The sequence below is a fragment of the Balaenoptera musculus genome, chromosome 20 (genome assembly GCF_009873245.2).
Source record: "Balaenoptera musculus isolate JJ_BM4_2016_0621 chromosome 20, mBalMus1.pri.v3, whole genome shotgun sequence".
NCBI classification, from domain to species: domain Eukaryota; kingdom Metazoa; phylum Chordata; class Mammalia; order Artiodactyla; family Balaenopteridae; genus Balaenoptera; species Balaenoptera musculus.
The window spans coordinates 50,499,858-50,762,923 of NC_045804.1; the positions used below are offsets into that span (position 1 = coordinate 50,499,858).

At 55.3% G+C, this 263,066-nt stretch overlaps 32 protein-coding genes and 1 non-coding gene across 75 annotated transcripts in view; 20 read left to right on the forward strand and 13 right to left on the reverse strand.

The window, feature by feature from the left end:
• Positions 1–3,639: 3,639 nt before the first annotated feature.
• Positions 3,640–7,173, reverse strand: LOC118886091 (asialoglycoprotein receptor 1). 3 transcript variants are annotated; one of them, XM_036835281.1, is made up of 9 exons: positions 6,982–7,173; positions 6,630–6,713; positions 5,263–5,379; positions 5,040–5,135; positions 4,897–4,968; positions 4,598–4,684; positions 4,345–4,496; positions 4,163–4,269; positions 3,640–4,050 (listed from the first exon to the last, which is right to left on the reverse strand). In XM_036835281.1, the coding sequence occupies exons 2-9, from the start codon at positions 6,694–6,696 to the stop codon at positions 3,888–3,890; spliced, it is 861 nt and encodes a 286-aa protein (XP_036691176.1). In that variant the 5' UTR covers positions 6,697–6,713; positions 6,982–7,173; the 3' UTR covers positions 3,640–3,887. The 3 variants fall into 3 exon arrangements, with proteins under 3 accessions (XP_036691176.1, XP_036691175.1, XP_036691178.1); XM_036835280.1 differs by having other exon boundaries at positions 6,978–7,173; XM_036835283.1 differs by lacking the exon at positions 4,897–4,968 and having other exon boundaries at positions 3,641–4,050; positions 6,978–7,173.
• A 1,631-nt stretch (positions 7,174–8,804) lies between these two features.
• Positions 8,805–11,108, forward strand: LOC118887373 (cytochrome c oxidase assembly factor 8-like). Its single transcript, XM_036838170.1, has 3 exons — positions 8,805–8,810; positions 10,521–10,721; positions 10,848–11,108. The coding sequence occupies exons 1-3, from the start codon at positions 8,805–8,807 to the stop codon at positions 11,106–11,108; spliced, it is 468 nt and encodes a 155-aa protein (XP_036694065.1).
• Positions 11,109–16,771: 5,663 nt separating this feature from the next.
• Positions 16,772–38,836, reverse strand: DLG4 (discs large MAGUK scaffold protein 4). Of its 4 annotated transcripts, none has more exons than XM_036836250.1 (20): positions 38,691–38,836; positions 31,070–31,234; positions 27,544–27,597; positions 27,347–27,397; positions 27,014–27,138; positions 26,746–26,915; positions 26,508–26,644; positions 26,215–26,359; positions 22,618–22,913; positions 22,406–22,508; positions 22,160–22,274; positions 20,622–20,798; positions 20,301–20,337; positions 20,180–20,207; positions 20,000–20,047; positions 19,818–19,919; positions 19,311–19,483; positions 18,322–18,431; positions 17,693–17,784; positions 16,772–17,519 (listed from the first exon to the last, which is right to left on the reverse strand). In XM_036836250.1, exons 1-20 carry the CDS (start codon positions 38,718–38,720, stop codon positions 17,413–17,415), a joined length of 2,265 nt encoding a protein of 754 aa, XP_036692145.1. In that variant the 5' UTR covers positions 38,721–38,836; the 3' UTR covers positions 16,772–17,412. The 4 variants fall into 4 exon arrangements, with proteins under 4 accessions (XP_036692145.1, XP_036692147.1, XP_036692146.1 ...); XM_036836252.1 differs by having other exon boundaries at positions 31,169–31,234; positions 38,691–38,834; XM_036836251.1 differs by having other exon boundaries at positions 27,347–27,406; positions 31,169–31,234; positions 38,691–38,833.
• Positions 38,837–42,242: 3,406 nt separating this feature from the next.
• On the forward strand, positions 42,243–47,631 carry ACADVL (acyl-CoA dehydrogenase very long chain). Its single transcript, XM_036836255.1, is given in 23 exon segments — positions 42,243–42,396; positions 42,485–42,560; positions 42,833–42,898; positions 42,983–43,055; positions 43,164–43,228; positions 43,334–43,468; positions 43,863–44,007; positions 44,285–44,414; positions 44,504–44,629; positions 44,963–45,161; positions 45,431–45,535; positions 45,974–46,060; positions 46,145–46,160; positions 46,163–46,206; positions 46,307–46,336; positions 46,338–46,374; positions 46,377–46,408; positions 46,486–46,583; positions 46,666–46,738; positions 46,833–46,905; positions 46,995–47,067; positions 47,166–47,241; positions 47,325–47,631. Coding segments are annotated over 23 exon segments (1,947 nt in total). The 5' UTR covers positions 42,243–42,349; the 3' UTR covers positions 47,466–47,631.
• A 150-nt stretch (positions 47,632–47,781) lies between these two features.
• DVL2 (dishevelled segment polarity protein 2) lies at positions 47,782–55,872 on the reverse strand. Its single transcript, XM_036836254.1, is given in 17 exon segments — positions 47,782–48,747; positions 48,894–49,047; positions 49,049–49,099; positions 49,101–49,117; positions 49,573–49,752; positions 49,881–50,012; positions 50,121–50,249; positions 50,459–50,526; positions 51,265–51,341; positions 51,428–51,567; positions 51,666–51,735; positions 51,886–51,976; positions 52,089–52,224; positions 52,349–52,458; positions 52,589–52,734; positions 53,201–53,270; positions 55,432–55,872. Coding segments are annotated over 17 exon segments (2,214 nt in total). The 5' UTR covers positions 55,626–55,872; the 3' UTR covers positions 47,782–48,298.
• A 528-nt stretch (positions 55,873–56,400) lies between these two features.
• On the reverse strand, positions 56,401–60,811 carry PHF23 (PHD finger protein 23). The gene is made up of 5 exons (XM_036838214.1): positions 60,562–60,811; positions 58,950–58,981; positions 58,702–58,794; positions 57,317–58,154; positions 56,401–57,212 (listed from the first exon to the last, which is right to left on the reverse strand). The coding sequence occupies exons 1-5, from the start codon at positions 60,593–60,595 to the stop codon at positions 56,998–57,000; spliced, it is 1,212 nt and encodes a 403-aa protein (XP_036694109.1). The 5' UTR covers positions 60,596–60,811; the 3' UTR covers positions 56,401–56,997.
• Positions 60,812–61,694: 883 nt separating this feature from the next.
• LOC118886454 (GABA type A receptor-associated protein) lies at positions 61,695–63,732 on the reverse strand. Its single transcript, XM_036836223.1, has 4 exons — positions 63,514–63,732; positions 62,892–62,970; positions 62,635–62,753; positions 61,695–62,190 (listed from the first exon to the last, which is right to left on the reverse strand). The coding sequence occupies exons 1-4, from the start codon at positions 63,601–63,603 to the stop codon at positions 62,125–62,127; spliced, it is 354 nt and encodes a 117-aa protein (XP_036692118.1). The 5' UTR covers positions 63,604–63,732; the 3' UTR covers positions 61,695–62,124.
• A 1,073-nt stretch (positions 63,733–64,805) lies between these two features.
• On the reverse strand, positions 64,806–71,388 carry CTDNEP1 (CTD nuclear envelope phosphatase 1). 2 transcript variants are annotated; one of them, XM_036836219.1, is made up of 8 exons: positions 70,308–71,369; positions 67,609–67,675; positions 67,396–67,514; positions 67,122–67,193; positions 66,588–66,704; positions 66,248–66,359; positions 65,746–65,830; positions 64,806–65,451 (listed from the first exon to the last, which is right to left on the reverse strand). In XM_036836219.1, the coding sequence occupies exons 1-8, from the start codon at positions 70,407–70,409 to the stop codon at positions 65,391–65,393; spliced, it is 735 nt and encodes a 244-aa protein (XP_036692114.1). In that variant the 5' UTR covers positions 70,410–71,369; the 3' UTR covers positions 64,806–65,390. The 2 variants fall into 2 exon arrangements, with proteins under 2 accessions (XP_036692114.1, XP_036692115.1); XM_036836220.1 differs by lacking the exon at positions 66,248–66,359 and having other exon boundaries at positions 70,308–71,388.
• Positions 71,389–71,455: 67 nt separating this feature from the next.
• On the forward strand, positions 71,456–76,901 carry ELP5 (elongator acetyltransferase complex subunit 5). The gene is made up of 10 exons (XM_036836221.1): positions 71,456–71,708; positions 71,869–71,929; positions 72,016–72,096; positions 73,665–73,885; positions 75,015–75,196; positions 75,319–75,330; positions 75,548–75,643; positions 75,789–75,889; positions 76,096–76,219; positions 76,538–76,901. Exons 1-10 carry the CDS (start codon positions 71,663–71,665, stop codon positions 76,592–76,594), a joined length of 981 nt encoding a protein of 326 aa, XP_036692116.1. The 5' UTR covers positions 71,456–71,662; the 3' UTR covers positions 76,595–76,901.
• Positions 76,902–77,197: 296 nt separating this feature from the next.
• Positions 77,198–80,089, reverse strand: CLDN7 (claudin 7). The gene is made up of 4 exons (XM_036837440.1): positions 78,901–80,089; positions 77,859–78,023; positions 77,652–77,736; positions 77,198–77,567 (listed from the first exon to the last, which is right to left on the reverse strand). Exons 1-4 carry the CDS (start codon positions 79,121–79,123, stop codon positions 77,405–77,407), a joined length of 636 nt encoding a protein of 211 aa, XP_036693335.1. The 5' UTR covers positions 79,124–80,089; the 3' UTR covers positions 77,198–77,404.
• Positions 80,090–92,584: 12,495 nt separating this feature from the next.
• SLC2A4 (solute carrier family 2 member 4) lies at positions 92,585–98,426 on the forward strand. Of its 2 annotated transcripts, XM_036837438.1 has the most exons (12): positions 92,585–92,882; positions 93,145–93,267; positions 94,165–94,281; positions 94,390–94,562; positions 94,649–94,773; positions 94,887–95,002; positions 95,103–95,265; positions 95,352–95,539; positions 95,719–95,823; positions 95,972–96,073; positions 96,567–96,770; positions 97,297–98,426. In XM_036837438.1, exons 1-12 carry the CDS (start codon positions 92,850–92,852, stop codon positions 97,498–97,500), a joined length of 1,653 nt encoding a protein of 550 aa, XP_036693333.1. In that variant the 5' UTR covers positions 92,585–92,849; the 3' UTR covers positions 97,501–98,426. The 2 variants fall into 2 exon arrangements, with proteins under 2 accessions (XP_036693333.1, XP_036693334.1); XM_036837439.1 differs by lacking the exon at positions 93,145–93,267 and having other exon boundaries at positions 92,659–92,882; positions 97,297–98,396.
• An 885-nt stretch (positions 98,427–99,311) lies between these two features.
• On the reverse strand, positions 99,312–104,883 carry YBX2 (Y-box binding protein 2). Its single transcript, XM_036838171.1, is given in 13 exon segments — positions 99,312–99,408; positions 99,812–99,986; positions 100,253–100,360; positions 100,434–100,561; positions 100,563–100,589; positions 100,591–100,642; positions 100,644–100,707; positions 100,710–100,792; positions 101,423–101,523; positions 102,383–102,405; positions 102,408–102,415; positions 103,831–103,894; positions 104,551–104,883. Coding segments are annotated over 13 exon segments (1,173 nt in total). The 5' UTR covers positions 104,840–104,883; the 3' UTR covers positions 99,312–99,357.
• Positions 104,884–120,753: 15,870 nt separating this feature from the next.
• On the forward strand, positions 120,754–125,627 carry EIF5A (eukaryotic translation initiation factor 5A). Of its 2 annotated transcripts, none has more exons than XM_036835646.1 (6): positions 120,754–120,966; positions 122,835–123,020; positions 124,193–124,297; positions 124,505–124,636; positions 124,730–124,803; positions 124,963–125,627. In XM_036835646.1, exons 2-5 carry the CDS (start codon positions 122,856–122,858, stop codon positions 124,790–124,792), a joined length of 465 nt encoding a protein of 154 aa, XP_036691541.1. In that variant the 5' UTR covers positions 120,754–120,966; positions 122,835–122,855; the 3' UTR covers positions 124,793–124,803; positions 124,963–125,627. The 2 variants fall into 2 exon arrangements, with proteins under 2 accessions (XP_036691541.1, XP_036691543.1); XM_036835648.1 differs by lacking the exon at positions 120,754–120,966 and adding an exon at positions 121,174–121,284.
• A 204-nt stretch (positions 125,628–125,831) lies between these two features.
• On the reverse strand, positions 125,832–128,627 carry GPS2 (G protein pathway suppressor 2). The gene is made up of 11 exons (XM_036835645.1): positions 128,505–128,627; positions 128,163–128,325; positions 127,682–127,791; positions 127,494–127,606; positions 127,262–127,341; positions 127,090–127,172; positions 126,741–126,894; positions 126,548–126,637; positions 126,373–126,452; positions 126,192–126,287; positions 125,832–126,014 (listed from the first exon to the last, which is right to left on the reverse strand). Exons 2-11 carry the CDS (start codon positions 128,254–128,256, stop codon positions 125,931–125,933), a joined length of 984 nt encoding a protein of 327 aa, XP_036691540.1. The 5' UTR covers positions 128,257–128,325; positions 128,505–128,627; the 3' UTR covers positions 125,832–125,930.
• Positions 128,628–128,769: 142 nt separating this feature from the next.
• NEURL4 (neuralized E3 ubiquitin protein ligase 4) lies at positions 128,770–140,586 on the reverse strand. 3 transcript variants are annotated; one of them, XM_036835642.1, is made up of 29 exons: positions 140,302–140,586; positions 138,937–139,381; positions 138,656–138,721; positions 138,213–138,511; positions 137,935–138,046; positions 137,758–137,846; positions 137,160–137,232; positions 136,746–137,010; positions 136,319–136,500; positions 135,912–135,997; positions 135,627–135,789; positions 135,340–135,538; positions 135,173–135,249; positions 134,992–135,070; positions 134,471–134,646; positions 134,252–134,383; positions 133,691–133,836; positions 133,357–133,581; positions 133,161–133,259; positions 132,916–133,077; positions 132,564–132,728; positions 131,841–131,999; positions 131,298–131,477; positions 131,069–131,156; positions 130,868–130,975; positions 130,576–130,720; positions 130,326–130,438; positions 130,080–130,245; positions 128,770–129,509 (listed from the first exon to the last, which is right to left on the reverse strand). In XM_036835642.1, the coding sequence occupies exons 1-29, from the start codon at positions 140,584–140,586 to the stop codon at positions 129,305–129,307; spliced, it is 4,689 nt and encodes a 1,562-aa protein (XP_036691537.1). In that variant the 3' UTR covers positions 128,770–129,304. The 3 variants fall into 3 exon arrangements, with proteins under 3 accessions (XP_036691537.1, XP_036691538.1, XP_036691539.1); XM_036835643.1 differs by having other exon boundaries at positions 128,821–129,509; positions 134,477–134,646; XM_036835644.1 differs by lacking the exon at positions 138,656–138,721 and having other exon boundaries at positions 129,305–129,509; positions 134,477–134,646.
• A 1,166-nt stretch (positions 140,587–141,752) lies between these two features.
• On the forward strand, positions 141,753–144,993 carry LOC118887425. Of its 3 annotated transcripts, none has more exons than XR_005017998.1 (9): positions 141,753–142,232; positions 142,581–142,691; positions 142,803–142,874; positions 143,106–143,194; positions 143,290–143,541; positions 143,881–144,081; positions 144,176–144,288; positions 144,566–144,718; positions 144,851–144,913. XR_005017998.1 is itself a non-coding variant. In XM_036838238.1 (9 exons), the coding sequence occupies exons 1-9, from the start codon at positions 141,763–141,765 to the stop codon at positions 144,907–144,909; spliced, it is 1,545 nt and encodes a 514-aa protein (XP_036694133.1). In that variant the 5' UTR covers positions 141,753–141,762; the 3' UTR covers positions 144,910–144,993. The 3 variants fall into 3 exon arrangements, 2 of the variants coding, with proteins under 2 accessions (XP_036694133.1, XP_036694134.1); XM_036838238.1 differs by having other exon boundaries at positions 144,176–144,313; positions 144,851–144,993; XM_036838239.1 differs by having other exon boundaries at positions 143,920–144,081; positions 144,176–144,313; positions 144,851–144,993.
• Positions 144,994–145,261: 268 nt separating this feature from the next.
• Positions 145,262–156,880, forward strand: ACAP1 (ArfGAP with coiled-coil, ankyrin repeat and PH domains 1). Its single transcript, XM_036838237.1, is given in 24 exon segments — positions 145,262–145,393; positions 145,625–145,747; positions 146,298–146,355; positions 149,326–149,445; positions 149,606–149,659; positions 149,744–149,802; positions 150,044–150,227; positions 150,376–150,420; positions 150,526–150,621; positions 150,735–150,809; positions 150,902–151,011; positions 152,244–152,295; positions 152,392–152,492; positions 152,823–152,946; positions 153,046–153,257; positions 153,931–154,000; positions 154,122–154,216; positions 154,333–154,505; positions 155,075–155,247; positions 155,661–155,770; positions 155,854–155,878; positions 155,880–155,965; positions 156,324–156,373; positions 156,698–156,880. Coding segments are annotated over 24 exon segments (2,364 nt in total). The 5' UTR covers positions 145,262–145,325; the 3' UTR covers positions 156,799–156,880.
• Positions 156,881–157,564: 684 nt separating this feature from the next.
• On the forward strand, positions 157,565–160,395 carry KCTD11 (potassium channel tetramerization domain containing 11). Its single transcript, XM_036838280.1, has one exon. The coding sequence runs from the start codon at positions 158,392–158,394 to the stop codon at positions 159,088–159,090; it is 699 nt and encodes a 232-aa protein (XP_036694175.1). The 5' UTR covers positions 157,565–158,391; the 3' UTR covers positions 159,091–160,395.
• On the forward strand, positions 160,045–162,626 carry TMEM95 (transmembrane protein 95). 2 transcript variants are annotated; one of them, XM_036838281.1, is made up of 8 exons: positions 160,045–160,125; positions 160,642–160,853; positions 161,056–161,112; positions 161,312–161,392; positions 161,492–161,512; positions 161,656–161,736; positions 161,851–161,938; positions 162,079–162,626. In XM_036838281.1, the coding sequence occupies exons 2-8, from the start codon at positions 160,685–160,687 to the stop codon at positions 162,110–162,112; spliced, it is 531 nt and encodes a 176-aa protein (XP_036694176.1). In that variant the 5' UTR covers positions 160,045–160,125; positions 160,642–160,684; the 3' UTR covers positions 162,113–162,626. The 2 variants fall into 2 exon arrangements, with proteins under 2 accessions (XP_036694176.1, XP_036694177.1); XM_036838282.1 differs by lacking the exon at positions 160,045–160,125 and having other exon boundaries at positions 160,656–160,853; positions 161,859–161,938; positions 162,079–162,105.
• Positions 162,627–172,011: 9,385 nt separating this feature from the next.
• On the forward strand, positions 172,012–178,587 carry TNK1 (tyrosine kinase non receptor 1). Of its 5 annotated transcripts, none has more exons than XM_036836881.1 (12): positions 172,012–173,199; positions 173,366–173,436; positions 173,562–173,753; positions 173,887–174,048; positions 174,166–174,449; positions 174,688–174,961; positions 176,141–176,235; positions 176,562–176,732; positions 176,981–177,063; positions 177,417–177,718; positions 177,801–177,896; positions 177,981–178,587. In XM_036836881.1, the coding sequence occupies exons 1-12, from the start codon at positions 172,896–172,898 to the stop codon at positions 178,092–178,094; spliced, it is 2,148 nt and encodes a 715-aa protein (XP_036692776.1). In that variant the 5' UTR covers positions 172,012–172,895; the 3' UTR covers positions 178,095–178,587. The 5 variants fall into 5 exon arrangements, with proteins under 5 accessions (XP_036692776.1, XP_036692777.1, XP_036692778.1 ...); XM_036836882.1 differs by having other exon boundaries at positions 176,984–177,063; XM_036836883.1 differs by having other exon boundaries at positions 176,577–176,732; positions 176,984–177,063.
• Positions 178,588–178,709: 122 nt separating this feature from the next.
• Positions 178,710–183,616, reverse strand: PLSCR3 (phospholipid scramblase 3). 7 transcript variants are annotated; one of them, XM_036836888.1, is made up of 8 exons: positions 183,191–183,616; positions 182,801–182,978; positions 182,297–182,538; positions 182,154–182,196; positions 181,895–182,052; positions 181,402–181,491; positions 179,611–179,772; positions 178,710–179,417 (listed from the first exon to the last, which is right to left on the reverse strand). In XM_036836888.1, exons 2-8 carry the CDS (start codon positions 182,805–182,807, stop codon positions 179,361–179,363), a joined length of 759 nt encoding a protein of 252 aa, XP_036692783.1. In that variant the 5' UTR covers positions 182,808–182,978; positions 183,191–183,616; the 3' UTR covers positions 178,710–179,360. The 7 variants fall into 7 exon arrangements, with proteins under 7 accessions (XP_036692783.1, XP_036692782.1, XP_036692781.1 ...); XM_036836887.1 differs by having other exon boundaries at positions 181,832–182,052; positions 183,191–183,614; XM_036836886.1 differs by having other exon boundaries at positions 181,402–181,563; positions 183,191–183,603.
• A 5,687-nt stretch (positions 183,617–189,303) lies between these two features.
• Positions 189,304–190,459, reverse strand: TMEM256 (transmembrane protein 256). Its single transcript, XM_036835284.1, has 4 exons — positions 190,317–190,459; positions 189,984–190,015; positions 189,647–189,727; positions 189,304–189,549 (listed from the first exon to the last, which is right to left on the reverse strand). The coding sequence occupies exons 1-4, from the start codon at positions 190,399–190,401 to the stop codon at positions 189,406–189,408; spliced, it is 342 nt and encodes a 113-aa protein (XP_036691179.1). The 5' UTR covers positions 190,402–190,459; the 3' UTR covers positions 189,304–189,405.
• A 2,813-nt stretch (positions 190,460–193,272) lies between these two features.
• LOC118886830 (uncharacterized protein SPEM3-like) lies at positions 193,273–215,611 on the forward strand. Its single transcript, XM_036837107.1, is given in 5 exon segments — positions 193,273–194,065; positions 212,647–212,849; positions 212,998–213,055; positions 213,174–213,823; positions 213,826–215,611. Coding segments are annotated over 4 exon segments (2,616 nt in total). The 5' UTR covers positions 193,273–194,065; positions 212,647–212,711; the 3' UTR covers positions 215,596–215,611.
• On the forward strand, positions 194,597–206,330 carry NLGN2 (neuroligin 2). 2 transcript variants are annotated; one of them, XM_036837091.1, is made up of 8 exons: positions 194,597–194,772; positions 194,806–195,084; positions 198,584–198,634; positions 200,765–200,914; positions 201,088–201,273; positions 201,396–201,588; positions 201,954–202,550; positions 203,352–206,330. In XM_036837091.1, exons 1-8 carry the CDS (start codon positions 194,628–194,630, stop codon positions 204,223–204,225), a joined length of 2,475 nt encoding a protein of 824 aa, XP_036692986.1. In that variant the 5' UTR covers positions 194,597–194,627; the 3' UTR covers positions 204,226–206,330. The 2 variants fall into 2 exon arrangements, with proteins under 2 accessions (XP_036692986.1, XP_036692985.1); XM_036837090.1 differs by having other exon boundaries at positions 194,598–195,084.
• Positions 206,418–209,239, forward strand: SPEM1 (spermatid maturation 1). Of its 2 annotated transcripts, XM_036837104.1 has the most exons (3): positions 206,418–207,019; positions 207,119–207,176; positions 207,376–208,133. In XM_036837104.1, the coding sequence occupies exons 1-3, from the start codon at positions 206,876–206,878 to the stop codon at positions 208,098–208,100; spliced, it is 927 nt and encodes a 308-aa protein (XP_036692999.1). In that variant the 5' UTR covers positions 206,418–206,875; the 3' UTR covers positions 208,101–208,133. The 2 variants fall into 2 exon arrangements, with proteins under 2 accessions (XP_036692999.1, XP_036693001.1); XM_036837106.1 differs by lacking the exon at positions 206,418–207,019 and having other exon boundaries at positions 207,067–207,176; positions 207,279–209,239.
• On the forward strand, positions 210,124–211,930 carry SPEM2 (SPEM family member 2). The gene is made up of 3 exons (XM_036837093.1): positions 210,124–210,335; positions 210,487–210,544; positions 210,678–211,930. Exons 1-3 carry the CDS (start codon positions 210,198–210,200, stop codon positions 211,928–211,930), a joined length of 1,449 nt encoding a protein of 482 aa, XP_036692988.1. The 5' UTR covers positions 210,124–210,197.
• Positions 215,612–216,852: 1,241 nt separating the features above from the next.
• On the forward strand, positions 216,853–219,658 carry TMEM102 (transmembrane protein 102). The gene is made up of 2 exons (XM_036837092.1): positions 216,853–218,217; positions 218,319–219,658. Exons 1-2 carry the CDS (start codon positions 218,004–218,006, stop codon positions 219,638–219,640), a joined length of 1,536 nt encoding a protein of 511 aa, XP_036692987.1. The 5' UTR covers positions 216,853–218,003; the 3' UTR covers positions 219,641–219,658.
• A 129-nt stretch (positions 219,659–219,787) lies between these two features.
• Positions 219,788–226,468, forward strand: FGF11 (fibroblast growth factor 11). Of its 9 annotated transcripts, none has more exons than XM_036837097.1 (6): positions 219,788–221,053; positions 221,722–221,962; positions 223,611–223,721; positions 223,926–224,029; positions 224,651–224,849; positions 225,117–226,468. In XM_036837097.1, exons 2-6 carry the CDS (start codon positions 221,770–221,772, stop codon positions 225,293–225,295), a joined length of 786 nt encoding a protein of 261 aa, XP_036692992.1. In that variant the 5' UTR covers positions 219,788–221,053; positions 221,722–221,769; the 3' UTR covers positions 225,296–226,468. The 9 variants fall into 9 exon arrangements, with proteins under 9 accessions (XP_036692992.1, XP_036692994.1, XP_036692995.1 ...); XM_036837103.1 differs by lacking the exon at positions 219,788–221,053 and adding an exon at positions 222,478–222,680 and having other exon boundaries at positions 221,696–221,962; XM_036837098.1 differs by lacking the exon at positions 219,788–221,053 and adding an exon at positions 222,478–222,680 and having other exon boundaries at positions 221,834–221,916.
• A 381-nt stretch (positions 226,469–226,849) lies between these two features.
• Positions 226,850–237,783, forward strand: CHRNB1 (cholinergic receptor nicotinic beta 1 subunit). Of its 5 annotated transcripts, none has more exons than XM_036835680.1 (11): positions 226,850–227,001; positions 227,087–227,226; positions 227,818–227,862; positions 228,415–228,524; positions 228,614–228,737; positions 229,102–229,249; positions 229,710–229,919; positions 232,820–233,043; positions 233,536–233,717; positions 234,072–234,219; positions 234,524–237,783. In XM_036835680.1, the coding sequence occupies exons 1-11, from the start codon at positions 226,938–226,940 to the stop codon at positions 234,662–234,664; spliced, it is 1,536 nt and encodes a 511-aa protein (XP_036691575.1). In that variant the 5' UTR covers positions 226,850–226,937; the 3' UTR covers positions 234,665–237,783. The 5 variants fall into 5 exon arrangements, with proteins under 5 accessions (XP_036691575.1, XP_036691576.1, XP_036691577.1 ...); XM_036835681.1 differs by having other exon boundaries at positions 228,629–228,737; XM_036835682.1 differs by lacking the exon at positions 228,614–228,737 and having other exon boundaries at positions 229,712–229,919.
• ZBTB4 (zinc finger and BTB domain containing 4) lies at positions 236,388–253,179 on the reverse strand. Of its 5 annotated transcripts, none has more exons than XM_036835676.1 (5): positions 251,083–251,222; positions 244,116–244,205; positions 242,827–242,896; positions 241,299–242,380; positions 236,388–240,624 (listed from the first exon to the last, which is right to left on the reverse strand). In XM_036835676.1, exons 4-5 carry the CDS (start codon positions 242,369–242,371, stop codon positions 238,710–238,712), a joined length of 2,988 nt encoding a protein of 995 aa, XP_036691571.1. In that variant the 5' UTR covers positions 242,372–242,380; positions 242,827–242,896; positions 244,116–244,205; positions 251,083–251,222; the 3' UTR covers positions 236,388–238,709. The 5 variants fall into 5 exon arrangements, with proteins under 5 accessions (XP_036691571.1, XP_036691572.1, XP_036691574.1 ...); XM_036835677.1 differs by lacking the exon at positions 251,083–251,222 and adding an exon at positions 250,513–250,635; XM_036835679.1 differs by lacking the exons at positions 244,116–244,205; positions 251,083–251,222 and adding an exon at positions 253,072–253,179.
• On the forward strand, positions 244,647–255,019 carry SLC35G6 (solute carrier family 35 member G6). Its single transcript, XM_036838172.1, has 6 exons — positions 244,647–244,676; positions 250,829–251,044; positions 251,111–251,209; positions 251,312–251,512; positions 252,873–254,420; positions 254,628–255,019. Exons 1-5 carry the CDS (start codon positions 244,647–244,649, stop codon positions 253,884–253,886), a joined length of 1,560 nt encoding a protein of 519 aa, XP_036694067.1. The 3' UTR covers positions 253,887–254,420; positions 254,628–255,019.
• On the forward strand, positions 245,404–245,476 carry TRNAG-GCC. Its single transcript has one exon. It is a non-coding gene; the product is annotated as a tRNA-Gly (tRNA).
• Positions 255,020–255,297: 278 nt separating the features above from the next.
• The window catches only part of POLR2A (RNA polymerase II subunit A), a 20,225-nt gene continuing 12,456 nt past the window's right edge, over positions 255,298–263,066 (forward strand). Inside the window, exons 1-8 of one of the 2 annotated variants that reach the window (XM_036836208.1) lie at positions 255,311–255,789; positions 260,834–260,888; positions 261,176–261,308; positions 261,452–261,588; positions 261,682–261,855; positions 262,049–262,330; positions 262,653–262,814; positions 262,922–263,066. The exon at positions 262,922–263,066 is cut by the window's right edge and continues 76 nt beyond it. In XM_036836208.1, the coding sequence (XP_036692103.1) occupies positions 261,182–261,308; positions 261,452–261,588; positions 261,682–261,855; positions 262,049–262,330; positions 262,653–262,814; positions 262,922–263,066 (1,027 nt within the window). In that variant the 5' untranslated portion in view covers positions 255,311–255,789; positions 260,834–260,888; positions 261,176–261,181. Of the gene's footprint in view, positions 255,790–260,833; positions 260,889–261,175; positions 261,309–261,451; positions 261,589–261,681; positions 261,856–262,048; positions 262,331–262,652; positions 262,815–262,921 lie in introns of both variants that reach the window. The other variant, XM_036836207.1, reaches the window with a different exon arrangement.

Consider the following 263,066-nt stretch of genomic DNA (forward strand, 5'->3'; position numbering starts at 1 on the left):
TGACAAAAATGGCAACATAAGCACTATAATTGAAAAATCTGAATATGGGCAAATTTATGCTAAATGTATGTGCTGAAGGTATGGTGTTTGGTGGAAGGTCCTTAGGGAAATCAGTTGATTTCCAGACGGTGAGTCATTTAGGGGCATTAAGATATTATCCACGGGAGGACTTCCCTGGTGGCACAGTGGTTAAGAATCCGCCTGCCAATGCAGGGGACACGGGTTTGAGCCCTGGTCTGGGAAGATCCCACTTGCCGCGGAGCAACTAAGCCCGTGCGCCACAGCTACTGAGCCTGCGTGCCACAACTGCTGAAGCCCGCGTGCCTAGAGCCCGTGCTCCTCAACAAGAGAAGCCACCGCAGTGAGAAGCCCGCGCGCCGCAATGAAGAGTATCCCCTGCTCGCCGCAACTAGAGAAAGCCCACGTGCAGCAACGAAGACCCAACACGGCCAAAAATAAAAATAAATAAAATAAATAAATTTATTTAAAAAAAAACTTGCCTTATGGCCCAGTATTTGCTCAATTTTTTAAAAAATGTACCAGTATACTTGAAAAGAATGAGTATTCTGTAGCGGTTGAGTGCACTATACTAAATGTGTCCATTGGATCATTATACTTCAACCTGGCACTCAAAACATCTGTATACTTAGTGATTTTTCGGTCTGCTTCATATATCAATTACCAACAGAGGTGCATTACAATCTCCTACTATGAATATAGATTTGTCTATTCTTTTTGTACTTCCAGATTTTTTATTTCATGTATTTTGTGGCCATGTTATTCTGTGCACATATATTTAACACTGGTGTATCCTCCTGTTGAACTAAACCTTTTATCATTAGGAACCGACCCTCTTTATCTCGAATAATAATTTTTGTTATAAAGTATACTTTATAAGAAAATTATTTGGGGACTTCCCTGGTGGTCCAGTGGTTAAGACTCCATGCTCCCAATGCAGGTGTCCTGGGTTCGATCCCTGGTCAGGGAACTAGATCCCACATGCATGCCACAACTAAGACCCGGCACAACCAAATAAATTAATTAATTTTTAAAAATAAGATAATTATTTGGTTAGAATTTTCCTAATATATCTTTTTCATATTTTCGCTTTCACCCTCTCTCTTTAGATGTGTCTCTTGGGCATGTGGTTGGACTTTACCTTTTATTCTGTCTGTAAGTTCATGTCTTTTAAAAACATAATTTAGGGAATTCCCTGGCAGTCCAGTGGTTAGGACTTGGTGCTTTCACTGTAGTGACCCGAGGTTCAATCCCTGGTGAGGGAACTAAGATTCCCGCAAGCCGCACGGTGCAGCCAAAATAAATAAATAAAGAGATAGATAGATAGATAGATAGATGATAGATTATTTAGTCTTTTGTATTTAATATAATCATCAACATATTTGGATTCATAACTAACACTTTATTTTGATTTTTCTTATCTACCTGTTCTGTTTTTCTCTCCTTTCCTGCCACCCTTTAGATTGTTTTTTCTTCATTTTTCCCCTTTATAAATTTGGAAGTTAAAAGCTCTGTTTCTAAGGGATTAACCTAAAAATTACAACAATGGTAGGAGAAACTGTCTGTATTCTGCTGTTTCAGACAGTGTTACATAATTATATCCTCTATATCTGTTCTTCTGTAACCTTTTTCCTTTCTAAAATCATGTACCTGTGTTTCCTTTATTCTCCTTCATATTTGTTTGTTATTTACCTTTTCTAAGAATCAGATTTCGTTTTTACTGATGATATCTACATTTTTATTTTCTAGTGCATTAAGTTTTGCTTTTTTCAAATGTCTTATGTTAAAAATAAGCTTATTTCCATTCAGCCTTTCCGATTTTTTTTTAAAATTAATTTATTTACTTTTGGTTGTGTCGGGTCTTTGTTGCTGCACGTGGGCTTTCTCTAGTTGCGGCTAGCGGGGGCTACTCTTCATTGCAGTGCGCAGGCGTCTCATTGCGGCGGCTTCTCTTGTTTTGGAGCACCAGCTCTAGGCGCGCAGGCTTCAGTAGTTGTGGCACATGGGCTCAGTAGTTGTGGCTCACAGGCTCTAGAGCGCAGGCTCAGTAGTTGTGGCACACGGGCTTAGTTGCTCCGCGGCATGTGGGATCTTCCAGGACCAGGCATCGAACCCGTGTCCCCTGCATTGGCAGGCGGATTCTTAACCACTGTGCCACCAGGGAAGTCCCTTCCTATTTTTTTTTAATAAATGTGCTTAAGGCTATATACTTTTCCTCTGGGGAATTGCTTTATACCATCCCACAATCTCAGTATGTAGTGTTCTTCTTGTTCACTTCTAAACCACTTGACTGTTTTCATTTTTATTTTTTTTTAAACCCAAGTTATCTAGAAAGATGGTGAGTCATGTATATGTTGATAGATCTTTTTTGGCTATACTTTTGTGTTTATTTCTAACTTTATTTTGTTGTGGTCAGAGCATTGCTCCTTTTTAGAACTAGTGGAGGTCTTACCTGTGGGTTAATTTGTCCATTTTGGTTGATAAACCCATAAGTGTCCATAAAGTCTTCATCTGTTTGTCCTGTTAACTCCCATCTGGGTTGTGGATTCTATTTGCTGTGGTTTTCTCTTCCATGGTATTGGTTTTCCTCCCATGTTGGTGATTCTGGGTTGTGGGTTCACCTTTGCATTTGTTGTATTTGTTACCTAACTGTGGATGCTGCTTCTGTTCACATTGGAGTGGTTCTGTTCCTGGGGGCATTGCTGGAGGTAGGATGATCCCAGTGAAACCAAGCAGGACCCTGCGGGGACCTCCCAGATACAAAAGCCCCTCCATGTCCCTTGTCTCTTGTTTGTAAAAAAAAAAAAAAAAAAAAAAAAAAAAGCTGTACTCTCCCAAGCCTCCCCTGAGTCACAAAAAAACAAGCTTAAGAAGTTAATGATTAGGACAATAGAGTCACAGAATCTTTAGTTCCTCCCTGAAGGACATAGACAATAGTGTCTGAGGCACACTCCTGAGTTGTTTTGCAGATACTAAAACCACCACCAAATGGAAAAAGTTAACTGCACGATGACCAGGCTGTAGTCATAACATAAGCTGCTCCATCTTGTACAATTCAAGAACTGGTCTCAAGGAAATGGGAACAAACCGACCCTGGAACTGAAGATTAACTCCACTTGAAACAATCAAGATGATGCTGATCAGACCTCCGCATGACCAATGTCAAGGTGATTATCAGAGTTAACTGTGCTATTCTGCATGTAGCCCCCTGCCCTGCCTATGTACCCATGAAACTCCCCTTTAAAACCTTGTGCGCCCTGATCAGCAAGGGGAAGTTGCTTCTTTGGGACATGAATCCACCTTCTCCCCAGGATTGCCAGCTTCCTCAGTAAAGCTATATTTCCTTTTACCCGGCACTTGTCTCTCAGTATTGGATTCTTGAGAGACAAGCAGCCGAAACTGAGTTCAGTAACACCAGTAACAATGCCGCTTTACACCTGAGACTCAGGGAGCAGAATAACTTGCCCTAACTCACATACCTGTAAATAAGGAATCCAGGCCACCTGGCCCAAAGCCCAGACAGTTCTCAGGATGACCCGCTGCCTGCCCAAGGCTATCTAGTGCCAACCTGCCCAATCCCAATTCCTAATCCCCAACAACAAGACAACTCAGAATGTTTCATATATTTCTCTTCTTTTTACTCTAAAAAACAAGTTGACAATAATAACCTGCAAACCACAGAAAGTGGCATGGGTTTCAATCTCTTCGCCCCTCCAAACATCAGTCTACATTCCTCAGACACCACCCTTCCCCCTTCCCTCCAAATCTTAGATGAAAATCCAGAAGCCCCCAGATAGGAGGGTCCCCAAACCAGGAGCCCTATGGCAGGTAAAGGCATTGAGGAAATAAATTAGGGGGAGAGGAGGCTGCTAGCTTTCGCTGTCCCTGTCCCGCTGTGTCTCGCAGACCCACCGGTAGGGCCTCTGACAGACGTCATCGTTCCAGCGGCCGTCATCTGTGAAGTGGGCACAGTCCTCACCTCCTCCGAGCCCGTGCCCATACCAGTCGTCCGGCTGCTCTGGTCTCCAGTTCCTAAAGAGACCAGATGGATGCAGGCCCGAGGGGCCCAGACCCTCGGCCAAGCCGAGCAGCCCCCGGCGCGCTGGGACCCGCCAGGCTGGGACGGTGGGGCGCACACACTCACTTGAAGCCCGACTCATAGTCCGTCCCGTCTACCCATTTCCAGGGCCCGTTTTGGTCAGTGAGGCCCATCCAGGTGTTCACAGGGCCCATGTGGTGCTGGATAAATTTCTGGGGAGAGAGAAGGGGCTGGTGATCTCTCCTTAGACCTGCCAGCCTCCCAGCCGAGCCCTGCCAGGCCCTCACCTGCTCCTCCCAGGAGCCCACAACCACCAGGTGGGCGTCCTCCAGCTGGCAGTACTTCTCAGCCTCGGGCCAGGGCTTCCCCGAGCGAGAGAACCAGTAGCAGCTGCCTTCATGCTCCACCCAGTTCACGGGGCAGCAGGTCCTTTCAGAGCCTGCGGGGGGGGGGGGGGGGGGGGGGGGCAGGCAGAGGGAGGGTGAGGGGCTGAGCGGAAGTGGGCAGGAAAGCGGGGCCGGGCAGCACCCACCCCCTCACCGTTGCCCTGGAGGACGGCCATCTGACAGCTCAGGCTTCGCAGGTCAGACACAAAGTGCTTCACGTGGAGCAGCAAGCTGGAGTGATCTGGGGAGACAGAGGGCAGAGGGGGAGGGGAATGAGTGGGGGAGGGCAAGGAAGTCAGGATGAAGACTGGGGCTGGGAAGGCTCTGTCATCTGCGTGCTGGGGCGTGAAGATGGATCACAGACGCTCCTGCCGTAAGGCCCCTCGGTTTGGCCTGAGAGACCCCTGTATCCTGCACGCGGAAGCCTGTGCGCACACAGGCTCCCTCGCTGACCTTCACTCAGGTCCTGCTGCTGTTTCTCCAGCTGGGACTCCAGGGACTTCATCTTTCTGCCCACATTTCCTCCTAAAGGAGAGACTTGCTCAGTGTCCCAGTGTCCCTACGTTCCCAGCCCCCCCAGCCCCAGCCCTCCTCACCCTGGACGCTCAGGGCCTTGACCTTGGCCTCCGTGCTCACTGTGAGGTTGCTGAACGTTTCTCTCAGGGCCCGCAGCTCCTCCTGCAGCTTGGAGTCTGGGCAGAAGAAGGTGTGGATAGGACAAAATTAGGAGGTTGTATCTACCATCACAGCAGCCAGCACGTCCCCTACCCACCCACCCTCAACATTGCTCCCTTCCCAGCCCACCCCTGGGGAACCCACTCTGGGATCCGATCACACAGACAACCACCAGCAGCAGGAGGCTAAGGCCGATGGAGATCAGGATGAGGCTGGGTCCGGAGCAGAGACGCCGAAAGAGTGAGTGGGGAGGAGGCGGCCCTGCAAGAGGAGAGGATATCAGGAGCCTGGGGCAGCTCTGGGGTCCTAGAAGGAGAGCAGCCTGAGCCTCCTCTAGCCGACTAGGAGGAACGTTATCGATGAAGAAATTCGGGCGGTGGGTGGCCCGGAGAAGCCAGAGGCAACTGGAGGTGGGGAGGGGCGCGAAGCTTTGACCCGCCGGAGCCCTACCCAGGCCTTGGGCCTTTGCTGACACCTGCTGGCCGGGCTGAGTCACTGCAGCCTCAGAACTCAGCCTGGAGGATGGATGGAGTTTGCGAGCTGGAGGAGACTGGTTGGGGGGGGGAGCGCCTTGCAGGTGGGGCAAGAGGAGTGGATTTCTTGGTTTCCCGTCGAATCCCACTCCTCTTTGGCTGCGCGCAGGGAAAGAGGCGGAGTAACCAGACTTCAGGTCCCTCAAGTTGCTCCCACCCGGGAGCCCTGTCCCTGTGAGCTGGAATATGGGGGCTTCCCCTCCATTTTTGCCGTCAGTTCCTTCCCCCATCGAAGGTCGCTGCCCACTCCCATCCACCAAGAACTTCATCCTGGCTCAGCCGAAGCAACATCCCTGCTCGCAGGAGAAAGAAAGGGGGCTTGCTTTTTGATGTAAGAGAGCCTCATCCTCCCCCAACCAGAGATCCCTCAGAGCCGTCGCAGAAATCTTCCCCTTGACCAAACTGATCCCTGGCACCAATGCACTCACGCACACTCACACACACACGCACACTCACGCACACTCAGCGCACTCGCACACGCACACTTACATACACGCACTCTCACACACACTCAGCACACTAACACGCACTCACACACACACTCTGCACACTCACACACTAACACTCACGCACTCACACACGCACACTTACACACACTCACGCACTCTCACACACACACACACTCACACAGTTGGCCAAGGCTCACAGGGTGTTGAAAGAGGAAAGAAGAAGGAGGCCTAACTTCTTCCAGTTAGTCCCACGCCCCTGGGCGCCCCCCTCCCCAGGGTCCTGAGAAGTCGGTGACAAGGTGAGGGACAGGAGGGTCACGCAGAAGCCTGGGGGCAGCCGTCACCAGGAAAGGAAATCCAGCCCTACACCCTGCACCTCCCCTAAGAGGGGCGGCTCAGACGCGGTGTCCCTGGGAGTGGGGCAGACCCAGGGAGAGTCGGGGTTACAGAAAGAAGCAGGAGCTGAGTGGAGGGAGCGAGAGCCACCTAATGCTCGCCTTTCAGAAATGGGGGGGAGGCCTCTCCTCACTTTTTCTGTGCTGATGGTCATTCTCCTCGTTGTCCAGATGCTGAAGATCTTGATACTCCTTTGTCATGGTAGGGCTGGCTGGACCTGGGATCAGGTCAAGGCTGGGGTTAGGGCTGAGGCTACGGCGGAACAGAGTTGGGGTGTGTGGTCCAGTCCCTTTCTAGGTGATCAGCAGCTGCACGGAGACCTTTCTTCTTGCTCCCATTCCCTCCCAGGCCTGACATCCAAAATCCATCTTCTACAGTTTTCCTACTCCATCCCCAGTCCTCCTGACATGGGTCCCCTCCATCCCCTCCCCCACCCCACCCCCCAGTTAGTCCCCTCCCACAGCCTTTCTTCCCCTTTTACTTGCTGAAGGTCTCAAGGTTGACTCCTGGGTCCCTCGATGCTGCGCAGATCCCAGGCTAAGAAACGGGCTGAAGCCTGGCGGATTAGGGTGCGCAGACAGCCCTGGATGGTGGGAGAGGAGGGGGCAGGGTCCATATGAGGGCCCTGAGCCCTGTGCGTCTGCCTGTCTGTGCGTCTGCGTGTCTATGTGTCCAAACACACCAAACCTGGCATCTCCAGTGCCCGGGACTTTGGACGTAAACAGAGGTAGAACTGGATTTGGAACTCTGGGGGTGTGGGGCTGGGAGCGGGGGATGGGTTGCCTCTTCTTTTCTTCCCAGGGATGGGGAGTCTCCCCGGTCTGTCCCCATTCCTTGTATGCAGTCACCTCACTCATGGCACCGTTTGGGAGGGGGCCAGGCCAGGAGGGGCCAGGGTGCAGTTTGCAGTTTCCCCTCTGCCCCTCCCCCCTTTCACTTCCTGCCTCTGAATTTCCCAGAATTGGTGGTGTCTCCAAATATCCCTGACCGGGATCAGAGGGGCCGATCTCCGCTCTTGCCCAATCCAGGCCTGTGACCCTGGCATCTGAGCCTGGGCCCGGCTTCCCTGGGGCTCAGCCTCCAGACTCCCCAGCCTGGGGCTGAATGGCTTTGCTCTCCGGGGGAGTAAAGTCCTCCCAGCTGCGTAGGGGGCAGTGCGGGGAGAGGCCGGAGGACAGGCTTTTCCCACTCAGCCGGGATTGGTGCCAACAAACCTCCAGTGACTCCTGTGTGCTTTTTCCTTCATTACCTCCTCTCATTAGCCCCCCGAGCACATCTCTATTCGATTCGCAGATGAGGAAACCGAGATCCTGAATGGTAAGAGCTTACCCAGGGTCACACCGCAAGGAACAGCAGAGGGAGGACGGGATGTGGGCAGCTGGACTCCAGGACCTGTGTGCTGCCCCCAGAACCAGGGTCCCAGCCCGTCACCATAGCTGGGCCCCGGGGTCCCAGAAATGCTAAAAGTGGTCCCTCACAGCCCCATGGAGAGTTCAGGGAGTGTTGTGTTCAGAGAGGAGTGTCTGGATTGGAATTATGCTAAATTAGAAATTGGGCGATGTTAAAGATGTTAATAAGTCTCGCTTTAGGACCAAATGTGAAGTCACGGGAATCCTAGGTTACAGTTATTTCAGTGAGAAAACTAGACCTGAGTTAGGAGAGTTTACATTACATGAGATATTCAGGAACACATCCCTTGCGTAAAATAAGAAGCCCTGGCTGCATGCTCCTTTGTCTGTGTCTTGAAAAGCCCCACGTTGTTTGCATGCACTGGGACTGTGGCCAGTAATTTTGGTGATTGTTGGGCTGTTAATTTGGCTTACTCTGGTATTATCGCTTACGATCTGGTTTATTCAGGCAAACAAACCTACGATGTTTCGGTCAGAATAATGGTCACCCTTACAGGAGTGGTGATTGGAAGGGAACTTCTGGGCGATGGAAATGTTCTACTTCTTGAACTGGATGCCAGTTGCAAGGCTGTGTTCAGTTTGTAAAACTGCTGATAGCTGTACACTTAAGATCTGTGATTCTTCTGTTTGCATCTTATACAGGAATAAGATGTTCCTGCAAGCTGGTTCTACCCTATAACCATATTCCCAACCCATTGCTTAGGGAGCAGTCCTTGGACCAGTGCCGAAAAATACGCCAAAGCCAACAACTTTAGGGTGAGAGTCAGAGGTGATAAAACACTGTGAAGAAAGCCAGACAAACAACATGATACACCCGGTGGCTGACTTGCAAGCCACCTGTACGATACCAGAGATAATCCTGAGAAACTAAAAAGTAGCTAAAAACAAAACAACGCCACATGGCGGTAGATATAGGCACCCTGAGAACTCTTTACATTTATCCCTTTAAGAATATATACCTTGGGGGGCTTCCCTGGTGGCGCAGTGGTTGAGAATCTGCCTGCCAATGCAGGGGACACGGGTTCGAGCCCTGGTCTGGGAAGATCCCACATGCCGCGGAGCAACTAGGCCCGTGAGCCACAACTACTGAGCCTGCGCGTCTGGAGCCTGTGCTCCACAAGAGAGGCCGCGATAGTGAGAGGCCCGCGCACCGCGATGAAGAGTGGCCCCCGCTTGCCGCAACTAGAGAAAGCCCTCGCACAGAAACGAAGACCCAACACAGCCAAAAATAAAAAAAATTAAAAAAGAATATATACCTTGGGATTTCCCTGGCGGTCCAGTGGTTAGGACTCTGCACTTCCACAGCAGGGGTCCTGGGTTCGATCCCTGGTCAGGGAACCCACAAGCTGCGCAGCGAGGCCAAAAAACAAAAAAGAATATATACCTTGAATTATGCAAGGTCTTCAGGGACATAGCCTCGTGTATTTGTTTTCTATTGCAGAGTAACAATGCACCCCAAACTTAGTGGCTTGAAATGACACCCATTTATTAGCTCATAGCTCCGTAGGGCAGAAGTCCAAGCTGGCTTCTCTGCTCAGGGTCTGACAAAGCTGAGATTAAGGTGCTGGCAGGACTGTATTCATTTTTGGAGGCAAAGGAGAAGAATCTGCTCCCGAGCTCCTTCAGGTTGTTGACAGAATCCAGTTCCTTGCAGCCGTAGGACTGAGGCCCCCACCTCCTTGCTGGCTGTCGTCTGGGGGCCACCCTCTGTTCCTCAAGGCCACCTGCCTTCCTCATCGCATGGCCCCTCCATCTGCAAAGTCAGCAACAGTGCCTGGAATCTTCCTCGAGATGCAGATCTCTCTGACTCCCCTTGTGCTTTCAAAGGGGCTCCTGGGATTAGATTAGGCCCACCTGGAGAATCTTCCTGTCCTAAGGTCAGCTGTGTACATGACATACACAACAACTTAAGAACAGGAGTCAGAGGTGATAAGACACTATGAAGAAAGCCAGACAAACAACACGATACACTGGGTGCTGATTTACAAGCCAGCCCCCGGTACAATGTGTACGGCCATAGGTAATGGTCACTCCCTGTAACATAACAGTTGTGAGAGAGATATCTCAGCATGTTCTCAGGTGCTGGGGAGGACAGTATGGAATCTTGGGGGCCACTTTTAGAACTCTGCCTCTTCATGCAAGGCGACGCTGTCCCCTCTGAGTACACTTCACCTTGGGATATGGAGCACGTGCAGAGAGCAATTCAGAGAGGCCGGGCTCCAAACCTGGGAATCCCACCACCAGGCTCCCTACGGGAGGTCTGTGACGCTGGCCTGAAAGAACAGGAAGGATTTTTATCAGTTGTAATAAGCAGGTGACCCTGGAAAGAGTGGGAGAAATGTCCAGAGTTGTAGCTTGCTTGGGCCACCCTGAGGAGGGCCTTGAATCTCGGGGTGAGGCATCTTGAATGTCATTCAGAAGCACAGAGGTCTCCAAACTGGGGGGACATGTGCCCCAGGGGGATCACAAGATCATCCATTAAGAAGGTGGCAAGAGGCGGACTCTGGGAGGGCTCACGCCAAGGAGTGCTTCCCAGAACTTCTGCTGCCAGTGTCCTTGTCCCCACAGTGAGCCACGGCCATCCCCCCACTCTGCAGGAAACCCTCCAACACTAGCAGGTCTCGAGATTCTGCCCTCCAAGAAAATCTTGCCATGATTGGATAGGACCCCCAGATAAACATTCAAACCTTCAACCTGTTCACTTTTACATCCCTGAAAATGAATCATCATTGGAACAAAAGTTAAGAGAATTAAGACAAGAAACACAAGAACGGAACCAACAGTTCTGGGCAAACCAGAATTTGACTTTTCTAAAGGCTTTGAGATGGGCCACTTCTCAGGAAATCCACATCCAGACTTCTCCAGAGCACTGAGAGCTGTGTCCTAGCCAAGGAAAAACAAAAAGACGAAGAAAGGGAGTTCTGATAGCTGTCTTCTTTTAGGAAAAAGAAGAATTTATTGACTCAAGACTAAAAGCCAAAGGCCTGGAACTGAGAGCTGAATCAGGTCAAAAAGCAACACTGAATGCAGAAGAAATGGCTGACTTTTACAAGGAATTTTTAAGTAAAAATTTTCGGAAGCACATGTATTGTAACAGGGACTGGTACAAGCGTAATTTGGCCATCACCTTCTTCATGGGAAAAGTGGCCCTGGAGAGGATTTGGAAGAAGCTTAGACTGAAACAAAAGAAGACCAGCAATTAGGAGCCCACCCTGACCCTCCCACCCTGACCCACACACCAGCGTCTGAGTTTCCACGAGAAGCAGCTGCTTATAGGAGCTCATTTTACAAGGGCTCTAAAACCTGTGAGTGCAGGGCAGGCTGGGAGGACGCGGGTCCTGGTGCGCTGTGGCCCATGTCCTGGCTCTGTCCTGACTGTGGATTCCAAGCTGGCTCTTGGTCACGGAAGTGATGTTAAATAAAACCCAAGCACTGTGGGGGAAAGAAAAAAAAAAGAGGGTGTGGCAAGAAAACATTAGAACTTTATTTAGGGAATCCCCTGGCGGTCCAGTGGTTAGGACTCTGGGCTTTCACTGCTTAGGGCCCGGGTTCAATCCCCGGTGGGGAACTAAAGTCCCTCAAGCTGTGTGGCGTGGCAAAAAAAAAACAAAAACAAAAAACAAAACAAAACACTTTATATATATTTTTATCCCATTTCTTTAGATTTCTACTTGGGGATGTGTTTTATCATGTACATAATAGACTTGTACAGTGGTAAATGCGTGTTAGTGATCTATTGCTGTAAAATGATCACTCCAAAACTGAGCAATTGAAAACAAGGAATATTTATCATCTCGCTCAGTTTCTGAGGGTCAGGAATCTGGGTGCAGCTTGGCGGGTTTGTTGTGGCTCAGAGTCTCTCATGAGAGTGCAGTCAGGATGTATGTCCATGCTACAGTCATTTGAAGACCTGACTGAGACCGGAGGATCAGCTTCCAAGGTGACTCACTCACAAGACTGGCAAGTTAGTGCTGGCTGTTGGCAGGAGGTCTCAGCTCCTCACCACATGGGCCCCTCCACAGGGCTGCTTGAGTGTCCTTGCAACATGGCGGCTGGCTTCCCCCAGAGCAGATGATCGGAGAGCACAAGGTGGAGGCTGCAATTTCTTCTATGACCTAGCCTCAGAAGTAACACTTCATCATCTCCACAGCATCCTAGTGGCTCCCCAGTGTGGAAAGGAACCACACGAGAGTGTGAATACCAGGGGGTGAGAATAATCAGGGGCCATCTTGAAGGCTGGCTGCCACAAGATGTATAGAATTATTAGATGAGTGAATATGCACCGGGGACACACAACCAAAAACACCGTACTGATGTTGGCACCTGAACAGCCAAGTTAAAGACTGACTACAGGGGCCCATGAAGAGTTGCAGGCAGGGCAGTGGTGAGGTCAGAACTGTAAGGTGAACAATGGCCTGGCCTCGGGGTGGGTGCTGGGTCAAAGGTGGGTCCCTGAGAGGCAGGGAGCTCTGTCAGGAGGCTGCTGAGTTGGTCTCAGTAAGAAAGTGTGAGGCTTGAGGCCAGAGAGGGAAGGTCACAGGGGCAGAACTTCGCAGAAGAATGGAGCTGACCTGGTGGCTGCTGAACACAGAGCGAAGGGGGGGATGGGGGCAAGGACAGCAGTGCACCTGACCAGGGTCCAGGAGGCTCCTGGAGATCACAGAGATTTCTGGTTACACTGAAGGCAGGGTCTTGGGTGCTACCCTGTGATGAGGCCACAGTGGAAAGAAAGCAGCCCAGGATGGAGTTCCCCCCTGTGGGGGAAGCAGAAGAGAGAGCCCCAGGAAGGCGGGGTGACCTTCAGGGACAGCTCTGGGGACCCCAAGTGCCAGATTAAAGATGGTCAAGGAGAAAGGGGTCTGGGCCTCCTATCGGGGTGAGTCAGGAAGAGGGAAGTGCTTTTCTGGCAGGTGGAGGTGGGGCCTGGGCAGTTGGGGGATGGAGAAGGGGCTGGTGGGGAAAGGGGGCAGGTGGACGCTGAGAAGGAAGGATGCCGATGGCCAGAGGTCCCCAAGAAGGATGTTAAGGGGGTGGAAAACTAGTGAAGCAGAAAGAACCTAAAGGCTGCTATCAGACAGACCTGAGTTCACCTTATCTAGAAAGTGGGTTTAATGCCCATCTCAGAGTTATGTCAAGGTTAAATAAGATAATGAGTGGAAAAAAAAAAAAAAAAAAAGATAATGAGTGGAAAGCCCTTATCACAGTGCCTGGCACATACCAAGTGCTCTGTGCATACTACCTATTTTTATTCTTATTATTATCACTAGCAGCACAGCCAAGAGTTGAGTTACCTCCAGGGCCTCTGCATGAGGGGACAGGGGGAAGGGTGGGTCAGGATAGCAGAGGAGATCTCTCCCCAGATCCCAGAGGGTGGTGAGCAACTTCCCCGGGGCAGAACTGGGGCCCTGGCGTGTTGTCTGAGTTAAGACAGCCCCCTCCCCTTCTATGGAGGAGACCTGTGTCCTGAGCCCACACCTGCTCACACCTCTCTCTCAGAGCGCTTTTGACCTCGTGTTTGGAGTGGGCCCCAGACCCAGAGGGTTGGGATTCCACCTCGTGCCTCTCAGCACCCTGTGGGCTGCAGAATCATGTACCCAGCAGATCCAGCAGAAGAGGTGACAACAAATGGGCAGAGGGGCGCAGAAAAGGCTCTGTGCTGACTTTCCAAAGAGGGTGACCTGTGGTTCCCCAAATCTAGCCGAGGCTGACTTGGGCTTGGGTGGAGATGAGACAGGGGAGGTTAGGGAGCTGCACTAGGGCTGGAGGGCTCAGAGCCAGGAGCAGCGGCGGAGAAAGAGGGGGCTCTGAGCAGGAAGGGGGCGACAGCCACTGCACGCAAGTTTCAGATGTGAACTGATAAACCCACCCAGGGGCTTCAACATCCCCTCCCTGGGGCTGGGCGAGAACTTGCCTGTGTGGAGGGGCCACAGCGCCCCGTCTCCCATAGGCGCACCCCGTCCTGGCTCCGTCCTCCTGAACCCCACTGTCTTTTGTGCTGGGACAGCCAGGATCCTGTGACCCAGGACCCTCTCTCCTCCTCTCTCCTACTTTTAGAGGGTGAAAATCTTAGAAAATTGTAAAACTCCAAAGGTTTCCAAGTTTTATTTAACTTTCAAGTTTACCCAGTAACAGAGAACAGATCAAGAGGCCAAGAGCAATAACCATTACCACATCCTAACGTGTGCCAGGCAGTGTGCCAATGGCTTTACGTGTTATTTTCCCTTTATTCCTCACAAGAATCCAACAAAGTAGTTACTATTCCCATTTAACAGCCAGGGAAACAGGGTCAGAGGAGTTAAGCTCTTTGGCCAGTTGCAGTGACGCCATGCCTCTCACCCTGACCTCACGACCACCTCCTCCCTGGCTCTCTACTGCCCTCGACCATACCTTCTTCACCAGGACCCACGGCAGCCAGCCGCGCCCCTCTTACAGCCCTCCCGCAGGACTCTTCCTGGCGTTTATAAAATCCACGTGAAGCCCTCAGGCCTTGCTGAGTCCTCTGACCTATATCCTACTTACCTCCCTCCCCGGACCCTGCTCCACTCTGTGACCTCTTTCTGTCCGCCAACACTACAAGCTTCTTCCTACTTTGCATCCTCTCTCTACCTGACGCACTCCCCCACCCCATGCTTCATCACAGTTCAGGTCTCAACTCAAAGGTCGCTCCAAGAAGAAGCCTCCCTGACCACCCCGTCTAAACTAGCAAGGACACACACCCAGTGGTCACGTTCTTTCCTCATTAGCACCATCATTACCTTAAATTCCCTGCATTCCTTTACTTGCTACTCTGTCCCCACTGGGTAGACCCCCCCAAGTTCCCTGAGGGCAGGGACACTGTTCCCAGCATTTCAAACACTGCCTGGCACCAAGGAAGATCCAAATTAGTATTTGCTGAAAAAAATAGAGGGGGGTGAAGAGGAGCCAGGCTTTTTAAAAATAATAATAAATTTAAAAATAAATAAAAGCGGGGAAAAAAAAAAAAAGAGGGTCAGGCTTTGAACTCCAGTCTGTGTGGGAACCCAGCGCGCCTACCACTCAAGCACATGTGGTCTCCCTAAAGGGCCAGGAAACAGCTCTTTATAGATTTGGAAGAATACATCCCAAACTGCTAACATGCTTCCCTCTGAGGAGTACATGGAATGAGATGGGGAAGGAACTTTTTTTTAACCACGTGTATTTCTATATTTATTTGCAGTTTTGTAAGGTACGTGTATTAGTGTTGTAACCTAAAACATAACGCATGCAGAACTAGGGGATTTTACCCCTTCTCAGTGAACTCTCCTTAACCCCTTAGATGCAGACGGGTTACCTGCACACACCTTCCTCAGCTCACAGCTTTCTCCCTTCAGCCGATGGCAGAGAATGTGAGCACAGCCTCAAACCATTTGCTCCTACGCAGAATCAAGCTAAAAGAAGGGTTATTGGAAAAGGCGGTGCTTCTCCATCCAGCGAGACATCAGAATCACCTGGGACGTTTCCTGAAAGGCAGACCCCCCCCCCCCCCCCGCGCGCCCCACCCCTAGGACTGGCCTCTGCTGGATAGAGTGCTGCTCAAAAACCAGCAGGGCGATCCAGAGAGGACCCCTGCTTTAAGGGCCACACCTCTGGGGATCTCCGCCTCTAGCCTTGGATCCAGTCAGGCCAGGGCAGCACCCCTCAACGCTGCCCCTGGGGGTTGGTCTTTTCCATCCAACTCTCAACTTTGGCAGGGGTGGCTACAAAATTGCCCTTTTGCACAGTTCAGGACTTAACCACCCCACCTCAGCCTTCCTCCCTGGGGTCCCTGAATGAGAGAGAGAAAGGGGTAGGTGGGATCCCCCAGCTGGTGCCAGCAATGGCTCATCTATGCTGCAGTTGAGGCTGGTGTGAGGGGAGCCTGTCAAGCATATGAACAGTGGCAGAAGGGAAGCTGAGAACGAGTATCTACAGAGCAGCATCTGAGAAACTTCAGTTAGGATTTAGGGCCCAGTTAAACCTGACTCCCTAAAAGAGCCAGAAGTTTTTCTCCTTCATAACACACACAACATACATGTATATGTATGTATGTATGTATGTAATGGACCATTTCCCTTTTTGCCCTGTCTACCAGGAAGCTCAGAAATCATATTTACCCTCATAGCTAATACATCTGTTTCTCCTATTTTTACCTTTGGTATCACGTTCTATTTTCCTACCCTTATTATTTGCAAAACTGCTTCAAATATTTCCTATAGAGATGGGGCAGACATAAAGAAATCCAATGAATATTCATTCACACAGCATTTCTTATCGGCAAACCTCTCTGAAGGTCACTGCCAGAGCCCAGTTCTGTCCACGGCTCCATGAACATGAATGAAGTGTCCTCACTATTTTCTTTAGAGACCATTGTGCTGCCCGACAGGACTGAGACAGCCCAGGGGAGTGGTCAGGGCTGGGCTACATTTGCAAGTTCTCTTTCTGGGTCTGTCAGTGACCTTGGACGGAGCTCCAGCCCCACCCCACCCCACCCCCAGGCCCATTCTTCACTAACGACTCTAGAGCCTTGATTTGCAGGTTCCTCCAAGGCCCCTTTCAGGCCACTCTATCCTGTGGGGTGGGGGATGCAGGGCGGGGAAGAAGTATCTGACCTTACCAGACCCATCCTTATGCTCCCACCCGGTCTCCCTCCTCACCCGGGTCCCAAATAACCAGGCCACACACCAGGTTTCAAGTATCTGTCTCTTCCTTTCACTCTCTCAAAAGAAAAAATAAATAAATTGCAGAAGGCGGCAGCATTTCCAGTCTTCCCCTGGCTCCCGGACACCCTACCCCCAACCCTGTCCCCCCCTCCCACATTCCCACTCCCTAGACCCATCCCTCCCCATTCCCCCAAAAAAAAAATCCCAGAAAAAAAAAAAAAAAAAAAAAGCCACAGTTAGACCTTCCACTCATGCAAACCGGCAAAGAAAAAAGGTGGGGGGCATGTAGAAAGCAGGGGGCTCACAGTGGAGTCCCCCTACTTATCCCCCCAAAAACCACCTTTGAGAAGAAAAAAAATGGAAAAAAATAAATGAGAAATCAAGGGACAGGGGGAGTTATGATGGGGGCAGGGATGACCCCAGACCCTGCCTCGGGAGAGCACGGAGGCCTGTAGCCCTACATCCCTGCAGCGGGGTGCTCCTTGAGGGGGGCCCTGACTTCCGGAATGTGTGTGGGAGAAGATGGGGGAAGGCAGGTGGCCCCTGGTGGGTCTGTGTGTGCGTTGGGGGCGGGCAGGGGTGAGGGGTCCTAAGGAGCTAGGGCTCGGGATCAGGAGCCCAGGGCTCCCCCCCAGACCCCAGGTTCCTGGGGTTCAGGAGTCCAGTTCTGGGGTGCAGGGATACATGCAGAGGAGTGTCCCCCCTCCAATGGGCTGGATCCAGTTAGAAAGGAAATAAATAAGAAGGGGTGGGAGGGAGGCTGGAGGTGCGAAGGGCGTGGGCAATTCAGTCCAGACCAAGGGCCTGGGCGATGGAGGCGGGGCGAGTCCAGGCCAAGCCAGGGCAGGAATCAGAGTCTCTCTCGGGCTGGGACCCAGATGTAGGGGCCTGAGAGGTCCTCGATGACGCGCTTCACCTTGTGGTAGATCTCCTCAAAGCTGTCTCCCTCCACGATGGCTGGGGGTAGGGGGGAGCAGGGAGTCAGGCCCAGAGGGGCACCTTTTTCTAATTCTCCTATCCACGTGCCACGGGGCTGCACCCACCCAAAGGGGACACCTCTCTCTAAACCACCCACCCAGTGGGGGCCCCCTCTTTGAATCTGAGCCAAGGGTGCCTCATGTGCACCTCACCTGAGAAGCACTCTGTGAACTCCTGCTCCAGCTTGGCGGCTCTGTCGAAGGCTTTGCGGGCTTGCTCCTCTGTGATCCGCTTATTAATCTCTCTGTGGAGGAGAGCGAGAGACACACAGACCTGAGGGTGGGTCCTGCCCCACCTTTTATCCCCTCCATCCAGGGCTGTGAAGTCGCAACCAGTATTTTCTTATCTGGAGCACGAAGCAAAAAATACAATTCCCAATATCCTCTGGGGCCACAGACAGGCCCCCTCCCCATGACCCACCCCAGCCGGGTGTGGCCACTCCAGGGACCTCTCCAGAGCCTCATCCTTCCAGCCGGCAGCCCCAGTGAAGGACTTCAGACCCTAACTCCCGACAGCCCCCAGGCCCTGGCTCGGCCTAGCAGGTGTGTGCCCCAGGGGTTGCTGGGAGTTGTAGTCCTGCCTAACCCGGGGCAGGAGAAAAGGAAAGAGGCCTGGGATTCCCCGTATCCTCTGGGTTCCAGCTCTAGGTGCAGATTTCCCTCAAGGGCTGCCGGAGCTGCTGTCCAGGGTTCTGAGGGGACAGTTCAACACAGAGGCCTTCTGAGGCCCAGAGCCACAGGTGTGGGTGAGCAGAGGGGAAGCCCCCTGGGACCATACTCACAGCACATTCTCCAGGGAGCGGGGGCGGATGAAGATGGCGATAGGGTGCAGGTGGGCCGCCTGCAGCCGCCGCACGGCATTGGCCGAGACATCGAGGATGCAGTGCTTCCCCTGGGGGCGGGCAGGGTGGGCGGAGGCGGACCCGCAGGTGGCGGGAAAGGACAGACACAGGCGCCAGGACAGGACACAGTGCATGGAAAGGTGGGGAACGGGGGATTGGCCGAAAGGGGAGTGACATGGATGTCGAAAGACACGTGGACATAGAGAGTTGAGACAGGAAGGGTATGGATAGACAGAATGAAAGACAGAGAGAAAAAGGCAAGGGGCAGATGGAGAGCAAGGGAAGGGCCAGCACAGGAGGGAGGGAGTGGGGGGAAGGAGGGAGGTGTGAGGAACCAAAAGATGGGGCACAGCAAGAGGCGGGGGGAGGTGGGGAGTGGCGAGAAGCAAAGAAAAAGGAGAAAGGAAGTAGGATAGAGGGAGGAGGGAGGGGAGGACGGACAGAGGACAGACAGATGGAAGGAACAAGGAGAGACAGATGGGAGGGAGGAGATGCAGATGGAGAAAGGAGCCATGGAGGGAGAGGGCAGGGTGGGGGCAGCAGGGAGAAGGTGGTGGCAGAGGAGTGGGAGGGGAGAGGGGAGAGGGCCAAAGGGGAGCCGGCAGAAGGGAGGGACCGAGTTGGGGGAGGCCGAGCCACCAAGGGCAAGGCCACAGGAAGAGAGGTGAAATGGGGCAAGGAGGAGGGCAGGGGAGGAGAGGGGACAGATGGCAGAGCAGAGTTTGGGGTCAGGGACCGAGGGAGGGAGGGAGGCAGGGGGAGCGGGGCACCAGAGAGCAGCCAGTCAGACAGAGTTGCCCAAGAGGAGAAGGAGGCGGAGGAGCGGAGTGGAGACCCAGCAGGGAAGAGACAGAGAGAGAGAGAGTTAGAGAGAGCTGAAGGAAGGCCACGGGGGGCGGGGAGGAAGAGGACGGTGCCGCGGCTCCTACCTGCTCGGCCACCTCGCGCACGGACTGGACGCTGGTTCCATACAGGTGGCTGTTGTACTGGCCGGCCTCAATGAACTTGTGCGCCTGGATGTCCTTCTCCATTTTCTCCCGGGACGACACAAAGTGGTAATCCCGGCCATCTATCTCATACTCCCGCTTGGGCCGTGTCGTATCTGCCAGGAAGTCACCCCACCACCCAAAGATCTAACCACCATCCCTCTAGCTTAAACCCTGCCTACAGTGACCCCCCCCCAGAGTGCCCAGCCAGTCCTTCAAGGAAGGGGGCAGCTGGGGAGACTGAGACCCAGGAGGGGCAGAGCCACCTTCCTCAGCAACCCTGGGTCCTCCGAGTCCCCGGCCTGGAAAGGTCACCGTGGAACATGAGGGTGGCTGAGAAGCACCCTTCTCTGAGAACCTCTGTGTCCGGCTGCATCCCAATGCCCGGAAGCGGCTCTGCCTGTGTGACCCCTTGGGCCCCCCCACCCATTCCAAGGCCCCGGCACTCACGGGGAACACAGGATCCAAACTTGTCGGGGAACTCGGAGAGGAGATCATCATTGGCGCGGTCCTTGGTGGGCCCGAGGATGATGATGGGGCGAGCGTAGTGCACTGAGGAGAGAGGGCGGGGTCAGGCGGGGAGCAGAGCAGGAGCAGGAGTGGCTGGGCCAGGTCGCAGAGCCAGACCTCACCTTCCATCTGTGTCACCGTCTCGTAGCTCAGAACCGAGTCTTCTCGACCTAGTGGGAGGCAGGGCGTCGGCAAGGGGGCTCTGAGGCAGGGGACCCAGGGCCCTGTGCTGCCGTCCCGAGGACTCAAGCGAGGCTCAGGGCCCCTCTCACCTCAGGTCTTCCCAAACGGACCCTACGTACCCTGTGATCCAGAGCTGGAGCCCCAATCCTAGGAAGAAAGAGCAGGCCATGCGATCGGTCAAGAGTCCAGCCCCACGAGCCCCCCACTCTTCCACCCAAACTCACGGCCTCCTCTACCTACCTTGGCCTTTAACCTTGACCACTCCCGTCGCTCAACCCTGTGGGATACATGGAGGGATGGTGGAAGGGGCGTGTAGGGAAACACCCAGTGAGGAGCCCGATGGCCCCACCCCGCGCCAGCTGAGAACCCCATCTCTCAGCAGCCCCTGGGCCCCGTGCTCCTAAATGAGGCGTTTGCCGGAAGTGCTCATGTGAGTCAAGGTGCCCGGGAAGGTCCAGCAGACAGATTCCCAAGAAGTCAGTGGGCAGACCCATGTCCTCCCTACTGGCTGCCCACCCTGGGGACCTTGGGAGCGTCAGTGCCTGGGGCAGGGAGGCTCACCGCCGTTTGCTGGGGATAAAGCCGATGTCATCAGTCTCGCTGTCAGAGTGGACCCGCCGTGCCTGCCACCACTCCTCATCACTGGCGTCGATGACATGCAGCACATCCCCAAAGCGGAAGCTCAGGGCCTGGCTCAGGAAGCCACAGTCCTTGGTCTTGTCGTAGTCAAACAGGGCCCTGGAGGGCAGGCGGCCTTTGGTCAGAGCCTGGTGAGGACTCCATCCCCCAAGACCCAACCTGGAGGTTCTGCCCCGGGGTCTACAGACAAGCACGGCTGCTGACGGCTCTCCCACAGGTGCCGTGGATTCTGAGAAACCCAAGAACTGTGTGGGGACCAAAAGCACTACCAAAACTCATAATCACCATAACTATGAACTGTCATTCAGTCCACACTGTGTCAAGGATCAGACAGGCTATGGATTCAGTGCAATTTCTAGAGTAAGATCTAGAACGGCACCCTCCCAAGAAAGCAGTTGCAGTATGCACACACGTCACAGTCACAGGGGTAACGGGGACTCAAACTCGTAGGGAAAGAAAAAAAGATCACTCTTTGCAAACTCTGGTTACCCTCAGCAGTATGAAACTCCTGTAAGTCACAACCCCTGAGGTCAGGACAAGGGAAGGAATGACCGCAGAGATGGCAGAGATGTTGACCAGAGCACTGGGGCTAGAAAGATGGGAAGGGACCCCAGGATTGCCCGGCATCACCTGGGAGTCAGAACTGACCAGCCCTGGGAGCCAGCCGAACCCTGCAGGGAGGAAAGGGCCAAACGAGGCTCCGGTTTGAGCCGGGCATCTGGGCGGATGGAGGTGCCATTCAGGGAGAGAGAACACTGACTGGGTGGGACAGAGAGCACGAGTGCACGGGAGAAAGAGGTGAGCTCACAGTTTGGGACGTGTTGAGTGTGAATGCCTGTGGGACATCCCCATGGACGTGTCCAGAAAGCAGATGGACAGAACTGCAGGTCTAGACCTCGAGGAAGAGGTCAGGCCAGAGCTGACAGCTCTGAGAGACATCTGCAGAGCGAGTGGCAGGTGAGGTCATGGGAGTGGATGGGCCCCCAAAGGGAGAGAAGGGAAAAAGCATCAGACACAGCGCCTATGCCTGCGGAGAATGAGAAAGAGGAGCCAATGGGAGAAGGAGCCCTAAGAAGGTAGCAAAATGCCACCGGAGAGATGGGGACAGACTGGAGAGAGCGGTGGTCCACCTCCCCTAGACTGCATTATCCCACGGGGCTGGGCAGGCTGCGGCAGTATATTCCAAAAGCCGAGAGGCCCCCTGCTCTGCCAGGCATTAACCTTTGAGTTACCTGATTGTGGGACAGCTGGGGGTCCCAGGGGAGGTGCCAGGGTGACCGGGGCTAGTGGCAGTAGGGATCATAGGGAGTACTTCACAATGCTAACCTGTGCGGAACGCCAGCTGAGTGTCGGGCCGGCAGGGATTGGGGGAGGTGGGGGCCGGCAGGGTTGAGGGGGAAAGCTGGCTGGGGGACGAGGGGCACAGGAGGACGAGGAGCCCAGCCTGGGAAGCGTCCGACCTGATGTAGAAACCCCTTTTGGGATTGCTTCGCAGGGAGGCAGTCCCTGAGCCCAGGCTGCTGTTCATGAGCTGTTCCCGAAGGTCGTGGATCTTGGCCTCGAACCGGCTGTACTCTGAGGAAGGACAAGGTGGTTCCTGAGCTCGGGCCCCACACTACCGCCACCCTCCCTCTCCCCCTGCTGAAGCCAGGAGCCGAGGAGACAGAGAGCTGAGCCCACGAGAAGGCACGCTTCAGGCCCGATACCTTCCGGTTTATACTGAGCGATGATCGTGACTGTCTGACCCGCGTTCTTCAGGGCAATGGCAGCCTGCTCATGGCTGGCGTTGCGGAGGTCAACACCATTGACCTAGAGAGCAGGAGAGGCTGAGTCACTGGAGATGCGGGCCAGGCTCCAGCCTACAGGGCTCTGCCCTCAGGGGAGGGGGTGGTCCGGGCAGGGGCTGGCCTTCCCTCACCGAGAGGATCTGGTCCCCCTTCCGCAGCTCCCCACTGAGGTCCGCAGGGCCCCCGGCCAGGATGAAGGAGATGAAGATGCCTTCACCGTCCTCGCCACCCACGATGTTGAAGCCCAGGCCCGTGGATCCCCGGTGGATCACGATCCGCCTCGGTTCTCGGGGGATGTCTTCCTCCCCGAGCAGGTCCTTGGCCACCGGGGAGTAGCGCCGAGGGGAGGTGGGGGTCATGGCTGTGGGGTAGTCAGTGCCCAGGTAGCTGCTATGACTGATCTCGTTGTCCAGGTGTTGGGAATAGGCTGGGGGAAGATGTAGGCGAAAGGATGAGATGGAAGTGCGTGGAAGAAGACAGCGCCCACCACCCCACCTCCTCCCTAGGGAATCAGCAGAGCCAGACCCAGGGGAAGGGGAAGCTACTGTGCCAGAGAAACAAGGCTGGGGTGGTAAAGGGGGCATCAGGTCACAGCAATGTCAGGGGCAGGAATTCACAGGTGACGTAGGGGTTGGTGCTCCTAGGGGACAGTGGATCTGAAGGGTACGTGACCTCGGTATGGCAGGGATCACGGAGCCAAGGAGAATATTAATACCAGGCTTTGGGGTTTTTCGTCTGGTTGTAGCATCTCTCAAATCCCTTCATCTATGAGATTCCTCTCCCTTTTTTTTTTCCCCCTCTTGGCCATTCATTTGTTGAAAAAAACTAGGGCCCTTGTCAGGCAGAATTTCCCACATTCTACTAGGGAAATTCTAATAGGTAAATCACTGCTTGCATCCCTGTCCCTGGGGTGTTAACCTGCTCCTCTGCCCTGTATCTCCTGTACACTGGTCATCCGAAAAGAGACTCAAGTTCAGTTTTGGCAAGACTATTTCATAGGTGGTGCTGAGTACTTTCTGCATCATGACAGGATGCAATAATGTCCGGTTGCCTTTTCTTAGGTAAGACAAATCTGTAGGTTCAGGTATTGTCAGCCTGATCCATCCATTATAAAGCTCCCCATCAGGCTTTCACCTAAGAGTTTTAGCAGCCACTGATGATCGCTGCCTGGTCCTCAGAGTTCACTGGGGACAGCAAAATAGCGCCAATATTCTACGTTGTTTTTTTTTTTTTTTGAGGGAGGAACATTTATTAGTGAGAATTCGTCTGTAAAAAAGAACGTCCCCGGGCTTCCCTGGTGGTGCAGTGGTTAAGAATCCACCTGCCAATGCAGGGGACACAGGTTCGAGCTCTGGTCTGGGAAGATCCCACATGCCACGGAGCAACTAAGCCTGTGCGCCACAACTACTGAGCCTGAGAGCTCTAGACCCCGCGAGCCACAACTACGGAGCCCGCATGCCACAACTACTGAAGCCCGTGTGCCTAGAGCCTGTGCTCCGCAACAAAGAGAAGCCACCACAATGAGAAGCCCGCGCACCGCAAAGAGTAGCCCCTGCTCGTTGCAACTAGAGAAAGCCCGCGCGCAGCAACGAAGACCCAACGCAGCCAAAAAATAAATAAATAAAGAGATAAGATTAAAAAAAAAAAAAAGAACGTTCCCATATCAACCATTTGGTTACTCTAAGGTGCAGTTTGTACAGGAAGGGAGAATAAATGCTTGACTCTTTCCCTTTATTTGCCAGTTTTCAGAATGGATGAGTTCTCTAGCATCCTCTAAAGGTACCCAATTGTTTTGAAGTATCATTATAATCCTGTAGATTTTAACATATTTAATGAGTTTTGGTTGAATGGCCAGTTTCAACTTGACTTCTGTGTCTTTGACACGACCCTTTCATATCTTCCTTGCTTTCTAGTATGAAAGATGTTACAAGCTCATCTTGCACATTTCTTGCTCAAGATTTGGAATTGGCCCTTTCTCCAAGGAGCCAAGGTTCCTTTTGGTAGGTTATGGTGTTTAGAAACAAGACCATGTGATTTTAATATGGTCTTACAGTATGATTTCAGATTTGGTTGGAGCAGTCACATCTCGTTATTCTTTACCAAAAATTTCTTAGCTATTCTCCCAAATGTATTTTTCCAGTTGGGGGTAGGGGGGATATTAAAATTCTGATGAGGACTGCATAAAATGTAGAGATTAACTTGGAGACAATTGAGATCTTTAGCATATTATGCTTTTTGCGTCAGGAAGCATGATGTGACTCTCCAATTCTTCAGTCTTCTTTTATGTCCTTCAGTAAAGTTTCATCATTTTCTTCATGTAAATCTTACACACTTCTTGTCAAGCTTATTTTTCTAAGAATTTTATAGAGCTTTTCTCCTATGGCAAAAGGGATCTTTTTACCCATTACATTTTATGGCCACTTTCTTAACCCTACATATTATTTCTAAGTTCTTCGGTTAATTCACTTAGATTTTAATCTAGATGGACAAAAGTATAATTTACAAATAAGGATAAGTTTGTTTCTCCCTTTTCAAATGTAGCATCTATTTATTCTTTTTCTCTTGCTACACTGCCTGAAAGCTCTAAAGCAGTGATTCTCAAGCAGGGTAATTTCACCTCCCAGGGGACATTTGGTAGTGTCTCAAGACATTCTTGGTTGTTCTCACTGGTGGGGAGGGGTACCATTGTCATCTGATACACAGAGGCCAGGGCTGCTGTTAAACATCCTACAGGGCACAGAACAACCCCCTACAACAAAGACTATCAACAGTCCCAACATTGAGCAACCCCGCTCTGAAGCAATGTGGAGTAACAGCAGCAGGAAGAGGCATCCTTGCCTAGTTCCTAACTTAATGTACACACTGCTAGGATTTTATCATTGTAATGTGTTCATTGTTAGTGTTTGATAACTATTCTTCAATCACGTTGAGGAAAATTCTTCTGTTCCTAGTATACTAAGTTTCCCTCCAAAAATAGGATGATGAATTTCATCAAATGACTTTTCCACATCTATTTGAAATGAACTTACCCTTTTTCTCCCTTAACTTTTTAATACAATAAATCATACTAAGAGGTTTCATAATATGGAACCATCTTTAATTCCCTGAAACAAACCCTACTTTGTGACAGTGTTATTCCCTTAATATTCTGCTGTGTTTGTTGTGCAACTATGTTATTAGATACTTTTACATCTCTGTTCAGAAGCAAAATTGGCCTATACTTTCCTTCTTCTTCTTCTTCTTCTTTTTTTTTTTTTTTTTTTTTTGCCACACCGCGCGGCTTGCAGGATCTTAGTTCTGTGACCAGGGATTGAAGCCAGGCCACGGCAGTGAAAGCCCAGAATCCTAACCATTAGGTCACCAGGGAACTCCCTACTTTCCTTCTTTTATATAATCTTTGTGACCATTTTCAAATGCCCTCATAAAATGAAATGTGAGATTTTATCTTTTCTTATATGCAAAAAGAGCATAAGAATTATCTATCCCATGAGGATTTGATAAAATTAGCCATAAAACCATCTGGGCCTTGTGCCTTCTGGGGGAGGAACTATTGACAATCTTTTCTAGTTCTTTGATGGTGACCGATTTTCCATCTATTCTCCAACCACAGGAAGTGACAGAGGTTGTGGCCAGTTCAGGGGAAATATCTGAAGAGGAATGGTCACCAGGGATGTCATGGGGTGACTGAGATGGGGCATGGGCAGCTCTGGGGTTTGGAGGGCTCTCACAGGTTGTGATGTCTGGGGGAGCATAGCTGTCACTCAGGTAGGCATTGCTGGGCTTGGCCACCTTTAGGTAGACAACATCATACGTGTTCTTCAGGGCTGCCACGGCATCCTCATGCATGACGTCCTCCAGCCCCACACTGTTGACCTAGGGTCAGGGGAAGCAGAGCTCAGACAGAACCAGAAACATCCTCAAGATGGATGCACTGAGGGTGAGCCGATAAAGAAGCCTGGGCCTGCTCAGGACCAGTAGGCAAGACCTAAGTGTGGGCTAGAAAAGTGATGGGGGTCCTCACCGCCAGGATCTTGTCTCCAATCTGCAACCTCCCATCCTTGTGGGCAGCACCCCCTTCGATAATCTTGGTTACATAGATGCTATTATCTCCGGGGATGTGCTGGTTCCCTACACCTCCAGCGATGCTGAAGCCAAGACCTAGATGGAGGCGAAGGCAGAGGTGGGTGCCCAGGTACCTGGGGAGCAGGCCTTGGGGCAGCAGACAGTGGGATGGGGGTGGAGACATAACGGGTTACTACCTTTAGGCCCCTTGATGAGCTTGATCTCCATGAGCTTCTCAGCCGGGGGCTTCCGGCGCATGACGTAGAGGCGGACGATGGAGCCTGCCTCTTTGAGGGCCTCCACCGCGGCTGAGTGGGTCACCTCCCGCACGTCCACTTCATTTACAAACAAGATGCTATCGTTGACCCTGAGGGCAGCAAAGTGGGCCTGAGCCAGGAGCTTCCTGCTGCCCTGGCCCTCCCTTTCAAGGGAACCAGCATCCTAACCCCTGTCTCTTCTCCCCACCTGAGACGGCCATCCTGGGCAGCAGCCCCACCAGGAATGATCTTGGTGATGAAAATGGATGGGTCGTCACCGATGTGTGGGTTATCAGTGCCACCTGCGATGCTGAAGCCCAGACCTGAGTTACCCTGGGCAGAAGGAGGGGAAGAGGGTCAGCTCCCCTCACCGCCCACTCTAGACAGGGCAAGAGGGTAGGGGAGCGGGTCAGGGAGTTGTGACCAGAGCAGGAAGGGGCAGGGTTAAGAGGCTGGCCGCACAGAAAACATGGGCACAGAGAGAAGCGAGGCACAGACAGGGAGCGAAGGGGGAGGACCTCGGATGGAGAAGCCTGCTCACCCTTTCCAATGTGATCTCCTCGTATTCCATTTCCCCCTCCGTCCCGTTCACCTGCAACTCCAGCACGGGCCAGAAACACAAGAGCAGTGAGACAGACTTCCTACCTGAGAACCTGGGCCTACCCTGGCTGCTGGGACCCAGGCCCTCCCTGTTTCCCTCCTCTCTTCTGTAATGGCCACAAAATCTAAACAACTCACATATCCCGGGGCTTCTAAGGTATCTGTGTTGACAATCACAGGGGGAGAATTGGCCTGTGAGGGGAAAAAGGAGACGAAAAGCTGCCTGAACCTTGGCTCAAGAGGGAGCCAGTAACCAAGAGTCCCACCGGCCTGGCTACCTTCTCAGCCTCTTAACCCAGCCCGCTCTGCTACCCTTGACTCCCTGAAGGACCCAGCCTCAGTCCACGTTACATACACACACACATACACACATGCTGGACCCAATTCTGCCCAGCCCAGGCCCCCTGCATGTGGAAGGAGGTGTCTGAGAAGGAGGAAGGGAGAGACAGCCAGATGGGGGAGCAGCAGATGGTAAAGGGTTGGGGGGGGGGCCGCCTTGAGGGGAGGAAGCGTCTCACCGGATGTAACACCACAGAGTGTTACATGCCTTATGTGCTACACACAGACACCACAGGGCTTATGTCCCCTGGGTCCTGCTCCCCCTTCCTGCCCCATCCCTGTCCCTATCGGCCCACATACACCCAGATACCTTCATAACCCTCCCTCAGATTTGCCCCTCATTTTCACACACATTTGCCCTAAACCCTGGGCCCCGGGAATCCGGGGTTCCCCCAGATGCAGGCCGCACCCTCCCTCTCGCCCACCCACCATTCAATCTACTCCTTCCTCTAGGGACCCTGTTGCCTAGCAACGGTATCTAAGCCCAGCCAAGGCCTGGGGAGACCCACCTCCTGGAGGCCCCGTCGCCAGGACAACAGGAGGGGGAGATGGGGCGTGGCCTAAGGGCAACCAGATTCCCAAAGGCAGAAGGGATCCTCTAGCCTCGCCTTTCCTGACCTGGGCCCCGCCTCCCCTCCCCCCCACCGCCCCGTTAGCCCGGCAGAAATAAGTCCAGGCTGAGGAGGATTGAGGGCGCAGCGCACCCTGAATAACTTCCCTTCCTCCCTCCCGTACGCCCCTCACCCTATGCAGTGCAAAGCACATCAGGAAAGGGGAGTGGTGAAAGACATCCGGGTCCTATCCTCTCATCTACTCTCCGCCCGCCCACCACTTCATCCGGGAAAGGGTTAAAGTGGGGTGTGCCCAGGTCCCTGACGTCAGTCGCCTCGACGCAGCAGGGTCTCTAGACTCCAGGGCGGAGCCCGCTTTAGGCCGGTCCTAGGGGCTTCCCCAATTGCCTGGGCAACCGAAGCCACGTTTCCATGGCAATGGGGGAAGGCGGCCAAAAGCCTCCTTCCGGGGTCCCCAACCTATCTCCTCCTTAAACAAGTATTTATTTGGAGCCTACCAAGCGCGAGGCACTCATCACGGATTCCCCAGACTCCTCGCTCTCTCCTTCCAAAGGGGTCCCTCCTCTCTCCTACTGCTATTTGTCCATACTACACATTTTCAAGCTCTATAGTTGATTTCATATCCATAAATCTATTAACACCATCCTCCGACCCTTCAAATCTCAGCAGATGCTAACTGTCCAACCAATAGCCACTGACTGCCGAACTCTCATCCACACGTCCATCCTCTATCCCACAGCCTATCCTCAATCGCCATCCCCATCCTTATCCTAGAATTTCCTTTCCCAGGCCCCATCTTGTATCCGCAACTACCTTCATCTGTGTCCCCTCCCTCTCTCTACCCCACCCGATATCCTCCATCTACATCTCTGCCCCACCCTTCAGTTCCCATCTTCCATTCTCCATCTGCTTGCTTCCCTGTCCACTTCCCTGTCCACATCCTCCCATCCGGGCCCATCCCTTATCCGTCTCCTGCTCTTATCCTCCACCTTAATTTCTGATTCCCCAGAGAAATCAGCACCACTCTCCCTTAGTTCATCCTCAAACCCTCAAGATTCTATGACCAAATCACAATCCTTCATTCTCAACCCATTCCCCCTCTCCTCTGAAAACTGAGGCTTCTCCTGTCCCCCAGCTCAGGCCTTGTCGTGGGACCTCCCTCCCACACTCATGGCCTCCAGCACTCTCTCCTTCCACTTCCCTCTGCTTCCTGGGCTCAGATTCCAAATCTCCCTAGTTCTGTACTAACTACCACCTTCTCTCCTCTTCCCCTTCCCCAGGGACTTAATGGCCCCATCTTGGGGGAAAAAAAGCATCTCTAGTCTTCTTCACTCCTTGCAGCCCCCAGAGTTTCACAGGAATCCTCTACACCATCTCCTCATCTCCAGAGCCTTCCTTTCCTTCCTCTCAATCAGCTCGACCTGCTGCCCTGATTTCACAGTCTCATCCTTGTCTGTCTCCTGGCCCAGGACCTCTTACCCTTCTGTTGACTCTCCACTTTGCTACCTGCCTGAGAACAGTCTTTTTCTCCCTCTCCAATTCCTCTCCTACCACATCCTTCTCACCCCAGAACCTACTGCTGCCCCCTCTCTGCCTCTTCATCTCCAGGCTCAGAAACCTCCTCACCATCTTCTTGGTGAAATGTCAACAACCCCCCCTTCCCAGAGCATCCCACAAGATCCTAGAATCTCACCTCTGACCCCACAGTGTTCCCCTGAATCTCCCTGCTAGCCTGGTACACTCCATCCTCCCCAGCCTGTGCCCCCAGGAGAGGAGATTGAGGGGGAAGTAGTTGGGAAGTGGCCTGGAGAATGGAAGGTCTCAGAAACAAGGGTCTTGGGTAACAAGACTGGAGAAGGGAAAACATACTGTGAGCACAGAAGAGAAGGGGAAACAGGTGGTGGTGAATAATAATGGGGGGACACGGGGCGGGGTGGGGGGGGCAGAAAGAAATCCGGGTGGAGGTGAGAGCCCAAGAGGAGGGGAGAGGAGAGGCATAGGAGGAAAGGAGAGAAGTGATGAGTAGGGAAGGGGGTAGCTGGGAGAGGGGGAGCCGGCTGCAGCTGCCGAGGCAGAGGACTGATCAGGCCGCAGAGGGCCTGAGATGGGGATCAGGGAGAGGGAGAAAGAGAGTGCGTGGGAGGAAGAGAAAGACAGCATCTAGAACCAGCCTGCCAGCCAACAGGGAGGGAAAGGCAGCGAGGGGGGTGGCGCACAGGAGGGGTGCAAAGGCCGGAGCAGGGGATGGAGGCAGAAAGGCCCGGGCGACTAGTCTCAGGCCAGACAGATGGAAAGGGCTGGAGAGCCAGGCCCAGAGGCCGGAAGTGGTGGGGGGAGGAGGCAGCGAAGGGACAAGAGCAAATGAGGGCAGCGCTCTGGCCGCAGAAAATGGAAATGGAGGTGGAGGGTGTGAAGGAATGAAGAGGGATGGGGCGCAGAGAGCATCCTGGGGGATGCACACATCTCAACACACGTGCGCACAGACACGCAGACACACACACACACACACACACTCCTGGCTGTAAGCCCTACACCCACTCCCAATTGCTTGGCCTCCGTTTCTCCTCTTTGGTAACCAGGTGTTTCCAACGCCCCAAATGCCCCCTCCCTCCCCCGGCCCCAGGAGCCCAAGCCCAGCTCCCCAGCCCCGGCCACCCCCCACCTACGGCTCACGCCCTACCGGGCCTTGGGGGATGTTGTAGCTCCGAGGCTCCGAGGGCCGCACTGGGGAGGGGGCCGCCTGAGTCTCCTACCTTGAGGGGGGAGAAGTGGGCGTGGCCCACGACCCCTTGGACGGCCTCGAGGTGGGACAAGTTCCTCTCCGCCACGTGCACCAGCTCGGGGGCGTTTACCTGGTTGGGGAGGTGGGCCGGGCTGTGCTCCAGAGGGGGCGTGTCTTCATCTTGGTAGCGGTATTTCTGGGGATGGGGACGGAGGCGTCACAGGGGCCGGCCCAGCGCCTCGGGCTCCAGGCTGCCCGCCCCGGCGCGCCTCCTCTTCCCCCCGCCAGTGCAGTGCGGAAGGCCCTGGGGCCTGACCAGCTCCTCCCCCTCCCTGTCCTCCAGCCCATTGGCTCCCCTCTCTCCACCTCCCCACATCCCCCTCTCCCGCCAGGGCCTCGGCACCTCTCCTCTCTTCCCAAAGCCCTGCCCCATCCCCCAACTCCTTCAACTCCCAGCCTAGGACCCCCCCCTTCTACCCAGCACACTCCCTCCTCCGGCGTCCGTTTCCTCACCAGAGCTCCAGCCCCTCTGACACGTGCACCCCCGTTCTCTACATCCATCCCCAGCGTCCTTGCTTTCCTCATCAGCTTCCCCCCATTTCCTCTTTACCTCAATCCCACTGCCTCCTTCCAGTTGCTTCTCCCACTCTGTACCCCACTCCGCCCTCCTTGCCTCAGTCTCCCCACTGCAGCCTCTACCCCTGGAGTGAGTGGCTCTCCAGCACCTTGCAGGCCCCAGGCAGGGACAGCAGTCAAGCCCTTCAACTAGCCGGTACTTGGCGTCAGCCCCCCTGGCAGGACAAAGCTAAACCCGTCCAGCTGGCCTCGCTGGTTCCCAGGTCATCGGCAAAGGGGCCCCAGGAGTCTACCCCCGCCTCTACAAACGCCCACAGCCCAGGCAGCTAATCGGATATACTAGAAGGAGAAGGGGGAGAAAGGGGGAGGAACAGAGACAGTAGGGCTCAGAAGGGGGGCAGGAATGGGTGTCAGCTTCCAGGTTTGCTGACTACGGAAGGGGGTAGAGCCTCAGAATGAATTCCTGGTCTCCCTCCCGGCCTCTTGGAGTGAAAGACCCAACCTGACCCCTGACTCCCTTCCTAACTAACCACGTGCCATCTCAAGGGCCTCCCATACTACCTTAATAGGGACACCAGTAAATGAGATTAACTGGGGACCAGAGAGAGGAAAAGGGCAGCTGGAGATACTGAAGGGCAGCGCCCCTGCCTGGGTCCTCCCACATCTGCCTCTGCTCCCATAGGAGCAAAACCTCCCCAACACCAGGCTCCATGGCGGAGGGGGAGGCTACCATATGCAGGGCTCCCTCAGAGACTGGAGAAGACAGAATACACTCCCCAGTACACGTGGGTGAAAAGAGAAGGCAAGATTTCCCTCTCAAAAAAAGTATCTGAGAAACTGAGAGGACCCCAACATTTGGAGACCAACAGTTACAAGGTCAAACTGGAGGAAACTTATCAAGGTCAATGCCTGATGCTACAGTATGATTCTGAAAATTCTGAGGATGAGGAACCAAGGCTGAGGATGTAATCCAACTTTGGCCATGGTTAAGGATGAAGGAAGAGAATAGGAAGAGGAAGATGGTACATGGACTCTCAAACCCAGGACACAGAGACAGCTGGGATCAGGAGCACCTTGATACATTTGAAGAGCCTTAAAGAAAGAAAACAGGGGCTCATCAAGGTACACTCTGTTTTCTGGCCTTGGAGAGAGACTTGACTCAGAGACAGTCTTGGAGAGAGAATCCCAAGCTCCCTCCAGGTTTTGATATCATGAACACCAAAAGTGGAGAAGAAGGGAAGCTAGGGGAAGTATAAGCTAAATAATCCTCCTCAAAGCTGGGCCCTCCTGGATAACAGAATTCGATGAAATGAAAGAGGTTGTCATTCCACACCCTGAAAAGGTGGTCTTCAGCCTGGACAGTGCGAGAGCTGAGGGACAGAGCCCCAGAATTGGAGGGGCCAGGGAGAAAGGGAGGAGGCAGCTGTGCCCCCACTTCACAAGGCCCCCAGTTTCCTGCATGATATATGAGGCAGGGCCAAGGGTTGCAGCTTCAAGTTTTGGAGTCAGGGGAAGGGTTTGAGCCCAATGCCCCTCCATCTTCACCCCACCTCACACAGAAAATTCCTGAATCTCGATGAACTGTCAGGGTGCACATAACGAAAATGGAAGTTTGCAAAGGGACATTTCATTGTTTATTCTAGATAGGAGATGAAAGTAAATTTGTAGCACAGTGAGACTGCAGACACCTCTCCCTGCCCCATCCCCATGGGGGGCGGGGGTGTCTAGGACTGAGGAAAAGGCTCCTCCTGACTGGAAGACAAGGTGAGGGAGATGGGGAACAAGGAAAGGGTACCAAAGTTCCCAGAATGTGGCTGGAGGAGGTTAGGGCCTGTGCTCAGTCCCTGGACATTTTCTAAGTAAATGTAGTAAGGAAAAACCTCTGGAGAGGTGGGGTTGGGAGAGAGTCATTCGGAAACTGCAAACTGGTAGGTGGGGGTCAGGGTCAGCACGTCTCATCCCAGATGACAGGACAACTAAAGCAGGACAGGCAAGAAAGGAGGATCCCCTCTTTTACCCTACAGGGACTCAGGGCCGCCGCGGGGCGACAGCTCCAGTGCTATTGGGATCAAGTCTGAACCCCCAATATATTAAGGCACAGGATAAATCAAAAGGCTGGGGGTCACTGTTGTTCTTTCCCCCTTGGCTCCCTCCTCACCGGAGCCCCAGTTACAAGAATGACCTGGAACCCAGCCTTGTACCCCCAGAATAGAGGGGTGTGAGTGAAAGTGGATGATCATAGGAGGGGCCTGTCCGCGAGACACTGCAACCCAGAGACCCCGCCAAGCAGAAGGAAGAGCGGAAGCACTTGAAGCTTGCACCCTGAGATTTGGGGGGTCCGGGAAGAGGGGAGCGGGGCCGGAGCCCGTACCGCGGCACGTACCACGCAGAGACACATGGAGGCGAATCTGTTCCGAGCCGACATGGAGAAGGGGAGGGGGACTGAGGGGAAGGGGTGGGTGGGAGAGCAAGGGTCCCGGGGCTGGGGGAGGGGGAGGGGCAGAGGGGCGGGGGCTGCGGCGGCCGCGGCAACTGGAGGCTGCAGCCTGGGGGGTGGGGGGGAACGGCGCCTGCGCAGTGCGGGAGAGCGTCACGATGGGAGAGAAGGGGTGAGGGGAGACCCTCTTAGCCATCAACTTCCCTGGTTCCAGCTGTTTCTCTGTGCACTTCACCTTCCACAGTATATTCCTATTCCTTTACAAATAGACTCACTCCTAAAATTTACCAATTTATCGCTCTGGTTCTCTGGGATTAGATTCTATCTAATCTCCCACCCCTAAAATCACCAGGCCCTAACTATTACAAAACCTCACTGGACTCTTAGGGTGCAGGGAAGGAAGCAGCACTTCTCCCTCACTTCAGAAGGACCCCCAAGGGATCTAAACTGCCTCCCACAATCCCCTCCCCCCAACCTCCCCAAAGATTGTTAATGTATACAACATCCCCACAGATGCTAAGACACCTCCTATTCTAACCAGCGGGAAAGCCCCACATGATAGCCAGACAACGCTTTCCAAGAGTTGAAGGACCACGGATCCTGTTGTGCCCTCAAATTAATCTACCCTTTAAATCATCCCTATTAAAATTATATCTATTCCCCCAATCCACTGACAGAGACCTTGAAATTAGTGCAACTATTACCCTTGCTCTAATGTAAACACCCAAATAAGCAGTCCTCAAATTTGTTTGCGGTCCCCTGTCCAAATCCTTGAACCTAATGAGATACTCATGAGTTTCTAATATACCATTCCCCAATACCACCAAATCCCATTTCAGGGAATACTTAATGTAATTTAAAGCTGACCTTCTAAATTCAATTGAAACCTCTTCAATTTATTACCAAACCTTTAAATTAAGAGATGTTTCCCTATTCCTTTTCTTTCCCCCTTAAATGCATACATTACTCCCTTTTCTGGCTGCCCTCCCCTACATCTCAACATTCCCCCCACCATGATTCTGAATTTTAACTTTGTTGGAAGATTCCTCCCCAATATATCTATCTCCCCCCACACCCAAGTCTCAAAAAATTTTTACCAAATTAAGATCTGGCCTGCAACTTGCAGTGACCCACAAATCTCCCATAACACCCCAAAATGACTGCCTCAGATGTCTTGCATTCTGTCCCAAACTGAACCTGAAAGCATCTCTTCCAAATATTCTCCCATTGAACGCCCACCGTTCCAACTCTTAAAGCCCAGTGAGCAGTCTCCTAAAATCTGCTTCTCTGGCTTTTCTAAAATGCCTACATATATGGTAGAGAGGACAGACTTCCCTAGAACCTGACCCATGCCCCCTCTCTCCCCGTTGGTTGGAATCTGTTAGATGCGCCCCCGAGATGACCCCCAAGGTCCTAGTTTCATATCTGGATAGAATGCTTGGATCCGGGAGCCAGTGCGGAATGGGCTGAACTCGAAATTCCTTCTAGAAAAGAAAATGCACAGGCCCCAGTTCTCCACCAGTGGGCGCTGTGGCCCATTAAGACCCTCCCCCATCCCCCATTTCCTTTTTCCCTCCATTTTCCGTTTCCCCGTTGCCTGGCAACGCAGCAATCCAGGACTTTGCTGTCGCCTAGCAACCGTCTCCCTGGAACATAGAGCTGAGGTAGGAGGTTTTGCTCTGATGAAATCCGAACAGGCCTCCATCTTAGGAAAACTGAGACGTCAGATCGCCCAACCCCCGGATTCTCCTTTCCAAAGACCCCCGCGCCCCGCAGTTTCTTAGACAACAAGCCCCTCAAACCCTGTCTCCTTTCGGCACATGGGACCACGCCACGCCCCTGCCGGGTCAGCCCCGCCCTCATTTCGGGCCGGTTACCCAGGCCTAAGGCCCCGCCCCTTTCGTTGCCCGCCACCCTTGGTAGAGTAAGCCAGACCCCGCCCACCTGCTTCCAGGAGACCGCGCCTCCGTCCACTTCCCGCCCATTCGCTCCCCCGGCCTCGCCCACACTGCCCCTCCGCCACGCCCCAGTCGGCCAATGAATGAGGCCGTTGGCCACACTGCCCCGCCCCCGGCATCTTAGCTTTGCCCAATAAGGACCACCCGGAGGGTTTAACCGCTTCGCCTCCGGGACTCTGGCCAAATACCCCCGGTCTTTCCCCACTTTCCCCCCTCCCCCACTTGTTCTGCTCCGCCCCCCGCCACCCTCGCCCGGCCCTCAAGTCCGCCACGCAACTTCAGTCGTCGCCGGTTACCATGGCAACGGCGGCAGCAGCGCGGGGAGAAGGGGGAGGGACGGGGGTGGAGTGGGAGAAAGAGATGCTCAGAGACAAGAGATACAGGCAGAGAGCTAGGCACAGAGTAAGACTAAGTGATAGCTATAAAGGCAGAGTTAGCACAAAGCACAGGACCTGGCACATTGTAGGCATTCAATAAATGATCCTTAAATTACTGCGGCAGAAGTCTAAATATAGGCAATGAAAGATGGAGGACTCAGACGGAGCTGGGAAGCTCAACGACCGCAAAGCATGAGCACCCTCTACCCCACCCAGCATTTTGGGGGGGAACAAGTGCCATGTGCCCCCTGCTGGCTCCTCCTAAGCTAACCCTCCGCTGCCCTGGATAGAGATGAACCACAACTCCCAACAGCCCCAGGGGCAGCAACTCGCCAACACTGACGGATCTTGCGCCTCAAGGCCTTATGGGACTTCGAGTCCCCGCCATCCCGAGACTGACAAGTTTTCCGGCCAAGGAACGTGGCAAGCCTGGGTCTCCACACCTCTGTAAAACCACAAAATGCATGATCCTCTCTGCGCAAGACTCCTTCCTTCGGGGATGCTCAACCCTGGGCTCCATCGAAGAAGCAGGATTCTTGAAGGGAGATGAATAAACCCATCCTCCCGGAATAGCTGCCATTGCAGGCAAGCCCCTCACCCTTGCTCGCGTATGTGTGTTGACATGTTGGAAGCAGAGCGCACACGTTCCAACTGGCTTTCGTGTACACCTGCACATAAGGGACCATAGCCAGGGAGCCTAAGGCTAAGAGGCAGGCTAAAGGCAGGAGACAGGAGGAACTGAGAATCAGACAGACATTAAAGGAGAGCAGGCCAGAGAAACTGAGGCACAAAAATCCACTGAAACTACAGGGATGGGAAGAAGAAGCAGTATGGGAGAAAGCCCAAAGCCCACAAAATGGGGGATAAGCAAGTAGCCCTGGAGAGGCGGTGGGGGCTTGGACTTAAAGGTCCCCAGCCCCCAGTCTCCTCCATCCATGCTCACACATGCATGACGCATGTGTAGATGCATGTGTATACACATATGTGAGTTTGTGGCAGGGAACATGTGTGTCCTCAGCTCCCTCGCCTGAGAATCTGCAGTTCCCACTAAATATAACCCCCTCCCCAGCCTGTGACTCACCCAGACCCCGCCTCCCCGGCCCCCACTTCCTGTCCCACCCCCCAACCCCCAGCTGCCTGCCACCCGCCCAAGCCTCCCTCCACACACCAGGCATCCAGCTTTCCAGTCCCAGAGTCTTACAGCCAAGACCTAGGTATTCTGCATCCCACCAGAAGCTTGCTAGTGCTCCCCATCCAAGATCTCCTGCACTTGCCAGGCTCCAACCACAGGGACACCCTTGTACAGATCTTCACTGCTGCCAGCCCGGCCTTTCTCCTACACCTTCTCACCCCAGTAACCTTAAATCCAGGTGTCTTCCCCCACCTTGATCCCGAGTGTCAGGGGTGACAGGAACATTCCCCTCCATCTGCTCTTCTCCCTCTTTCTCAACCAGGCATAGATTCAGTGTGGGAGGAAATGGGGATGTTGGGCACCTGCCTGGGCCACCCCCAAATTTTGCACCACGCACCTGGTGCCCCTCCTCAAATTCCCTCTCCCCAAACCTCTCATCCTCCTCCTCAGGAGCTGGCAACCTCAGCTGCTGCAACCTTCTACCTCCCAAGGGAGTACCCCAAATCCTAACCTCACCTGGTCCATTCCCTCAGGTGATCCTATGTCAGGCCCCAGCTCTCTGACAACTCCCAAGTATCCCCATTCCACATGATCGAACCCTAAATTGACAGTTCCCTCCAATTGAGAGCACCCCCAAATGTATCAGCCATGAGACGCTTCTTTTATAGCCTGAAGGCCCACCCCTTCCCTGCCAGCTGACACCCCCAGACCAGTCAGGTACTCACAACCAGTAACCTTCTACCCTCAAGCCAGGAGCCCCGTGAAATTGGGCAAGGCACCTGGAAGCCAGCTCGTCCCCCAAGAGGGAAGAGGTCCCCCCCGCCATGTAGTCCACCTTCTAACATACAGCAAGCAGGACTCCCATGTGAGCCAGGCTTCTCCTTAAATAAGTCTCCCTCAAACATCATTGGTGAACCTCAAAATCCACCAGATCCCCCAAGTCACAGAATACCCCCAATTTTCCATTACCCTCAAAGGGCTCACTCCAGGGGGCACCTGTGGCCAAACCCAGCATTTTCTCAGATCTGAACCCCCAAACTAAATTATGACCCCCGCAGATACATCTTCTGATGCTCTCACCCCAGGGCCCCCAGCCGCGGATTAGGCCTGACTAAACCCTCCCCACGAACTCATACCCTCCCCGCAGTTTATAGGTCCCCCCTCATGCTTACCTTGGTTGTCACTATACAGAGACAGTCCATGTTGGGGGGCCTGGCCGCGGCGGCGGGTAAGGGGCTCTGACTTCATCGGAGTTTCGTTCCTCCCCTCCGTGGGTTCTCACCCCTCCCCCCTCCGCACCCCACTTTTGCAGGGGGGGCCAGGATGGGGGGAGGGGTGAGAGGGGAAAGAGGGGGTTGGAGAAGGGAAGGGTAGGGGAGCGTGGGAGGGAGGGGAAGGGGGCCCTAAAAAGGGGTCCCCAATGGAGGGGAGGGGGCTTAGGGAGCACACCCCGATTCTCAGGAGGGGCGGGGGCACCGGGGGCTGGCAGCCCCGGAGTTCGGGGGCTGGGGCATGAGCTGAGGTGGGGGAGGGGAACTGGATTTCGGAGAGCCCCGGGGTAGGGGGGGGTCTTGCCTAACGACCAGGGGCTAGGGGCCGTGGCGGGGGAGTGGGGTGGGGGGGGGCGGAGGCGGCAGCGGCCGAGGGAGCCGTGGAGCCGAGGAGGGAAGGGGAGAGAGGAGGAGAGAGGAAGCAGGGGGAGGGAGGGAGGGAGCGAGGAGCGAGAATGGGGGGGGGGGTGCCTTGGCAGAGTTAACTGCTTCCGCGCTGGCAGGAACCCGGATAATGGGAAAGGAGAAGGAAGCAGGAGCCCAGAGGCCCTGAGACAAACATGGAGTCTCGGCCAGCCACCAGCGATGACAGCAGAGGCAGTGAGGAGGGAGTGCATTTCTCAGACAACGAGGCACACACAGATGGGCTGGGGGCACCCGGGGTTGTTGAGATACTGGAGAAAGGCCATGGTAGGGGGTAGGGAGTGAGGGAGGGGCTGGCAGGAGGGAATACTTGGGGGCCTAGTGCTCCCTCAGGATTCACAGGAGGAAGCCTGAAAAGTGACTGTGTCCTAGACTCTTTAGTGCCTGAAACTGGGGCAGGTAAACAAGAGCGGGAAGCAAGAGGGCGAAGGGGCTACAGGACCGGAAAGAGTGCATTCTCCTTGCCCCTGACTCAGGATGTTGTCCCCAGGGCCCCCAAGTCTCAGGTTCATATTAGCAGTACTTTGGTCCCCCTCCAGCCCTGCCTGCTCCCTCGGGAAGTCAGGCCCCCACCCTCACCCCTTTACCTGACTCTCTGAGATGGAAGCCTCATAATAGTCCAGGATGTCTGTCACAGGAACAGAGCTGAGTTAGCTCTCCCCCCCCCCACCCCATCCCCCCGCCTCCCTGGCTGCCCCCCGCCATCACCTCCCCTCCGCCTGCCTGGTAAGGACAGAGGGACTCCTCTAGCCAAGGCTGGTGACCTGCATGCTGATGGATAACCCCTGCCCGGGGCTCCTGCTTGTACCAAATGATCTCCAGGCTCCGAACCAGCCCCCAAGTTCAGTAACTGCCCTCACAGGCACAGGCCAGCCCTTTTCACCACCGCCCCCCAGAAAACTGGGGCTACTCACCCAGTAAGGCCTGGAAGAGGTCACTGTGCAGCACCGTGAGGAGAGGGGGTGCCCATCGCAATAGTGGGGGAGCCAGGAGCCAGAGGGCTGACCTGGGAGCTGGTGAAATGCAAGTGAGGGGGGCATTGGGACAAGGAAGAGACAGAGGGACCAACACACTCACCTCCTCTTCCCCAGCCTTTGCCCTCTCACGCCAGACTCTCTGCAAAGGTCCAGGGAGAAGGATCCCTGGGTCCCAGCCCCCTGCCAGCCCCCAGGCCTCTCCTTCACAAGGACTCCTGTTTTTCACCTCTTGGTCCTGGTCCCTCAGACATCTCTGTCTTCTCTCACTTTAATCTCTCTAATCCACCGGGGTCGGAGCTGAGCTGTCTTCTCCCCACCCAGCCTGAGCTGTCAGGTAAAGTAGGCAGGCTTGACCCGCCCACCATCCCATTCTTCCCAGGTCCCAGGCACCACCGCCACCACCGCCACCACCACCTTCCCCCTCACACGCTGGCCCCTCTCCCCAAAGCCAGGCATGACTGCAACATTTTCCTGAGGACCGGAAGAGGGTCACCCTCAAGGGGCTCTGCTCTCACAGCTCAAAAGGAAAGGAAGCTGTCACTCTCTCCTCCTGGGCCTGTCCCCAGTGAGAATGGCAAAAAGAGGGGCATAAATTACCTGGGACTTCTTGACCCAGAGCTAGACGCACGCGCGCGCGTGCGTGCGCGTGTGTGTGTGTGTGTGTGTGTATGTGTGTGTGTGTGAAGGGGACGGGACATGAGAATTCCTACAGTTCCTCTCGGGAATGGGAAGAATCCATCTGCCCAGAGGTCCAGAGGTCTGCCCTGAGCACATGGTCTCAGGAAAGAACAAGAGGGTGCAGAGAGATGTTCAGGAAGGTCTCAGAGGTCCTAAGGGGGAGGCAGCAAACCTCGGGGTCCTTCCTACTGTGAAAATTTTAGTGTTTCCAGAGTTAGTGACAACTCCGACATCTCAGGATAATATGCCTGAGCCATTCACACCCACCTTGAGTCACCCACCCCACTATTATTTTTTAAATTAAATTAAATTAATTTATTTTTTATACAGCAGGTTCTCATTAGTATCTATTTTATACACAACAGTGTATACATGTCAATCCCAATCTCCCAATTCATCCCACCACCACCACCCCGGCCCCCCACCCCTTTCCCCCCTTGGTGTCCATACGTTTGTTCTCTACATCTGTGTCTCTATTTCTGCCTTGCAAACGGTTCATCTGTACCATTTGTCTAGATTCCACATATATGCGTTAATATACGACATTTGTTTTTCTCTTTCTGACTTACTTCACTCTGTAAAACAGTCTCTAGATCCATCCATGTCTCTACAAATGACCCAATTTTGTTCCTTTTTATGGCTGAGTAATATTCCATTGTATATATGTACCACATCTTCTTTATCCATTTGTCTGTTGATGGGCATTTAGGTTGTTTCCATGACCTGGCTATTGTAAATAGTGCTGCAATGAACATGGGGGTGCATGTGTCTTTTTCAATTATGGTTTTCTTAGGGTATATGCCCAGTAGTGGGATTGCTGGGTCATAGGGTAATTCTATTTTTAGTTTTTTAAGGAACCTCCATACTGTCCTCCATAGTGGCTGTATCAATTTACATTCTCACCAACAGTGCAAGAGGGTTCCCTTTTCTCCACACCCTCTCCAGCATTTGTTGTTTGTAGATTTTCTGATGATGCCCATTCTAACCCCACCACACTATTTCCCTCTGTTTTGTGTTAGTGGAGACGGATTTCACGAGGGACCCCCAAAGAGTCCTCTTTCCATGTCTCTGCCTCTGGCATCTACCTTACGCTCCCACCTCTCCCTTCTAATTCCACCTGGGAAGTCCTCCCTTCAGTCTACCCTCCATCCCTCTGGCTGCAGCCGCCTAAGTTCCTCAGTCTTCCGTCTCAGCCTATCTCATTACCCCTTCTGAGGGCTACACTCCAGTTCGGACAGGCGAGATGAAGGAGTCTGGGGGAGACAAGGGACGTTGGGAAATGACCCTAGGTCAACCAGAATGCAGGGGTTCGGTGGCGCTCCGGAACTACAGACCCCAGCATGCCCCAGCGGCCGGAAGCCCCGCCCACCGCCTCCCGGTGCATTGTGGAGGATGAGGCAAGGCTGGAGGACCAGACTTTGGCTAACCCGGCGAGAGCGCTAAGTCAACGCTCAGGGTAGCAGCGGTCGGAGCGGTTCGGTGATGCAGGCGGCGAGGATGGCGCCGAGCATGGGGCGGCAGCTGCTGAGGTTGGGGAGCGGGAGGTGTGTGTATGACGGGGGTAAGGGGGCAGTGGGCCCGGACACCGGGCCAGGACTGAACCCCCACTCCCCACAGCTCGCGGCCCAGTGCGCTCCTTGGGCAGTCCCGGCCCGGCCTCGCCTGGCGACCCTATGCCAGTGGGGCCGCCCAGGTAAGTGACGGCCACCTTCGAGGGTGTGAGAGCGGGAAGCCGCCTCGGCTCCCACCTCCCCGCCGCCGGCAGGGGTCTCCCTCCTGGTCCCAGTCACCTGCCGATCGCCCTGGCGCCGAAAGTAGGGGAAAGGGCAGACCAGGGTGCCCTGAAGCTGAAACTAGGGGAAAGGTGGCGGATGCGCTCTCCCCTGGCACCCAGCTCTTCCCCTTTGCTTTCCTTGGTACTTTGGAATCCCCTTCCCTGGCCTCACTAACCATCCCTTTCCCCAGGCGGCTGTGGAGAAGTCCGATTCTCTCTCTTCTGAGGCTTCGACCAGGGAAAAACGGGCCAAGCCGGTATGTGGCTCGAGCCCGGGAGGAGCTAAGCTAGGGACAGACCCACCCCACACTGCTCCCTGAAACTCCCTTTTCCCTGTGCAGGAATCTAAGTCCTTTGCTGTGGGGATGTTCAAAGGCCAGCTCACCACTGATCAGGTGTTCCCGTACCCCTCTGGTAAGGAAACGGATAGGCGGAGCTGGATAGGGATGGATGGGGCGTCTTCCCCTGACCGCCTCGCCTGGCCTGACCTGCCCGTTCCTCTTGTCACTCCAACCCCTGCAGTGCTCAACGAGGACCAGACACAGTTTCTTAAAGAGCTGGTGGGGCCTGTGTCCCGATTCTTTGAGGTGAGCAATGCCAGCCTGAGGAATAGCGCTTGGTCCCTGATGGGGTGGGAAAGAGGATAAGGAGCTTAACAGGAGCCTGGATATGAGATCCTGTGCCTTCCCCAGGAGGTGAACGATCCTGCCAAGAATGACATGCTGGAGCAAGTGGAGGAGACCACTATGCAGGGTCTCAAGGAGCTGGGGGCCTTTGGTCTGCAAGTGCCCAGTGAACTGGGTGGTGTCGGTCTCTGCAACACCCAGGTGAGGGAGCTCCCTCGGTCACCTCCAGTGTCCCAGTCTACTCCTCACCCCTGGAGCTAAGGTCTCTGCCAAGAGCTGCCCTGGGGGCCTGTGGGATGTTGACTCTTAGCACCAAACTACTTGCAGTTCCCAAGGGCTATGGACCTCACCCACGGTCCCAAGTCCTAATGAATCGCTAAGGTGGGGACTGCCTGAGGATAGTGTAGGGAACCAACCTCCCACCGAGACCTGGAACAGACCTGCCAGTGTCCTCCTCTGCCGTGGCCCCACTTGCTCTGCCCACTCTCTCTGCAGGGATGCCCAGGTCAGGCTCTGCCCTGCTGCCCCCACTTTCCTGCTAAGAGCAGGTCCCCACATAGCCAGTTACAGCCCCCGAGGCCTGTCTCCCCTCCAGTATGCCCGCTTGGTGGAGATCGTGGGCATGCATGACCTCGGCCTGGCCATCGTCCTGGGGGCCCATCAGAGCATCGGTTTCAAAGGCATCCTGCTCTTCGGCACAAAGGCCCAGAAAGAAAAATACCTCCCCAAACTGGCATCTGGTGAGGCAGCCCTAGGAGACCCAGAGATTGGGAGTGTCCTGGGCCTGGCACAAATTAGGCTGTGTGGTACTTAGATCACCGCACAGCTGGGCGTGCTGGCTGGGGGAGATCCTGGGTAGACATCAGTGTGCTGGTGGGGAAATACAAAGACACTGAATATTGCCAGAAGCGTTAAGGGGGAATGCCTGTGTGCGGGGGGGGGGGGGGGGGGGGGGGGGCACTAAAGGGCCTTTCATGTCCATCAGAACTCAGTGTAAAGGAGCTCTCTCTCCAACAGGGGAGACTATTGCTGCTTTCTGTCTAACTGAGCCCTCAAGTGGATCAGACGCAGCCTCTATCCGAACCTCAGCTGTGCCTAGCCCCTGTGGAAAATACTATACCCTCAATGGAAGCAAGATTTGGATCAGGCACTCTTCTCCCATTTTTCCCTCCTCTCCACCTCTGCCCATGTCCAGGCCCCACAGCTCCATCCTGACTGCCTCTCATTTTTCCACAGTAATGGAGGCCTAGCGGATATCTTCACAGTCTTTGCCAAGACACCAGTTAAAGACACAGCCACGGGGGCCGTGAAGGAGAAGATCACAGCTTTTGTGGTGGAGAGGAGCTTTGGAGGTGTCACCAAGTGAGTGGGCTTGGGAGAAAGAGGTGGAGCCAGGGAGGGGGCAGTACTGAGTTCCAGGGCAGATGGCTGTCACAGGTCACTCTGGGGATGGGTGCAAAAGCCAGAGCATCTGGACAGCATATTCCTTTTAGGCCTAGTATGCATGCAACTGACCTAAAGTTTGGCTTCAGCAACCACTGAGCCCATCACACGACAGCAGGATAGAGCCAGGCCTCCTCAGCCCTCTGGGCACGCCAGGGACTGGCGCCTGCGCCTCTTACAGGCTGGCTCATCATGAATGAATGGCTCACCCACACACACCCAGTGGCAACTTCTCCACCCTGTCTGTCACAGCGGGCCCCCTGAGAAGAAGATGGGCATCAAGGCCTCAAACACAGCAGAGGTGCACTTTGACGGAGTACAGGTGCCGTCAGAGAACGTACTGGGTGAGGTGGGGGGCGGCTTCAAGGTCGCCATGCACATTCTCAACAACGGAAGGTTTGGCATGGCTGCGGCCATGGCAGGCACCATGAAGGGCATCATTGCTAAGGCGGTGAGTACCCTGCCTGAGTCCCTAGCTAGCCAATCCAAGCCTAAGTCACACTGTCCCCCTTTTCACGTGTCCCTGGTCTCTTGCAAGCCCTCCCTCCACCAGAGGCCCCTCCCCTGCCAACAGCTCCAGACTTGATAGCTTAGGTCTCCACCCAGCCTGGACTGAACTCTTGGCTGTGGCCAAAGCCCACCCATCCCAGCGCAGCCCAGCCCCTCTCCCGGAAAGAGGAGACTAGAGAACCACAGTGGAACACATGTGCCCTCTTCCAGGTGGATCATGCTGCTAATCGTACCCAGTTTGGGGAAAAAATTCACAACTTTGGGATGATCCAGGAGAAGCTGGCCCGGATGGCTATGCTGCAATATGTGACTGAGGTGAGGGCCACCCCGCTCCCCAGAGCCCTGAGGCCTTCTCCCCAGTTGGGTCAGACTACAACCCCCAGCAGCACCTGGGGCAGTGGGTCTCCAGCTTTACACCAATGCCCTAGGGGATGCGGGGAGGCATAGTCAGCTCAGCTTCTGCAGGATGGAGAGAGCCATGCTGTTCTGCCCAAGTGCTCCCAGAGGTCCCTGAAATTTGGTCTACCCCACCCCACCCTTACTCCTTCTTCACCCCTTTCAAGAAGTCAAATGCCTGCAAGCCCCTGACGAACTGACCAGGGAGGAACAAGTATTTGACGTGCCTGACACATGCATTGGAAAGTGAAGGCAAGGGCAGAGGGTGCCAGGGTAGACCCAGTCTTGTAGATGTGGGTGATCAGGTCGAGTCTGATGCAGCCCTTTACCATTTCCCTTCTCGTGTCCCAACCTCAGTCCATGGCGTACATGGTGAGTGCCAACATGGACCAGGGATCCACAGACTTCCAGATAGAGGCTGCCATCAGCAAGATCTTTGGCTCGGTGAGGTCCCAGGCCTGTGGGGAGGGAGAGCCCGGTTTGGAGCTTGGCTCCAAACCCAGTCTTGGGTGTTTTCTTTGTCCCTAGGAGGCAGCCTGGAAGGTGCAGATGAGTGCATCCAAATCATGGGGGGCATGGGCTTCATGACGGTACAGAACACTTCTCTGCCAGGCCGGCTGCAGGTGGGCCAGGAGGAGGAGGAGGCGGCATGTCCAGCAGGGGCGTATTATCTGTCTTCCCCTGTGGTAGGAGCCTGGGTTAGAGCGTGTGCTCCGAGATTCTTCGCATCTTCCGGATCTTTGAAGGGACGAATGACATTCTCGGCTGTTTGTGGCTCTGCAGGGCTGTATGGTAAGAGGGAGGAGAATTGGGGGGAGGAGCTGGGCAGGACAGCGAGTCCTGACTATTGGACCCTCCTCCCCCCACAGGACAAAGGAAAGGAACTCTCGGGGCTTGGCAGTGCTCTAAAGAATCCTTTTGGGAATGCGGGCCTCCTGCTGGGAGAGGCAAGCAAACAGCTGAGGCGGTAAGCTTAGGGGCCAGGGCAGGGCGGGGCGGGGTAGGGCAGGGTATGGCAACTAACCAGTCACCCTTCCCCTTACTGTAAGGCGGGCAGGGCTGGGCAGTGGCCTGAGTCTCAGCGGCACCATCCACCAGGAACTGAGTCGGAGCGGTGAGCTGGTGAGTAAGTGGTCAAGGTGGGGGGACGGTCTGCATCGAAGGCTGACGGGGCTGGGCCCCACTTGAGCCCCGGGCACCTTCCCCATCTCTTCAGGCAGTGCAGGCTCTGGAGCAGTTTGCTGCAGTGGTGGAGACCAAGCTGATAAAACACAAGAAGGAGATTGTCAGTGAGTGAGCTCTACCCCATTCCCGCCCCCCGTCCTTTTCCTTTCCCTCCGACTAACCGCCCCCCAACCGCATCCCATCTACCTGACAGACGAACAGTTTCTGCTGCAGCGTCTGGCAGACAGTGCCATTGACCTCTATGCCATGGTGGTGGTTCTGTCCAGGTGAGGAGGCAGTGGGGGAGGCCTGAGCTGAAGTGGGGGCACTGGGGGTCCTGGGCCAGGTTCACAGCCCAGATTGGTTTCCTCCTGCTTCCCCCCAGGGCCTCAAGGGCCCTGAGTGAGGGCCACCCCACAGCCCAGCATGAGAAAATGCTCTGTGACAGCTGGTGTACTGAGGTGAGATCCAGGGCTACCAAGTACGGGGGGCGGCGGGGGGGGGCCCTCGGGGCACAGACCTGACCCCTCCTTCCCCTCCCCAGGCTGCAGCCCGGATCCGGGAGAACGTGGCTGCTCTGCAGTCTGACCCCCAGCAGCAGGAGCTCTTCCGCAACTTCAAAAGCATCTCCAAGGCCTTGGTGGAGCGGGGTGGCGTGGTCACCAGCAACCCCCTTGGCTTCTGAATACTCCCAGCTAGGGCCTGGCCCAGAATGTGCCTTCTCCCAAGCCAAAGCCCAGGCCCCTTCTGTGCTGATCCTGGTTCTGCCTTGAAGGGGGCCTCGGCCCAGGACGGTGCCTACTCTCAGAGGGAGCGCTTACCGCCTCACAGATCAAGTCTCTAACGAGTCATGCTCTGCTGCCGTACCTCGGTCCTTTCCCTTGCTGCCTGCCTCCCTCCCAAAGAAAGGAGCCAGAGGCACGGGGAGTTTGCCCCTATTGCTTTATTTGGTGTTTTATACAAGTGACTAAAATAAATAGAGTAACAAAAGCAGCTACACAGCCCCCAAATACCAAATACCCCAGCTTTCTTGGACTGCTGTCTAGGGGAACCAACCCCCTTCCACTTCCCAGGGTACCACCGACTGACCACCCTCCCACCCTGCGCAGGACAGAGCCGACTGGGCAAATGGACTAGGAGGTCACATTTTGGGGTTAGAAGAAGGGGCCCAGGAGACAGGGATTCTTCATACAAAAGAGAAAATGTCTAGTAAAAAAATAGTCCCAAAAATGTAAAAAAGTCTATTTTAACCCCCCCAAAAGGCTTATAAAAAACAATAAAGCTAAAAATAACCAAAGGTCCCTTGTTGACCCCTGAGGGAAGGGGCAGGAACCAGGCACTGCTGGAAAGAGTCACAGTGGCAACAACCTCACAGCAGGCAGCAGCCCACAGGACAGGCTGAGTCCAGGCACCAGAGGAGTAATGAGCACGTGACTGACAAGACACCCAATCACAGGACAGGAGCACCAAGCACTGACAGGCCGAGGGTGGAGATCCAACATGGCCCCACCACGGGCTCTACATAACATCCACAAAGAACTCACTGGGGTTGCCCATGGCCATGTGGAAGCTTTGGCGGCTGGCTGTCAGCTCTGGGGGCACGGAGCCCAGGTCTCTGACTGGAGGGGCCCCTGGAGGCTGCACTGCTGGAGGGACAGGGGGCGGGGGAGGGGGCATCATGACCACCATCATGGGGTTATACGGGAGGGCCATGCCAGGAGGTGGGCCATAGGGATGGAGCCCTGGGTGGGCTCGGAGATTGGGAGCACCTCCTGGTGAGCCCCTGGATGGGGGAGGGCCCCCATCACCAGTCCCACCAGGTTCCCCGCCCCGCCGAAGGCTGCCGCCCCGGCTGGAAGGCTCAGACTCACTGCCGCTGCCAGACTTGGACTCAGGGGCCCGCTCCTCAGGCCTCCCTGTGCGGCCCGCCCCCCCATCGCTTCGTGTCGACCCACTGCTCCGGCTCCCTGTGGGGGGAGAGGGGATGGGAGCAACTGAGCCCCAGCCCAGGGTCCCTTGGCCTCCCCAGTCCCCGCTCCAGCCTCTGCTCCCTGGCTTCACCTTGGTGCCCACGTCCAGGCCCCGGCTGTGTGGGGATCTGGCGGTGACTTACCCTCACTGTGCTGGCTGCTGGCACTGCCTCCGCCGTAGGTGTAGGACGAGAGCTCGTGGTAGGGTGGGGGCTGGGGACTGTATGGATGCGGGGCTGGGTACTGGTAGGAGAAGGTGGGCAGCAGGGGCCAGGGAGTGGCCCCGGGCAAAAAGGAGCCAAGGTTTGTCCTGGTCCGAAGCGACACTGGAGCCATCGTTGTCATTCAGAGGACAGGTTGACTAGGTCTGAAGGCAAGGAGAACAGACCAAGGATCACTGCTTTAAGAAGCCAGCACCCCCAAGACATCGAATGAAGAGAAACTGGGAACCGTTTCCCCACAACCATTCACGATGGGGGTTAAAACGAAGGCCTCTGACAAGAAATGTCCCACCGGCCACAGCCATCAGGGCAGGAACTCGGCCAGGGCCACCACGAGTCCCACGCGCTTCTATGTGACTCAGAAAAAGCTGCCCTCCCCACCAGCAGACACAACCCTGCACGTGGCGCACAGCTCGTCCGGCAGAACACCGGGGGATGTCAGCCCCCACGCGCGTCATCAGCCAGCGCAGGGCCCAGTGCAGGACGCACGCTGCTGAGCATCCACGGTGGCCCTGGCTGGTTTCTGGGCTCGGCCTGGGGTTGGAGAGGCGGGACGAGGCAGCCAGATCCGCTCTCCCTGGGCTGGGACAGGGGCACTCACAACTCTCACAGCCGCCACTGAGGTCTCCAAAGACGTAATAGCACTGCTCAGAGAAGGTGATCTTGTTCACGGTGTGCCGGATAAGGCCTGCCTTGAGCAGCCCGCTGGCATACTTTCGGGCCTCCCGCCGCTCAGGAAAACCCTCCACGTGATGGTAGAGCCAGTCAACGACGTCCGAGCCTGGATCGCCCAGGGCAAAGAAAGGCCTCAGGTTCTTCTCCCCAGCTCCTGCCTCACCCCTGCCTGGACCACTCCCAGCTTTGGCCTCCTCCTCCTCCCCACACCACCTGCCCAGAGCCCAGCCGTACCCAGAAAGGCGTTAGGGATGGTGATCTTGAGCCACATGCGGTCCCGAACTTCCAGTCCAGACTCTGGAGCTGCCATGGCCTTGGTCACAGATGCCATGTCTGTATGGATGGAGAGGCCCCGGCCCTCACAGCCTGACAAAGGAGAAACAGGGAATGACAGGTAGAGCCAAGGAGCGGTGGATTCACACCACACTGGGTGGTCTTCCAGGGAGGCTGGATGAGGTGGGCCTGGGGGCTCACCATCAGGAAGAGAGGACCCAGATGTGATGGTGCTCATGGACGAGGAGCCTGGATAGGCTGGGAAGGTGCCAGTCAGAGCAGCAGAGTGTGAGACCCAGGCAGCAGGGTCAATCGGCTGGATGGGCTCATCTGGGAGAGCGAAGGCCACCAAGATGGTCACTTGCAGTCCCAGAGAGCCAGCCCTGTCCTTCCACAAATCAGACTCCTGTCCCTCCCCAAATCAGACTCCTGTCCCAGCCCCACTTTGACCCTCACCCACCCACTCCCTGTAGCCTGGAGGCCAAGGGTATCCACACCCGCCCTGCCTTCCCAGCTACAGGCCCCTGAGCATCACTCACTTCGGGGGAGAGTGAAATAGGCCTGGGGAGAGGGATCCCAGCACTTGGCTACAGTCAGCACGATGGGGCTGTGAGGAAGAGGAGGCCAGTCAAGCTGGGGTGAGGGGAGAGGCCTGAGGAGTGGGGAAGCCTGGAATGAGAATGGGTGAGGGACAAAAAAGGGAAAAGAAAAAGGAGCACAGACATGGCTGGGCCAGAGAAGGTGATGGTAGAAGGCTCCACAATGCGGGTGACTCACCAACACGGTAACTCTTAAAAACACACTGCTGAGTAATTCAAGTGAGTATACGCTGCATGGTCCCATTCAGATCAAGTCCGAAAACAGGTAAAACTAAACTGTGTTGTTCAAAAACACATGTATGGCCGGTGAAACAACGACCAAGCAAACCATCGTGGTGATGACCAAAGCATCAGGAGAGTGGTTACCTCTGGGGGAGTGAGGAGGGAGGGAGTGGGAAGGGACACTGTGAGGGGCTCTCCCCGGGTCAGAAATCTTCTAGGTCTTGATCTAGGCGGTGGGGACACAAACACCAACTCACTCCAGACTCACTCGTTACACGTTCTTGCTCTATTATTTTTTTTTGGCAGCGCGGTGCGGCATGTGGGATCTTAGTTCCCTGACCAAGGACCGAACCCTCGCCCCCTGCAGTGGAAGCGCGGAGTCCCAACCACTGGACCGCCAGGGAAGTCCCATATTACGTACTTTCTAATGAGCATTATGTTTCACCACTTTTTAAAATAATAAAACGAAAGATGGAAAGGCAAAGAAAGAGAAGCAAGGACCTGAGACCAGCTCGGAGGCTCACCCCGGCTTGTGCACGATATCCCTCAGCACCCGCACCGCATCATCGTTGCTCATGTTCTCAAAGTTCATGTCGTTCACCTGGCAGGAGGGGCGGTGGGTCAAAGGTGGGGGAGAGGGGCTGAGGGCCCCGGCCTGGGTCAGCGGGTGGCCCCGCCCCAGCTCACCTGCAAAAGCATGTCCCCGGGCTCAATGCGCCCGTCGGCCGCCACAGCCCCACCCTTCATGATGGAGCCGATATAGATGCCTCCATCTCCCCGCTCGTTGCTCTGACCCACGATGGAGATGCCCAGGAAGTTGTACTTCTCTGTGGAGGGAGGCCAGGTGACGAGGGGAAGGGCCAGCCTCATGCCTCCCAGGGAGACCAGGTCCTCCCAGCCCCCAGGGCCCGGGCGCCCTCCATACCCATGTTGAGCGTGACTGTGATGATGTTGAGAGACATGGTGGAATCGGTGACGCTGCTGAAGGATGAGGCCTGTGGTGGGTAAAGGGGAAGGAGCCGGACTGCCTCCAACAAGCCGGGACAAGCCCCAGGATTCTCCCTGTCTGGGCCTCGTACCCCCAAAACCAAGGCCCACGCCCCCAACTCCCCCGAGGTCCAGCTGCCCCACAAGAAGCCCCTCACCCTCTCCAGGCGGGGTGGCCGCTGTTTCCTCCGCCGCCGGTGGCGCTTGAGGAGGCGGGAGGCGCTGCTCTGCTCCGTGGAGCTGCTGAACCTGCCGGGAGGTCGGGCGGGGAGCTGGCCGGGCGGTGGTCGCGGGGCCAAAGGAGAGGGCGGGGTGGCGGCGGGGGCGGGGGGGCGCCCCGGGGAGGCCTACGGAGCCCCACCTGCTCATGGTGTCCTCCTCGTCCGAGTCCCCCAGGCTGGTGCTCTCCAGCTCGCTGGTCATGAGGGTGGAGGAGCTCTCGTACCCTGCCAGGTGGCGCTCCAGCCTCGAGGGGCCGCTGGGCCGGTGGCCCCCCGCTGAGGGGGAACAGGAACCTCAGGAACCAGGCCTCGGGCTCCTCAGCCTTGTCAGGGCTTTGGGTCGGAGCCAACCCCTCCCCAGCTCCCGGTCTAGCCGGCCTCCAGGCCTGGCCCCCCTCACCGCCGCGCTCACTGCTGTCTCGCCTGCGAGGTCGCTCCCGCCTCAGAGACACCACTGACTCTGTTTCTGTCTCGGGCTCCAGATTTTCCCGACTGCTGGACACGTTAGGGCTAGATGGGCAGAGAGGGTTTCCCACCTGCGTCAGTGGGACAAGGCTCCTAATCCTCGGCTTCCCCTCCCAAGGGGCTTGGATTCCCTCCTCAACTCCCTCCCCTGGGCTCAAGAATCCCAAGGACTCACTGGAAGGATGGAGGCCTGGAGTCTCCAATGCCACTGGTCCTCTCCGGTGGCAGAGGGGGTACAGGCGGCGGTGGAGGCGCCGGGTCTGTCCGAGGCTCGTGGGCTGGGGGGGCCGTCTCAGGTTGGGGGTTATCTGATGACACTAACTAGAAAGATGCAAGTGGTTTAAAAAGAACAACGACAAAAGAAAACGGCTCAATGGGGAAGTGAGGCATACGAGATGAGAGTAAGAGAAAAGAGTAGAAAAGGGGACAGCGCCTGAGAGAGCCTGGAGAAAAGCACAAAAAAGGCAGCAGCAAGCGTTAGAGGCTCCAGAAGGAGAAGGCTGAGGAGCTCCAGCTGGCTGGCTCTCCAAACAGGTAAGGAGGATGGGAGTTCCCTGGCAGTACAGCGGTTAGGACTTGGTGCTTTCACAGGCAGGCCCAGGTTCAATCCCCGTCGGGGAACTAAGATCCCCGAGGGCCGCACAGGGCATGGCCAAAAACAAACAAAGAAACAAACAGGTAAGGAGGCAAAGAGCCAGAGCTTCCAGCAACTGAGAGGGGGCGGGCACAGGCTGAGGCTTGGAGGAGCTTGGCAATGCCAGAGGGACTCTCTGGCAGGGCCCCTTACCCAGGATACCACCCTTCCGTTGAAGCAGGGAAGGCGAGCATTGTCATCTGAAATCTCCTCCTTCACCACCCTGCCGAGAGACAAGATGAAGGTCAGTGAGACTGGACTGGCTTCCCCCATTCCCACCCGCATTCGAAGTTTCTCCCAATCTTCATCCAGCTCAAGGATGTTGCTTTTCTCCCACCTTGTCCAAGTCCCCTTCTCTGACGCTGAAACACTTACACCTAAGAAATCGCCAAACTCAATTCCCTTTCCTTATTTCTCCTCCTCTCCCCAGCTCATCCTCAGGGGCTCAGCGCTGTTCCAGAGATTTCCTAGAGTCTGATTCAAACCTCTCAGTCCAATTTCAAAGGCTTCCCCGCAGGTTGCCCCAAATATCTAACCTTATGAGGCTTGCAGGCAGCCTCCCTCCAACTTTCACCCTATTCCTCACATAACTTCCCCCAAAGGCTTTGGTCCTCATCTACATCTCTACTTTTATACTTTTCTTAGTTTTCTCTAACTCACTTCCAGAGAGATGTCCAAATGTGCTGTCTTTCCCTAGATAAAACTACCCATTTAGACCAAAGAATAGTACTTCCTCACTAGACTGAGCTCCCAAGCAGAGGTGAAGCCCAGATCCCCATTCTCCTGTGCCTCACCTGGCACAAACTCCGCACTAAGCAATCTGCTCCTCCTGACAAACCTTAAAGCCCAGCCCTGGGGGTCACCTCTCCCATGGGTTCCTTCAACGGACCTTCTTTTCAATCACCAAGTGAAATCATTAATGCCTGTTTTGTTCAACACCATGTCCCCGGCCACAGACCAAAGTACCTGACACTTCGTAAGCATTAACAAATACCTGTTGGCTAAACTAATAAACGTATAAACTATGACACACTCTGCCCTGAACAGACTCTCACACACACTCACCCCCAAATTGGGATATCTGGTCGGATTAACTCTTTAGCCTAATACGCTCCTAAGAGCCTGGATATATGTCAACTCAATCCCACCTATCATCAATGTGACAACACAGCCCAGTCACTGCCAATCTGTCTCAGCATAACGTTGTACTCTTCACAACATAATCCAGTCTCAGCATAGTCCAGCCTGCCGAGTGATTCTATCCTGTATCATCATAGCCTAGTTTAAGAATTAGACTCAATGCTAATAAGGGCAGTGACCACACACCAAGAACGTACCATGCACCTGTACTAAGCATTTTACTCTGGTTAACTCCATTTCACAGACGAAATCAAGGCACAAAAGTTAAATAAATTGTCCCAGATTATAGTGATGACAAATAAAACATTGAAATCCAAGGTAACTCCCAAGACAGTACCACCTTCCCAACGTCCAACAGTCTTTCTAGGTAGAGCCCAGTCTGTTCAGCTTTCCTATAACCCAGGCTATCCCAGCCTGATCCAGCCTCCCTTCAAGAGCTGAGACTGAGGACCAAGACAGCACAGTCCCAAAGGCTATAAACACAAAAGGGCCTACTCTGAATTATTTAAAGTCCCGGTCTAGCCCAGAACTGTCCCAAATTACCCCAGGGTAGCCCAATCTATTCTACCACGTGCAGCTGTCTACACCAATATAGACTAGAATATCCCAATACAGCTGACTGTACCAGCTGTATTGGTATAGACCCCGTCAGCCCCGTCTGCCCTTGTATTGAGTGTCCCAATAAAAACTAGGCCCCCAAAGAAACTAAGATCAATCAATAGAACCCGCTGGAAACCAGAATGGCATCCCAACAGAACACTCTGCATTAGTACGGACTAGACTGTCCCCAAACTATCCTGTCTGCCTTAGTATAGGACAGAACATCCCAAGCCTGACCAGTATAGCCCAATCTACATCAGAAGAGTCCACAATATCCCTACATAGCCTGTGTGCTACAGGACTACTCACAATGTAGTTACCAGCGGAGAGATTGATCTACCTCAACACAGACCAGAACACCCACAAATAAACCAGTGTGCCCCACTCTATTCCAGTATAGCCTAATCTTCTCTAATCTGGTTTAGTATAGCCCAGTCTGTCCTCCTACAGTTCCGCGCGCCTCAATCTGTCTAAGCATAACCTTGTCCGTCCTGGGACAGCCAATCTATATGAGTATAGTAAAGATGTGCTCCACTATAGCCCAGAAAATCCCAGCATGTCCCAAAGTAGACCAGTGCCCCTCAATATTACCCAATCCACAAAAGCACAGCCCCCGTCGTTCCTAGTCTAGGCCTCGCGCTCACCCGAAATCCTGATCCATAGACTTGAAAAAGTACTTAGCGCCCGCGGGCCGCTGCAAGACGCTCTTGAAATCGCCGAGGGTGATGCGCTCGGCGGGGACGGGGATCTTCACCAGGTAGGGAGTCTCTTCTTCATCCAGGTGGTAAATCACCTTCGTCTCCCCGACACCACCGCCCCCGGCGCCGCTGCCCGCCATGGTCTCGCCCGCGCGCTCCCGGGCTCCGCCGCCCACCCAACGGGGCTGAACACACCCGCCGCGCCTGCGCACTCCCGCGAACCGACGCGCAAGCAACGCGGCCGACCCAGCGCAAGAAAGGTGCAAAAGGGAAAAAGACAAGGCTCAGCGGGGTGACGGCGGGGGGATGGGGACGGGCCGTGGGGTGCAACCCAAAGCCGCGGGCTCCGCCGCCACCGCCACCGCCACCGCAGACGTCGCGAGCGCTCTCCAGCGCCCCGCCCACCTCTCCCCACGTCACGTGACCAGGTATAGCCCACCCCCGCTCTCCCCGTAACGCCCCACCACGTGACCCTCGCTGGTCACGTGACTCTCAGCTCCGCCTAGCGCCCTCGTCACATTATTGCCACTTTCAGCAACGGTCTCCCAATTCTCTACGGCTCCGCCCCCAAGTGTGTCCCCACCCGCGTCCTCCGACTACCCTGGCTCGGCTGGCCTCGGCCCTCAGGGGGCAAGCAACGAACTCCCACCCCGCTTTACCCCCTCAGAGAGCGAGCTCCAAGCAACTCTGATCCGCTGGAGCGTGCATGTGGGAGGTGAGGGTGGGAATTGTGGGGGATCCTTGACTGGGGGGGGGGGGTGAGGTGGGGCAAAGCCAATCGAGGTCCTAGGGTTGGTGGGAAAGGCGCAGAGCCAGGCCATTTTCAGCTTGGACTTTTAAGAGAGGTGAGTTTCAGCTCCTCCTGCAGCCAGCTTTTCCAAAGCCTCCCTCCCAAGCAGGACAGTCAGTGAGGGCTATAAACACAAAAGAGCCCACTCTGCTTTATTTACAACACGAAGGCTGTCTGTACAAACAGCTGGCCAATATTATTAAAAACAAAAGAGGTGAGTGAGAGAATCGTCACCTTTCTGTTTTCCTTCCTCCCTCGGCCAAGGTCTGGTTGGTACTCCACCTCTGAGCTGCCATACTCAAAAGGAGAAGTCCAAAATTAAAAATACAACCGGTGTAGAATAAATGGGGAGTGAGATAAAAGAAAAGATGAGGGAGGGGAGTGCTATATTTACACTAGAGTTTTATAGACAACTGTCCCACTCCATCCCAATTCCAACCCTGGCCCAGAAAGTGAGCGGTGGCAGGTCCAAGGGACAGAGCTTAAGTGTCTAGGGACCCAGACAGCTTCCCACCCCCAACTGCAATAGGTCCGAGTTCAAGTCCACAAGATGGGAAGGAAGGGTAGGGTAGGAACATCACTCATTTCCAAACCAGTCTCCCTTGGGAATTTCTGCCTTGAAGTGGGACAACATCCCAGCTCCGGGGGACAGGCTGATGACCCTGAGGCTCAGTTCCCAAGTCATGTTGCCATTCGAAGTTCCAGCCTAGAGATGGCATATGTCAGGGCTCTCCAGATTTCGGAGGCCCCCCTAACCGCCGGGCCTCTGGCCGCAGTTCCTTGCATTTCTGGCAGTAAAAGAAATCGGGGACGTTGGTCTTCTTAATCTTAGCACAGGAGAGGTGGATCCACGTCCCACACAGGCTGCACTCAATCATGGGCCGGCCTGCAAAGGGCTTTCGGCAGTAACACGTGATCAGATCCCATGAGTCATCACCTGGGGAAAAGAAGGTTTGTTTGGTGTTCTGCTGGAGCTCTTGGATCCACAATACCCCCAAACCCATCAACCCAGCTACCCCTGGGCAGCCCCAAACTTCTCACCTGATTCTACCATGATGTCCTCATCCATGACCCGCATCTCGCCTTCACTGGAGCTGGCATCTCCATCTTGGCTTGTTTCAGTGCTGCCCACGTCCTTGCTTTCACTGTCAGTGGGAGGGACTCCTTCAGGGTGCACTGTGGCAGGGGGCCTAGGAGCCTCAGGAGGTGTTGGCAGCACAGGGGCTGGGGCTTCCCCTCCTACCACTGCTGCCATCTCTTCCTCCTCCTCTTCTTCCTCTTCTTCCTCCTCCTCTTCAGAGTCTGTATCGCTGGGGGGTGCCCGGGGAGGCCCAGGAGGTGGGAGTCTATCCCCCCGCTCTGCCTTTTTCAACTTCCGCTTCTTGCTCTTCTTGATTCGAGACCTCTTTTCCCCATCCCCAGGGGCTGGCCGAGGCCTCCGAAGCACCCCAAAGCCTGTCCCCCCTCCTGGCCCCAACTTTCGGTTCTTTCGGTCCTTCTTTCGAGGAGGCTGGGAGAGGTCCCCCTGGGAAAGGGGCACTGGGGTGAGAGCAGCAGGGGGCCGGGAGGCATGTGTCAGGGATGTGGGGGACAGTGGAGATGCCATTTTGGGCCCATCTAGATCAAAGAGAGAGTCCTTGAGTTTCATCTTCTCAAGCAGGGTGGCACTGTCAGGGGCCTGCAGACGAGGGAAAGTGGACCTCGGGGGTCCTGGCTGGGTGGGACCTGCTTGAGCTGCCCTTCTCTTGGATGACTTTGCTTTCTTAACAAAGGTCTGGATGGTTCTGAGATCTGAGGGGGCTGAGTCCCAGCCATCGCTGTCTGCCGCACTCTCACCTCGCAATGGAGAGCTGGAGCCGGAGGCTGGCCAGTCATTTTCCTTAAAGGGGAGAAGAGACCAGGATCAGCAAGGGGCCCAGTGTCATCTCAGCCCCTATACAAACCCAACTTAAAAGACCAAAATATCCGGCCAAAACCACCAAATCTTACTGTATTCAGAAAACTTATCCCCACCCCAATTCCCATCAGCATCTCCTCTTGAACACTTCCATGTTACCCCTGACCTCAAATTCTAGCCATCTCCCCAATGCCCACTGCCTTCACAACACAGCATCCCCCAGACCAGAGCCATATTTCTCTAGCTCTTTCTGAACAGCCTCATTTGTTACCATTTTCAGCTTCCTAAAGTTTTTATCCAAAAGCACCTTCCATTTAGAGCACCCCAAAAGCATTCACTGCACTCAAACCACCTATCTATTAATCCCACCCCCACTCCAGATACTAGTTTTCCCACCAAAATTTCCATTTCCCTAGTCTTACATATAATTTTTAGGCTTTGCCTACAAACTAATACAGTCTCATAAGCTCAAGAGCCCCTCTACAGCCCTAGGACACCACCCTCCAGTCAGTTGTCCTCCTGTCCCTACCTCCTTGCTAGGGGGGATGTAACCAGCATAGGCCAAAACAAAACTGCAGAATTTGTTGAAATCCTCAATTGTTCTCCGTCGTTTCTCTGGTGGCTGAAAGGAAAAAAATATGTAGCACAGAGTTTACAAGGGACATTCCCAAAAGCATAGTCCCTGGAGTGAGAAATCTGGAGAAAGCGGGAGAGGGAGAGAGAAGGAGCAGGGGATCCTGCAGTAATACTGGGCTGCAAAAGAATGGGAAACCTCACCTGAGTCTCTGGCTTAAGAGTCGGAGGTGGATCTGTGAAAGCAATAAAAGCTGAGTCAAGGCACTAGGACAGAGTCGGTGTAAAACCCCACCTCTCAAACCTCCGAGGTCCCAAGTGAACCCCCTCCTCTCCCAGGTCCCTCAGCCAGGCGAGCAGGCCCCCAGCGGTGCTGGACCCGCCCCTGCTCCCCCTTCCGCCCCGCGAGGGGCGGAGCCTGGGCGCGGCGCCCTCTCAGGCCTCGCTATAGCGCTCCCCTTCCCCCCACCGGAGGCTTGGCGCTCCGCCCCCCCCCCAACTCACGGTTTCTCTAGACTCCGGGTTCCTCGGCTCTCTCGGCGCCCCACCCGCCATACCGCTCCCCGGACCGAGCCCAGGCTGCCGCCTGCCCCTGTCCTTCACACGCGCCCAGTGCCCGGAGTTCCCACCCCGCCGCGCTCTACCGCCCCGGGCCCTCCGCGACCGCACACGCCGCCCGCCGGCCCCCAGGGTCTAGGATGACCACGCCGAACCGCTCCCCGCCCTCCGGCCCCTTCTACTCGAGCACGAGGCCCGGCGCGCCCCTCACCCCCACCAAACACACACGGGCTCACACATCCAACGCCACTTCGCGGCCGGGACAGACCTGAGAGCTCTCACCCGGACGCGGCCCCACCTGCCCCCCCTTACCGCGCTCCCCACAATTTCGCCGTCCCCCCGCCCCCATCCGGGGCTTTGGCCCCTCCCCGTCTCGAGCTTCTCGGGCTCCCCGCCGGGCCCCCGGGCCCAGTTCCGAGCTCTCTCCGGCCGCCGCCCCCCCCCTGCCCCCGGACTCGCCAGCAAGTCACTAGGCTACGGACCCCTAAACTCGAGCCCCCCCAAGCAGCTACTCTCTTCCTCCCCAGCAACCCCCGCTGCTGCCGCCGCTGCCCCCCTCACCCTCCGCAACTCCCAGGCTCTAACCCTCGCCGACCGACCAACCCCCCCCTCCCCAACTCGCCGGCCTTAAACCCCACCCCGCCCCACCGCCCCCAAAACTAGCCAGCTCTCGTCGCTTCCCGGCTCCCTCTCCCCACAACTACGCCCCCCCGCATAGGTCTCTCTATCGCAGACAATACCCAGACCCTCTCTTCTCCCCACAACTATCTGCCCACCCCTCCAACAATCACCGGGCTAGCTCCGGCGGCAACTACCGGGAGCTCCGGCACCACCGCCACAAACTCCCCCACCTCGGCGAACTACCGAGCTCCTCACTCAATCCTTTTCTACATCCTTCCTCCCCAACAACTCTCCGGCCCACAGATTCCCCCAACCTCCCAGTTCTAGGGCCCCAACCTGCCGGAGGCCCTTTCGGCCCCTAACCCCCGAAGCTCTAGGTTTCCAGCTCCCGCTCCCCCATCCCACCCCACCCGCCCTACACACACACAGCGCCTGATCTCCAACTACCCCCAGCCCAGTCTCCCACTCCTCTTTCTCCAAGGTCTCTCAACTCGTCACTCTCCCACCTCCAGGGGCAGGCCCCCGACCCCCTCCCCGCCCTCCCCCGCTGGGCTCCGGGGCTCGACCTCCAAGTTTGCCAATAGATTCCTCGCCCGCCCCCCGCCCGCTAAGCGCTCTGTGCCGGTCGAGAGCTCACCTTCGGGACTGGGCTCCGCCATGGCTTCCAGCATCGCCCCCTCCCCTCCTCCCGGTCCGGCGCCCCCCTCCCCTGAGCCGGGGATACCGGTGCCGCCTCCGGTGCTCGGTGCTCCTACTGCCTCGCTCCACGGAGGTGTCTGCTTCGACTCGGTTGTGACTCGAGTCCGCTAGCCGCTGCCGCCACCTCCCTCTACCACTGCCTCCCGCACTCCCGGACCGGGCCCCCTCCCCCCGCGCCGCCGGCCGCCTGCTCCCTCCTCCTCCTTCTCTCCTCCCTCCCTCCTTCTCTCTCCCCCCTCCCTTCGCGGGCGCTAACGCGCAATGCATCAAGGGGATTATAGTCCGTCCGGGGGCAGCAAAAAGGACACTACATAAGCCTCCGGAACTTCAGTTCCCAGCAAGCCACGGATTGGCGCAGGCGCACTAAACCGCTCTCTTCCCCCGGGGAGTGGCGGGGAGATTGGGAGCAGAGGGGAGAGGGGAAGAGTGCGCTCAGGCTCCTGGGAAATGTAGGCTGGGCGGGGCTAAGAAAGAAGGGGATGAAGGGAAAGAAGGGATTAGAACTTTCGGCCACCATACTGCCTCATTCTGCGGCTTCTTTCTACCCCCGGGGGACCGCCCCACTTCCGGCCAGACAGAGAGAAGGCTGCTGGGAGATGAAGTTCTCCCGGTGATAATGGCTCCCTCCTCCCAGTGTTCTCCCTCTCCTGGATTACATTCCACTGGATCCCTCACGCCGGCACAAAGTCTGTGTAAGCGACATGCATCTGAGGACAGAGTCCTTTTACTAGCTCCCACTCGAAAATCTCCTTAACCCAAACGGTTATGACAAACTTGGATGGTTTATCTAAAGCAGGTGCTTTCAAACTTTCACAGGAACCCACAGTAAAAAAATCAATTTTTTTTTTATAACCTCAGGACCCAATCCATACACACGTATATAAAACTGAACTTTCATGAAATGATACTCAGTATTCCATCCATCACAACAAAAGCACACTTTTTATGCACAAGGAAAAGCCCAACATAAAAACAAACCAAAATATACTAGTATCCCTCCAACCTCCTCTTTCCCCACCACTTACGAGGGAGAACAAAAGGGAGAGGGGAGCAACACAAAGAAAAATCCAGTTCAGCTTGGTGGTTTTCTCTTTATTGATGTGCCTCCTACCTTCCCCCCACAATTTCAGTCCCTTCCATCTACCCCCAAAAAAGAAGGTAGTGAAAAGAAGGGATTGTTGGGGTTCTGAGCCCCTTGGGCAGTTAGAAAGGGAACAGAAACCAAAACAATCACCAGATGTGACAGAGATTGACCGTCAAGAAGTCTAAAGCAGAATGGGAAAGGTGGTAAAGGGGAAGAATGGAGAAAGAGTAGGTACTAGAGACCATCTCCCCCATTAACCCTTGTGTTTAAAGGGGCTGGAAGAGAGTCTCAAACATTAGGAAGTGCAGGTCCTGAAAAAGGGAGGTGGTGTTTCACCCTCAAGGAGGAGCAGGTCAAGGAAGGGGGGGCCACCTCTCTCTTTGTAGAATGGGACCCCCCACCTTAGGGACAGCAGCTTCACAGACCATAGACACTTTCGTCACTGTAGGCAATGTATAGAAAGAAGTCTTCTTCATGGTGTTCCTGGGGTGAAAGCAGAAAGTAACAGTGTTCAGGCAACTGGGCTTTAGTTACTTGAACCACCCACCACCGGGACAGATTCTTCCAAAACCATTCTTTTTCACTCTCCCTCTCACTTGCTCCAGACCCTGGACGCTGAACAGTATTATTCTAGCCAACAGTCTTGGGCAAAAAGACCTCAAACTGTTCTCTGCTACCTTGGAACAGGGAGGGGCCTGGGGAGAGTCTGGATCACAACAGTTGCTCCAGCTCACTATTCTCTCTTCTTTCTACTCCCACGGCCCTGTCCAAATCCCCAACCCAGGACTATGTGGAAATTTTAAGAACAAATATAAAATTGAGAGCTAAGCAAGCCAGTTCATCCAAGAATTGCTGACTTAAAACTTTTTGCCTCTCAAGCGCTTCCAACTCCCCTCCAAAGCCTCCACTACTTCCCAGGCACCATACCTGGTATAGCTGACCCATCGTGGCACTGGTGGGTGGAATGACATTGTTGACAAAGAAAAACAAGGCATCCTCAGCTCGGAGATGAATTCGCTTCCGGATCAAGAAGTAGAACTGACCAACTGCCAAAGATACAAGGCCTGATAAAGTCAGAGACCACAAATGCCCTCAAAAGAACACCTTCTATGTGGAGCCTTCTCCCACAGAGACTGCACTCCCACCCCCAGCAAGCAAACCCGGGTATTGGGTCAGGTTCCCACCTGTAAGATCAGAAGGCACCAGATATTTCTTTTTGTCCAGGTCTCCTATCCGAGCTTTGGGAGCCTTTTCTACTATCACCTGTTAAAGAGAAGGTGAAAATTAGGAGACATTAGGTATACAGCCCGACAGCTCCACCTGTCAAGAAGTCAAACAACAACATTCCTAGCACCCACACCTACCCCAGACTCATTTCTCTTTGTCTCTGAACACGCGGCGCAGCCCTGAGTAGGGATTCTGACCCCACTGACTCAAATTCACCTAAACATCCAGGATCCCTAAACAGGGCGTCATAACAAACCGTTACTTTAATCAGAAGGGGGTGACTTGTCTGGGCCGACAGCTTCAATTTCAAAAACCCCATGTGAAGCTCAGACTGTCAAACGCCCCACAGCCTCCCACATGAATCTCAAGGTCTGTCTCTCGCGTCTACATTCTCTCACCCCCAGCTCTACCGCTACCCCACTCCTTTCACCTCCGGTCCCAGGGACAGCAGTTTCGGGCTCGTTCCCAACCCCGCCACAGCCGGCAGCCTGATGCCCGCGCTGCGGCTCCCGGACTCACGCCCGGGCTGTGGCGTCAGCGCCAGCGCCCCGCGCCCTCGGCCCTGGCTACTGTCCTCACCGGGACCCGGTCCGGGTATTTCTTTCGGATCTTCTCGCCCTCAGAGCGGCGCTTCTCGAACGGATGCTCCTCTTTATACACGAACTTCATCCTCCCGGGAACCGGGCTGGACCAGGCTGGGCTGAGGGAACCCGGGGGGGCCGGGACGGGGGGCGGTGGCGACGGCGGCGACGCGCGGGCGGATTCGGCGGAGCGATCCCGGGACTTGGGCCACTTCCCTATTCACCAACCCCGCCCCCGCCCATCAGGAGCCTCCCCGCCTGCTATGTTACGCCACTAGCGCAACGGCCCTAACGCCACTAGCGTAGCACCACCTACTGCCCGCCACCCTCACGCCGTCAGCGCAATCGCTTTGGAATCAACTTGGAGGCTACGCAGGCGGCGTAGGAAAGATTGCTGGCTTTTGCTATCGTCGAAAATAACTGAAAACCCATTTCCCGAGTTTCCCCCAGGAAGGTAACGATGAAAATGGCTGGAAGATGGTAATCGTAATTTGAGACTTGGCTCTCCAAAAGTTCTTTTCGGAAATAACGTACAGGAAAAAGAGCAGATAATTACAAGGAGAGCTATTCACGAAACGTGTTGGTACGCTGAAGGCGGCCGTTGGTACCAAAACAAAGTAGTACCCAAACGGAGGAAGTGGTCTCCGGAAATAGACGGCAGAAACGAAACGTATGTTTGGAGAGACGCACGGAACGCTTAGGTTCCAGGGATGAGTGGACCAATAGGAACTGGAGAGGAGGTCCGAAAGGTAAGGACTACGTCAGCGCGGAAGAATACTGCACTGTGTGTACCCGAGAATCATGTGATATTGGAGAAGGGCGGAGCGTCACGTGGCGGGTGGGAGGAAGTAGAGCCGGCTTAGGCTTCTGGGAGGAAAGCGCTGGGGAGGTGGGGCCCCGGGGCTCGGCCGGCCAGCCAGCCGGTGGCGTGGAGCACCCTCCCCCCCGCTTCCCTCCCCGCCGCTCAGGGGCAGCGTCTGCTTAGCTTGTTCACGTCAGCCCCCCAGACGAAATGCGGGCTTTGCCGGCGCCCAGGTCTCTCCTTTCATATTTCTGTCCTGCCGCACTGAAGCTCACGTTCCCTCAGGACACACAGCTGTCCTTTCACTCCCCACCAGGGCGCCCATCCTGTCACTAAGACCCTTCCCACCAGGGAAAGCCAACACCACCGTTCCCCCTACCCCTCGGGTCTACAGCAGCCTCTTTTCCTTCTGCCTAGGGGACAGGGTGGGTGTGAACAAAGACCCCTCCCTTCATTTCCCAAAACCCCAGAGAAGGACCTAGGGCAGCCTTGGTTTTAAAGTTATAATGCATGGTTTAAAAGAGAGGAAAGAAAAAAAAGGAGAGAAAGCTGGTTACAGGTCTGAGGGAATCTAGGAAGAAGGGAAAATAGAAAGGGAGGGGACAAGTTTGGGGAAAATCCAGTGGCCCAAAATCCCAGTTTCCCACCCACAACCCAGCCCTTGGAGTGAAGAATTAGATCACTTTTGTACAAGAGTTTTTAAAAAAACAAATCACAACAAAGCTGGCTTGGCTTCTCTTTGAGCCTCCCGGATTACCGAATGTCTGTCTCCCACTCTGGCCAGTCCTGTCTCTCCACCAGACACTGTTGCGGCTCTCCTAGGCCTCCGCTTATGTCCCAGTCTGGGGTTTCCAGGGAGTGCGAACACGAAGTTAGAGTGAGGCTGCTTGAGAATCTGGCCCTTGTGTCCATCCAGACTCCATATGGAGTGCAGGGCTCCCAGGGCAGAGAGGGGTGGGAGGGGCAGACCCTGCCCAGGCAGTCCTCACCAGTGGACAGGGCACCAGACGGCATCCCGAGGGCTCACCCTCCCTTTCCCCCCCACCCCAACTCAGGTGGAGGGGGAGCAGCTGTCACCAGAGCCTATGTTGGTGAAGGTTTCGGCTCAGCACAGAACGAACATCAGCGGTGAACCTGGGACAACAATAACTTGCATTGGTAGAGTCCTTATGTTGATATCCTCACACTAGTGTAAGGCAGCCTCACGGAAGACGTGGGGTGGAAAGGATCACCGTTTTCACATGAGACAGGTTCAGTTTGCCCAAAACCCAATGGCTAAAAGTGATGAGTTTTAAGAAGACCTTGGTTCAAAAGTAATATTCTTAAGGGAAAAGAGATAAGTAAGTAAAACAGGACAAACTTTTATTCCTTCTTGGGATCCCCCACCCGCTCCTCTCCTCAGAAATCTAAGTGTCTAGCTTCCCTTACCTGAGGGCATCCAGCATCGGAAGCAGGTTGAGAAGGGCGGTATCGCTGGGGTCACTGAACCAGGATTTGATGGGGATGGCATTGTCTAGGGTGGGTGAAAAGGCACATGAGAAGAAACAAAGGATTCAAGAGAGACGGGGTGTTTTTCCTTTTATTTGGGGGTGGGGTTCATTACTTTAAAATACATACCCCCCCAAACTCAATGACCTAAGTAAAACCTTCTTGATTTATTCTTCAAAATAAAATAAAATTTTAATCACCGTATCTCATACTAGCGTGAGGCTTCTAGTCAAACTTACTGTCTTGTGTCTTACCTGAAGCAATTTGATATGAGAAATCTGATTTATGAAATGGATATGGGGGGGCAGGGAACATCTCATTTAAAAGAGAAACAACTTGCATCCTGACCTACTGTAAACCAGGGAATCCCAGCTCCATGCATTCAAAATATCTCCTCAGAACCACTTCCTAATCCTGCCAGACTCACCACCGTCCCCTGTACCTGGATGGCTCCTGTAAGCCCCTGGGGAGTTATCCAGGATCACAATGCTGGAGAGGTCACTGTGGACCACAGAGAGGTCCTTGATGTAGCTGCCCAATTCCAAAGTGCAGTGCTGGAAGGCAGGGTGAGCTGGGCATCAAAAGGAGACTCGCCCTCTGTGATTGCTCCCGCAATCCGAACAATGCCCACAGGCAGCCAGTTCTCACAAAAGGGATTATACAGTATGCCTCCCCCACACCCTCAGAAGGTCCCATTCCAGGGCAGTTGCCTCAAACTCAGGTCCCTCCCTGATGGCCTGCCTCCCAAGCCTCACTCTTAGACCTGGACTCTAGCCCGTTACCTGTCTGTAGTATCTTCTCTTGAGAATGCTTCTGCTATTATCCAGTTTATCTGCCACAGCAGAGCCGTAAATTTCCATGCTTGCTGTGAACACCACCAGCTCGTACCACTGGCTCACCTGAAAGAGATTGGAGAAGAGGAAGGTATCAGAAGAGATGATCATTCAGACATATAGTTCCCTTTTACTAAGACTCTAGCAGAGTCCTTCAGGACTTCCAAAAACATTGAATGTCTCTGAGGACACAGAATTCTGAAACTGTCCTCAAACTCAAGAGTCTTAGGCAGCATACACCCTTAAGATTCACAGATGCAAGAACAAAAGAGCGGGAAGGCCGTGGAAGAATAGAATTGCATCAGCACAACAAATGAACCCAAACTATCGAAAGCCATTCTCTGAGCATCCTACAACCTCCCCTCTCCAAAACTGCCCTTACCCATTTCTCCTGATCCCTTACTTCCTCCAAATCCTCTAAATTCCCAGAGCCCTAAAACCATTCCTTCATCACAGAGCTGCCTTCAGCTTCTGCAAACTCACCACTTCCAAGAAGAAATCCACATGGGGCCTCTTATGTACAAAAAACCGGACGGGATGTTTGTCTATTACCACCTGTAGAGGAACACAGCAGGGCTGGGAGAAGTCCTGAGCACCACAACACAGGCCTAAAGGACACCCCCCCACCCTCCCACTGCCTGCTTCCCTCCTTCAGGCTGCCAGAGGACACAGCCAGGGATGAGATGCTCTGGGACTGGCAAAGAATCTGAGCAGAATAACAGACGTAACCATTCCATCACTTCCCAGCCCCACACACCTTGAGAATGAAGTCAGGAGGCGTTCCAGGCCGGACTGTAGGCCTCAGGACCCCATCGTGATGGGAGTGAATAAGTGTCTCATCCAGATCCAGCACCAGGATCTTCCTCTTCACCTGGCCTGAACCACAGCGGGAAGGGGTAACACCAACCAACCTCCAGCCAAGACCTTGAACCCTACCTCACCTAGGGTTCCTCCCAGTCAGCATACTCACTTAGCCGATTCCGGGACACAGGAGATAAGGGAAGGATGTCATATCGAACGGTTTGGTACTGAATTACCTAGGAATAGCAAGAGAGAGGGTTAGAACCCTTGACAAGGAAATCTTCCCCACTAATAATAGGAAGCACATGTTGAACATTTACCATACATTGGGCATAGTGTAATTTAGGGTTGTTTCTTTAATCCTCAGAACCCTAATAATAACAACAACAATACCATCTACATCTTAAGGATGAAGAAACCAAGGCTTGGAGAAGTTAAATACTTTGCCTAAGACCCCACAGCTAGGAATTGTCTTATTTAGCAGTTTGCCCCTCCAGTTAGTGAAAGCAAGGATTTTGTCTCGATCGTGGCTGTATTCCTAGAACACTATAGCAGGGTGGTCACTTACATTAGAATCAATGAAATGGTGGAGCCAGGATTGTACCTGTGCAGTCCGATCCGAGAACGTGCCCTCTTAACCATGATGTTATCCTGCTACGTGGAATAAAGAAATGCGTGGCCCTCCCCACCTCCACCTCAAGAATTCTTTGTGACAGCTCTCATCACCTCCTGTTGGGAGCTGAGAGCCTCAGATTCCTTAGTGGACAGAGCGTAGGCGTCAGGAGGGGAGGTCCTTGGGTCACTAAGGGGAACAGAGAATGAGGGAATCCAGGGGTTGTCAGGTCAGCTAAGTTCCTCTGGCTGGGGGCCACCAGGCCTATTTTAACCAGCCACCTGTCCACTTCTGTCTCTACTAGCCAAGTCACAAGTTGTAGAGAACCTCAGCCCTCTGAACAGCCTCCTTATCCTGGTACCCAGGGCAAGGCAGAGAACACTGGAAAGCCCCACTCACCAGGCAGACTGCTAGAGTACCAAGAAGGCCAGAGTGAAGTAAGGGCTGTGAGTGGGAGGTGAGGAAGGGACAAGGATGTCACCATCCCGGCCTTCCAGTTTCTCCAAGCCTTCTCTAGAGGCTCCTGTTTCCAGCACTCAAATCTCTCCCATGCAAAGCTTGGCAATTCCCTCCTCTGCTCTTTTCTTCTAAGCACAGTCCGTCCCTAAGCCCCAAGCCTCACCAGAACCAGGCTCTCCACTTGCAAACCAAAGGGCCCTCTCCCCCTAATCCCAAGGCATGTGCCCTTCTTTTCTCTCAGGGCTGCGATGAGGGCCGCAACAGCTCGGGTGTCCTGCCCTATCTCGGGTTGCACATGCTGGGCATGTAGGGAATGCTCTCAGCATCTGCCAGAAAGGGGGTGGGGGGAGAAACCAGATTGGAAAGGAAGGAAGGGAAGACAAAAGGCTGTGGGGTCAGTGCTGCCCAGAGGGGAGCAATTTTGCAAGGAACCAGTCTCTGCATGGGCTGGAGCCCATCCCTGCACCCAGAACAGAAAACTGCTATGTTAGGGGGAGAAGGGGAGATGCTCGGAGCAAGGCCAGGACGAGAAGACAGCAGCTAACACGTAAGGAAAATCCCAGGAGCTAGTCCCCCACACATCTCAGTATCTCTGACCTGATTCTTCTTGGCTCCTAACCCTTATCTCAGGGAAATAGCCCTGCCTACAACCATGACCACCCAGAAACAATCCTCACCCTAAACCCTAAATCAGGAAGTGGAAGGAGTGGAGTGGTCAAGGAGACACTGAATCCAAGGCCAGGCCCATTCCCCAAATCAGTAAGTCAACCACCACTACCACTCAGGGCTTTCTGGAAGTTCCTTGACCTGGGCAGCCCCTACTTGGTTTTAGTCCTTCATGTTTTATTGAGGTATGCCAGAGTACAGACTGGAGACCCTCTGCACCCCAGCTCACTGAATCCTCCCCAGACTCCTTCAGAGCATTCTCCCCCGTGATGGTGAGAACACAGAGTACATTAAATGATGTTAGCCTAAGGAGGTTTGACCTTGGAGAAAAGCTATGGGGGAGGAAACCCAGAGATACACTCCCCACAGTATCCCTCACAATGCTGGGGTCTCCTGGAGAAACAATCTGAGAAGCATGCCCTCAGATTCAAACCTTAAACTGACAAGCACCGTCTTCTGATAGGGACATCCAAACTTTAATGTGCTCCCTTCCACAACTAAAGATGCCAATCATAAATGTATCTTTTTTAGTCCCAAAGTCTTAATAAACCCAAATATTCACACTCACACTATGAAATGAGTTTTCAGGACCTTTTTGGAAGAGTTCCCTTAATTTGAACCGCAGGGGTTTCTCCTTCACACCCAGGTCTTTTCCCACGTTCCCATCCTTGTTGGTGACATACGCCCTCCCACCCACCGCCACCCTTGGCACATGAGCCTGTCTCTCCCTTGTTATGAGACCAAACACACACGGAGGTTCCAAATAATAGGAGGGTCTTTCACAAGCCCACATCAACAGACCTGCTGCCATCAAACAGGTGTTCCCCGCCCCTCGGCTTCTTTAGCAACAACTCTAGCTTTCTTAAAGAGCACCCCACCCATCACCCTAGCCCCCAAGAGTTGCCAAATCCTTTTCCCATCTAGCCCCCCTCCACCATCTCGGCTCTACTACAAGGGTCTTCCTCTTCCCCGTCCCACCCCATGCCCAGCGACGGGTGCTCTAATTCTCTAGCGGTAAAAGCTGCCGCCGGGGCTGTTTCTAGGCCCAAACAGAGGCCCGAGACTTTCCAAAAACCCTCGAGCACCGCTGACAGAGGTCCCCACCACCACCAGCGCCCACCCAGGCTCACCGTGCGGATCTGCCTCCGCAAAAGGTAAATGAAGAAGCTCCAGAGCTTGGCGGCGAAGGCCACGAACGTGCGCAGCCCCAGCAGACACTGCGTCCGCATCATCCCGATGACCCCGGCACCGCCGGCCCCGGGGCCCCCGCGGCCCAGCTCCGCCAGCCCCCCGGGGGCAGCCCCCCGCCACCGGGAGGGGGAACGGGGGCCCCGAGTGGCAGGAGAGGCTGCAGAGAGGGGCACGGAGCGGGCGGCTCAGAAAGCCACCCACGACGAGGGGAAAGCCCAGCGGAACGGGGAGCTGGGGGACAGGCGTGGGCAGCCCGCGGGGGCCCACATGGGCGGGGAGTGGCACCGACGGATTCGCGGAGGTTGCGGGCCGAGACAGATCGGGCTACGATGGGGTCCTCCGAGACCAGGAGGGAAGGGGATGGAGAATTGGGGGAGGGGGTTGTGGGGGAGGGGGCTAGGGAGAAGGGAGGGAGGGAGAAGGAAGGGGGAGGGGAAGGGGGAAGCGGAGGGTGGCCCGCTGCGCAGGCGCGCTAGGGGGCTGCCCGCGGGAAAGGGGCGGGCGGGGGTAGCGGCGCGCGCAGGGCCGCGGTGGCGGCGAACAGACCGGCTGAGCCAAGGAGCCGGGAAGGAGGGGAGGGGGAGCCGAAGGGCGCGGATGGCTGGACTGGAGCGGCCTCCCCCTCCCCGAGGTCGGGGGGGGTGCCTCAGCCGCTAGGGAGCGGGGCTGCAGCCTCTGCAGCTGGATTTCCCACTCTGACAGGCGCCATTTTACCGCCCGAAGGCCTCCCTCCTTCTTTCTTCCCCCCTCCTCTTCCCCTCTGACACTACTTCCGGTGGTGACGTGTATTCGCTTCACCCGGGCTGAAGTTCCCCCAACTCTGTCTTCGGGGGTGGGGATAAGGAAAGTGGAGCGTGCTCCGAACAAGGCCCCAGTATCGCGCATGCGCGGAGGGTGGCGATGGGGCGGGGCCTGAGGCAAAGCAGGCCCGCCTCGAATTGCATGGGCGGGGCGGAGTGACGTCACTTGCGCCAGAGGCTCCGACAGTAGGGCGGGATTGCGCGGCCACTTCCCCCTGCCACAGACAACTGCCCCAATGGCTCTTCCCGCCCTAGTCACGGTAAAAATGTAGAGAGGGGCGTCGTCCCTGCGTCTGTGCACCAGGGCTCAGGAGGGGTCGCTCCGCGTGAGCTTTCCTGGGATAGCGAACCTAAGCACCACTCACTCCAGGTTACGCCAGGTCTTAGTGGTGGGAGAGATCGTGGATGCCCCGCCCCTTCCATGTGGAGGGGCGGGGCAATGGGCAGTGACGCCATCAGAGGGCGTCCGAAGAGGGACGCGACGCATTTTGGAGATGCTGGAGTCGCTGTTGGCTCCTGGTGGCCTGGTGCTGCTGCGGGGTGAGGGTCACAGGCACAGGGGCTTAGGAGCAGGGCCCAAGGGGCGGAAGTGGAGAGGAAGGGCCGTGGGTAAGAGGCCAGGGGTGGAGGTCGCTACCGGTTCGCGAATGCGAAAACCTCAGTGTTCTCAGGCTGTTTATCCGTCCCTCGCTCTCCCCAGACTCCGTGGAGTGGGAGGGGCGCAGCCTCTTGAAGGCGCTTATCAAGAAATCTGCACTGTGGTGAGTATCCCGCAGCGTCTCGCTGTCCTGCCCGAGAAGGGAGCCTGGGCCCCACTCTTTGACACTCTCCCTCATCTCTGCCTCAGTGGGGAGCAAGTCCACATCCTGGGCTGTGAAGTGAGCGAAGAAGAGTTTCGTGAAGGTTTTGACTCCAATATCAACAGCCGGTAAGTACAATTTGGAAGAGATTTAATTGGATTTGGGACCTCTGTTGCTGAGGTACTTCCCTTCCAGCTACAGGGGCAAACCTGATATGTAGTACCAGCTACTTATTCATTGAATGGATATGGGTTTTTCAAGAGGTAGGAATTAGTCAGAGGAATGATGAAGAGTGGTATCTGGAGAATCCAAAGCAGGGACCATAAAAGATGAGAGGAACAGAGTAATAAGAGGCCGACAGTACAGGTTAGCACTAGAGGCTGGACTGGAGGACAAGAATAAACGTGTTCTGCCTTTTGAGTTATTCAGAATCTTGTAATCAACATGCATCAGCACTAACTGCAGGGTACATAGGGACTTGTCCTACAGGCAGAAGGAACAGTTTATGCAAAATTAGAGAGGTATGGAAGGCATACCTGTTCATGGGAGATGGAAGAGCTTCCTGAGGTCAGACAGAGAGGTACCTGTTAGTAAAAGTTCTTACAGAGCACGAAAAGGAAAATTTGGGAGGAGAGTGATAACGTCATACCTGTTAGAAAGACTCGTCCAGTGACCACAGTGTGGAGAATGGGTTAGGAGGGGGCAGCCTGGAGATAGGGAGACCAGGTGGGAAGGCTATTGCAGTAATGCAGGTTCACTCAGATGTGTAAGTACCGGTTAAGAACTAGTTGTGAACCAGGAACTGAGCTAGGCTAGAACAGTGAATGAAGCCGACATGATTCCTGTTCCAGTGAATCTCAGAGGATAATGGTAGGAGGTGACAGAGGCCTAGCTAAAGACAGTGGCAGTAGGGATGGAGAGTTTAGGACAAATGTAAAAGGACTTTAGCAGGTAGAATTTCCAGGACTTAACAGACTGATGTGGGGTAGAGGAAAGCAGCCAGATCAGGAGGTACCTGAATCCACCTTTGTTGGGTGATTAAGAAAGATTACTTCCTGGTCTGGTTAGCTAAGTGGATAGTAATAGTTTACACTTACCGGTTGAGCCCTAATTTTGTATCAGCTGTTATAGTAGAGGTGATGCTGTAAAGGTGGCATTCACAAGAGAAGCAGAAGATAGAAAGGAGATGTCTGGGAACAAGTTCTGCCACTGTGAAGCTTTCCCAGGATTTCTAGTCCATGCCAGTCTCTTTTCCTGAATCGCTATGTTATCTGTAGTTAGTACCTCAGGACTTGATTCTTGACCTTCTCTAAGCTGTCCTACAGGCAGGAACCATGTCTCAGGTCCTCTCTTTTCTCTTTATCCATTCGAGAATGATACACTTTAGGCATCATTTAGTACTGTGCTGTCAGGAGGTTGGTATTCCTATTTTATAAATGAAGAAACCGAGTCTTACAGAGATGAAGTAATGTATCAGTTAGGTGACCTTGGACAAGTAGAAACAAGCTTGGAGCTCAGGGCTGTCTGATGCCAAAGTCTGTGCTCTCAATTACTATATTTTACTTCTCAGTAAAAACTTTTCAGTAATATTTAGGATATTATTGAAAAATCGAGAAACAGCCACAAAAATCAGAAGCTGAATTTGGAGATTAGGGGGAGGGGCAGTAGAATCATGCCTTTCCGTTTCCCTTTGCAGGCTGGTTTACCATGACCTCTTTAGAGACCCTCTCAACTGGTCAAAGACTGGGGAAGCCCTTCCTGGGGGTCCCCTGGAAGCCTTGAGGGCCCTGTGCAGGAGGACAGATCCCGTCCCTGTCACCATTGCTCTTGATTCCCTCAGCTGGTTGCTGCTTCACCTTCCCTGCACCACACTCTGCCAGACTCTGCACGCTCTGAGCCGTCAGGACTCCTGCCATGGTGAGACTCCTCCTCCGTCTCTTCCCGCCATACATTCCCCCTGCCAAGGGATGTGCCCCTTTCCACCCTAACAAGAAACATATCAGGGATCTCCAATTGCACTTTCTTCCATCTCTTTAGCCTTTATTCTAGTTCTTGGTTTCTTTATAGTGCTATCTACTAATTACTCTTTTTTTTCTTTTCCGAGTTTTTTTTTTCCCTCATTCATTTCATTCATTCATTCAACAAACATACGCATAAATACACTGTGTCAGGCACAGTTCTAGATAATGGAAAAATAAAGGCTAACTCTAGTCAGGTCCTTGCCTTCCAGGAGCTCAAAGTCCCGTAAAGGTATAGACAAGTAAACCAGCAATTACTAGACAGTCTGATAAGGACCATGATGATAAAGGAACATGCACCAAGTACCTTAAGGAAGGAATGTCTTGAAGAGCAAGGGCCAGTTTGTCCAGCTGGGGGCACTGGGACTAGCCCTAAAGTACAGTGGGTACTAGAATGGGCTTTAGAGTCAGATACCCAGCTCGGTATACAGGTGCTTGGTCTCACAGTGCTTCCGTTTCCTCAGTAAAAGCCGAGGAAGGAGGGAGTTTATAGTATGAAGATGAACCACTTGGAATTGCTTTTATTGTAGATCAGATATGATCAAATGTCAGCAATTTCATACGGTCCAACCTAAAAATGCAAGTATTTAGTGCAGTGCCTGATGCTTTGTAAATGCTGCTAAAAAGGGAGGGAAGGAAAGAGGGGAATCTAAGGCACTGACTGGGATCTTGGCAAGTTCCTGACACTGCAGATGGTTCAGTGTGTAAGAGATGAGTCTGGAAAACAAGCGGAGAACAGATGCTAAAAGTGTGGATTCCATCCTGAAGGCCTTGAGGCGCTCCTGAGGATTGAGGTCAGAGTGGTGCCTTGATTCGATGTGCATTGGAATAAGAAAGTGTTTTAAAGGTGAGGGCTGAAAGAGGTCAGAGCAGGGCAGTGACACTGGCCGAGGTTAGTCAGGATACTGGCAGAGCTCTGAGGGAACGTGGCCCTGTCCTTCCTTTTTTCCTCTTCACTATTTGATCCCAGGCCTCCCCCAAATGCTCCCTACTGCCCTTCCTGCACCACCTTTCTTGTCCCTCTCCAGGTGACAGCTCCCCAGGAGAGCAGGTGCATGTGCTGGGCCTGCTGCATGAAGAGCTTCACGGCCCAGGCCCCTTGGGAGCACTGAGCAGCCTTGCTCAGACCGAGGTGACCCTGAGCGGTGTGATGGGCCAGGCCTCAGCCCACATCCTCTATCGGAGGCCCCAACAGCGCCCGACCCACCAGGTCAGAAGCACAGGAGAACTGGAGGTTGGGGTCAGAGAGGAAGAGCAATAAAATGGCTGATGCGATGGAGCACTTCCCTAGGCTCTCACGGTTTCAGCATTGCCCTCATTGTATCTCCACAGCTGCCCTGTGAGGTAGATTGTTTTATTATCCCCATTCTGTAGCCTGGAAAGCTCGGATCCTGTGAGCTTAACCAATGAAAGACACTGCCTTCCAGGAGATGAAAAAGGAGTGCAAGAGCTGGAAGCAACCAGTTACATAAGTGGTTGGGAGCTGGGGCGGCAGGTCCTGGTTCTCTGGTTTGTTCAGTAAGATGAAAAAAACCTTAATACTCTTCTTTCTTCTCCCCAGACTCAGTGGTTCTCCATCCTTCCTGACTTCAGCCTGGAGCTCCAAGGGGGGCCGCCCCTAGAGTCCCAGCCTAACCCAGATCCTCGTACTCCCTCGGTATCTAAGAGAGCCAGGGCCGGAACAAGGGGATGCAGTTTGGAGTCTGGAAAAAGGAGAGAGGGGGATAAAGACGGCAGGGGTTGGGGCTGGGGTCAGGGATTTCAGTGATGGGGCAGAGTGGCAGCATCCTTTGTCTCTACAGACGGACCCCACGACTCATTTGACTTTTAACCTTCACCTGTCCAAGAAAGAGAGAGAAGCCAAAGATAGCCTGACCCTGCCCTTCCAGTTCAGCTCGGAAAAGTAAGGTTGGGTCCTCGGTGCCCGGGTCCCTGAGCTGAGCCCAGCATCTGGGCCTAAGAGGTGGGGCAACAGCAGGTTGTTGATTAACCTCTTAGACTTTATAGGGGCTGAAGTCCACTTCCAGAGGCACGTCTGGGGAGGGGTTCTCTACGCACCCAAGCCCCAACAATGGCAAAGGTCCTTTATGTCTTTTTTCTCTCCATTAGAGCCTTGGGTCCCAGCTCCACAGATGTCCCCAAAGTAATCTGGGCCTGGGTTGAGCCAGACCAGACCCTGGAGAAGTGGCCCTGTCTCCAGGCAGCGGTGCTAAGAGGACAGGAAGCTAGATGGGTATGGCAGAGGCAGGTTAATAAAGGCTTAGTAGATGCTTGTTGTCCTGTGCCCAGTGTGTGAGCAGGTGAAGCAAAACTACGGCAGGATGCTTGCCCTCAAGCTGCTAAGAACTTAGGCTATTATGAGAGCGGCATAAGAGTATCTACCCTGTACCAGGTGGTGCTTCCGTGCTGACTAAACGAGGTCACACAAAGGAACTTAGACCAAGAAAACATGGAGGCCAAAGAGGGAGTCACTGTCACAAGGAAAGAGGGTATCCAGACATGACCCATTACCCACCCTCACCAGCACCAATCTCCCTTTATGTCTTCTCAGACAGCAGGCTCTACTGCGCCCTGGGCTGAGCCAGGCTACCAGCCACATTTTCTATGAGCCAGATGCTTATGATGACCTGGACCAAGAAGACCCAGATGATGACCTAGATGTTTAACTGGCCAGGAGATGTGACTAGACTGTAATTGGAGGACGAGGGAGACCTTGGGCCCATAACCATCCTTCCATTGTTTGCATTGGCCTTAGCCTGTCTCTGCCCCATCTTTGTTTCCTGTGTCTGTGGAGGCCCTGCCCTGTGCCCCATGAGCCAGGGAGCAGCTTCCAGTGAGGAGAGAAAGTGGAATGGGAGCATAAGGGAAGGTGACACCACCACCCCCCAAGCCTAATAAAATCTTAATTTTTTTATTAAAAACAAAAGCTCTTTGGTTGCTATTTAAGCAAGAGTTGCGAGTGGACAGGACTGGAGGCTGGGAGGGGATGAGGGAAGCCAAGAACATGAGTCGTTTAGAGTCAATAGTCAAAAGTGTTGGGGACTGAATGACTGAAATGGTAGAGCTGGGACAGCCTTGCACACCATTGGTGCTCAATAAATGTTTTTTTAACTGAAGTAGGTACACTTTAGGTTCTAGGTTCCCTGCAAGGATCTGGGTTGGAAGAAAGCAGATGCCCCGAAGGGAAGAAAAGTCTACTTTCCAAAACATATGTTTATTACTGTACAAAAGGCACACCCTCCCCCTTTTTGTCTCCCCACCACCCAACACCCCAGGGAACTGTACATGGTGTGCTGGGCTAGAGTGACCGCAGGCTTCTGCTCGGCACCCTGCCCACAGGTTGAGCTCTCTGCCCCAGGTCCTTTCAGATGTCTGGGGGCACCTCTAGGCTGCCAAGCTGGGGTAAGGGCATCCCAGCTTACACGTACTCCTTGGCAGAGTTGGGCTTAGGGTAGGAGTGGGGTGCACGGTACCCAACTTTGCTTTCACTCCCAGGACAGGAGCAAGAGAGCAGTGCACCTCCCAGGAGGACCAGAGCGGACCCTGCCCAGCCAATGAAGATGGCAGGACCAAACTCATACCTGTGGAGAGAGGACTGGGGTCAGAAACCCTGGCCTGCCTCTCCCAACCCCAGACCCCTTAGGAGGCAGGGCTCTCTTACTTACTTAACATTCATGGGGACCAACGGGTTGTAAAAGTCTGCGACAATCTGGTGGCCATACCAGGAGCAAGCTATCAAGGCAGCAAGACCTGGAGAAAGAATGAGGGTTCAGATACTGTGAGCCCCCCGCAAACCAGCACCGTGCCCACCCCTACCCCTCCAGGATGGGCAAGAAGGGAGTCCTTGGGCCCACCTTGGACTTGTTGCTCACCTGCCAAGATGAAAATGATGCCTCCGGCCATGGCTGTACGGGCCTTCTTCACTTTGTCGTCCCCCCCACAGTTTGTACACTTCATGCCCATCGTGGCCACGAACGTGGCTAGGAAGCCCAGCACCAGGGAGACCACCATTAGGGCTCGGGTGGCCTGCAAGGCCGCTGCGGGAAAGGGGGAAGCATGCTGTCCTTGATGGAAATGCCAGCGGCCCTCGGACGGCTTCAGCCTCTGAGTCGCCGGCTGCGCCCACTAGCCGCAGGCCTGGGGCCCCCTCGACGCCCAAGTCCCGGGCCAGAGCGGGTGGATCCCGCCCCCTCCCGACTCCGCGGGCCTTCCCGCTCCGCCCCGCCCTTTCGGCTCTAGGATCCGCCCGGGGCGCCAGGGTTTCGACGAAACTGCCCCGGGGAGGGGGAAGGGTGAAAGGGTACATCGAAGAGGAACCGAGGTGGTGGCCTGAGCCCCGGAAGCGGTGGTCGGAGCCCCGACGCCGCCCGCAGATGCCGGCCCTCGTCCCAGCTCTGACCCCACTATCGAGGCCACGGTTTGTGGCTTCGGCTAATCTGCCGATAAGATTAGAAGCCGCAGGCGGCGCCTCAGGACTGACGGTGCACGGCTCCTCGGCCCTCGGTCCGACCCCGCGGCCCCCAACCCAACTCCGAGGCCTCCAGCCCGCGCCGCCTTTTGTCAGAGAAAAGGGCGGGAGATGGCGGAGGCCGTGGCCTCCTCGGGGTGGGGGGAGGGGGAAGGCCCCGCCCCAGGACTCGGCTTCCCGGGACGTGCTTGGGCCGCCGGCCGCCAAGCCCGAAGACTAGGCGGGTCCGCGGGCGAAGAGGGGCGCAGCCGGCCCCGGAGGCGCGCACGTGCAGCCCCAGATTCTCGGCCCGCGGCGTCCCCAGCCCGACCGCTTCCGCTTCCTCCTCTCCGCCCGTGCTCGCCGGCAACCCAGGGCGTCGGGCCGTGGGGCCTGGGGCCGGGACCCGCGCCCACCCCGCGACCTCGGCCCTGGACGCGTCCGCCCCGTCGGTCCCGCGGCCTTACCGGGCAGGGCGAGCACCGAGTCGTACATTTTGCAGCTCATCATGCCCGTGCTCTGTGTGACGCAGTCCATCCACAGCCCCTTGTACATGGCCTGGGCGGTGATGATGTTGTCGCCGGCGTACGAGCTCATCTGCCACTGAGGGATGGCGGTGCACGCCACCAGGCCCACCCAGCCCAGCAGAGCCATGGAAAAGCCCAGCAGCTGCAGGCCCGAATTGGCCATTTCCGCCCTCAGAAAAGACGGGAGGCGCCGGGCTGGCGAGTTTTGTCACCCAAAGAGGCAAAAAAGTTTTTGGTCGAGTGCTTGCAAATCTTGTCACCGAAGTAAACGCAAATCTTGTCACCGAAGTAAACGCAAATCTTGTCACCGAAGTAAACACAAATTTACCCCTCCGGCGGGGCGAGGGTCTCACAGCAGAGGGAACAGGACTGGTGGCCAACAAAAGCAATCCGCGAAGACCCGGCAGTTCCCTCCGGCACTCTGCGACCCTTCCCAAACAAAAGGTGGAGGGGCCGTGTGGGCGCGGTCCCGGGTGCTGGAAGTCCCCAAAGTATCCTGGGCTGTCGGCCCGAAGCTGCTGTGCGAAGAGAGGTCGCTCAGCGGTGAGCGGGCAGGTGCGGGCGGACAGGTGCGGCGCACCTGAGTATATGTAGGTCGTCAGGGGCGCGCCCCCGCGGGCACCGGGAGCGCGAGGCGGGGAGGAACCGGAGGGGCGGCCGAGGATGACCTGACGTCACCGAAGGGACACTCACCTGAGCCGGAAGTCCTGGCCCCCACCCCTCCCGACCCAGGTGAGGAGGAAGAAACCTGAGCACCAGGGTCACGCCCCTTCACTTGCGGGGCTTGGACCGCCGGAGGGGAGGAGGCGGAGTCTTCTCGGGAGTCCCAAGCTCCGAGTAAGCCCCTCTGGACTGGAGGTCCCTCGGGCACCAGGATGTCCCTTCCCCTCTCCCCGACAGGTGCGCTAAGAGCGCGGTGGAGCCGGAGCGGGGGGGGATGCCCCAGGCCAGCCTTGGCTCCACCTTTCCCCCACGCAGGGACTCTCGAGTTCTACTCTGGGCGCTCTTTGTCCCGCCCTACTTTCGCCCCAACACTCTGCTCTTTTTCTCCTTTCCTAGCCGATCCCACCTTCAAGGGCTCTGGCTCCAATCCCGCAGAACTCCCCACTTCAGCAGCCTTATTGGAGTCTCCACCGCCAAAGCCACCTCCTAGCACCCACCCACCCCTCGCCGCTGTCGCCCTCCAACAGACACCCGGCTTCCAGGCATGGCGCCCCAACACCCCCCATCTCCTTGGCCCCCTATTCCGATCCCTGCTTGACATGACTTAATGGCGGGGCCGTTGGCACCCCACCTCCCAGCGTTCACTATCCCATCCCGCCTCAAGGGTCCTTGTAGCAGAAGGAAGAAACCGTTGAGGCCAGAAGCCAGCAGAGGGTGGGAGCAAGGTAAGGCCAGGGTCAGAGTCTTGGCCACACCCATCATTCCCCTCCCTTGGAGTCTTTCCAACTCGTCCTCCACCTTTCCCTCTTCCTCCTCCCCCAGCCCTGCACACATTTCTCTCCCTCATTCTGAGCCTGGACCTGCCCCTTTATGTACCCTCTCCCACCCTCTCACCATTCTGTCCTCCAGAACACCTGGCTCTAATTTGCCAAATTAGATTCAGCCCTCAGATTGCCACCTCACTCTCAGGTTTCTTCTCTCACTCTCCCCGAGCTATGTATGGCCCCATCCTTTCTCCGCACATCTCCAAGCATCCCCCATTTATTCACATTCCTCCCTCATCTGTTATCATCTCCCCTTCCTGTCTTTTCCGCTTCCTATTTTACTCCCCACTCTTTTGGTCTACCTTTGTACCCTATCTCCAGCCCCCTTGGAGCCCAGCATCACCAAGTAGCCTTTCTTTGCATCTTCCTGAGTGCACATCGCTGCCACCCCCTTGTCCAGTTTCCTCCCAATCTTCCTCTCCTCCAACCTCCTGACACCGCTCAGGCTCACACACCTTTCTTACTCTGTCTCTCTCATTTAATTTTTCTCTCTCCTTTTTTTACCTCAACTCTCTCACATTTCCCGTCTTTGCTCCTCCCTCTCAAACATTTCTCTGTATACGTCTTTCCTTCTTTTATTCAATAAAAATATTTAAGGGCCCTTCATGCTCAGCTAATTAACCTGCTTTTCTATAAAATGCAGACTTTAATGAACTCTTTATTATTCATTTTAATTTTTCTACCTTTTGATTAATGGTGAGGTTTTGTTTTGGTTTTTTTTCAGGTGCTTTCCAGCTCTGAAATTCCATGTTTCTCATTACGTAAGTATATCCAGCTCCTCTCCAAGTTGAGACCATCTCAGGCCAAGCCACCATCACCTCTTGCCTAGACACTGCAACTGCCTCCAAACCAATCTCCCTGCTTCCCTGCTTGTCCTTCTAAAATCTGTTCTCCGGAAGTGACTTTTTTTTTTTCCCAAATAAACTTAAATCTTGTCACTTCCTCTTTAAAATCCTTAAAACTTCCAATGGCACACTTTCGCTCCTATTGCTGCACTGGATTTGGCAAATAAATGCCACACTGGCTTACCAGACTCTGTGCGTCAGCCACACTTCCTGAACCGTGCTATGTGCCTTCCCACAACAGTGCCTTTGCACTCTGTTCTCTATGCCTGGGTGCTCGTCTCCATCTACCCCACCCAACCTCCCTCTACCTTGCTAACCGACTCATCCTTCAGCTCTCAGCTCAAATATTACTTCTCCTGGGAAGCCTGGCCTGACTACCCCATCCCAGGCTGAGTCAGATCACCTGCTGAATGCTCTCACCGCTACATGTACTTTACTTTCAAAGCTCTTATCATGGTTAGAAACTATTTACCTTGTGTGATTATTTACTCAGTGTCAGTCTCCCCACTGTACTATAGGTTCCAAGAGGGCAGAGATGTGTCTGAATTCTATCACCAATAAATAGTTGATGAATGAATGACTAAATTGCAAATTAACAAGATTTCATCCACCTGTTTGACAAATAGAAATTGTCTGAGTCCCTATGTAATGTACCAGGCACCATGCTTGACACGGGGACTACAGCTATAAACAAGAGGACACTGCGGACTTCCCTGGTGGTCCAGTGGTTAAGACTCCGCACTTCCACTACAGGGGGCACGAGTTCAATCCCTCGTCAGGGAAGTTCTGAATGCCAGGCAGTGCAGCCAAAGAGAAGAAAAACAAAAAACAAGAGGACACTGCACTCAGGTAACTTAGATTCTAGAGGGAGGAAGCCGGCAATAAAGACATAAAAATGGTGCATGTTTTGAAGGCAATAAAATAGGGTAATGTGATGGATGAGGTTGGGTCCACTCCAGAGTGAGGTCAGGTCAGGGAGACCTTTCTAGGAAGGGACTGTTAAATAATGAGCCAGCCAGGGGAGAACCATATTATAGGCAGAGGGAACAGCAAGTGCTAAGACCCTGTGTCGATTGTCCCTTTGAGACTTGTTGTATTAACTCAAAGCAGGATCTCTCAGCCTCAGCACTATTGATACTTGGGGCCAGATAATTCTTTATTATTTTTTTTTTAAATTTATTTATTTATTTATGGCTGTGTTGGGTCTTCGTTTCTGTGCGAGGGCTTTCTCTAGTTGCGGCAAGCGGGGGCCACTCTTCATTGCTGTGTGCGGGCCTCTCACTGTCGCGGCCTCTCTTGTTGCGGAGAACAGGCTCCAGACGCGAAGGCTCAGTAGTTGTGGCTCACGGGCCCAGTTGCTCCGCGGCATGTGGGATCTTCCCAGACCAGGGCTCGAACCCGTGTCCCCTGCATTGGCAGGCAGATTCTCAACCACTGCGCCACCAGGGAAGCCCCAGATAATTCTTTATTATGGGTGACTGTCCTGTGCATCATAGGATATTTAACAGCACCCTTGACTTCCACTGATTTGATGCCAGTAGAACCCTCCCCAGCACCCCAGTGTGACAATCAAAAATGTCTCCAGAATAAACAACAAGGTCCTGCTGTATACCACAGGGAACCATATCCAATATCCTGTAATAAGCCATAATGGAAAAGAATATGTGCATGTGTGTGTGTGTATTTGAATCACTTTGCTGTACAGCAGAAATTAACACAACATTGTAAATCAACTATACTTCTATAAAATAAAATTTTTAAAAATGTCTTCGGACATTGCCAGATGTCCCAGTGAGGAGATGAGCAAAATTGGTCCCAGTTAAGAACCACTGATTTAAAGCGTGACCTGTCAGCATCATTGTGGATTTTTTGCTCTAGTAGCCTTCAAGTAAAGAGTTGGGTGCAAGGAGCCAGTGGATGGATGGTTGGAATTAACCAGGATTGGGATTTTGCTAAAAAGAGAGAGAAGGGGGAGTTCCCTGGTGGACTAGTGGTTAGGATTCTGGGCTTTCACTGCTGTGGCCCGGGTTCAATCCCTCGTCAGGGAACTGAGAATCCAAAAGAAAAGAAACAAAAACAGAGAGAAGGGATTTTAAGGTATTTGCATGAGAGTGATTATGTGCTAGATCATGGATATAAATTGGGTATAAAAGAGAGTAAACATAAAAAGGAGTCGGTGTCGGTGGATAGTGAAAAACTGATTGGGTCAATGGTTTCAAGGTCTCCATGAAGTGAAAGGAGTAGGGATACATGAGTAGATGACCCAGAAGGCTAGGAGGTGATCATAAGAGGTGCGAGGCTTGAATTCAATAAACTGGAAGAGGGTGTTTTAGGAGATGACAAAGTCATGAGTAAGGGCCTGAGGGTGGGCTGAAGAGAAAGGTCACTGGAGAGGAGACTGAGGGCTGAGAGACTAAGTCGGTGGAGTACCCTGGTGGGCTTTGAAGTCAACAGCAATGATGATGAGAACATAGGTGTAAAGAGGAAGACGATGAGCCAGGTGCTAAAGTTGTCAGTGAATGTGGGTGAAGGATCAGGCTGGAAGACCCCAGCAACAATTAGAGGTAGTGGGCGTTATACTTCCAGAGATGAACATCATAGGAGCAGAGGATTTTGAAGGATGAAGGAAGAATAATGGTCTAAAGTAGCATTGAGGATCAATACTCCCAGCTCCAGACCCTGAGGTATATGAAGTAGGACCAAAAATAGGCCTTTATTAAAAGGGCTGCTGGGACTTCTCTGGCGCTCCAGTGGTTAAGACTCCGTGCTTCCACTGCAAGGGATGCAGGTTTGATCCCTGGTTGGGGAACTAAGATCCCACATGCCATGCAGTGTGGCAAAAAATAAATTAATTTAATTTAATTTAAAAGAAGGGCTGCCGAGGAAGTGTGTCCTCCAAGACAGCCAGGTTTCAGAAAGGAACATTCAGAGAAGAGGCTGGCATATAAGGATGATGACAGATGTTGAGTCCAGCAGTCACAGTGGAAGAATTTGAAAGACCAAATTTGGTTGGAATATTGGATCAGGTTAGGGGACCTACACCATATGAGGTAGGCAACCTGATATGGAAACCCTACCAACTTGTTTATTTCTATGGGAAAATATGTTTTGAGTTCTGAAAAAAACTGATAAATAAGTGAACTCTGGAAACTTACAATGTTATTTTAATATTATGTATTATAACTCAAAAACTCATTATTATACAGGTCACTGGTGATTATTTTACTGGTCAGACCAAGAAGTTATACACCCAAGGCAGTTAAAATATTCCAGGTTCTAATTCCACCCCATTCAGGAATTTAGTCTTGGGCCTCAATTGCCTCATCTATAAAATAGGAATGATAATATTTTGCCTGCTTAGGAAACAGGATGCTGGTCCAGATAATCTCCTGTGGTTCAGCCTGGAGTGCATTTTGAGATACAGATCTGGAGAAGGAGTGAAAAAGTGACCAACTCATTTTCTGAGGCTACGTTACTCTTGCCTCTGAAATCAGTTAAGGGTAATATAAGTATTATAGGCTCATTTCATTTATAAATACAGATGCAAACATCATTAATAAAATATTACTTAACCAAATGTAAAAAATGTATTTAAAGAGTAATACATTACAAACAAGAACAGTTTATCCCAGGAATGCAAGTGTTTCAATATTAGAAAATCCATCAATGTAATTTACCACATTAATAGATTAGAGAAAAAATATATATGGTTACCTCAATAATTTTAAAAAGAATTTGATAAGGTTCAACACCTACTTATGATAAGAATTTTTAGCAAACAAAGATTACAGAGGAAATTCTTATACTTAATGAAGAAATTTTAGACTCATGTTTTTTGTGATTGGGAAAAGGACAAAGATGTCCACTGTTACCCTTTTTGCCTGACAAAGTCCTGGAAGTCTTGATCAATACTACAAGGAAGTGAAAGAAATACATAGTGCAAAGATTGAAAGGGACGAAATAAAACTGATTTGTAGGGACTTCCCTGGTGGTGCAGTGGTTAAGACTCCGTGCTCCCAATGCAGGGGGCCTGGGTTTGATCCCTGGTCAGGGAAATAGATCCCACATGCATGCCACAACTAAGGAGCCAGCGAGCCGCAACTAAGGAGCCCGCCTGCCACAACTAAGACCCAGTGCAACTAACTCACTAAATAAATATTTTTAAAAAACTAATTTGCAGATGATATTATCATCTACTTAGAAAATGGGATAGAATCAACAGATAGTCTATTAGAACCAACCGTGATGTTCAGCAAGGTCGCTGCATACAAGATGAACCTACAAAAAGCGTCACTAGTATTTTACTACACAAGCAATAACTGATTAGAAAATGTCATTTAAAAAACAACACTCAGTTTGCATCACTGACAAAAATTATGAAGCATCTAGGGAACCAAGTATTCATAAGACCTCAGTGGAAGAAAAAATTTAATTCTACTAAAAAATATAGAAGATGACTTGAATAAACAGAGAGATAGTCCATGCTCTTAAATGGGATGACTTAACATTATAAAGATATCAGTTGTCCCCAGAATAACTTACAATTTGATATATTACCCATAAAAATTCATCTGGTGGTTGTTTTTTGTTTTGGGGTTTTTTTTTTTGAAAGATCTTGATAAGTTTACCCTCAAATTTGTTTGGAGCAATAAGAAAAAAACCAAAAAACCAAAAAACCACAAATGGTTAAGTTGACACTGAGAGGGAGGGTTTCTCCGGTGGTCCAGTGGGTAGGACTCCACGCTCCCAAGTTCGATCCCTGCTCGGGGAACTAGATCCCACATGCATGCTGCAACTAAGAGTTCACATGCCACAACTAAGAAGTGCGCATGCCGTAACTAAGGATCCCTCACTAAACATGCCACAATGAAGATCCCACGTGCTGCAACTAAGACCCAGCACAGCCTAAATAAATTAATTAATTTTAAAAAAAGTTGACACTGAGTGGTAAGAGTAACAAGAGGGATCTTGCCCTTCCAGAAATTTAAACTTGCTACAAAGCATCCAGCAACAATAACAGTGTAGTATTAGTGCAAGGACAGATACACCAATGGAACAGAATACCAGAGACAGACACTTGTAGATATCAGAATCGGACATGTGGTAAATGTGGCTCAATGTGAGAAAAATAAATTGGATCCCTAACACCCAAAACAAGGATGAACTCTAGATGGATTAAAACGACCTAAATATGAAGAGTAAAACTATAAAGTTATTGGAAGAAAAGATGAATTTGTGATGCAGAAATAGAAAAGAACATAAGCAAAATTTCAAAATCACAAACCCTAAAGGGAAAATTGGTCATTTTGATTACATCAAATTTAAGGATTTCTATTAAATGAAGTTCACCGAAGAAAAATTAATAGGCAGCCGATACAAGAGAAAATATTTGCAATGTCCAAATCTGACAAAGAACTGATATTATTTGTTTAAATGTCTTGCCCATCAACAAGAAAAATATTCCAAGAGAAAATGGGCAGAGAATACAAGGAGGGAATCTGCAGAAAACAGACAGCCAAAGTGCTAACAAGTGTTTAAAGGGATGCTCCAAGCCGTAAGTAATCAGAGAAAGCTGCAGTAAGATATCACCTTTCACCTACTGAACTGACAAATATTAGAAATCAAAGCAAATTCTCATTTGATTAAAATCTCATATAGCCCATTCTGAATTTTAAAAGACTGACCATTTTAAGTGTTGGTGAGGGTGTGGAAGAACTGGAACTTTCAGACATTGCTGGTGGGAATGTAAAATGGGACAACCACTTTGGAAAACAGTTTGGCCGATTCATAAAAAATTACACACCACTGTCTGCTGCTAAGGTTTCCACTACAGATGCAAGAAAAAAGTGTCCTGGCACTTTCTGTCCGTCTGATTGTGGCAGCCCAGATTGAGTGGGGGAAATATAGGGAAAAATTGTTTGCAACTCATAAGAAATGACCTTGTGAGCAGTAAAAGCCTGGTTTACTAAAAAAAAAAAAAAAAAAAAAAAAAAAGTTACACATACACCTATCATATAATCCAGCTGTTCTACTCCTAGGTATTTTCCAAGAGAAATGAAAGCATACATGTCCTTAAAAAGACTTGTGTGTGAATGTTCCTGGCAGCTTTATTTGTAATGGCCCCAAACTGTAAATAACCCAGATATCCATCAACAGGTGAATGGATAATCAAACTAATTACTATTGATAATCAAATCAATGATATTTCCCAACAAAAAGGAATGAACTCGTAATACACGCAACAACATACATGAATCTCAAAATAATTACAGTAAGTAAAAGAAACCCAGACAAAAAGAGTACGCTCTGTATGATTCCATTTGCATAAGATTCTAAAAAATGCTAACTGGCCTATAATGACCAAAATCAGATCAGTGGTTGCCTAGAGGCTGAAGAGAGGAATTATAAAGAGGTACAAGGAAACACTGCGGGTGATGGATGTGTTCATTATTGTGATTCTGGGGAGAGTTTCATGGGTGTATACGTATGTCAAAACTTATCAAATTATGGATGTTAACCTGACTTACTGTGGTAATCATTTCACAATATATACAAATATAGAATCATGATGTTATACACCAGAAATTAATGTTACCTGTCAGTTATACGTCAATTAAAAAAATCTTTTGACTTACCAAATGGTACATTTTCTTTCATTGAAAAAATTTTTTTCTTTATTTTTTTTTGCTGTGTTGGGTCTTCGTTGCTGTGTGTGGGCTTTCTCTAGTTGTGGTGAGCAGGAGCTACTCTTCGTGGCGGTTCGTGGGCTTCTCATTGCAGTGCGCGGGCTTCTCATTGCGGTGGCTTCTCTTGTTGCGGAACATGGGCTCCAGGCGCGCAGGCTTCAGTAGCTGTGGCTCGCAGCCTCAGTAGTTGTGGCGCACAGGTCTAGTTGCTCCACGGCATGTGGGATCTTCCCAGACCAGGGCTCGAACGCGTGTCCCCTGCATTGGCAGGCGGATTCTTAACCACTGCGCCACCAGGGAAGTCCCCAAATTGTACATTTTAAATATGTGCAGTTTATTGTTTGTCGATTATATCTCAATAGAGCTGTTTTAAAAAACAAAAACAACCGTATTCAATTCTATTTTAAGCACTATGTGACTATTACATTATTCATCTTCATTAAAACCCTAAGATGTAGGTACTATTATTATCTCCCTTCTCATTTTACAGATGCGGTAAACAAGGCACAAAGAGCTTAGGTAACTTTCCCAAGGGCACGAAGTTAGTAAATATCAGATCTGGGACTCAAACTCAGGCAGTTTGGGCTCTTACCTATGCATACTCTTAACTATGCTGCTCTGGGTGTATGCTGCCTGAGAGGTTGTGGTGGTAGTGAAACCCTCCCAAACTGCTGATGGAAGTGGAGACTGTGATTGTCATTCTTATGAGCAAGCTGGTAGCTCTTAGTCAAATTAGGTGTAAGTATACCCTATGACTCAGCAATTCTGCTCGGTGGAGACAGATATAAATAAAGACAAAGACCTAGGCAGAGGCAGAGACATATCCCCCATAAAGAGCCTTGTATGAAAATGTTCACTGCCATGTTATTTGTTGTGGTTGGGAAGTGGAGGTGACATGGGTGCTTATCAATGGGATGACTGACATTGTGGAGTATAATGCAACAATAAATTATGCAATAAATAAATAATGCAATACATTAATTATACAACAATAACTTTGATAATTATAGAACATGAATGGGTTTTTTATTTTTTTGGCTGCACCCTGCAGCTTGTGGGATCTTAGTTCCCTGACCAGGAATCGAACGCATGCCCCCTGCAATGGAAGCTCAGAGTCCTGACAACTGGACCGCCAGGGAATTCCCTGAATGGGTTTTTAAAACATAGTGCTTACTGAAAATAAGTAAGATCAGATTGAAATATATAACCAGATGCTATGTACATAAATTAAAAATGTGTGCACGCAAAACAATTTATGTTTTGCAGGTGAGCATTAAATACATTGGAATGGTTGTCTTTTGAGGAAGGACAAATGAGAAATGGGTGTGGAAATAAAAGAGAATAACTTTTTAAATAAAAACAAGATAAGACATAGATCAGTGAGGATAATGTACCAAGAACTGTGTCATTAATTCAATCCTCTGTACCTGAGACCCTCATATATTGACAAAAACAGTGACGGGACAAAGGGAGGAGATGGCATTGCTGGAGCTCAGCCGTCCAAGGTTTCCCTCCAGAAGCTGGAAGCAAAGTGGGCCTGTAGAGTAGTAGGAGCTGGACGCAGAGAGAGGGAAGAAATATCCTGGCTTTCTCCTGCCCTCCAATCTCTTACCTACTGTGGGCTGCACCAGGCCAGAAGGCAGTGAACACAGGAGCTTGAAAACAAAAGCCCACAGGGATCAGCTCCCCATGACATAGGGCAGAGCTTAGGAAGGGCTACAACTGGTTCTGCGATCAAACGGGCCAAAGATTAATTTCTAGGCAAATCAACACACACAGGCTCCAGTGCGAAGTGCCCACTTGTATCCTGTGTCTCTCTCCTTCCTTTTCCATCCTCTCTCAATCGACCTCTTTCTCTCACTGTCCCAGCCATTATTCTTCCTCCCTCCCAACTGTCTCTCCTTACTCCTGTTGTCTCTTCTACTCCTCCATCTCTCTCTCCATACTCTTTACTCTGTCTCCTGTATCTAGCTCTGACTTGCTTTCCTTGATTCCACTTTCTCTGCGGTTTAAACTCCTGGAAGCGTCAGAACACAGCATCTGAATGAGATCAGGAATGTGCCGTGCCCTGAGTGCCAGGACAGACCCCAGCCCTGCACTCCACCTGCTACACTGACTTATCATCTGCCCCCAATCTGTGCCTCCCCCAACTCCCTTTTTTCCTCTTGGCACCCTTCTTGGCTTTTCCTCTCTCCCTGCCCTCCTCCCTTTGTGGTATTCCAGCATCCCTGGCTTTCCTTTTACCTTCCTGACCGGTCCCTCTCCGCTTCCATCAATCGCTTCTGCTCCTTTCTGCTCATAAATGATTGGTTCTCCTCAACCAGCAGACCTTAGTTCTTCATCTACATCCCCTTGGTCAGATATGTGGAGCCATTCACCAAAGGTTTCCCCGCTTTGTGATTGCTCCCTAATCCGCATTCTTGGCCATCAGGAGCAGACCCTCATTCCATTCGTTCAACAAACATTTACTGAGTGCCCACCCCTAGGCTGGGTGCTGGGGATACAGAGGTAAACAAGATGATCATCTGTCCTCAAGGTTAAGGTGCAGAGAAGAAATGATGACAGTACACTATATTGGGGACACATGGACATTTTTTTTTTTTAAATAAATTTATTTATTTATTTTTGGCTGTGTTGGGTCTTCGTTGTGTTGCACGCAGGCTTTCTCTAGTTGTGGCGAGCGGGAGCTTCTCTTGTTGCGGAGCATGGGCTCTAGGCGCGCGGGCTTCAGTAGTTGTGGCACGTGGGCTCAGCAGTTGTGGCTCGCGGGCTCTAGAGCGCGGGCTCAGTAGTTGTGGCACACGGGCTTAGTTGCTATGCGGCATGTGGGATCTTTCCGGACCAGGGCTCGAACCCATGTCCCCTGCATTGGCAGGCAGATTCTTAACCACTGTGCCACCAGGGAAGTCCTGGGGACACATGGATTTCTGGAGGAAGGCCAAGGAAGGTATCACAGAGAGGGTGAGCTTTTTTTGGAGGATGAATAGGAGTCCTCTGGTATTGCAGACTGAGGGATTAGCATGGCAAAGGCACCAAGGAGTGAAACAGCAGTGTGTTCTAGGTACAAGAAGTAGTTAGGAATTGACTAAAACTCGAGGGGAGAGGACAGAACGTGAGGCAGAGATAGAAGAGGAAAGGCAGGAGGTTTTGTTCACTCTGAAAAGGGGTTTGAACTTGACAGTAGGCAACAAAGACTTTTGGGGGGAGCGTGAGTGAGAGGTTGGACTGTTTTGTATGGTACTCTGCCCTCGCTGCTGGGGAAGAGGAGGAGCAGGGAGACCAGTCAGGGTGATGGTGGTCCGGACCAAAGTGGCAACAGTACAGGTGGAGAAAATCAGATGAATATGAGAGTTTAGGAGGTCAAAACACCAACGCTGATAACTAACTGGATAAAGGGGGGGGGGCGGGTGCAGGAAAGGAGAAATCAAGCATGACTTCCTCCTTCTGATAGGAGTGACAGGATGGCTAATAGGACCATTCACTGGGATGAGGAAGTTAGCAGGAGGAGCAGGTTTGGACACGCTGATCAGGTGAGCTGCCCACCCACGCGGCTGCTGAACAGTCGGATCTGGAGCTCCAGAAAGAGGCCTGGGCTGGAAGTAATGGAAGCCTTAGAGGTAGAATGACGGGGACAGTGGGCCGGAGACCACCCTGGCCCGATCCGCTGCGGATCCGCGTTCTCCCTCCAGGTGGCACTAAAGCCCCGCGCTTCCGAGTCCCGTTTTCCCAGACGCGCGCTCTCTGTACTCGGAGTATTCCGCTGCTCTGGGGACTCGCCACCTCTAGGTCGCGCCCTCCTCGCTGGGCAGGATTTAGCTGGGGATTCAAACCCGAAGCGACCTCTAGAGAGTGTGTCCAAGTCGTCCACGCGGCCAGCACATTCTTGGCGGCTCAGGGGCCTCAGGACTGGTGACGTGGTTGGTGTGACCACCTGTCCCTCGGGCCGCCTCCAGGAACCAACGTGGGGAACCGGTGTAGGGGAAGGGCCAGATAGACAGTGCCCAGAGCAGGGATGCATGGAAAGAGAACCACCAAGGCCAGACACCCGACCCGCTAGGAACGGAATTTCCTGTGCCCAAGGCCATCTCCGCGTGGGAAGCGTGTCGCGGATCCTTTAAGGCTCCGTCTCCCTGCCCTCCCCCGCCCGGGACCGGCCGGGACACCCGGGACCTGACATTTGGCGTCTCCCAATGTGGGAGCTAAAAATAACCACTGTGGGTTACTCCAGGCCATTGCTCCGCACCCACCCCGCGCGCCGGCTCGCGCAGTTCCGGGCCCGAGTTCTCTCCCGGGCAAGTGTACCTGGTCCGTCCCTTCCTCTCGGACCCCGCCGTCTCGAGCCGCCGCGCAGGGCTTTGAAGTCGCTTCTTCAGCCCCGAACCTTGGGCGGTGGGCGGAGTCCTCACACTGAGGGGAACTTGGCCTCCAAGGGTCCCAGGACCCCCTTTTCAAAACATCCGGGCCGGTGGCCGGCGGGAACCCGAGGGGCGTGTCTCGCCGGGCACGCTGACGGGCGTGGCCTCGCTGGCCTACCCTACAGCAGGTGCCAAACTCTCAGCCTCAGGGAGGGGCGTGGCCTTCTGGGGTGTGCGGGCTCCTGGCCAATGGGTGCTGTGAAAGGCGTGGCCCTGGGGACCGCCGGGGCTGCTCTTCGGGTCTTTCCCCAGCCGGCCAGGCTCAGCCAGATCCCCGGGAGCTGCTCTCTGGCTCCTCGGCTTGTGGCTGTGGGTCCCGCCAGGCTCGCCATCCGCACAAAGCTCCGCGACCCCCATCGCCCCCGCTCCCTCTGCCCGCCAAGGGTAGGGCCGCAGACCCCTAGTCGCCTCCCTCTCATCTACGGCAGCTCGTGCGTCTCCAGTTCCTAAGACAAGATGCCGTCGGGCTTCCAACAGATCGGCTCCGAAGTAGGGTTTGGCATGCGGGGGCGCGACGCGGACACGGGTCCCGCTTTTCTCGGGCTGGGGTCGCGGTTGGGGTCAGCTAGGGGGCGGTCCTTGCGCAGACGCAGGGGGTGGGGGGTGGGGGACTGGCTATTTATAGCCGGGCTGGACAACCCGTGACGGTCGGATTCCAGTCCCTCCAAGAGGCATAGCGGGTCTGGGGGATTATTCGGGAGCTAGGACCACGGCTGGATTCTGCGAGTCCAGGGTTCGCTCCCTTCTCTAGTTGGCAGCGAGTTGCGCCGGGATCGTGGACACTCTGCCCTCAAGAAAGCAGATCCAGGCGGGTCTTGCCCTCCAGCAGCTGTCCGTCTGTCTCGGCTCGCCCGCAATTTTTCGAGGACCGGAGGTTCTCCGTAGGCCCCCCCCACCCCCACTCTTGGCAGTCCTCCAGGACGCTGAACTTTCCCTCGCCCCACGGTTGGTGGAGGGGTAGAGGGGAGTGTCAGCCCTTCCTCCCCCAGCTCAGGTTTCCGTTTGGAGACAGTCTGTGCCGCCAGCGATGAGCCACCACCGCTACCGCACCTCATACCACCTTCCCGCCCCCATCCCCTGGGCAAGGCTCTCACAGGCAAAAGCCAGCATGGCCCCCTGCCCTTCGTCGCACCTTAGAGGGGGAAGGGAAGCCGGGGCGGAGACAGAGAAGGCCATAGGCCAGGAGGAATGACCTCGATGTCCTTTTGGGAATTGCCTTTCTTGAGCCTGTTGGGGGCTTCCGGGAGCCCGCGGAGAGAACCCCCAGATGGGAGGGGAGAGGACAGAGGCTGATGACGATAATGCACTTGTCACTTTATAAAACCAGCACTGGTGGGGACACTGTTAACGTTTGATTTTGATTTTCACACTTTCACTGACAGGTAGGCAAATTAGGCAACATCACCCCTATCTCCCCAGTTCAGAGTGGGGCAGTGACTTACCCAAGGTCACACAAATCTGAACTCAGGTCTTGTAAGGCCAAGCCTGTCCCAAGGTCACAGAGAAATTGTGAGACCCAGGTCCTCAAACATTTCTCTGCCTACTGGACTCAAACATCAGTTTCTCCTCCATGCCCTGGTACTCTCGGGTTCTTCCTGCTCTTGTTTACGTTGAGATCTTCAAGCGATTCCTAATATGGCCCACTTTCCCTCGCCCAACATGTTGGATGGAACCCAGCATCTCAAGGCTCCTGCTGGGCCTGGGCCCCTGGAGGAAGAAAAGATGCCATGATTCCATGTGATATGCCTCCTCTCTGCTTCCGCCTGCCCAGGATGGGGAGCCCCCCCAGCAACGAGTCACTGGGACCCTGGTCCTCGCCGTATTCTCCGCTGTGCTCGGCTCCCTGCAGTTTGGCTACAACATCGGGGTCATCAATGCCCCCCAGAAGGTGAGGGGCTACAGCCGGCAGAGTGGGGTGCCCAGACAAGGCAGGGGGTGTTGGGGGTGAGCAGAGAGGGAGGAGTCTGCAGGGAATAACTCCTGTGCTGTCCCCCAGGTGATTGAACAGAGCTACAATGAGACGTGGCTGGGGAGGCAGGGGCCTGAGGGACCCGGCTCCATCCCACCAGGCACCCTCACCATGCTCTGGGCTCTCTCCGTGGCCATCTTCTCTGTGGGTGGCATGATCTCCTCCTTCCTGATTGGCGTCATCTCTCAGTGGCTGGGAAGGTATGGGGCTGGAGGGCAAGGGAGAACAGGAAGGGAGCCAGAGTACCAGTGCCCTAACTCTCACAGCCGCACTCTTTGCCTGCCAGGAAGAGGGCAATGCTGTTCAACAACGCCCTGGCAGTGCTAGGGGGCGCCCTCATGGGCCTGGCCAAGGCGGCTGCCTCCTATGAGTTGCTCATTCTTGGACGGTTCCTCATTGGCGCCTACTCAGGTACCCGCGGGCACTGTGGTCGCGCCCAGTGCCTTGCTCTCCTTCACTCTCCCTGGGCTTGGGGGTCAGAGTGGGCAGCTGCCCTCAGAAGCTCTCTCCTTCCCTCTGCCCAGGGCTGACGTCGGGGCTGGTGCCCATGTACGTGGGGGAGATCGCCCCCACTCACCTGCGGGGCGCCTTGGGGACACTCAACCAACTGGCCATCGTCATTGGCATCCTGATTGCCCAGGTGACTGGACCTGGCCTCACGGGAGGCTGGGCAGGGGGTTGGGGTGGGGCTCTGGGGACAGGCTGAACGGCCTGCCCTCCTTCCCACCCTTCTGCCACAGGTGCTGGGCTTGGAGTCCATACTGGGCACTGCTACACTATGGCCACTACTCCTGGGCATCACTATGCTGCCTGCCCTCCTGCAGCTGGTCCTGCTGCCCTTCTGCCCAGAAAGCCCCCGCTACCTCTACATTATCCGGAACCTGGAGGGGCCCGCCAGAAAGAGTGAGCTCCCGTGCCATCTTGCTGGAGCCTGTCCTCCTCCCAGGCCCCCTCCCTACCCTCTCAGACCTGACCCTCCTCACCTCCAGGTTTGAAGCGCCTGACAGCCCGGGCCGACGTGTCTGAAGCGCTGGCTGGGCTGAAGGAGGAGAAGCGGAAGCTGGAGCGTGAGCGGCCACTGTCCCTGCTCCAGCTCCTGGGCAGCCACATCCACCGGCAACCCCTCGTCATTGCAATTGTGCTGCAGCTGAGCCAGCAGCTGTCGGGCATCAACGCAGTACGTATGCAGCAGCCTCCAGGAAAGGCAAGGGTCAGGGAAGAGCCTGAGAGGAGGGAAGGAGGGAGCACGCCCCCTCCATTAAAATTCAGGGTCAGTCCAGCTTGGAGTGGCTGCAAGGGAGGGAGGGACCCAGGGACCCATCCCTGCCATCCCCTTTTCTTCTCGCCCACCTCTAGGTTTTCTATTATTCAACCAGCATCTTCGAGACGGCGGGGGTAGGGCAACCAGCCTACGCCACCATCGGAGCCGGTGTGGTCAACATGGTCTTCACCTTGGTCTCGGTAACTGCTGGCCTCTGGAAGGGCCCCCACCATTGGTTTCACATCCCTGGGCGTCCTGGAGGTCCAGCTCTTGGTTGGCCCCACCCACCTAACCCCTCCCACTTCCCAAGCCTTAAAGGCCCCTTGCAAGCCCTGACTCTCCCCTCAGGTGTTCTTGGTGGAACGGGCTGGGCGCCGGACCCTCCAACTCCTAGGCCTGGCAGGCATGTGTGGCTGTGCCATCTTGATGACCGTGGCTCTGCTTCTGCTGGTGAGGCCTAGGGAGAGGGAAGGGGACCCGCGGCCCAACCCAGGGGAACTGCCCCAAGGGGCTCTGTAGGCAGCCAGGGCCATGCCTCAACATACATGCCTTTGATCCTGAGGCCAGGCCGTATGCCAGGACCGTGCTACCGACGGACCCAGGCTGCACTTCCTCCTCTGGGTGGAAGCTGTAGCACAATCCTGGCAGCCAGGGAGGAGAGCCCCTGTCGAGCCCCAGGACCAATAATAATTCCTAAGGACCCAGCTCTAGAACCAAGTGGGAATCCACAGTCATAAGAGCTGGGAGACCACATGTTCCCTCTGCCCTGAATTGGCAAAGGGTAGCCAGCTAAATGTCAAATGCTCAAGGACCTATTCTAACCAAGGGTGGCCGGCCCCCTGTGAGCGGCTGGGAGGGGTAGATGCCAGTTTGCTGGGTTGAGGGCAAAGAAGATCCAGAAAGACCTGACCTGAATTCTCCACCCTCCCTGCCTGGCCCCCAGGAGCAGGTTCCAGCCATGAGCTATGTCTCCATCGTGGCCATCTTTGGCTTTGTGGCCTTCTTTGAGATTGGCCCTGGCCCCATCCCCTGGTTCATCGTGGCCGAGCTCTTCAGCCAGGGACCCCGCCCAGCAGCCATGGCTGTGGCTGGTTTCTCCAACTGGACATGCAACTTCATCATTGGCATGGGTTTCCAGTATGTTGCGGTAGGTCCCCTGCCCTGTCCCCATCTCCCACATGGTCAGCCAGAGGACGGCAACTCACACTCACAACTAGCCCAGTTGCTTTTCAGTCAGCATTTCCCCCTTTCCCCTGCCCATAGAGTGCTGGTCTGGGGATCACTTTGGTGGACCACGTGGGTCCTGAAGACCACCTGTTCCACCAGAATCAAAGAAGGGAACTGACCTAGATTGGATAACAACAGAGGTTTCTTAACAAACTAGTGGCATAACTTACTTAGACTAGGAGTAATATTACAAACTTCATATTAATACTGCAAATGGCCGGGAATCCACTCTGACTTCAGTGACTCAGGATGGTAAGAGAGGGTAAAACCAGGAGAGTTGGGGTTCAGATAATTCTTTTCTCACTAAATTCTCCTGGTAATTTCTCTTGCCCCACAAAGGAGCCACCTGCTTTGTGCAGTATCCCTGTGAAGGCCTTAGTCCCTGGCTTGCCTGAGGCCACCCGTTCCCTCCCCTCTGTCAACACCTCTTTCTCCACTTGTCCCAGGATGCTATGGGTCCCTACGTCTTCCTTCTATTCGCGGTCCTCCTGCTTGGCTTCTTCATCTTCACCTTCTTAAAAGTGCCTGAAACCCGCGGCCGGACGTTTGACCAGATCTCAGCCGCCTTCCGCCGGACACCCTCTCTTTTAGAGCAGGAGGTGAAACCCAGCACAGAGCTTGAGTACTTAGGGCCAGATGAGAATGACTGAGGGGCCAAGCAGGGGCGGGAGAGCCAGTTCTTCAACCCGCCCAGAGACCCCCTCCTTTCCTCTGCAGCACTTTAACCCTCTCTTCCCCATTACTTCCAGGGTGGAGACACCCCCTGCAGCCTGGTGGAATTGGGAAGCTGGAGGGAAGGGTGGTCTGAGCACCCCCCTCATTCCCCTCGTGTGACTCTTGGATTATTTGTGTTGTGGTTAGGCTGTGGCCGTGGGGTGGGCCATTCTCCCTTCTCGTCCCCTCCTTCCTCTGTAGCCCACCCGCACCCCACCCCAGCTCCAGGGTACTTCCGCCCCCGGCCAGAGTAGGGGGATTATAGGGAGGAGAGGCTCTAAGACTGACTTTCTGGTGGGCATGAACTGAAGCCAAAAGCAGGACTGGAGAAGAGATATCCAGTTCCTGCCACCTTGGACTCCTCCCACTCTGGCACTTTCTCTGAATTCTTACCACAGACTCTGGGTGAAAGGGGGGGGGGTCTGTCTTGTCCCCTCCAGGGCAAAGGACGCACCCCTTCCAAGGTCTAACCTCACCTCTCTCACTGCAGGCTCAGTGCTCTTGCTCGGCCTTCCGGGGTGAGAGGGAACACACATCCACATGTGGGGAGAGGAAGGGACAGCAGGCGCCTCTCTAGACTCAGGGCTCCGGGCCCCACCCCAGCTGCTCCCCAAGGCTGCCAGATGGGGGCCCCAGCTCTCTTCTCTCCTCTCCATCCCGGGAGGGTGTTGTACCAAAGGCTTTTGACCAACTAAGGGAAAGAGGGATTTGAAAGGCTGCCTGTGAACGCTGGGCTGGGAGGAGCCTTCAGATATTTTTGTATATGTTTGAAAAAGAAGGGGCAGGGAGAAAAAACTGAAGGTCTGTTGTACTAAATGTATATATATATAGATCCGTATATAAAGTTACTGTATGAGATGAGCGTCCTGTCATGCGAAGACACTCCGGGATGGGCTGAGGCAGGGACCACAGCCACCCCAACCCCCGTCTCCTCTCCATCCTGCCTCAGCTCGAGGCCGCAGAACCCTCTGGATGCTGTCACTCACTCACCCCCCCACCTAAAGAGTTGTAGTCACTGCTTTCCTTAACGGTAGTAAATGCTCGGTAAGGTGACGCTGCAGGTGCCAGACGCTGCTCTCGGCACTTCAGGAAACACTCATTCTGCCAGGGAGGCATTAGCCCCGTTTCACAGATGGGAAAAGTCAACTTCACAGGGATGAAGGCACTTCTGCAGAGCCGTACAGCTAGAAACGTGGGCACAAGGATCCGAGCGCAGGCCCTGCCGCCGCCCCCCTCTACAGGGAGTTACCGGCGAGGCTCTGAACAGAAAAGAGGCAGAGACCAAGACAACAGGAAAGCCTGTTTTTGTTTTTACTGGAGGCTCAGGTGGCACATGACATTTCATAAAATGGCTTCAGAGGTAGGGGGTAGTGGGGAAACAAAAAATAAACTGGGAGGGGAAAGAAAAACAACCAGGAAGAGGTAAAAGCTGGCTGGTTCCTTCTCAGCCTGATTTAGGGGAGGGAGTTGGTGCCTCTGAACAATAACGATGGATCCCTTCCTTTAACCCTTGGTCAGGGAGAGAGAGAAAAAAAAGCCAAAGGCTGTTGCTTTGGCCCTCCTGAGTCTCCAGGAAAAAGGGGAAAAGCTGGTGTTTTGATGTCATGAACTGTGGGAAAGCGGGGAGGGAGGTGCTGGGTAGGATACAGGTCAGTTGGATACCTGAGAGGAAGAGAGACCGAAAAATCACGACCGGCAGCTTATCACCACCCAGCCCCAACCCCACCCTCTTGGTACCCGCCCTGGGCTTGCCACTCACCAGATGGTGGCTCTGGGTGTCCTTTGAGTTGGAATTACTCCGGTATGGCGGTTGGGGGGCCCCCACTGTTGATGGGGGCCGAGGTCTAGAGAGAACAAGGGTGGTCGACTGAGACCCTCTTGTCCTTTGGAGCCCCCAACTTCAACCTCCTCCCACCTTTTCTCTTCCCGCTCCTCCCCCAGTTCACATCCACAGGCTGGTGCTGGGGCTCCCAGCAGAGCTGAGAGGGAGTCTGCAGGGGGTGACGTGGGCTCGACCGCCTCTGCTGGGGTTTCCTGGTGGGTTGGGGTGCCCGCCAGGCGTACTGTCTCTTGGGTTCAGGCTGCGTGAAACAGGGTGGGTGGGAGCAAGGTCAGGAGAAGGGGGACAAAGAGTGGGAAGGGAAAGGAAAAGAAGACAGAAGTGGGGGAAGAAGGGAGACAGGCAAGTTGGCCCCAGCCTTTTCTTTCATCCTCCCCCACCACACACTGACAGTCCAAGGTCCTCACCTCCGGGGCTATGGGCTGCCCGGTCCAGGGGGCTGCTGCGTCTCGCTGGAAGTAGGGGCGGTTCCGTGGGCGCTGGGGCTCAGGCCGGGAACCGTCAGTGCGGCCTTGGCTGGACTTGGTCTCGCCATCCCCACCTTCTGTGGTGGGCTGCTGGGGTGGCCTGGGGTGGAAAGGCCTGGGGAGAGAAGCAGGGACCCTGAAGGGACAGGAGCCCAGTGCGGACCACGTCCCTCCCTCCCAGGGCCACCCAGCAGAGGTGGACCAGCCTGCCTCTCCATCCCCACCCCACCCCAGCAGTGCCTGCTAACCCCTGGGCACCTCGCAGTAATCGCTCAGCTACCCAGCTCTCGTGACCACTGGCTTCAGGCCATCCCCCTCCCATCCTCCTGTCCCATACTGGCTGGCAAAGGGGGAAGACAGAGCCCGGGACGGGAGTCTTACCTTCGGTACCTGGGCCGGAATCTGGGTGGGGGGACCCGCTCATCTCCCTGCTGTTGGGTCCCTCTCCAATGGGGCTGTCTCTCTTTGGTTTCTGCCCCGTCAGCTGCCCTGGGAACACACAAAGGCCCGGGTGAGCCGGGTGGCACCAGCTGTCCAGGCGTCTGCAGGTCTTCCCAGCCACCATTCTGCTTCGTCTGGGGGACTCTGGTCTCCAGCCTCACAACTCTCGCAGCTGGTTCCCACGTTCCCAGTTCCCATCACCTCTATGGGCTGCTGCTGGTTGGGGGGCCGAGGGCCTCGCACAAAGCGCCCTTCGGTAGAAGAAGGGTGGTGGGCGCGCGTCGTCTGGGCCGCTGCCCGGTGTCTTCCGCACGCTCCCCTTCGCGGCCTGTCTGTCCCGCCTGACGGAGCCTCTGCCACCATGGGTGGCGGGGCAGCTGGGCGGGGCCGGGGATGAATCGGCGGAACCTACGTCGGTTGGGGGCATAGCGGCTGCCCTTCACTGGCACCCCTCCGGGCCCAGTTACATTAGCAGCTTTTCTGCGCCCTGCGGGGGGAGGTGGGGAGGAACAGGTGAGACCTGCTCCAAAAACAGGGCGCAACCTTCCCAGCCTTGCCTGAATCATTGTCTTCCCGTCCTTCCAGCTAAACGCCCCTCTCCAGATTTCCTTTCCCTCCAGTTCCTCTAACTTCTACTTCTTTCCACCCTCCCCAGAGAAGGAGTGGCAGGTGTTCGGACCCTTCTAGGAGGGGCCACATCTGCAACTGGTCCTTTTGAAATAGCTGCCACTGGACCCTCTTGAGGTTTAGCCTGGAGGTGGGGTGGGGGTGGGGAGGGAGAAAGAGGGCTGGCAGTAGGTGTCCATCTCCAGGAGAGCTGATTCTGAGAGGAGAATGTGGGCACGGGCCCCCCCGCGGAGAACAGGCATGGGAGTATTTGGTGAACTACACAGAAACCCAGATACTGCTGACTGGTGACAGGGACACGTTCTTTAGGACATCCCTTGGAGCGGCCAGAGCGTTAAGGACAACAAGGTCTGCGTGAGGACACAGTCCTGGTCCTACAGCCTGGGCTGCTCGGCCAGAGGAAGAGCTGGCCTGAGGAGGCCAGAGCCTCAGGGGACTTCCAGGCCACCCTCCCATGGCTTGGTGGTTTCTCTATCCCACCGCAGCCCCCGAACCTTCTCTCCTTCCACGACATCGAACTCCACAGTCTCCCCATCTCCAACGCTGCGCAGAAACTTCCTTGGGTTGTTTCTTTTAATAGCTGTCTGGTTAGGGAAAGGCCAGGAGAAAGGTGAGGACAGCCAGCCGGGAGTCTCTCGCACCCCTGCTGGGTCCACCACCCAATTTCATTCTTTTCAAAATTTTATTGAATACTTGTGGGTTGGGGCCGGAGGGTGGAGCAAGGAGAAGGCAGTCAAAGTTTAGCAGGGGAAAAGCCACAAACTAGGGGCTTTCAAACAACTGTGCATTTCACCATGGTCCCCAGGACACACTCCCTCCTCCCCGACCCCTAAAGGATTTCAAGAAGGGAAGCAAGAAACATGAACTCAAAAGCAAAACAAAAAGCCGAGAGAGTCTTAAGTTGCAAAGTGGGTAAAACGTACTGTGTTTCTTACCTCAATCCCACTGAGAGCGCTTTCCACCAAAGCAGTGGTTCTCAAACTGTGCGTGCATCACAAACACCTGGAGAGCTTGTAAAAACAGGCTGCTGGTCCCTCCCCCAAGCCTGATTGATTCGCTAGGTCTGAGGTGGGCCTGAGAATTTGGATTGCAGGTGATGCTGCTGTTGCAGGGACCACACTTTGAGACCACTGCACCCAAGTAGCGCAAGCCTGTGTCCTTTCCCTCAGGACACTGCCCTGTGATGCATTCCGAGGTGTTCACAGGTCCCAGTATGTAGTGAGCGTGCCAGGCCCAGAGGGCAACAGGTACGTTTCTTACAAGATACAACCCAACACAAGTGGGGCCAATGCAGTTAATACAGGCACCTGAGGCGGTATTGGGGGAGCTAGTTCCGGGTAGGAGGTGAAAGCTGGAGAACATGATCTGTGCTGCTAAGGATAAGGGCAAAAGGCATCAGAGAGGGAGGGTTCCTCCCCTCAGAAAGCCAACCTAGGCTCTTACCTGGTGAACAAAGACATCCTCCTGGTGTCATTCCTGCAGGACAGGATGGGTTGTTAGGGGGGTGACTTTGGTAAGGCGCTCACCTCCACTGAAGCCTCCCTAGCTGCCATTCCTAAGACTTGTGGCCCCATCCTCTCCACCTTCCATGGCAGCTTGGGGTGAAATGACTGATGAAGGCCCAGGGAGTGAGACAAGAGCCAGCGGGGGCCCCCTGAAGCTGGTATGAAGCAAATATCCCTAAAACCTCCATGAAAACCTGGCTTCACGAGGAAACGGCTGTGGGGGAGGCAAAGGCACTTGAAGGAGCTGGGCCAGCTTTCACCTGCTGAGCACTCCACCCTCTACCCAGGGCACCTTAGAACCTGGTGGTGCTGGGTATAAACTTGTCCCCAGCCAACAACCCCTCTTCCCCAACCCACATCACGGGTGGAAAATTCCACTCGGTTTCCTCCTTCTATAGTCAAGGGGGAGAAAGTGGGGACGGGAGTTGAGGTGCAGAATACGTTTGAGGAGGGGAAAATGGGTCAAGAACTTGCTCCAAACAGCCACAAAACTGTATTCTCAGCCTGGAGGTGAACCCCAGGCCCCCTCTCAACACACCAAGAGATCAAGGATGAGAGAGAATATTCGAACTGTCACGACCTTGCCTATCACCCCAGTTTATCCTAGCACCCCAATGGGGGATGGGAGAGGTTTTCCCTCAGAACCTCCCAGGAGTCCTCATTTCCAGAATTAGAAAGGGACCCTTCCCTAGAACAAGTGTTCTAGCTTTAAAGCACTTAGATCTGCACAAAGGTCAGCCTGCTAAGAGGGAACTGGGACCTCCCAGGAGGTCTGGGCTCGGCAGGGTGCCTGGGCTGGGGAAGGGCCCTCTGGGAGAGACCTGGCTCCGCTCAGAATCCGCCACTACGGCACCGCCCAGTGCGGGGGCGGGGGGTGGGAGGGGCTGCGGAACTGAAGGAAAGCAGCAGCCTCAGGCTGAGTGCTGGCGCCTCCCTTCCCAACCCCCACCGGACGCAGTCCCATCAGGTGGGGGATTGATTCAAGGAGCTGACAGCTCCGTAAGGGAGATGAGTTATGAGAGTGCTAAGTGTGCTGCCCTAAACAGGAAATGAGTGAGGATTCCAGCCCGGAGGCACAGAGAGCAGGTACATTCTGCCACAAAGGCGGCGGTAAACTAAACCAGAAGGTGACCCAGACAGGCTTGGGAGGGTCAGAGCCAGGTTTGCCAACTTCCTAGATCATTAACCCTCTGCTGCCCTTGAAGATGTGGAGGCGGCTTCGTCTTGCCCACATCTGTGCTGTGGTTAAATACTTTTAATCAGCGTCAGCTGGACATTGCAACCATGTGCCTTGGTAGGGGTAGGGATGAGGCTGGAAAGGTGTCCAGTCCCACAGGCCAGTTTGGAAGGCACCCATTCCACCCCCTCCTTGGGTTCCTCAGATACCTGTTGATGAATCCGTAACCATTCCGCACGTTGAACCATTTGACAGTGCCCAGGACTTGGATTGCTGCCAGGCAGGGATGCAGTGGGGACAGTAAGATGGGGGAAGAGATGGAGTTTGACTCAGTTTTGAGACACTCCAAAATCTAGTCTACCTCCCTATTACCTATTAAGCTTAACTTCACGCCAACCAGGTTTCATCCAGTAGCTTCAAGGCATTCTTACCCCAGTTCCACTACGTAAATGGAAGCGCCCATACAGGGGGGCTCAGGCTTTCAAAACTCTTCCGATTCTAAGGCACGTTCCTCACATCCTACAAATCAAGGCCCTTCACCTAGAACCGGGTACTCACCTGGTCCACGAAGTTCCGCCCTCAGGTCATAACTGAGGGTCTCTCTAGCCCTCCCAGTGTAAGGATCACTAGTGCACTTGCTTCCTGGTCTCAGAGATTTACCTAATACTAACCCGAGTCATCAAGGCCAAAGTCTCCCGCCCCGGGGGCGTGGCCAGACCCTACCAGACCAACCACACCCTCCCGCCCAAGAACTGCAGGATTTCCCACCAGGGGAACCCACTTCGGTCCGCTGGCCTCAACCTAGCTAGTCCTTTGAGTCTCGAGCCAAACCGGCCTTCGGCTTTCCGGACCCCGCCGGGCTCCACGATGCCCCTCCCCCAGCCCGCCGACCCCCTTCGAGCAGCCCTGGCGCGCGCCCCGCCCCTCACCCAGCACCCGCTTGTCCGCCTGACTCCGGGCCGGGGGCGCGGGAGTCCCCGAGGCCGCCGTCGCTGGGTTGCCAGGGGTGCGGGGGCCCGGCGCCGAGGGGGTCCCAGCAGCGGGGCCCGAGGCGGCTGCGGCTCCGACTCCGCCGCCGCCGCCGCCCGCCCCGCTGCCTGCTTTCTGTGACTCCACTGCGGGCACCGGAACCACCACCGCTACCACCCCTGCCGCCGTCGCGGGCACCGTGGCCGCGGGGGCCGCTGTCGCCACCACTGCCGCCTCCGCCTCGCTCATCCCGCCGGGCCCAGTACCGGCCCCCGCCGCCACCTCCTCCTCCTCCGCCGCCGCCGCCACCGGCCCGGCCCCTCCCCCTGGCTCGCGAACCCACCGCCCCGCTTGGTCCTCGCGCCCCGAGCCTCGCCTGCACGCCGGCAGCGGGCCCTGAGCCGAGGCCAATCGCAGCCCGCAGCCGAGGCGCGCGCAGGCCCCGCCTCCCGGCCACAGGCCAATCCTAGCGGAGCTACCCCCCTCCCCCGGGCCAGCAAGCCTGCCCCGCCTCTTGGACTTCGAGCGGAGGCCGAGGCCCCCGCCTGCAGCCTCGTAAGTACACCTGGGCCCCGCCCCGTTGCCGTCACGTGACCGGCCCCAGCCCAACCCATTGGCCGACGGCCTCTCTCCCCTCCTCCCCCGCCCCTTTCCACCGGCCGCGGGAAATCAAACGGGCTGGTCGCGCCCCAACCGCCACCTGGTCTCGGCACGAAGGGCGGGGCGGGGGGCGCAGCTCCAAGGTTGCCTCTGACGACCCGGGCGGGGGGCCTGAGCCCGCAGCCTCGGTCCCGGCTGTGAGCGGCACCGCTCGCCTCCACTCTCGAGGCCACCCTTGCCCGCACAGCGCCAGGTGTGGTTGCTTTCTCCCAGCCCGCCCGACCCTCTCCCTAGAGGATGACCCGCACACCCTGGCCTGCGGGATCAGCCCGCGCGGCCAGCTAGACTTGCCAGCTCACGGTTGCTCTCACAAGCCGAGGACTCTCACTTTTTAGTTTGTTTTTGAGGTATAATTTACATACAGCAAAATGCACAACTCTTCGCTGAGTTTTGATAAACGTGTTCATCTGTGTAATCAACACCTTAATCAAGGTGTTTTTCCCTCGCTCTGGGAGGTTCCCTCGAGCCCCTTCCAGGCAGGTCCAACCTCCGCACAAACCACCGCTGTTCTGATGTTTTCCACCGGAGATCAGTTTCAGGGTCCACAGTGCTGGGCGCTTTGGTCTCCGGCTGGGTGGGGCCTCCGTCTCCAGCTCCTCGCCCTCTCCCTGGCCGCTCCCTCCGCCTTCTTTCTTTTATCCAACTGGCCAGGCTCTTCGGACTCAACGGCAGTTTCCTCTGCCTCACGGCAGTTTCCTCTGCCTCCATGTCTCTCAGGGTGACTTGGCTTCAAGTACCAGCTTACATATCACTCCTCACTATCACTTCTTTACTTTTCTCATGGCATTTTTTGAAATATGAAATTGCTTATTTATACTATTCCTGCCCGCTCCGAAACTCTTAAACCGTGAACTCCACAGCAAAAACCGTGTAGTTATGCCTGACGCCTGGAACAGTACCTGGCACAACACTGGCACGCAATATTGTTTGAGCAAATGAATGGTCCCCATTCCACAGAGGAAAAAGCTGAGGCCCTGTGCGAGGCTTGCCCCGGGTTTCTCGGGAGTCCGGGTGTCCGGCCCGGGAGACGCTATCTCCCTTCCAGAAAGATGCGGCTCCAGAAGCCGCTCCCGCCGAGGGCCGTCTCCCCGACCCGGGCAGGACGCGTATTTTTAGCAGGGACAGCACGCCGCCGGGCAGCACACGTGCCCCCAGGCTCTGCCCGGCCCCACGTGCGCTTCCGCAGCCCCGGAGTCACCCGCCAGGCCAGCGTCCGCTTTCCAGACCGCGGCCGCTGCCAATCCCGGTGCCGGCGCGCCCTCTGCCGGCCGCTTCGGGAGACCGCCCGCCCCTGCTTCCTCTCTGTCCTTCCACCCGCTACCCCGCCAGCCCCACCGCTCCCACCCTATCGCAGTTGAAGATTCTGTTTCCCAGGACATCGGGCACCGGAAAAAGAGAAAAGATGCGAAAACAACTAAATCAAGACGAGGCCGTGAAGGATAAAGAAATACCACCCTCTTTTAGACTATTAAGGACCGACTTACCTGTATCCAGCCCTGAGCTCAAGGAATTCGAGAAGCATGAGACCAAGGCTGCGGGGAGGCAAGCAAGGTAACTCACAGTGTGACCCCGGAAACCAAAGAATCGCGTGGAAGGTACAGAGGGAGCTCAGGTTTGGACTGGTTAACTGTAAGGTTAGAGGGTGAGAGAGAGGAAGCTCACAGAAAGGGTGAGCCCTGTTTGTAGTAAAATTAAAAATATGTCAGGAGATCAAGGGTGCTGCAGGAAAAGTACATTCGGCCGACAGCACCGAGACATGAAACAATACTTAGGCATGCAACAGTTACATACTCTCTATCCCCATGTATAAGAAGTAGCAGAAGCCACAAAGATTTGCAATTAATATCCCTGTTCAGTTGAAGGGTTTGTGCATGTAATTTTCTGGTTATTTAATTTCACACACACACACCCCCCACAAGGCATGCGGGATCTTAGTTCTCCCACCAGGGATCGAACCCGTGCCCCCTGCAGTGGAAGCCCGGATTCTTAACCACTGGACTGCCAGGGAAGTCCCTATTTAAATATTTTTAAGTACTATAGATAACAAGGGCTCCAGGCATTCTTGTGAAAAGGCTTCCTCCTCTTACTGTCCCTCTCTTTCTGTCATTTCCTGCCCACCTGCAATCTGGCCTATCTTGTTCACTGTTAAAAATAAATAAATAAATAAAACAAAACCCCTACCTCCTTAACTCTTGCTCTACACCTCTCCATCAATTTAACACAAAACTTCCCGAAGAAAGTCTCTACTGTCTCTACTTCCTCATCCTTCTTTCACACCCCACCAACCCACACCTGGTTTCTGTCCCCACCACTCCACTGAGATGGCTTCACCAATGGTCCACACCCTCTTCTTAACTGAGACGTTTGGGGCCTGGTTTTGGGTTCTCTTTCAACTCCATCTGCAGAAGTGGTCCTGCCAAAGCTTCCACAGCTTAACCTTCCCCCATGCCCTGATACCTCTCCTTCTGTGGCTTGTTCTCCACCAGCCTCAATCTTTCCTGGACTGTCTTCTCCTGTCACCCCCTTCTATAGTTAATTTTATCCATTCCCCTGGTTTTGGTGACCATCTGCTACTGATGGCTCTTAAACCCGTGTGTCTCCAGCCCTGAGTCTTTCCCACCTTCTAGCAGACTCTGAGCCAGGCATCCTCTAGCCAATGGCTTCTCAGGCTTCTGAAACGTAAGTCCTCATCCAGGCTCCTCTTTTTCCCCCTCCCATGCTGAGTTATGTCACCACTTACCCACAATCATTCCTTAGTGCCCATTCCTCCTTTGTAGAACAGTTTCCCCTGGATGCCCAGGCTCAGCACAGCAAAGGTGAAGATTTATGGTATCAAACTGAGATATGTGAAAGATTTACAACATGCTGTTGCCTCGCTCTAGCCCTTAGTACCAAACACTACCAGCGACTTTCGCCTCTAACTTTCTCCTTGCTGCCCAAATCAAGGTTTATTTCTTCTTCTCTCTGCTAATACCTGCTCTCTTATTTCTCAGCTGCTACCAAGAGAGTGTTCCATACCTACAGCCCCTCCCTCTCTTGCCCCATTTGCTCTTTAACTACTGTTAGCTCTGCCCTCTCCTTTTCCAGGCTCTGCTAGCACTCCGCCAAATCCTTGACCTTTTCTCTGCCCTCTACGTCCTGTCCTAGGTACTATATCTGATATTACTTACTGCCTCCTTCTTGAAACCTCCTTGTATTTTGGGGTTTTTTTTAACCTAATTGCAGTAAGAGTCAATATTTATTGAGCACTAAGTATGTGCCACATGCTGTGTTAAACACTTTAAATGTCTTCAGTCATTTACTCCTTCCAGCAGCCCTGAGAAGTGGATACTAGTATAATTATCCCCATTTTCCAGATAACGAAACAGAGGAATAGTGAAGTTAACCAACCAGCCTAAAATCACACAGCTCTTGAACAAGCCAAGCTGAGAATCCAGTGCAGACCAGCCCAACTCCAGAGCCCATCTTCTTTCTTTTTTAATATTTACTTATTTATTTATTTTGGCTGCGCCGGCTCTTCGTTGTGGCACGCGGGATCTTCGTTGCGGCATGTGGACTCTTAGTTGCGGCATGTGGGATCTAGTTCCCTGACCAGGGATCGAACCCGGGCCCCCTGCGTTGGGAGCTCAGAGTCTTAGCCACTGGACCACCAGGGACGTCCCCCAGAGCCTATCTTCTAAGTCGCCAACCTCCTTCCACTGTGCTGGGACTATACTTTCCCATCTTCCCCAACAATCCTTTGATCCCCACATTCCCTCTAGTCCTTTCCATAAGTCAGGCTTTTCCTTCGAAACTAAATTTTTTTTTAATTTATTTTTTACTGAAGTATAGTTGAATTACGATGTTGTGTTAATTACTGCTGTACAACAAAGTGACTCATATACATTCTTTTTCATATTCTTTTCCATTATGGTTTATCACAGGATATTGAATATAGTTCCTTGTGCCCTACAGTAGGACCTTGTTGTTTATCCATCCTATATATACCAGCCTTCGAAACTACATTTCTTAAAAGACTGTTTCCATCACCCAGGTTCTGCTTCTTCCCTTGGGAGGGGGGAGGGGCATGAGGAAAGACACTGACATCTGCCCTGTCACTTAGTTCAATGGACCCTTTTTTTGCCCTTGTTCCTCCACCTCTGTCTATGTGACGGATGTAACTGGAGACCATCTCCTTCTCAGACTTCTTCGTGGGCTCCTCAAGCTTTTATTTGCCAGAGTCCCCAGTTCTTCTGTTCTGACTCTATCACCTTTGGGGAACTCGTCCACTTCCACTGCTTCAGCTATGACCTGTTACGGGTAGAATTGTGTCCCCCAAAAGATACGTTGAAACCCCAACCCCTGGTACCTGTGAATGTGACCTTATTTGGAAATAAGGTCTTTGCAGATGAAATGAAATCAAGATGAAGTCATTGGGCTAGGCCCTAATCCATATGACTGGTGTCCTTATAAGAGGAAACTACCACGTAAAGACAGACACATAGGGACAATGCCAGGCGATAACAGAGCAGAGACGGAAGTGCTACAGCTGCAATCCAAGGAGTGCCTGGGCTACCAGAAGCTGAAAGAGGCAAGGAAGGATTCTCTTTTCAAGACTTGGAAGAGAGGGTAGTCCTGCCAACATCTTGATTTCAGACTTCTATCCTATAGAACTGTAAGAATAAGTTTCTGTAGTTTTCAGCACCAAGTTTGTGACACTTTGTTACAGCAGCCCTAGGAAACCAATAAACAACCCAAACACAGATGACTATGCCGCCAGTCTATGCCGCTAGCCCAGACCACCCTCCTGAGCTCCAGATCTGTGATGCCCAGCTGCCAACTGGAACTCTCCAGGGTCCCCTGTCTCGGGAAAGGGCTCCAGCATATCTGGCTGTGGTGATATGCACTCTGCTGTGCTTACCTGTTTCACGCCCTCAGCATTTCTCACCTGCATCCTCTAGAATTGCCCCCCTCCCATCCACTTTTCACGAAGTACCCCACAAGCAGAATAGCTTCCCAGTCATTCTGTCCTAACCCTGGCTTTATTTCCACTATAGTATTTATCAGTACCTGATATTTTCTTGTTTTTAATGTATATAAGCTTGGGTTCTTGGCTCTCTTCTTCACTGCTGTATTCTAAGCATCTAAAACTGTACCTGGCATCTGGTAAGTGGCCAGTAAAGAGTTGACTGAATGAAAGAAGAAAGCCAGAAAGATCTTTCTAAAATGCTTTTTTTTTTTTTCTCAGTACAGATCTGTCATCACAGAAAGTTCTAGCAGACAGCTCTGTTACACAACACTCTCTTTCAACCTCAACTTCCATGATACTAAATCTGTTCTCAAAGTTCCAGGGATTCCCTGTTTGAATTAACTTCACTGACATTTATTGAGTACCTTCCTCCGACCATGTGGTGGGGAAGGCAGGGTGGATGGAATGGTCACCACAGTGCTCCTTAGCAACTCTGTGTGTCTTCTAAAAATAGTTCAGGTGGGGAATTCCCTGGCGGTCCAGTGCTTAGGACTCTGGACTTTCACTGCGGGGAGGCTGGGTTCGATCCCTGGTCAGGGAACTAAGATCTCATAAGCCAGGCGGCGCAGCCAATAAATAAATAAATAAATACATACATAAACAAATAAAAATAGTTCAGGTAGTTAACAATAAAATATGCCTGTTCATTTATTTCTTCAACAAGCATTTAATGAGCACTTTCTGTGCGCCAAGGTGCTATAAAATGTGCTGGGAAGACACTTATTCAGTGCTGAATAAGATACTCCCTGCCCTCACACCACTTACAGTCTAGTAAAGGAGGTGATGAAATAAGTCAACAGATATACATGATAATAACAGATGTAATCAAAGCCATGAAGGAAATGCACAGATTGATATGATGAAGAATAGGAGGCTGTAAGAGGATAATCTAGAATTAGGCCATCAGGAAGACACTGCTAGGAGGTGTGTCACAGTTTATGCTGTGACCTGAAGGATGAGAAGAAGACAACCAAATGTTGGGATTAGAGAAGAGAGTTCCAGGCACCTGAAAAAAAAATTAGTGCAAAGGCTCTGACGCAGAAAAGACATGAGCCTATCAGAGGAAAATGTTTAGTGAACAAGGTGGAGGATGAGATAGGGCCAGATTAGCCAACGCTTTGGAACCTGGATTTTATCCTAAGAGTGATGGGAAGTCTTTGAAGGGTTTTATTTTTATTTATTTATTTAAAATTTAAAATAAATAAATAAATTTATTTATTTGGCTGCATTGGGTCTTCGTTGCGGTGCGCGGGCTTCTCATTGCAGTGGCTTCTCATTGCAGTGGCTTCTCTTGTTTCAGAGCATGGGCTCTAGGCATGCGGCTTCAGTAGTGGCAGCACGCAGGCTCAGTGGTTGTGGCGCACGGGCTTAGTTGCTCCACGGCATGTGGGATCTTCGCGGACCAGGGCTCGAACCCCTGTCCCCTGCATTGGCAGATGGATTGTTAACCACTGCGCCAGCAGGGAAGTCCCCTTTCAAGGGTTTTAAAAGGGGGAATGAGTGATATGGTCTAATTTATTATTTTCTAATAAACTTTATTTTTTTTAATTAAAAAAAATTTTTTTGGCCACACTGCATGGCTTGTGGGATCTTAGTTCCCTGACCAGGGGTCCAACCTGCGCCCTCGGCAGTGAAAGCACCGAGTCCTAACCCCTGGACCACCAGGGAATTCCCAAAACTTTATTTTTTAAAGCAGTTTTAGGTTCACAGCAAAATTAAGTGGATGATACAGAGATTTCTCGTATACCCTCTGCCCCCGTGCACGCACAGCCTGCTCTACTTGACTTATGTTTTAAAAGTATTACTTGGCTGCTCTGGGGAAAATAAACTGGAGGGAGGCAGAGGTGATGGGGCCGCGGATTAGTGAGGATGGAGAGAAGTGGACGAGCTTGAAGTACGTTTTGGAAGTAGGGTCTGCAGGGCTTGGTGGTGGACTGGATGTGGCGGTGAGAGAAAAGGAATCACGGAATCTAGGTTTTTAGCTTGAACGTGGGCAGATGCTGATGCTATTTATTTCCACGAGAAACCCTAGAAGAGGAACACAGTCAGGAGCTTGGTTTGGGGCTTGTTTGAAACATCCAAGAAGAGGGCTCAGGCAGGCAGTTGGAGGGATCAGTCTGCGGCTCAGGAGAAAGTTGAGGCTGGAGCCCCGCGCAGATGGGATTTACAGCCCTAGGTCAGGCTGAGCTCCCTATGAAGTAAGTGTTGAGCTCTCTATTGTCACAGATGAGGAGATAGTCCCAGAGAGGCTAAGTGACTGGGCCAGAGTGATGCTGAGAACTTCGCCTCTGTACACGGGTACCGAATTGAATCTCGGAGACAGGGTTTTGGGTGAAGTAGAAAAGCATAGCCTTATGGCTTTGCCAGGCAAAGGGGGACACAGCGGGCTCATGCCTCTCAGAATTGTGTGTCCCAACCCATGAGGAATTGGTGAGGAGTTTTTATAGCAATGGTTCAAGTGTAGGGTTGCTGATAAGATTAGAGTGTGTGCAGGGCCTGCACTCCTTTAATCTTGTCTCAGGTGGTCTCCTAATTTTTTCTTTTTTTTTTTTTTTTTTGCCTGGCATGCGGGATCTTAGTTCCCCGACCAGGGATTGAACCTGCACCCCCTGCAGGAGTCTTAACCACTGGACCAGGGAAGTCCCTGGTTTCCTAATCCTGATGAACTTCTCTGGTTCCTTTAATGCTGCCTCAGGTGGTTTCTTGGCTGGTCCTCCCTTGTCTCTGTCTGCATCCTCTCCCTTCCCGACTACCAACTGTTTGAATCTGCCCTTTGGAACCCAGGGAAGGCCATGGAGGCTGGAGTCTGTTCCCTACAAACAAGAAATGGGACAGAAAGGCTTCCGTGCCTAGGAGCCCCACAGGGTTCTGCTCGGTTTCAAAAGCTACACAATGTGAGTGGCCCAGGAGTGGGAAGGGCATGACTGTGTTGGGAGGTGCAGGAGGCCTGCAGAGGCTCTGGCGAGGAACAGCTGGGATGGGGAGGTTGGAACCTAAATCCGGCAGGCCTCAAATCCAGGCAAAAATCCTGTCCTGAATCCAGAGGCACCTGAATGATGTCTAAAGCGCTTTACTGGGTTCTTCTCAGTGGAATTGACTCTTCCCAGAGGACTAACCCCTTTGGTGAGGATTTAGTCCTCCCTGGCAGGCTGCAGAAGACGGTGAGGGTAGTTTGGTCAGATTAAACTCTGACATTACAGCTCAGTCTGTAATGAGCCCAAGCAGCCCCTAAGATGGGCTACGCAGATGAACTGCAGGGCAGACCTGAGGAACTTCCTCTTCAGGGTTGGCAGGAGGGGAGACTCCCCCCTCTCTAAACAGGCAGGAGATGGGCCTCAAGCAGGGGGAATCCTCTTTCTTTCTTTCTTTTTTTTAAAAATTAAATTAAATTAATTAATTAATTAATTTAGGCTGCATTGGGTCTTAGTTGTGGCACGCGGGATTTTCACTGAGGCATGCCAGATCTTTCATTGTGGCACGCGGGCTTCTCTCTAGTTGTGGTGTGTGGGTTTTCTCTTCTCTAGCTGTGGCACGCGGGTTCCAGAGCGCGTGAGCTCTGTAGTTTGCGGCACGCGGGCTCCAGTTGAGGCGTGTGAGCTCAGTAGTTGTGGCGCGAGGGCTTAGTCGCGCCTCTGGCGTATGGGATCTTACTTCCCCGACCAAGGATCCAACCCACGTCCCCTGCATTGCAAGGCGGGGAATCCTCTTTCTTGTCCAAGAAGAGGATTCCATCTCTAAAGCTGGTTTCCCCTTTGTGAAACTAGGAGTTCGTGAGTCCCACTCATCTCTGAGTTGCCCAGTCCCCTTTTCCTTCAAAGAACAAATTGGGGGCACCAGTGCCAAGAAGAGTCAGTTATTTTAAGCTGAACCGAGCATCATAAAGAGGAGGAGAGACGAACACAGGAGAGAGAAGGGCATGCAGGTCTTGGGCCTGTTTCCTGGCAGGTCAGGACAAAGTGGCTCTGATGTGTGCCCTGAGTAGACTCTTTAATCTCTAACTTCAACTCACATCTCACTGTTTTTGATTTTGTTTTGTTTCTGAGATATAATTGACATATTATATTTGTTTCAGATGTACAACATAGAGATCTGATATATGTATAGATTGCAAAATGATTATCACACTCTATCTAGTTAACATCCATCACCACACATAGTTACAATGTTTTCTTCTTCCTGTGATGAGAACTTTGAAGCTCTACTCTCTTAGCAACTTTCAAGTATACAATACAGTGTAATCAGCTATAGTCACCATGCTGTACATTACATCCTCAGGACTTTTTACTTTATAATTGGAAGTTTGTACCTTTGACCCCCTTCACCCATTTCACCCACCTGCCACATCTCACTGGTCTTTTTTTTCCATGCCACATGGCATGCAGGATCTTAGTTCCCCCACCAGGGATTGAATGCATGCCCCCTGCAGTGGAAGTTTTTTTTTTTTTCCACATTCTCAACTTTATTTCCCATCCTAGTGATGGCTCCTCTGTACAGTGTAGGAAAGGGACCCCCACCAGGGGTGCGGAGAGACAGTGTAGGCCGGACTTGACCGTCAGTGAAGGTGACGAGGATGACCAGAGACTGGCAACCACACAACAGGGAGCCAGGGGTGGCCCTTCCAAGTCTCATCAAGGACCCAGAGTGGGTTTCAGAGCCCCAAGGGCCTAACGGTGCGATCCCCAGAAGCCAAGGTCCACAAGCCATCACGGAGTGCCCAAGGCCCCAGTGAGGCCTAGAGGGCCAGGGTGTCTTTGATGAGCCTGTGCCTGGTGGTGGTGACGGAGGAGCCCAGGGTGTCGGTGACTTGGAAGGAGATCTTGTAGAGGTAGGGCTGCACGTCCCGCAAGCCCGTGTCAAACACGTTGTCCACCTCCGACTGCGAGGGCATCTTGGGCATGTACTCGTGCTGGTTAATCACCTCTACAATGTTAATGATCTTCTCGCAGAGCTTCTCACCCACCTTCTCCCGGCAGATCTGCCGCTCCCTGCAGTGGAAGTCTTAACTACTGAACCACCAGGGAAGTCCCCTCACTGGTCTTAAAACCCTCTTTCTTCTTGATTCCCGCTGAGCATCTGGCAGTTTCTCAGGCTCAGATTGCTGCCCCTCCTCATTCATTCATTCATTTATTTATTCATTCTATAAACATTCAGAGCTAGCCACGTGTCAGGCTCTGTGGTGGGTGTGGGGACTACCCCGCTCACACGGAGCTCAGCGTCTGGAGAGGGAGACAGACATATTGTCTGTAGGACAGGTGATGGGTAGGAGTGAGCACAGGAGCCGTGAGGCAGAGAAGATGCCATTCAAGTTAGCCTGGGAGTGTCAGGGTGGCATGGGCTGGAGATGAAGCCAGATCTCAGTGCTGAAAGGCACACGAGAAGTGGCCAGGTGGAGAGAGGGGAGGCAGGAATGGGATTTGGAGTGACCAAGTGACTGTGGGCGGGTGCACGGGCCCTGGACCCAGGATGCAGCAAGGGTAGCCCTGTTTGAGGATTGAGGCCCTAACCTGCCCCTTGGATCTTTCTTCTCTCAACACAGAGGCCATCTGCCCTTCACTTCCTCTCTTATACCTTGAGGTATTCTTTTTGTTTTTTTTGGCCTCTCGGCTTGCGTTCCCAACCAGGGATTGAACCCAGGGCTCCTGCAGTGGGAGCGCAGATTCCTAACCACTGGACCGCCAGGGAATTCCCCTTTGAGGTGTTCTTTTCATGGGTCTAGACCAGCCAAGAAGGGTTGATACCCAGCTAATTTTGCTTTATCCCTTGCCCACCGAGTTCCCAGACCCTCCCTCACCCTGTTGAGAGCCGATCTTTCTCCAGGTTCCTCAGCTCGGGTGTCTCCCTGCCAAAAGAACTGCTGGGTTTCCAGGCTGGGTTTGGCCCCTCTGGGTGCTCACTCAGCCCCCACGTGCCTTGCCGTCGGCCGCATGGCTCTGCTCTGCAGTTGCCTGGCTACCTTTTTTAAAAAATATATTTATGGCCTTCCCTGGTGGCGCAGTGGTTGAGAGTCTGCCTGCCAATGCAGGGGACACGGGTTCGAGCCCTGGCCTGGGAGGATCCCACATGCCGCGGAGCAGCTAGGCCCTTGAGCCACAATTACTGAGCCTGCGCGTCTGGAGCCTGTGCTCCACAACAGGAGAGGCCGCGACAGTGAGAGGCCCGCGCACCGCGATGAAGAGTGGCCCCTGCTCGCCGCAACTAGAGAGAGCCCTCGCACAGAAACGAAGACCTGACACAGCCAAAAATAAATAAATAAATAAAAATTTAAAAAAATATATATATTTATTTATTTGGTTGCACGGGATCTTAGTTGCGGAAGGTGGGCTCCTTAGTTGTGGCATGCAAACTTTTAATCGTGGCATGCATGTGGGATCTAGTTCCCTGACCAGGGATTGAACCTGGGCCCCCTGCATTGGGGGTGTGGAGTCTTAGCCACTGTGCCACCAGGGAAGTCCCCTGGCTACCTCTTCAGTCTGACCACAGGGCTTGGCCCAGAGCGAGCCTCAGTTTCTACCTGGAGAGTGAATGACTGAGCAAACGAATGATCTAATGCTCTAGAGTCATTTGTGATGGGCTCATTGTGTTTCCTTCCTCTGTGAGCTGGGTCCCTATTCCGTCCTCAGACCTATTCCCTACTTGCTTGGTCCAGTTTCTAAGAAACTTTCTGACTTCTCTCCCTAGCACCTGGGTTCCGCAAGGCCTCTGGGAATGGGGGGTGGGGAGAACTCCTGGGCCTTTCCTCCAGGCCCAGAACCACTCCAGTCTCATTCTTCTCCATCTCCACCCTCTTTTTCTTAACTTCCACAGAAGCAAGGTCAAAATCACGGAAGATCCCTCAGGCATTTTCTCAGGGCTTCTCCTCCTACTCTCATACCAACTGCCGTTCATAAACCCATCAGTCATTGGTGATAGACAGGGACTGGCCTGAGCACACGGGCTAATGTTATACATTTGTTTATTATCTGATAATCTCTTCCTCCCAACTGTGGGTCAGGGACCATAGTGCTAATCTCACCACTCTTGTATCCCAAGTATCTGGCACTTAATGGACTCAGTAAATATGAACTGAATGAATGGATGACTGAGTGAAGGCAGTCAAGGTTTCTCCTCTGATCCCAGCAGCTGAGTGCTGTAAGAGCGGGTCCAAGAACGCCCGGCCCCCTCACCCACACCTAAGCGTTACCATTTTCTCATCCTCAAGCTTCACTTCGTCTGTTTGACTTTTTTTTTTTTAACTTTGTTTTGTTTTGTTTTGGCCGCACCACGCAGCATGTGGGAGCTTAGATCCTCCCTCCACCAGGAATCGAACCCACGCCCTCGACAGTGAAAGCACAGAGTCCTAACTCCTGGACCGCCAGGGAATTCCCAACAACACATTTTTAAAGTAACAGCTTTACCAAGATATAATTCACATACTATACAATTTAATTATTTAAAGTGTACAATTCAATGTTTTTTAATATCTGAAGAGGGCAACCATCACTCCAATCAATTTTAGAACATTTTCATCATCCTAAAAGACACCCTTTGCCCCTTCCCCCATAGTCATTAGCAGTCTCTCTCCATGTCTTCATTTCTCCCTAACCCCTAAGCACTAGGCAACTACTCTCTACTTTCTGTCTCTATGGATTTGCCTATTCTGGACATTTCATGTAAATGGAATTACACACTACTGTATGTGATCTTTTGTGACTGACTTTTTTTTTTTTTTAATAAATTTATTTATTTATTTATTTTTGGCTGCATTGGGTCTTCATTGCTGCGCATGGGCTTTCTCTAGTTGCGGCGAGCGGGGGCTACTCTTCGTTGCGGTGTGCGGGCTTCTCATTGCAGTGGCTTCTCGTTGCGGAGCACGGGCTCTAGGTGCGTGGGCTTCAGTAGTTGTGGCTCGCGGGCTCTAGAGCTCAGGCTCAGTAGTTGTGGCGCTTGGGCTTAGTTGCTCCCCAGCATGTGGGATCTTCCCGGACCAGGGCTCGAACCCGTGTCCCCTGCATTGGCAGGCGGATTCTTAACTACTGCGCCACCAGGGAAGCCCGTGACTGACTTTTACTTAGCATATGTTTCATGGTTCATCCATGTTGTAGCATGTACCCAGTACTTCAATCCTTTTTATTGTTGAATAATATTTCATTGTATAGATATACTATATTTTATTTATCCCTTCATCAGTTGATGGACATTTGAGTAGTTTCTACTTTTTGGCTATTATGAATAATGCTGCTTTGAACATTCGTGTACAAGAGTTTTTATTTTTTATTTTTTTTAATTAAAAAAAATTTTAAATTAATTTATTTATTCACCTATTTATTTATTTGGCTGCCTTGGGTCTTTGTTGCTGCACACGGGCTTTCTCTAGTTGCGGCGAGCGGGGGCTACTCCTCGTCGCAGTGCGCGGGCTTCTCATTGCAGTGGCTTCTCTTGTTGCGGAGCACGGGCTCTAGGCGTGGGGGCTTCAGTAGTTGTGGCACGCATGCTCAGTAGTTGTGGCCCGCGAGCTCTAGAGCGCAAGCTCAGTAGTTGTGGCACACGGGCTTAGTTGCTCTGCGGCATGTGGGATCTTCCCCGACCAGGGCTCGAACCCATGTCCCCTGCGTTGGCAGGCGGATTCTTAACCACTGCGCCACCAGGGAAGTCCAAGAGTTTTTAAATTGAGGGTGAAATTCACATAACATAAAACTAAACATTTTAAATAAACAATTCAGTGGTATTTAGTACATTCACATGTTGTGCAACCACCACCTCTAATTCCAAAACATTTCATCACTCTTAAAATAAAACCCCATGACCATTAAGCGGTTACTTCCCATTCCCCTCCCTTTTAGCACCTGGTGACCACCAGCTTGCTTTTTGTTTCTGTGGATTTACCTAGTCTGGATATCTCATATCAATGTAATCATAGACTATGTGACCTATTTTTGTTTGGCTTCTTTCACTTATCATAATGTTTTCAAAGTTCATCTAGTTGTGGTATGCATTTATACTTCATTCCTTTGTGTGATTAATACTCCATTACATGTGTATACTACAATTGTTTATTCATTCATCTGTTGATGGATGTTTGGGTTGTTTCCACCTTTTGACTAGTATGAGTAGCGCTCTCTAAATATTTGTGTGCAAGGATTTGAGTACCTGTTTTTAATTTTGGGGGGTGGGTATATACTTAGGAGTGGAATTGTTGGGTCATTTGGACAATACATCTTTGAGAAGAGCATGAATTGGACTTTCAAACAATGCACCCAGGAAGTTTGTTTTCCCCAAAGGAAATGGCAGAAACTTAAGAAAATTGAGTGGGAGGAGCTGGGGGTGATAGTATAATGTGCTACATAAATGTATTAATTCAAGCTAGTGTTTGCAGTTCACATCCATCATGTCACATCTTAAACAAGAACCAGATTTAGGATTTTGGATTCCAAGTCCAGCTATTGAGCTGCTTGTCTTGTTCCACAATACTGTTGTCAACCTAGCTTACTGAAGCAAACAAGGTAGCTATGAAGGTAATGCTGAAAACCTAGGAACTAGAGGAAGACTACAAAGTTTCAGGAAAAGCAGCGCCTTTCTTCCCTAGAACGAGGGCCAGGGAAATTCATTCCGAGAGATAGTTTGTTTCTGGTTTCATGGTCACTTCCCATGATTTAGAGAATGTCAGTGTAATTTGATACACCACTCTTCTTTATAGAGAATTTTTTCTAAAGGTGCTCGTAGACAACTGTCTTGGAGACCGCAAAGAACAGTTGTGGGGCAAACAGAAACGCCATGTAAATCTCTTTATTTTAGGATTCAGAAGTAGAACGGCCTCTATGGAAGCCATAGAGACCAATATGGACCGAGGGTTTAAACAAGATGGTGGCTGGGACAGGACCGCTCTATCTTTCTGGGTGAAACTCTATGGCAGAGCAGAGTCGCACAGTTCAGAGAAGTGAAGCTGAGATGGGTGGTAACCCGACCACACTAGCGCGCTGTTAAGAGTGGAGCGTAAAGAGCTCTCTCGCGCATGTGTGGAACCGGGGGAAGGGGGAAGCGGGGAAATGGGTTTTGAGACCAAGGACCCACCCCACAGTACAAGTTTTCTGAAACGTGTGAGTCTTAAGCCCAGCTAAAGTCGAGGTGGGGCGTTTCCTAAGGCGCATGCGTTCTAGACGACACCAGCAGTACAGTGGCGTGGTCTTTTCAACGCCTGGCGTACAGACGACGTCTGAAGTGGAAGGGGCGGTCAGGACTCCCAAAACGCATGCGCTTTGAGGCCGAGGCGTTTCCTTCAGAGGGTGTGGAGTGCAGGGCTCCTTATTGCGCAGGCGCAAGAACTGTCCGGTAGGGCTGGTGGTCTAACACGGGGATGGAATAGGAGGTTGAAGGGAGTAAAAAACCGGATGCGCCTGCGCGTTGTCTACTGGTGGGACGAACTCAGGATTTGTGAGGGGCGGGGTCACGGATGCGCGTCATTGGATGGGTAGGTGGGAGGGAGGGTGGAGAGCCGGGAGAATCTGTGCGCTTGCGCAGTGCGGGGGTGGAGGGCGGAGGAGATAGATAGCACGCTTGCGCGGCTGTCACAGGGCTGCTTGGTTGGTCAGTGGGGAGTCGGCGCCTGCGTACTAAGACCCGTGTGCAGCAGCGGCGGCGGCGGTAGAGGCGGCGGCGGCGGCGGCAGCGGGCTCTGAGGCAGCGGTTGGGCTCGCCGCGAGTGAACGGGGTCGAGTCAGTGCATTCGCGCGAGGTGAGAGCGGGCAGGGCGCGCGTGCGCGGAACCTTGGCTTGGGCCTGGGAGTAGAGATGGAACTGCGCGAGGGTCGGGGAGGGGGCAGAGGGGAGCGGCGGCCGCCGCCGCCGCACGAGATTCGGTCTGCGAGCGGCGCGAGATGCGGAGAGGCTCGGGCGCGCGACCCGGTTGGCGCGCGGGGTGACGGTTGGGGCTGGCCCGGTGACGTTGGAGCGACGCAGGGCGGGGGACGGCGAGTCGCGAGGCCGCCACGCGGGAAAGGCCGCCGGGCGGCCAAGCTGGGGCGAGGGCCGGGGGCAAGATCGGCCCGCCGGGGTAAGGGTACCTGGGACGTTGAGAACCGGGCGCCGCGCGGCCACGTGAGGTGGGGGAGGGGGCTGTTCGGTGAGAGGGCATGTGGAGGGGGGGTTGGCGGCCGGCGGGGGGGAGGGGAGGCTGCGTGGCTCCGGCCTGGCGCGGCCTTTGGGGAGGGGGCGGCGGCAGTACCGGAAGTGCCCTCTATGAGAGGCTGCCCTTGGGGTCGGAGGCCGCATGGCTGGACGTGGACGGGGGCCGCATGGCAGCGCGGGGACCCCTCCCCCCAGGTCCCGGCCACCGGAAGCCCCGGGCGGCCACATGGTGGGCGGGAGCCGGCAACCCCCAGCGCAGAGAGAGGTGGTCCTTGCGGGCGCCTAAGGGAGTTTGGAATTTTGAGGAGTGGGAGAAGCCCGAGGCCCGGATCTTGATCACCTCGGTGAGCTCGCTGTGGGCATACGTTAGCGCTCCCCCACTTCATGGGCCCCTGGAGCTTTCTCCCCAATCTTCCTGTGAAGTGAGGTCGCCAGCCAGGTGTAAGTGGCATTTGTCCGTGCTGGGACGCCAGAGAAAGTGGGAAACCGAGGGCGATTGGACGGGAGCCCAACTCTTCTCTGTCGTCCCGACAGCGCCTTAAAGTCCCGGGCAGATGAGTTACCCGCTTTGATAGGTGCTCTTCACCTTGTCACTGTCTTTCTCGTTGTGTCTGATTTGGGAGTTCCTGGTTTTAGGGTCCTTAACTCTGCTAGCCTAGTATAATTTACACTACTCACTAACTACTACCAGCCTTTTGCTTTCATCTTATTGTCATTCACCACTCCCCACTCTCCCACTTTCTACTGACTGTACAGGCCCGGCCTGAAAAGCCGACAGGACCGGTGCATCCTGGGAAAAGTGGGAGGGCCCTTGAGGAGAGGCTGGGTTCCTGGGTTCCCTTTGGGAAAGCAGAGGTGTTTGGCAGGGAGATCAGTTAGAAAACAACTTTACTTTCTCCCCCTCGGCTGCGTCTGCAAATGTATGTTGGAGAGGCGGGAATCCCCCAAAGAGGCCTTGTGGTTTCCTGTACCAGTGACTGGCTCGTGTGTGGATAGGGTGGGGGGGTGTAACAGAGACGGGTGGGGCTCCCTGTCCTCCGGTCTCCACCCCTCCCCCCCCACATTAGCCCCGCCCTTTTGCTGGCTCATAGCTGCTCACCTAATTATAGCCCTGGTTATGTGTGGGGAAGAGGGGTGGTTGGTTTTCAGTGGCAAGCAACACCTGAGTCCTCCCCCTACCAGGAATTAGGCCTTTGCCCATCTCAGAGATTTGACATCCTGACTTCCGGGAGCGTTTTCTATCCCGGGCCACCCCTTTAGCTTTCATTTGGGGTGGGGAATCCTGCTTATCTCCCACTGCCACACACATAGTATTTTTGATTCCAATCAGTATTTAATCTAGGAACTTTATTTTACGTGGGTAATGGAATAAAGTGCTGGGGGGAAAATGAAGCAGTGTTTCTAGAGTAGAGTGGGATAAATCGGAGACCCTGTTAATTCTATCCTTACTGACCCTAGTTCTCTTCTTGATTCTAGTTGGAGTCGAAGCCTCTTAAAATGGCAGATGATTTGGACTTCGAGACAGGAGATGCAGGGGCCTCAGCCACCTTCCCGATGCAGTGCTCAGCATTACGTAAGAATGGCTTTGTGGTGCTCAAAGGCCGGCCATGTAAGATTGTGGAGATGTCAACCTCCAAGACTGGCAAGCACGGCCATGCCAAGGTTAGAATTTCATTTCCATATCTTGTCTTCCCCACCAGCTGTCATCAATGCTAGCCCCCTGTCTTCTTTAGCTCTTTTATTACCATCCAGTTCCTTGTGTTCAGCACTCAGCCCTGGACACCTTTTTCAACTACTACACCAGCCTTCAGCTTCTTCCTTGGTTACCCTTCTGTGCCTTGTCATCCTTGGAATCCCCCCTTTCTCCATCTTTGTGTGTCTCCAACTTCTCTTCGTGGTCCTTTATGCTCTGGCTCTTCAGCTGCTCCGTCACTTTTTCTATTTGTCCATTTGAGTCTTTGTAGGTTCTCTTTGTTTCCATCACTTTGCCCAGGATTTCTCCAATCCTAACATCCCTCGGAGGGGCTCCAGTGTACACCTCTTATTTTCCAAATTGCCGCCCCACTCTCCAGTGCCACCTCTCCCCTTGGATCTCTGATACAGCATCAGAGTGTCTCTACCTGCCCCCTCTCCTGGAGCCTCCTTGCTTCCTTAGGTCCTAACATTTTTCTTATATCCCTCCTTGTAACTTTACTTTTTCTTTTTTCTCAGAAGTTCAGCCTGATTCACCCTTGTTGAATTTCTTGTGGTTTTGTTCCCAGATCAGTTTTTTTGTCTTCTGTTGACTTGGCACATCCTGAGTTACCCCCAGATGTCTAGATCGTTCTCTGTTCTTTCTGGTTTTCTTATTTGCTAAATGCATCGCTCTTTCTGTTCTCCCCCCAAGTCCTTTTTTTCTTTTCGGCTCTCTTCTTTCTCATTCCTTCCTGTTTTCTCAGCTCTTTTCCTTCGGCCTTCCTTATTTTCCAAGTTCTCAGCCTTTTATGCTGATGTCCAAAAAACTTCTTCCAAACTTATACCTAGACTCCTCCTGCTCCCCTAGGATCTTGGTCTCTCGTTAATGTTTTGATAGCTCGAGGTAACTGGCTGCTCCAAGCCTGTCCTACAACCTTCCCTTGTGCTGTCAACTCCAGTCTCAGTGGTGGTCTTTTGGCCCCAGGCTCTTTTTAGAGGCTTTAGTGTTTCTTTCTTGAGTTGATTGGTTCAATTTCCAACTCCTCTTTGTCCTGACAACCTAGTCCGACTTCCCTCACTAGCTGGGGATAACTTGAGCCTTTATCTCCTCCATCCTAGAGTTTGGTTGGGTTTCTCTTTGATGTGATGCATGCATACAGGTCCATCTGGTTGGTATTGACATCTTTACTGGGAAGAAATATGAAGATATCTGCCCGTCAACTCATAATATGGATGTCCCCAACATCAAAAGGAACGATTTCCAGGTATGTAGATGGTCTGGATGTAGATGGGTTAGTGGTTTGTGGGAGGAAAATAGAGACTGGCCAGAAGACCTTGTGCTGAGAGAAGGGAGATTGGCAGGAGGAGAGGGTATTTGGTATTAGCAGTTTCCCACCCTAGTTTGCCCATCAGACCCTTTATCCTCAGGCTACTTGGGCCTACCTTCAGCTTCCTTCCCTGTCTGCCCCCAGCTGATTGGCATCCAGGATGGGTATCTATCACTGCTCCAAGACAGCGGGGAGGTGCGAGAGGACCTCCGTCTGCCTGAGGGAGATCTTGGCAAGGAGATTGAGCAGAAGTACGACTGTGGAGAAGAGATACTGGTATGGTGCCCCCCCTCTTTCTTTTATGCCCAGCCTTGTTCTTTGTGCTGCTTTCTCTGAGCTCAGACTTGACTATCCCCCATGCTCCCCCAGATCACGGTGCTGTCTGCCATGACAGAGGAGGCAGCTGTTGCAATCAAGGCCATGGCAAAATAACTGGCTCCCAGGTGAGTGTGGCGACACCCCTCCCCCCAGCCCCCTTCACGCACTTTGTTATCTCCATCAAAGAGCTACTTTGGTCTTAATTGACTGTGGTGCTGTTCCCCTCACCCTTTTTCCCTTTGAAGGTTTTATCCTGTCTCACCTGGTTTCTCTCTTCTACCCAGGGTGGCTGTGGTGGCAGCAGTGATCCTCCAGCCTGCAGAGGCCCCCTCCCCCAGCCTGGCCCAGCTCTGGCCTGGCCCTTGGCTGGACTCCTCCTACACAATTTATTTGACGTTTTATTTTGGTTTCCCCTACACCCTCAATCTGTCGGGGAGCCCCTGCCCTTCACCCTGCTCCCTTGGCCAGGAGTGAGTGAACCACGGCCTTGGTGAAGCTGCCCTCCTCTTCTCCCCTCGCACTACAGCCCTGGTGGGGGAGACCGGGTGGGTGCTGCTTGTGGTTTAGGTTTTTTTTTTTTTTTTTTGGTTTTTTTTTTTTTTTTTTTTTTTAATTCAATCTGGAATCAGAAAGCTGTGGATTCTGGCAAATGTTCCTTGTGCCCTTCCCCCACTCATCCCTGGTCTGGTCCCTTATTCCCCAATAGCCCTTTTTCCCAAGCACCACCCCCACAGACTGGGGACCAGCCCCCTCCCCTGCCTATGTCTCTCCCCAAATCCCTTTAGATGGGAAGGGAAGAGGAGGAGAGGGGAGGGGACCTGCCCCCTCCTCAGGCATCTGGGAGGGCCCTGCCCCCATGGGCTTCACCCTTTCCTGCGGGCTCTCTCCCCGACACATTTGTTAAAAATCAAACCTGAATAAAACTACAAGTTTAATATGAAGCCCCCAACTCAGCTGCTGCTTCGAATTAAATCGGTATTTGCTGACTATAACGTCAATTTGGAAATCAAAAATAAGAGTATAGGTTGAACTCTGCCGCTGAGCTCATTACAACCAACCTGCTGTCCCCCACTGTGGTTCCTATGGACCTGCCAGCCACCCCTCACCCTCCAAGCAGCCCAGTGGGAGGCAACACAGACAGTCGCAGCCAGGGTCAGTGGCAGGTAGATTTTATTGGCTTGGGACTAGGACACACCAGGGATCCTCCCCCACGGCAGGGTCTGGGGGCAAGGTTGAAGATCAAATCTGATGGTCACTTGTGGTAGAATCGCGGGTTCTGGCTGTGCTGGATGAAGGGGAGCCGAGGGCCAGGCTGGCTGGTGGTTGCAAAGCCCGACTGGCAGCGGTGATGAAAGGAGGGCTTTGTCAGTGTGTGTGCCCTCCCTTACACTCCAGGCCCAACTGAGAGCCATCCCAAGGGAGGAAGGGAAAATGGGGGTGGGGACCAGCTATCCGACCCAGTCCTGTTTCCCTGTTGTGTAGGAATTCTCACAGGCTGGATTACCACCCTTACCTTTCCGGCTGGCTGCATCTGCACAGGGAGCTGGGGTGAGGCCAGGAGTCCAGGGGCTGGATGCAGAGCTTGGGGATGCATGGGGCGCAGGGAGGACTGCAGAGAACAAAGTTAGCTGAGGCAGCCTGTGGCTCCCCTTAGCATAGGTAGCCCTTCCCTGACCTCGCAAGGCTCCACTCACTGAGTCAGAGAAGCCCGTCTGTTGGTTAGCGTGTTCCATTTGTTTTTGCAAGGACAGGGCACCACCAGGCTGGAGGAACCCTAGGTGGGAAGGAAGGGTGTAAAGTGAGTAGAGAATGGGGAAAGGAGGAAGGGAGGACCCGTGGAACTGGGCCCCTGCGTGGGGTGTCCGTCACCTGTCTGGGTGGGCTGGAAGTGGCTGTGCACGGCATAGGGCTGAGGCTGCGGCTGAGACAGGTACTGTACTGCAGGAAATGCGGAAGGTGCTGAGGAGGCAAGAGACAGTCATGAGAACCTCCTTGTAGCCTGTTCCACACTCCTCCCTCTGGGCCTTGAGGAAAGCTCTCTTCCTCCTTTCCCACCGCTGACCTCTGAGCTGCTGACTAGGACTGTAGGCAGGCTGTGTGGGTCCGTAGTGAGGTGGGGGCTGAGCAGTCCCATAGGCGCCGCCCGGGCTGCCTTGGAATTGCCCATGCTCTGGGGTCCCTGCAAAAGCAGCTGCTGAGCCCACGTAGTGCCGGGTCTAAGGAGAAAAGATGAGAACTCACTGCCTGTAAACTCCATGAAGCAAGAACTCAAGTGACTGTGCCCCATTTCCCCTACACAGTTTGGTGGGACACACTCATGACTTCAGTGCTGGCTGGTAAGCATGCTGGGGTCTGGGTGGTAGTAGTAGGGAAAAAAATTCAGCCTAGACACCCATTTCTACTGTTCTTACCGTAAGCACTTGGGGTCCAAACATCTGTTTGGCTCTGTCTGCTGCCATGAGGGTGCCTGGGCGATTGTGTCCTCCAGGGCTCCCTAGAGAGGGAGTGGGGCTTCATGATGCTGAAATGAGGCAGCAACCTACCAGAAGGCGCATTCTGACAAGCAGTTTCTTTAATCCTCACCCTGCATGCTGAGGAGGTGAGTTCCAGTGTGAACGGTCAGGCCTTGCTGGTATGCTGCTGATGTCAGAGTGGTCAGGTCACTGGAGGGAAAGGAAGGCAGGTCAAAGACAAGTCCGTCCCATCCCGTTCCCCACCCCCCTCCCCGTCCCGTTTGCCATTAAACACTGATGTTTTGTTACCTGATCCCAGTTACACTTTGGGCCCAATTTTATTTTTAGCTCTCCAATCTCACCTCTGCTCTTTTCGTCTCCGTTTTTCTTCCTCATGTAAAACTTTCTTGAGCTGCAGGAAAAGCTGATGTTTCTCTTCCTGTAGGGCTAAAAGCTTCTCCTGCAACTTCAGGATCTGGGGAGGGGAGAGAAGGTGAAGGCAGGAGAGCCAAGAGAAGAAGGAGCTAGGAGAGATGAAAAGACTGCTTACTTGTTCCTTGGTTTCCTCTAGTGACATTCTCTCTTCCATCTCCTTTTTCTTCCTTCTCTCCTGCTCTTCCTTCATCTTCTGTTCCATCATCTTGTCCACCTCTTCCTCCTCTGGAATAAGAGGCAGAACGAGAAAGTGGCAGGAGGATTAAACAATTAGAATGTTAGAGAATGAAGACCGGCAAAAACTGGTTATCCCAGTGCTCTTGGTACTTGCTCCAGTGCCAAGAGCACTGAGAGGGGACAGGCTTCCCCATCACTGCGAGGGGGCTGGGACGGGGAGGTTTCTTAGGTGCTCTCCAAGGTCCTTCCCAGCTCCAGGGCGCTGGAGTTTAGGTGTGGCCTCTAATCCCCACCACAACGGGGCTGTCCATCCCTCTAGATTCGGCCGCCGTGCACTGGTCTGCCCGTGGGTGGGGGGTCAGCCCTGGGAGAGCGGTGCTCCCCGGGCCGTGCATCCTCCCGCTTTGGCCCCGTCTCACCCTGCCGCTTGCGCTCCCGCTCCATCATGATGTGCCGGTGCAACGCCCTGGCCATGGCGTTGGAAAGCTTGGGGCGCTCCAGGAGCGCAGGCATGGTGCTGCCGGGGGCGATCGGGCCGTGGGCGCCCGGCTCTGTCGCTGGCTGCCAGACCTCGGGCCGGGCCTACGGGGAGGCGGGCGCTCAGGGGGAGCACGCCGGGCCGGGCGGAAGCCGCCCGCCCGCTGCCCCGGTCACGTGCCCACCGCCCGGCCCGGCCCTCAGCGCGGCTCCTCCGCGTGCGCGGGCGGGGGTCTCGGCGCTCCCGCCCCCTGCCCGCCACCCGGGCGCCGGCCCCTCCCTACCCGCCTTCTCGTCGCTTTCTCCGCGGCCTCCCGAGCGCCTGGGCCGCGGCGTCACATCCGGCCGCTCGGCCGAATCCTTCCGGAGTCGGGGCGGCTGCGGGCTCGCGGGTTGGGCTGGGTGGGGCGGTGGGGCGGCGGGGCGGGGCAGGCGGTAGCGCCCGCGACGGGTGCCCGCGGTGTCCAAACGCCTCCGTTGCGCCCCGGCCGCGCACCGCGAAACGCCCCTACCGGGCCGACCCCGCGGGCGGAGTCCCTGATGTGGCGGGGCCGGGGCTCCTCCGGGAGGCGAGAGGCGCGCGCGAGAGAGGCCGAGGCGGCTGCTCTGAGACGGCGTTTATTGGCTCCTTAGAAATCAGAGTCAGTAACAACTGTACAGAGGCCCGACCCCCGGCGCCGCCTTCCCCACTCCCGCCTGGGCCGGAAAAGCAGCTTCATGTGGGGCACCGGGAGACTCCTCTGGGATTCACAGTAACCAGAACAGAAACGGAAATAAATTAAGTGTATGGGGGAGGAGTCGCGGGGAGTCGTGCTCCCCAGATCAGTGCATGGAGAGGGTTCCCCAGGGCCTGCGGCCGGGCTCCCCGCTGCGCCTTCACCTCGGAGGGAGGGACTGTCCGGGCCCTGGGCACGGAGACAGCTCCGCTTCCCAGCTAGTCTGAGAGTCTGCCCGCATGCTCCTGTGCATCTGCCAGGCTGAGCACTGAGCATGCCGTGGGTCGCTGGAGTGAGGTGGTGGCAGTCGTCATTCAGAGTCCACGGGCCGAGGCCCAACTGTGCTTGTAGTGGTGCGGCCTCACCCCTCACTCCACCCGTACCAGCAGGGCATAGAGGAGTGCGGCCCCCTTCTCCTTGGTTACCCACTCAAGTTCGGCTGGGCTGAAGTGAGGGTCGGGAGGCTCTCTGAGGGCAGCGGAAGGGGGTCCGGGGGTGTAGGAGCCAGGGCGCACACACACCTGGAACGCCACCTGGGCCTGGTGTGTCTGCTGGGATTTGGGGTCCCGGAATCTGTCAGGCAAGAAGCATAAATAGGGCAGTGAGACCTATGGGCCCAGGACCTCTCCCCCTTTCCAGCTGCCACCACAGTTAGCAGCTGGCCTTGCTGTTCTCAGGAAGCACTCTCTCCTTACAGGGACCTGGCTCTAGCCGTCCTCTCTACTTGAAATGGCCTTCCTCCCAATGCCTGCTCGCCTAACTCCCTCCTGCCTTCTCCAAGTCTTTACTCAAATCTCACCTTCTTAATGATGTCTACCCGGACCACCCTATACCGTACGCCCGCTCCAACCACACTTCTGACCCACTTCACTCTTTTTGTTTCCATCGTACTTACTTGTCACCTTTAAAAATACTAAATACTTATTATGCATAAACGTTCTAGAGCAAGAGAGGGCATAACTTCCACATGCCCAGGGCTCCCTTCTTTGTTCTCTGTGATAGGACAAAATAAGTGGTACTTGTGCAAAGACTGTGTGAAGAATGGGCTGGGTAGAGACTGAGGAACTAGGGAGACAAGGTGGGAGAGGAGAGGGAATCATGGAGACCCACATGGCCCCAGGCCCCCCCTTCCTGTGTACTCACTGCACTTTGGATGCCAGGGCCTCAGCCCCAGCATATTGGAGGGAGGGGGAAAGCAGCACTGGAGGGGGCTGCTGCTCTCGAGGAGGCGCGCAGTTCTCGCCAGGCTCCTCAAACTCCAGCCCAGGCTCTCCCTTCAAGGGCCGGCAGCTCAGGATGGAAGCAGTGCCTGTGAGGAGAGCTGGGTCAGGATGGCCCCCCCACGGCCCACGGGCCCAGCCTGCCCGGCCTCTGCCGGTGCCGCGGTACCTGCTCCCAGCTCCCCCCGGTCCAGCACCCTCCGGACGGCTGCCACGTTGCTCCCATGATACGCCATGTGCCACTTCTTGGTTAGTGTCCCAGCCTCCAGGCGGGGATTCACCCTACGAGGTGGACAGATAGGACAAAGGTCACTGGCTCCCCGAGGTCATTCCCCAGACAAGAAGTTTTGTCTTCCACCATACACCCTCTCGGGGGCAAAGAACAGTGAGAGAGAAGCATGACCCTGCCCCATACGTACCTGAGGTTGAACCTGCACCAGCCAAAGGGCAGAGCGTATTCCCGCGGGGGCTCCCCACGGCGCCTGTGGGCCTCATCCCCTCGAAGCTTCCGGCAAGACTCACAGTAGCACAGGCTGCGCTTCGGCGGAGGCATGAAATAATCCTCTGTGGAGAGTGAGTGGTGGACTTTGTGGCATGGCTCCCACCCTGGGTCTCAGCCATGTGGCCTCTTTGCTACTGGTCTCCAGGGCTCTGGCCATGGCCCTGGGCTGGGCCGGGAACGAGCCAGGTTCTGGGGGACTGGGGACTCACCAGGAAGCAGCAGCAGTTCCTGGAAACGGGAGCACAGGGCGTGGTACTCACAGCTCTTGAGGGGGCTAGCAGTGGGCGGTGGACCCCAGCACACACTCTCCTTGATACCTGAGGGAGCAGAGGGGGCACAGGTCATGGGACCCGGGGCCAGAAGTACAAGGTGGGGGTGAGGTGGGATCCTGGCCCCTTCGGCTGGCTCACCATCCACCATGTCAGCTTTCTCCATGTCCCCTTGGGTTCCAGCACTCTTTCCACTGGCAGCCCCTGGTTCAGGGGTCACAATTGTCACCTGCAGACGAGAGGGGTGGTCAGCCAGAGTGTGACCAGCCCCCAGAGCCTGCTGATCCCCTCCTTGAACTCCAGACTTCCCCTGTCCTCGGACAGCCCAGCCTCCCAGGCACCACTCCTCCCCACCTCCGCTGCCACTAACCTGCTCACACTGCCCGTAGAGGTCCACGAGCGCATGGCAGGGCTGGGGGACATCTGGCACAGCCACTCCCTGGTCCATCCCATTGATGTGAAGATGCAGCCCCCCAGAGCTGTCTAGCCGCAGTCCCAGGATGGTGCCTTCAGGACACGTGTCCAGATTTGGCCCAAACTTCTCACAGATCTGGGAGGAGAGACCTGCTGTCTTCCCAGAGATCAGACTCCCACCGGCAGCAGCCACCCCTGCCCTTCACTAAGCTTCGGGTCGCCAGTCCCTGGGCTTTGCCTCCACACTTGCCCACTGCCCAGGCTCTGCCCCTGCTTCAGTTACCTAGACTCCACCTCCCCCAGCCCCACCCCCCCGCAACATTCTCCACGGCAGGGATGTAGGAGGAGACGATGAGCCCGAGACTGTCCAGGTAACGCCGCTCACACCCTTGCCCATCCGCTACAGGACGCCTTTATACCTACGGTCCTAGCTCCAGGGCTAGGGGCCCTCTTCTCCCTCTTGGCCAGCCCCTCCCCCTTCTCTCTGCTCCCTACCCACCTTGAGACCGTTGTGGAAAACCCCGCGGCCCCGCAGCAGCCAGGCTGCCCGTTTGAGAGCACAGGCAGAAGCAGGGAAGTTGAGCCTCTCCGGTGGGCAGGTGATGACTCCCAGGACAAGGGAAGATGTCCACTGCCGGTTCAAGAAGTCTATCCGTACCTGGGGAGAAGGCAACCACTCCGCAATCATGGCCTCCTACAAAGAGGTCACCCACCCTGCAGGACGGGGCTCCTCACCCCAGCCAGGAAGAGAAGATGGCACCCCGCAGTGTGGCCTGGGATGCCACCCCTTCTGATGCCTGGACGGACCGGAAACTGCAAACTCAGCTGCGTCCTTCTCTCTTTCAGCCTTGGTCTTGCTATTGCTTCTAAAAGGATTCTTATCCCCACGGGCTTTCTTCACCTGCCTAACTCTGACATCTTGTAGTCTGCAGCGTAAGACCCCCTCCTCTGGAAAGCATGCCCTGTTCTCACATATAGAATCAGGAGTCTCCCTGGCATCCCTCAGGCCCTCCCCACTGCTTCCCTCGTCACAGGCCCCAGGTGGGTACTTCCTGGAAACTGATCTACAACTGCCACCACAGGATATGAACAAAAGCCCAGGAAGCTCACCCAAAGGGCATGCCTTCCACTTTGTCCTCAACCTGGAAAAGCCTCTCTGCAGGACGGTTGGCCCTGGGTCACCTTGAGCAAGAGAAGCTGGGGACAAGGAGGTGAGGCCCACCTGGACCAGCAGCTGGGGCACCAGGGGCTGGTTGATGACAACGATGCCCTGGTTGTAGCTGGCCACTCGTGTAGCTGTGCGGTTCCCGTTGGACAAGAGAATATTCTTCCCATGGTTCTCCAGGAACTCGAGGGCTGTGGGCATAACAGCCACTTGATTCTGGCCCTGGTGTGGAGGAGAGACTGAGCTGCGGGGCGGCCGACGCAAGGCCTGAGCCACCCCACTGGGCTTGACACAGAGCCTGCAGATAAGCCTCTGCCCACCCAGGGCTGGATCAGAGAACCTGAAGACGACCTAACGGGCCACCAACGGCCCATCCCTGTGCCCGGTGGGCCCTGCTGCTGCCTCTTACTTCCAGGCTGTGCTCCTCGCCCTCATCCTCCTCCTCGCCCTCGCTGCCAGTGTCCGAGCTGGGGGAAGGAGGCTGGGTGCCTTCTGGCTCGTCCAGCCTGGTGGAGCTGACAATAGAAACACTCCGCACTGGCCCATACAGATCCAACACGGCCCACACGCTCTGGGGGCACACAGACCCGGAAGTCAGAGATCAGTGGAGGACCTCAACCCCACTCCCAGACCCGACGCAGGTCTTGGGTCTACCTTGGCAATGCCGGTGGCTGCAGGCCCCATATCCTCTCCATCTACCAGGACGTGCATCGTGTCATCTGCCCCTCGGCGAATGCCCACACGGCTCCCCACCTAGGGCCAAGGTGAGGCAAGGACAAGTGCTCAGCCCGCCTCTCCCCGCCACCCCGACCCCCAGGCCCGCCCCGGTCCCTGAAGTCAGCTGCTTCACCCCCAGCCTCTCGAGGTTCCGGCCATAGTTCATCCTCTGGAGCTGCCCGTCGCGCCTCACTTCACAGCTGGACACCATCCAGGTGGTCTGAGTCCGGAGCTCTGGCAGGGAGGGAGGCAGCCCCGGGCCACTGCCCGCTCCAGGCCCCATCTCCCCCGGCGCTAGTGTGGTCAGCCCTAGCCGGAGGGAACCAGCCCACTTCTCATCCAGCTCCTCCACTTTCACCTGTGAGAGAGAGGAACTCTCGGTGGCACTGTGGGGCAGGAGGGTGGGAAGCAGTCTGGCCCTGCTGTGAAGGGTCCGCCACCTCCTCTGTCACATCGCCACGGCCCACCTCAAAGACCTCCTCGGTCTTGAGCTCCTTGGTGCTGAAGACGAGGCCGTGGGCGTAGCCGGCCGCACGCACCGCCCTCGTGCCGTCTTCCTCCAGGGTGATGTTCTTGCCGCAAGCACTGTGGAATCGGTGAGCCACGCCAGCCGCTGTGGAAAGATGGCACCAGAGGAAGGGGGAGGACTGGGGCAGCAGGCTTCAGACAGGACACAGGCAAAGCTTTCAGGTGAAGCAGGAAGTTGACGTGGAGGTCCCATCTCCAGTGCTCCCTCAAGACCCCTGACTCCTCTTTCACCGTGGCGAGACCCAGTCCTAAACCTGCCACGCCCAGCTATGGAGTCCCGGCCCACTGGTGGCGGGGAAGGGTCCAGGCCCTGTGTACCAGGTGTAACCTCCTCCCCTCTTCTTGGCTGCTTCCCACCACGGGTTGATCCCTCCCCCTTCCCCTCGGTCTGCAGCTGCTGCAGCCAGCCTATCTCTGAACAGCTTTCGTGACCTGGAAACTGCATCCCCCAGGCCCACAGCAGGCAGGCAGAGCCCTCCCTCCTTCCCTGCCGGCTGAACCTGGGGAGTGCAGGGGGAATGACTTCTCAGTGGCGGTGTTGCTGGTCGCCAGGCTGTTGTCCATGGGGCCGGTGGCATTGGTGATGGACACTTGGACACACTGGCCATATAGATCCACTACTGCATACACCTCTGGGTAAGAAAGGAAGGGGTCAGGAGCCTGATAGCCGGGGGTGGGCTGGGCTGAAGGTGGCAGGGCGAAAGCCACAGAGTAGTCACCTTTACCGGGAGGCAAGCCTGAGCAGGCAGCGCCTTGGTCCTGGCCGTTGATGAAGTAGTGCAGATCGCCCTTGGCAGTGCGCATCATGCCGATGCGGGCACCCGTGCCTAGTGCGTCAAGGTCACACCCGTAGTTGTTGCGCATGGTGTTACCGTCTTGCATGATGGCTGTGCCGCTGGGGGGATGACAGAAGGAGTAGGTCAGCCTCCCGGCTTCCTCTCCCCACACAGGACTCTGCCCAGTCTCTGCTTGTCGGAACCCTCCAGTGCCTCGGACTGGGATCTCGATCTGGGGTCTGAGACCCAATCTTGTGTCCTTCATCCCTGAGATCCCCCCCGGGAAAAGCAGGAGCTGCCCTAAGGGTCTGGGGGGAGGGCTTCCCAGAATCGAAGGGACTGGGCAGCCAGAACCCCCAGGTCTGTCATCGTCTATGGCCACCACATGCGCCAACTCTGCGTCCCTCATCCCAGCCAGCTCCACCCAGCCCCGCCCAGCTGGTCCCCAAAGCAGACAGCCCAACCTCAGCATCCACGTATCGTAGTCAATGTCCGTCATAGTGTTGGGGAATTCAAGGTCCTCAGGCCGAATAGCGGTCACTCCTGGAAGGAGGCAGGGGTGGGTCTGAGCCGAGCCCCCAGCCTCCTGCAGCCAGCACCCGACCCGCGCGCGCGCACACCCACACACACACACGTGCCCCTCACCAGCCTCGATGGAGCCTGACCAGCGGTCTACCATCTTCTGAATGACAATTTCAAACAGCTCTCCATCCCTCAGGGCCCTGCCAGGGAGAATGGCCATCAGACAGGCCCTACTTGGGTGGCCGACGCTGGGTAGTAGGAAGGTGGGGACATGAAATCCCGACACTGACCGGTTGGAGATGACGATGGCATCGTTGAACTCGCTGCGGCAGTTGTGGCGGAGCGCAGTGCGGCCGCCGTTGGTGATGACTGCGTTGCTGCCGTGCAGCTGGTGGAAGCGGAGGTCGGAGCCCCCGGCCCCTGATGACGGGGAGCTTGGAGACACCTGGTTGTTCCCCTCAGGGAGTGGCTCAGGGACCTGGGGCACCTCTGCAAGAGTGGACCTCACCCATTAGGATTACAGTTGTCTCTGAGGCCTCCCAAGGCCACCCCGACCCCTGCCCAGCCCGGCCCTCACCCACGTCGTCCACAATGGTGGCCTGGGCTGCCTGGCCATAGAGATCGACGACAGCATAGACGCCCGGGGGCACGTTCCAGGCGGCGGGGCCCTGAGTCATCCCATTGACAAAGAAGTGGAGAGTCCCGTCCTCCCGTCGCACCACGCCCACCGTGTCCCCTGCCTTGGAAGAAGGGGGGCTGGAGTGAGGAGTCAGGCGGAGTTCCTGCCTGGGCTGGTCCCGCAGCAGCCCCACCTTGCCTACCTCCCCACTGCCGACACCTGGCGGTACCCCCACTCTCCCACCTTGAGCCGGTCCAGGTTGTGCCCATATTCGTCCAAGATGGTCGTCCCATTGTGCATCACCCCATTCCCTGTCATCATCCAGGTCCCTAGGGGGACAAGGAGTGGCAGAGGCCATAAGGGGGAAGCCAGGGCTCCCCTCCTTTACATAGCGGTCCCCACGTTACTCCCCAAAGCCATTAGCCCAGCCTGCCTTTTCTTTGACAGTTGCTTTCTTCCCAGAGCAGGGCAAGAAAACTCTGCAGTTCCCAAGCCAGCCACAGGCCCTGTCCACATGGCACTCCTCAGCCACTGAACGCGTCGTCATAAATGTGACAAGTGAAAGCGGGGCCAGAGAACAAGCTTCAGGGCTTCAGGGACGGCTTCCCCCCTAGCACCCTATCTTGGCCCTGCCCTTCTTGGGAGCTCACCAGAGCGCAAGTTGGTCATGGTGGAGGGCAACTGGAGGTAGGCAGGGTTGTGGGTGGTGACACCAATCTCAATGGAGCCAGCCCATTTGTCCACCATCTTGTCGATGCGCACCTGGAACACCTCTCCGTCCCGCAGGGCTCTGCTGCTCAGCACCACGCCATGATTGAAGTCGTCGGTGGCACTGAGGGCACAGCAAGTGGGGACTCAGATCCCGACACACATACTGAGTGTGCCAAAGCTCAGCCCAGAGATGCCTGTCCGACACCCACTGCCCAAGTCAAGCAGCCACACTTCACACTCCAAGAGGCCCCCCTTCTCTGTCCAGGACGCCCCACCCCAGACTCCTGCTGCCTCCCACTGCCCCACTCCTCCCCCCAATCCCATCAGAGCCCCTCCGCAGGCTTCTCCCCACCCCATGGGCCATACTGGGGCCTCAGGGCAGTGCGTCCCTCGTGGGTGATGGCTGCCTTCTGCCCACAGTTGGGGTGGAAGAGCAGGCGCTCGGGTTCTGCCTGGGCCGCAGGAGCAGCCCGGCGGAGGGCACCCTCAGGGGACAGCGCCCGCAGGATGGCATTGTTCCGGCGTAGGCGGTCACTGTGGTTGTTATTGTGGACGATGGTCACCTTCACAGCCATCCCATACAAGTCCACCACACCGTACACCACTGGGGGCGTCAAGGGGGTAGCCACGCCTGCGGGGGTGGAAGGCACAGGGAATGGGGGGATGAGGGGAGAAGGGTCAATATAGGGAGATGGAGTATGAAACAGGCAAGAGAATGAGATACAGACCCCCTCAGAGCAAAAGCCCTGGCCCAGCTGCTCTCTCTGAGCTTCCCCTTACCCTGATCAATGCCATTAATGAAGAAGTGTAGGGCAGAGTTGGACTTCCTCGTGAGACCAATGTGGTCGCCCTCCTATTCAAAGCAGAAAAATAACAGCCTGGAATCCATTCACAATCAGGCTCCAGACTTGTCCTGGGGACTGTGAGAACAGAGTGGTCTTCGAGCCTTCCCACCACACCATGCGACAGGGAAACAGCTCCAAAAGGCTCCCATGTGTCTCAGACCACTCTGAATGCTCAAGGCAAGTCAGGCACTATGTTAAACCAGTTTATCATCACCGACTTATTAACCTTCATGACAATCTGTCGAAAACTACTGACAGGTTCATTTCTAGACACTGAGAAGAAACAACTACCAAAGAGGGTAAGTTTCTTGCTGCAGGTCACTATCACAAATGGCCTAACAGAGAAAGGAATTGAACCCATCTGACTCCCAAATCTGAGTGCCTAACTGTTGGGCAACCCTGCCTTCTCAGAAGGAGCCTTCAAGCAAAAGATAAAGGGCCTTGCTCTAGGTCAGAGAGCACAGTGCCCAGGCAGGGCTGCACAGTACCCGGGCGCCCCTGGAGAGTGGCCCGCGCTTTGAGCCCACCCTCACCTGCAGCTCATCCAGACTGAATTCACAGTACTCCCGGCGGGTGCCCTTGCCGTTGGTCAGGATCCCGCAGCCACTCATCATGATGGTGCCTGGGGGGAAGCAGACACCCTGGTTAGGGTATGGGCTCCCTTCACCTCAGCAACCACAGGCCACGCCCACCCTGCCGGGGGCTGGTACCTGACTGCAGGTTGGTCATGGTGGCTGGGTACTCCAGATTGTTGGGGTTGTGGGTGGTGACACCAATCTCAATGGAGCCTGACCACTTATCTACGAGCTTGTCGATGCGGATCTTGGGTGCAGTGACAGTGGAAGGGAGAGGCGGGGAATGTAAATGCAGAGAAAAAACTCTGCGCCTTTGGCTCTTCCCCAGGCCACCCCTGCCCCCTTCCAGCATCAAGCACCATCTCTAGCTCCCAGAGGGTGAGGTGCCAGCCAGACCCCAGGACCTTGCACACCTCAAACATCTCATTGTCCCGGAGTGGGCGGTTGGTCATGACAACCCCGTTGTTGAATTCATCCAGGGGCCGGCGGCGCTCTGCCGTCTTATTATTGTTGCTGAGTTTGATGAGGGTCCCACACTTCTCATGAAAAAGGAGGGCATCGTTGGAAGTGAGGATGGGTGAGGTGGCAGTGCCACTAGGCCCCGGTGCTTCCCCTGCCGGTGGGGAGCTCAGGTTCACATTTAGGAGCCCCCCGTTGTAGGCAGACAGGATGGCGTTGCTCACCACCTCGGAGAGCTCCATGCTGGCAAATTCTGCAATAGCAGGGCGGAGGAAGGAAGCAGAAGTGAGTCTTTTCATCCTCAGGCTTGCCGCGCTCCCCCTACCCCTCTCCTGAGGTCCCTCCCTGTCCACCTCACTTCCCGCCCCCCTTCCCGGGGCCTCCCCGGAGCCCTCACCATTATGCGACTCAAGGCTGTTAGGAAACGTCTCCGGCCGGGCCTGCGCGGGGGACACCATGAAGGCTGGGGACCAGGTGGGATAGGAGGGGAATAAGGGTTCAGCCCCTGCTGCAGGGCCCACAGCCAGGACACCCCTCCTGTAGCCCCTGCTCTCCCCTTCAACAGACTCGGGGGTCTGAGTGGCCCTGCCCATACCCCACTTGTCACTACATTTCCCCCATTCCTTCAGCCATTCTCTCTGCCCCACCCCTCCACCGCTGCCCCAGCTGTGTTCTCACCTTCATCCCCAGAGGTCCCCTGTTCAGCCAAGGCAGAATCTTCAGCGGGGGCAGAGGGCTCGAGGGGAGGTGTGGGGATGGGAGTAGGGGGGCTGAAGCCCGGTTCAGGGGGTAGCACGGTGATCTGGGTGCACTTGCCGTAAAGGTCCACGACGGCCCAGACACGAGCTGGCAGGCCCGTGGCGGCCACACCGCAATCCCGCCCATTCACCCAGAGCCGCAGCTCCCCGCCAGCCGTGCGCTCCACGCCCACACGGTCCCCTTCGCCAAGCTGGTCCAGGTCCTGCCCATACTCCTCCAGCACAGAACGTCCATCCCTCAGCACCGAGCAGCCTGACACTACCCACGAGCCCCCCTTCAGCCCCGTGGCGCTGCTTGGGAAGTCCAGCACACTGGGGTCCAGTGCCGTCACCCCAATCTCGATGGAGCCACTCCAGGAGTTGACCTGTGATGGGGTGGTGGACAGGGACTCAGGATGGGCCACGAATGGGTCTCCCACCACTAGGAAGCCACATTTCACAGGCCACTGTGTCCCCCTCTTCCCACCTCTCAGACAGCTAACTGGCTTTGCTCTCTTGAGACACGAGGCATCACCATCCAGAGATCCAGTCCCACAAGGTATTTTCTGGACTCTGGTCTCAGGGGATGGTTGGGCCCGCTCTCCTTTAGCAACTCTGCTTTGCACTGTGGGTGCTCACTGTCTACAACACCATGCCTTTCCCCACCACGCTGGCTAAATTCCCTGGCCCCAGCCCCTTGCCGCCTCTAACTTCCCTGGTCTCTGTGGCCCCTCAACCAGCCAAATTCACAGCTCTCCGTGTCCATGTTCCTTGCTCTTGTAGATGGCTTTCTTCCTCCTTGTACATGGCCTAATTCTCTCCTAGGCTCTGGCTGCACTCAAACTCACTCTCCTCCCAAATTCTACCTCTGTGCATCCAGCCTCTTCACCACATTATGCACAGGCACACACACCTCTTGCTCCTTGAGTATCTCTCTTCACCCATCTTTCTGGCCAAACCGGTGAGTTTGTCCTTCAATGGTTGTTCTTTTTTTGGTTATCTCTGACACTTCTGACATCTCTCCATCCTCCAACTCCCCAAAATTGTTCCAGATCTGTTCCCTAGTCATTATAGTGGGTGGGGCCCCATGTCCCTTCCCTGCTCCTGGGTCTTAAGAAAACTCAAGCTCTCCTTGAGACTGAATGTTTCCGTTTCACGGTCCCTTCCCGCCCATCACCTGGTGTCCTGTCTGGCGGTTCCCTCTCGGTACCCGGTGATGTGGACTACCCTGGCTGGCCTCCCCCATCTCCTTCCAGTCCCCTCCCACCACCCTCCACATCTCGCTTCCGCGGCCCCAGCTCCGCACCTTGCGGTCGATGCGGACGGTGAAGATGCGTCCATCGCGCAAGGGTTCCCGGCTCAACACCAGCCCGTGATTAAACTCCTGGCCCGGCTGCTGCCGCCGCGCTGTACGCCCACAGGCCGATAGGCTCACCAAGCGCCCGGTGCGCGGGTGCAGCTCCCCGCCGCTGCCCGGACCCCCGCCGGACCCCGGTCCTGGGCCGCTCCCGCCGGGGGGGCCCCCACCCCCACCCGGGCCCGGCCCGGGGCCTCCCCCAGAGCCCCCACTCCCACCCGACCCCGCCGCCATCGCCGCTGACACCGGGGCCGCGCGACAGCCGCGCTTGGCGGCACCGTGGCAACCGCGGTGCACGAACGCCCTGAGGGAATAGGACCCGGGGTGGGGGGTGGGTGGGGGTGGGGCCAGATATGCTTTACGGCAGTGCCGGGCAATAAAGCATCCCGGGTTAGGGAACTAAGGACTACCACGGTGGGAAGAGAAAGGACGACAGGGTCGGGCAGGTTTGCTTTACGACACGGGCGAGGTGACGGAGTGGCTCCAGAGGAGTGAAGACGGGCTGGGAGCTTTTGCGACAGTGCAAGAAACGACTGCCGCAGGCATCTTTACGACGCGGGGGGGCAGGTAGTTGGTGCCCAAACACGTTCAGCTTTGCGACAGCTGCACCGACGACCCCGCCTTCGTCGAGGCAGGCAACACCTTGAAGTATTCGCTTTACGGCAAGGGAAGGAGGGGTCTTTCCTTCGCTCCGCGCGCTTCGAAGCGGTGCGAGCGGGGTCCGAGCTCCCAGAGCGGGGAACTGGCAGCTTTGTAAAGGAAAATATCTGCCCTCCCTACCACTGAGACCGATTATGTCTTTCGAGAGTGTCGTAGTCCCTCCACTTTGTATCACAACTCTCCGCAGAGGCAGAGCGGCCCGGCTTTGGGGGGAAAAAAAGCTCGCGGATGTTTCTAGTCAAGCGTATCTTGAACACCAGTCCAACCAAACTTAGGTTTTAAAGCCACGAATAAAGAATCCAAAGGAACCCCGGCGGGAAGTTTCAAGCAAAGGCGCTGACATTCCCCAGATTCCCCCAGAGCTATCAACAAACCCCCAGCACACCTCCTTCGACGCTCACGCTAAGGTTGGAGAACTGTGACGTCACAAATAGGCTTCACGCCCCACGGCCAGGACCCCTGACTACGATTGGATAATTCGGATAAGGGCAGAGATAGGGGAGAAAGGCGGGAACAAATCCCAGAGACAAAGAAAAGTCTTAGGGTGGGACAGAAGAGGAGGGGCAAGCGGAGAGGCTCCCAGCCCGAGGTCCCTATACAGTTTTGAATCCGCCCCCCGTGGCTCCAGGGAGCAGTGGGGGAGGGGACCCAGACCTCGCCCAAGCGTCCCCAGCCCGCCGCGGTGGGGGCGGGGCTGTATGGTGCAGGGAGGCGGGGCGGGGTAGCTGAGAGTGGCCCCCTAGTGGGGCCATGGAAAAGCAGGAATCTCTGGGGACTGCTAGAGGCCTCGACGGAGAATCTCCTGGAGGGCCAACCAGGGGAGTGCCCAGAGGCATCGGAGGAGTCGAGGCAGGCGCCGGGCTGCCCTCCGGAGTAGCCATATTTCACGGTTCTGGGCCCGCCGTACACTCCGGGGGAACCGTAATTGGCAGTCCTGGTTCTAGCCAGCCCTCTGGAGGGACAGCAGTCCTCAGTTCCGGCCTCAACCGGCATCCTGGGTCCGGTACACACCCTGGCGGGCTTAATCCCCCCTTCCCTGGAACCAATGTATCCGGGACGTCCAACCTGGGGTCCGGGGGGCCTGGGTTGTACAACTCGGGATACATTCCGCACTCCGGGTCAACTTGCATGCACCCCGACAAACCCTGTGAGGACCGGCCCCGGAGCATACTAAAAAACAGCAGCTCCACCGTGGTGCACAAATCCCCCAGGGCGGAGAGGTAAGGAGCCCGGGAGGAAGGGATTCCAGACACTAGAGGAGGCGGAGTCAGGGGAGAAGGGGCGGAGTGCCAAGAACTAAAAGTGAGAGTAGGTGAGGGTAATTGGGTGGGAAATCTGAGGTTCCTAGCCTTTGAGAGAGTAGCAGGTACCGGATAAGAGAGTCAGCATGTACCCTGACTACATCGTATGTGATTGTCATCAGGTGTGACCCCATCCCCAGCCTCCTACACCTCTGGAACTACAAGGGGGTGTAAGAAACAGTTTTTGAATGACTGTAAGCATGAGGGCGGTGAGGAGGAGGGCACTAGAAGGTTTCCTCCCCCTTTTTTGTGTCCTTCTCTCACCAGAAGGAAAAAGTCTCAGCGCTGGGATGAAATGAATATTCTGGCGACCTACCACCCTGCTGACAAGGACTATGGATTTATGAAGGTGGATGAGCCTCGCACTCCCTACCACAGGTGCTGAGCCCTCAGCCCTAGCCCTTCATCCCAGACTCTCTTCCCTACTCAAAGGAGTGGGGGCCTGCCTGCTATCCCCTTCTGAGGCACTGCTTCCTCCCTCCTGTGCAGGCTGCAGGACAGCGATGAAGACCTGCTCGCGGGAACCTCTCACACAATGACTCCTGAGGATCTAGCAGAGAGGTGAGAGTCCTGCCAGAAATCAGTAGGGAAGTGGGGCCTCTTCCTCCCTCCACCCCTGGACTCAGGTCTGAACCAGCTCTGCCTTCGGGCCCCCCCAAATGGGAGGTACTACAATTCGGATCAGGACTCACCCAGGCCAAAGTGGGGGAGTCAGCCAGCTTGGCCCCATCTACCACCTGCTCCCATTGTTCTCTCCCTTCCGTGCCCCCAACTGGTCTCCCTCCCCTTCAGGTTTGCAACAATGGACAATTTCTGCCCCAAGGTCTTCCTGTACAGTGACAACAGAAGCTCAGGGTCTTCAGACAACTTTTCCAAGACACGTGAGATGTGGGGTGGGGATTGAGTGGAAAGGGGGGTGGCCTGAGCCTTCAGCGAGAGCCTGGCAGGAAAGCCAAGCTCTGACACTGGCCCACAGAATCCAGCGATTTTGAAAAGCGCCGGAAGGCACACTACAATGAAGGAAAGTTCCTCAAGGCTCCGAAAAACCTGCCCTTGGATAATAACAAGAACAGCAGTGTGGGTAGTGTCAGTATGAGCAGTGGCAGTCGAGGTGTGATGCTGGCCTCAGAGCCCAGGCCTGTGGAGAGAGGAGGGGCAAGAGGACTGACCGGAGGAGTCAAAGATGAGCTTGGCCTGGTGGCCAGGAACCACATCCTAGAAGTCAAAGGTTAGCTATGGTGGGGCCCCAGGGACCCAAGGTAATTGTAGTCCAGAACCTTCTCCACCATAGTCTGTCTTCCTCAGGGCCCTGCTGGCTGACAGGGAAGTCGTGCTGGAAGGTGACCCCAGGGAAGACAGAGGGCAGCTGGAGTGGGGTCCTCAGGATAGTTCCCCAAGCTGGCTGGGGAGGAGGAACAGAAAGCCCAAGGGAACCGTGGCGGGTGGAAAAGTCACTGACGTTTTTCTAAAATGGGAGGAGGTGATAGAAGTGAGATGAGAACCTGGGGCTTGAGCTTCTCCCCGGTGCTTGGGGGTCACAGTGGAGATGGTGGCCTGTATTCGCTAGGCGGCCATATGACTCAGATTGATTTGGATGACTTCTCAGCTTCCCCTGCCTTAAGAAATCAGTCCCCAGCTTCATCCACCACTGTCGTGTTGGAGAAGGAAATTGATCTGCGACGCAAGGAGTATTGTAGCAAAGGAAGATACCTGAGGTGCTCTCCCCACCCTGAACTTGAGGAGGACACAGAAGATGAGCAGCAGACCAGTGAGAGCTGGGCTGGGTCAGCCTGGGAGCGGGGCGGTGGCCGAGAACCAACAGACTGATGGGTGCCCCAACCCTGATCCTGTGATGCTTCCAGGCTCCACAAGCTTGAATTGGGTGACTGAGAATCCCATAAGCACTGAGGTCCGTCTGCTGGACCACACTGGAAGCCCCTCGCAGGATTACAAGGCCACCGAGAGTTCCCTGAAGGTGACAGTGATGTCATCGAAGCCTGGTGAGGGCACCAGGCCACTATCTCACCAGGCCTGGCTCTTGGCAAGCTCCCATCCCCCCAGCCCCCACTCCCTTCAGGCCAGTAGATCAGCAGCAGGTGATGAGCGAGGCCCTCAACATCCTTGTGTGCAATGTGGATTGTATGGAGGGGACCCAGGGAGGCTCAGAGGGATTGGGACCTCCTGCCAGCTTAGCACCACCACTGCCCCTATGCCTCCTTCCTGATTCCTCTCTGCCACCTACCCTGCTCCAGGGACTGCCCCGTCCTCCAAAGACAGTGGGTCCCGAGCAATGTCTGGCTGGTGTCAGTGGCTGGTATCCAAGGGGCTGAACTGGCAAAGCACCGAAGGCTCAGAGAGGGAACCTGGAAGCCACCCAAACTCCTCAAACAAAAACCAGCACAGATGTGAGCCTGAGCAGGGGCAAGGGGCTGGCCAGGGAGGGAGAGTGGGTGGGTTCTAGGGAGTCAGGGGGTCACATGGGCCAGATCTTTTGCCTGCTGCAAGAAAGCCACTCACCCAGTCCCTCCTCTCTCCAGATGAAACCCTGCAGCTCCAGTGGACTCAGGAGGAGGAAGCCAGACAATGGAAACTGTAGCCAGCTGGGGATGGGGTGGGGGCCAACCTGTCCCCGCCCTCACCACCCTTGGTAGGGGTAGACAATAAAGAGAAGAAGAGCAGAAGTCTGGGTATTGGGGGTCCAGGCTGGGCCTGAGCTGTCATTGAGGAGTGGGGGGCAGAAAGGGAAGTTCACACACAGGAAACCACAGGCAAGAAGAGCAGAGAAGAAAGCTTGGAGTGGTCTGGGGGAATGGACTCAGCAGGCCCCCAGGAGTCCAAGAAGACCCCACTGCAGCCGTCTGACAATGATTGGTGTGATTCAGTCAGCCACACACCAGTATCATCTTTAATTCTTACAACACCCTGGACGTAGGAATTATCATGCCCATCTTTCAGATGAGGAAACTGAGGAATCAGCTTGCCCAGGGTCACGCAATCAGGATTTGAACCTGTATGTCTCAGGCCCCCACAACTCAACCACTGCAGGAGACTGAAGCAGAGACCAGGGTCCCGGTAGGAAGGTGACTGCAGATAGGCTCTGAGGGCGGGGCTGTGGCGTCTCTGATCTCAGGCCCTTTCTCCACCGCCCAGGCCCCGCCTCTACCCCTCCCAGCGTTGCCTGGAAGTGTGGGGTGAGAGCTCCTCTTAGGACACCCCTTCCACTTAGGGAAAGAATCGCACCCCCCCAGGCTCTACCCAGGAGAGGATCCTCTCCTCCTTCCTCACCAGCACCCCCCCTCCCCCCGGGGCAGGGAGTACCGCCACCTGCATCCCCACCCTCCAGGCCCCAGGGCCCACTGGCCCCAGAGCGGTCAAGCTGAGATGACGGTCAAGCTGGATTTTGAGGAGTGCCTTAAGGACTCACCCCGCTTCCGGTAAGTGTGCACAGGTCTCCGGGGGCAGGGGAGGGGGGCGGGCAGAGGCGGGGAGGTCCAACACCCCCTAATACACATGCACAACCTTCCCCAAGTCGGAGGATGTCTTTCCAGGGAGTAAGTCTCAAAGGGACAAGATCCAGCTTATGGGCCAAAGCAGTACCTCTGCTATCGAATCTCGTGCTGATGCTTGCCACCCACTGCATGTGTGAAGGGGGTCCCTCCAGCCTCTCTCACTCCCAGAGCTGGCATCCCCTCCTCCCTCTCTCTGGACCCCTGCCCCTCCCCCAGCACCTGCGCTGGGCGGTTAGCAACTTCCTGCCCTCGCCACATCCACCCTCTTTCTACCCTTCCTGCTCTGGCCTGGGCCGTAGTAGCTCCCACACTGTGCAGAGTGAGCGAGCCAGAGAGGGTGGGTGGGCAGTTCTTAACCCATCAGCCTTTTCCGTCTGTACCCTTCGCCCCCTAACCCCGACCCCCAACCCTGCTGAGGTGGACAGACCAGATGGACCCAAGCTCTGTTCCTGTGACCCCATCCCTCCTTTCCCAGAGCCTCTATTGAGCTGGTGGAAGCCGAAGTGTCAGAATTGGAGACCCGGCTGGAAAAGGTGATCCTGACGTGGAGAGGGGTGACCGGGGTGGGATTAAGATGAGAGAGGTGAGGCCAGGGAGAAAACTAGAGACCAAGAATGAGTTCTGGGGATTACTGAATGCTAACCAGGTGGGGTAGATGTTTGGGGCTACAGAGGAGCCAAAAAGTGGTTCTGTACCCTCAAGGAGCTCAGAATCTTGGAAAACAAGACTCACCTGTGGGCTTACTTGGTCGGTTCTTGAGACCTGCATTAAGCGAGCCGTGGGCGCCTCAGGGAGAAGCAGGCTGTTTCTGCCCTCAGGGGGCTCACAGACTAACCATGGAAAACAAACCAGTAAAACACTAGAACACACACAGTAAGGCCTTCCTAGATATTCTTTATAAAAACGGCACACTCCCACTCCCCTTATTTGGCTTTTTTTTTTCTTTACAGCCTTTCTCTCGATCTGACACGTTATACGTTTACTCGCGGTATTAGTTTTCTATTATTGTATAACAAATTATTACAAACTCGGTGACTTAAAACAACGCACAGGTGTTATCGCAGTTTTTGTGGGTCAGGAGTCGAGCACAGCTTGACTGTGCTCCCTCCGCTCAGGGTCTCACAGGCCGCAGCCGAGGTGTTGACAGAGGCTGTAGTCTCATCCACAGCTCAGGGTTTTCTTCTGAGCTCACGTGATTGTTGGCAGAATTCAGGTCCTTGCTGTTGCCGGATGGAGGCCCTCATCTCCTAGAGGCCTCCCACAGTTCCCTGCCACCGGGCCCTGTCCGTAGGCAGTTTACGTCATACAGCCTGCTTCTTCAGTGCCAGCAGCAGAGTCTCCCTTGCATGTGTTGGCAAGATGGCGTCAGTTTACGTCAGAATGTGACTACAGGAGCGAATCCATCACCTTTGTCATTTGGGGGTGCCATCCCATCGCCCTTGCCATATCGTATTCTACTGATTAGAAGCAAATCACAGGTCTCACTCCCCCACACTCAAGGGGTCAGGATTATGCAAGGGTGGAATCATCAGGGGTCACCTTAGCCTGTGTCTGTCAGGCTTGCCAATTTTTTTTCTTGTCTACTCTTCCCCACTGGAAGCTAAGTGTCATGAGGAACTTTTACATTTTGTTTTTGCTCAATCCCCAGTGCCTATACCATGGCCTGAAAGTTAGTAGGTGACCAAATAATATATACATTTTTTAATTGACGTGTAGTTGATTTACAGTGTTGTGTTAGTTTCTGCTGTACTGCAAAGTGATTTAGTTTACATATGAATATATACATATATTTTTAAGTTAAACTTTGTATTTTTAGTTAATTGCAGAGTCACAAGAAGTTGCAAAAATAGTACAGAGAGATCCCACGTACCTATCTCCCAGCTTCCCCCAATGACAGCATCTTCCATAACTGTAGTATACTACCCATACCAGGAAATTGCTGTTGGCATGATACAATAAACTGTCTAAAGACTTTACTTGGATTTTACCTGTTTTGCGTATACTCTTAAAAAAAATCTTTGTGTATAATTCAATGGCACTTTATCACACTTATAGATTCTCATAACCATCACACTCAAGATACAAAACTCCTATCACCACAAAGGAACTCTTTTGTGCCATTCTTTGTAATGATAACCCCCTCCCCAGCCTCTTCCTTATCCATGACAACCACTCATCTGTTTTCTATCTCCAGGCTTTTGTCATTTCTAGATTGTTATCTAGGTAGAATCATATAGTATGTGACCGTTCAAGATTGGCCTCTTTTTTCCTCTCATAATAATGTCTCTGAAGTTTAGTCAAGTTGTGGCCTATCAGTAGTTATCAGCAGTTCATTAATAGTTCACAGATGAATAGCTCATTCCTTTTGCATTGCTGCCCCATGCTATTGTATGGATGTACCAGTTTGTCACTAGTGCAATCTTATGAAAGTTCCTTATTCAGATATTTGGGAAGGAAGGTGGGGTGGTTAAGGAAAGGATTGGACACTCAGTCCACCACCTCCACACAGTGGAGTTGTGATCATCTGGGTCGTTGTCCCTTGTCACAGACACCGGATGGTGACATCTGATAAGGTTTGATCATGGTCAGTTGCCTGACCATTACTGACCCTGCCAGCCATCTTCAAGTCAAGCTATATTTCCCTGAAGCCTTCACTAGCCCTAAAAAGTGTTTTTCAGTTCAACGAAAGTTCCACAAGCACCAATGTAGCCCACGTTCTCTGAGCCCCTGCTTCCCAGGATTTCCTCATAGAACCTCTATGGTGGTCTCCTGTTCCCTGGGCTGAGCTGACAGGCTCCACAGACACTTGCCCCATCCCAGATATGGTGACTCAGGCTAGAGCCAATGGTGTCACCTCAGGAGCAAAGCAATTCCTGCAGGTAACAAGGGCCAGGGGTCAGAAGACCTCGCTTTGGCTTCTGGGTCGGCCACCTGGCTCTCCCAGAGATCCTCCTCCGGCCAGTCACTTGTCCCTTTGTTTATCAAGCCTCCTTGTTTGTAATTAGGGCCAGACAGAATGGGCCCTAGGAGCACCATCTTTGCCCTGACCCTCGGGCCTAGCTGACCGATTAATATTTATGAGGGAATGTTCACTAAGCACAGAATGGACAACTCTAGACAGTAAATACTGTAGAATTTAATACCAACCAGGTGGAACATTCATGCTAGGAGTCAGAGCGTGAGGATGGCATTTCTGGGGAACTCTGGATCCAAGCAGACAGAGCAGGGCAGGAGAGACGTTTTGGAGGTGAAGCTGACACTGGCTTTGGTGACAGGCTGGGAGGAATTTTGTTCCAGGCACAGAGTAGTGGGAGCAAAGAAACAGAGATGAGAAAGCACCATGTGTGTGTTAGAAACTGGACTGGGCCACAGAGGAGTGTAGGTGAGGAGGGGAGGGAGGGGCACAGCCCTGGGAAAGGGGAGAGGAAGTAGGACAGGAGCGGGGGTGGCACTGGGTATTGGTGGCGCGTGGCACGACTCCCTGTTGCTCTGTTGCTTCCTAGCTCCTCAAGCTGGGTAATGGCCTCCTGGAAAGTGGGCGCCACTACCTTGCCGCCAGCCGGGCCTTCATCGTTGGCATTTGTGACCTGGCCCACCTGGGTCCACCAGAGCCCATGATGGCGGTATGTGGAGGGTCCAAACCAGGCTGGGGTGGGAGAGATCCTGTGGAAGGGGAGGGTTGGTCTGGGGTCTGCGGGTCTCAGGCCAGAGCAGGCTGGGTCTAGGGATGGGAGGGCCCTACCGCCCACGCCTGGTACTCTCTCTCTGCCTCTTCTTGCCTAGGAGTGTCTGGACAATTTCACTCAGAGCCTGAGCCACAAGCTGGACAGCCACGCAGTAAGTGGGGATAGGTAGGGCTGGTGAGGGGAGCAAGGGCGTCTGCGGTCCTGACCCCCACCTGCCAATTTCTGCTTCCCTCAGGAGCTTCTAGATGCCACCCAGCACACACTGCAGCAGCAAATCCAAACTCTGGTCAAGGAGTGAGTTAGGAGGGAAACCAGTCCTCCAGCCCTCTTCCCATTGCCGCAGGGGCCTCCCTGAATGAAGGAGTTGTGAGATTGGGGGCTTCTGGTGGCCTGATTGTTATCCCCCATCCCAAGGATCCCCTTGGAGTTCTGACCGTCCATAGGCTACCTGCAAGGCTGTGAGCGAATCTCAGGGACTTCACTGCTGGGGGCAGGCGGGTGTATCGGTGATTTTCTGTCATCCCCACACCCCCAGAGGTCTCCGGGGCTTCCGAGAGGCTCGGCGGGATTTCTGGCGGGGGGCTGAGAGCCTGGAGGCTGCTCTTACCCACAACGCAGAGGTCCCCAGGCGCCGGGCGCAGGAGGCAGAAGAGGCCGGAGCTGCTCTGAAGATTGCTCGAGCCGGGTACCGGGCACGGGCCCTGGATTATGCCCTGCAGGTGCCTGCCCCAACCTGTCTTCTTGGGGTGCCAGGACCCCAGTCACCTCGAGGCTGGAGAGTCACTGGTGTGCAGTGGGTGGGTTGGGGGGTGGGTGGGTCGTGCGTCTGTGTTTTCAAGGCTGACCTGAGGTCTTTTGGGCTCTCAGATCAATGTGATTGAGGACAAGAGGAAGTTTGACATCATGGAGTTTGTGAGTCGCAGTGGGGGCGAGGGCAGGGAGGGGAGGAGCCTGCTGCTGGGAGCAGGAGGGAGAGGAAAAGAGAGGGGTCTGCCCCCTGCCCACCTTGTCCCCCAGGTGCTGCGTCTGGTGGAGGCCCAGGCTACCCATTTCCAGCAGGGCCACGAGGAGCTGCGCCGGCTGGCCCAGTATCGCAAGGAGCTGGGTGGCCAGGTATAGACCCAGGGCGCAGGCAGGTGGAAGAGGGAGGGTAGGGGCTCTGAGATGACTCTCCTGGCCTGGTTTTGGGAGGCTGGGGCCATCTGAGATGCCCCTCCTGTGCTCAGTTACACCGGCTGGTCTTGAATTCGGCTCGAGAGAAGAGGGACATGGAGCAGAGACACGTGCTGCTGAAACAGAAGGTAAGGGCTGGGGCTGCCGGCAGGAAGCAGATGGGCCTGGGGCCTTGGTCTCTGCCCACTTCAGTTGCCCTTTGACCCTTTTGTGCCCCCAGGAGCTGGGTGGGGAAGAGCCAGAGCCAAGCCTAAGGGAGGGGCCTGGTGGCCTGGTCATGGAAGGGCATCTCTTCAAACGGGCCAGCAATGCATTTAAAACCTGGAGCAGGTGAGGAGCGGACACCCCAATCGGCCAAACCCATCAGGTTAAAGTTTTTTGAGTGTGCTAACTACAGCCAGGAAAAACAGACAAACCCCCTGCCTTCAGAGAGTTTACATTCCATCAGCAAAGACAGACAAGAACGTAATAATTAAGTAAATTATCTCTTAGAAGGTAAGAGTACCATAGGTGAAAAGTAATAAAGCAAGCAATGTGGAGAGCTGGGGAGGAGTTGCAATTTTAAATAGGGTGGGCAGGGAGTTCCCTGGTGGCCTAGTGGTTAGGATTCCGGGCTTTCACTGCCGTGGCCCGGGTTCAGTCCCTGGTCAGGGAACTGAGAGTCCCGCAAGCTCTGTGGCCAAAAAATAATAATAATGATAAAAATAAATAAATAGGGTGGTCAGCAAAGGCCTCATGAAAAGATGACTTCTGAGTGAAAACTGGAAGGATATCTGGGAGAGAATGTTCTAGGCAGAAGGAGGAGCCAGCACCAAGGCCCTGAGGAACCTGGAAGGTTTGAGGAACAGAGAGGAGGCCCAGGGTGTGGACAGAGGGAGGGAGGAGGAAGTGGTAGGAGATGCAGGTGGAGCTAATGAGGACGTGAATCATGACAGGGCCTTGTTGGCTCTACTCTGAGGGAAGTGGGGAGCCATCGCAGGGTGCGGAGCAGGGTGGTGATCTGCTCTGACTCGACCCCTTCCCCTTCCAGGGCCACTGCTGGCCCATATGGGATCTTTGCGCAAATTAGAAGACAAGAGCCGCTTCTCCAAGATACTTTTTTTTTTTTTTTAATTTTAAATTTAAATTAAAAATTTTGGGGGCCACACTTCATGGCTTGCAGGATCTTAGTTCCCTGACTGGGGATCGAACCCGGGTCCTCGGCAGTGAAAGTGCAGAGTCCTAACCACTGGACTGCCAGGAAATTCCCTCCAAGATACTTCTACTTGCCAAAACATTGTAGCAATAGACTTATTAGACAATGCATTTCACTGCCATCTGCTGGAAAGTTGTCTTCATAAATGTTATCAAATCTGGGGTATTCGAGATGTGAATAGCACCCCTTAGATGTCCCTGGCTGCGCCTCTGTCACCCTCCTCTGGAACATCTCATGGGATGGGCAGCCCGGTCTCTCTCCTCTCAGCAAGATCCTTATGGGACTAAGAGCACAGCCTCTCTCCTGTCTGTCCCAAGCCGCATTCCAGTGCCGCCCATGTCATTAACCCTACTTCTGCCTCTTCCAGACGCTGGTTTACTATTCAGAGCAACCAACTGGTTTATCAGAAGAAGCACAAGGTGAGTAGGCCCGGATCCTGGATGCCTGGGCCCAGGAGGACTGAGCCCTGCTGTGGCTGCCTGGACTCCTGCCCCCCTGTCTCCTTTCCCTGCCAGGACCCTGTGACTGTGGTGGTGGATGACCTTCGTCTCTGCACAGTGAAGCTCTGTCCTGACTCAGAAAGGCGGTTTTGCTTTGAGGTGGTGTCCCCCAGCAAGTGAGTGCAGTGCTCAGGGGTGACACCCGTATATCTCAATTTTACCAACTGGAAAGGCAGGGCCAATCACAAAGGCATCCCTGGAGCAGGATCTTGGAGGCCCCTAATGCAGCCCCAGGCATTAGCCCTTTGGTGGCTCAATTGGGGGGCAGGCTAGGGGAGGATCTAGGCTGAAGGGGGATATCTGGAAGCATATTACCGACTGGTGCAGAGGTATTTCAATATGAGTGGTGCCAGCTGAATACTAGCTGAATGTCACCCTGCCTGTCCTGCCACTCGGCTCCCCAGGCCTCAGACCCCTCCCTGCCCTCCCGCTGCCCCCCTGCCCAGGTCCTGCCTCCTGCAGGCTGACTCAGAGCGCCTCCTGCAGCTGTGGGTCAGTGCTGTGCAGAGCAGTATCGCTACGGCCTTCAACCAGGCTCGCCTTGATGACAGCCCCCGGGGTCCAGGCCAGGTACCTTAACATGGGGGTGCAGGGCCAGGCTGCCCAGGGAGATGGGACATGGCTTCCCCTAGACCTCAGAGCCACTCTTTCTTCCCCTGTCTCCCCCAGGGCTCAGGACACCTGGCCATGGGCTCCGCCGCCACCCTGGGCTCTGGCGGGATGACCAGGGGAAGGGATTCTGGTGGGGTCGGGCACGTGGCAGCCCAGGTGCAGAGCGTGGACGGCAACGCCCAGTGCTGTGACTGCCGGGAGCCGGCCCCTGAGTGGGCCAGCATCAACCTTGGCGTCACCCTCTGCATTCAGTGCTCCGGCATCCACAGGTCACTCCCCAAGGTCCCAAGCGCGGGCCCCTGCTCTTTCTGGCGGCAGTGGAGTTGGGTGGAGGCAAGCTGGAGCCCAGCACAGGGGCTCCTCCCTCCCTTCCCGCCCTGCCTGGGCTTCCTCTCAGATTCTGTCTGTCGCTGGGCACAGGCCTGGGCCGATCCTGTGGGGCACAAGGTGGACCCAGGTGGGCCCAGCCCCTCAGTGTCCTGGTCTGGCCCGGGAAGGGGGGCACCCAGGGGAGTTGAGTGGCTTGACTGGAGGAGGTGCGGGGTCAGGGCTGCTGAGGGCGGGGGAGCTGACGAAAAGCAGAGAGAGATGTCGTGAGGCCTTAGCAAGTCTATGCGCCCCTCGCCCTGCATGCCCTGCATCATTCCGGTGGAAGTGGGGAGGGGGAATGGCGTGGAAAGAGTTGTCCCGGCCAGGGTGCCTGGAGAGAGGGGAGGTGGCTGGAGAGGATGAGAAGAAGAGAGAAGAGGGAACGGTGAACAGGCGGGCTCCTGCCAGATGCAGGTCAAGGCTGCATGGCCCTGGCTGCCCTGCTGCCTCCTGGCCCGGCGCCTCTGCACGGGACCCCCATGCCGGACCTTGCCCCCAAGTCTCTCCAGGAGCAGCAGCAGCTTCCCCGGCTGCTTCCCCCACAGAGGGTCCGACTTCCCCTCTTCCCTCCAGGAGCCTGGGAGTTCATTTCTCCAAAGTCCGGTCCCTGACCCTTGACTCATGGGAGCCGGAACTCGTGAAGGTGACTTGGGGTGCTGTGAGAGTGTGGGGTGGGGTGAGGGCAGGGCTGCAGAGCCCTGAGGGGTCAGACACTCACCCGCACCCTCCCCGTCTGTCTCTGCCTCTGCCTGGGCCGCCTGAAGCTCATGTGTGAGCTGGGGAATGTCGTCATGAACCAGATCTATGAGGCCCGTGTGGAGGCCATGGCCGTGAAGAAGCCAGGGCCCAGCTGCTCCCGGTGAGGCTGGGGTGGAGGGACTGGGGCTGCCCTCCTTATGGGCAGGGAGGGAGGAGAGCCTGGGATGGGAGGAGGGAAGACTGTCCCCTTCTTCTCCCACAACCCTCCCCCACCAGGCAAGAGAAGGAGGCCTGGATTCACGCCAAATACGTGGAGAAGAAGTTCCTGACCAAGCTTCCCGAGATTCGTGGGCGAAGAGGTGGCCGGGGCCCCCCGAGGGGGCAGCCTCCTGTGCCCCCAAAGCCGGGCACCATCAGGCCCCAGCCCGGGAGCTTCAGACCCAAGCCAGGTATAGGGTTGGCTGGGCATTTGTTGAGCGCCTGCTGTGTGCTCAGCACGGTGCCAAGCCGGGTGGGGAGGCACAGAGTCTGGGGCCACGTCTTCCCCTCGAGCCTGTTATGGGGGGCCACAGCCCACTGGTTTTTCGAGGCAAGAGTTTCGGGGATTACGGTGAAGGATGGGAAGGACCGTGGGGCTGGGAGGAGGCAAGCAGGGCTATGTGAGGGTGTCACCAGCATGAGAAGAGTCAGGAGAATGATCTAGGGTCTCCAGAGGCCTGTGGAGGAGGGTGTGAGTTTGGCTGGAACCGAGGGAGCCAAGAGAGCTAAGGCTGACCGTCAGCTCACCCCCGACATCCCAGCCAGTCAGGGTGGTCGGACAGGAAGAGGTGAACACTGCCATCTATCCCATATGCCCTAGGGGACCTACCCACATCCACTCACACCCACGATCACCTCCCACCACAGTCCCCAGTCTTGAAGGCCTCCCCACAGTTGAGAAGTGACCTATCCCATTACAGCATCAGGGGACTGTGCTGAGGGTTTTCTTCCCAGATTCACAGCTGGTTCCCCCTAACAGAGCCACCCTCTGAGGACCTGGGCAGCCTGCACCCTGGGGCCCTGCTGTTTCGAGCTGCTGGGCATCCTCCATCCCTTCCCACCATGGCTGATGCCCTCGCCCATGGAGCCGATGTCAACTGGGTCCACGGGGGTCAGGAGAATGCCACACCACTGATCCAGGCCACAGCTGCTGTGAGAGTCTTGCTGACCTCCCCACCCCACCCCACCCTTAGGCTCCTCCTCTCCTCCCCTACTCCGGACTTCGGTCCCAGCTCTTAGCCTCTCCCACCTCATAGGGAGCGATAACCAATCGAGCCTGGTTGCTAAGAGTGTGAGGTTTGGAGGTAGACAAACCTGGGTTTGAACCCAGACCCTCACCACTTACAATTATGAACCTTCCTGTACCTCAGTTTCCTCATCTGTAAAATAGGGATAACATACCTCATTAGGTTGTACTATGGATTTAATGTATGAATACATGTAAAGAGCCGGAGCAGAGCCTGCCATCCCATACCCACCCTCTGAACTGACCCCACTCTAAAATATCTTTAAATTTGCCTCAAAAGATGCCACCCTCTATCCCCATTCTCTACTTCTCCACGCAGAATTCTCTTCTGGCCTGTGAGTTCCTCCTCCAGAACGGGGCAAACGTGAACCAAGTGGACAGCCACGGCCGAGGCCCGCTCCACCATGCAACCATTCTTGGCCACACGGGGTAGGGGCGGCAGGGATAATGACCTTGAGGAGGAAGGCTCCAGACAGGGTGAGGGGCCGGCTGAACTTGGCTATCCTGTCCAGGCTGGCCTGCCTCTTCCTGAAACGGGGGGGCCGATCTGGGAGCCCGAGACTCTGAAGGCAGAGACCCCCTGACCATCGCCGTGGAAACAGCCAACGCTGACATCGTCACTCTGTGAGGATGCCTGAAGAGGCGGGGCTAGCGCTTGCACTATCCACTTGGGCGGGGCTAACGCCGAGACCCCAGCGTGCTAGGCGGGGCCTGGGGAGGGGCGGGGCCAGCTCCAGGACTAGACATTGAAAGGATGCTTCAAGTGTTGACTGAGGCTTGGAGTAGGCAGGGGGGAGGGCAGGGTCCGAGGAAGGTGAGTTTATTCTGAGAGAGGCATCATTCATTAACATTGTTGTCAGGCATCTTTAAAGCACTAGACCCTGGGGAAACAGGTGAATGAAACAGCCCAGCTTAAAGGATGGGAGTTGGGGCGGGGGGAGTGAGGAGAATGTCATTCATTCCTTAATTCCCTCCCCTTCAGGCTGCGATTGGCAAAGATGAGGGAGGTCGATGCGGCCCAGGGCCAGGCTGGTAAAGTACCCCCCACCCCCCTCTCTGCCCACACAACATTGTAACTCTGGGCTTCTGGCCGCTGGTGAACCGTCCCCAACCCCCTGTGCCCAGCTTCATTGATTAATTACATCATTTATTCAACAAACATGTATTGGGCGCATCCTACGCGCCGGGTCCTTGAAACAGAGCAAAGAATAGGCGAGGGCGCCACCCTGACGGTGCAGATGTCCCTTCCACCCACGCTGGAAGCGCGTGCTCTTACCAGGCCGGGCTGTCCCTATTGTACTCTCCCGTGCTAGGGCCCAGCCACCCGGCCTCCCAGCCCTTCCTCCCTCCCCTCAGGAGACGAGACGTATCTCGATATCTTCCGCGACTTCTCCCTCATGGCGTCCGACGACCCGGAGAAGCTGAGCCGGCGTAGCCATGACCTACACACGCTTTGATCCCAGGCCTTCGAGGGCCCGCACCCCCTATCCCTGCCCTTCCCACCGCCCGTCCCTTTCTATTAAAGCCTTTGTGCTTTGTTCTTCAAAGTTCATTTATTGAGCACCCCCGTCGGGCAGGTGAGGTGTAGGACACTGAGGCTTCTGGGGTGCAGGAGCGATTGGGGGTTTGCGAACTGGAGTCACTCGAGGGGCGACTCCCGGGGAGTGAACTGGGAGCTTCGGCCTCGGCCCGAGTGCGGCTCTGAGGCGGGGCTCGCGGGCTCAGGAGACGTGGCCAGACCCGTCAGGCCCGGCAGAGGCCACTTGCGTGGGCTGGGTCCAGCCTTCTCTGGGGGGGATGGGGGGGGGTGCTGGCATCGGGCGGGGATGGAGAGGCTGGCTCGGGCCACCCCAGCCCGGAGGCATCCCTGGAATGCGGCAGCTCAGCACCCGCCCCCTCGGGAATTCCCTGCGGGAGCAACTGAAAAGAAACTGGTCCCCAACCCCCGAAGGCTGGGCCTCAGTTTCTATAGCGGCCGGATAGGAGACGTCGGCCCCCGCCGAGTTGCAGACGTGAGGTCGGGCACACATAGGGGCCAGTGGGGCCGTCGCGGCCACATCCTTAACGACGCGCCTGAGTCACCCTCCAGACCCCACCCGCGCTAGCATCCGCCAGTCCAGCCCGTCAGCCCCGTCTCTCCAGTTCGCTACTCGTCTTCCACCACCACCCGAGCCGCGCGCTCCGGGCGGGGGCGGGGGCGGGGGCGGGGGCGGGGGGCGGGCCGCCCAGGGGGCGGGGCTGCCTCTTAAAGGGCCCCCGGCCACTGCCCTTAGGCCACCTCCTTGGGGCGGAGAGTACTTAAGCGGCTGCGGCGAAACCCGGAGAAGGCGGCGGCGCCCGGTCCCGAGAATCCCGGCTGCTTCCATAGGAGTCCTAGGACACTCCCAGCTCGGATTGAGCGTGTATCTTCGCTCTCCAGCCGATACAGAGGCACCTCCGCCATCGGCTCCGGTCAGCCTCGCCTCCTTCTCCTGGGACCAGCGCCGGAGCCAGGCCAGGCCTCTGACTGGCCCCCGGAGCCCTGCGTGGACTCGCCCACGGTGACAGCGGTCTGCCCGAGAAGCTGGTCCCTTCAGAGTCGGCCGTGTGCTCGCCACCGTCACCTGCTGGTTGGATTGCGGAAACCCACTGTCTGAAGACCACAGAAAGGAATCGCCGACCACCCAGAATCGGATGCGTCTGGACCTAAATCTCCCGTCCCTCTCTGACTTCCCTCTGCTCGTTTCATCCGTTCTCTCAACCTTTCCGGCGTTTCTGTGCCCGGAAACCCTCCCCCACCACCCAGGTAGCTGGGGTGAGCCCCCAATCTTGCTGCCTTGTACTCCAACCTGTGCCTCCGACCCAGAGACAGCCTGAACCTTACGACCCAGTTCTGCACACATCCAGGAAGTTCTGCCTTTTCTTCTCTTTCGGTGTCTTCGATACTCCTCAAAATTTCTCCTCCTCCTGTGCCCTCCTCGCCCCCCTCCTTTGGGGGCCCCGTGACCCTGAATGTCGGGGGCACGCTATATTCCACTACTTTGGAGACCCTGACTCGATTCCCAGACTCCATGCTGGGGGCCATGTTTAGGGCCGGTACCCCCATGACCCCCAACCTCAATCCCCAGGGAGGCGGCCACTACTTTATCGACCGAGATGGCAAGGCCTTCCGGCACATCCTCAATTTCCTACGGCTGGGCCGCCTGGACCTGCCCCGTGGATACGGGGAGACAGCGCTTCTCAGGGCAGAGGCTGACTTTTACCAGATCCGGCCCCTCCTGGATGCCCTGCGGGAACTGGAGGCCTCTCGGGGGACCCCGGCACCCACAGCCGCCCTGCTCCACGCAGACGTAGATAGCAGCCCCCGCCTGGTGCACTTCTCTGCTCGTCGGGGCCCACACCACTATGAGCTGAGCTCTGTCCAGGTGGACACCTTCCGGGCCAACCTCTTCTGCACTGACCCTGAGTGTCTGGGTGCCATGCGTGCCCGATTTGGTGTGGCCAATGAGGACAGGGCAGAGAGAGGCCCACACTTTCATCTGGAATGGGCCCCCTGCCCTGCAGAGCTCCCCGAAGTGGAGTACAGGAGACTGGGGCTGCAGCCGCTGTGGACTGGGGAGCCAGGAGAGCGACGGGAGGTGGTGGGCACTCCGGGCTTCCTGGAGGAGGTGCTGCGGGTGGCCCTGGAGCATGGCTTCCGTCTCGACTCCGTCTTCCCTGACCCCGAAGACCTGCTCAACTCCCGATCTCTGCGCTTTGTCCGGCACTAGGAACTGAGAACTAGGAATGCTGCCCTCAGTTTGACTGTGTGGGCGAGGGGGGGGCGGGTAGAAAGAATGGGTCAGTAAAGAGGGTGAAGTCTTTCCTGAGCCTCTTCCTAGCTCTGCTCCTGGAGCTGTGAGAGTCAGGGGCCCCGTTGCACCTGACTGGAGCCCAGATGTGGGCAGGAATCCCCAAACCGGAGAGAGCCCAAGGGCTCAGGAGACCAGAGGGTCTGGACTGGTGCTAATCCTGGGAGAGGTGGGGAAGCTTCCCTGGCTGGTCCTCGCCTGAGCCTGGGGACCTTCGGTGTTTCCTTGCTTGGAGCTTAGTATCCAGGGTCTGGAAAAGTGGGGATGTTTCTCTGCCCAGGCTAGGCTTAGCAGAACCGTGGAGGGACAGTGAGGTCTGGGGGAAATGAGAGACTTTGGATTGCTCTAATGTGGTCTTCTGGACGGTGACTTCTCCTGGAGCTGGTGGCCTGGCCAGGCCTGACCAATGAGAAGTCAGAACACTCTGAAACACGGGAAGGGAGATTCTTTGCTGTGTTCCAAGCCACCACTGAGAGAGACAGAAGGGCTACACCCCACCCTAGCTTGGCACAAGGGAGCTAGGAGAATCCCCATTAACTATGGGGCTGGAGCATCCCTCTGGAGATCCAAGTGTTTTAAAGGATCCCATATTGATGGTGGGGCTGGCCATGGGGAGGAGTGGGGCATCTCCTTGGGTCCTGGCCTTCCTTCCTTCATGTGTACGTGCCTGTTAGCCAGTGAGTCTGACTGATGCATGGGTCCCTGGCATCCTGGCTCCCATCCATGTCGCTGGAGGTGGTGTCTGTGTGCTGGCCTTTCTGTGGTCTCTGCGTGTCCAGGCCTGTTTGGGGTTGCCCAGAAACTGTTTTGGCACCAGGTATGTCTGCGGTGTGGGTGTGAGTAGACTGAGAATTAGTTTAATCCCAAGGTGTGTGTGTGTATATGTGCTTCACATCACCACGTAGGCAGGAGGGGCCTGCTGGGCTTTGAGTCACTAGGATCTTCTGGTGAGAAGTAAGAGAAGTCACTGGGCTTAGCTGGGCCTTGGAGGCCTGTATAGAACTCTCAGTTACTAAGGCAACAATGAGCCTGTTGCTAGGAGATAGCTGGGGAAGGCCCAAGGCTGCCCAGGGCAGAGAGGAGATGAACAGAAGAGTTTGAGAGAGTGGGGGAGGATATAGAAAGGGATGGGATACTCACAAACAACTTTTTCACTGGGGGAGTCACTTATTTATCACTGGTCATGATTTACAAGAAGAAAAATAAAGTTGCTTTTGGAACCACAAACTCGTAAAGGCTGCTGAGGGCTAGGTTGGGAGTACAGCAGAAGCCCTGCTTTCTCTGTCCATCTCCCACTAGAGATTTCTTCTTCTGGTCCCAGTTCCTTGGGCCCCAGGTTTACCCCAATCAGGGATGGAGCAGTGGCACTGTTCTGGAATGCTCTAGAGACTCCAACTGTTCTGGAACACTCTAGAACCTCCAGGCAAAGGACTGGAACCGGGATCACAGAGCATTCCAAGGCCTTCCCAGCCTAGGTGGGGCAGCCCCCGCTCCAGCACCCCCAGCGGGCCTCATGTGGATGCTGGCACTAGGTGGGATCTTCCTGGCAGCCGCCCAGGCCTGTGTCTTCTGCCGCTTCCCAGACCATGACTTGTCGGGCCGCCTGGCTCAGCTTTGCAGCCAGATGGAGGCCCAGTGGAAGGACTGTGAGGTCTCCTGGAACTTCTCGGCCTTTGCCTTAGGTAAGATCAGACATCCAGGGATGGGCTCAGCAACAGTCACCCCTGTGCCCTAAGGGGGCTGCATGTGGCCTCCCAGCTGTGCCTCTCAGCCATCTTCTCAGTCCACTGCCCTCTCTGGACACACTGGCCTCTCCCTCTGGGAGAGCTTCTTCAGACCCTGGGAAAGTCAGGAATCTCGCCCGGTCCTTACCCATCTCCACAGATGATGCATCCTTGAAAAAAGTCACAGAGAAGACTCACAGAGTCCTGAGGGTCATAGGTGAGGTCGAGGGGGAGGTACAACCTAGGGGCTTGGATGGCACCAAGGAGGGGGTTGGGAGGAGGGGGCTGGGGAGGCAGGGAAGGGTGGAGGGCAGGTGGAGACAGGAGGGCGTGATGGGGAGGTGCTGGGTGAAGGTGTGGAGGTGAACCGGCCCTGCTGAGACCCGGGGCACTATAGCTGCTCTCTGCCTCCCCAGAGATCAAAGGGTCTCTCTCCTCACTCCTTTCATATTGGAAATGGCTTCAAAAGACCAAGCTCCCAGAATACAACAGGGAAGGTACTGATGCGGGGAGGGATCAAGGGGTGCCTAGGTCCTCAGGCAAAGGAGTGTGTGGCTGAGCTCATCCACCCCCATCCTCCTTGTCTTTCATTTCAGCTCTCTGCGCTCCCGCCTGCCGTGAGTAGGAAAGGGAAGGGGTAGCAAGGGCCAGGGGCCTCGGGGGACCTGAGGAGAGCCTGCAGTTTGGGGAGGAAGTGTGGGACTCTCGCAGGGTTCAGCGAAGCTTCCCGCCCCAGAGCTGGTCCTGCTGTCTCCTGCAGGGGGCAGCACCATCCTGTACAACTGCTCCACCTGCCAGGGCTTCGAGGTGTACTGCTGGCCCCGAAAGCGCTGCTTCCCAGGTCCTTACTCCCCACCCCTGCCTCACCCCACCCAGATCTCTGAGCTGTTAGGCTACCCCAGCATCGATGGGTGCGGTTCCCGGGATCATTCACTGCCTCCTGGGTTCCCTGCAGGAAGTCACGATCTTTGGGAAGCCAGGATTCTGCTGCTCTTTGTCTCCGGAGCTGTCCTGCTCCTGGGTATTCTGAGCCTCGCGGTGGAGTGAGTTGGGGGATAAGGGCCAGAAACAGCCTCACCACCTCCGACCCATCAGTACCTTCCCCCACCCCCTATCCTTCCTCTTTCCCTCCCAGCCCCCTTCCCTTCCCTTCCCTGGGCTCCCATCCTCTGTCTTCCCTCAGGTACAGCCACCTCCAAGCAAAAAGTGACTTGTGAAGATGAGGACCGATCTTAGCCTCCAGTTCTAAGGAGCATGTGCCCACAACTTCCACTTCTCTCGTGGGGCGGGGTGGGGGGGGGAGGGCGGGCAGCTAGACCCTTAGTTCCAGCCCCAACGGTTCAGTCTTCCAGACCCTGATACCCAGACATCCCCACAATCCCAGCGTCAGATGGCTTCCAGGGACCCAGGCATCCAGCTGTGGGTCCTCCCCTCCAGTCCTCAACCAATCAGACAGGGGCAGTCACCGTGCCAGGAAAATATCTACAGAAGGAAAGAATCCCCTCCATACACACCTCCACTCCCACACCCCCTTCTGCCTGTTCCCGGAAAGCTCCTCTTGGCCCTCCTGTGACTGATTGGGAATCCGGGAATGAGTGTTCTGGAAAAATCCCTCCCCCTAGAGTGAGACCACATCAGTCAGCCTGCTGGCATGCTACCCTTCCATTTAACACTGGAAGGCTCCCACAGAGGCCCTCCTGCCAGGCCCAACTAAACCTGCTGTCAAATGGCCTCTGCCCCTGCCTGGCCTCTGTCTGCAACTGGGGAGGGCAGAGGGAGTGCGGGAGTCTCTTCTTGTAGCACAGTGGTTCTCAACGGGGAGGGGGGGGAGGGGAGGATTTTGCACGCGATGAGATGTTTGGCAATATCTGGAGACATTTTTGATTGTTTTGATTGGGGGTGTTGAGGATGTGCTACTGGCATCTAGTAGGTAGAGACCAGGGATGCCGCTAAATATCAAAAAATGCACGGGAAAGTCCTCCGCAACAAAGAGTGATCCTGTCTGAACCGTCAGCAGTGTGTGGTTGAGAAACCCTGGTATTTGGTCCTTTGGCTATCAGGAGTTTGGGTTTGGGGGATGGGAGATGGGACATGAAAAGAGAGGCCTGTCACCAACCATAAGTCTCCGCCCAAGGGCCTAGGCCGGCCTTCACCTAGCCCCGTGGTTTACAAACTGGGTCCCTAGAGGCTCCCAGTTCTCATCCAGCTGGACATTGGAGTCATCTGGGCAACTTTAAAAACTACCTGTTGCTGGGCCTCATCTCCAGAGATCCTGAGGTTAGTGGTCTCATATGGGGCTTCAGTTAATCTAACTTACAGCCAGGGTTAGAACCACTGTTTGGGGGATCCATAAATGTCCTGGGAATGGAGAGAGGAATGCTTACCCCTCCCAGGAGAACACCTTCTATTTTGTTTTACACATTCTAGTCCAGTCCTTTCATTTTAGACCAAAAAATGAGACCCCGAGATCACACAGCCAGGTCGTACAACTTGCCCGATATCATACAATGATTCATACATTCATTCATTTGACAAATACTAAGTGATTGCCGGCCAGGTGCCAAGCAGCGTTGCTGCCCATACTGGGGTGAGAAACCCTCTCCTGACTGCCCAGGCACCGCAACTCTCCTCTGGTTTGCGGTAGCTGCCTCACACCCTCTTAGGCTGTGCCCTCTTTCCAGGCTCAACATTTTGGAGCTGTCCTTGTTTTCACACCCAACGTGCAGTGGGTCAACCGTTCTGTCCATTCCTGAAGGATCTCTATCCTATCTGTCTCCTCCTCCTGCTCTATGGCCCCCAGCCCACTCTAGAACCCTCTCGTTGTGGACCCCAGTCTCCCAGATGTGCATCTGACTCTGCCCACGCCCCTCAAATCCACTGCACCCTCGGTGGCCACACTGGTCTTCTTAAAACTCCACATCGCTCAAACATCCTGTCCAGTATCAAATGATGCTTAAAAACTTGGGCTCTGGAGTTGGGTTGCCCGATTTCAAATCCTGGCTCTGGTTCTTACTGGACCTTGGGAAAGTCATTTAATTTCTCTGTTCCTGTTTCCTCATATTTTAAATGCAGATCATATATTTCCTTGATTCCATGGCTTTTTTTTTTTTCTGTTTACATTTAAACATCTCTGAAGAACCCATCTTAAATTGAAGACATGTCATGGCATAATGGTATATATTACAATTGATGATATCTTAAATTCAACTCAGCGGTACTGACCTTACAGAATTACTGCGAGGTCCAAATCAGTTCATATAAAATGCTTGGGACTGTGCCCAACGTGTAATGGTCCCTCATTAAGTATCAGCCATTATAATCTCTTACTTAAAACGTTCCCTAGCTCTTCCTTGCCTACAGAGTATAGAGTTGGCCCTTGACCCTGACACTCAAGGCTCTCCATCAGCAGCTCCCACCATCTTATATAGTCATCAGGCCAGAACTGTCCAGACACAGAACTGGAATCTCCCTTGAACGCCCCACAGGCATCTCAGACTCCACACGTGTCCACCTCCCTCAGACACGCCTTCCTCCTGGCCACACCCCCTCCTGGGATCTCTCAGGCTTAACGGCAGTGCCCACAGTGTCATGGGCATCCTCCTCCTCTCATGCCATGTGCCCATTTCTTACCTGTAGGTGATCTACCTTGGTCATGCTTCTTGGAATCTGACCCCAGGTGTCCCTGGAGCTTTATCTCAGCTCTGCCCACCCCACAGCCATACTGAGTCACTTCTAGGTGCCCCAACACTGTTTCCTCATGTCTGCTCGCCTTTGTCCAGTCTTGTTCCTCTACCTGGAATGACTTTCTCCTTTGGCTCAGATATCACCTCTTCTGAGAGGCCTTCTCTGAGCTCCTGAGTCAGAGTGGCGTGAGTCTGCTCTAGGCATCTCTCATGTGGCACCTGTTACATCAGGTGGTGGTGTTTCTTTATACATCTTCCCTCTACACCACGCATTCCTCTCTAAAGCCACTGCTTAAGGTTTTGTGTCTTTGTTTCCTCAGAGCCTGGCACATGGTAGATGCCAGGAAGTGTCCCTGATGACTCCAGCACCTTCTCTGAACCCTTGTGATATGCCTTCCCCATGTAAGCCCTTCATGAGCACTTAGCACAGGAGGCGGGTGGAGTCTGTGCTTTTTTTGTGCGCATAAGGCCAACCTACCGCAGTGTGGCCTGCCAGGGCAGCGATGGTTTTTCTGAGCCCCTCACCAAACGGGAGGCTTCTGTGGGTGTGGCAGTTTTAAACAATGGCCCCACATTCTTTGACATGCCTCCCACCTAGAGGTAGGTTCTATGTATCCTTCCCTTGAACCTGGGCTCCATGACTAGCAGGCCAATTGAATGTGGCAGAAGTTACAGTGTGCTACTTTCTGAGCCCAGGCCTTAAGAATCTAGCACCTTCTGCCCTCTGCCTTTTGGGACACTCACTCTGGAACTCAGTCACTCATGCTATGTGGATGCCCAGCCTACATCGAGTCCACATGGAGGACTTCCCTGGTGGTCCAGTGGTTAAGACTCCATGCTTCCACTACAGGAGGCACGGGTTCAGTCCCTGGTCCGGAAACTAAGGTCCCGCATGCCGCGTGGTGCAGCCAAGAAAAGAGTCCTCGTGGAGGGATTCAGCCAAAAGCCAGCACCTACTGCCAGACATGTGAGTGATAACACAGCTGTCAAGTCACCCCCAGACTTTGTCTTTCCACCCAAGGCTCCAGACATAGTAGAGCAGAGATAAACCATTCCCACAGTGTCCTGTTGGAGTACCAGACACTAAAAGTCCAGAGCATAATAAAATAGTTGTTTTAATGCCACTAGGCATTGTTGCTCAACAACAGATAACTGGAACAGTGGGGCAGGAAAAAAAAAGGGCCTAGGAGCTGGCACTAAAGGCCCTGGGTTGGGACTTCCCTGGAGGTCCAGTGGTTAAGACTCTGCACTTCCACTGCAGGGGACTTGGGTTCAGTCCCAGGTTGGGGAACTAAGATCCCGCATGCCGCGAGGCACGGCCAAAAATAATAATAATAAAATAAAATAAATAAAGGCCCTGGGTTGACGACGTGGCCGGCCCTGCCACTTCCTAGCTATGTATGTACATGAGAAACATCACTTCACCAGCCTGAGCCTCAGTCTTCCTACCTGTAAAATGGAGTTAATGATGGCTAACAGGTATGGAGACTACATGTCAGACATCATTCTAAGCACTTGAGGCATTGTATTAGTTACCTATAGCTGTGTAACAAATTATTCTAAAGCTCAATTGTCTAAAACAATAAAGCCTTATCATCTCACAGTTTCTGTGGATCAGAAATTCAGGAGCAGCTAAAATGGGTGTTTCTGGCTCAGGGTTTCTGATGAGGGTGCAGTCAAGATGTTGGTCAGGGCTGCAGAAATCTAAGGGCTGGTGGATCAGCTTCCAAGATGGCTCACTCACATGCCTGGCAAGTTGGTGCTGGCTGATGGCAGGAGCCTCTCCATAGGGCTGCTTGACTGGCCTCAGGACATGGCGGCTGGCCTCCTCCAGAGTGAGTGACCCAAGAGAGGAAGGCAGAACCCACACTGTCTTTCACGACCTAGCTCAGAAGTCACACGCCATTCTTTTCACAATATCCCATTGATTACACGGATCAGCCTTATTCATTGTGGGAAGGCACAGCAGTGTGATACCGGGAGGGCAGTTCATTGGGAGCCATTTTGGAGACTGGTTACCACACACATAGACACAGTTAATTCTCCAATAACCCCGCAAGGTAGATACTCCTAATAAGCTCATCTTGAAGATGAGGAAACAGAGGCATAAAAACGTGAAGTAACTTGCTCAGATTTCTAGGATGGTAAGTGGTAAAGCTGGGATTCAAACTCAGGTAGTCAGGCTCCAGAGGTGAGATCTCAGCTACTGCTCTGTAAAGGCCCTCAGCTCCATTATGAGCCTGAAGGAATATGGTAGATACAAGAGTGCTTCCACTTTAGCGGACTTCCCTGGTGGTCCAGTGGTTAAGACTCTGCACTTCCAAGGCAAGGGGCCTGGGTTCGATCCCTGGTCGGGGACTAAGATCCCACCTGCCACACGGTACAGCCAAAAAATGAGGGAAAAAATTAAAAAAAGAGTCCTTCCACTTCGGAAAGTAAACCACCAGATATATACAAGGTGGTGGGCTGGTGACTCCATTAATGAGTGAGGCAAATGCAAATTGGGAAAGGATGGGACCTCAGGGTCCTGGGAGATGGAGATGGGGTGATGGAACAGAGGGTTTTACCCAAGGGTCTGGGGGGAGATAACCATGTGGCGCCAGGGAGTGCCACATGGGGAGGGGGGCAGGGATGGGTTCACCAGGAGAATGTTTATAGATAAAGTTTAGAAACTGTCATCCCCATCACTCCCAGCAAAGGAGCTCATCATGTCAAAAATCTTTGTTTCACTCTACCCAGATGACTCTGTCTCATCCTTTTGTTCAGCAAAGGTTACTGAGCACTTATAAGTCAGGCACTTAGACTGGGCACGGGGGACCTAGCATTGCCCAGGCAAGATGAAGTCACTTTCTACCTGGAGCTTGGAATCTAGCAGGGAAGACAGACAAGTTACTGGCAAATTTTACCAGAGCAATGAGTGCAATGACGGGAAAGCACAGGGATCTTGGGGTGCAGGGGAAGAGACCTGGCCAGTTAGGAGTAGTCTTCCTGAACCTAGCAAGGCCAGGTTGGGAGAAGGGTGGGACAACTTCCAAGCAGAGGGAAAAGCCATGCAAAGGTTCAGAAGAGAGACAGCCAGAACGCTGCGGTGCTTTCCCCGGCCGAGAGGTTGATGTGGGTCAGGTGGAAGGGGGAGAGCCTAGTGATCTCAGGGCTCAGAGGAGAAAAGGATAAGGTAAAGAGGCACCAATGTAGCTCCTGATAGGAGCCGAGAGGTTTCTGCACAAGGATGGGCCCTACTTCTCACCCAAACCCGAGGTGGGAGAGGGGAGGTTGGCCACCTGGGTGCCCTCTCTACTCATCCTCCTGGTTCTCTGCCCTGCAGAGAAAGACTTGGCCCTGGTGGTGTGAATGTGTTCATCCTTCTCAGATGCAGAGCCTGCCGGCAGGCATGAGGTTGGGGAAAGGCAGATGGAGGGGGTGGTGCTCGATCTGGGCCTCCAAGTTCAAGTGTTAGCAGGATGCCCCATCTCAGCCTGGAGGAGGTGCTCCCAGTAGGGGTGAGGATGGTCAGGCTGTGCTCCCCCGCACCCCATCACCCTTTATGGGCAAAGGTGGAGATGAGAGAAGCTTAACTCCAAAAGTAAGAAACGAATAGGGAGAAGGGGAGAGATAAAGAAGCCTCTGATTCCCTAGGTTTTTTCCAAGCTGAAGACAAAGGTGGGGCAGAGCCTCTGCCTGTGGTTTCCTGCTGGAGCACAGAGGACCTAGGCTAGGAGTCCAATCAATAGCATCCCACAGCCAAGGTCCAGGCAGGGGCAGCCTCTCTCCCCTGAACCAATGGTCAGGGCCTCTTCCTTGAGCTCCCTGCTGCTTCTCTCTCACCTTTCCCTAGCCTCTTACTACCGCAGGCTGGTTCTGTCACTAACCTGTTAAACCCTTCAGTGGTTACCAGATCCCTCAGGTAAGGCCCAAGCTCCTGAGTGTGTTCTGCAAGGCCCTGAAGAATGAATCCAACCAGGGCAAGGATCATGTCAGCTTGTTCCCCTGGGTCCCCAGAACTGTGAAAGCTTGCTGGAAGGATGAACTGATGCCTATTTTGGCTTCTGCCAGCCTCTCCGGCTGCATTTGCCTTCATATCCCCCTATGTGCTCTACACTCATGTATTCATTCAACTCCCAGAGGACCTCTAGTGCACCCAGATCTGTGAGGACACTGGACATTCAGAGGAAAATCAGGTTTCACATGCTCTTCCCTGAAGATACTCATGGAGCATTGTGTTTCCCACCAAGAACTTGGACAACACCAAGATGAATCTCAAAAATGTGTTGAGTGAAAGAAGCCAAATGCAAATAATAAACAGTGTGTGATTCCATTGACAGAAAGGTCCAGAGCTCGCAAAAGTGATCTATGGGTTTTAGAAATCAGAATAGCAATTCCTGGGGAATTCCCTGGCATTCCAGTGGTTAGGACTCAGCGCTTTCACTGCCAAGGCCGCGGGTTCAATCCCTGGTCAGGGGAACTAAGATCCCGCAAGCCTGCACTGCGTGGCCAAATTAAAAAAAAAAAAAAAAAAGAAGAAGAAGAATAGCAATTGCCTCTGGGGAATGGCATTGATTGAAAATGGGCATAAGGCTACTTCCTGGGATCACAGAAATGTTCTGGGGACTTCCCTGGTGGTCCAGTGGTTAAGACTCCCCGTTCCCAATGCAGGGAGCTTGGGTTCAATCCCTGGTCAGGGAACTAAATCCCACATGCCACAACTAAGAGTTTGCATGCTGCAACTAAAAGAGCCCGCATGCTGCAACTAAATAAAAGATCCTGCATATCGCAACGAAGATCCTGCGTGCTGCAACTAAGACTCAGTGCAGCCAAATAAATAAATAAATAAATATTTACCAAAAAAAAAGAGAAAAAGAAAGAAAGAAATGTTTTGGGTCTTTATCTGCATTAATGGATGTGTATATTTGTTGAAATGCATTGAACCGTACAGTTAAAGCTGTGCATGTTACTGAATATGTTATACCTCAGTAAAGTACTGTCAGTATAGAAAGTTTAGTAATGTTCATATAACTATAACTAACAAAAACCCCTCAGTGTATGGATTATACAGCACATCAGACATAATCAAAGAGAGAACTGGTGAACTGGAAGAGAGTTGAAGAGATGACCTGGATTGCATTACAGAGACACAAAGAATGGAAAATATGGAAGAGGGGTTAAAAGATTTGAAGGACAAACAAAACAAAACAAAACAAAACAAACAAAAAAAGATTTGGAGGACAGTGAAAAGGCCTAGCATACTTCTTTTTTTTTTTTTAATTAATTTATTTATTTTTGGCTGCGTTGGGTCTTCGTTTCTGTGCGAGGGCTTTCTCTAGTTGTGGCGAGCAGGGGCCACTCTTCATCGCGGTGCGCGGGCCTCTCACTATCGCGGCCTCTCTTGTTGCGGAGCACAGGCTCCAGACGCGCAGGCTCAGTAGTTGTGGCTCATGGGCCCAGTTGCTCCGCGGCATGTGGGATCTTCCCAGACCAGGGCTCGAACCCGTGTCCCCTGCATTGGCAGGCGGATTCTCAACCACCGCACCACCAGGGAAGCCCAGGCCTAGCATACTTCTAATCAGAGTCTTCAAAGGAGAGAACACAAGGAAAGGAGGAAAAAGAATATCTGGAGAGACACTGGCTGATAATTTTCCAAAACTGGTGAAAGATATGAATTCATAAACAAAGGAAATACAATAGAATAAATAGAAAGGGATCCATACTTAGACTCTTTGTAATATAACTATGAAACACCAATGATATCTTAAAAGCAGGGAGAAAAGACAGATCACCTACAAAGGAATAACAATTAGATTGAGCAGACTTCTTCATAACCAATATGCATTGCACCTATTATATGCCTACACTGTCCCAGGTACCTTAGGAGGAACAAGACAGATCCAGCCCCTACTGTGTGGAGCTAGCCCACAGTATATCAGAGATGACAGATGTGGAGGGAACAATCACATCTGTCATCTGGCCTGGTTGGAGGGCAAGAGAATTGGCAAGAAAACCACAGAAGTAGAACTGTGAACTATGATTTTTTTCCCATTAAGGCTGGATTTTCCCATGTGTTTACCAAGATGAGGTGGGCTTTTCCCCCCAAGGGACTATGGGGACAGCAGCTGCTATGCTTACACACCCTTCCTTGAGACAGAAGGAGACAGGCCAGATGTCCTAAGGCCGGTGGCTTCCTCCCTGGGACCCCTGAGGGAAAAGGAGAGAGCATCCTCCTTCTCAGAGGCTTCTTTGAGCCAGACTGTGTCCCTGCCCCACAGGCCAAGTAGCACCATACAGGGCCCTGGGGTCAGCAGAAGTGACATGGGGGGAGGGGCTTATGCCAGCATGAGGCCAGGAAGTGCCAGTGATGGGAATGCATACCCTGAGGCATGGAGTGCTGCCCTTGATCACCAAGACCAGGTACCAAGCTGGGATGGGGCTGAGGAGCCACTCAGAAGCTGTCTCCACCCCCCAGCCCCCGACACAAGAATCCCCACAGATTTCACCCTGGGCAGCTCCCCAAATGGTCCTTTTCAGGGGCAGCACATTAGACTGGGAAAAGGACATTCAGAGCTGGGAAAAGGCCAATGGCTTCAGTCTTAGACTCTGCCCGGGCTGGAAGCTGACTTCGTGCACCACCATCAACACCTCCGCCGTGGCGCCCTCCCAAGCCCGCTGCACCAGGCCGGCTTCCTCCATCAGAGCGCCAGGAAGCCCTCTCCCCTACTAGGGGGCTGGGACTATGTCCTGTTTAGCCTCATATTCCCGGGGCCTGGGCGGGATATCTCTACCAGGTGCGTATTCATTTAAGGGGTGGGGCTCTGGTTGAGAGAGGCGGAGGATTTGGTAAGAGGAGGTAGGGGAGACGGGGACGGGATACCGAGGAGGAAGTCCAGGGAGGGGTGAGAAGTTCTTTGGAGAAGTCTGGAAAGGGGGTGGGAAGGTGGAGAGAGGGTGGGAAGGAGGCGAGCAAAGGACAGGGGAGGGGAGGCTTCTCAGGATCCGGCCTGGCGGAGGAGCGGCTGCCAGGCGCCCTCGCCTAGTCCACCCGAGGACCCGGGCCAAGCCGCCAGGCCCCGCCCTCCGCGGCCTCCGTCCCGCCCACCCCGGGATTTAGTCCCGGCAGCCTGGGAGGCTCCCCAGCCGCCGCTTCCGCCTTCGCCAGGTGAGGGTCAGGAGAGGCAGGGGCGCCGGCGAGCGGGCTGGCGGGGCGGCGGTCGCTTGGGAGCGCGTCCGCGGGTGCTGAGCCTCCCCTCCCCAGTCCTTACCTTCCGCGGGCGCGTCTCCTCTTGTCCCCCATCTCGTGCTTTCTGCTTCTCACCTGGCTACTGGTCTTGGTCTCCCAGCGTCCTGGGCTTTCGCCTTCCGCGCCCCTGGTCGTGCCCGGTTCCTCGCCACCTCCGAGTGTCCATCTGGACCCCGCCTGGGGTCCTCCGCTTCCTCCGGGCTTAACTAAGTAGGGGGAGGGAGGGGGCCAGGTGTGTGTGCAGGCAGCCGGCACCCAGAGCACCTAGAGCCTTATTTAATAAAGATTGGTGGAGTTGCCCTGGAGCCAGGTTAGAGCAAGTGACTCAGGTGTGCCGGCCAGGCTCTGTACCTGGAGCTGAGCTCAGGTGGGTGTGGAAGGGACTGTGCACCTGGCAGACCGGATGGCTCTGAGCAGTACCTGAGCTTAACCGCCCATCACAAATGCCCGATTTGATTTCAAATGTTGCTGCCTCGGGTGTAGAAGAGGCAATGACCCTGGGCGTCTCTGGGCAGAGGAGGCAGTATGCCCACATAACGTAGGTATGTGTGGACACCGTAGCTTGATGTCTTGTGTGTTGTGTGTGTTTGTGTGGACCTGGGTGTCTCAGACATGAGGGGCGGTGTATCTTGGAGGCAGTGAACTCAACATGTCTCAAGTAGGTGTGTGTGAGCGGTACCTGGCAGGAAGCCTGGTCTACGGCAGCGTATACTGGAATGCCTCAGCTTTGAGAGGACCTGTATCTGGGTGTCTCAGGTGTGTTTTGCATCATATCTATAGGGGTGTGTGTGTGTGTGTTGTACCTGCGTATCTCAGGTATGGTGTGGTTAGTGTATCTGGGCATCTCTGGAGTGTATGTGGTGGGTCAGAATGTCTCAGGTGTACCTGAGTGGGTGCGTACAAGGGTGCACCTCAGGTCTAAAAGGTGGTGAATCTGGGTCGCCTAGGGGTACGGGCAGTGTGCCATAACAGCTCAAAGTGAGCAGGGCTACACACCTGAAGTCTGTGCAGTGCTGAAATCTTGGGTGTGAGGAGAACATTCTTCCTGGGGTTTGTGTGTGTGAGGGGCAGGAATCCTGGTGGGTTCTGATGTCCCTCCCTCTGTACCTGAGTATTTCTGAGGGGTTGAGGGTGGAGCAGGCAACCACGTCTCTGGTTCCTGAGTGTCTCAGGTGCCCACCCTGGGCCATGTGTCTGGGACAGGGCACCACAGGGGTTCCTCCTCCAGACATGCTCCACGAGGCGGGCTCCCTGTGGCTGCTTCGGCTGCTCCAGGACATCCAGCTGGCCCAGTTTTACCGACCCATCCTTGAGGAGCTTAATGTTACTCGGCCAGAGCACTTCGACTTTGTAAGACCTGAGGATCTGGACGGCGTTGGCATGGGCCGGCCTGGTGAGGGTCCCCTGCCCCAAGGCCCTGCTGTCTCCTTCCCCAGCCTGTTAGTCGCTACTCTCCCACCACCACCACGCACACCAGCCCCCTTCTTGCCTGTAAATCCCTTGCATCCTGCTCCCCGCCTCCCCCATTACCCCATCCCTCTGATTCTGGCCTCCCCCAGCCCAGCGTAGACTGGCTGAAGCTCTGAAGAGGCACCGTTCGGGGCTCAAGTCTAAGAACTGGGTCTACAAGGTGTGTGTTTTGGGGTGGTGGTGAGAGGCTTAAAGGGCCAGCTCAGGCCCCGGCAGGGGGTGGGCTGAGTGGAAGAGAAGGATGTATGCAGGGTTCCACACACATGATTTCCCCCACTGTTTCAGATCCTTGGGGGCTTTGCCCCAGGGCAGAAGGAGACCACCCCACCCTCAGACAGCCTTCCATCCCTCCCTGAGCCAGATGGGGGACTCAAGTGTCTGATCCCAGACCGGGCTGTGTGCAGAGGGGAGCTTCTGGGCTCCGGCTGCTTTGGTGTGGTGCACCGAGGGCTGTGGACATTGCCCAGTGGCAAGACTGTGAGTGTCCAGGGAGCCTACTTCATTCTGGGTACCTGGGCCAGCTTCTCCCTCTGTTCTGTGTGCCCCTCTGCTCTGGCCTTGGCTTAACTGTTCCCTACGTTGCCTGATGGTGCTTCCCCCCCACCCCCAGGTCCCAGTGGCTGTCAAGTCCCTCCGGGTGGGTCCCGACAGCCCCGGCCCCGAGGGCACTGAGCTAGGGGACTTCCTGCGAGAGGTATCCATCATGATGAACTTGGAACACCCACACCTGCTGTGTCTGCACGGCCTCGTACTGGGCCAGCCTCTGCAGATGGTGAGCAGACCCAGACACTGGCTCCAGGGACAGTCCCGGGGGCCGATGTGCGACAGGAGGGTGAGCGCCAGGGTCTCGTGGGGCCGGACCACCGCTCACACGGCTGTGCTCCCGCAGGTGATGGAGCTGGCGCCCCTGGGCTCCCTGCACGCACGCCTGACCGCCCCGGCCCCCACGCCCCCGCTGCCCGTGGCCTTGCTCTGCCTCTTCCTGCGGCAGGTGGCGGGGGCCATGGCGTACCTGGGGGCCCGCGGGCTGGTGCACCGAGACCTCGCTACGCGCAACTTGCTGCTGGCTTCGCCGCGCACAATCAAGGTGGCTGACTTCGGGCTGGTGCGGTCGCTGGGCGGCGCCCGGGGCCACTACGTCATGGGCGGACCCCGCCGCATCCCCTTCGCCTGGTGAGGGGCCGGGCGGAGGGGAGGGATCTGAATGGCAGGAGCTGAGGGGGTGCGGAGGGGCTGGTCCTGTGAGGGAGGCGTGGACTGGAGGAGTCGTCGTCGGGTCTGGAAGGGCCAGGAAAGGGGGGACTTCTGAGCCCCACGGCGGGCGCACTAAAGGGGCGTGCCCAGTGGCAGGTGGGCGCTCCGGGGCTCACGCCCGGCACACATCCAGTCCCCTTCAGCTCCACTTCCGCAGGTGTGCGCCGGAGAGCCTGCGCCACGGGGCCTTCTCTTCTGCCTCGGACGTGTGGATGTTTGGGGTGACGCTGTGGGAGATGTTCTCCGGGGGCGAGGAGCCCTGGGCCGGGGTCCCGCCGTACCTCATCTTGCAGCGGCTGGAGAAGGACCGAGCCCGCCTGCGTAGGCCTCCCCTCTGCTCCAGGGCCCTCTACGCCCTCGCCTTGCGCTGCTGGGCCCCCCACCCTGCTGACCGACCCACCTTTTCCTACCTAGAAGGGCTGCTCCAAGAGGTGGGAACTCTTGCCTCCCCAGAAACAGTCTCTTTTCCTTCCGTTCCCTCTCCCAGGGTTCTATGCACAAGACTAACGTATACTGGCTCCCGGGCTGGGGTCTGGGACCTGGCTCTGAACAAAGCAGATCCAGTCCCCACCTTCAGGGTGCTCAGAGCCCCAGGGAGAGAGCTGGGGTCTAGTGGATGCAGGCTGAAGGGCTGGGGGCTGGGGCAGAGAGAGGGAAGCCCAGAGCAGTAGGATGTAGTGGGTGTTTGACAGGCAGAGGAAAGGTTCAGCGTGGGAGGGGGAAGTACGGTGACTAAGGTGGCAGAGGCATCTTAGGGGTGCACCAAGGAGGGACTTGTGAGACACAGTAAATAACCAGTGCTAACACCTAGAGCACTCGATCTGTGTAAGACACTGTACGAAGTGCCTTACGTGTATCCTTATACATTCACTCATTTAATCCTCACAACAACCCAGCTCGATTTTAGAGAGGGGGCAGTTAAGGCACTGACAGTTTAAGTGATTTGCCAAAAGTCACACAGGAAGTGGAGGACTGGAGATTTAAAGCAGTCAATATGACTTCAGAGCTGTGCCCTAAATCACTATATACTCTACTATTAAAGGAGTTTAGTGCTCAACTCTGAGGGCACCTGGAGGCCATGGAAGGGTTGTGAGCAGGGGAGTTAGAAGCCACATTTACAGGTTATGTCACTCTGGTTTGGTGCAAGAATGGATTAGAAGGATGATACTGAAGGTAGGAAAACCAGTAGGCCACAATGGCTGTGAAGCAGAAGTAAGATGAAGAGGTCTGGATGAGGGTCGAGGCAGTGGTGCTATGGAGAAGTGGAAAATTCCCAGAGGTGCTTGGGAGGCAGATCTGATGGGCCTGGGTGTGGAGTAAAAGCAGTGTGCAGGGTGACTCTCCCCTTGGTCCTCTAGGTAGAGGCAGGGCCCCCCTTTGTTGCTCCCTGACCCCTGGGCTGTGTCCAGCTTGGCATGGGATCCAGGTCTGCCTCCTCCACTGGATTACAACTGAGGGACAGGGACAGTCCCACCCTGGGGCCAGGACAGAGGACATACCTGGTATGGGTTTGCGTGGTGGGTGCACCAACAGTCTCCACTCCGCTCCCATGATATCACCCTTCTGACTCAGGCCACAAGCCCAGCCACCCTCTCCTCCTGTCTCTATAGGCCTGGCCTCCTGAGGGACGTTGTGTGAGGGATGTCACAGAGCCCGGTGCCCTGAGGATGGAGCCTGGTGACCCCATCACTATCATCGAGGGCAGGTGAGGGCCTCGTGCCTCCCACCCATCCCCAGGGGGAGGACTCCCTCCCCACCCTCCTGGCCCTGGTCCCAGCTCAGCTTCTCCCCAGCTGCTTGAACCCCAATCCTCTGCCTCATCTCCTCCTCTCCCCACTGGGCCCTGAGAGCTCCACCACAGTCCTGGCCTCGCTGCTGGAGCCACCGCTGGCCCATAGAGCCCTTTTGTTTTAGAGAGAAAAAAGCTTCCCTTCCTCTGGGCAGATGCAGCTCCACGGCGCACAGCTTGTGAGCTGAATGTGGGCTGGAGCCCAGCCCTCACTCTCCCCTTGCTCCCATCCCCTTCACCAGCGCCTCTTCCCACAGCCCCGACTCCACAACCTGGAAGGGCCAGAATGGTCGCACATTCAAAGTGGGCAACTTCCCAGCCTCGGCAGTGACGCTGGTAGACTCACCAGCCACCCGTCCAGTCCTCAGAGGCTCCCCTGCCCGGGGAGAGCGACACCAGGGAAACATAGATGGGTGAGCACCTGAAAGAGTGGGGGGCAGAGCTGGACTGGGGGAACCAACCAAGTCCAGCAACTTCTCTGGAAGGGGAGCCTGGGGAGGGGTGTGGGGTAAAGCTGGAGGGGAGGCTGGACTTGCCTTCCCGCTGGAACGTCCACTCTGGGTCTCGGCCTGCTTGGAAGCCCCAGAGATTCTTTGGGAGAGGGCACTGCTATATGGGGTAGGGCTGGGGGGTGTGGAGAATGAACTGGAACACTCTCCAGCAGGGACAGAGTGAAGGTAAAGCTTCGGGATCCCCCTCCAGCTCGGGGCCAGAGAAGGAATGTGGCCTTGCAGAGGATGAAAGGTGGGCATGGCGGTGGGGACAGGGCTTCCGGGGTCTCCGAGGACATCAAGAATAAGCCTCCAGCCATGCTTCCTGCTCTGAAGCCATACCTTTGCAGATATGATTTCCCCACCTGTGATTTCCTGGCCCCCATTCTGCCTGCTGACATCCTGGCTGTACTTTAGACAGCGTCTCCCCACCGCAGCCCTGGCAGTTCTTTGGACCCTCAGCTGCTTCGGCCTGGGCGTCCATCCTGCACACCTGGTTTCTTGTCCCCCCGACACGAGGACCACCCCGAGGACAGCACAGATAGCCAGAGAATGGGAAGAAGGCAGCTGGGCTTCCTCTCAAGTTGTTTTTTCTCAAATGTGTAGGCATTTCCAAGAGTCTGGAGTCGGTTCTGTCCCTGGGCCCCCGCCCCACAGGAGGTGGGTCGAGCTCCCCCGAAATTCGACATGCCAGAACTGTGCCCCAGGGACCCCCAGGCGTGCCCCCCCGCTCCCCCGTGGCCACCAGCTCCTCTTCCCAGCCCAGCCAGCCTCCCAGGGAGCGGCCTCCCTGGCCCAAAAGAGAACCCCTACACAGTCACCCTGTGGGAGCGCCTGGAGCCAGCAAAGCCACCGTCCCCTCTGGGGGACCCTTGCCTGACCCCGAGTTGCAGAGGAGGATTATGGAGGTGAGGTCTCCCTGAAGTGTCCTGGTGTCCAAAAGGGGCTACGGGCTGGCGAAGGGCCTAAGTGAGGCTTTGTCCCCGGCAGGTGGAGCTGAGCGTGCATGGAGTCACCCACCAGGAGTGCCACGAGGCTCTAAGAGCCACCGGGGGTGATGTGGTTTCTGCCATCCGGAACCTCAAGGTACAGCCACACCCTTCTCTCGGGTCCCTGCCCCTCCCAGCCTGGCCCTCTGGCCACCGGCTGCCCTTCCTCTCGTCCCCACAGGTGGACCAGCTCTTCTACCTCAGCAGCTGGTCCAGAGCGGACTGCCGGCGCATCCTGGAGCGTTACCAGTGGGACCTCTCAGCCGCCAGTCGCTACGTCCTGGCCCGGCCCTGAGCTCTGCTCCTTTGGGCACAGACACTAGATGGACCAAGGGCCTGGTCACTTGGGACCAAGCAGAACCGGAACAAGGTCCTGACAGGGTGTGTTCCCACCTGGGGAGAGCCTGCCATGGGCAGATACTGGAGGAGCCCAGGATCGGGCACTGGTGAGTGTCTCCTCACCCTGCCCGTTGGTCTCTGAGGGCGTGAGCTCCCTTGGCCATAGGAGGATCTAGTGCACTCTGCCCACCACATTCCCAACAAAGGAGGACTTGGAGGAACAGAGCTGTGACACATCACACCCATGGGAAGCTTCTATCGCTACAGAAAATGAGCAAGAGGCCATTCTGGGCCACGGGAACAGCCATCCTGAACTGCCATCAGCTACCACACTGGGCTCTGTGGGAGCAGCCGTCCTGACTTGGGGCACATGGACCAAACTGCCTCGGCTTGGTCTGGGGCCATCATGGGGGACGAAAGTGGCTCTCTTAGACTCGAGGACACTTGATCCTGGCAGCATGGATTATGAGATGGGCCAGCCCCCGCCCATCCAAGCTGTCATATTTCCCTTTGTTTCTTCCCACACCCGACTCTTTCTCCTGCCCTCTCCCATTACATACATCTTCCAATGTCCAAAAAGTTACAAAGTTTATATGAATATAACATACAAAGATGCAGCCTCCTTCCTAAGGAAGGGGCAGGAAGGGGTGGTTAAGGCACAGGAAGCTGCAGCAAGCACCAGCTGAGGGAGAGGAAGTCGGCACTGGGGCCCTGGCCCTATAGCTATGGGGTGGGGGGGGAGGTAGGGATCCCCCTCAGAGCGCCATCGTCTGAGGCTGAACTAATTGGCCAAGCTGATGCGGGGAGAGGGTGACCGGGTCTGCCGTCTTTGGTGCTGCTTAACCTTCCCCACCCCAGCCCTGTCATAAAACGCTGCATTCTAAGGCCTCACCTGGAGCAGAGGCCCTGGAGGGGGTTGGGAGGAAGTCAGCAGGGAAAGTTGGAAAGCCGATATGCCCGTGTGCTGAGGGTCCGCTGGAGACAGTGGTGGGAAGTAGCAGGGGAAGGGCTCTCGTACATACCCTTCCGTAGGGGCTACAGGTGAAGCAGGCCAGGGGAGTAGGGGAGGCACGGGGCACCAAGCCCCCAGCCTCTCAGGCAGCCCTGTCTCTCCCCTGCAGTGCACACAGAGGGAAAGGGGCTGCCCCTGAGGAGGGGGCCAGGGCGGGTGACCATCTTGAATTCTGGTTGAGATGATGGTCTCCTCACCCCGAGGTGGCCTCTAGCTGGTGATGGCAGAGGGCCCAGCGCCTCCTCGCTTCTCGAAGAACATGTAGTCCTGAGGGGAGGGCACGGTCAGCAGGAGATCTGGCTGGGCCAGCCTGGCTCAGCTATCACAACCCAGGTCTGGAACCACAAGCCCCCACAGAGTCTGTCCCTAACCCTCTCCTAGCAGGAGACCAAGAAGTGCTCAAAGCCTCAGAGTGAGAGCAAAAGGGCAGCGGGGGGAAGGGGCGGTGGCCCCGACTCACAATGAGGAATGTGGCTCCCAGCAGCACAGCCTTCACCCTCACGTCCAGGTCCAGTGGGAACTGCAGGCCGAAGTCATCTGCATCGGTGAGGGCTTCTCGGAGCAGCCCACCCCACTGCTTGCTGATGCGGCCCACACCGCGGGATTCATCTAGAGTCTTCACCTGGCAGGAGAGAAGGAGAGAGGGAGGGAGGAAGGACCCGCATGGGGAGGATGTGCCTGATCTCGTCGGCATCCAGTCTCACTCCCGCAGTCACCACGTACGAACTGTGCGGGCTCTACACTTAGCGAGTCCTCCCAAAGCCTTGGGTTTCCGTGTGACATCTGGGGAAACTGAGGCACCGAAGTCACACTGTCTACAAAGCAAAAATCAGGTTGCAGACTCAGATCTGTTGCTCTTGAAAGGCCACACGTGACTAATAGACATCAGTGCTGGGAGAAACAAGCACGATACAGGCTAATCTCCTTAGGCGATGGCCACTCACTAGGTTTGTTTTGGTTACCAAAGTCCCTGCCGCCCACGGTTGGTGCAGTTTGCGCCCTGCACAGAGTAGCCTGGCCAAGCGGGCAAGGGAGGCTGCTGAATGCCTGGCTGCACTCTACCAGCTGACCAGGCTGCTAGAAGGCCCAAAGGGGTGCCTGTCGTCCTCGCATCTGCAAGGTAGGGAGGGCTCTGTTTAGCATGGCATGCAAGCCTCATCCAGGGTGGATCCAAGCCCATCTAGTGGGGGGAGCGGACAGCAGAAAGTGGCCTCTGAGGACCAGGATTTCCACTGGCCTCCCTGGGCCCAGCAGCAGCAGGCCCTGCCAATGTGGATGGTAATTCACCGTGACTCCCTGGACTTTCTCCTATGCTCATTCTCCAGTGGCTAGAACTAGAGCGATGTCCTTCCCATCTCCTTCCCCCACGGTCCTACAGCCCTGGGGCATTTCCTGCAGACCAGTCCCAGGGTGCGTAGGGCCTCTCCCAGCCAGCCCTGCAGTCCCAAGAGTGCAGCCCCAAATGTGGACGATTCATAATTATGTAAAAGGAAGACTGGCCCGATGAGAACCCCACGATCTACATATTCCAAACCAGAGTTCACCCAGTTACCTCTTTCCCAAACAGTTTCCATCACAGAAGCTTCCCCCAGCTACCAAGGTGACTCAGTTTTTAAAAGTAACCTAAGATAAGGTACCTCATCAGAAGCCTTGGAAAGTCTACTGAGATATACCTGTTGTTTCTTCCTTATCTACACAGATATTCAAGTGCCTTCGTCTTCTAGAAAGTAAGGTGTTTCCCAGGCCTTACTTTGAAATGATCATCACTTGGGTTCTCCAGGCTCCAGGTTGGTGATTGAAATGCATGGTAAGAAGGATTCCAGGCTGGGGGTGGGTGGGTGGACGTCTGGACTTCTAGGTTGGCAGGGCAAGCCACAGGATGTTAACAAGTTAAATTAGTGCTTGCTCCAGGGCCTGGGCTCATGAACTCACACACAGCGGCCACGCGGGCCCAGCCCATGGTACACTCAGTAAGCATCCTTCACCCTAAATCCAGCCTGACCTTAGATTTTTTTTCTCCCTCAACACAGGGCTGCAGGTCACAATCAGCATTGGCCCTTAAGGTGAAACCCTCTTTGCCAAATTTTTATGACCATGGGCCATCCTATTTCTGAATAGAGGAAAACTGGAAATGTGGCAGGCGTCACAGTGGATTTGGACTGATGAGCTCTTGACCGTCCTGTTGACCATCCTGCCGCATGGATCATCTTGGTTTCTGAAGGTCCCAGGAATCTCCCCTTATTCCTGATACCTCAAAGTTGGTGTCTGTGCCACAGCCACAGGTCCAGCAGGGCCCCACCACTCGCAGGACGGTCTGGCGGTCAGCGTCTTGGATGGAGAACTTGGGGAGGAAGGGATGCCAGGTCTGTAGAATGTGGCCAATGGTGGTGCCTGGTGGAGCCTGTACTTCCATCTGGAGTGGGCGGCAGACAGGATCACTGCCCAGCCAGGCACCCTGGCCCAAGTGCTCACCGGTCTAGCTTTATCACCTGTCTCCCCTCACAAGACCTCCCATCCCCTTCACTAGACCACCTGTCATCCCTCTCACTAGACCTCCCATCCCACCTGCGCCCAACTCCCACAGGAGGCACGCCTCATCGCATGCCTCATCCCGGTCCTGCCCGGGTCATCGGCCTGCCCCCTACCCAAGTTTCTCCCTGGCCCCATCCTTCCCCGCCCACCTCCTGGAGGCCACAGGGACAGCAGCTGCAGCCACAGTGGAGGGGGCGGAGCAGGCGCAGCACCTCTCTGTCCCCGGGGTCCACCAGGCGGACACGCAGGGGCCGGCGGGCGCCACAGCATAGCCGCGCACAGCAGTTGCTCTCCTCCGCCGCCTGACCCAGGGGCTGTCCGGCTCCCGAGCGCAGTTCGTAGCGGTTACAGGTCTCCCAGCCCAGGAGCGCTGCCAGGGGGTGACACACTGAGGCTCGGGCACCAGCGCCTGCCCGAGAGCCCACTATTTGCTCCCGTCACGAGGCCCAACATACTCCCCCTTCCACTCACTTTCCACCCGCTCAGCCTTCTGGTGAATCAAGATCTGATCAATCTGGAAAGAGAGTAGGGGAACGCGCAGACATCAGCTGGCCGGCCTAGTCGCCTGGGTCCCCTCCCTGTCAATCCTCCCTCCCTCCCTGCCTCTCACTCACCTGCGCCAGGAATTCGAGGCCAAAAGGCACCCCTGGCAGTGGCACAAAGGGGGCAGCTGGTCCCGGGGCCCCAGGGCCGGGCGAGGGGAAGAGAGCAAAGCCGGGCGCAGGGGTAGGCACGTGGGCGGGCACTGGTGCCTGCCCCGGCCCGGGCCCAGGATGCAGCGTCGGCTCCGGGTACCCAGCGGTCACAGGGTAGGGAGGTGGGGGCGAAGGGGCGTAGCCTTTGGGGGGCAAGTAGCCTGTGGGGGGACAGGAATAGGTTAGAAGGGGCCCCCGACCTCATCTCTTTACCCCTTGGCCCATGCGCCGTGAGGCTGCGGGGAAAATGTGGGAAGAGAATGAGAAAGATGGGGCGGGGGAGCAGGGCGGTGGCTTCTCGGGAGGAAGGGAGGGGCCCCACACAGCCAGTCCGAGCACATTCCCGGAGGATGCGTCCGACACGGGGTTCCCAAGTCCGTGGGGGGTAGGATAACGGAGACCCTCGGCCTTGCGCCCACTTACCTGCCATGGGAGAGGGGCGAGGGTTCGCGGGATGTCGGTGTCCCGGAGGCTTAGTTCTAGAAGTGGAGGCAAGCTCGGAGACAGCCAGACAGACACAAAGACAGACACAAAGATGGACAGGCAAACGCAGAGAGGCAGCTGCGCCCAGCGCCGGCCCAGGGTCTCTAGGGCGGCGCGTCTGACTCGGGGAGAAACCGAAAGTGTCAGCGGGCAAGGCGGGGGCCCTGGGACCCTGGATTCCCTCAGGGGCCCCAGAACCGCCCCCTCCCTTTGTTCTCCCATTCTCCGCGGAGGCGGCTGTTGGCAGACGGCAGGACAGATGGACCCGCGGTCAGACCGACGGCCCCACCTCGAGGGAGGTCTCCTGACCCCTCTGTTCCCCCTGCTCACCTGAAGCCCCTAGAATAGCCCGGGTGCCCAGCACTCGGCTGCTCTCAGGAGCTGGTGGAGGCGGGCCCCGGAGCTGACTCCACCCCGCGACCCGTCCAGGCCCCGCCCCTCCCAGCCTGAGCAGAGCGCCTGCGCAGGAAGAATGCCGGCTCTCCTGCGGCGCCGGGGACTCCAGGCCACCCGCTCCACGTCTTGGCGGGCGTCCCCGCCCTTTCCCCTCGGATGCAGAAGCCCAGAGAGGAAGCTCGCCTGGGAGGGTAGCCGGGTGAGCCCTAGCCCTGCGACTCCCGCCAGGCCTGCGAGCGTAGAGTGGTCAGTGCCCCTTGGTGGGAACGAGGGCCGCTTGCGCGGCGCTGGAGCCCAGGCTCCTCCTCCCGAGGGCGGTTCGGGCCTCGCTGACGCAGCGGAACACCCTGCACGCTCACCCATTGGCTTCTAGGACTGACTCCTGGCTCCCCTTCTGCCTCCCTGGGGCTACCTTGCCAGTCTCCTCTCCCTGACGTAGCAGTGGCCCACACAGACCCGTTGCAATTATAGTACTTCCTCCAGGCGCCCCCAGCCACACGGGGGATAGACTGCCAGACAGTGTCAGTAACGAGTGGGCGTGAGTTGAGGCTCAGGGGGGCCAGAGGAGGCAGCGCGGTCCGCAGGAAAGCCTTCTCCCAACAAGAATCGCTTCTTTCGCTTTGAGTCCTGAGCCCAGGCCCGCAGGTGTGAGGAAGTCCTGCGCCTTGGGGGCCTATAGGCTGAGCGGCAAGAGATGAGTTCAGAGAGAGTCCGGCCCACGTGCACAGAGGGCCTTGTGGGAGCTGCGCTTTGGCCCCCAGGGCAGCGGGGAGCCCACTGAAAGATTTTCAGACAGAGTGAGGAGGTCAGATGTTTTAGGAAAACCATTTAACCTGCATGGTGGAGACCAACAGAGGCCCCCAGGCTGGGTTGGCAGTAGTCTGGGGGAGAGGATGGTTGTGATAGTGTGGACAGACAGAAGTGGCAGATTTTGGAGATATTTAGACAATAATATAGAACTTGTTTGGGAAGTGAGATGTGGAGGTGAGGAGTCCAGGATGACCTCAGGTGCCTGTCTGGTGACCAGGCAGATGGAGGTCTCACCCATCAAGATGAACATGGGGAGAAACAGGTTTGGCGGCTCCTTTGTCCCTATGTCCATGTTCCTCTGGGCTGGTCCTACAGCTTCAGTCATCATCTTCAAACCCAAATGCTGGACCTCTCCCCTGGTATCCCTTAGTGCCTCAGATTCTACCTGGCCCAAACCACGCGCCAGCCTCCACCAAAACATACAGACATACAGAAGTTCAGTTATTCAACAGAGATTTAATGAGCCCCTACTATATGTCAGACAGGTAATAGAAGTTATTTAGCAGTTTAAAAAAATTCCCAGTCTCCTGGGGTTTACATTTTAGTGGGGAAGAGACAGACAATGTACATAAAATACATCAGAAGTCAGACGGTGACACGTGCTATAAAGAAAAATAGAGCAGGATAAGAAGGACAGAGAATGGTGGACAAGAGTTGCAATTTTATAGGGGGCAGACTAGAAGGTGATGGCTGAGCAAAGACCTAAAGGAGGTCAAGGATTAAGCCATGCAGACTTCTGGGTGAAGAGCTTTTCAGGCAGAGGGAACAAGGGCAAAGGCCCTGAGGTAGAAGTGTGCCTTGTTTGTTCAGTGAACCAAAAGGCCAGTGTGGCTGGAATGGAATGAACGAGGGGGAGGAAAGAGAGGTCACAGGAGGCCGGATCACATACAGCCCTATAGACCATTGGCTTCTACTCTGAGTGAAATGGAAAGTGTTGGAGGGTTTGGCCAGAGAAGAGACATGAGATTTACATACTGAAACAGTGGTCCTCAACCCTGGCCACAAGTTCGAATCATCTGGGGTGCTGTAAAAATACCTCTAGCTGGGCGCCGCTTCATATCAATTACATTAGAATATCTGGGGTGAGGTGCAGACATAGGAACTTTTTGAGAATTCCCCAGCAGATTTTAAATTGCAGCTAAGGCTGAGGATGACAGTGTTAGAAGGATTTCTCTCTGTCTCTCTCTCAGGCTGCTTTGTCCGCAGTACGCTGTAGGTAGGCAAGGGCAGAGGGAAGTTCTTTCAGAAAGCTAGATGAGATTTGCAGGTGGCGTGGACCAGCTGCCAGAGTGGTAGCAATGGATGTGGTGAGAAATGGTCAGTTTCTAGTTATGTATTTGAGCCAACAGGACTTAATGATGGCTTGAATATAGGATGTGAGGAAAAGGAAAGTCAAAGTTGACTCAGGCTTGGCCCAGGAGACCCCTCACTCTTACTGCTTTGTCATTTCCTGCCTGCCCACTCCATCCTGAGCTCCAGGCACTCCAGTTCTCCTCTTGACTTGTTACCAGTATAATCTTGTCCCTTTTTTTGGTGAACTATGCATGCTGAAAACCCAGCAAATGCGCCAAAGTCTTACCAGTCCCCTAAGGCAAACAAGCCCATCTCAGTATCTACTTGTAACACTGAACACATTGTATCAAATTATTTTTTAAAGGGTCTGTCTCCACTGCTGAAATCTGAGTTTCTTGGTATGTACAAGAAGGAAAAAACTCAGCTTTGGGAACTGGACAGAAGAGAGTTTGAATCACAGCTTCCCCAGGTCCTGGCTGTATGATACAGAAGAAGTTGCTTCACCTCTCTTAGCTTCACTTTCCACTGACTCGCAGGACTGTTGAGAAGACTGGACACAATGTGCAGCAATAATAGGGACCAATTACCACGTGGTCCTTATTTATCTTGGTTTCCCAAGAGTCTGACCCACAGGGAGGATCAAAGCAAAGGTATTAGGGATATATTACATGGACGGTGGCCATGCCAAATGTCAGGGTCTCCTCCAGCTGGAGGTTCCCTGTGCTCCAGATGCTGCCTGAGATGAAGGGTGGATGGAAATGCAGCAAGGGCACTGGACTGGGAGGTAGGAGCCTGGGGATCCAGTGTCGGCTCTGCCACTGGCACTCTGGGCCACTCTGGAGGTCCCCCTGAGGCCTTATTTTACTCTATTTTATTTTGGCCGCACCGTGAGGCTCATAGGATCTTAGTTCCCCTACCAGGGATTGAACCCAGGCCCACAGCAGTTAACTCGCAGAGCCCTAACCACTGGACTGCCAGGGAATTCCCCTTTTTTTTTTTTCATTTACTTATTTGGCTGCACTGGGTCTTGGTTGCAGCACGCGGGACCTTCATTCCAGCATGTGGGATCTTTTTTTTAGTTGTGGCCTGTGGGCTCTTTAGCTGCAGCATGTGAACTCTCAGTTGCACATGTGGGGTCTAGTTCCCTGACCAGGGATCGAACCCAGGCCCCCTGCATTGGGAGCGTGGAGTCTTAGCCACTGGACCACCAGGGAAGTCCCTCCCCTCATCTTTAAAATGAAGAGATATTGTGATCCTCTACTAATACACCTCAAGTATATGCCTCCTCCCTGGATATAAATGCTTCAGTGGCTCCCCATTGCCCTCAGAAGGGTCCAACCTGTCAGCACAAGGCATTCCACCATTTGGCCCCGTCTGTCCTCATCTTTCACTACTGACCCTCTCATGATCTTCAAGAGCCAGCCACCAGCAATTCTTTCTGGTCTTGAAGGCACAGGGCTCTCTTGCCTCCAAAGCTCTTGCCTTGGTCTGGAACACGCCGCTCTCCCTCGTCATCACTTAACTCCTGCAGGTCTCCACTGTACACTGTACTACACTGCAGCTGCTACAGGGGTCTGGAGCTTAGCCAGGACTAGGGTCGGAGATAAATTCTGGATTTAGAAATATGCAGATTGTAATTAAAGCTATGGGGCCAAATGAAATTACCTAGAAATCATCTCACTCAGCTAAACGGTCTGCACTTTTTTGAATGCACACCATCAGAAAAATTAAGTATGTACCCCCCAGTATACTATACAGATATGTACGTTTATAAAATATACACAAAAATAGAAATTTTAAAAGGTGAAATTAAAATATGTATACCTATGAGTTCTACTTTTTTTTAAATTAAAATTTGTAAACCATTGATTTAAACTGGGTATAGACAAGAAGCTGGCAAAGGAGCCACAGAGATAGGGAAGACCAGGAGAGTGGTGTCAGAGAAGGAACAGGATGTGTTTGAGGACAGTGTGGCCAACTGTGTCAAATGCTGCAGAGGCTGAGGAAGATGAGACTGAAAATCATCCACTGGGTCTGGCAACTAAGAGGTCATAGTGATTCATGGGATCCTTCCAAGGGCATCTATGGGGAAGAGATGGGATAGAAGACTGACCAGAGTGGGTTGCAGAGTAAACTTGAGGCCAGATCTCTCTCCTGAGCTCAGACACCTCCTTGAGCTCCCCAACTACCTGCTTGGTGCCTCCACTTGGTTGTCTCCCAGGCATTTCAGAAGCAACATGTCCAAAACTGACCTCCTGATCTGCCTCCCTCTAATCTGCCCCACCCTTCAGTGTTTCTCATCTAAGTCACAGCACCTCCATCCAACCTGGTGCGTAAAACAGAAATCTCCCTCTCATTCACCCCTTCTGAATTGAACATTTTTACCACCTCTTCCACCCTCGGCCAAGCCACCATCACCATCTCACACCTGGACCTCTTTAGTGGCCTCCTGGCTGGTTTCCCTGTTGCCATCCTTGCTGTCCTCTGATTGGTTCTCCAGATCTTTTAAACACATAAATCAGATCCTAGCACTCTCTCACTTTAAACCTTTCAGTGACTTACTGTTGCGCTGCAAATAAATTCCGAGTGCCTCACCACCCCACACGTCAGCCACGCTGCTTTCGCTCTTTCTCCAACCCGCCCAGTTCTATCCTGCCTCAGGGATTTCAAACTGCTCCATTTCGGCCTGTTTGCCAGGTATTCTTTCTGCCAAAAACACACTTCCCCTCCGCTCTGCACATGGTTAGTGCCAGTTTCAACAGGACCTCCTCTGCGAGGCCTTCCCATCTAAAGGGGCACACCCTCCACTGCCCCATTGTTCCAGCCCCCCTGTTCTTTTCTTTCAAGCACATAGCATACCTCACAGTGATATATTTGTGTTTAGTTGTTTAAGGTCTGTTACCAGTACCACCAGATGGGAAACCCCACGAGGGAAACATGGTGTCTGTCTCGCGCACGGTTCAATTTCCTTGTAACATGTGTCTGTCTGACACATGACCAACACTTGATGAGCACTGGTTTAATAAAAATTGCCCACTAAATACCCTCCAGTTCTCTGCTGTAGGTGCTACTCCAGCCCGCCTTGCCACCTTTTCTCACTCCTCTTCTGCCTAAGTCAGAAACTCATCCCACACCGAGGACTCAGGTGGCCCCATACCCCTCCCCTCCCACCTCTGTCTCTTTGTTCACTGTTTCAGCCACACAACAGAGCTCTTTTAAGAATCATCTCAAGCACTGTGAAGCATTTTCTGACCCCCAATACATGATGTTCTGTCCCTGCTTTGAGCCCCAGAGTATTTTGTAACTAATGACACCTCGTCCCGCCTTGCCTTAACCCTGACTTCTAGAGTAAGTGGGTGCTCAGAAAACCCTCTACCCGGATACCAAGGGGGAAAGGGGTGGGGTGGGAGGAATTGGCAGACTGGGATGGACACATATACATTATTGATATTATGTATAACATAGACAACTGATGGGAACATACTGTAGAGCACAGGGAACCCTACCTAATGCACCGTGGTAACCTAAATGGGAGGGAAGTCCAAAAGGGAGGGGATATCTGTATGTGTACAGCTGATTCATTTTGTTGTGCAGTGGAGGCTAACACAACATTGTAAAGCAACCATACTCCAATAAAAAATTAAAAAGAAAAGAAAACCCACTACCCTACAGAAATCTAGTATTAATGCTAGTGAGCATCAGAACCACTAGATGAGCTTATTAGAATACAGACTGCCAGGCCCTGAAGAGGGCTTTGGTAAGAATCTGCATTATTTCAAGCATTCTTTATGACTCTAATGTCCACCAGTTTAAGAACCTCATAACAAGTTAACTTGAAGTGAACCCTGACTCTCCACCCAGACCCAAGTCTCGCTGATGCGGTCTTAGGAAAGGGAAGGAGTTCAAAGGTTGACAATCCCTACCCTTCCTCCTTTAAGAGGTTAAGATGAACAAAGACTCCAAAGTTCTTTATTTGCCTTTCTCTTTTAATCTACTCCCTGCTCCACTTCTAAAAAGAAATACCCAGAAATTAAACACAAGGAAGCTCAAAGAGCCAAGGCAAGCCAGCCCAAGAGTAGCAGGCTCCCTCCCACAGGGGCCAAAGTCTGGACGCTGGGGTCTCCACTCAGAGCCTGGTAGTAAAACGTGGTGCAGAATAAGGTAGTTCCAGAAGCTAGCAGTAACCCGGCCTGAAGGAGATACAAGGTGGAATGCAGGCCAGTAAGAACAGGGCAGGCTAGAGGGAGTGGGTGGGGCTTGGTCAGGGTTAGGGGTGGGGGGAATTACCCAGAGGGGCTTTCTGCACAGGGGCACCCCTAACAGGGCCAGGCTGTGTAAGAAGTGGTGTTTGTTGGTCTTGTCAAAGAGCTGTAAGAAAAGGAGAAATGGGGGGGACTTCCTAAGCAACGCAGGATCCCGGGGGGACACAACGGACAAGAGTTCGTCCTCCAACCCCACCTCTCAAGTCCCAGCTTGCCCCTCCCTCAGGCACCAGGCCTCAAGAGTTGCATCCCTTGCCGCTACAAAGACCCGCGCCCCGTCCCTCCCCTCCTTCCCTCAGGGACCCCAGACTTTGTGCCCTCATAGGCCCCGAAGCCTAGGAGCCCCAGCGCAGTTACTTCACCTCCTTCCCGTAGGCATCCGGAAACTGGGCTCCTGTGGAAAGGAGAAGCAAAGGTTACCAGTCCTAGCGCCAACCTCGACCGCCACCACTCCCAGGGGGACCCAGGTGGACGCAGGAGAGAAAGGGCGCCCCCAGTAGGCTTCTAATTGGTGGAAGCACGCATTGGGCAGTTCTGGGAACCAACTGGGCCGGGCTGAGGGACTTTAAAAGGTTTAGGGCTCCGCGGGCCGTCTGGTCGATGGGAGGGCCGACACTTCCCATAGACTCCGCCTCTGCACCAAACCCTAAAGATCGCCCCCAACACAATCCCAGCTCCATCCACAGCCCCCTGACCGTGCGCCCCGTAGGAGGCCAAGCCTAAGGCCCCAGCTCCGGACAAGGCGCCCAGGCGGCGGAAAGCAGCCCCCGGACCAGCCATGGCAGTGGACGGTCACGCGCCGGACGAGCACCGCCCGGGCCACCCAAGAGGCCAGCCAATCCCGATCTCCCATGCAAATAAGGTCCACAGGTGCCCAATCCGGGCCGTGTTCATTTCAGCGTCCAGGTCCTCACCCGGGTACTTGGGCCTTTGTAAAACCTCTGTTGAGTGGCGAAGACTTCTGGCGGGCGGAGAAACCAGAACCAATTAGGAGCGGAGGAGCGGAGCAGTGGAGGCGGGGTTGGGGGGCGGGACTAGAGGATTTGCGTCACGGATTGGCCCACTTTCCAAGTTGATAGCCTCTTTTAACACCTCGCCCCCCCCCCCCCCCACACCTCCGGCCAATTTCCAAAGATCCCGGTCCCCTTGCAAAGTTCCGCCCCTTTCCCCACAAGCTCCTCCTTTTCAGCTTTAAACAAGACCCACTCCCAAAAAGAGGCGGCCCCACGGATAGCGAAGCCCCACCCACCACCGTCAAATCCCGCCCACTACCCAAATGGCCCCTCCTCCAGAACCGAAGGCTCCGCCTTCATACGATGCACCGCCCCTTAGAGTTCACCCCCCTCCTTCCCCCCCCCCCCCCCGGACTAACTGCGAGAACCCGGAGGGTGGGAGATAACGGTGTGTGGGGGGGGTGTCTCCACCCCGCCCTGCTGGCCTGCTTCGTCCATCCGTCGGTCTGTCCACTCCCGTCCCCTTCCACCTTCTCCAATCCCCCCCCACACTCTGGAGGGCGGGCGGGCAGGCGGGTGCGAGCGAGGGGTGTGCGCCGCTCTCTCGGCAGGGGGCGGGGGAGGCGGCCGCGCGGTGACGCGCGGGGCTGCTGCGGCTGCTCAGCCGGCGGATCATCACTCTCTGGCTGGGATGGACGCGGGGCGGGCGGGCCCTGGCGCGCGAGGCCAGGAGTCCGGGCCTCCCGGCTGCTGAGCGTTCCCCGAAGCCTACCCCTTACCTCAGCTTTCCCTCCTAGGATCTGTGCCGACCCCCGCCCCGGGGCTCCAGACTCGGCTCCCGCCCTCCTCTGACTCCCCGGACCTCCCCCTCCCTCCCGCCCTCGGGATCGACTAGATCCCTCCCCCTCCCTGAGGATTCCGGCTGGATCCTTGCCCCTGCACCGCGGATCCTGCGCTCCCGGGTTTTGGCCCTCTGGGGATTGCCGTGGACTCCAACTCGCGTACCCGATCCCTTAGGATCCTCCGCCTGTACCGCCTTCTGGTCCCTCGAAGCCAGCCCACGGAGCCAGTGGATCCCCAATCCAGCCCTGTCCCGTTGCCTCCTCCTCCCTCCGCCGTCCCCACTGCGGGGTTCCCTGTTCTTGGGCTCCTCCTGACCCCATCCCCTACCTCTCCTTTCCCCGGGGATCGACTGGATCCCGGCCCCGCCCCCGGGGGCTGGGGCGATCTCCCTCCCCCGCCGGGTGAGGCGCTGCGGGCGGGGGCTGGGCCTGCGGGGCCGCGGGGGCTCAGAGGCCGCCGCCCCCCTCCCGAAGCCCGTCCGCCCCCTACTCAGAGCCCTGGATGGAAGCACCACGGCCCCAGGGCTGAGCCAGGTAGGAGCTAAGTCGGGCCGGGTGGAGGGGGCTGCGTGGCGGTCCATTGGGGTCTCCCTCTCCCCATCTCTCTCCCTGCGCCTGGTTTCCCCCAGCCTGCTCTGTCTGCGTGTCTCCGCCTAGGGATGCTCTCGCCGTGTCTCTGCGTCTCGGTCTCTTTGTCTCTGCCTCTCTCCAGCCCATGAATGATCCTTTGAATGGGCCCACAGACCCCGTGTGTTCCCATCTCCCCCTCCCCCTCCTTCTCCCCTTCCCGGCCAAGCCATTTTCCCCACTGCAGGAAGAAGGGGGGGGCCTATGGCCTAAGCCCCCGTCCCTCAACTCTCCCCGACCGGGGGAGTCAGGCCTGGGCAGGAATGGAGCGAATAAGGCAGAGGGATGGGGGGGGGGGCAAGATGTGGCAGACAGAGATGAGGAGAGCAGCGGAGAGAAAATGAGGGAGACAGAAATAGGCAAAGAGAGAGAGAAATAGAAAGGGCTTGAGAGAGAAATTTGGGGAAGGGATTTGAAGGAGACAGAAAGATGAGAAACACCAAAGAGGGAGGTGTAGAAGAGAGAGATGAGAAAAGACTGAGGGGCGAGAGACTGAAGGCAAGAGCTGGAGCAAGCTGGAAGAGGCCGTGGAAAGATGCTCTGAGGGAGCGCTATGGAGAGGAGAGAGATGGTGGGGGGGGCTCCAGTGGGAGGGAAGAAGGGAGAGAAGCTGGCAGGGAGGAGGCCAGGGGCCCAAAGTACCTTAAGGGAGGGGGCTGACAGAGGCAGACCTTGTTCGCGGGAGGCGGAGGGGGCGGGTGGGGGAGGGGCGGCAAGGCCATGGAAGCAGAGTCCAGCCTGGCATAGGCAGAGGAGAACCTGGAGGAGCCAGCCCCAAGCCCCCTCCAGGTGATGGGGGAAGAGGAGCTTAAGAGGACCTGAAGAAAGGGAGGGCATGACTGGGTGTGTGTGGTAAGGATTCCTGTGTCCTCATCTCTGGAATAAATTGACACCTGCAGAGAGCCAACCGCGGGCTGGTGCCTGGCTCTGAAAACCCCGCGTCAGCAAACAGCTCTGGCGGCTGTGGGGGGGACGGGGGGGGCTTGCTGAGATGACCTGGGTGTCTGCCCCTTCAGTCCGATCTGTTCCCTTGTCCTGCTCCTGCTGCCCTGAGCACCCAGGCATCAAGGCAGCAACTGTGGGGGCTGGCAAGGGGAAGGGGAGGTGAATAGCTGGGTTGGGATGAGAAGAAGCCAAGGTTTGTCCCCAGGGCATGGGTCAAAATGCCATGCATGGAAGAAGAGGTGTCTGGGGTTCAAGGCTGTTCAAGACTGTGGGAGGGGAGCCATTGGTGGGTGCTTCTGATTCCCCCTAAAGCCACCTCAGCACCCCTTCTCCCTAGCCAGAGGCCTGGTCACTAGGGCTAGGTTCTGACTGGCCAACAAGGGGCAAGAGGCAGCTCTTTTAGGGTTCTCTAGGCCCCTAGTCTCCAGCTCCCCTCAACATATATACTTCTCCCTCTATGCAAAGGCTGGGGGAAACTCTAGCATTCTGACTCATGCCTCTGCTCTCCTCCTCATGCCCTGAATGGACCCCATAACCAACCCAGCCCCTTCCCCTCTTCCTCCAGACCCCCCCCCCACCCCCACTCCAGGGTTAAAGCTGCAGCCCGTTGCCGAGGTAGCATTGCGGGGCAGCATCCTGTCGCCCGGCAACCGGCTGCAGAATCAGGCACCTGTCCCTGGATTTGCCCCTCCAGCATCCCCTCCCTGTCTAGCCCCTGCCTCAAGGCACCTTAACTTCTGAGGGGAGAAATGGAGAGGGCCTGGGGTGCAGGGGTCTCCCCCACTACACAAATCCTGCTAGAATGAGATGTTGAAGGGAGGGTAAGGTGCTGGGCTTGTGCAGTCCCAAGAAAGACCCAAGTCTGGCCTGGGGTGGGAGTTCAGTGCCATGAAATTACAGCTCAGGAGTGATTAACACGTATAAACAAACCCACCACTTCCTGCTAATTAATGACTTGGTATTTTTATTTTCTCTTCCTTGTCTATCTCATCCCTTCCAGGGAGGTGGGAACTGGGACTCCTGAGTCCCTGAGGAGAACCTGCCTGGGAGGGATAAACAGCTGGAAGGGGAAGTACTGTACTGGGTCTGGGGAGCTGACCCTCCTTCCCCTCTGGCGGTCCTAGACATTTAACACATCTGGACCTCACCCCGGCCTCAGACTTTTCTATCTGGGTCCCTGCTGAGGGGAGGGGTGGCTGGGGTTGGGGGGGGGAGGTGCCAAGGGGCCTGAGGATGGAAGGAGGGGGGCGACTTGGTCTGAATTCCGAGCCACTAACCACCTGTCTCTTCTGTTTTCCCATTCTTGTCTGTCTGCCCCGTCCAACTTCCCTTCCCTTCTTGCACCTCTTCTCTGTATTTTTCTGTCCGTCCGTCTGTCTGTCCCTCCTCCCCGCAGGTCGGGCCTGCCTTCACCTTCTCCCACTTCCTTCCCTTTCCCCACCCCTCGCCCCCTCCATGGAGAGGAACAGACCCCTTCTCTGTCCCGTCTAACCCAGGTCCCTCCCCACCCCCCTCCTCCCTCCCTTTCCCCCACCCCCTCCTCCCTCCTGGGGCGAGGGGGGCCTCCCTCCCTCTCCCCCCCCTTCTCTCTCTCTCCGAGGGGGGGGTCCCGGGGAGGGAGGGGGGGTCCCCGATCAGTATGTGGCTCCTGGCGCTGTGTCTGGTGGGGCTGGCGGGGGCTCAGCGCGGGGGAGGGGGTCCCAGCGGCGGCGCCCCGGGCGGCCCGGGCCTGGGTCTCGGCAGCCTCGGGGAGGAGCGCTTCCCAGTGGTGAACACGGCCTACGGGCGAGTGCGCGGCGTGCGGCGCGAGCTCAACAACGAGATCCTGGGCCCGGTCGTGCAGTTCCTGGGCGTGCCCTACGCCACGCCCCCCCTGGGCGCCCGCCGCTTCCAGCCGCCCGAGGCCCCCGCCTCGTGGCCCGGCGTGCGCAACGCCACCACCCTGCCGCCCGCCTGCCCGCAGAACCTGCACGGGGCGCTGCCCGCCATCATGCTACCCGTGTGGTTCACCGACAACCTGGAGGCGGCCGCCACCTACGTGCAGAACCAGAGCGAGGACTGCCTGTACCTCAACCTCTACGTGCCCACCGAGGACGGTAAGGGCGCGGGCACCGGGCCGGGCCCCCGGTGGACACAGCCCACAGACGTCCATGCATACCCTCAGGCGCCGGCACGCCCCGGGCCGGGAACTGGGCCTTCGCCGGGGCAGTGAGGGGCAGTGCGTCCCTGCGGGCTCTGCGTGCCCTCCCAGGGTGGTACCGGTCCCTGCCAGGCAGTCCCAGGAACGAATCCCACAGTCAGCCCAGAAGCTCTTTGTGCGCCCAGAGAGCCGATGGCGAGGGCAGCAGGCACTAGGCTGGGCCTACCCACCCCCTGCCCACAGAGGCACACACAGAGGGGACACTGAGGGCGATCAGGTGGTGGAGGCACCCATCATCAGCTGCCTAGACAGCCACTCCGGCTCTGCCGCATCTCCTGCGCCCAGGCCTGGGCTTGTCCCCAGCCACTACCCACTTGAGCTGCACCTCCACCTCAAGGACAGCAAAGACTCCTTCTCCCCAGGCCAGCATGGGCAGACGTCCTTCTGTCACATGCAGGGCCCCTCACCTGCGCTGAGTGCCTCTTCCCCAGGATGCTCTGTCCCCTGATCCCTATACACTCCTGAAGGATCAGGGAAGCTCCTTGCCAAGGGCCCCTCCACTCACAGCACAGCCCGCCCATCCCCAGCAGAACGCCTTCCGCGGGGCTCTGAGCTGGCTCTTCTTGACAATGAACTCTCTAGTTCACTACAGCACTGCTCAGAGTCGCCAGCAGCAGTTCCCCACCAGCCAGCCTTCAGCACATCGAGACCAACCAGAGTCAGTACCTTCCAGCAGCCCACGGCAGAGGGTAATCAACAGGCCTGCAGCCACCCCGACAGACCATCCTCACAAAGAGCCCCCACGTTATCCTTCCTACTCCCCGTGTCACCACTCCAAAACACCCGACACACACAGAGACCATCCACTCTGATAACACCCGCCACAGGCCATTTTCCAACAACTTTACATATAGGCTTGGTACCCAGGAACCCCACTGTACACCCTACACACCCAACACCCGCACATCATGAACTCAAGTCCCACTACAAGACCAGGAATTTCAAATACTCAACACTCAGGTCATGTACCCAACCGACCGGCACACTGACCTTGTGCTCTAGAATCCCACGTATCAAAATTCCCAGCACTTTCACACAGCATGGACGCCAACACTTGTCTGGAATTGTGTACCCTGTCACCCATATAGACCTGTGCTCCCCAGTATCTCTGGGTATAGATCATGTACCCTAGTAACACCCATACCCAGACCTTTACCCCAGTAACCCTGCAGCTGGATCATGTGCTCCAACAGGCTACTCACACCACAGTCCCCTACGTTCTCAACACCTCTCAGACATCACTTACCCCAACTCCTGCCTAGAGGTCATCAGTATCGTACCTCAGGCTGTGACAGCACAGGTGGCAACCCTACACCCTACTCACACATCAAGTACTCCAACACCTCGCTCCCTGCACCCAGAGGACATGCCAATCACAGAACACCTCATGCACCTCAACACCATCACTACCCCTCCCCGTATAAGCCACGCCCCCTAGCCCCCCATACACACAATGCACAGAAGTTTCTACTCCAATCCTGTTCAGATTCCAAGCACTCTGATAGACCACTTACCCCAATACATTCCACACATCCTCCCCAATATCCCAACACCCTCTGCCTCAGAGCCATCCACTCTACCTTCCCTTGCCCTCTCATGGACCACCTACCCCAGCGCCCTCCTACCAGTGAATCATTCACCCCAGTGCCTACAATAGGCCACCCATCTCAATGCTCTCCACTCGTGGACTCTCCACCCACATCTTCAGGTAGAAAGCTGTCTCGCCTGCAACGCCCCACTCAGCGGTCTATTGGCTCGTCACCCCTCATGTGAAACATTCACCCAGCACTTCCCACTAATGGACTGTCCACTCCAACACCTCCACACAAATTTCCCACCCTGCCCCCACCCCACCCATGCCCACACCGTCTGTATTTTTAACCATCGCTTATTGCAGACCTGCTTGGGGCTTGACACATTCAGGTGATCTCACTGAATCTTCACACTAGCTCTGGGAGGAAGAGGTTGACTCAGGCACACACACACACACACACACACACACACACTCATACACACTCACACACCCGCACACTTAATATTCTCACGCGCACATATGCCCTGCTGACTTCATCCCCATCCCCATCCCTATCCTGTCAGAGAAGAACAGGCCCTGATCCTAATGGGTCCCCTTGGGGCCATCACCACCATCTGGGAGAAGCCTTGCAGAGGCTGGCCTCAGCCTTACTGACCCATCCCTCCGCATGCTGGTCCCCAGGCCACTGAGGAGAAATTGATCAGCCTGGGGGAACCCCTCAGGCCTCTGGGTTCCAGCTCTCCCTTGACTAATCCCCCAATCTGAAAGAAGCCTAGAGCCAAACTCTGAGCCCAGTCTGGGGCCTTTCCTTGACAGGGGGCACACTTTGTGCCTCCCTGCACCTCCTGGCACCTTATGTGTCGGGCTGGCTCAGGGCACTGTGTTTCCTATTCCCTATTTGTGGACTGAACCCCCAATTGGGGAGGGGGGCTTTTGGCATTAGAGCAGGGGTTGGTGGGGGGCTGGCGCCCCTGGTGGGGAGTTTACCATTTGTGGGGGAGGAGAGCAGGCCTGGGTAAGGGATGAGGTTGGGGAGGGGGGTCAGAGGGAAGAGGTGGAGTGGAGGGCAAGACCTGATGACCCCTTTCCCTGCTTCACCCCACACTGGGGAGGTGGGGTGAGAAGTCAGGCTTGTGAGTGCGGATGGAAGAGAAATGCTGGCTGGTGAGAGGCTGGGATGTGGGCAGGCATCCCTCGCTGACCACCCCCCCGCTGGCCAGTGGAGAGCTGACGGCTTCCAGGGGCTGTGAGCTGTGGGGACGGGCTGCCCCAGCCCCATCCTACCCTCTGCCCGCCAGATTGGTCCAGAGGGAAGCAGAGTCCTTTCTGCTGGGACCCCTCCTCTCTACAGCCTGGGGGAGCGGGCAGGTGCTTGGCTGGTCCTGAAGAGGGCCTGCGTGAGTGGTGGCGCCCCCCGCCCCGGGTGGGGCACAGCTGGCCTTGGGCTCCCAGGCTCCCTGGTTGGCTTCCCCTCCCCTCCCACCCACCCCACCTCTAACACCGTTTCATTTCCAGCAATTAGCAAACACTTGGACAAGCCAAATCCTTTCCAGCCAAATCAATATGTCTTAAGACAGGCCTCAGCCCACTCAGGCACCCCACCCCCCCAAAACCAGCCTTTTCTTTGGGGCATGACTTTTTCCGGGGAGGGGAACAAAATTTGGGTTGTAGAAACGTTTTTCTCTTTTCTTGGTTTCTTTTTCTTGCAAACAAATTTTGCTTTTTTTGGCTTATTTTTTCTGCCCCTCACCCTCCCCTTTTCTGCTTTCTCTCCTCCCCTCCCCATCCACCACCTCCCCTCGACCCCCATCTTTCCCCACAAAATTGTCCTTTTTTCTCTGTTTTGTGTTCCCGGTCTTAGGTCCGCTCACAAAAAAACGTGACGAGGCGACGCTCAATCCGCCAGACACAGGTAGATTTAAAAATCCCGCTGCTGCATGTGGTTGCTGATAAGAGGAAGTTCTCGGCCCTGCCCCTAACTAAATGCCCTCACAGCCCTCAAGGCCCCTCAGTCGTTTTCCCAACTAAAAACGAAAAAGAAAAGAAAAGAAAAATTTGTAATTATTGGAAAAAAGAATTATGAAAACTTCAAACGAAATTTGAACAATGTTGGACCCACTAGAAAACCGGCAAGAAAAGCTTAAACATGGCGAAAATAAAGTGCAAAAAGAAATTGGAATGTCAGAAAAAAAACAAAAACCAAAAAACACCAAAGAATTGGATAAAATGTTTAGCTTGACAGACATTTGGACTGTTTTGAAACTTGTGAAATATAACATTTGAAAAAACAATTTTAATTTGGAGCAAAATAACATTTGAAAAAAACAAATTTAAGTTGGCAAATTGATGACACAATTGAAACAGCAGAAACCTGCTACAGTTTCCAAAAAAAAGCCTGTCCGATGCAGAAAACGCACATTTGAAGCAAATTAAAGAATTTGGACATTTTTGAAAACAGGGCCCAATATCTTGAAGTTTCACCACAAAATTTTGAAAAAGTGCAAAGAACTTTTTTCTTTTTTTCTTTTTTTCCAAAAATGGATCTTTTTGGTTTCTTGTTTTTTTGGTTTTTTTTTCTTTTCTTGTTGAATCTGCCCCGAGAGCTTCTTGTTTTTTGGTTGTTGTTTTTTCTTTCTTTCTTCTTTCTTGATCCTGTTTTTTGTTGTTGGTTTTGAATTCTTGTCGCCCCAGCCCCCCTTCCTGCTCCTTCCCTTTCTGACTCCCCCTCCCCCCTCGCTGGGAGTGGAGGTGCTGGGTGGGCAGGAGCGGGGAGGAGTGAGGACATTTAGGACAGGACCTCGGAGGGAAGGAGACCAGCCTGAACTGTTGGAAGACCACTGGAGGTTCAGGAACAAAGGGAACAATAGGATTTGGGGAGGACACAGAGAGGGCACTGCCCACCTAGGAGCTCCTGGCCAAAGTCAGGTGGAAGGAGGTGTCAGAGAAGGTCCTAAGAGACAGGAGGCAGGAAGCTGTCTGGGGGGGTGGAGGGGAGTGTCTCAGTGACCTGTTGGTTGACCTTCTGCCAGGAGGGAAGTCTCTAGCGGGATGAGGGAGGCGGGCAGAGGCACTGGGGACCAGCTGTGGAGGCCCAGGCCTGGATCTTATTTGCCGAGTGCCCAGGCTGGTCAGAGATTGCAGGTGTCAAGAAAGAGGAGGGCCTGGAGGCCAGGGGTGATGCCAGCACGGGCACTGTGGCTGCATCGTGGAGGAGCTGCAGGGGCAGGGACCCTGGCAAGCCCTCTCAGACTCCCACCCTCTTCTGGAATTAGTTACCCCTCAGTCCGGTCTGTAGTGCCTCAAGAGCCTTCTACATATGGGAGTGATCATGGGATCCTTTGGGGACATGGCAAGAGAGGGGTCCAGAACTCAGGACTTAGGCCAGTTTGGGGGGTCCGAGACTAGAGCTGCACCCTGGCTTCATTAAGCAGACTCTTTCCCACCCTGCAGCCTCCTGCCACAGTAATTAGGCTGGGGGTTGCCATGGTAACTGGGGAGGTGACCTAGAAAGGAATTAGGGCGGGGAGGAGACCAAGCCCCCAGGGACCCTAGGGCCTGGCACCCCCTCACCCACAGACCAGGCTACCATGTGGAGCTGAGGCCCAAGGCCTGAGTCGAAAGAAACGCCAGGACCCTCCCAGGATCTCTAGCTCTAGTGACAGCCTTGGGAGCTCGCTCTTCTTAGGAGCAGGAAGGAGATTTGCTGTGTGTGTGTGGGGAGGGGTTCCCCTGGGTCCAGCAGATGCCCTGAGGAGGGCCAGCCCCCACCCCTGCCTCTGCTAGGCTTCTTGGAAGGTCTGCCAGGCATGTGGAGAAGTGCTGTGGGGCACACCGGCAGGAGGTGGGGAGGGATCTTCTGCCAGGGCTAGCTGGGGAGGGAGGGAGGGGAATCCGGTCTTGCCCCCCAGGGATGGGAGTGACATGTCCCCTGAGCTCCGGGCTGGAACTCGGCAGGCCTGGGAGCTGGGCGGTGCTGCTTCTGGTCTGACTGTGTCCTTGTCCCCCATCTCCCGGCCCACCCACCCGCCCCCTCCCCTCGCAGATATCCGGGACTCCGGGAAGAAGCCGGTGATGCTGTTTCTGCATGGCGGCTCCTACATGGAGGGCACCGGGAACATGTTCGATGGCTCTGTCCTGGCCGCCTACGGCAACGTCATTGTAGCCACACTCAACTACCGGCTTGGGGTGCTCGGTGAGGGTGGGCAGCCAACTCTAGGGGCTGGAGTCTGGGAGGAGGGCCTGCCGGCAGGGTTCCTCTAAACCCAGCAGAAGCAGAATGGCTTCTGGGCTGGACTGAGCTGCCCAGAAAGAGGGCAAGGGTGCTGTGACACCCCCAGGAAGCCCCCTTTCTTCCTCTACCCCCAGGTTTTCTCAGCACTGGGGACCAGGCTGCAAAAGGCAACTATGGGCTCCTGGACCAGATCCAGGCCCTGCGGTGGCTCAGTGAGAACATTGCCCACTTTGGGGGCGACCCCGAGCGCATCACCATCTTCGGATCTGGGGCAGGGGCCTCCTGTGTCAACCTTCTGATCCTCTCCCACCATTCAGAAGGTACCAGCCACCTCCTCAGCCTGTCCCTCCTGTCCCCTTTCCCACACCCCCGACCCCACCAGGTCCCCCTTCTCCTCCATCAGGCTGATACAGCCCAGCCTAAAGCCTGCCTGTCCCACCAGGGCTGTTCCAGAAGGCCATCGCCCAGAGTGGCACTGCCATTTCTAGTTGGTCTGTCAACTACCAGCCGCTCAAGTACACGCGGCTGCTGGCGGCCAAGGTGGGCTGTGACCGGGAGGACAGCGCCGAGGCCGTGGAGTGTCTGCGCCGGAAGCCTTCGCGGGAGCTGGTGGACCAGGACGTGCAGCCCGCCCGGTATGGGGGTGGGAGAGGGCCAGGTCCAGGCCTCCATTCTCCTTGCTGGTTCCAAGGAGGCTGAGGGTGAGAGGTGCCCGCAGGCCACAGGCATGCCATTTAGCCAGGAGAGGTGGGCTTCAAGCCCCTCCTGGGGCCCTGCCTTCTCCCAGAAGCCTTCCCTAAGCGGAGGTGCCTAAACAGAGCCAGTGTGCACGGAGCTCCGTGAAGTGCTTGAGGGAGGACTTCCCGTGCGGCCAAGTACCCTGAAGGGCTCAGAAGGTTTTAACTAGGGGAGAGGGGTCTTCTGAGCAGAGGACTCAGCAGGCTGTGAGCTGAGAGCAGGCCGGTGAACAGGTGATGCGACCTTGACCCCTTCTCCCCAGCTACCATATCGCCTTTGGGCCCGTGGTGGACGGTGACGTAGTCCCCGATGACCCTGAGATCCTCATGCAGCAGGGAGAATTCCTCAACTACGACATGCTCATCGGTGTCAACCAGGGAGAGGGCCTCAAGTTCGTGGAAGACTCAGCAGAGAGCGAGGACGGCGTGTCCGCCAGCGCCTTCGACTTCACCGTCTCCAACTTTGTGGACAACCTGTATGGCTACCCAGAGGGCAAGGATGTGCTGCGGGAGACCATCAAGTTTATGTACACGGACTGGGCCGACAGGGACAATGGCGAGATGCGGCGCAAGACCCTGCTGGCGCTCTTTACTGACCACCAGTGGGTGGCACCGGCTGTGGCCACCGCCAAGTTGCACGCTGACTACCAGTCCCCTGTCTACTTTTACACCTTCTACCACCACTGCCAGGCTGAGGGTCGGCCCGAGTGGGCAGACGCAGCGCACGGGGACGAGCTACCCTACGTCTTTGGTGTGCCCATGGTGGGCGCCACCGACCTCTTCCCCTGCAACTTCTCCAAGAATGATGTCATGCTCAGTGCCGTGGTCATGACCTACTGGACCAACTTCGCCAAGACTGGGTGAGGGCCAGAGGGGCTGGGTTGGGCATCCCTGCAGGTCAGGGCACACACCCCCTCCATCCTCAGCCCCTTCTCTCCCTCTCCTTCACACGGCCATCATTCCTCCATCAAGGCACTCTTGCCTTCTCGACTCAGACACCTGCCGGACAGCTCCTCTGTGTGTGTTGGAGATTCAGAAGAGTTGGACAGAGAGGTCCCTGTCTTTTCTGGGGGGCGGGCTCACTTGGTGCCTTTGGCTCCGTGTCTGTCTCTCCTTCCCTCCCTTGCCCACCCAGCTCTCTCCTTCTTCTCCCAGAGCTCCGGCCCTCTGTCTGAGTGCTCCCATCTGTGTATCTGAGTGTGTGTGAGGGTTTGTGTCTGTCTGTCTATTGCTGGCTCTGCCTCTCTCTCTTGAAATCCATTGATATCTCTGCTTGCTTTGATCTGGTTACCCTGTACTCTCTAGTTTCCCCCTGGCTGCCTCTCATGTCCTTTTGTGTCTCTGTTTCCATATGTCTCTATCTCATTCAGTCTCAGACTCTGCCTCTGTCACTGGTGGTCTGTCTCTGCCCTTTCTGCCCCTCTGTCCTCATCTCAGACTGTCTCTGGCAGTCTGGCTTCATCCCTATTTGTCTGTCTGTCCGTCCGTCTCTGGCAATTTCTCTGTCTCTTTGTATCCGTCTCTGTCTCTCTTCCCGTCTCCCCAGCTCTCTGCATCTCTGTCCGTCTCTCTCCCCATTCCTCCCATAGCACGCCCCCACCCCCGCCTTTCATGGGAGCCTCACCCTTACTCCTCCTTTCCCTGCCCCCCTGTGTCCACAGCGACCCCAACCAGCCGGTGCCACAGGACACCAAGTTCATCCACACCAAGCCCAACCGCTTCGAGGAGGTGGTGTGGAGCAAGTTCAACAGCAAGGAGAAGCAGTACCTGCACATCGGCTTGAAGCCGCGCGTGCGCGACAACTACCGCGCCAACAAGGTGGCCTTCTGGCTGGAGCTCGTGCCGCACCTGCACAACCTGCACACGGAGCTCTTCACCACCACCACGCGCCTCCCTCCCTACGCCACGCGCTGGCCGCCGCGCCCGCCCCCTGGTGCCCCAGGCACTCGCCGCCCGCCGCCTCCGGCCACCCTGCCTCCCGAGCCCGAGCCTGAGCCGGGCCCCCGGGCCTACGACCGCTTCCCCGGGGACTCCCGAGACTACTCCACGGAGCTCAGCGTCACTGTGGCCGTGGGCGCCTCCCTCCTCTTCCTCAACATCCTCGCCTTCGCTGCCCTCTACTACAAGCGGGACCGGCGGCAAGAGCTGCGGTGCAGGAGGCTCAGCCCCCCCGGCGGCTCAGGCTCCGGCGTGCCCGGTGGGGGCCCCCTGCTCCCTGCGGCCGGCCGTGAGCTGCCACCCGAGGAGGAGCTGGTGTCGCTGCAGCTGAAGCGGGGTGGGGGTGTCGGGGCGGACCCTGCGGAGGCCCTGCGCCCCGCCTGCCCGCCTGACTACACCCTGGCCCTGCGCCGGGCGCCGGACGATGTGCCTCTCTTGGCCCCCGGGGCCCTGACCCTGCTGCCCAGCGGCCTGGGGCCACCCCCTCCCCCGCCGCCCCCCTCCCTCCATCCCTTTGGGCCCTTCCCCCCGCCTCCCCCCACCGCTACCAGCCACAACAACACACTCCCCCATCCCCACTCCACCACTCGGGTATAGGGGGCAGCTCGGGGAGGCCCCCCTCCCCGGCCCTCCCGGCCCACTCAGAAGGCAGGGAGGAGGACTTGGCGACAGGCTTTTGTCGTGTGGGGCTGTCACACGTCGAGGAGCTTTAGGTGGACATGGGTTTCCTCGCCGGAATGTCTGCGCTTCTCCTGCGCGGAGTGGCCCGTTCTATTCTCCGGACCTGGGCCTTTGAACAACTGGGGGGATGTTTTTTCCCCTCCGTCGTCTGGACACCCGTCTTCGATGTGTGGAGACGTGGAAGTATTTTCCCACGTGGAGGTGTGCTTTCTCACGAGGGGGTGTGTTTTCCCATGTGCAGGGTGAGGTTTTTTTGCCGCCCTGGACACATGTTGGCTCCCTCAAAGAATTTCTGCGGGGATTTGTGCCCCAGAATCCTGTTCCCTCATGCCTTCTCCCACCTCCTCCCTCCTCCCACCCCCTGGAGACCCTGGAAGTGGTGTGTTCACAAACAGCGACCCTTGGCCACCGGACGACGCAGGGTGGTGCCTGGGAAGTAGCGAGGAAATCACAGCCCCCCTGCCCTGCCCCCAGCCCTCCCGCCCCGGCGAAGCATGTGTATCCCCCGTGGCACAAGTGAGGTGAAGCACGGTCTCCCCGGGCAGGGCTCGCCTTCCACAGATGACAGACACACATTCCCTGCCGCGGGGAAGGGAGGAGATCCTGCATCCCTGTGCTGCCTGGGAACTTGTCTTCCCCTGGGTCCAGGATGCATTTCTGAGTGGAAACATGTTCTTGCATGTGGATGTATGTTTTCCCATGCAGACGGCCCCTTTCTCTCCAGCACTTCCCTGCATCTTAGGGCCTCAGGCCCAGCACTTAACTTCTCACACAGCCGGTGTGAAAGGACTTCAAACTGACAGAAGCTGAGGGGGAGGGACAAACCCTGAGGAGATGAGCAGACCCTAAGCTCTGCCCTTCCTCCCCCTCGAGTTCGGGGGGTGGGGGGCTGCGTGGCACCTGCCACCTGCCACCCACAGAGGCCGTGCATGTTTGACCACAGCCCTCACCGCGGTCTGAGGGCAGCCCTTCTTCCCTCCGTCCTCAGACCGTCGCTCATCCGTGCCAAACGGGTGAGGTGGGTTTGAGGGGCGAAGACCCCCCGAAACGTGCCAAGGATTCCTCAGTCCTGGGCCAGGGCAGGTAGGATACAGGAGAGGGGGAGGTGGCAGCTAAAGGGGTCCCACCTGCGTCCCTCTTCTCACCATGTCTCATCCCTCCCTCTCTGCCCCTGTTTTCCCTCCCCCCTTCACTGTCCCCCTCTGAAGCCATCCCTTCCTGGTCTCAAACCAGCTTCTCCCCTCAGCTGCCCACCCCCTCCTTTGACCTGCCCCCTCATCCCTGGGCCACCAGGGCTGAAGGAAAGGAGCAGTGGAGGGGGGAGGGGAGGAGAGCAGGGGAGAAAGGCTTTCCCGGACAGGTTGGGGGAGAGAACGGGGTCAGCTGTACTGAGGAACAGATGGAGGGGGCAGTGGGGGATGGCACTGGGGCAGACACCAGCAGGAAGAATTTGATTTGAAGGGATGTGTGTAAGGTGACTGCCCAAAGAGAAACGGTTTGGGCCTCTGGGGAAAGGAACAATGTCGGGAAGGGTTTCAAGGGACACCAGACGAGAAGGAGCCAATCCTTGTCTGCTGGCATTTTGTGGGTTCATTAGTGCCAAATTTGAATGGGGGGTGGAGTGCTGTCTTCCACTGACACCCAAATCCAGAATCCCTGGTCTTGGCTCCCCAGAACTTTGCCTCCTGACTGTCCCTTCTGCCCCCACCTCCACCCATGGAAACTTAGTTCTTTTCCCACCCCTTCCCCTGCCTGGTCTAGCTCCTTTCCAAACAGCCCTGCCCTCTAAATGCTAGGGACCTGGGCCCTGAACCCTGTAGACAGATGCCCCCCAAACTGGGGCATGGGAGGGGGGCTGGGGGACCCCATGATTCAGCCACGGACTCCAATGCCCAGCCCCTGTCCCCAGAACAACTCCTTGACAATCCCATGTCCCCACCCCAACCCTTCGCGGCTCTGTACACATTTTTAAACCTGGCAAAAGATGAAGAGAATATTGTAAATATAAAAGTTTAACTGTTGGTTTTGCCTGCTGTTATGTTGGGAGGTAGGGGTGGGGCTCTAAAGAAACAAACCTTGGAGAAGGGACTCTGCCAGTGAGGGAGGAGGAGGGGGTCCGAGCCCACAGCCCTTTCCAGTGAACAGCTCTGAGGTCAGAGAGAAAGGGGGAGTGGGTGCTGGGGTGAGGTGGTCATTGGTAATGGGGTTGTTTGGGGAGTTAAGATCAGGACCAGTGTCTGTGCAGAGGTCAGAGCCTGGCGTAGAGGACCAGGCAGGGGCTGATGGGGACAGACACCGAACAGGCCAGAGGGCCTATGGGCTGGTGCAGGTGGCTGGCTACAGGAGAGACACGCAAGGTGAAGGGTTTGGCCTCTGCTAAGCCCTGGCCCAGGCTGGAGGGTCAAACACAGGCCCAGGACTCTCCCTCTTGGCACATTGTGAGGGAGAGCCCCACATCATTGTGACCCGCTTACCCCCAGGAGCCTCTGGGACAGGAAGGCGGCCGGTGGCACTGTGGGCACAGTGGGCTGGGGGCCTAGGAGCTCCGGTGGCCCTAGGGACTCCCATGGCCATGGCTGAGCGGCCCCGGCCCCAGTGGACCTCGTGTCACAACCCCAGCACCAACAACTGCCAGGACCTGGGCAACTCCATCCTGTTGCTACTGGGCCTCATCATCTGCGTTAACATTGGCATCAATACGGTGACACTGGTCAGGGTGGGGCCGGGTGGGAGGGTGCTGGCAGGATGGCTGGGGGGCAGGCCGGGTGGCCGGGGCCTGCCTGGGGTCACTGTGTCCTCCCCCACCTAGGTCTGGCGCAGACTCCGTGGCTTCTTACACCACGTGTTTCGTGTTATTTGTGAGAAAGGTAAGTGGAGGATGGGGAGGTTGGGGAATAGGAAAGGCAGAAACCAGGTGTTGTAGCCCTGACCCTAAGCGGGCCCCTTCCCCTCCCGCTCCCCCCGCTCAGACCCCATAACTACGCAGCTTCTCTTCCTGCATGCTGCCTCTCCATCCCTGGAGGAGCCAGGCTCCCCACCAGCCTCTCACCTGTCCCCGATCCACAGAAGCTTCTAAGTTATGCTCACCTGGGAAGCAGACCCAGCCCCCGAAGCAGAGCGCCCCCGCAGTCCGCCTTCGGTGCACCATGGACCCTGTGAAAATGGCTGTGTCCCCCTCCCCCACTCGCCGCCGTCGCCGTCGAGGCTCTTCAGCACGCCGCGCCCACCGCCCTATAGCCTGGGCCACTGACACTGACAGCGACGACGAGAAGCCCCCGCGTCAGCAGACAACAATCTGCTCCCACAACTGGGATTGCCCCAGGGACTGGGAAGGCCTTCAGTCCACCCAGGGGTTCTGGACTCCCTGGGCCCAGGATGCTGTGGAGCCGCCTACCCAGACCATCCGCTTCCAGCAAACTGTAGAGGGAAGGCCGCTCAAAAGAGAGATGCAGTCAGAGCTGGACCTAGAGGCCTACGTGTACCCTGTGAACCCCCCGCCCCACAGCCCTCAGGCCCTGAGCCACAAGAACAGTGGAGGGGGGCCCCAGGCAGAACAGGAGCAGTGCTCGCCAGCCCAGCCACCCATCCTGGGCCCGGCCCACGTCCCAGACATCCCCCGGCGCCACTCCTCAGGGCGCGTAGCCTATAATGCCAGAGACGTGAGGCGGCGGCTGCGGGAGCTGACCAGGGAGTTGGAGGCCCTGTCCCACTGTTACCCCCCGGTCTCTGGATCCAGCACGGCTGAGGGGACGGGAAAGGCCTGGGTATACCGTTCCCTGACAGAGAGGTGACTGGGAGAAGAATAAAAAGAAGAGAGGAGGTGGTTTGTGGTGGTGTGGGGGGTGCCAGGGCCCACACAGCACCCAGAAGCCTGGTTGCTAAGGAAATGATCTCCCTGGCAACAGGGCCTAGAGAGCCCTGAGGACCCTCATCAACCTCTTGGCCTCACCAGGCCCTGTCCTCAGCCCTTTCCCAGGCCCTTCTTGGTTCCAAGGCTCCCACCTGCCTCTACTCTGTTCTTTAGTGCCCAGGGAAGCCCCCCAAATCCCATTCCAGATCCCCAGGCAGTACTGCACTTGAGTGGAGACCCTCATCCCCATGGCCTCAGTCTCTCAGAGGTCCGGCTCCTACCAGAGCCCAGGTTTAGGCTGCAACTACAGGTGAGGTGTGGTCCCTCTGAAGCCCTGGTTTCTTTGGGGAGGGATGGCTGAGAGTGAGGGTACCCAGGCCCTCACAGTTCCCCAGTCAGAACCCGAAGCTCCTGTACACTCAAGAAGGCTTGGAGCGGAGGATAAAATATTGAGGACACTCGCAAGGGCTGCCTCCACACAGCCCTCTGTGACCTCACTCCTCTGATTAGCACTTCCATGTCACAAGTGAGGAGACTGAGGCTCAGAGACGCCAAGTGACTTATTCATGGTCACACGGACACCAAGGATCAACTTCATGGCCTCAGACACTCCGTCCCCCTGCTCCCACAGGTAGATTCCCATTGCTACTGAGTCAGCCTGGCCCATCAGTCTCTTCCCACCTTCCTCAGTTTCCCATGTAAACTCATCAGAATATTGCATCCACTGGACAGCAGGGAAACCCAGGCCCTACCTACTTCTAGACGGTTGGGATCACACACACGCACACAACTTGGGAACAAGGAGCCAGGTCGAAGGGACTAGACCTCACCTTCCATACCAGATGGGTTCCTGGAATGTGAACAGATAGGCCTTTTATGAATCACCCTGCTTCTCTGTTCATTTTCATTTGACTAACGTTATTGATCATTTTAAGCTGATTCCATTAAGTGGGTCTATATTGAGCACCTGCTATGTGTTTGGAGTCTTGATGGAAAATGCCCACTGGCTGTTTCTATTTCTTTCTTTCTTTTTTTTCTTTTTGGCCATGCAGTGTGGTTTGCAGGATCTTAGTTCGCCAACCAGGGATTGAACCGGGGCCCTCAGCAATGAAAGCACGGAGTCCTAATCACTGGACCTCCCAACATCTGTTGAGATGTTCATTGTGCAAACAAAATGACTTGAGGTTCCCCCGGTACCACTTTCACAGACCCCAGCAATGAACCCGGTTTATAATAGTAGATTCCTTTTGTCATATCAACAATTACATCTATTTTGTGCTTTGTGACTTTCATGTGGTTTTCTTAAGACAGCAGCTAACCGTTTTTCAACCCGGAGGGTTGGCTCAGTGGGAGGGCAGTTGGTTAGGAAGGAGAGAAACCATGGTTGGGGTTGGTCTCTGGCAAAGGTGGCAAACCCTTGCTCTGAAGCGAAGGGGCCAGTGGGCTCAGTGACCACCAACACCTAAGGCTGCAACCCCTGGCCAGGAAGGGGTGGGTACGGTGGGTGCTAGAGGGGTTATGACTGGGAAATGGGCAGGACAAGGAGGGGATGGTGCAGTGGGGCGACCCCAGAGGGGACTCTTACTGTCACTCATCCATCTAGTCACCCTTGCTGCTGGCCCCAAGCAGGCGTCGGTGGGGAATCCCAACAGGCTGCATAAGCTGCCATAATGTCTCGAACAATGAAATGGAGGAAATCCTTTATGCGTGATTCAGTCCCTATGAAGACTGTCTCTCATCTGTAACAACCATGTTTGCAAATCAAGTTAAGCATGGCCCCATGGAGACAGAAGGACAGACTGAACTCTGGGGACTAAGCTCCATGTAGTGGGAGCCGAGGGCAGAGATGGCCACATAAAGGGCCAGCTGAGTGGATGAAAGATTGGCTACCTCTGCATTGTGACTCCCTGCTACGTGCCTCATTATGACCATGCTCCCTCATCTGTTGGTGGGTGACCCCAGGTCCTGGCATGAGTGCAGTGTGGGTCAGGGCCGGTGGGGGGGGGGGCGGCCCAGGTGGCCCTAGGAGCCCCCCACCATGGAAAACCAGCTCTGGTATGACAACCTGGGGTGCTGCCATCAATACCAAGAAAGTACCCAGAATGTGGAGGACTTCCTACTCCTGCTGCTGGGCCTTGTCATTCTTGTCAACATTGGGATCAACATGGCAGCTATGGTCAGCGATGGTTGGGGACCACCAGTAGGGGTGAAGAGGGCTGAGGGTGGGAACCAGCTGCAGCCTGCACCTCCGCCTGCAGGAACGGTCTTGGCTGGGACGGGGGTGAGGGTAGAGAGCCTGGCCTTCATTTTCACACACCTCCCCCCAGATATGGCATGGGCTCCAGAATGCCTTAGACAAGACCATCTATTGGATTAATCAGAAAAGTAAGTACGGAAGACAGGTAGGGGGCACCCCGCCCCCGCCATTCCCAGGGCCCTAGAAACCCAGGCCCCCAGGTTCCCAACCCTGAACTCTTCTGACAGTTGCCCTGCCCTCACGGACTCTCGCCTCCCCCAGATGAAATCTCGCAGGCTTGTGAAAGTTCCCCCAAATATCCTCCAGCCAAGGCCCGAGACGTCCACATCCACTGCACCCTGGACCCTGTGGAAGTGAAAATGGCCCGGCCCACTTGCTACTCCTCGTCCTCCTACCATCATCTCCACAACCGTAGCCGCAGCTGCAGCCGCCGCCCCTGCAGCCACCAGCGGAGACCGAAGAACCGCACACAATTCCCCTACAGCCGCTCAGTCTTCCATAGGCTGCATCGCAGCCACAGGATGTCACAGCTGCGGCTGATGCCCTCCTTTGATCGGGAGGACCCGGACTCCTACCTGGAGGAGGAGGATGACCTTTCCTTCCCACAACCCAAGTACCCGCGGGGGTGCTGGGGAGGGCTCTACCAGCGGATGGGCCTGCCCTCCAACGTGGGCCTCTGGGGCCGCCAGGGTGGGATCCTGGCCAGCCTGCCACCACCCTGTCTCTACCCGTCGCCCGAGCCACGCCGCATGCCCAAGCGTGTGGAGGCCAAGTACGAGCTAAGGCTGCAGTCCCTCGGGGCCTCCTGCTCACCATCCCGCATCTGGGGCAACGTGGAGGCTGACCAGTGGCCCTCGTCTCCACCACCTCCCCGACGGCTGCCCCCTAACCCCTCGTGGGTCCCTGGGGGGCACAGCACTTACCCCTCAAGGGGCCAGCTCCCGCATGACTCCTGGAATCAGCGGCGGCGCGGTCTGGAAGGCTCTGAGCCCCCATCCGCTCTGGAGCCTCGGGGCTGCCGGCCCGAAGCCCGGCAGCGCAACCCCCCCCAGGCCCACAAACGGAGCCTCCCCAGCTGTGCTCACAGCCAGCCCAATGGCAGCCCGCACCCCTCCACGGAACACTTGAACTATTCCCGGGATCCCCACGAGGTACGGCGCCGGGCGGCCGAATGGGCCGAGATGCTGCCCGTGCGGCGCCCTCTGACCACCTCCGCCTCCCTCACGGTGCTGGCCGAGGCCTCGTACCGGCGGGCCCCGGCTCCCAGCTCAGCCCTGCTCGTCCGCTCCTCCCAGCCCCTGCCCGACGTCCAGGCTACCGAGCACCCTCCGCCCCGGCCCACCTTCATGCCACTCAGCCGGGACCCGGGGGGCAATGCCAACTACCAGGTGTATGACAGCCTGGAGCTGAAGCGGCAAGTGCAGGAGAGCCGAGCGCGGGCCAACTCGCTGCCGCCTTCCACCTCGGCCTCGAGGCCCCCTCTGCACGGAAGCCAGACTGGGAAAATGAACTGACCAGCAGCAAACGGGGGCGGGGTCGGGGGGCGGCAGGGCATGGAGAGAGGAATAAAGAGCGCCAGAGTCCAGGAAACATTGGTGGTCTGTGGCTTGGAAGCGCCACTCCTTCTGCCAGCCTGGGTCCCTGCCCTTGGCTTCCTGCAATAAGAAGCCAGTGTCCTCTTCTTGGCCTGAGGGTCCCCTTGGTTTAGTGGCCACAGTCCTGCCAGCAGGCCCCTCCTGGTCCTATATCATGCACTAAGGAGATCTGCAGCTGCAGACTCCAAACCACTGGTCTCTGGGCACCTCCTCTGTGTCTCAGCTGTCCCTGTCCCCAGAGAGCCTCATACAAGAAGCTGCTTCCAAACTGGGAGGTTCCACATCTGGGCAGGTCCAGCTCCACGCCCAGCGAAGGGCATGAAGAAGGCTAAGCTCTGGACTCCAGCCAGGCCTTCCCCAGGGCTCTGAGGCCGAGGTCTTCCTAGTCTCAGGAGCGGCCAGGAGAGGGAATGTGTCATTTGAACAAGTGAGCCAGAGGGTGGTGAGTGAATGATTGACCGCTCGAGGGGAGGTGGGCCGGCCTCCGGGCCCTGTTTGACTGTCCAGGCTCAGCTTACCTGATTACCTGGTTACCAGGGAATGCCACCCTGGGCCCTCCTTTTCCTCCCCCTCCCTCATTGTGACCCCACCACCTGCCCCATTATGACCCAGTCCTTCTCCCCCTCCCCCACCAGAGGAGTCTGGCTCCCAGTGACTATGTGGAGGCCGGGCGGCCCAGGCAGTCCTGGGACCTGCGGCCATGGGTGAACAAACCCACTACCGAGCCCAGCCGTGCTCTGGCACCAACCCCAGGAAATGCCAGGAACTAGGAGACTCAATTCTTCTGATCCTGGGCAGCTTCATCTTGCTCAACGTGGGGATCAATGTGGTGACTCTGGTCAGGGCAGGATCTGGGCAGTGGGGTTGGGGGAGCCCTGGGGTCTTGAAGGGGCTGAGGTGGGAGGGCTGCTGGGGTGTGGCCGGACAAGGGTTGGATTTCAGGGCTCACCCTGCTCCCGGCCTCCCCCCTCCCCTGCTTCCCTCAGCTCTGGAGGCATCTGAAGAGCTCCTTGCGGACACTCTTCCATCATGTTTTCCCCAAAAGTGAGTGGGCGCCAGCATGGGCTCAGGGGACGTGGGCCTGTCCCCTTTCTTCTATCCCTGCCTCGATTCTCAGCCCCTCAGGAACCCAGGCCCTGTCCCATCTCGCCTTTCCCCGCAGACAAGCAAGCCAGCTGTGTAGGCAGCCATCGCATGTGCATGCGCTGCTCCGTGGATCCCAAGAACCTGTGCTCAAGAGATCCTTCCCGCTTCCGCCATCGCCCAAGCTTCCTGCTCGGGCACCCAAACCACCTTGACTCGTGGATGCCAGACACAAAACATGAGAAGGCTTCTGGGTGCTGCTGGATGCCGCCTCAGTGTGGACGGGCTGGGGCTCCCATGGAGGCTCCACGGGGACTGTGGAAGGAGAGGGTAGTGGGAGCTGGCGAGGCCCCTCTGGTCACAGCCTTAAAGTCCCGAGCCACCTTTTACTCCAGGCAAGAGACATCTTCCAAGCTCCGCAGGATGAGCAAGGTGGACGTGCTTCCACTCCGCCTGCCCCAAGAGAGCAAGACGAAGACCCCAGACTATGACCCAGCCCAGGCCCCAGCCCGGGCCCAGACCCGCCCCCCAGTTCAGCCCCCTGCGCATGCTCCTGCCAAGGCCCAGACCTTCTCCTCAGCCCACCCCCCTGAGCACACCCCCCCCAGGCCGAGACCTTCTCCCGAGGCCACGCCCATGAGCACACTTCCGCCCAGGCCCAGGCCTTCTCCCCAGTGGACCCCACTGGGCACACTCCTTCCAAGGCCTAGAACTTCTCCTAAACCCACCCCGCTGAGCACGCGCCACCTCAGGCCCAGACTTGCTCCACGTTCCACCCCCCTGAGCACACCACCCCCCAGGCCCAGACCCCCTCCCCAGCCCTCACCCCTGAGCACAGCTCTGCCCAGGTCCATGGCCCTGAGCATACCTCAGCCCATACCCCAGCCCAGGCCCAAGCCCAGGCCCCCTCAAATGCCTCAGCCCAGTCCCTGGGCCACACTTCTGTCTGCACCCTGACCCATGCTCATCTGACCTATACCCATGCCAACACTCTGGTCCCTCCCCCACCTTCGGCCCCAGTCCCTCCCCCAACTTCTGCCCCTGCTACTACTCCTGCCCTAGCCCCTACACCAGCCCCTGTCCCGATCTCTGCCACAACCTCTGTCCCAGTGCTGGTCATGGCCCTGACGACCACTCCAGTCCCTTCCACCACCCCTACCCCCATCCTAGCTTCTATTCCCTCTACCTTGTCTGCCTTCAGCCAAGGCCTCTCCTCCGGCCAGGTGGTCTACGATGCCCGCAGGGTAAAGCAGAACGTGGTCCATGTGTGTCCCCCTCAGAACTCGGGGTACTCCAGAAAGGACTTGGGTACCGTCTCCAGGCCCCAAGAGGGGCATGGTCTGGTGAGCTCTGGTACAGCTGAGCAAACACTGAAGCAATGTAGTGGGGACAGTGCCAAGCCCTCCACAGGATCCAGACTGGGTTACCTGGAGTTGGGGACTATGGAATGGAAGATCTCAAATGATGCCAAAGACAAATTTGTGCAGTCCAAGACCTTCCCTTACTGCAGCTTCCATCCTTGCAGTTCTGAGAAGAGAAACACGGACCCCCAGGCTCCAGTCTACCCCCAATTCCTGGTGTACTCCAAGGGTGCTGCACCTTCTCAACCTTGCTTCCATTCTCCAACCAGTGCCCAGAGCTCACCATGCGCCATGCCTCCACCATGCACTCTTTCTCTGCCTCTTGTTTCTCCCAGATCCTTTGTCCTTCATCAACACAGCAACCACCAGAAGCCCTCCGCCTTAATACAACCCCCCACCTTTCCCCCAACCTCCACGTCTCCTCCGTCTGTCCTCTCTTCCCAGGGCCCCATCCCTCCCCAGTTATCCACGACGTCCCAAACCCCAAACCAGCCCCAACCCCCTGAACTTCGTGAGAGTCTAGGCCTCAACCAAGGCTCTGTCCTCCAAAGGACCCCAGGCCCTTTAAAAGACTGTAGAGTTTCCAGAAACCCAGGCCTTACCCCAAATCCAGGCCTCCACAAGAACCCTCTAGGAACTGACTCTGTCCAAGCTTTGGGCCCACATCAGACCCGAAAGTTATTTAGATCTGAGGCAGTTCCTCGAAAGGAGGATGCAGGGCAGCACATACCATGGACTTCTGTCCCACCCAGTCAGAACTCCTGCTCTCCCAAGGCTCAGTTGACCTACAATGACCTGCAAACCTTCTCAGAGGTACCTGTGCTGATTGAGCTGCAATCATCCTCCCGGCGAGCAGGCAGCCAAGACTGGGTGTACCACCCCATGGATACAGTTCCTCCAGCCTGCCAGAACTATCGCCAGATGTCTACGCCTCCCAAGACCAGCTGGAAGCCCTACTGTCCTGGGTCAGGCACCCGGCTAGGGCATGGGGTCTTTGACGCCCGCCAGAGACAGTTCAGAGCGGGCAGGGACAAATGCGAAGCTCTGTCTCCCAGGCGCCTTCACCGAGAGACATCCAACAACTCACCGGAGACCATCAAGGAGTGGGGATATCAGGGGACAGATATGCATGAGGAATAAAGAGACAAGAGACGTGTCCTGTGGTTGTGTGAGGACATCCACCCCAGCCCCCTCCCACAGGGCCTGATGAGGACCTAAGCTATCCCTGCTTTCCCTCCATCGCTGTCTAGCTAAATCCGTTATCCCCAAGGCCCTAGAGCTGCACTGTCAATTACAGTAGCCACTAGCCAAATATGCCTATTAGAATATAAATTAGTTAAAATTAAGGAAAAGTAATTCTGTTAAAAATTAAGTTAAAAAGTTAAAAATTCTCTTCCTCAGGGAACAGAATTTCCCTGGCGTCCAGTTCTGTTCCCTGGTGGTCCAGTTGTTGGGACTTGGCGCTTTCACTGCTGTGGCCGGGGTTCAATCCCTGGTCGGGGAACTCAGACCCTGCAAGCTTCATGGCTTGGCCAAAAAAGAAAAAAATTCTGTTCCTCAGTGTCATGATCTTCTAAGTGCTCAGTAGTCACATGGAGCTAGCGGATACTGTATTGGACGGCACAGATTTAGAACGTTTCCATCATCATGGAAAATGCTATTGGAGAGCAGTGCTTTAGAGTTTAGAGCAATTTCCCTTTCCCTGTCACCCACCCCCAGCATCTTAAAGCTCCCCCAGAGCCCAGAGAACTTAGTTCTTTTTAGGGTGGCTCAGAAGCCACCCTCTGGGGAGGAGGTAAGATGTAGGCATGGACACCCAACGCCTGATTTCCCCAGACTGTGAGAAAGAGCCCAGGCTTCAGTTTTCCTGATCTGGTCTCTTGGGTCACGACCAGAGGTATGCAAACTTGCCTCCCCCGTTCTGGGCTGTGTTTGGGGCTCGTGGTTACTGAGGGAGAAGACCTCTCTTGGTCAGTGACTAGGAAACCTTGTGTTTTAGGCTCCCCAAATTGAGCCTTGGATTCTGACGGTCCCCTCCTTCATAGGCCTCTAATTTTCTCGAGGTGTCTCCACTTAATTTTCTTGCCCATGGACTTAGGCCTAGTTCACTGTGGAGACAGACCCCTGGGAAAAAGGAATGTAAGAATTCCTGGTCCAGCATGCATTGGTCTAATCTGTGAGCGTGTCTCTGGTGTCCTATCTTTCTGTCCTATTATTCTGGCTCCTAGTTTCAGCCTGGACTTAAGCTGTGTTCATGATAGCACTGGCCGCTGAAAGCAATTTCCTTCCCCTCATAAGTTTTCATTGCCCTGCCCTAGCCCAGCTGGAGTTTCCTCTGGACTTGAGTTTCAGTCCTGATAACTCTTCTGTATACACACATAAGCTGCGAGATTGCAAAGTGTTTTCCCTGCCACCACTTGTGTGTCTGAGGTGGGCAACACTAATATGTCCCTTCCCTGAGTCAGATGTCCATCCCTGGGTCACTACAGGCACACTATCGGTGTGTTCTTGTCTAACATTACCACCACCGATTCCAAGGAGATACGTCCCAGCGGGAGAGCCCATTTCCAACACCTCTCTGGCTCAGCTCTGACCTTGGACAAGTCATGTGCAACCTTTCTAGGCTTGCAGTCTCACCTCTAAAATGAAGTTATAATTGCATGCAAGAACCCTTCTAGATTTAAATGACCAGGGCTCCTCTACTCCCAAGTGAGATGTAGAGTCCCCTATTTCTCCGCATGCCCTAGTGTATGTCCCTCATTATTATTGTTTGCTATTCAGATCCATCCTATTAGGCCTCTGTTCTAACCCCAAGGAGTGTTTGTGCGGTTGACCTGGCCTTGTAAAGACACAGAATAGTTTATCTGCATAGAAACTACAACTTCCATCAGGCACTACTTCCACGGAACCGGAAAGGATGTGGCGGCGTGGCCCCAACGCCCTGGTAGTTTTGAAGACAAACTACAACTCCCAGGATAGCCGCGAGATCTCTGCAGAGCGAAAGGATGGACTGAACTCTGACTGGAGGCCGGGCTGGTCCGGAACCACCCCGACAGCCTCCAGAAAGGGGCGTGGTTATAATTTAGGGGCGTGACCTTGCAGGCAGCAGGAAGAAGTTACCTGTTGAATCTTCCTATCCATTCTCTTCCCAGCCTTTGTAGCTACCCCTAAGAGGGAAGCCGTAAAGCACTAGCCTCTTCTGAAAAAGAGGTAAGGGGACGTAGACAAGGGGCAGCGAAGGAGGCTACTGCATTCCTTAGGAGGGGCCAAACAGCTACTTTCTACCTGCTGAGTCAGGTGAACCGTTCCATGGGGGCGGGGGCCAGCATATGAGAAAAGGGCAAGGACGGAGGATTTGTTTATTTGTTCCCTGTCAAGACTAAATTTAGGGCCCTTCGTCTGCAGACCCATTGGCGGACTGTGCCTTGGGAACCCTCTTGGCCTCTGGAAGAGAAAAGAACGGGGGCCAGTTTTCCGCAGCAAAAGGAACGGCCCGTCTGGGCTTCCTCCCGTCTGTGTATTTCCTAGCCCCAAAACGACAGAGCCATATGGCTTCCGCGGTCTGGGGAAGTGCTCCCTGGTGGGGCCCACCGCCCCCAGCCCCAGCCCGGCCGCTCACGGATTTCGACTTCTGCTCTGGGGCGCAGCTGCAAGAACTAACCCAGCTGATCCAGGAGCTGGGTGTGCAGGAGAGCTGGAGTGAAGGTCCCAAGCCAGGACCAGATCTCCTCCAGGCCAAGGACTTTGTTTTCTCTTTGCTTGGTAAGTAACCCTCCCAGCCTTCGGGAACTTGCAGCTCTCAGCTCCGCCTCACCCCGCCCCGGCTCTGGATCACGCCTTTACGATCCCTTCTCTTTCCTTAGGTCTCGTTCACCGCCGGGACCTTCGCTTTCCTCCTCAGGCAGAGCTCTTGCTGCTTCGTGGCGGGATTCGCGAGGGCTCCCTGGATCTGGGGCCTGCGCCTCTAGGTCCCTACGCTCGGGGACCTCACTACGACGCCAGCTTCACCCTCCTGGTGCCCGTCCTTTCGCTAGATGGCACTGGGCAGGAGCTGCAACCGGACGTGGGATCCTGTTACGCATGGCTCTTCCTCCCAGAGCAAGTACGCGGAACCTCGGTCCGGGAGGCATGGCAGGATTGCCTAGGACCCCCAGTCCCAGGAGGACGTGATTCGATCCACCCAGCCCAAAGCAAACAAACTCCCAAGGATCCGCAGATCTCCGTGGACCAGCTGCACGGTGACGTCACTGAGCCTGAGGCACACGAGTCTTTGGAAAAATCACCTAGTAATGTTTCAGTGCCAGAATTGCCTCAACAAGACGTAACCGATGTTGACTTTCCCTCACCACTGAAAAAAACGAATGGTGACGTCACCAAAGCAGCCGACGTTAGCCCAGTGCCACAGCCGTCGGAGGCTCGGGAGGCATGGCCCACATTGTGCCCCGCCCAGGTGGCTGCCTGGTTCTTTGCTTCGCTGGCTGCGGTCGCTGAGTCCCTGTTTCCGGTCCCGGGTGCCCCGCGCTTGGTCCACGCAGCCCGCCACGCGGGGGTCACCACCATCCTCCTGGCTACGCCTGGGCCCCCGCGCCGCCTCCTGCTTTTCGACTTGATCCCCGTGGTGTCCGTGGCCGGCTGGCCCCAGGAGGCTCGGAGCCACTCGTGGGCCGGCCCGCTGGCCTCGGAGTCGTCTTCCTTCTACCTGGTGCCCGGCGGCGGCGGCACAGAGCGGCCGGGCGCCTCCAGATGGCAGCTCTGCTTCGCCCGCCAAGAGCTGGCGCTCAAGACGCGCATACCCGTTCCCCTGCTGCAAGCGCACGCGGCGGCCCAGGCGCTGCTGCGCCCGCTGGTGGCCGGGACTAGGGTCGCGGCGCCCTATCTCCTGCGGACGTTGCTCTACTGGGCGTGCGAGCGGCTGCCCGCGCTCTATCTGGCGCGACCCGAGAATGCGGGCGCCTGCTGCCTCGGGCTGCTGGATGAGCTGGGCCGGGTGCTCGAGGCCGGGACGCTGCCCCACTATTTTCTGAGTGGCCAAAAGCTCGGTGCGGGGGACGGCGCCGCTTCGCTGCTCCGGGCGTTGGCCCTGCTTCGCAGGGACCCTGCCCGCGCCCTGCGCGCCGCTGTGGAAGAGGCCAAGGCTGCACGCAAGGGGGGCGGCTTAGCCGGCGTGGGAGGCGGGGCCCATTAAAGACGCTGTTCCTACTAACCTGGAATGTGCTTCTGTTGGCCAGCGGGATGTGGAGGGGACTGCTCTCCCCTCACCTGGGAGACAGGCTGAGCGCCTTGGGCCCGAAGAAGCCGTTCTAGAAGGCCTCCTCGCCGGTTCCTCCGCTTCCTCCCACCCTCCTCCCGCCGCATCCCTGGCACAGGTCGTTCCATTCTGGCCTCTCCACTTTCCAAATCTGTGGCCAGCACCCCTCCTGCTCCCGTGCAGCCTCTGGCATCCATCTCCCGCCAGTTCTTCTGGTCTTTTCTCTTAGGAGTCAATAGGGATGGGGGTAACATATTTGCTGAAAAAACGTGTAAAGGAGAAAGGTATGGAGACCAGGGACTGACCAATTTGTCTCACACAAAAGCAGAGATATTAAGGAGGCCGGATTTCACCCCAGGCTAGACCTCACCACCACCGCTATCTCTTCAGTTATTCCCCCCACCTTCCTCATCCAGTTCTGTCCTCCATCCCGGGCAGTAGGGTCCCTTTCTCCATTCTCGGGGCATCTGCCATTCCATCTATCTAAGCCCAACCTCTCCCTCAATCCAGAGTTCCATTCAGGGGAGTCGCCTCCTTGTCCCTCCTCCTCTGAACCCCGAGACATGCGAGACATGCGGCCTTGTCTCGGCTCCACCTGTCTCTAAGACCGTCCCCACTCCCTGCCTCCAAGGAACCCCAGGGTTCCGCCCGCCCAGCTTCACTCCCCCCCCATCTCTTTCCCGGAGTCTCCGCCCCCTGCCCCGCCCCCGGGCCGGCTCTCGGAGGAGGGGAGAGCTGCTGTCGCCGCCGCCGCCTCAGCTTCCCACAGCCGCTACCGCTGCCGCCGCTGCCGCCGCTCCGCTTGGTCCAGCCGCCAGGCCCAGTGCTCACTTCGCCAGACCAGGGCGCTCTGCGGAGACACCCTCACTCCTTCCTGGGGTCCGGGACGCCTAGCCGGGCGTGGGGGGAAGCTCCGCTTGCGGGGTACAGGGAGGGAGGAGCCTGGAACCAGAGCCAGCGCCAGCCGTCCCCGGATCGACAAGACAGGACAGGTTGAGGGGCGTCGGGGAAGGAAGAGGGGGTGCTATAGGCAGTCCCGGGGAGGACAAGGAAGCCCTGTCGCAGAAAGCTCTGATGCGCTCTGACTTATAGCGGGTCTGTTCACATTTGGGGACCCGTGACAACGTGGGTGCACTCCTCTCTCGGGGGGCTGGTTGGATTGGAGGGCGTGGGATCTAAGCAGCACCAGCTGTCCCCGAGGAAATTAGGGGCTGCCAGAAAAAAACAAAAAAGCCAAAAACCTATGCTCCTTATTCCGAGGTGACAGAGGGCCCTCCAGACAACCACCTGGTGTAACCACTAGGAAGGGCGGATTTGGAGGTGACTTCAAAAGGAGTGGAGGGTAACAAGGTGAGGAAAGGGGCTCAGCAGCTGGAACCCTGTGCCACTAGAAATGGGGGTGACTTGGTAAAAACCGGTATCGTCCAGAGACAGGGTCTGGGAACCTCTTCTTGCTGATTGGCGACAGTCTGGATATTTCAAGGCATAGTTTTTTGGGGATTTCAGTGAAAAAAAGTGGGGGATTCTTCACTTAGAGGGTGGCAAAGGAAAAGACACCAAGGTTGGGTTCTTCCTAGACACTGGCAGCACCCCAGCAGGGGTGGGGTGAGCTAATATCCCCAAAGCTAAGGACCCACACCCTTAAAATTACAAGAGTGGCTTTGGCAGGAGTGCAGGGCCCGGAAATAGGGTGGAAAGGTGCCTGGGGATATTGGAACCACATCCTGGAAAATTTGAGGGTCTTGGCTTTGGGATAGTGTTAGTGGGGGACAGGGACACTGGAGATCAGAGAAGGGGGAGTTTTCTGTGGGGGGCAAAGGTCGAGGGTGGGGTCAACTGAGAGGTACATAGGCTGCTGGGTCTGGCGAAGCTAGCACGAGGCCCAAGGGTGGGAGCTGGTGCCTGGGGTGGGGGTCGTCTAGGGCTTATCCTCAGGTCCCGTGGGTGAGGCGGCGAGTCGGACCGGAGAGGCAAGACCATGTCCTGGTGAGCTAGCGGGCTTCTCTGGGGGGGCCCAGCGCGCTCCGGGAGCCTGCCGGTTTTGGGGTGTCTCCTCCCGGGGCGCCATGGCGGCACTGGCCAGCAGCCTGATCCGGCAGAAGCGGGAGGTCCGCGAGCCCGGGGGCAGCCGGCCCGTGTCAGCGCAGCGGCGCGTGTGTCCCCGCGGCACCAAGTCCCTTTGCCAGAAGCAGCTCCTCATCCTGCTGTCCAAGGTGCGACTGTGCGGGGGGCGGCCCGCGCGGCCGGACCGCTGCCCGGGTGAGTGGCTGGGGCGGGGTCTCCGGGCCGGGGGTCTCTCTGCCTGGGAGGTTGAGGCCAGGGACTCGGAAGAGCGGGGCCCGACTGACGGCGGCTCCCCGAAAGTGAAAGGGGGTGCACCTGGACCACAAACTCTCGGCCAGACGATGCCTCAGTTTCCCTTCTCTCTCGCCCATAACCCCGAGTCTCCTTGCTTTCGAGGGCAAGGGGAAGGCTTGAGGGGCTAAGCCGGGTGCCCCGAAGCCTGGCAGCTCCCGCTCGCCCCCCCTCCCAACACACGAGTCCCCACCCCCACCGTCCTCTGCCTACGTGCGGTCTCTCGCGATTCTTTCAATGCCGAGCGGAGGGGCCTGGGGGTTCCGGACGCCTGGGTCACCCCGAGGGTTTCTGCGGCTCCGGCAGCCCCGCCCCCGCCCCGCTTCTCCCGCTCCTCCGAGCCTTGGCTCCGTTCCTCCTCGCCGAGCTTGCCTGGCTCGGTACCAATCTCCCCAGCTCTCCCCGGGGTGTCCTTGCAGCTACCTCGCCAGTCCGCCCCTCTGTGCGCCCTCCTCCCGTGACCTGCACTTCAAGAAGGGAGCTGGGCACTCCCCCATGACCGCCTACGCGACTCCGAAATCGGGTCCCACGGGCTCAGGGGACCCTCTGCCGCGAGCAACTCAGACACACTACACGGCTGGATACCCGCACGGAGACTGGGGGTCGTACCATTTACGAGGGGGTACCGGCAACTCGGCCGCAAGCGCCGGGGGAGGAGAGTTGTGAGGGTTAGCGTGTGGTCCCCGTCCAGGTGCGACAGGCGGGAAGTCCCTCTGGCCTCGCTCCCGCCCGCTCCCAGCTCCCCTAGGGGGAGACCCCCCCGCCCCCCGCTGGCGTCCTCCTCCCCCCGCCGCCGGCCCTCCGCAGTGGTACGGTCCGCAGCCCACCCTTTGAGTGGGACCCAGCCCCCACGTGAGTCAGCCTGCCTCACCAGCTCCCTGGCCCCCTCCCCCATTTCCTTGGTTTGCTACCGCATATCCCCCATCCCAGGCGGGTTACCTGGCTGAAGGGGAGAGGCTGAGCCTCAGGGAGGGCTGGGCCCCCGCGAGCCAGCAGACTGACAGACAGACAGATGGGTCAGTGTCAGACAGGCCGGCGCTGGGCCAAGGCGAGGCCCGCGAGAAGCGAGCGGCAGCCGCAGCAGCAGGTGCTGAGTCAGCGTCAGGCCCAGTCCCACCCCCACTCCTGAGGGGGCGCCCCTACCCTGGGGTCACTTTACTGCCCCCCACATTCGCAAACACACTGCCGCTTCAGCAGCTCTGCCTGTCTCCCTTTGTCCTCTGCCTTTCCATGTATCTCTCCCCTTCCTCTACCTTCTTCTCCCCTCCCCCCATTCTGGTTGAGCTGTAGAGTAGGAATTAAGCCTTTAAATAAATTTCAATCAATTAAACTGAAAGCTGGTTAGAGGAAGCAGAAGGGACCCACACCCCAGCTTCCTCTGGAGTCAAAGAGAGGTGGGAGAGACCTTGCTTAGAGGGTCAGGGAGCTGGGGCCCTGGGACCCTCTTCCTTCCCTCCATCCTCCTTTCTTTCTCTCCTCTGATCCCGCCAAGTGTAGCAATGTTTCTGGGAACAGAGATGTCATGTTCCAAGATGAATGTCTCTTTCTCCAGAGCCTCAGCTCAAAGGCATCGTCACCAAACTGTTCTGCTGCCAGGGTTTCTACCTCCAGGCGAATCCCGACGGGAGTATCCAGGGCACCCCAGAGGACACCAGCTCTTTCAGTGAGAGGGGAAGCCAGCTGCTGGGTGGGAAGGGGGAGAGCAGGCATAGGAGATGACAATCCTATTGTGGCTTCAGGTTCTGTTGTTTTCAGTCTGGCTCTTTGACCCCGCAAAGGAAGAAGTAGAACTGGGACCAGAATTGAGGGGGGGCTCAGATGGGGATTGGAGCCTTGGGGTACTGATACCTCTTCTCTCCACCCCCAGCCCACTTCAACCTGATCCCTGTGGGGCTCCGTGTAGTCACCATCCAGAGTGCCAAGCTGGGTCACTACATGGCCATGAACGCTGAGGGGCTGCTCTACAGCTCGGTGAGACAAGGGGGCAGAGTGGCCTGGAGTCAGGGGACTCCCCTAGCTACAGCCTTCCCAATTGCAGATATTTTGCAGCTCAGGGCCTCCTCTCCCTCCAGCTCTTGCCGACACCCTGTCCTCACTGCCCGCTCCCAAGCACCTCCTCTAGGGTCCCTCCAATCCCTTCTCCTCCAATAGCCTCCTAAACACCCCCAGGCTCTTTGAATGTCCAACTCTTTCAACCTTTTAGAACCCCTGTGTCTTCTCCAACCTCCTCTAGACCTCATTATTACTCGCTTCCCCAGAGTCATTCAGGATACTGGGGAAGGATTCAGGAACTCCTCCAAGCAGAAATTCCCTCCAGGTCCCCTGGATGGTGAGAGGTTAGGAGTAGAGCAGAGAGAAGTTATCTTCTTATTCCAGGCCCCCAGAAGTCTAGTTCCTGGCCCTCGGGGGCCACCAGACTCTTCCTCATCCTCCCTTTCTCCCAGTTCCTGCGTGGGCTCAGAAGTTGGCTCTCCCAGTCTCAAACGTATGGATTATATCCTGCCTTGTTCTTCCCAGGGCTCCCTTCTGTTCAGTGATGTGTCTTTTTGTCTTTCTGTCTGTGTGTGCCTTTCTGGGTCTTTGTCTCCTCAGCCACATTTCACAGCTGAGTGTCGCTTTAAGGAGTGCGTCTCTGAGAATTACTATGTCCTGTACGCCTCTGCTCTCTATCGCCAGCGTCGTTCTGGCCGGTCCTGGTACCTGGGCCTGGACAAGGAGGGCCGAGTCATGAAGGGAAATCGAGTCAAGAAGACCAAGGCAGCCGCCCACTTTGTGCCCAAGCTCCTGGAGGGTGAGTATGGACCCCCAGGGAAGAGGTGGACCACATGGGACGGTATTGACCTTGACATGGACATTTAGTGACACACAGCTAAGGGGCTATAAGTGTTTTAAGAGGACACATGCTATGACAGGTCAAGCCAGGAAGGCTCTGGCCTTTGGAGGTTTGGGAAGCTCTCCTTCTGTGGGTTCCCAGAGGAGGATTGTAGGGGAAGGGAGCCCTTTCAGAGCTCTCTTGGTGCCTAACTCTCCTTCCTGCTCCTCTCTCTCCCCTTCACAGTGGCTGTGTACCGGGAGCCTTCTCTCCACAGTGTCCCTGAGACCTCCCCTTCCAGGCCCCCTGCCCCCTGCCATGCAGTCCCCGGACTGGAGGCTCCCTGCCCTCGCCACCACCACAGCCTGTCTCCCAGCCCTGCTTCTGGCCCTGCTCTCACCCCTGCTGCCACGCTCATGCCCTGAGCAGCCAGGTCCCACCAGGTGCTCTACCCAGAGGGAGCCTAGGGGCCGGCCGTGACTTCCGGGGCTGCTGAGACCCTCAGATCCTTGGGCCCGGGAAAGGGGTCAGAGAGGGGGGATGTCTGAAAATGGTCCTGGCTGATCACTTCTTTCCTTCCACACTCACACCCTCCAAAGCCTTTTCCCGAGATGGCGCGGGGAGTTCCACAACTGACAAAACCAGGGCATAAATCTTCCGCACCCCGGGCTCAGCCAGTTCCTGGAGCCCTTTGCCCTTTTCATGGCCACCAAGCCATAGATTTATAGGTCCACTGGAGCTCAGGATTAGTTTCCTTCTTTCCCTACTCCACCTTTTGCCTTGTTCCAGACAGGTTCTGGAACACCAGGCACCCCAGCCAGGGCCATTTCTGCACTCAGGGTCTGTGCTGGAACACAGGCATGCTGCCAGGCTCTGTTCTGGATCCATCAGGCTTCTGTCCTTCACCCAGATGGACCCCTGGTTTCCAAGTGGAGAGAGGCTGGATTTGGGCCCTGTCCAGCTGTTGGTCTTGGCCTGAATTGAGCCAGTCTCAGATCACCACAGGTTTAACTTTCTTACCCCAGAGACACCCAATTCTAGAGCGTGATGTTCTAGACACGTACGGAGCCATACTTCCTTCTGAATCTCAGCTCTAGGACATAGACCACGACTCTCAGCCCTTCCCTCTAGGATGGAACTAGAGCCTATATAGCCATGTTATTGCTCTGGAGTAAGAGTTCTAGACCCACGCTCCCACCTTCTCTAGTGATACCTGTTAAGCAGGAGCTCTGGAAAGGACACAGCTATGATTCACAAAGAACTAAGTTCTGGCTGGATCAAGAACCACTTCTTGTTTTCCCTAGACAATTTTCCAAAAATCTTATTCTTCCTATAGAATGCTAACCTTCTTTTTTACATGCAGTTTCTAGCTCCTGCAACTCAGCTGGGGTCCTGCCAGGGAACAGAGGCTGAGGAAGGGCAGAGGAATTTTGGAAGGAATCCCTGGCTCATAGAAGGGCAGCTAGGATGGGGAAGGGGCCAGAGCTATGGCATGACTGGACCTGTGCCTGGGTTGGGGGGACATGAACACTTAGCTACCTCAGCAGGAATTCCTTCCAGGTCCCCTTTAAAGCTGAGGTCTTTAGGGTAATGGGTCTAGAATAAAAAAGACAAATGGGACATAGCTTTGACCCCCCCAAATGAGGAGACCCCAATTCAGCAAGAAGTCCCACCCTTCTCCCCTACAGGTCAGGCCAAGGAGGGTGAGGGCCTCTTGGTCTCTAGACCTCATACACCCCTCCAGCTTGTAACTGTATAGAACTTGCTTTACCTCAGCTGGATGTTAGGTACCCAAAAAGGCTCTGCTCCCAGGGGACCGGTCTCCACTCCATGCTTTCTCAATTAAAGACGATTTATACAATTGAAGTGTTGTCTGCCATCTGTGGGTAGCAGGCTTTGGCAGTTGCTCGGGGAGGGATCAAGTCCCAGGGGCGGGGCGGGGCGGGGCGGGGCGGGTGGGCTGCCCCCCAATAACAGGTGCACATTCCTGGGCGCCTCGTCACTTCCCCTGCGCTGGCTGTCCTGGCGGCTCACCCAAGCGGACTCACTGAGCGACGCGGGCGGGCTATGACACCAGGGGCGCTGCTGCTGCTGCTGCTGCTGGGGGCGTTGGGGGCGCCGTTCGCCCCGGGTAAGTCTGGGCCTCAAAGGGGCAGTGACAGGGCCAGAGGTCGTGGCCAGGAACCAGGGCTTCACTCAGTTCTCTCCTCCTCCAGGCGCCCGCGGCTCGGAAGCGGAGGGCCGACTCCGTGAGAAACTTTTCTCGGGCTATGATAGCTCGGTGAGGCCGGCGCGGGAGGTGGGAGACCGCGTCGGGGTCAGCGTTGGTCTCAGCCTAGCGCAATTAATCAGCCTGGTGAGGGCGCACGCGGGGAGTTAAGGTCTGGCCCACTAGCCGGCTGGGGGGCGTGGCTTTAGGCAGGGCGGGACCCAGGGACCACTGGGGGCGGGGTCCGGGGCGAGGCCAGGCTGGGAGACTGACGGGCGGTTGGTAGAGATTGGGTCGAAATCGGACCAATGGACGACCTGTGGGCGTGGCTGCTGGACGGGCCAGGATTGAGCCGGGCAGGATGATGAACGCGCCTGTGGGCGGATCTCAAAGTGGAGCTGGGGCCGATGGACAGGCCGGAGAGCGGACCTGGAGGCGGGGTCACAGGCTGGGGCGGACCTTGGTGCCGGACAGGGTCAATAAACAACAGCGGGCAGAGATTCACTCCGGCCGGGGCCGGGACTGGGACTGGTAAATGAACTGGCGGGCTGTACGGCCAGCAGGAAGTTTACGAGATAGAGGCGGGACTTAAACCAACGCAGCTTATAGGAGGTGGGGCTTGAACCCAAGAGGGTGCGACTCAGAAAAAGAGGGGAGTTTCCAGGGAGAGTTTACCCACCGAGCCCCTCATTTCTCTACACTGACATCATATCTACCCTTTAAACTTTTCCCTTCTAGAACGAGAAGGATGAGGAGATGAGCACAAAGGTCTACTTAGACCTGGTACGGACACCCCCGCAGGGTGGGAAAGGGCGGGCGTCCCGCTGCCTTTACAATTTTCTCGAATGTCCCGTCCCGCACAGTAAGATTTTTTTTTTCTTTTTTTTGCATCACGATCTCAGAAAACACATTTATAACTGAAACAGAAGCTTCAGGAAACAATAACTATCTTTACTATGGGAGCTGCATTCCATGTGTTTTTCATTCTAAATTTTTTTTTTTTTTAACACTGGTTTGGGGCCACTCATTTGATTCCGGACCTATGAAAAGGGTCGTTAACTGCAGTTTGAAAACCACTGTTTTAGAGGCTAGCGTGCAACCCCCTCGTTTTTACAGAAAGAAGAAACTGGGGCCCGATGAGAGGGAAGGGGAAATTAGTTGATAGGGTCCCAAAGAGTGCAGGTGGAGTCTTAAACAGAGCCCCGGCCTCCAGAACCACAGACCATGCCTGCGCGGCTCTCCTCCCTTGCACTCCCTGCCCGGGCTTCCTTCGCACATCCCAAGACTCCTTCCAGCCTCCAGCCCCAGACGGCCCCTCAGCCTCTGCTTCCCTAGGAGTGGACTGACTACAGGCTGAGCTGGGACCCTGAGGAGCACGAGGGCATCGATTCACTCCGCATCACTGCCGAATCCGTGTGGCTACCAGACGTGGTGCTCCTAAACAAGTGAGGATGTTCCCAAAGTCTGGGAGGTGGGCCAGGGCCTCTGGAGGGGCGCGGCCTCCGGAGGGAGGGGCCTGATCCCAGATGAGAAGATTCTTTCCCTGCAGCAATGACGGAAATTTTGATGTTGCTCTGGACATCAGCGTCGTGGTGTCCTCCGACGGCTCCGTGCGCTGGCAGCCCCCGGGCATCTATCGCAGCAGCTGCAGCATCCAGGTGTCCGGGCCCCACCTGGGAAGCTCAAGGCGCTCCTAGAAACCCTCACTCAGACATCCCTCCTCCATTATCCCCATGACCCTCACGTCTCCCTTACCCTTCTGATTTTCCGTTGAGTTTCATCTTCTCTGTCCACTTTCATTGACTTCCAGTCTTCCTCAGTGACCCCCCCCTCCATTGTCCATGACCTCCCCACATAACCTTCTTATTCCTCTGTGACTCCACTTCTCTGTGATCTTCCCCTGGTGGTCCCCATCTCCCTAGTGCCCCATATCCTCTGACCCCTGTCTGCCCTGTGACCTCCCCAACTCCCCCAGCCCTGACCAGCTCTCTGGCAGCTCTAGTGACTCTCCACTCCATCCAGGTCACCTACTTCCCCTTTGACTGGCAGAACTGCACCATGGTGTTCAGTTCCTATAGCTATGACAGCTCAGAAGTCAGCCTGCAGACTGGCTTGGGTCCCGATGGGCAGGAGCGGCAGGAAGTGCACATTCATGAAGGCACCTTCATTGGTGAGTGGGCATGGCTCCCATGTCCATGGGCTTTATGATTTCCAGTTTCTAACAGGCTGATAAATATACTCCATCAGTGAGTCCCTGTGGGTTCAGCAAGATAGGTATAACTGTCTATATTTTGTGGTTATGGAAATTGAGACTTGCTCATTTATTAGAGATGGGCTGTCCAGCCCAGGGACCATAGCTAGCCCCTTATTACGTCAGTCCCCCCTGCTCTAGGATGTGGCAGAGAAAGCCATATCTGGGAATTCCCTGGCGGTCCAGTGGTTAGGACTCCACACTTTCACTGCTGAGGGCCCGGGTTCAGTCCCTCGTTGGGGAACTAAGATCCCACAAGCAGCGCAGTGGCGCGGTGAGGCAAAAAAAAAAAAAAAAGAAAAGAAAGCCTTATCTGGCACCAACAAAGACAGGTTCCACATCTGTGTCACCTTCTCTTCTCCCCCCTCCACCCCCCAAGAGAATGGTCAATGGGAGATTATTCACAAGCCTTCTCGGCTAATCCAGCCTCCAGTGGATCCTAGGGGAGAGGGGGAAAGACGGCATGAGGAAGTCACCTTCTACCTCATCATTCGCCGGAAGCCTCTCTTTTACCTAGTCAACGTCATTGCCCCATGCATCCTCATCACTCTTCTGGCCATCTTCGTCTTCTACCTGCCACCAGATGCAGGTAAGGGGGGAAGGGGCCCGGCACTCCTTCTTACCAATAGCTCAGCTTCTTCCTCTTCCCCCATAATACAGGGAAGGTTTACCTGTCAACTCAAGCCTTCATGAACTGTGCTTCAGCAATCTCACCCAGGTTTTCCTTTCAGGAAGAGCCTTTGCCTCTGCATCCAGATTTCCCCTCCAACCTCAAGCTCTACCTCCCCTCTGCTGCTCACTTCTCCGCACCCAGTAACTTCTGAACTCTTCCCTTCAGAATCCTAGGGTCTCATCCTTGGAACTGCCACTCCTCTGACCAACAAACTCCCAGGCTTAGCTAACGCTTCCTTTCCCTTTCCCCATTCCTGGCATCCTCCCTCCCCCACTTGTCAAATGCCTACTAGTCCCTTAACCTCCTATCTCCCTTGGAAATAACAGCCAACATTTCTCTGGGAGACAGCACAATATGCTAACAGAGTAACCTTGGGCAAATTCCTTAATCTCTTAGTGTCCTAATCTGGAAATAGGACAGTCGTTGTCCCTCCCACATAGGACTATTTTGAGGATTAACTGAGTTAATAGAACTATGCTTGGTACTCTGTAAGCTTTGTGTTAAGTGTAGGTATAGTCTTTTCTAATTTTGAGCACTTGCTATAAGATAATACAAATAATGTGTTACATATATTAACTCAGTTCTAATCTTCACAACTCTGTGAGGTAAGTACTGTATTGTCTTCCCATTTCACAGAGGGTAAGTGAGTTTAAGTCATTCACCTGACATTACACAGAGAGAGGCAGCGTTGCTATTCCAACCCTGGTTAGTACTAGTCTGATTCAGAGACTGATATCCTAAACTCTCGTATTCAAAACATGCTTTCCTGGGAGTTCCCTGGTGGCCTAGTGGTTAGGATTCCGGGCTTTCACTGCTGTGGCCTGAAAAACAAAACAAAACAAACAAAAAACACGCTTTCCTTCTCTCTGTAATCAAGCCCTCTCTCAGTCTAGCGAAGGAGAGTGATGCAGCTCTAGAACACACTTCCACATGTAACTTCTTCTTCCTGGAGCAAGGCAAATCTTGGAACCCAACATTACAGGACTAAAGTAGAACAGACCATAAAAGTTATTTATTTCAATACCTTCCGTGAAGTTTGCAGTGCCTGTTGTATGCCACAGTAATAACCAGCCACCTGGCATATTCTTATATACTTGGTTTCATTTTTAGATCCTTCGATTTGCTATATAGCTCCTGCTACAGGGGTTGGTCCATTCATTCATGCAACAATATTTGTTGAACATCTGTAACATGCAAGGCACTGGGAATATATCAGTGAATAAAACAGACAAAAATCCCTGGTCTCATGGAGTTTATATTCTAGTGGGGGAGACAGTCAGTAAACATAATAAATAAACCCATTGGATAGTATATTATTTTTTTAATTAATTAATTTATTTATTTATTTAGGCTGCGTTGGGTCTTCGTTGCTGTGCGGGGGCTTTCTCTAGTTGTGGTGAACAGGGGCTACTCTTCGTTGCAGTGCACGGGCTTCCCACTGCGGTGGCTCCTCTTGTTGTGGAACACGGGATCTAGGCGCACGGGCTTCAGTAGTTGTGGCACACGGGCTCAGTAGTTGTGGCTCGCGGGCTCTAGAGCGCAGGCTCAGTAGTTGTGGCGCACGGGTTTAGTTGCTCCGCGGTATGTGGGATCTTCCCGGACCGGGGCTCGAACCCGTGTCCCCTGCATTGGCAGGCGGATTCCTAACCACTGTGCCACCAGGGAAGTCCTAGATAGTATATTAGGAGAGGTCAATTCCTAAGAAGGAAAATGAAGTAGGAAAAGGGTTTGGGGAGGATGAGAATGGGGGTAGGGGTTGCAATTTATTTATTTATTTAGACAATTTTATTGAAATATAGTTGATTTACAATGTTGTGTTTCATTTCTGCTGTACAGCAAAGTGACTCAGTTATAGATATATATATTCTTTTTCATATTCTTTTCCGCTATGATTTATCACAGGGGTTGCAATTTAAAAATAGGATGGTCAGTGAATGCCTCACTAAAAAGGGAATGTTTGATCAATATTTGAACAAAGACTTGAAGGAAGTGAGAGAATGACCCTGGTAGATATCTGGGGGAAGAAATTACCAGGAGGAGTTAACAGTGAATGCAAAGGCTCTGAGGTGGCGTGTGCCTTGCATATCCAAGAAATAGCCAATGTAACTGAATGAAGTAAGCAAGAGAGAAAACAGTAGGAGATGTAGTCAGAGAGCTAATGCGAAGGCCTTGTAGACTTCAGTAAGGACTCTTATGCTAAAGGCGATGGGAAGCCCCTGGAGTGATATGATCTGATTTACATTTTAACGGGATCAATCTGGCTGCTCTGTTGAGAACAGTCAGCAGGGGGGCAAAGGATGAAGCAAAGAGGAGGCCTTTATAATAACTCAGATCTGAGGTAATGGTGGCTTGTACCAGGATGGTAGTGGTAGATGTGATAAGTCATCAGTTTCAGGATATCTTTTGAAGGTAGAGCCAATAGGGTTTGGTATGGATTGGATATGGGATGAGAGAGAGGAGAGCTGAGAATGACTCAAAGGGATTTGGCCTGAGCCACAGGAAAGATCGAGTTGTCGTTTATGAACTGGGGAAGACTATGTGGGGAGTCGGTGGTGAGGGAATTAAGTTTTGGACATGTGAATTTCGAGATGTCTATTGGACACCCAAATGGAGAGGTTAAGTAGGCAGGTGGATACAAGTGTGGAATTTAGGGGAATCAGTCCAGGTTGGAGGTATAAATGTAGGAGTTATTTGCATGCAGTTGGCCCTTCCAAAAGCCTGTCCTTGAGTGAGCTGGAAACACGGTCACTGATTATGCCTGGGAGATTGCTTTCTGGCAAAGCCTAATCCTTCCGCCTTCCCCTCTGTCCCCCAAGGAGAGAAGATGGGGCTCTCGATCTTTGCCCTGCTGACCCTTACTGTGTTCCTGCTGCTGCTGGCAGACAAAGTGCCTGAGACCTCCCTGTCTGTCCCCATCATTATCAAATACCTCATGTTTACCATGGTCCTCGTCACCTTCTCAGTCATCCTTAGCGTCGTAGTCCTCAACCTGCACCATCGCTCACCCTACACCCACCAAATGCCCCTTTGGGTCCGTCAGGTAAGAAGATCTCCTCTCCAACCTGTGTTAACTCTCAATCCTAGTATTTGGCTTTTTGTCCCGGTATCGCTCCTCCCTCCCACCAACTTCAACCTTCCCTTTCACAGACCTGAGGGAGAACTACAACTCCTGGTAGAGTGTCAAAGTGCCAAGGTCTTTGGGTGTTGAAATGTTGCCCAATTAATTTTATCCTCCCATCATTAACATTGCGTAATCCCAGACTCTCTTCATCAATACTGCCCATCGTGGGTCCCAAGGAAGCATTCTCAGGGTTAGGTACTATCAGGGTGGAAGCCCTCAGAACTTTTCTTTCCAGTCAGGATGCCCCCTAACCCACTTAAGAACTCTTGGGCTGTGTAGTTGCATTTCATCTGTGGGGCGCATGCGTGCATGCGCAAGAATGGGCACGTGCCGTGGGGGTGATTGGCGGCTTCCCTTCTGGTCTGAAAGCATAAGAGCCCCCTCCAACACGCCTCTTCTTCTACTCTGCAGATCTTTATCCACAAACTCCCTCTGTATCTGGGTCTGAAGAGACCCAAGCCTGAGAGAGACCAGATACCGGAGCCACCTCCTATACCTCTCAGGGATTCTCCAGGAAGTGGCTGGGGTCGGGGAACAGATGAATATTTCATCCGCAAGCCACCAAATGATTTTCTCTTCCCCAAACCCAACAGGTAGTATCTACTCCCCATCGCCCACGTAGAAGGGAGAGGGAGAACTACAGTTCCCAGAAGACTGTGCGCAGGCAGGCGTCCTAAGCTCCCGGAGGATGTCGTGGTTGAGCATCATGGGAGTTGCAGTATCCCTTCTGTTGCCCACTTTGCGGGGAGGTGGGGACTAAAGCGTACGGGAATAGAAGGAATTGCGGAAGGCTAGAGAGGGCGCCGCTGTCAGAGGGAACCTGAAGGGCTCTCTCACGTTTTGAAACCTGGACGGGCGTTGGAGGAGGGAGTTGGGGCGGGGCCTAGAGCACCCGCGCAGGCCGTCTTTGCGCCCCGGTCGTGGCCAAACAGACTCGCCTCTTTCAGGTTCCAGCCTGAACTGTCTGCCCCGGACCTGCGGCGATTTATCGATGGTCCAAACCGGGCTGTGGGCCTGCCTCCCGAGCTACGGGAGGTCGTTTCCTCAATCAGCTACATCGCTCAACAGCTGCAGGAACAGGAGGACCACGACGCGGTGAGTCCGAAGAGGGTGGGCCAAGGCAAGGCCTGGGTGGCCTTGGCTCCACCCGCAAACTTAGGCTCCGCCCCCAGCACTCGATTTTATTTCTGATTGGAAGTTTGCCTCACTTGGTCCCGCCCCCTGGTTTCCGACTTGTTCTTTACTCACATCCGTCGCCCGCAGTTTCGCTCTCTGCTATTCTGCGGGCCCGCCCTTGTCTCAAAGCCGTGGTAGGAGGACCTGGGTGCGGCACAGGGCCTTGGGGCCGCCTTCCCTGGGGGTCTGGAGCTCAGGAACAGTTTCCTCTTCCTACCCTCAGCTGAAGGAGGACTGGCAGTTTGTGGCCATGGTGGTGGACCGCCTCTTCCTGTGGACCTTCATCATCTTCACGAGCGTCGGGACCCTCGTCATCTTTCTGGACGCCACGTACCACTTGCCCCCTCCCGACCCCTTTCCTTGAGGACGAGAGGGCCGAGACCGAGGTCCTCGACCAGTTGAATTGAGAGTTAGTTTGGTAGTACTCTCAAGCCCTGTCCCTTTCTGCATCTTAACTCCTTCACTAGGAGTCCAATCCTCTCATCATTTCGTTTCTAGGGAGGAAGCCCAAGTGGGACTGGGCAGATGGGGGCCTTGGGCCCACCTGAAATGCACTATCCGCTTATTTACTCTTTGGCTTCTTGAAGAAGCTCCATTGGATATTCACACCTAGGTTGGCAATGAATGGAACAAAGAACAAGAGCTAGCTTGTAAGCCTTCTGAGGGCAGAAACTATGTCTGTTCACTGTAATATCCCCAGCACCTAGCACAGATTCTAACCTATATAGCCGCTACCTCTGGTTGAATGAATAGGGAAATTTTTTTCTGTAAGGAAATACACTAATATCGCTTATATTTGCATGTTGGGCCTAGTGGTCGTTTTTTCTTTGTTTTTACCTTTCTGTAGTTTATTGTATTTTGTAGTATGTATTATCTTTAGGATAAAAAAAGTTATTTTTGAAAGGATGCATTTGTAATGAGGATAAAAAAGCACACTGTAAAAACCTCAAGTTCCAGCTTTGGTGCTCAAACTTTGGACAAGCTACTAAACTGCTCTGTGCCTCAGTTTCCCCATCTGTAAAATGAAGCTAATAATAGTATCTGCTCCCTAGTCTGAGGATCATATGAGAAGATGAGAACAAAAGCATTATGCAGTATACATCAGAGGTTACAATCTGGTGTGTTTTGTTTGGCCCATGTTGTTGGCCAGCAGAATTTAAAACTTGAATTGGTTTGCTACTTTTAAAATGTGGATATTTCACAGAGAAATTTGGATTTCTGGCTTCTCCTGAAACTTTTTAAGAACTACAGCAGCACCAGGTCTGATTCCCCTGTTGGCAGCAACCTGCTAGAGCTGATTAGTGGCTGCCCACTCTGGTCAAGGTATTTGTACCAGAATTCCTCAAAGGCCCCACCCACCTGACCACTCATTTTACTTGCCCATCACTGCATAACACTAGACAAAATACAGGGGAGGGGAGGAGGGACAGGGAGTTGAAGCCCGTGGGAGGCCAGGAGTGGAACAAGAAAGGGTGTTGGTGTCTCTTATGGCCATCACACATTTTGTGCCTCAGTTTCCTTTCAGTTTGGAGAAAAGGCTTCATCTGGGAGATGAAGATCTTGTGCCCAGAAGGCTGTGTTAATGTTTCTGCCTGGAGGTCAGAGCAAAGTCAGCTTGAGCCTAGTGGCTGCAGCAATTACAATGAAGTACCTAGGGTCAACAGGCTCTCACACCTACTCAACTGCTGGAAGTTGTTGTCCTAAGAGGGAGAATAGGGCTACAACTTGTAGGGATCCCTGTGGGACAAGGTTAGCATGTCCCTGTCCAGCCAGACCCACCAGCCACGCCAATAATTGCACCTGGCATCCCACTGTGGAGCACAGTTCGTTTGTCTTGTTGGTTTATTGGCCTAGAGAGTTGGACACACACACAAATGCGGAGATAAATATTGGTCAGTTTCTCTAAATCTGGGTCCTCACTACGTATAGAGCTAGAGTCTGTAGAATTCTAAATCTTGCGTGCTGTGGCACAGAACCAGTGGCCTTTCCACTCCACTGTCACCCTTCTTCCCAGGGAACATGGGGAAAGAGGGCACAAACTGACAAGACTTGATAATTTTCAAAAGACAGAATTGCAAAATCCCGAATTTTCAACATGTGAAATTCACAATATTCAAGTTCCCCAACTCAGATACATGTATTTTAATCGCCATTTCGCCACAATCTCCTTTGTTGCCCAGAACCACCAAATTCTGGAAACTATTTTCCTAAATCATATTTTCAAAAAAATAAATGTCTACAGTCTCAGTTCTCCCAAAATGTCCATGGTTTTAGAATTTTGACCTGTTCTGAAATTCAAATTCCCTGGTCCATCCTCAACCCCTTCCATCTCTGTGCCTTTTTGCCTCAGAGGAGTGCAGGTTAAGGATATAGGGGGACTGTTAACGCATCTGCCCCCTGCCTCCAAGGCCTTCCTCAGTCTCTCTTATGGTTCCGCTGTGTATATATATATATATATATATTTTATATATATAATTTGTGTGTAGATATATATGTATTCTTTATTATGTACTTTTTTTCGCAGTTTTTCTAAAGTGCCAGAAACAAGATTTGTGGGAATATTTTTAGTGATTTTTTTTTTTTTTTTTGCATTTTTCCCCGTTTTAAACTTTTCTCTCCTTTAAAAATTGGAACTCGGTATGGTACATTCAGTAGGAAACTCTTCACTCGGACTGTGGCCAAGACCAAGAAAAGTGCAAAGAGACAGAGGAGGAGTGAAGGAGCGACACTCCTCCGTGGTTAACATTCAGGGAGCCTGTCGAAAACCTCCCCTTTCCTTATGCTGGGAGGGCGAGAAGAGGCAGGAGGATGCTCCCGTCTCTCCCCCCAAAAGCCATGATCTTGCCCTTTCAGCATCAGTTGAGAGGGCAGCCATCTTGGCCCAAAAAAACAGTAGCTGAGAAAAAGGCTGCCATTTTGATGACAACTTTTCCCCTTTTTAAACTGCACTCCTCTAATTCCCATTTTTCAAATTTGCTCCCCCAAACTGGCTCTCCCCTCGTGAGCTGTTCTTTTTTTTGGGGAGGGGGAGGTGGGTGGATGGAAAATGTTCATCCAATCACAGAGTGGGGAGGCCCAGTTATCAAAGAGAATTAGGAGCAAACATTTCTTCAACTCCCCCACTGGAAGGAAACATAGGGACCCCTGACCAGGGTTAACTAGTGCAAATTAGGGATTAGGGACTTATAAGGTCCCTGTACCCCATCCCTAGGCTGGGATCTTTGGGTGTGGGGAACTGAGTCAAAGATGGGGTGTAAGGTGCTATTTTGCAGGGAAAGTTGGTGGGGATACCCCAAAGCCCACCAAGGGAGTAGGATGGTTCCCCAAAAACCATCTGGAGTGATTGGTGAGGGAAGTGATACTGGGGGAAAAAGGGGGTTAAGGTAGGGATGGGAGGTCATGTGCAAATCTTGGGCTTACCCACCCATCCAACCCCCATCCATTTTTCTGGCTATTTGGTCTAGTCTGGGAGAAACCATCGGGGAAAAAAAAGGGAGAAAGTAGATTCCCTTCCCCATCCCATATAGAGCTCCTCCCTCCTGGCCCCCAAATCTGGTTTAGCCCAGAAGAGGCCATATGTAGAGGCAGGAAGAGGTGCAATCTACCCACCTCTTTTGCCTTGGAAGAGTCTGGGGCTCACTAGATTTGAGGGTCAAAGTAGGGCTGAGATTGGTGCTGCCCTGGGCTGGGAAAGTACTCAGCCGTGGAACAGATAGGTAGCCCTCCCCCCAGCACCTCCTTGACCTGGATGGGAGAGGCCATCTCCAGAGTCTAGGAGTATAAGGAGGAATATGGAAGATCCAAAGGCGTGGAAGCCAAGGAAGGGATGGCATCTTAATGTGAAGGAAACGGGCACAGAAACCCACCCTCGGGAAGAATGGAATCGAAAGCCACACTCCCAGGTGGGTAAGTGTCAGGTATCACAATGGTCTGGTCCAGGCCCTGGGCCACAAAGGATGGAATGTGCTGGGAAGCATCTGGGCAAGGGCTTAGAGAAAGCTTCAGAACGAGGGGGGAACATTAGGTGAGAGAGATGGTTTCCCCCTAGGTTTACGAATCAGGGGGGCGGGTTAGACATTCAGAGCTGGTGGGGGCTATGAGTAGAGATTCATTTAAGTATATTGCTCAGTTGCCCCAAGGGCTGGAGAAGGGATGGGAGCTGGCCCTGCCCCTCACGGAGGCCATTCCCTGGAGGAGAACTGAGAGGGGAACCACCAAAGATCCCTTCCCAGGTGGTGGGAAAACTACAATCTCACACAAAGCAGCCTGACCCCTGAGCTCCAGAGGCCCCCAAGTCCCTGCACAAGAGTGTGGAGGGGCTCCCAAGGGGCAGGGAGGCCAGGGAGCTGGTAGTGGCGGGGGTTCAGGGAGGGTGGCATCTGGTGAAAGGGCGGATCTGGGCCCAGAGCTCACCCCACATCTCCCTTCTGGGTTCTTTCAACCCCTGCCCTTTCCCCTTCTCCCTTAGGGGGGACTGGTGGAGGGAGAGTTGGGGGCGGTGGAGTTGGGGGGGTAGGGGGTGCTGCTTGAGGATTGACTGCGTAGCCAAAGACCCCTGGTAGGAAGGGAAGGGCCCCCCCACCCTTCTCATCAGGTAGGACCATGTTAAGAGCAACTGGGAGAGCGGCCAAGTTGCTGAAGTTGTAAGGGTAGGCGGCAAGAAGCTGGGGCCCATAGACGAGTGGGTAGGGCTCAGGGTAGAAGGTGACTTTGGCAGCCCCCATCCCCTCCATCCGGTCCCCCCGCCCAGCCCCCACTGGCCCCTCACTCCCAGCTTTTCCCCTGCCACTGCCAGATTCCCGGCCGCTCCCGATCAGAGCCAGTGGAAATTCCTGCACAGGTGGGTATGCATAGGTACCCCCTCCTGCCACCACTGAGGGCTCCTCCCCCCCTGAGATGACAGGGTCCTGGAGCGAGGCGGTTTTGGAAGCTTCCTCAGCAGCAGCGCTCCCGCCACCCGCCTCCCCGCTGGATGAGGAGACTTGCATCTCTTGGGGAGCCTCCTCCTTGACGTCCCCGGCTCGGGTGCCAGCGCAGCCCTTGGAGTAGGCAATGACAGGCGTGGGGGTACCCCCGGGCCGCTCGGCAGCATGCCTCTGCCCGTGGCGGCTCAGGGCGGCTGCCGTCTTGCACACCTTGGCGCAGTGAGGGCAGGCGAAGCGGGTGGAAGGCTTCCGTCCAGCCCGGGAGTTGTGGGAGCCCCCGCCGTGGGCCTCCTGGTGCTTGCGCAGCTTCCTCAGGGTGGCAAACGTCTGGGCACAGTCTCCGCAGCGGTGCCTCCGCTCGGCACGGGCACGCCCTGTGGGGCCCTCGGCCGCCGGGGTCTCCTCCCAGCTCCTCCGTTCCAGCTTCTGTCTCCAGCGAGGCGGCCGGCGGCCTCTGGGCATCCCGCCGCCCCCGCTGCTGCCCGGGCCTGCGGCTCCAGCCTTGCGCTTGGGCTTGTACGAGTAGTAGGGCCTCCAGAGCTGGTCCTCCCCGCCAGCCTTCGATTCCTCCTCCTCCTCGTCGTCGTCCTCCTCCTCCTCCTCCTCCTCCTCTTCCTCCTCCTCCTCCTCGCTCTCCTCCATCTCCTCTCCGCTCAGCTCCCCAGGACGCAGGTCAGTTTCTGAGATGCGGCGCTTGACAATAGCCTCCTCGCCGATTCGTACAGTGATCTGACACAGTGGAGGTGGAGCCTGCAGCTGAGAGGGACCCCCGCCCCCGCCAAGCCCACCAGCTGGCTTGGCCGTGTAGGTCAGAGTCCTTGTGGCCCGTGGGTTCCGGCCCTTGGCCTCCTCCGTGGCTGTGGCTGGGCTGCCGGCTGTGGCTGGGCTGGCTGGGGCGGCTGCAGGCACGGGGGGAGGAGGTGGGTACTCACGTTTTTTGGGGGGCCGTGGCGGAGCAGTGTAAGTGATGACTGAGGCGGCTTGGGCCCCCCCTGTGCTGGCCGGCCCACTCCCTGCTCCACCACTGCTGCTACCCCCATGTACAATGACAGAGGGAGCTGGGTGGGCAAAAGTGATGACAGACGGTGGGGGGCCAGGCTCTGGGGCAGGTGGGGGTCCGGGTGGTGGGCTGGCCGGCATTGCCGCAGGGGCCGGAGTGTTGAGGCTCGGAGAAAGGGGGGCCTCGGGGGCTCCCTGGCTGTAGGTCTTGTAGGGCCGCTTGGCCGCCCGCATGGGGAGCAGGCGGTACAGCTTGAGGGTATTGAGCTTGGGCTTATAGCCTCCATTGGGCGTCTTCTCACTGGCTAGGAGGCCCGGGCTAATGCCATGGAAGGCTCGCTGGTGGGTCTTCAGGTTATAGTAGGTGACAAAGGTCTCCCAGCAGAAGATGCACTGGTACCTGGGCCAGGACGGCATGGAACAGGGCAGGGACAGAGCCAGTTGAGTCAGGGGCCCTGAAGCTAGGGCCTCAGCTTCCCACGTCCTCTCCTGCCTCCACTCAGACCTTGAACTGCCCCAGCCATTTGCTCACCCTCCTTTCAGGCTGCTTGTCTCACCCTGCCAGCCTCAGAAAGGACACCAGTCCCAGTACAGTGCCCCCCACTGGCTGTGAGATGCCAGGCCTCAGCTGTTCCGTCTGTGAACTGGGAATAATCACACACCTTGCCTAACTCCCAAAGCCTTCTTCTGAAGCTCACATGACAGAATGGGGAAATGTCTTATGAACAGGGGTACATTACAACCGTTGGTGGACATGCCTGAGCTCCCCACAGTCCTGTCCCATGAGGCAACTTTCTCTTCCTCGGTCTTTTCCACATCACCAAGCCAGGACATGACACCTGGAGGTGCTAATAAACATCAGCGGAAGGAAACGGGGCTGAAGGGAGGCAGAAGGGTGAGTGATGGAGAGCAGGTGAGCAGGGGCTAGTGGGTGAGCAGGCGTCTCAGGATGACTTTCTAGGCCCCACGCTCTGCCCATTCTCTCCCTTGTCCCTGTGATCCCTGAGTGGACAAGGTCCCATGTGACCCCTCCACCCCCACCCCAACCGGTCCCTGGCCATGCAGGCCACTCACCTGCGCTCCCCGGTGTGCCACACCTCGTGCTTGGTACGGTACTCAGCCAGGGCGAACACCTTCTCACAGTAGCGGCAGGGGTACTTCCTCCGCCACGAGTGTACATTGCTGTGCCGCTTCAGGCTGGACAGGGTCACGTAGGAACGCTCACAGGCCGCGCACACGTACAGCACGTGGCCGCCCACCACCTTCACCACGTGCTCGGGACCACCTCGGAAGCCCACTGGTGGGGGCAGGGCTGAGGCGTCCACTCCTGAAGGGCCACTGGGGCCAGAGCCCCCGGCTCCCAGCCCTGCAGACCCCCGAGTGCTGGCCCCCCTACGACACTGTGCCTCATGGGTCTGCAGCCGCTTGGGATGGATGAAGCTTTTCCCACATCGGGGGCAGGGGAGGGGCCGCCGGGGCAGGGGGGGCTGTGAGTCAGGGGCCTGGGCCTCAGCCCTGTCACCCTCCCACTCCCCGGCTGGCCTAGGCCCAGGCCCGAAGTTGTCTTCTTCAGGCTGCGAGGTGGCCATGGGGGCTGGGGCAGGAGGTACCCAGGCATCACCTCCCTCCCCCAGGCCCTGCAGGCGGGAGATGCCTAGACGCCGCCCCAGAGCGCCGATCTCTGCCACGGCTGCCCCGTCCCCCCCACCACCAGGTAGTGCCAGCCGGGCACTGTAGATGAAATTAAGGACATCAGAGAAGGCAGCTGCTGGGACCCCTGGCAGCTCCAGGACCCGGGGTGGGGATGAAGCGGGAGGTGAGGGTGGAGGGGGAGAGGAGGAGGAAGAGGAGGAGGAGGAAGAGGAGGAGGAGGAGGAGGAAGAGGAGGAGGAGGAAGAAGCTGTGGTGGAGGCAGGGTTGGGGGCAGAGCCCCCAGTAATTGGTGGGAGGGGCAGTGGGGCTGAAGCGAGCAGGGCCTCTCTGAAGAAGGGACTAGAAGCAGCCAGGACGCTGCGGTGAGCAGGGAACTTGGTGTCTCCGGCTATGAGGGTGACGTCACAGAAGAGGCCACGGAGCCGCTGCTCATTGAGCTGGCGCAGGACGGCGGGGGCATGGGACGGGTCTGTCACCTCTGCTGGGGGGGGCATGGCGCCAGCCTAGATGGAGGAGAAGAGGCCAGGGGAGGATCTCAGAGGCTGGGCAGAGGGCAGGGGCCTCTAAAATCAGAGGTGAGCTGGGAGGGGACTGGAGGCTGTTGGCCAGAGACTGGTGGAAGGCTGACTGACTTCTGGTCACAGAAGTGAGGGGTTAACCTTAGCCACCCCACGTCCGGCCAGCATCCAACGCCCGCATGTCAAACATCGGGGGCTGGAAGAGGCCAAGAATACCTCAGGTCTTGATGAAGGTCAGGGGTCAAGATTTCCAAGTCACAGACTAGCGAGGTAAGCAGTGGACACCTCTCCCCCACTGGGAGGGGGAGGAAGGCCCCGCAGCCGCTGCTGACCATTTCTCAGGACTCCCCGGCCTGGACAACACGGCTGCTTTGCTGGCCTGCTGCCTCAGGCCCCGTCTCCCTCGGGGCAGACCTCTCGCACCACCTCACCTGAGAGCACAGCCAACATGGAGCAGAGCAGGGGTGGCTCAGCGAGTCCCTTCTGCCGGGCCTCTTCCCTCTGTGGGGAAACAGAAACCGTGTCCTCAGGAAGGGAACCGGGCGGGAGGGGACCAGGGAGGAGGGGGGTGGCGCAGCGTGCAGGGCCAACGAGGCCCGGGCTGCTCTGCAGACCCTGACCCTCCTGGGAGCCCGACAGGTTATTTGCTGAGCTGCCTCCAGTTGGACCTAGGAGTTCACACAAATTATTGCAAAGCCTTGTGCTGCTGGTCCCCAGAAGTACAGGAACAAGATAATTTGCATATTCCCAATTTGCCTCAAAACAATCCAGGAGCATAGTTCAATCCCGTAGGTCCAGGGAAGCCCGCTGGATCACTCTCAAGTCCCTTTGGCCCAATCTTCCGGGGCTCAAAGGAAATCAAAGATTTGCATGTTGTCTTTCACTATAATAGTCTCATTTACATATCAGAATAGATTTGTTTGAGCTTTTTCATTGGACCAAGCTGCTAGATATTCAAATTAGCAGAGAACCTCTTCACATTAAATCTCAGAGGGGGTTTCTGGCCTAGGTGCCAGGTGACCACTGAAGACCACGAACTCTTGCACACGCGCCAGCTTGCTCCAATCTCTGAAGGGCACTAAAAGGCCACCAGACCGGAAGTGAGGAAGCTTGGGTCCCACTCCTTATTCTGAGAGCTGGTGGCTTTGCGACTTTGGCTTAAAAAGGGGGGTGGGGAACGCAACCCCTATCTCACTCTTGCTGGGAGGCTCATCCAAAAGGAATAGCAGGCAGCCCAAATGTGAGCTGTGGTGGTCACTGCCCAGAAAGCACCTCACAGCCTCGGCTTTGGGGGCTAATTTTTCAGTTGAAGATCTCAATTCCAGAGCCATAGAGTAACTTAGCCAAAGACACACAGAGCTGGTCATAACAGGTGGGGCCCGTTCACAGACCCAGGCCTCTTGACCTGAGAGCAGAGCTCTCAGCCCCTCTCATCCACCCTCCATGAAGCCTGGGAGCCCTCCCCTTGCACACGCCCTGCCCTGGGTCACACATGACCTCCGAGGTGTCCTGCGTCAGGAGTTCCTCATACAATTCCCATCCCCCGGAAAACGCTCTCTTCCCATTTATTACTCATACTATCTGGACTAAGATGCCTTCCCTCCACAGCCCATTTCATGTTCCCAAAAGACTGCTCTGAGTCCTGTCCTGGAGGAGGAGGAGGGTGGTAAACAGGGGTGATATTCAAAAGTTCTAACAGCCCCGACTGCCAGGCACACACCTAGGTCAAGTGCTTCCCCATCAGTTGCTGGATTGCGGGTGGGTCAGGAATCCAGGGGAAGGGGCCCCGTTCGCGATCTGGTGTTCAGTTCTGTAAAATGGGGAAAGAGAGCAAGGCCTCCCACTCCCTTCTGTGACAGCCACCAGCTGACAGGGACCCCCAAGAGTCGATGCTCTACTTGTATTACCTCATTTGTTCCTCATCACTACCCTAAAAGGTAGCAGTTAGCTTCTTGACTTTAAAGTGACAGGCTGAGGCTCGGAGATGCTAGGTAGCTGCCCAAGGATATATGACCAGTTAGTAGCAGGGCTGGGATCTGATCCCAGGAAGTTTGGCTCAAAAGCCTGCGTTCTTGATTATATCACATCAGGATGAAGGACACGTTTACAGCTGTGATACTGTGATATAACAAGAAATAAAGTTGACCCTTGAACAACACAGGTTTGAACTGCACAGGTCCACTTACACGTGGATTTTTTTCAATGGTAAATATGACAGTACTACACGATCCGAGGTTGGCTGAATCCGAGGATGCGGAACCTTGGATACGGAGGCCCGATTGTAAGGCTATACTTGGATTTTCCACTGCGTGGAGGGTCTGCGCCCCTAACCCGCACACTGTTCGAGAGTCAACTGTAATATATTTGGTCTTTGTCCCCATTGCTGACACAGAGCTCCTAAAACTCTTGTAATTTCCCAAGTGATAGGGGTGCTAGGGGCATCTTATTCTAACGTTTGGTCTTTGAGCCCAGTTCTTGCCATCAAGCTCCTAAACTCCTTGGAATTTCCTGGGTGATAGGAGTGTCTCTTGTTCTAATGAGGCGACTCTTGGTGGGATCCCGGATGGGGGCTGGTCACCAGAAAGACCAAGCCATGATTAGAAGTTTGGAACTTTCAGCCCCAGTCCCCCACTGCCTCTGGGGAGAGAAGAGGAACTGGAGACTCAGTTCATAATCGATCATGCCTATGTGATGAGGCCTCCATAAAAGTCCCTGAACTATGGGGTTCAGAGAGCTTCTGGTTGCTAAACACATCCTCATGGCGAGAGGGTAGTGCGCCCCAACTTTGTGGAGACAGAAGCTCCTGTACTCAGGACCCTTCCAGACCTCGCCCTCCGTACCTCTTCATTTGGCTAGTATCATATCCTTTATTATATAATAAACCAATAAATGTAAGTATTTCCCTCAGTTCTATATGCCATCCTAGCAAATTATCAAGTCTGAGGACGGGGTCGTGAGAAAGCCCGATGTCTTGATGGTCAGTCAGAAGTACAGGCGGTCTGAGGAATTCCCTGGTGGTCCAGTGGTTAGGACTCTGTGCTGCCACTGCAGGGGTCACGGGTTCAAACCCTGGTCAGGGAACTAAGATCCCACAGGCCGCACGGCACGGCCAAAAAAATAAATAAAATAAAATAAAAATAAAAGCTCTTTAAAAAAAAAAAACTACAGGAGGTCTGGGCTTGCAAACTGGTATCTGAAGTGGGGGCAGTCTTGTGGGACTGAGCCCTTAACCTCTGGGATCTGATGCTATCTCCAGGCAGACAGTATCGTAATTGAACTGAATTGTAGGACACCCAGCTAGTGTCAGAGAACTGGTCAGTGTGGGGAAAAAAACGCACACATTTCGCGTCAGAAGTGTCATGAGTTGAGTGTATAGGAAAACAGTTATGTTTTTCTTCCAACAGCACCCACTAGGGCCGCCACCAGCCCATCTAGGATCTTTGTGAAAATTAGAGGAAGGGGAAAAAAATAGAGGAAAGGCCTCTTCCTCCATAAAGTAGCAGCCCTGCACAGCAAAGCTTGATTCCGGCCCCCACTCACCCCCTTGGCCAGGCCTGCCCACCTGCACAGCCATATGGGCCTGGTGCCTACTGAGGCATGGCTGTGTGCTGACTGCCAAGATATTTGGACAAGGCCTATCAAAGCTTTTTAGAACCACAGAGGTCCAAGGCTGGCCTGGTCCTTGGAGATCATCTAGAACCATCATCATCATGGTACTTGCAGCTGCCACTGATGAGAAAAATATTATGTGCCAAATCTAGTGCTAAGCATTTTATCTGCATCATCTCAACACTCAAAAGGACCACAGTGAGGCAGGGGCTAGTGTCAACCCCATTGTACAGATGAGGAAACTGAGGCTTTAAATACTCTAGACACCTCACTTGCAGGTAGAGAACGTAGTGACAGGGTGACTTGCCCCTGGTCTCACTGCTAACCAAGCTGGGTTTGGACCCTGCTCTCCTGAGTTCAACTGCCCCACCAGTGGCCACTGCCCTGCAAGGGTTTATGGGAGGTGGAGAAGACACTAGTTATGGGACCCTGGGCAAGTTACTTAACCTCTTTGTAGGTCAGTTTCCTTGTCGATGAGGTGGGGATAATGAGAAGCGCCCACTACATAGGGTTGTAAAGAATAAACGAGCTGATGACTGGCAGTACGTAGAAGAGTGCCTGCCATGCAGCAAATGCTCAGGAAGTGCTAGCTCTTATTATCATCTTGGAACTCAGTCCCGGAAAATGGTGGGGGGAAGTGGTGAAGAAAAAGGGGCAGATATCAGGCTTCAGGGTAGGTTTGATGGCTCTGTGGTTTTTAGTTTGTTTTTACCATTTCTCTACTCTTAACTGGCTGTGCGATCTCAGAGGTGTGACTGAGGTGCGGATCTGAGGGCTGCCACCAGATACACTCCACCTCTTGCTGTTCCCTCTGCCTGGAATGTTCTTTCCTCAGGTAGCCTCATGCCTTGCTGCCCCACCTCCTTTAAGCCTGGACTCAAAAGTCACCTTCCCCCAAGGCCCTCTCTGGCCGCCCCATACCTCCCCAAACTCCCTATCCGTCTCCCCTACTTTATTTTCCTCCTTGGCATTTAGTAAGACATACTGTTCATTCGTCGCCAGACTGCAAGCTCCAGGGGAGGAGAGATTTCTGTCTGCTTTGTTCACTGCTACCTCCAGTGCTTAGAACAGTGCCTGATACATAGTGGGAGATCAAAAACATTTTGGGTAAATGAATGAACCTGCTTTCTTAAAGTCGTCCTGGAGTGTGTCCACCTTCAGGAAGGACGCCATCCTCAGTCCTGGACTGACTTGGCCAGGAGCTGGGGGTGGCGAGCGTAACTTGACCACTTCCAGGGTGCTCACGCTTTGCCTGATTTACCTCCAGGGCTTTACATGCGTTGCCTCATTTAATGGTTTCCTCAGCCACCCAAAGTTGGCATTTATATTATCCCAATTTTACAGATGAGGAAACCGAGGCTCACAGAGTGATTTACCTTGCTCAAGGTCACACAGCTTGTGAGCAGCAGAGTCAAAATTCAAATCCAGGCCTGTGTGAACCCAGATGCAGGGTCCTTCCCTCTGCCACACCGCCGGGGCCAGCGGGCTGCCGAAATCACCATGCAAGGTCTCACGTGCTAAATGGTAACTGTGTCACGTCTGACTCCACCCTTTCCCTCACTCTCCACATCCAGCAGCCACTGAGTCTGGTCAAATCTGCGACCCAGTTTTTTTTGTTTTTTGTTTTCTTTTTTGGCCATGCTGTGCGGCTTAGGGGATTTTACTTTCCCGACCAGGGATCAAACCCGGGCCCTCAGCAGTGAGAGCGCGGAGTCCTAACCACTGGACTGCCAGGGAATTCCCTGCAGCCCAGCTTGGGAATGGCTCTGGAAACCTTCCCTCTAACCTGCCTCTGGCCCCCAAACTAGCTCAGGGCCTTGTTAACACTCTCATGGTCCAAGGCCATGGCCTCCCAGCTAGTCCCCTGCTTCTGGTCTTAGCTTCTACCATCCAGCCTTCCTCTCACTGAGGATCAACGGCCCCGAAGCAGCTCAGGTGGCATCACTCCTGGGCTCAGAAACCTTCTCGGGCCTCCACTCCAGAATAAAGCTCAAATTCCTCAGCCGAGCATTCGAGTCTAATTCCCATCTTCCTCTCTATTCTTGCGTTGCATGAGTCTCCCCTTAAGCACACGCTGTGCTCTCCATTCTCAGCTGTCCCACACCTCCATGCCCTCGCCCATGCTGGTTCTCCTGCTAGAAATACAACCTTCCCCCAGCCTCTTCCCCAAATCCCTCCAAAATGTTAAGATCTACCTCAAATGCCATCTCCCTCTTGGCCCTCCCTGACCCTTAGGACAAGAACAATCTCTCCTTCGCCCGGTTCATCGTTTTGTGCTCCTGTGGCCAGTATCCAGGATGCTAGGTTCTCCCTCCCAGGCTGAGACTCCCTGAGTCACTGTCTAAACACACCAGTCTTCTGAAATGGATTGGTGCAGGTGTTAAGTTCTGCAGAAATTGGGCAGAAGTGTGTGTGTGTTTGGCGGGGGTGGTGCACAGAGAGGCCCACAAAAAGCTTCAAAAGGGCACTAGAGGACACATATAAAGAGCACATGATCTGGAATCAGACTGGCTGGGTTCAAATCCAGCTTTACTTCTTACTAGCTAAGTGGCTTTGGGCAAATTACTTCTCTGGGCCGCGGCTGGCTCATTTGGAAAAGGGAGGTAATTAGATCTCCTACTTCCATGAGGCGTTGGGAGGACTAAATGAGTGACCATACGTAAAAGCACTGAGGACAGTGCCTGGTCACAGTGTTAAATAAGTGCTTACTGTTGTTATTAATCAAGCCCCAGGAAGGGGCTCAGTGCTGGCAGAGGGCTGACAGTGGCTGGCACAGGCATAGCCCCCAGACTGTAGCTACTTTCCAGGTACATTTTCCATGTGCTACCGACCTACAGCCCTGTTGGAAGACGGACAGGGCAGGTGATTAGCCCCATTTTAAAGATGAGGAACTGAGGCTCACTTGGGGAAGGTGCCAGCGAGGAAGTGGTAGGGCCCGAATTCCTCAGTTCTAGTCTAGGCCTCCTTGCCCTCCACCAGGCCGTGGTGCACCTGTTGTGCGGGCCTGACATAGCAGCCAGCATGCCCCCGTGCAGGGGGGCCTGGCCGTAGTGTCCTCCCTGCCCCAATGCACACGCACCCTCCCCGCCAGGCCAGGCGCAGACCACAGCGGTATGTACACTTGGAACACACACACACACACACACACACATCTACAGAAGGGCCTGGGCCCCAAAGGTGAGGAAAACCTGTTCTGAGGAATCTGCCTAGCGAGCAAATTCCATTCCCAGACCCTTCCACAGTCGCAGGAGGGGCCCAGTGTGCGTCACAGAAGAGACAGAAAAGCAGAGATCCCTGCAAGGGGGGCAGAGAGAGGGTTGAAGCAGGAGGAGGAGACTGAAAACTTCATGTTTCTTTTTTCCATTTCAGTGACAAGAGTCACACCCGGCCTTTACATAAACATGGCCAAGGAGCCGCTCCGTCCAAGTTGAGTTTCCTCGCAGCCGCCAGGCCCCTCCACCCGGTGACCCTGACGTGCTGGGCGGGCCGGCGAGGGGCTAGCACCAGACCCTGCACAGACAAGCTGGGCTGCCCGACAACACCCAGGCCTCCCGCCGGCTGCCCTTGCTCTGCCCCATATTTATCTCCCCGCCTTCTTCATAACATATCCCCACAGCAGCCCCACACGGCCACTCCAACACGCAGAGGCAGGCACGCACACACAGCTCGCGGCTGATCTCTGGAGGCCGAGGCCCACACGGCCCTGGTCACGCCATCGCCCTCCCCACAAGTGTTTTCTGACGAGCTCGCTTCCCAGCCCAACAGCACAGATGGGCTCCCACAAACGACGTCACAAAAGAATCCCGTAGGGAATGTCGCAAACACACAACCTTCCCCTCGCTCAGCTGCCCCCGATCCCATAAACACAACCTGCATGTTCCACCCAGGGCCCCTCACACTGGTGCCAGCCACCCCACGGGTACCTGAGACACACCCTGGGGCGTCTCACTTCCTGCAGGACCCGCGGGACCTGAGTTCTAGACATGCACCACCCTGCGCCCTCCCTCCCCCGTGCCACCTGATCGTCACATGGACCCAAGAACCCATCCAGCGGGCCATCCTCTCCGAGGCTGGACCACACCTCAGCAGGGCCGCATGAACGGGACGGGACCCGACACCTTCCCACTCAGACTCAAGGGTACACAACTGCCCCCTCCAGCTGGGCACACAACACCCTGCACTCCGGCGCCCTCCACAGCACTTACCCCTCGCCAGCTACGCAGAAAACAACAGTTCCCAAATAGTTCATATGTGCAGCGCCAGACACATATGTGCAAGAAAACACACGCCGCTGTAAAACATAAAACCCCACACCTAACAAACTCCGCAGGTACTGTGCCCGGCTTCAAATGCGGACCTGTCAACCAAAGCCACAGGGCCGCATCTTGTAATTCTGTCCCACAACACTGGACCCCCTTCATCTGGCTTTCTGTCCCCATGGCCCGGGAGGGCCCTGCAGGACCCCTGGCTGCCACACCAGCCAACAGTGGTGACCAGGAGAGGTTTACCTTGCCCCACAACACAGCAGGAGACACACAAGCTCCAGGACTCACAGCCACAACCCTGCCCCGACGGCGCGGCGGCTCCGGGTCGCCTGCTCGTCCTGCGCACCCCGCACACCCCAACTCTGGGGAGCTCGGCGGCCCACCCCTCCCCCCCCACGCCTGGCTCCTACGCCATCGCCCTCCCAGCGGCTTGCAGCGCCGGCCCGGGCTCACACCCGCCCCGCCCCACCCCAACGTGCCCCACGGGGGGAGGGGGACACTGGGCTGCAGAATTAACCCTTCAAGCCGGGAATGAGCGAGGCCCTTTCCACGGCCCCAGGCGATCGCGCCCCCCCGGCCGCCGCTGGGTCGGACGCCGTACCCGGGCCCCCTTAGTCGCCCCCCCAGCGCCGTGCGCGCCTGGAGGCGGGGCCAGATTCAGCCCCCGACCCCGGAGCCCCCAGGTCAACCCCAAGGGGGAGCGGTCGCGGCGCGGGGCGCGGCCCGGGCCCCCGCGGCACCGGGCAGCGGGGAGGGGGCCCGGCTGTTGGCTCCGGTCCGCCCTGGCCCTGCCCGGTTCGCCCTGGGGCCCACCTGACTGCGATGGCGCCGCGTCCGCCAGGCCCGGCTCATCACCGTGGCCGCCCCCGGCCGCTCCGGTTTCGCCCGCCTCCAGCTCCGGCTCCGGCTCCGGCCCCGGCCCCCCCTGCGCCCGGCCCCGGCCCGGCCCCGCCGCCGCCGCCGCCGCCGCCGCCGCCGCCGCCGCTGACATCATCGGCTCCCCCCGCCCCGGTCCTACCCCCACCCCCACCCCCGGAAACAGTACCCCCCCAGCGCCGCCGCCGCCGCCGAGAGGAGACTGGCGCAGCGCAGCCGGCACAGACACCAGGCTCCGGGATCGGGCTCGGGGCGAGCGCGCCCGACGGCCTGCGCCCGGACCGACCCCGGGAAGGGAACGGCGCCACGCAGGGCGGCCGGACTGGTGGGCACCGAGCTAGGCTCGGGCCTGGCTGCAGCAGCAGCGGTGCGGGGCCGCACGACCACCCACTCCCTGGGAAGGGGTTATCCCCCCCCCTCCGCCCACTGCACGCCCTTCACTCAGTGGTGCACACCGCCCAGAGCACGCACACCCTCTCCGCAGACACACAACGTGGCAGGCTCACAATCAGGCCCAATGGGACCCGCAGACCCAGGCTCAACACACTCAAAGGGGCAGCCCTGGAGAAACACACACACACACACACACACACACACACACACTCTCCCTCTCCAGAAATGCACAGGGACCCCCCCCCGCCCCCCCCAGGCCGCGAGCTGGGAACGCCCCAGCCCTACAGAACAGGTACACGTAAATGGCTACCAGCAGAGATGAACACGCAGCTTGCTATTTTGTTCCCACCGGCAGAAATATCCACATCTATATACTCTGCGTAAATGCAGAGGACTTGGTGTGGACCTCCTGGGACAGCACCAACACCACCAGGTGGAAGCACACAGAGGAGAAACACATTCCTGAAACTCCAGAGGGACAGTCCCAGAGACTCCTCCCAGGTGTTCAAAAATTCAAAACTCAGGAGAAAGAGGAGCTGGCCCTCAGAGGTCCTTTCCATAAAACCTTTCTGAAATCGGGCAAGACATAAATAAACAAATTAACTAAAAACCGAAGATGTCTCATCACAGAGGTAGTTGAAAAGAGGAAAAAAAGAATCAGACAGACTTTGGAGTCACAAAAATGTAAAGCAAGCAGAGTTGGAAACAATGAGAAAATAGGCCCACCCCCACCTCAGGGAGGTTCCAAGGAAGAACTCCACCAGCCCTCCAACCAGCTCACAATGGCTGGAGCTCTGAAGGGCCCAGGGCCCCTGAGCCAGGAGGAGAGGAGGAAGTCCAAGGAAAGATGGTGAGTGTGGGGCGCAGGAGAGCACAGCCCCCTTCCCTGTAGCTCCTGGCTGCTCCCTTCCCCCTCCTTCTCTAAAACTTCCCAGCTTTCCTAGACACCCACAAGCGAAATTCATAATGGTGTTCCCAGATGTCCCTGGAACCTGTGACATCACACGGACACACAGCATCTGAGGTCGCCTCCCCTTCCTCAAACCAACAGAGCATCCCTGGGTCCTCTTCTTCTCCTCCCGGGAACAACTTACCCAGAGAAACACGATGCTCCAGGACCACTCACTCCCTGCTTCCTGCTTTAGAGGCTCCAGGCCCACACTGTACCACCTCATCCATCTTTCAGGCCCTTTCTAGCTCCCAAGAGTTCCTCGGCAAGACAGCCTGCCCTTCTACTGCCCTACAGGGTCCCAGAACCCAGCCTGGCATTCGCCCTACCCCAGGTCCCCTGGACTATGGCTGCCCTAATGCCCGAGCTCCTTTCTCCCTAACAGGCTGGCTGTCACCCCTACTTCAACCTGCCCGACTTCACCCAGCCATCACCGCCCTCCACTCCGTCCAGCCTCCCCTCGCACCAGCGCTGCCGGCCCTCTGATGTCACCAAGGGCCTGCTCGTGGCCCTGCTGGGTGGGGGCCTGCCCGCTGGCTTCGTGGGCCCCTTCTCCCGTATGGCTTACCAGGCTTCCCACTTACCCTCGCTGGAGCTGCTCATCTGTCGATGCCTCTTCCACCTCCCTATTGCCCTGCTGCTTAAACTGCGTGGTGACCCCCTCTTGGGACCTCCCGATGTCCGGGGCCGGGCCTGCCTCCACGCCCTGCTCAACGTCCTCAGCATCGGATGCGCCTACAGCGCGGTTCAGGTGGTGCCCGCTGGCAACGCTGCCACCGTCCGCAAAGGTTCTTCCACCGTCTGCTCTGCTCTCCTCGCTCTCTGCCTCGAGAGCCAGCGTCTCAGCGGCTATGACTGGTGTGGCTTGTTGGGCAGCACCCTGGGACTCATCATCATTGTGGGACCTGGACTAGGGACACTGCAGGAGGGGACCACAGGCCTCTACACTGCCCTGGGCTATGTGCTCGCTTTCCTGGGTGGCCTGGCACTGTCGCTGGGCCTCCTGGTGTACCGTTCCCTGGACTTCCCCTCCTGCCTACTGACAGTGGCCTTCCTGTTTGGCTTGGTGGGGCTGGTGGGCTCCGTGCCAGGCCTCTTTCTGCTGCAGACCCCCGTGTTGCCCAACGATCCTCTGAGTTGGAGCTGTGTGGGGGCAGTGGGGATCCTCGCCCTGGTCTCCTTTGTGTGTGTGAGTTATGCGGTCACCAAGGCCCACCCTGCCCTGGTGTGCGCCGTCCTGCACTCTGAGGTGGTGGTGGCTCTGATGCTGCAGTACTATGTGCTCTATGAGACCGTGGCACCTTCTGACGTCATGGGGGCAGGGGTCGTGTTGGGTAGCATTGCCATCATCACCGCCCAGAACCTCAGCTGTGAGAGGGAAGGGCAGGTGGAGGAGTGAGATCGAACTTGAGAGCCTGGGGGTGGGGGGGCGGGACTGGGTAAATAGAAGGAAAAACTGGAATACAAACATAAGAGAACAAGTGACTGGAAGAGAACTGGTGTGGGAGAGTGACACCCCTTGGAGTCAAGGGTGAATTGGGGACTTGGTGGAGAGGGACTGCCTAGAAGACTGCCTGGAAGACCTGGAACAAGCCTGGAGAGCAGCATATTTGGAGTCTAGGCTGGGGCTCGAAGGGAGGTCTGAGGAGCAGATCAAAGCGGCTGAGGCAGGCAGGCCATGAGCCACCGGGAGGATTTTTCCCTCAGCGGCAGAGAGAAAAGCCTTGGGGCTGGAGTGTCTGGGGCTTTCAGGCAAACAGAGCAAGCAGCTGCGGTGGGGGAAGGGAGTGTGTTTTCTTTCCCTGAGCGATGGTTTCCCTTCCTCGTGGTTATGCCTCCCCACCTTGGGGTGGTGACGTGATATTGACATCAAACAAGGATCACTCTGAATATAGCTGTGCAGTTGGTGTCGTCTCTGCTTTGGAAGGACAGTGTAAGTCCTACCCCCTGCTCTTATTGGAGAATCCCTTGGGATCCCCGCACACACCCCCCCCGCCCCATTTTTGAAATATTCTATAAGGGGTAGGATTTCCTAATGTTCAGATGCATTGACCCTGAGTCCCCCAGGACTTTTGTGTCCCACCCAATGGCTAATCTGCTTTTCCTGGATTGTCGCGGTCCCGTGATCTCTCCCGGACAGTGGCCAGCGTCCTTCCGGAGAAGGCCTCTGAGCTGAGGCCTCTTCGAGCGGCTCAGGTAGAGGATCCAGAACGAGAGCTCCGTACAGCGCCCCATTAGAGGCGAGGAGTTGCCTACCCGCCCCAGGAGGCCGCTCGACAGATATCAGCTACTTCCGGACAAGCAATCGGCCTCGCCATGTTAATCTGTTCTTGCATATTCAGCGCGATTACTGCATATTCATGATCAAGGACGGCCCCAGTACTCCCCCTCTTCGGGAACCCACTTGGGAGGATCCGACCGGCCCCGCCTCCTTCATTACCGAATCTCAGAACAGACCATTTACCAGCGTGGGGGGGGTGATATTAATGAGAAACTTTGGCTGAAAATGAAACCACACGCCAAACTAGAATAAAAGCGGCCTATATTTACCCTCGAATCTTCAAACCTTAAACCTCAGGGCGGGAGGTAGTAGCGAAGGGAGGCGGCGGGATAAAAAAATTCCCTTCCACTTCGTCATTTCAAAAGGTGACCCAGCCAGGGAGCCGGGGAGGGAGGATCAACGACGCGAGCGCGCGCCCCGTGCACGCCGGCGCAGGCGACCCCGTAGCGCAAGGGAGGGCGGGAAAGGAAGGGGCGGGGGAATGCCAGGGCGAATCTATAAAGGGCGTCATCCGGCCAGTTCTCTTCTCAGAAGCGCCGAGAGCGCGGCCGGGACGGTTGGAGAAGAAGGCGGCTCCCGGAAGGGGGAGAGACAAACTGCCGTAACCTCTGCCGTTCTGGAGCCCGGTTACTTATTTATTCGTTACCCTTTCTCTTCTTCCTCCCCCAGAACCTTTTCCTTTCCCTTCCTCTTTTTATTTTCTTTTTGGGAGACGAAAAATCTCCGGAAAGGCGGAGGAGAGCTCCTTTCACCCCTTTTCGTTTCCCCGCCTCCTTCCCTCCCCCACCTTTTCCTCCTCCGGCTTTTTCCTCCCAACTCGGGGAGGTCCTTCCCGGCGGCCGCCCCGGCAGGGTCTGAGCACCTAGGTGCAGGCGGCGCAGGCTTTTTGTAGTGAGGTTTGCGCCTGCGCAGCGCGCCTGCCTCCGCGATGCATGGGGGTGGCCCCCCCTCCGGGGACAGCGCATGCCCGCTGCGCACCATCAAGAGAGTGCAGTTCGGAGTCCTCAGTCCGGATGAACTGGTAAGCGGCTCTGCCCTCTTACTCCTCCTCCCGCCCGCGTGGCGGGCGGGGCTTGACGGCCGCCGCGGAAACTTGGCGCATTTCCCTGCCCAAGGAAGACAGGCGGGGAGGATGGGTCAGCGGCGCCAAGGCAGTGCAGAGTCCAGCCTCGCGGCCAACGAGAATTAAATTTTCATAGGGGGTCAGCAAGCTTAGCGCTGTGTCCGAGCTAGGGGCCGGGCCGCAGGAGGGGCTGGAGGGTGAGAAGGAGGGCGAGAAGGTTGATTGGCTCCACACCGCAGTTACCGACGTTAAAAGATATCACACCAATCCTTTGGGTGAGAAGCCGAGCTCCAGATTTTTTTCCCTCCCCCTCTACAATTATTAATTGAGCACCTGCTACGTGATAGACGTGACAGACGGTGGGGATGCAGAGCTGAACAAGACAAAGACCCTGCCTTCTAGAGCACTTTCTTTGGGAAGGGGCAGGGGAGACAGACAATAAACACGAATAAATGAATGAACAAGATAATTCAGTTAAGGGCAAGTGCCTTGCATAAAGTGAAACGGTGTAATGCGATGGAGAGTGACCGAGGTGAGGCTGCTTTAGATGGGATGGTGTCAGGGTATGGGAAGGCCTGTTTGAGGAGGTGACATTACTCGAATGATGAGAAGCAGCCAGTCTCCTAGGCCATAGATTGTAGGTCAGTAGCTTTTCAGGCAGAGGAAAGAGCAAGTGCAAAGTGCCTGAAGGAGGGAATAACTTGGTGTGCCTCGGGGGCTGAAAGGTGGCCAGGGTGGCTGGGGTGTAGTGGGTGAGGAGAGTATTAAACCATTCTTGGGGAAGCATGAGGTGGGCAGTCCAGGTGGGATATTATAGATCATGGTAAGGAATCTGGATTTCATTCTATTTTCAGTAGGAAGTCATTGGAGAATTATAAGCAGGAGAGTGATATCAAGTTTACATTTTTTAAAAAATTACTACTTTGATGGTCCTGTGAAGAACTGACTGGGGAGGAGAACTAAGAATGGAAGCAGGAAAGATCAGGGAGGAGGGAGAGCTGTTGGCCCTTTGGACGCCTTTGTGGAGCAAACTGGAGGAAGCCAGTGGGCTGGAGAGAATGGAATTGAATGGCTCTGTTTGTGGATGGAGACAAGTTTGCTAGAGGAGGAGGCTCAGCTGTAGGAAAGTTGTGTCAGGAGTTAGAACCTCCTGAACTCAGACCACACCGAATAAATTCCAGATGGGGTTGAGGTTGAAATCTAAAAAACAAAACTGTAAAACACTTGAAAAATGCAGAAGGCTTTTGGGGGCTGATACCAGGGACAGAAACCCTTAACCTTCTCTAACCCCAAGTCTTGACTTGATTTCACTTCATAGCTGGTCAGTACCTGAAAGGATTAGTTTTTCTCTTTATTGTTTCCTCAGTAGAATGTAAATTTCATGAGTGACTTTGTATTCACTTCTTTCTCCAGCATCTCAAATAGTGCCTGGCACATAATAGACATGTAATAAAAGTTACTTGAATAAATGAGTGAACGAAATAATTGTACAGGTACATAAAGATACATGTAGAAGGATTTTTATTTCAACATTGTGTGAAATTATAAATCACCTAATTATTTATTAGTAAGGATTCTATTGAATAACTCAGGGTTTATTACAATAGAACAAGACCTTCCCAGTAGGTTAAACCCCCTGATCGCCTGTTCCCAAACTGCTGAGACACCGCAGCAAACTCACAGGGGCCCAGTGAGAGATTTTAAATTTTTAAGAGAAGCACGGAAGCACAGCTGCGTTTGCCTGATGCCCTGGGAACTACTAGGTTGGGCAGTTCCCTTTCAGCGTTAGGTGGCGCCAGATCCCTTCTGATGACGTCATATCTTTGTGAAGCTGGGTTTTTAGCAGTTGCTAAATACTGGGCAAAAATCAGTGTAGAACAAGAGATAAGAGTGGTGCTGGGGTGTGGATAAGGCCAAGAAGAGTTAGAGAATACTTTATAAAGAGGTGACATTTGAACTGGGTCTTAAAAATGAATAGAAGTTTGTTGGAAAGGCGGGCATGGGAAGAAAAGGAATTTTGAGGAATCTCTTGTGGTTGGAGCATAAATGGTGAGGACGGGGGACCTCGGGTGTCTAACCTGTTATCACGTGGGCAGTGAGAACCAGTGTTTGGATGAAGGATTGGGGGCTAAAGTAGTTTGTGTATAATTCAAAATCCAAGTTATGGTAGAGGGTTAGTCCAGAACATTCCAGGACAGCCCCTGGTCCAGTCTCAATGCCCGGAAGCAGAGGGAGTCCTTAGAAGGTGGCTGGCTTGGTGAGCACGGACTTGGAGCAGCGGGAGGTGAGAAGCTTTGAGTGTTATTTTCCTTAGGCCTCTCTCTAGTGACTCTTCTGGCGGCCAGATTCAGGTCTGCTCCTGCTCTTCTGTGTTTCATTCACGGTGAGCAAACCCCCTCTTTGTGTTTCTTATCAGACACGATGCAGCTGATGGGGTTCCAGCTTTGTGAATTTAGTCACCACAGGCCTGTCTCCCTGAGATTTCATCAGGTCATCTTGACGAGCGTGGTGGATGTTCAGAACCTCTTAGCCTTGCACCTGTTGACCATTTTGGTTTCCACCCAGCAGTGACTAATTAGATCCGTTATGAGAGGATTATTGGTTTGACTGTAAGCGAACAACCTTCTGTCTCTTTTCAAGTTCTTTTTTTTCTTTTTTCAAGTGCTTCGAGGGCACTTCCCTGCAATGGAGGGTCCTAAGGCAGTTTAGTTCAGTTTAACAAACAATTATTGAGAGCCATCGGGTCCAGGGTGATAGAGGAATGCTACCTGCCTGAGAGATGCTTATAATCTATGGGGAAGACAAACCGCAGTGGATCATTGCATTGCATTATGAGATTTGCAGTGATGGAGTGATTATGGAAGCACAGAGTGGGGCTCACCAGTCTGGCTAGCGAGGCTGTGGAAAGGCTTCTTGGAAGAAGCAGTGCCTGAGCTGAGTCTTAAGATAGCAGTTTGTCTTGTGGGGAGGGCATCCCAAGCAGAGATACAAAGACCCCATGTACAAAGACCCCAAGTAGTGGAGCACATATGCTGGGGGATAGGGGGGCTGCTGGGGACTCAGCTACTGATGTGGAGGAAGAAAGGAAGGTGGAAACATCATAAAACTCTTTGTAAGCCGTCCTGCTGAATTTGGATATCATTCTGAGAACAAGAGGGCATGAAGATTAGATTTCCAAATTAGAAAGAGCACCCTGATCATAGTCTGGATGGGTAGGAGAGAAGGGCTGGTGACCCATGGAACACTTGGATACATACCACAAAGGACAGGCCTGAGCTAGGGCAGTGGGCGTAGGGATGGAGCAGAGGGGCAAGATTCAAGAACTGTTTGTTCAGGAGGTAAAAATAACCTGTACTTGGTGAATGATTGGATAATAACAGCTGTCATATATTGAACACCTATTCCATCCTGGGTTTAAGCAGGTTAATTAAATCCTTAATGGTTATATAGATGATAAGTGACAGAGCTAGAATTGCAAATTAGAGGTCTCTGACTCCAGGCCATGCTTGTTCCACTGCTTTATGACTGTGGGTAAGGAAGGGTAAGTGTTGGTTTCTGACTTGAGTTCCACTACCTTAGATGGGGACTAAAGGAAAAGGAGAGATTTTTGTGGAGAAGGGAGTTTGCTTTTAGACATGTTGGATTTGATTTATCAGGGGGATATCTACAGGGGGTTCAGTAGGTGGTTCAGTATGTTAATCCGAAGTCCAGAAGAAAGGTGAGGCCTGGAGGGTAGAGATTTGTTGTGAGTAAATAGTGAGAATCATGGCATAACACTTGGGTGTGATGAGAAGTGTGGATGAGCTAAAACCTTGGGGAGTGGCAGTGTTTAAGGAGCAGACCAAGGCACCCATTTCCCCTTTGGTAGCCATGAGTTTGTTTTCTATGTCTGTGAGTCTGTTTCTGTTTTGTAAATAAGTTCATTTGTATCATGTTTTAGATTCCACATGTAAGTGATGTTATATGATATTTGTCTTTGACTTCACTTAGCATGATAATCTCTAGGTCCATCCATGTTGCTGCAAATGGCATGATTTCGCTCTATTTTATGGCTGAGTGGTATTGTGTTGTATATATGTACCACGTCTTCTTTATCCATTCATTTGTCGATGGGCATTTAGGTTGCTTCCATGTCTTGGCTATTGTAAATAGTGCTGCTTCAAATCCTAGAGTGTAAGTAATTGTTTCTGCTGCAGTATAGTAGAATGGGATGAGCATATGTTTGGGATCGCAGGGGGGTGGGTTTGACTTCTGCAGGCTCCTTGAGATTGAGGCCTTGGGCAGTCACTTTACACAGCCTCAGGTTTCTCATGTCTAAGAGATAGGAATTCACTCCTAGAAGGTTAGTGGTTAGGGTAAGAGAAACAAGATACATTAGGTACGTTTGGTACGTGGCATGAAGTTGACACTAAGATAGAAAAATTCTTAAATTCTTCTAAGGTCTTCCCTCTGGAAGTTTAGCAGCCCAAAGCTTAACTAATTTTAAAGTTCTTGGTTTTCAGTGTGTGAAAAGATGCCAAAGGTTTCCTTGAACAGCCTTTAGCTCAGAGCAGAAATCTCTTCTCCAAGTTGTACCTACTTCTGAGCCCGTCCTTCCCTCCCTTTCCTCCACTGAATTGGTCCCACTGAGTCCTGGCTCCACCTCTCCCAGGATTCTGGCCTTGGCTCTGCCTCCATCTCTTGAGGCTCCAGGGTTCACTTCTGCTCCAGATAATTTTCAACAACCTCTGCTCTAGCGACCCCCTCTCCTGTTCTATCCTAAAATATCTGAACATGGAAGGGTTCAGGTTGACCCAGGCCCTTGAGAAGGAGGAGGTGACAAGGATGGGGGCAAAGAGTGCCTAACTTTAGGAGCATGTCTTGGGCAGAACACCTGGGCTGTCATGATGGGGGTGCCTTACAGGGAGGTTCTGGCCTTGATTTCAGCTTTGGGAAAGAAACAAGGCATTGAATTTTTCCCTCTTGAAACAACTTTTATTTCTTTTGCTGTTAAATTCTGTAGATGACAGTGACCTAGAATTCAACCCAGTAGGATATCCAGGGTTCAAGTCCTAGAGGTAGGTGACTTGTACGGAGCCCAGAGTTGACCACACACTAGTCTGAGCGCCCCTTCCCACTCAGACAGTGACTGGAACGAGCTTTTGACTTGCGATATTTGACTTTGGCATTTCCACAGTCAAATATCACACACGCTGACCCCCATTTCCCTCGCTTCAGGCTAAACCTGCTTAGTTCTTCTGTAAGTAGTTTGGGGTTCTTTAAGGCCTTAGTACAGAGCTCCCCAGCCACGAAGTCTGGAAACTAGGAATCCTATTTAGTTGTTATTGGCCTTTCTTGTCTGCAGAAACGAATGTCTGTGACAGAGGGCGGCATCAAATACCCAGAGACCACCGAGGGAGGCCGCCCCAAGCTTGGGGGGCTGATGGATCCGAGGCAGGGGGTGATTGAGAGGACTGGCCGCTGCCAGACCTGTGCAGGTGAGCACTGGGGGGCCAGCACAGGACCCTAGAGGGAGGGAGAGGCTTGTCCTTACAGAAAGCCAGGACTGGGGGTGGACACCTGGAGACCTGGTCTCTGAGGTGAGTGCTGGGAGGAAAGTGTTGTATGCATGTCCCCACAGGAAACATGACAGAGTGTCCTGGCCACTTTGGCCACATTGAGCTGGCCAAACCCGTGTTCCATGTCGGCTTCCTGGTCAAGACGATGAAAGTTTTGCGCTGCGTCTGCTTCTTCTGCTCCAAATTGCTTGTGGACTCTGTGAGTGGGAGATGGGCTCTGGCCGGGGGGCGGGGTTGCTGGGGGGTGGGCAGGGGAGCAGCCCCAACTGACCCCGCTCTGCCTTGTCCCCAGAACAACCCGAAGATCAAGGACATTTTGGCTAAGTCCAAGGGGCAGCCCAAGAAGCGGCTCACACACGTCTATGACCTCTGCAAGGGCAAAAACATCTGCGAGGGCGGGGAGGAGATGGACAACAAGTTCGGCGTGGAGCAGCCTGAGGGCGATGAGGATTTGACCAAAGAAAAGGTAGCCGGGGCTGCCCAGACTCTTGGGAGGGGCTGAGGGCTGGTCCCAGAGGCCCGGAGGGTGGAAGATGGGGAGGCAGTGGAAGCAGCAGGAGCCCGAAGGTCATAGAAGAGCGGGAGGGGCTGGCCCGGCCAGGTGTTGGGGGAGAAGGCCCGACCTCTGGGCTCTGATGGCCCCTCTGTCTCCTTGGAAGGGCCACGGCGGCTGTGGGCGGTACCAGCCCAGGATCCGGCGCTCCGGCCTGGAGCTGTATGCAGAGTGGAAGCATGTCAACGAGGACTCTCAGGAGAAGAAGATCCTGCTGAGTCCTGAGCGGGTGCACGAGATCTTCAAACGCATCTCAGATGAGGAGTGCTTCGTCCTGGGCATGGAGCCTCGCTACGCCCGGCCCGAGTGGATGATTGTCACTGTGCTGCCCGTGCCCCCGCTCTCTGTGCGGCCCGCCGTTGTGATGCAGGGCTCTGCCCGCAACCAGGTCAGCGCCTTCAAGGCCCTGCCGCTCAGCTAGGCCAGGTGTCTGCGCGGAGGGAGGCCCGTGGTGGGGGCGAAGGCGTGCGAGGGTGACGGACAGGTCACCTGGGCCTGAAGATACCCTGCCACTTGCTGGCTGTGTGAGCTTTAGTGAGCCCCTTAAGGAGGTTAGAGCTCACAAAGGTGCTTCTGGATCTGTGAACCGAGGGCCCGGAGCTGCCGCCCAGGGTGGTGTGAAGGGAGGGTGAGAGGCACCGCGTGCTGGCACGTGCAGGCCGAGCGCTCAGGGTTGGCTGGATTGTGATGGTTCTGACTTCCTGCCTCAGGATGACCTGACACACAAGCTGGCCGACATCGTGAAGATCAACAATCAGCTTCGGCGCAATGAGCAGAACGGCGCAGCTGCGCATGTCATCGCTGAGGACGTGAAGCTCCTCCAGTTTCACGTGGCCACCATGGTGGACAACGAGCTGCCTGGCTTGCCTCGTGTGAGTGGACGGGCTCCCTGTGCCCAGCGCCTGGAGGAAAGGGGGGGGGCCCGGGGGGGGGCCAGTGCTGACTGCTGGGGTGCCCCCCACCCTGCGTTTCCTCACAGGCCATGCAGAAGTCTGGGCGTCCCCTCAAGTCCCTGAAGCAGCGGTTGAAGGGCAAGGAAGGCCGTGTGCGCGGGAACCTGATGGGCAAGCGGGTGGACTTCTCGGCCCGCACTGTCATCACCCCCGACCCCAACCTCTCCATTG

What these genes read in the sequence shown, in the direction of transcription:
- LOC118886091 (XM_036835281.1), bottom strand. Translation starts at nt 6,696, where the DNA reads ATGACAAAGGAGTATCAAGATCTTCAGCATCTGGACAACGAGGAGAAT. An exon ending in GCAGCAGGACCTGAGTGAAG is followed by an intron (nt 4,685 to 4,896) that starts GTCAGCGAGGGA and finishes CTGTCTCCCCAG; the next exon opens with ATCACTCCAGCTTGCTGCTC. An exon ending in TGGGCTCCTGGGAGGAGCAG is followed by an intron (nt 4,270 to 4,344) that starts GTGAGGGCCTGG and finishes CTCTCTCCCCAG; the next exon opens with AAATTTATCCAGCACCACAT.
- TMEM102 (XM_036837092.1), top strand. Translation starts at nt 218,004, where the DNA reads ATGGCTTCCGCGGTCTGGGGAAGTGCTCCCTGGTGGGGCCCACCGCCC. An exon ending in CTTTGTTTTCTCTTTGCTTG is followed by an intron (nt 218,218 to 218,318) that starts GTAAGTAACCCT and finishes CTCTTTCCTTAG; the next exon opens with GTCTCGTTCACCGCCGGGAC.
- CLDN7 (XM_036837440.1), bottom strand. Translation starts at nt 79,123, where the DNA reads ATGGCCAATTCGGGCCTGCAGCTGCTGGGCTTTTCCATGGCTCTGCTG. An exon ending in CTCGGTGCTCGCCCTGCCCG is followed by an intron (nt 78,024 to 78,900) that starts GTAAGGCCGCGG and finishes CCTTTCCCGCAG; the next exon opens with CGGCCTTGCAGGCCACCCGA. An exon ending in CATCATTTTCATCTTGGCAG is followed by an intron (nt 77,737 to 77,858) that starts GTGAGCAACAAG and finishes TTCTTTCTCCAG; the next exon opens with GTCTTGCTGCCTTGATAGCT.
- NEURL4 (XM_036835642.1), bottom strand. Translation starts at nt 140,586, where the DNA reads ATGGCGGCGGGGTCGGGTGGGAGTGGGGGCTCTGGGGGAGGCCCCGGG. An exon ending in ACAACCTGGACCGGCTCAAG is followed by an intron (nt 135,790 to 135,911) that starts GTGGGAGAGTGG and finishes CCTTCTTCCAAG; the next exon opens with GCAGGGGACACGGTGGGCGT. An exon ending in AGGCTTGCCTCCCGGTAAAG is followed by an intron (nt 134,384 to 134,470) that starts GTGACTACTCTG and finishes TTTCTTACCCAG; the next exon opens with AGGTGTATGCAGTAGTGGAT.
- CHRNB1 (XM_036835680.1), top strand. Translation starts at nt 226,938, where the DNA reads ATGACACCAGGGGCGCTGCTGCTGCTGCTGCTGCTGGGGGCGTTGGGG. An exon ending in CAAAGGTCTACTTAGACCTG is followed by an intron (nt 227,863 to 228,414) that starts GTACGGACACCC and finishes CTGCTTCCCTAG; the next exon opens with GAGTGGACTGACTACAGGCT. An exon ending in GCAGCAGCTGCAGCATCCAG is followed by an intron (nt 228,738 to 229,101) that starts GTGTCCGGGCCC and finishes CACTCCATCCAG; the next exon opens with GTCACCTACTTCCCCTTTGA.
- FGF11 (XM_036837095.1), top strand. Translation starts at nt 222,296, where the DNA reads ATGCCGAGCGGAGGGGCCTGGGGGTTCCGGACGCCTGGGTCACCCCGA. An exon ending in AGAGGACACCAGCTCTTTCA is followed by an intron (nt 223,722 to 223,925) that starts GTGAGAGGGGAA and finishes CTCCACCCCCAG; the next exon opens with CCCACTTCAACCTGATCCCT. An exon ending in AGGGGCTGCTCTACAGCTCG is followed by an intron (nt 224,030 to 224,650) that starts GTGAGACAAGGG and finishes TTGTCTCCTCAG; the next exon opens with CCACATTTCACAGCTGAGTG.
- LOC118887425 (XM_036838238.1), top strand. Translation starts at nt 141,763, where the DNA reads ATGGAAAAGCAGGAATCTCTGGGGACTGCTAGAGGCCTCGACGGAGAA. An exon ending in AAATCCCCCAGGGCGGAGAG is followed by an intron (nt 142,233 to 142,580) that starts GTAAGGAGCCCG and finishes TTCTCTCACCAG; the next exon opens with AAGGAAAAAGTCTCAGCGCT. An exon ending in AAACAAAAACCAGCACAGAT is followed by an intron (nt 144,719 to 144,850) that starts GTGAGCCTGAGC and finishes TCCTCTCTCCAG; the next exon opens with ATGAAACCCTGCAGCTCCAG.
- TMEM256 (XM_036835284.1), bottom strand. Translation starts at nt 190,401, where the DNA reads ATGGCTGGTCCGGGGGCTGCTTTCCGCCGCCTGGGCGCCTTGTCCGGA. An exon ending in CGGATGCCTACGGGAAGGAG is followed by an intron (nt 189,728 to 189,983) that starts GTGAAGTAACTG and finishes CTTTTCTTACAG; the next exon opens with CTCTTTGACAAGACCAACAA. An exon ending in TGTGCAGAAAGCCCCTCTGG is followed by an intron (nt 189,550 to 189,646) that starts GTAATTCCCCCC and finishes TATCTCCTTCAG; the next exon opens with GCCGGGTTACTGCTAGCTTC.
- TMEM95 (XM_036838281.1), top strand. Translation starts at nt 160,685, where the DNA reads ATGTGGATGCTGGCACTAGGTGGGATCTTCCTGGCAGCCGCCCAGGCC. An exon ending in TCTCTGCGCTCCCGCCTGCC is followed by an intron (nt 161,513 to 161,655) that starts GTGAGTAGGAAA and finishes TGTCTCCTGCAG; the next exon opens with GGGGCAGCACCATCCTGTAC. An exon ending in ATTCTGAGCCTCGCGGTGGA is followed by an intron (nt 161,939 to 162,078) that starts GTGAGTTGGGGG and finishes GTCTTCCCTCAG; the next exon opens with GTACAGCCACCTCCAAGCAA.
- SPEM2 (XM_036837093.1), top strand. Translation starts at nt 210,198, where the DNA reads ATGGAAAACCAGCTCTGGTATGACAACCTGGGGTGCTGCCATCAATAC. An exon ending in GGATCAACATGGCAGCTATG is followed by an intron (nt 210,336 to 210,486) that starts GTCAGCGATGGT and finishes ACCTCCCCCCAG; the next exon opens with ATATGGCATGGGCTCCAGAA. An exon ending in CTATTGGATTAATCAGAAAA is followed by an intron (nt 210,545 to 210,677) that starts GTAAGTACGGAA and finishes CGCCTCCCCCAG; the next exon opens with ATGAAATCTCGCAGGCTTGT.
- NLGN2 (XM_036837090.1), top strand. Translation starts at nt 194,628, where the DNA reads ATGTGGCTCCTGGCGCTGTGTCTGGTGGGGCTGGCGGGGGCTCAGCGC. An exon ending in CTACGTGCCCACCGAGGACG is followed by an intron (nt 195,085 to 198,583) that starts GTAAGGGCGCGG and finishes TCCCGGTCTTAG; the next exon opens with GTCCGCTCACAAAAAAACGT. An exon ending in CAGGACGTGCAGCCCGCCCG is followed by an intron (nt 201,589 to 201,953) that starts GTATGGGGGTGG and finishes CCTTCTCCCCAG; the next exon opens with CTACCATATCGCCTTTGGGC.
- GPS2 (XM_036835645.1), bottom strand. Translation starts at nt 128,256, where the DNA reads ATGCCTGCGCTCCTGGAGCGCCCCAAGCTTTCCAACGCCATGGCCAGG. An exon ending in GCGGGAGCGCAAGCGGCAGG is followed by an intron (nt 127,792 to 128,162) that starts GTGAGACGGGGC and finishes CTCTTATTCCAG; the next exon opens with AGGAGGAAGAGGTGGACAAG. An exon ending in TCACCTCCTCAGCATGCAGG is followed by an intron (nt 127,173 to 127,261) that starts GTGAGGATTAAA and finishes CTCCCTCTCTAG; the next exon opens with GGAGCCCTGGAGGACACAAT.
- PHF23 (XM_036838214.1), bottom strand. Translation starts at nt 60,595, where the DNA reads ATGCTGGAAGCCATGGCGGAGCCCAGTCCCGAAG. An exon ending in CTCTTAAGCCAGAGACTCAG is followed by an intron (nt 58,795 to 58,949) that starts GTGAGGTTTCCC and finishes TTTTCCTTTCAG; the next exon opens with CCACCAGAGAAACGACGGAG. An exon ending in ACATCCCCCCTAGCAAGGAG is followed by an intron (nt 58,155 to 58,701) that starts GTAGGGACAGGA and finishes CTCCCCTTTAAG; the next exon opens with GAAAATGACTGGCCAGCCTC.
- TNK1 (XM_036836880.1), top strand. Translation starts at nt 172,896, where the DNA reads ATGTCCCTCCCTCTGTACCTGAGTATTTCTGAGGGGTTGAGGGTGGAG. An exon ending in TGGGCCAGCCTCTGCAGATG is followed by an intron (nt 174,049 to 174,165) that starts GTGAGCAGACCC and finishes GTGCTCCCGCAG; the next exon opens with GTGATGGAGCTGGCGCCCCT. An exon ending in TAGAAGGGCTGCTCCAAGAG is followed by an intron (nt 174,962 to 176,140) that starts GTGGGAACTCTT and finishes CTGTCTCTATAG; the next exon opens with GCCTGGCCTCCTGAGGGACG.
- DLG4 (XM_036836250.1), bottom strand. Translation starts at nt 38,720, where the DNA reads ATGGACTGTCTCTGTATAGTGACAACCAAG. An exon ending in TCCCCCAGACATCACAACCT is followed by an intron (nt 22,914 to 26,214) that starts GTGAGAGCCCTC and finishes ATCTTCCCCCAG; the next exon opens with CCTATTCCCAACACCTGGAC. An exon ending in TGCGCGAGGTGGCCGAGCAG is followed by an intron (nt 18,432 to 19,310) that starts GTAGGAGCCGCG and finishes GCCCGCCCCCAG; the next exon opens with GGGAAGCACTGCATCCTCGA.
- SLC35G6 (XM_036838172.1), top strand. Translation starts at nt 244,647, where the DNA reads ATGCGGAACCTTGGATACGGAGGCCCGATT. An exon ending in TTGGATACGGAGGCCCGATT is followed by an intron (nt 244,677 to 250,828) that starts GTAAGGCTATAC and finishes CCACGGCCCCAG; the next exon opens with GCGATCGCGCCCCCCCGGCC. An exon ending in GGGCCCGGCTGTTGGCTCCG is followed by an intron (nt 251,045 to 251,110) that starts GTCCGCCCTGGC and finishes CGCGTCCGCCAG; the next exon opens with GCCCGGCTCATCACCGTGGC.
- LOC118886454 (XM_036836223.1), bottom strand. Translation starts at nt 63,603, where the DNA reads ATGAAGTTCGTGTATAAAGAGGAGCATCCGTTCGAGAAGCGCCGCTCT. An exon ending in GGTGCCTTCTGATCTTACAG is followed by an intron (nt 62,754 to 62,891) that starts GTGGGAACCTGA and finishes TATCTTTGGCAG; the next exon opens with TTGGTCAGTTCTACTTCTTG. An exon ending in CGATGGGTCAGCTATACCAG is followed by an intron (nt 62,191 to 62,634) that starts GTATGGTGCCTG and finishes CTTTCACCCCAG; the next exon opens with GAACACCATGAAGAAGACTT.
- KCTD11 (XM_036838280.1), top strand. Translation starts at nt 158,392, where the DNA reads ATGCTGGGGGCCATGTTTAGGGCCGGTACCCCCATGACCCCCAACCTC.
- ZBTB4 (XM_036835679.1), bottom strand. Translation starts at nt 242,371, where the DNA reads ATGCCCCCCCCAGCAGAGGTGACAGACCCGTCCCATGCCCCCGCCGTC. An exon ending in TGGCACACCGGGGAGCGCAG is followed by an intron (nt 240,625 to 241,298) that starts GTGAGTGGCCTG and finishes GTCCTGGCCCAG; the next exon opens with GTACCAGTGCATCTTCTGCT.
- SPEM1 (XM_036837104.1), top strand. Translation starts at nt 206,876, where the DNA reads ATGGCCATGGCTGAGCGGCCCCGGCCCCAGTGGACCTCGTGTCACAAC. An exon ending in GCATCAATACGGTGACACTG is followed by an intron (nt 207,020 to 207,118) that starts GTCAGGGTGGGG and finishes TCCCCCACCTAG; the next exon opens with GTCTGGCGCAGACTCCGTGG. An exon ending in TCGTGTTATTTGTGAGAAAG is followed by an intron (nt 207,177 to 207,375) that starts GTAAGTGGAGGA and finishes CCCGATCCACAG; the next exon opens with AAGCTTCTAAGTTATGCTCA.
- SLC2A4 (XM_036837438.1), top strand. Translation starts at nt 92,850, where the DNA reads ATGCCGTCGGGCTTCCAACAGATCGGCTCCGAA. An exon ending in TCATCAATGCCCCCCAGAAG is followed by an intron (nt 94,282 to 94,389) that starts GTGAGGGGCTAC and finishes GCTGTCCCCCAG; the next exon opens with GTGATTGAACAGAGCTACAA. An exon ending in TTGGCATCCTGATTGCCCAG is followed by an intron (nt 95,003 to 95,102) that starts GTGACTGGACCT and finishes CTTCTGCCACAG; the next exon opens with GTGCTGGGCTTGGAGTCCAT.
- LOC118887373 (XM_036838170.1), top strand. An exon ending in AGAATTTGACTTTTCTAAAG is followed by an intron (nt 10,722 to 10,847) that starts GCTTTGAGATGG and finishes GTCTTCTTTTAG; the next exon opens with GAAAAAGAAGAATTTATTGA.
- CTDNEP1 (XM_036836219.1), bottom strand. Translation starts at nt 70,409, where the DNA reads ATGATGCGGACGCAGTGTCTGCTGGGGCTGCGCACGTTCGTGGCCTTC. An exon ending in AGAGAAGATACTACAGACAG is followed by an intron (nt 66,360 to 66,587) that starts GTAACGGGCTAG and finishes CCTGCCTTCCAG; the next exon opens with CACTGCACTTTGGAATTGGG. An exon ending in CCGATGCTGGATGCCCTCAG is followed by an intron (nt 65,452 to 65,745) that starts GTAAGGGAAGCT and finishes TTGTTGTCCCAG; the next exon opens with GTTCACCGCTGATGTTCGTT.
- ELP5 (XM_036836221.1), top strand. Translation starts at nt 71,663, where the DNA reads ATGCTGGAGTCGCTGTTGGCTCCTGGTGGCCTGGTGCTGCTGCGGG. An exon ending in TGGCCTGGTGCTGCTGCGGG is followed by an intron (nt 71,709 to 71,868) that starts GTGAGGGTCACA and finishes CGCTCTCCCCAG; the next exon opens with ACTCCGTGGAGTGGGAGGGG. An exon ending in ATCAAGAAATCTGCACTGTG is followed by an intron (nt 71,930 to 72,015) that starts GTGAGTATCCCG and finishes TCTCTGCCTCAG; the next exon opens with TGGGGAGCAAGTCCACATCC.
- PLSCR3 (XM_036836885.1), bottom strand. An exon ending in GTCCCTGTGGCCTCCAGGAG is followed by an intron (nt 181,564 to 181,831) that starts GTGGGCGGGGAA and finishes CGCCCACTCCAG; the next exon opens with ATGGAAGTACAGGCTCCACC. An exon ending in GCACAGACACCAACTTTGAG is followed by an intron (nt 179,773 to 181,401) that starts GTATCAGGAATA and finishes CTCTCCTGCCAG; the next exon opens with GTGAAGACTCTAGATGAATC.
- EIF5A (XM_036835646.1), top strand. Translation starts at nt 122,856, where the DNA reads ATGGCAGATGATTTGGACTTCGAGACAGGAGATGCAGGGGCCTCAGCC. An exon ending in TCAAAAGGAACGATTTCCAG is followed by an intron (nt 124,298 to 124,504) that starts GTATGTAGATGG and finishes GTCTGCCCCCAG; the next exon opens with CTGATTGGCATCCAGGATGG. An exon ending in ACTGTGGAGAAGAGATACTG is followed by an intron (nt 124,637 to 124,729) that starts GTATGGTGCCCC and finishes ATGCTCCCCCAG; the next exon opens with ATCACGGTGCTGTCTGCCAT.